The sequence below is a fragment of the Onychomys torridus genome, chromosome 9, assembly GCF_903995425.1.
Source record: "Onychomys torridus chromosome 9, mOncTor1.1, whole genome shotgun sequence".
Taxonomy (NCBI): domain Eukaryota; kingdom Metazoa; phylum Chordata; class Mammalia; order Rodentia; family Cricetidae; genus Onychomys; species Onychomys torridus.
The window spans coordinates 67866601-68154958 of NC_050451.1; the positions used below are offsets into that span (position 1 = coordinate 67866601).

The window sequence follows — 288358 nt, forward strand, 5'->3', positions numbered from 1 at the left end:
GACACTGAAACAGGCCTGATCTCCGAGAGAAGACTGAGCAGCCTCTTACAGCGTCTGATTCACCACCGCTGCTCGGCACATGGCGTAAGCCTTTTAAAAACCATAAGCATTTTTCTTCCAAGTAAGGAGATTATAGGTGTGAGTCACCATGCCTAGCTTACATAGAATTACAGTTTTTAAACATTATACGACAGGTTCAAGACAATTAGTATCTACTAGATATTTGAAACCGAAGGGATGCTTGCAGGCAGTTCACGGACAAGGTACTCTTCAGCCAGGGGAGAGCGGCCTTATTAAACTCTCACGGCAGTTCATGACTAAAAGGCAATGTAGAATCATGTTGAATTTGAAAACAGAATGAAAAAGTGGCATGACCAGTCTATGGACACTATCTAAAAATCAGAGTGAAAACAGTCAAGATGAGCCAGGCTGTAGAGACGGCAATGCCCGGTGGTGCCGATGACACTGGGTCGGTGGGAACGGGAGTGGAGTGGGTGTCAGATGGAGTTGGAGGAGGTGTGGTGACTCACGTGTACATGGCAGGAAAATGAGTTGCAGAAAGCTGAGTCCAATGTGGAGAAAGAAGGGAACCTAGGGAAGCCAATCAGGAACAAAATCATAGTGGAAGACAAAAGGGTCTGTCCCAGGAAAGACATCAGGAAAGAGAGGAGAAGTCAACCAGCATGGAAATGGTGGAGTACAAGTAAGAGACATTGGACCTTCTCAGGAGGGCCTTGGGTTGATCCCGCTGTTGAAAACATTCGTGAACAGAGATGGATACGGATTCTGTTGTAGGTGATTATATGTCAATTCCAAGAAAATTGGAAGAATTGAAACTGAGGAAACATGATAAGGAACATGCTAGTGATAAAGTTGGGGCAGGGATGAAAGGATGCTTAAGTGCTGTGTTGGCATTCTGCTACTTTGTTTTGCAAAAGCCTAGTATGCCGGTCATTGAGAATCACCTAGGGATGCAGAGGACCACATTTGCAGTGATCATGAGCTACAGCAATGCTGACCTATAAACTTCTAGTTGAAGAGAACCTTGTTTTATGACTGAACTATGCTCCTGATGATTTCCTAGAAAAGAGTTTCACAACTGTTGTAGAATATTCCTTTACATTGTGTAAAAATGTGTCACTGTGGTGGATTTAAAAAGCTAAACAGCCAATAGCTAGGCAGGAGGTCTATGCGTGACTTCTTGGGACAGAGAGCTCTGGGAAGAAGAAAGTCAGAGTCTCCAGCCAAAGGCAGAAGAAGCAGGATAGGCAGTATGGAGATGAGGTAACAAGCATGTGGAAGCACATAGATGAAAAATTATGGGTCAATTTAGGTTATAAGAATTATTTAGAGCTGGGCAGTGGTGGCGCATGCCTTTAATCCCAGCAGAGGCAGGCCTGGTCTACAGAGTGAATTCCAGGACAGCCAGGGCTACACAGAGAAACGCTGACTTGGAGGAAAAAAGAAAAGAAAAGAAAGAACTAGTTAGAAACAAGCCTAAGTTAAGGCCAAGCTTTTATAATTAATAAGAAGTCTCCATGTCATTATTTGGGAGCTGACTGGTGGGACAAAAAAAGACTTGTTACACACAACCTTGTTTAGTGCCAACAAAAACTCCTTATACTTGTTATAGTTTATTGTACATGGAAAGCTCAGATATGACTATAGCTCATTGAGTTTGCCAATTGCAGACACCTGTGCAAACACCTGCTCAAACAGAAGAAAACATTTGCCCCATCTCCCAAACTTCCATCATATTTCTTTTCAATCTAGCAGTCCACCAGCTCTCCACTCTTCATCCAAGACCGGCAGCTGTCATGATTCTTATTCATGGAAGTTTATTTTCACTGGGCTGGGAGTCTACCATCTGGATGGACAATTCTTTATCTTCCTTTTTTACTTAGTGTAAAAATTTGGCAGTGGTGGTGCACATCTTTAATCCTAGCATGTGGGAGGCAGAGGCAGGAGATCTCTGAGTTCCAGGCCAGCACAGTCTACAGAGTGAGCTCCAGGACAGCCAGGGCTACACAGTGAAACCATGTCTCAAAAAACCAAAAACTTAAAATAAAAAAAATTAAAAATTGAGGCTTGTCTACATTATTGTAAACATTAAAAAAACATTTCTTGCCGGGAGGTGGTGGCACACGCCTTTAATCCCAGCACTCGGGAGGCAGAGGCAGGCGGATCTCTGAGTTCGAGGCCATCCTGGTCGACAGAGCAAGATCCAGGACAGGCTCCAAAACTATACAGAGAAACTCTATCTCGGAGGAAAAACAAAAAACAAAAACATTTTTGATTTCTGAGTCGTGTTACACTGTATAAATATACTATTTATTCTGTTGATGATTGTTGGATTGTTTGTAGATTGCAGCTACTCTGGGTACAGTTATTATGAAAGATTCTAACACAACTTCTTTTGTAAATGTTCCCATTTCCCTGGGCCCTAGCAGTGAAATTACCTGAGGTTCAAAAGAAACTACCAAAGAGTTTTCTAGTATAATCACTGTTGTGTGATATTTTGTTTGTGTTCTGACAAATAAAGCTTGCCTGGCTAACAGGGCGCGGAGCTAGCCACTAGTTAACCTTGGAGGCCAGGCAGTGGTGGCACACACCTTTAATTTCAGCACTTGGGAGGAAGAAGCAGGAAGATCTGGAGTTTAAGGCCACCCTGGGTTACAGCACTAAGACTGAACCAATCTAAACGAGAAACAGAGCCAGTGGTGGTGGCTCACACCTTTGATCCCAGCACTTGGGGTCTCATGCCTTTGATTCTAGCACATGGGAGGATCAACGCCTTTAATCTCAGCTCTAGGGAGGTGAAGAGAGGAATATAAGGCAGGTGGAGACAGGCTCTCACGGCCCATTCAGTCTGAGGATTCGCAGAGACGGGATCTCACCCATTTGGTCTGAGGATTCGGACAGAACTGACTGGCTGCACCTTGGCCTCGCTGAATTGTCTGCTTTCACCTGCTATCTGACTCCAGGTTTTTATTGTGAAGACTAGTTAGGATCGTGCTTCAAGTCATAGCCGTTGCCATCTGTGCTATTAGTATGTAAGGTTCCAGTGGCATATATCCTCACCAATCTTTAGCAGTGTTTATCTTTCAGTTTTAGATATTCCAGTGAGTGTGTGGTGAACCCTTATTGTGAATTGATTTGCATTCACCAGATGACAGATGACATGGGCAATTTTGCAATTTTGCAAGCCTTTTTATTTTGTTTATTTAGGTTTTTGGTTGTTGTTGTTTCTCCCGACCCCCAGACAGAATTTCTCTGTGTAACAGCCCTAGCTATCCTGAAACTGACTATGTAGACCATGCTGGCCTCAAATTTACAGAGATCCGCCTGCCTCAGCCTCCCGAGTGAGGGCTTAAAAGCGTGGATCACTAGGCAAGGCTAAAACCTTTAGCAGCAAATTCAAGACACACTGCTTTCCACCTGTGGCAGGATTCAACAACAGAAAACACCCAAACTACAACTCCCAGCATGCAAAGCCGCTTCGGCCCGTCTGTTTTGGCCCGCCAGCCTCGAAAATCCCGTCGTGCATCGAGGCGCGCGAAAGGCAACCTGGGAAGAGTAGTTCGTCCGGGCACCTTACCGGTACCGCCAGCGCGGCAGTAGCTGTTCTCGCGGCTGGAGCCCGGGGTCGTGTAAGGGTGAGCGGCGAGGAGAAAGGGCGCGAAGGGAAACGGTGAGTCAGGCGCGGGCTTACGCGATAAAGGGAGGCGGCACCGCAGCCAAGGCCGGGTTGAGTCATTGCGGCCGCGAGCGGACTCTGTTCTGGGACGCCTGTGCGTCGGCGTCGGCGAGGGAGGCGTGTAGAGGAGCCGGGCGCCTGCAGCCGTTCTCGCCCTCGGCGCCCCGCCGCCATCTCCACCATGCAGTCCCGGGAAGACGCCCCGCGCTCTCGCCGCCTCGCCAGTCCCCGCGGCGGGAGGCGGCCCAAGAGGATCTCGAAGCCCTCGGTGTCGGCCTTCTTCACGGGCCCGGAGGAGTTAAAGGACGCGGCCCATTCTGCAGCCCTGCTGGCCCAGCTCAAGTCTTTCTACGACGCGCGGCTGCTGTGCGACGTGACCATCGAGGTGGTGACGCCCGGCAGCGGGCCTGGCACGGGGCGCCTCTTCTCGTGCAACCGCAACGTGCTGGCGGCGGCGTGCCCCTACTTCAAGAGCATGTTCACGGGCGGCATGTACGAGAGCCAGCAGGCCAGCGTGACCATTCACGATGTGGATGCCGAGTCCTTCGAGGTCCTGGTCGACTACTGCTACACCGGTCGCGTGGCCCTCAGCGAGGCCAACGTGCAGCGCCTGTACGCGGCCTCGGACATGCTGCAGCTGGAGTACGTGCGCGAAGCGTGCGCCTCCTTCCTGGCGCGGCGGCTCGACCTGACCAACTGCACCGCCATCCTCAAGTTTGCAGATGCCTTTGACCACCACAAGCTGCGCTCCCAGGCCCAGTCTTTTATAGCTCACAACTTCAAGCAGCTCAGCAGGATGGGTGCCATCCGGGAGGAGACGCTGGCAGATCTGACCCTGGCGCAGCTGCTGGCCGTCCTGCGCCTGGATAGTCTGGATGTGGAGAGTGAGAAGACAGTGTGTCATGTGGCCGTGCAGTGGCTCGAGGCCGCTCCCAAAGAGCGGGGCCCCAGTGCTGCAGAAGTCTTCAAGTGTGTCCGTTGGGCACACTTCCCTGCTGAAGATCAGGACTACCTGGGAGGGCTCCTGACCAAGCCCATCGTGAAGAAGTACTGCCTGGACGTTATCGAAGGGGCCCTCCTGCAGCTGCGTTTTGGTGATCGGTTGTACAAGTCAGTGGTCTCCAAGCCAAACAGCGGCCACAGCAGCAGCAGCAGCAGCAGCAGCAGCAGCAGCAGCAGCAGCAACAGCAATAGTAGCAGTAGCTCTGTTGTGTCTGTAGCAGCAGAAAATCCACCCCAAAGGTTGGGTATGTGTGCCAAAGAGATGGTAATCTTTTTCGGACACCCCAGAGATCCTTTTCTCTGCTACGACCCTTACTCAGGAGATATTTACACGATGCCATCTCCTCTGACCAGCTTGGCACACACTAAGACCATTACCTCCTCCGCTGTTTGTGTCTCTCCAGACCATGACATCTATCTCGCTGCCCAGCCCAGGAAAGACCTATGGGTGTATAAACCAGCCCAAAATAGTTGGCACCAACTGGCAGACCGCTTGCTGTGTCGGGAGGGCATGGATGTGGCGTACCTGAACGGCTACATTTACATTTTGGGTGGGCGAGACCCGATTACTGGAGTTAAACTGAAGGAAGTGGAATGCTACAGTGTTCAGAGGAACCAGTGGGCGTTGGTGGCGCCCGTGCCCCATTCCTTTTATTCCTTTGAACTGATAGTGGTTCAGAACTACCTTTACGCTGTCAACAGTAAGCGCATGCTCTGCTATGACCCTAGCCATAACATGTGGCTGAACTGTGCATCTCTTAAACGAAGTGACTTTCAGGAAGCCTGTGTCTTCAAAGATGAAATCTATTGCATTTGTGACATCCCAGTCATGAAGGTCTACAACCCAGCTAGAGGAGAATGGAGGCGGATTAGTAATATCCCGCTGGACTCAGAAACCCACAACTACCAGATCGTCCGTCATGACCAAAAGTTGCTGCTCATCACTTCTACCACCCCACAGTGGAAAAAGAACCGCGTGACAGTGTATGAATATGACACTAGGGAAGACCAATGGATCAATGTTGGTACCATGCTAGGCCTTTTGCAGTTTGACTCTGGCTTTATCTGCTTGTGTGCTCGAGTGTATCCTTCCTGTCTTGAACCCGGTCAGAGCTTCATCACTGAGGAAGATGATGTAAGGAGCGAGTCTAGCACCGAGTGGGACTTGGATGGGTTCAGTGAACTGGACTCTGAGTCAGGAAGTTCGAGTTCGTTTTCTGACGATGAAGTCTGGGTTCAGGTCGCACCTCAGCGCAATGCCCCAGATCAGCAGGGCTCTTTGTAAATATTTTGAGACAGTGAGATGTTTCTACTGTATGGAATGTATCTTAAAGTGATGTCCCTTTTCCTGAAAAAGACAAAGTTGATTAGGACTGGAGATTTGGTTTAGAAAGGGTAGCAATTTGAAATATTAATACAATATACAACATTTATACATTTTGACCTGAAATCGACTTATTTCGATAATTTACTGTGCTAAAAGTCCATGATGAAAATATGCATAGTGAGCCGTTTAGTGGATTTTGTTGCTGTTAATTAATATGTTTATATTTTGATTTTCCTAATTTAGTTAAATTTTGCCTGGTGGTACAAGATCTTAACTTGTAATTTATTACTAGGAAAACTAGACTGAGAATTTTTGGATTTTGAAGGTGTTTTAAGTAAATTTTTAGTATGCTCAGCTATAGCTGTTAAAATTTAGTGTGCTCTCTTTTCTGCAAAGAAAGAAATATTAAGGTTGCTAAATAGTGATTTCATGTTGATAATGTGTTCAGTGGGCTTACACAGTCACAGAAAATTTTAAAAATCAGGATTCCACTGTTTTCATAGAATTTCAGGTTTTACTTTAAAATATTTCTTACCTAGTAGTGTCACCAATTTAAGCACCCTTCTAAACCAAAAAATGAAAAAGGTAACTTGCTTTATAACGTCACAGTTTTGATCTGTACATGTTATGCTTTGTTGACTCAGAGGAACAATCCTTTTTCTTCACTGGACATGATTAAATAATGTAAATTTTTCTTCATTGGTCATGCACTGTCTTAAGTTTGTTTGCTTCCCTAAAATATTTTGGCTATATAGTTTTAGTATTCATCTTAGAGGTTTTATCAGCAGAAAGTGATTTATTCTTAATGTTTGTGAAGTAATGTTGGTTTTGAAAATATGTATAAGCTAAAAGGCAGTATTTTATTGAGATCAGTAGTTAAACACTATAACTTTATCAACTCAAGTTAAGTGCCAGCAAAGAACTTTAAAACTTCAAGCTGTGTATAGAACTGTTTTGTGTAGTATTGAAATATTGTCCATTTTTTAAGTTACTGTAAATGTTCTTGATTTTCAGCTTGAAGATATTTTTGTATTAAAAGTTGAGAGTTTAAGAACTTAAGTGGGTGGCATTTGGGGCCAGTAGTTAAAGTGTGTTTCTTCAAATTTTTTCCCTAAACAGTGGTATACATGGCCATTTTATTATGGTGTCTGTCTCTAGTTTGTATTTCTCTGTGAGCTGTACTGCAGTTTCTGTTTCAGTCACCATATGTAAGGGAAAGTCCAGAAATAGTACACCACATGAAACTGGCATTGTTACATTACAGGTGCTTACCTTTTGAAGGCTTATTAATACATATGGTTGTCATAATACATATACATGACAAATGGTGTACGTGTACAAATGTTTTATGCTATATACAGTTTTCTATACTCTTTTAGAATTATATTCCTGAATATTCAGTAACATACAAATTTCGCTTTGTTCTCTAGTGACAAAATGCTAATGGTTCTTACACTCTGGGTAGAGTACAAGAAGAATCTGGTCCAGGATGGGGAAGTGATTTTTTTTTTGAATGAAAATAAAATGACAGAAGCAAAACAAAACAAAAGTCCACAGATAATGTACTATTCATCATTTTGATTGTCTGTGCGAAGAGTCTGTAAAACAGACTCTTTAAAGTGTAGTTAGGCGTTAGTGGCCTAAGTCTACATTCTAATCCATGTGTATCAGGAATGTTCTAAGAACTACTCTTTACTTAGAAAGCTATTTTTCCCTGTGTGGGGCCAACTTTTCTTCCCCAGGAACTTCTGTTATAGCTTTTGATTTGTAAGGTGGAAACTTGGTAATACTTATCTCAACCAGATTATTCATCTGCACAATTAAGATCTGCAATTGATGTATAGAAGGCAGATTCTCAAATTTGTCATTCTCAACTCTTAAGTTAAAGCTTAGGCTAAAAATTAGTAATATCTTGGCTTACAGTCACATTTTCTTGGGAAGGATTTTGATTTTGTGAAACATTTGTGAATTAGGGAATAGATGCTATTATTTTATAGATAAATGATTTGTATGTTGCTAGTTACAAATAAAGCTGGTTTTAAACCCCAGGCTTCCTGGCTTTATGCTTTATTTAGTTGTTAAGTGTATAAAATCATTGCTTGTTCAATGACACAGCTAGCCTTTTAAGTGGAAGCTAGGGATGGTGGTAGAGTAGGTCTTACCCCAGCACTAGGAAGGATTGCAAGTTTCCCATCACAGTAAGACCCTGTTTCAACCAAAAATGGAACGAAATGAAAAGTTATTGGTGTTTTCAAAATAATAGAAGGCTGAATGTTGTGTGATATTTTGTGTTCTGACAAATAAAGCTCCTTTAATCCCAGTGCTTGGGAGGAGGAAGCAGGAAAATCAGGAGTTCAAGGCCATCCTGGGCTACACAAGATTGAACCAATCCAAACAAGAAACAGAGCTGGTGGCTCACACCTCTGATTCCAGCATTTGGGAGGCTCATGCCTTTAATCCCAGCACTAGGGAGGTAGAGACAGGAGTATAAGGCAGGTGGAGACAGAATCTTGGCACCTATTTGGTCTGAGGATTCATAAAGGATTCACAAATTCTGGTGTCTGGCTGCTCTGCTCTATTTAGTTACCTTCTATCTCATCTGGTTGGACAGCTTTCTTTTCCTACTTTGCACTTAAGTTGTATTTGAAACTATGTATGATAAAAGCTTTGGGGTCATTCATTAAGGAATTGCATATGTTTATCTTTTCACAATTTCAAGAGTATAATGACACCTACTTCTGGGTAAGAACAGTTGTAACAATGCTAAGCACACCTTTACAAAAAAGAGTTAGCATTTTCTACAGGACACAGCTCAAATATTTGAGTAAAATGCATCATGGTGTTATTCATAAAACACAAAGGAATAAAACCTTTAATTTCTGACAAATGAAAAAATGATACGTAACCTCAGAACAAAGACAAACTTGGCATCTGAAATTCTGATTTAGTTAGCAAATATAAATGACTTGAAGAACTCAAAATGAGCTAATATATATATATGAAGGCTTCGACGTGTAAGCACTTTATAAATGTAAGAGAGAAGATTATTGTCCAAGAAGGCCATGTATGCATTAGATCTTAAAGCAGAATACATGATTCAGGTGTTTCGTATTGCTGAGGTGACTGCATATTGTTAGTTTGTGTTATTTAAATAGTAAAAGTTTCTATAATAATCAGGAAAACAAGTCTTGGAAAAGGACAGTTAACCAAAATTTATCTGTTTAAAATAACAGTAAAAAACTATAATTTGCTATTTATTGCTCATTAAACCAGGAGCCAGTGGTTTGCCTACTGACATTCTTATTAGAGACTGGTTCTCTCCATGTAGCCCTGGCTGTCTGAAACTCACTATGGAACCAGCTGCTCTGGAACTCCCAGAGCTCTGCCCTCCTCTCCAGAGTACTGGGATAGATAAAGGCATGTACCACCACACCTAGCTCTAGTACCAGTTTGTGTTGAGATAAATGAAGAAAACACAAAACAATGATTTGTAAAACTAAAATTGTTTAAATTAGTTTTAAAATTTTCAATGTCTAGTTTTTCTCATCCCTAAAAAGGTTAAAGAAAATTGACTATTTTTCAAATTCTTAACTCTGATAACAAACAGACCTCTGATTTGAATTTGAATTCCTAGGATTTCTTGCAAAGTGATGGTATTTTATCTTTGTCTTCAAATCAGATTTCTTTTCCAGTGATAGCATGAACTTGCCTTGCATACTCAAGGCTCAGGGTTGGATCCTCAACACCACCAAGAAAAGAAAGAACAGAGAAAAAAACATTTAAAAATCTACTTCCTATATCTGTTCAAAAATTCAGTCTCTCTTTATCTTAGCACCTTAAAAAATTTTATTGCATTTATTTGTGTTGTGTATAGTGTGTGTGTGTGTGTGTGTGTGTGTGTGTGTGTGTGTGTTGTGGTAAGCACATGGGGGTCAGAATGCAGCTTTGGGGAGTTGGTTTTCTCCTACCATGGGGGTCTGGAGGGTCAAACAGCCATCAGGCTTGGTAGCAAATGCTTTGCCCTCTAGCCATGTGTCCAGCCCACTGCAACTGCTTTTAAAAGACTGTTAGGACACATTGCATATCTATTATGTCAGGTAGGAAAGGCACTATTGTACTCATTCCCTCCATGTCTGGGATATATTTTCTCTACTCTGAAGTAACCACTCTCCAAGGTAATTTTAGGTGGAAACACCATATCTTAATCAAGGATATTCTTTTGGACACAACTGTCTGTTAATTCTGGAGAAAACAACAAATAGGATGGCTCTCACAGCCTGATTTAGGGTTTCAGTTGCTTTGAAAAACAAGACAGAACCATGCTTTCTCTCCTGTTGGAAAAAATTAGGGTCTAGGTGTGTTTGTATGTGCAGGAATTCTGTAGATGATTAAATAAGAAATTTCTTACCAGGTATGGTGGCATTTAATCCCAGCACTCAGAAGGCAGACACAGTCAGATGTCTGTGAATTTGAAGCCAACCTGGTCTCTATAACAAGTTCCAGGGCAGCTGAGGCTACATAGAGATAACCTGTCTCTTAAAAAAAGAAAACAAAGAAACTTCTCATATAAAAGTCTATTGTTATTTGGATACTAATCTACAAAGCATCCAAAAGATTTTCAGTTTTCCTTCTCAATCCTTGGGTTGGTAAGCGGTTCTATGTGGCTCAAGAATGTCCATATCCTGGCCATCAGGAAGAAAGGGAATGGAGTAGGAATGTATAAATTGTTCCTATGAGATATGCACATATTACTTTTGGTCACATAACATTGGCCATATCTAAATTGCATGGTTGTCCATAGCTGTAAGAAAGCCTGGGAGAGGTAGTCTTTATTCTGAGACAATTTGAACTTAGTTCAAACTCAGAGGTAAAATTCTGAGGACAAGTATTGGAAAGAAAAGTGCTGGGGATGCCTTTCCGTATGCTGTGAAAAATAAAACACTGATTGGCCAGCAGGAAGTATAGTGTAGGCGGCATAAGCAGAGAGGAGAATTCTGGGAAGTGGAAGGCTGAGTCAGGAGATGCTGCCAGCTGCCCCCGCCATGAGAAGCAAGATGTGAAGGCAGAACTGGGAAAAGGTACCAAGCCATGTGGCTAAACATAAATAAGAATTAGGGGTTAATTTACATGTAAGATCTAGGTAGCAAGAAGCCTGAGCCATTAGGCCAAACAGTTCCAGTTAATATAAGCGTCTGTATGTTTATTTGGGTCTGAGAGGCTGCGAGCCAGGTAGGACCAGGAAAACTTTTGGCTACAGATAAGTAATAAGCCGGGAGGTAGTGGTGCATGCCTTTAATCCCAGCACTTGGAAGGCAGAGGCAGACAGATCTCTGTGAGTTCAAGACCAGTCTGGTCTACAAAGTGAGTTTCAGGATAGCCAGAGCTATTACACAGAGAAATCCTGTCTTGAAAAAAAGAAGAAGGAGGGAAGGAAGGAAGGGAAGAAGGAAGAAAGGAAGGAGGAAGGAAGAAAGAAATATAAGTAACAGTGTAACAGATCATCTGTCAGAACAGACTTACCAGAAGAGCATTTCCAACAATACTAAGACTCCTAAGACCCACATTCCACCATCTCTCAGACTTCAGAGGAGAGGCAGATTTTCTCTCTCTAGCAATAAGAAGCATCCTGGCTCCCTAGTACTTTTAATAGCTAATTCTGATCACTCAAAATGGATGAAGATAAGAAATGATAAGGGAAATAGATAGATAGATAGATAGATAGATAGATAGAGAGAGAGAGACAGAACAGTGAAGTTCCATCATTCCTGCCCTAGAAGGTTGTGCAGAAACAGTAAAGTTCAGAAGTTCTGTGTAGCAACTTCCTACTAATTGAAACATTCCATCAGTGTGGTTGATATATTGTGCACCACAATAAACTTATCTAGGGGTCAGAGAACAGAACAGTCACTATATTAAACATGGGTTTAGGTGGTGGTAGCACACACCTTTAATCCTAGCATTTAGGAGGCAAAGATCTGTCTGGATCTCTGTGAGTTCAAAGCCACATTGGAAACAGCCAGGCATGGTGACTCACGCCTTTAATCCCAGGAAGTGATGGTAGCATGCAGAAAGGTATATAAAGCATAAGGACCAAGAACTAGAGCCTTTTTTAAGCTTTTAGCAGCAGTTCAGCTGAGATCCATTTAGATGAGGACACAGAGGCTTCCAGTTTGAGGAAACAAGATCAGCTGAGGAATTGGCGAGGTGAGGTTGGCTGTGGCTTGTTCTGTTTCTCTGATCTTCCAGCATTCACCTCAATACCTGGCTCCAGGTTTGTTTTTATGAATAATACCTTTTAAGATTCATACTACGCATCAGAGAAGCTGAATTTGGCTGGGCAGTGGTGGCACATGCCTTTAATCCCTGCACTGGGGAGGCAGAGGCTGGCAGATTTCTTTGAGTTGGAGGCCAGCCTGGGGTACAGAGCAAGTTCCAGGAAAGGCTCCAAGGCTACACAGAGAAACTCTGTCTCAAAAAAAAAAAACCAAAAACAAAAATACAAAACAAAACAAAAAAGATTTGGGAATCTGGAGGCTTGAAAGATAGCTCAGTGGCTAACCACTTGCTTCTCTTGCAAAGGACATGGGTTCAGTTCCCAGCGTGCAACCATTTCTAACTCCAGTTCCAGGTTATGTGGTGCCCTTCCTCAGTCACCAGGTATGCAAGTGGTACACAGATATACATAAAACTCATACATATAACATGAAAAACTCCAAGTTCCCAGATGGAGAGATGGCTCAGTGGTTAAGAATGTTGGCTGCTCTTGCAGAGGACCTTGACTCGGTTCCCAGCACCCCCACGGCAGCTCACAACTGTCCCTAACACCAGTTCTAGGAGATCTGCTGGCTTTTGCTGGCCTCCGCCGGCCCCTGCTGGCTCCTGCTGACCTCTGAGGCCATGTACACTACACGGAGATATACATGCAGGCAAAAAGTGCACAAACATACTTGCAAGGCAAAACACCCATACGCATAAATAACTTTTAAGACTGGGAAGTTCTAAATCAGTGGTTCTCAACCTATGGGCCGTGACTCCTTGTGGAGTCGAACAACCCTTTCATAGAGGTTGCCTAAGACCATCAGAAAGCACAGATGTTTACATTACAATGCTTAGCAGAAAGACAGTTATGAAGCAGCAAGGACAATATTAAGGTTGGGGGTCACCACAACACGAGGGACTGTTACTAGGTGGTCCGCCTTGGGAAGGTTGAGAACCATGGCTCTAAAGGGAGGCTCCTTGAGACTTGGAACATAATATACAAGTCTCAAGACACAGAAACTTAACCAGATTCACAGGGCCCCTCACTTCCCAAGACTATATGAGCCGTAAAGACAGTTGAGGAGAGGAGACTGACCTGCCAAGCTGCCTGCAAACTGTGCTAAGAATGCCAGACTCCAGGACTCCAGTTTTGGTGAGTTGTCAACCGTACAGAGGTCACAACTGCCTTTGAGTCATCCATGATTCTGTAAGTCACCCCAGCAAACTCAAGTTCATTACGTGGGAGGTTGGTCGTTGCTTTGGTGTGTCACCAGTGTCCTTTCTGGGTTGAGTAGACGTTGGTACATGTCTCCCCAGGAAAAGTGTCATACAACAAGGAGCTAGCACACACACACACACACACACACACACACACACACGTGTGTGTGTGTGCGTGTGTGTATGTGTGTATTAACCTTTAAGTTTTTTATTAAGAAATTTTTTATTCACTTTATATACCAATCACAGATTCCCCCTCTTCCCTCCTCCTGCCCCTCAAGCCTTCCCCCCTGAGCACCCCCCATTCCCTCCTACAAGAAGGTAAGGCCTCCCATGGGGAGTCAGTAGATCCTGGTACATTCAGTAGAGGCAGGTCCAAGCCCCTCCCCTTGCCCCAAGGCTTTGAGAGGTATCCCACCATAGGTAGTGGGCACCAAAAAGCCAGCTCAGATAGCATATATTTTGATGTAGCTTGATCTTGGAAAGGAAGGGATGGATATCTTGAGATGTCTTGCTTGAGACCAAGCAAGAAAAGTCGATTGGCATCAGATCTTGAAAGCTTGTATACCACTAAGGAGTCTGAATTTTTTTTTTCATACAATGTGAATTCATTGAGGGTTTCTTGTTTGTTTTTTGTTTGTTTATTTGGATTTTTGAGACAGGGTCTTGTCCTGTGGCCCAGTCTAGCTTTGAACTCTGACCTCCCTGCCTTTGTCCCCAAATGCTAAGGTTACAGGTGTGTGTCACCATGGTTGATTCTCATTGAGACTTTGTGTATATGGGAGTGCACTGGCACCTGAACCCAGGGTCTGCACATGCCAAACCAGTGTTCTACCTCTGAGCTACATTCCCCCACTCATCAGAAAATTTTTAAAAAATTAATTTTGATAGAGGGTGATAGGTGCACTTATCTGTGGGGACAAAGATAAGATTTAGAATGAGGTTAGTAATTTGCTGGTCTAGCAACATGGTGATTATAGATTCTCTTCTAAGATGCATGACCTCACAAGCCCTGGGAAGTTGGCTAGGTTTCCCCCCTATTGAGTGGGCTTTCAGTCCAGTTAGGCAAGCTGTTGGTTACTACTACCGACATGTGACTGGCACTGACTCCACCTTTGTGGGTAGCTTGCCAGGCTTGTGTTTGTAGTTCACGGGTGTCACAGGTGGGTAGGACTGTGAATTACTCCCTTCCCTGGGCAGCTTGCACAGTGCCTCTGGCATCATGGAAGCTAGACCACAAGAATGAGGCCTTCAGGGTAGACCTAGCTCTAACAATCCTAGCCCTGTATCCAGTGTGTGGTATCTTTGGCAAGAGGAGCTTTCCTTCAGCCTCCAAGAGGCAGGCAAGGACAACAGCCATAGTGCCTGGCACTGGGCTTTTTATTAGTCTCTAGTTCTTGTGGGGAGCATTATCAACCTTCGTGGCATATGTATGCCTGTACACACACACTTAAATATATTGTGTATGATTTTAGGTAAATATAAAGTAAATGGAGACTGTCATAGAAAACCATAATTGAACACTGCAGAGATTAATGGATCATGGGGAGGCCAGCTCCAATGGATAGATACCTCTACATCACAGCTCCTGCATCTATGGCTCAGGGACTGTCACAGAAGAGGAAGCAGAAAAATTTTGTTTCGTTTCGTTTTGTTTTTCGAGACAACCCTGTGTAGCTTTGCGCCTTTCCTGGAACTCACTCTGTAGCCCAGGCTGGCCTCGAACTCACAGAGATCCGCCTGGCTCTGCCTCCCAAGTGCTGGGATTGGAAGCAGAAAGATTTAAGAGCCAGAACAATGAGAAGTTCAGCTGGGAAACAGTCTCTCCTAGAAGTGGCTGCACAAACAATGGCAGGATCAGTGGATGTGCAAACATAGAGAGGGGCGAAATCTCATGGGGTCACACTCTTGGATAAGGAACTACAGGCACCTGGCGACTGCTGAGAGAGTTGGCCTTTCCCAGGGATGAGCCCCCCAATTTGTTGTCCATAAGGAAGTGGTCAGCTCTGAAACCATATACACAGCAACAGAAAGATTTAGCAGGTTTTATTAATATATTTGTGTGTGTGTGTGTGTGTGTGTGTGTGTGTGTGTGTGTGTGTGACAATAAATAATAACTAGGGAAGAAGAAGCTTCTTCAGTTTGAGAGTGGGGGGACATGGAAGGAATTGGAGGAGGAAAGGGAAGCGAGAAAGGGATATAATTAAATTTTAATTAAAAATGTCTAAAACTTTTATTTTGTATATGAATATTGTGCCTGTATGTATACATGTGCACCGTGTTTGTGTTTGATGCCCTTGCGGGCCAGAAGAGGGTATTGGGTCTTCTGGAACTGAAGCTACAGGTGATTGTGAGCTGCCATGTGGGTGCTGGGAACCAAACCCAGGTCCTCTGCAAGATCAGCAAGTACTCTTAATCACTGAGCCATCTCTCCAGCCCCTCGTTGAAAATTTTAAGTATGGACTTGACACTGTCTGATTGTATTAGTGATTCCCGTCTTTCACTAGGGGTTGGGGGATGGGTTTTGAGAGTTCCTAACCTTATCCTGCCCACAGTTTTCTCTCTCTCTGCTTCATACTTGCCACTGAAGACATGAACTCTCAGCCTGATGCTTAGCCACCATGCCTGCCTGCTGCCATGCTTCCCAGCCATGACGGACTCTTAGCCCTCTGGAACCATCAGCCCAAATAAACTCTTCCTCCTCTAAGTTGCTTCTGGTCATGGTGTTCTATCGCAGCGCCAGAAGAGAAACTAAAATTCTCTTATTGACCAGACAGTGACGCGATCTCCCCGTCAGTAGATGCAGTAGTTGAGGGTTAAATGAGACAGGAGCAGATCTGTGAGCTGAAATCAACCTGGACCTCTAACTGTGTATTTTGAAATGAGGTATTAGGAGAAAGGAAGGACCAAGTTTCTTGCATGAATGTTGTTATTAAGACATAGGCCAGCATTCTGTACCACAGAAGCCTTAAAATAGGAAAGACACTCTTCTCTGCATTCAGGCCAGGACGAACCGCAAGGGATTAGCAGGGTGGTTGTCCCCGTGAGATTGTTCATCCCCACGAGATTGTTCGTGAGCCCAGGTTTTGCGTTTTCATTGGCAAAGCACCTTCTCTGGAACTGTATCTCTGTTTCAGTCTAAAGAAAAGAGAGAGAAGGAAGTGCAAATGTTTTACCCATTTAAAAGGACTGTTACGATGCTGAAGATATAACCCTTTTGCAGTTATGCAGGAAACCCTGGGTTTGATCCACTACCTTAAACAAAGCATGGTAGTGCATGCCTGTAATCCCCACTCAGGAGGTAGAGGTAAGAGGATCAGAAGTGTAAGGTCGTCCTTAGCTACATAGTGAGTTCAAGACCAGCTTGGGATGCATCTCAGGGGAAAACTTAATCATATCGCCATATTTGTTACAGGGCATGTAGTATGCTTCACGCCTCCACATCTGAGACACGCTTTCTCTGACTCCAAAGTAACGTCTCTACAGTGGAGTTTTAGCTCTTTGGAACTTCCATACCTTAATCAGGAATAGTCTTTTGGAGGCAGGCTAGTAACTGGGAAATTTTGTCATTAGATGAGTAACTGTGTGCCTGCCTGGGGGACTCTAGTTCTAAATAGAAGGTAAACACATTTTAATATAAATATTTTCTTGTATACCAATATAGGCAATTTACACTACAATGCAGTCCTTATTATTGTGGTGATTATTTCAAATTTCCCTGTGATCCCTCACAATCAACTCAGAGCCCTAAATTCAGCTCCATACTTTATAATATAATACTTTAACAAACTAACACACCCCTGTACCTTTGTCTACCTTTATCACAGATAGGCACATGTGTATGCTGATGAACACTCGTCATTATTAAGTCAAGTATTCTAGAAATAGCAGGAATCAAGCCCTATGAGTGCCAGAGTCCCCTCCCTAAATCCTTACACAGTTTCCAATCCCTCAATTTTGACCCTGGACAGCTACTAGCTTAGCCATATCCTCAAGGTCTGCTATTGCTAGAAGGAAGAAGGGGCCTATAGACCGGGCACTGAGCAGTATCTTTTGGCCCAGCTGACTAAGTGGATAGTGCTGCCCCTCAGTGAGTTTGGGAATGTGGGAGTCAGACCAGATTTGGGGAAATCACTAGATGCACATGGTGTCTTAACTCACATTCCTTTTGCCCGAAGCTGCTGTACCAGGCCTGACCCTACCATCCTCAGAAGCCACTTTCAAAAGCTTCTTTAGAGGAAGCTACATTCTCTTAAGCTTAAGCAATGGTCCTACCAAAAAGAAAAAAAAAAAGCAAAGGAAGTTACTGCTTCCGGAGTAGTGCTTAAGCAATGGAGGATAAGAATTACAGACAAACCTCAGACTTAAGAAGGTAACAATTGTCAGGCAGTGGTGGCACACGCCTTTGATCCCAGCACTCGGGAGGCAGAGGCAGGTGGATCTCTGTGAGTTCAAGGCCAGCCTGGTCTACAGAGCGAGATTCAAGACAGGCTCCAAAACTACACAAAGAAACCCTGGGGGTTGGGGGGGGGGAGAAGAAGGTGACAATTATAAAAATTTCTGAGATCCTCAAAGAACAAAGCTTCCCTTCCCTGTCTCACTTTCGGGGAGTGGCACCACAAGGAATTTAGCTCAGTAGGCAGAGCATCATTTTGGGGGTATTTTCTAAAGTTCTGATTTGGACAAGTGCTTGTAAGAGGGAATTAGAACAAGTGAGAGGACATTTGCCTTAGCCACATGCCAAACACAGGTTTACCCCAACTCCTAACACAGTCCTCACGGCCTCTCCTAGGTCTGAATAATGAAAAGGAACGTGTGTTCTTGTGTTATGTTTTCAAAATCTTTACTAGTATTATAAAAAAAAAATTATTTCTATAAGTAATTGCTATTAAGCTACTAGTACAAATCTTCAATTTTTAGGAAAATTAGCGGGCAGAAAAATGAATTTAAAAGTACCATGACAGGCAGCAAAATGGCTCAGTAGGTAAAAGCAGTGCATGTAAGTCCAACCTGAGTATTCCCTCCTTGAAATCGTGAGGGAAGGAAAGAGTTGACTCCTGAAAGTTGTCCTCTGACTGCACAGTTACTGTGCCCACAGTCTTGCACATAATAGGAATAGTAATAATAAACACCATAATGGAGCAATCAGCTAACTTCATAGTTGTTGACAGCCACAATTTCAAAAATACTTTGTTACCACATGCTGAGATGTGAGGATGTGGAATGGGTAGTAGTAGTTGAGGGCATTCCTAAGTTACATATATTTTTCTAAATGATGGAAAATGTATATTTCAGATTAGCAGCTGGGCTCCATTTAGAGGAGCCTAATTTTGTTTTGTTTTGTTTTGTTTTGAGACAGGGTTTCTCTGTGTAGTTTGGGTGCCTGTGCTGGATCTTAGTATTCTTGAATACTAAGTCTTAGCAATAAGCCATTAGAATAAAGACAGTCTGCTACGGTGTTGATGAGATCACCAACACTCACGGTAAAACCACTAGTATTTTAATTACTTGACAGTTACTAGTAAGGGGACTTGGAACCAGGGGAGACCTTTAAAGAGTTCCTTAAACTCTGCCTTTGTGAATAGATGAATCCATACCTAGAAGTTTGATCAGCTAGTGGGTCATTTGCAGAGTAGGTCTGTTACCAAAGCCAGTCTGGCTATCTTTCACCTCATGATACCACGACTGTGATAGACTCGGGAGACATTTTGTTGGACAAACGCATTTTGCATTATGATATTGTTACAAGCTTGTGGGGGCCAGGGAGTGGAATGTGGTGCCTTTGAAGTACCTTTGAAGGCAGGCTGTATGACACACGGCTGTGTGTACTGAAATACGCCGTCCATCTCTGCTACAACATGCTTCATCAGGGGAGGGGCTACCCTTTGTCTTTTTCACCAGCCCTTAGATCAGCAGTTCTCAACCTGTGGGTCGAGACCCCCCTTCACAGAGCTCGCCTAAGACCACCTGAAAACACATATTTACATTACGGTTCATAACAGTAGCAAAATCACAGTTATGAAGTAGCAAGGAAAATAGTTTTATGGTTGGGGGTCACCGCAACATGAGGAACTGTATTAAAGGATCACAGCATTGGGAGGGTTGGGAACCACTGGGCCCTACGTGGTGCCAAGCACAAAGAGTCAGGGCTCATGAAAGAGGAAAGGAATGTGTGGTGCTTGTTTGGATTTATAGGACAAATACCCGCATTTAAAGCTCATGTCATTCACTGCGTTCTCCAGAGCTGAAGGAAAAGAATTATACATTTTTTTTTCTCCTGGTTTGGGTTGTCATAGAAACCCACCAGCCTCTCGAGCTACAAGTTAATTCTGATGTATTCATTCTCCCAGAAGACCAAACAGTGCTTTCAATTCTGAAATAACGGGGCCATTATAAATCACATTTCTCGCACCCTGCGGGGGTGGGGTGGGGTGGGGGGACACCGAGAGGTTATCTTTTATGAAAATGGCAGAGAATTAGGCTAAAACTCAAGCCAGTCAGTGCTTAGGAGAAGAAACCACGACCGCCGCACTCCTGCATGCTCGCGTGCGTTCTCCCGAGCGCTCCGAGCTCTCCGGCCCTTCCACAGGCTAGTAAAGAAGTCCAAGTTGTTGGGGGTGTTTCAGAGGGTGCTAACCACTGCAGAGCAAGGAATGTGGGGGGCTTTGCTGTGGCCTTTGATTTCCTCCTCGGCTCCTATCCACGATTCACAAATCGTTACAGCCTCACAGAAATTGAGATTTTCCTCTGAAAAAGGATTTCCCCATTCCTTTCTGCCTCCCACAGCCTCACGTGGTGGGAGTGACTAGAACTGAGAATAGTGTCATTAAGTCATTGTGGAAAACTCATTAATGGAACAAAACAAGGTTCATCTGAATCACTCAAGCAGCCCTGAATCAAGTTTTTAAATATTTGTCTAATTTCCGTGTATTCGTGCATCTGGGGTGTGTGTGTGTGTGTGTGTGTGTGTGTGTGTGTGTGTGTATGTGTGTGTGTGTCTGTGTGTGATGGTGCACACTTGCCATAGCACACATGTGGAGGTGAGGCACTGGACTTTCCCTCCACATGGTTTGAGGTGAAGTGTCTCTGTCGTGACCTCGGTGTGCTGCTTGCTTCAGGCTAGCTAGTCTGGGAGCTCCTGGAGGTTTTTTGTCCTCTATACTTCCCCTCTCATTGTCACAGGAATGCTGGGATTAAAGACATGCACCGCTGTGTCTGACTTTCTACACTGATTCTGGGAATCTGAATTCAGGTTATCAGTCTTGGGTGACAAACACTTTTACCCATCCTGAGCCTTTTCCTTGAACCAAATGTGGTTTGTTTTGTTTTTTTAAATTTGTTTATTATTTATTTGCAGACAAGGCCTCTCTATGGCTGGCCTGGAAGTCAGATTTCCAGTGCTTTCTCCACTTTACAGTCCAGGATCCCAGCCCAGGGAATGGTGCCACCCACAGTGAGTGTGTGGGTCTTACCACTTCAACTAACCTAATCAAGATAATTCCCTGTAGGCATGTCCACATTCCTATCTCCAGGTGACTTTAGATCTCATCCAATAAAACATCAAACAATTGAGATTAACCATCACACCTGCAGCCCAAACACTTCCTTCATTTTTAAATCATGACTTTCCACCCATGTCCCCAAAGTCTCCTGTTCATATTGTTGGAAGAAAAGTGTAAAGCAGAATTGTTCTCTATGAAGAACTGTAGTAGCTGAGCAAATATTAACAAAATTTATCATCAGCTGTCTTAGTTTCCTGCCAGATGTGGTAGCACACACCTGTAATTCTACTTAGACTGCTGACAGGAGGAAGATGGGCAGACCAAAAATTGTCTCTATAAGATCAGGCAGTAAGGCATTTCCTCAGTCAGTAATTGATTGGGGAGGACCCAACCCATTGTGGATAGTGCCATCTCTGGACTGGTGGTCCTGGGTTCTATAAGAAAGCAGGCTGAGCAAGCCATGAGGAGCAAGCCAGTAAGCAGCACTGCTCTGTAGCCTCTCCATCAGTTCCTGCCTCCAGGTTCCTGCCCTGTTTGAGTTCTGTCTTGACTTCCTTCAATGATGAACTGTGCTGTGGAAGCTTAAACTGAATAAACCCTTTGCTCCCCAACTTGCTTTGTGGTATAGTGTTTTGTCGCAGCAATAGAAATCTCAACTAAGACAACACCCCAGTTGCCAGGTGCCTCACAGCCCACTGGCTATGCTCTCCAAAACCTCCTAGTACTGTTGTTGCTTGGAGGAATTAAGATTTCAATATCTAGAAGAGACAGAAATAGTCAAGCCATACTGAACAACTGGGGCTTATTCCAGGCCAGACATATATGGTTGCTTTAAACTACCTGCTTTCTGCTGAGGCAGAAATAGATCAATGCCCGAGAACCCTTTCGATCTAGGAAGGGCAAGGTTATTCGAGAAGATTCTCTGAGGAACCGGAGTCTTGAAAGGCTATGGGTTAGAGTGTGTGGAGTTCAATACACATGCCTTGGGGCCATGAGCTCATCCAGAAGAGACATGAGACTACGTTAGGTGATAAGCCACAGGATCTGTTAACTCGGAAACTGCATTGACAAGTGGATAGATTCATTGTTGAGCTTTTGGAGGAAAATCTTAAATCAGTGAAACAGAGCAAAGGGAATGGGTGGATAGCAGAAAGACTGAAACCTGGAAAGGCCTTGAGAATATTTATACAGTGAATTAAAAGTATGTAGGATTAGGGCCTTTGATCTCAGTGATGAAGAGGCAGAGGCAGGTGGATCTCTGTGAATTCTGGTCTACATAGCATGTTCCAGATAATTCAGAGGGTCTCAAGAATAACAACAAAATATTTACAGTTGGTATGGTAGCACACACATGTAACCTCAGCACTTGGAAGGTGAAGAAAGAGATATTACTAGGATCTTATTCTGTAACTCAGGCTGGCTCAGTGGTTGAGAGCACATACTGTTCTTCCAGAGAACCTGAGTTCAGTTCCCATCACCCACATTAGGTGGTTAGAAATTATCTGTAGCTTCAGCTCCAGAAAATCTGATGCCCTTTTCTGGCCTCCAAGGGCATCTGTACCCATGTGTCCATTCCCTCTCACATATAATACACATATATTTCATTAAAAATAAAATCTCAAAAATAAGAGTGACCATCACATATCCCTTGTTTAAGAACAAAGTTTTGGGACCAGTGAAATGGCTAGTAGGTAAAGACACTTGTCACCAAGCCCAACAACCCAAATTTGCCCCAGGAACCCACATGGTAGAAAGAGAAAATCCAATGCTCACAACTGTCCTCTAACCTCCATATTCAAACTGTGGCACATGTACTTACACATATCTCACACACACACACACACACACACACACACACACACACACACACACAGAGAGAGAGAGAGAGAGAGAGAGAGAGAGGGAACTTTTAATTAAATAAATAAGTAAATAAATGTAAAAGAAAAAAACAAAGTTTTGTTTTGTTTTGTTTTAAGATTTATTTATTTATTATATGTACAGCATATATGACTGCAGGCCAGAAGAAAGCACAAGATCTCATTACAGATGGTTGTGAGCCACCATGTGGTTGCTGGGAATTGAACTCAGGACCTCTGGAAGAACAGTCAGTGCTCTTAACCTCTGAGCCATCTCTCCAGCCCCTTGTTTTTGTTTTTAACAGGTTCCCATGTATCCTAGACTGGCCTTGAACTCACATATAGCTGAGGAGGGCTTTGAACTTCTTCGTCTTCTTTCCTTCTCCCCCCCCAAGACAGGGTTTCTCTGAGTAACACCCCTGGCTGTCCTGGAACTCACTCTGTAGACCAGGCTGGCCTTGAACCCACAGGGATCCACCTGCCTCTGCCTCCTGAATGCTGGGATTAAAGTCATCCACCACTAGGGAAGTTGCCAGGCATCCTCAAGGATGACCCCAGCCTGGACTACTAGCAATAGCAATAGAAGAGAGGGTGTCTGAACCAAACTGGCTTGGCCCAGTGATAAGATCGGTGACTATCCTAACTGTCATCACAGAACTTTTCTCCAATGACTGATGGAAGCAGATGCAGAGATCCACAGCCAATCACCAGGCTGAGCTCCAGGAGTCCAGTCAAAGAGAGAAGATGGATTCTATGAGCAAGAGCATCAGGATCACGATGGGGAAACATGCAGGGAAGACCAAATCAAACTAGAGGGAACTCATGAAAGTTGGATCAGTGGCTGTGGAGCCTGCGTGGGACTGGACTAGGCCCTCTGCATGGCAAGACAGTTGTGTAGCTTGATCTGCTTGGGAGGCCCCCTGGTGGTAGAATCAGAATCCATCTCTGGTGCATGAGCAGACTTTGTGGAGCCCACTACCTATGGTGGAACACCTCATGCAGCCTTGAGGCAGGGGGAAGGGCTTGGACTTGCCTCTACTGGATGTGCCTCCTCATGAGAGGCCTTGCCTTCTTGTGGGTGGGAGTAGGGAGTGGGTTGGGAGGGGGAGGCTATGGGGAGTGGGAGGAGGGAAAAGGGGGATCTTTGATTGGTGTGTAAAAGGAATGAAAATTTTTTCTTAATAAAGAAAAGGTCGTGCACCACTACTGCCCAGCAGCTTTGAACTTTGATCCTTCAGTCTCCATCTCCTAAGTGTTAGGATCACAGTCTCACAGTCTGCACTACCAGACCTAACTGATGCAGTGCTGGGGATCAAATCCAGGCCTCCTGTGTGAGAAGCAAGCACTTGACCAAGTAGCTACATCCCAGGCCAAGAACAAGGTTTTGTTGTTTTTTTACATTTATTTATTTGTGTGTGTGTGTGTGTGTGTGTGTGTGTGTGTGTGTGTGTGTGTGTTATTTAAAAATTAATTTGATGTTGAGTAAGGGCAAGGGTAATAGGATCAATAATTTATAGGTAGTCAACAACAATGAAAGGAACTTACAAGAAATTATTCCTATCCAGGAATAAAATGTTATTTCTCTGTCTCTTTTTTTAAAAGGATTTATTTATTTATTATGTACACAGAAGAGGGTGCCAGATCTCATTACAGATGGTTGTGAGCCACCATGTGGGTGCTGGGAATTGAACTCAGGACCTCTGGAAGAGCAGTTGGCGCTCTTAGCCTCTGAGCCATCTCTCCAGCCCTACAAAGTTATTTCTATCCAGGTATTCTTCTCTTTAGACCCTCTCTCACTCTCAGTGATACATAAAACAAATTGAATAAATCTAATGAAACTTTTAAGGCAATACCAACTCTTGTGTGAGGGGCACCCCTGTGGGTATCATGGCTGGCAGGGAAATGAAGATCAATGAAAACTTGGTTCAGGCTGACTTCATCAATCCGGATCAAACTTCGGGAAGTCTGATGTGAAGGAATTTATTGTCAGCATAAATATAATTTGGAAAAAAAGTTTCTTGGTACATAATCCTCGGTGCACAAGAAAGCAGAAGTACATTGAAACTTAGCTCAAAGTACATGTCATTTCTTCCAAGAAGATGAGTTCTAGAGAGAGGCTACCTGTACTAGCCTAAGGGCCTAAGGGAGGATCTCACCTGGTCTCAGTCATACAGCTAGCATAGAGGTCCTCTGGTCCTGGTTGTGGGAGCCTGGGGGAGCCCCTGGCTATATAGATAATAATGTAAGGGTCATTTAGATTACTAGGTGTCTCTGGTCCTGGTTGTGAGAGTTTGAAGAGAGCCTATCCCAAAAGATAACACAGATCACCAGGCTACTAATCACGTCCATTCTCAGATTTCTGGGTAGAAGAACAGGTTTTACATCATTTCCATTGAAAAGACACTCGTGAAAGGAGGAGTGCTCTGGCTCAGGATTGTAAAATTCAGTCAGGTGCTGCATAATGATGTCTCAGCCAATGACAGGCCATAAATGGCAGCAGCTAGCCTGAGCATGCAAAAGGCTATTCTAATAGGCTGTGAAGTAAACTCCTTGATGTTTGCACAATGGCAATGCTGTCAGAATATAAATTGCTTACCATGAAAGAATGAGGCTAGAGGTGGTGTGGATCACCTGAAGCTGGAGTTGTAGGCTGTTGTGAGCTGCCCTCCATGGTGCTAGGAACTAAAATACAGGTCACCTGCAAATCTCCTCAAAGTAGGCAGACATTTCTCTCCCACCTGCCTATTCCCAAATACCCAGAAGCTACTTCCCAAATAATTGACCCAAAGACTTAATATTATTTATAAATGCTCAGCTGGTAGCTCAGGCTTATTACTAACTAGCTCTTACACTTAAATTAACTCTTGTTTAGCCATGTGTCTTGGTACCTTTTCTCAGTGCAACATTCTCATCTTGCTTCCTCTGTGTCTGACTGGTGTTTCTCAGACTCCGTCCTTCTCCTGTATCTCTGCCTGGATTTCCAACTTGGCTCTATGCTGCCTTGCCATAGGCCAAAGCAGCTTTATTTATCAACCAATGAGAGCAACACATATTTGAAAGACCTCCACCAAAGGCCCAGACACAGTTCCCCCAGATACCCAAAAAAGCTGAGGGAAGAGATATCTTAAAAATAAACAGAACTGAGTCAGTTCCCCCTTCCTGGAGAGGGTGAAGGCAGGAGTTTTCAAAAGAACAAAGTCAGGATGTCTGGTGGTGACTGATTAACCACGAGATGCCCCTCTCTGGAGATAATATAACCAGACCCTGGAGATGAGTTGCAAAACTCCTGACAGGGCAAACAGATAAGCTGAAATAAGACGAAGTCCAGGCCCGGGAAAACCTGGACCAATCAAGGATGGACCCGTACTAACCCCCTCCCCTCTAAGGAATTTTGTGGGTTTTGCCTATAAAAACTAACTTCCTGCCGGGCAGTAGTTGGTACATGCCTGTAATCCCAGCACTCGGGAGGCAGAGGCAGGTGGATCTCTGTGAGTTGGAGGCCAGCCTGGTCTACAAAGCAAGTTCCAGGACAGCCTCCAAAGTTACAGAGAAACCCTGTCTCGAAAAACAAAAAAACAAAAAACAAACACACACACACATGCACACACACACACACACACACACACACACACACACAACCTAACTTCCTCAAGAAAGAGGAATTTTCCTCCCTGCCTCGAGGCATCGGGCATGGTGGACTAGGGTTCTCTGCTAGCTTAAACAATGCATGTACACCAAATAAACCTTGCTATTGCATTCTGGACATCTTCGGTCTCCGGTGGTCTCTTTGGGGGTCCTAATCTGGGCAGAACAATATTCACAGCATATAGGAAGACATCCCACAACACCTCAATCCCAATATTAAGTTGCTTAATTTGTGCTAGCATTCAAGGTTAGGTGTGTTACATTTCTGAGGCATCTTAAAGGGACAGAAAGGCAGAAAATGAAAGACAGAAAAAGAGGGGCGTCTGACCTTAAACAGTTGGGACCATGGCAAGGGGGCACATTCTCATCCACATGGACGGATGAGTGATGGCTACAGGAAAAAGATGGCTCTGACCCTTTATAGGGGTGAAATGATTACCATACATATATTGCAATCTCTCTTTTCCACAGTTGCTTTACCTGGCCACAAGAGAAGCTAGGAAGTGTAGTATTTCAGCAGGAAACCAGGTAGGAGAGCTATGTGTTTAGTCACATGACTTGATTTAAGTTCAGGTAGGTTGTTGAAATTCTGAAAGGTTACATTTTCCTGAAAATTCCCTGTTTGTGCCACTGATGGAAGAAGTGTCAATGAACAAGTTAGCATAAAGGCTTCTAGGGAAATTTTGGTTACAAACTATTTGATGGTGATAAAGTCATCAGTTGTCTTTAGAATAGAAGCTCGGGCAGGAGGATTGCACAGTTTCATAACCAGACTGAGATATGGAGTAGCACTCTGTCTCAAATCCCTAGAGCTAAGCATCCTCCTGAGCAGCTTAGACTGCCTTGGAACTTCCTGTGTAGCTAGACTGTTAGGCTGCTTTCTCATGTGAGATATTCTGTCCCCACCTTCGGAGAACTGAATTTGCTTGCCAGGGCCATTAATACAATTTAAAGCACCACAAGATAGAAACTGTTAGCCTACAGGAAAACAAAAGGTCTGAGTCTGCAGAGGTTCCTTTCAGTGTGGGAGTTTCTATTTTTTTTTTTTTTAATATTTTTTGTATGCACTGACCTAGTCAGAGGGCATCTTTTGGTAGTCTGTTCTCTCCGTCCACAATGTGGGTATAGAATTCAGATTTTTACTTGCTAATCTATTTCAAGGGCCCAGAGAATTTCTTTTTGAAAATTGATAGAAAGAAGGAAGGAAGGAAACACTTGAACCCCTGAATCTAAAAGTAAGACACCCAAAGGGTCTTTGGTTTCCATTGGTGTGTGTGTGTGTGTGTGTGTGTGTGTGTGTGTGTGTGTGTGTGTATCCCTAGAACAAGTCTTTCTAGTATGGACAAAGGGAAGGTCTACTGAACAACTAGAGTCTGTAGAAGTTCCAGAGGATTTCAGACTTTGAAATGTAGATAATGGAAACAGAATTTAGGGGTCTGCAGGTAGCTTACTCAGAAATTGATCCATTTTCATCAAGAGCAACTATGTCTTGGTTTCAACTCCTGATGAAATTAAGTCTGATTTTTCAAGAGAGATAAATCATGGTCTAGATAATTTTCAAAACATTAGCAGCAAAACAGTTCAGTGGTTGGTTAGGCTGATGGTGCAGTTCATCATGGAGCTCTTCCATAACATGCCTTAGATTCTGGCTTCGGTCTCCAGCAGAGGAAGGGAGGCAGTGGTCATCACCACTTGAGAGAAAGAGGAATAAAAAGGGTGGAACACAGGATTTCTGTCAGTGAAGCCACTTTGTATGATACTGTAATGGTGGACACACGTTATGAATTTGTCAAAACCTGCAGATTTGTCCAACACAAAGAGTGAACTCATATATAGACTTGAGTATGTGTCAGTGGTCATTCATCATTTCTAAAAAATCTTGCCCTAATGCAAGGGGCACGAAGAGGGTATTAATAGATGAAACTGTGAGAAATGGATGTTGGGAGTTTCCTGTACTTCCTGCTCAATTTTCCTACAAGGGGCATGAAGAGGGTATTAATAGATGAACCTGGGAGAAGTGGGTGCTAGGACTTTCCTGTACTTCCTGCTCGATTTTCCTACAAGCCTAAAACTGTTCTGAAAATAAAAAATCTATTCAAATGAACCAACCAAACCAGAAACGTTTCTGAAGAGACTTGAAGGTGTTTTTTATAGGTTAATATTAAAGCAGTGTTTCCTCGTTCTTAATAAAATACCGGAAGAAAAACTAAAGCTCTCAGGGGCAGGAGAGATGGCTCAGCAGTTCAGAGCACTAGCTGCTATTCCAGAGATCTGAGTTCAATTCCCGGCAACCACGTGGTGGCTCACAACCATCTATAGTGGGATCTGATTTCCTTTTCTGGAATAAAGATTTACATGCAGATAGGGCACTCATATTCTTAAAGTAAATAAACAAATCTTAAAAACTACTAAAACTCCATGGCATTTTATATTCCAAGATTTGCATATTCTATTTATCACTTGTAAAACCAACTATTAAGCGTTCTATATTCAATGCAATGTAGCTCATTTAATCGTCATACAATCTTATCAAATACTATAACTGATGTTTTACAAAAGAAAAACAAAAGACATATTAGAACCGAGGGATACAGGAGCATTCCAAACCATAAGTTCTGAACCCTAAAATAAATCCCTTCAAAACAGGCGCTTTCTAGTGCAGCCGGAAAACAATGAAAAGCCAGAAAGGCTCGCTTCCTTAGATGAACTACAACTCCCAAGATGCAAAGCGGCCGCAGTCTTTCAGTTTCCTCCCTTGAACCTGAAAACTCCCATCATGCCTCGAGGCGGGAAAAACAACCTGTCATTTACTCTGGCTCCTACTCTCATTGTCCGCGTGCAGGTGGATCTTTTTGCGCTGCACCCCGCGCTGGTGCGAGGATGCTGGCTGCTGGCTACGCCGCAGAAGGAGGCGGCACCGCAGTGTGGGGCTGAGATAAGTAAAAGGACCCATGCCGCAGCCTGTTCTGGGACGTCTCTGCGTTGGCGTCGGCGAGGGAGGCGTGAAGAGGAGCCGGGCGCCTGCAGCCGTTCTCGCCCTCGGCGCCCCGCCGCCATCTCCACCATGCAGTCCCGGGAAGACGCCCCGCGCTCTCGCCGCCTCACCGGTCCTCGCGGAGGGAGGCGGCCCAAGACTTTCCACATGCACATGCACGTGGCAGCCAGAGGGCAGTGTGGGTGTTGTTCCTCAAGGGCTGTCCACCTTGTTCTGCAGCTCACCTTTAGGCTAGGCTGCGGGCCAGCACACTCCAGGTCTAGAGGTCTCCACCTCCCAGTGTTGGGATCACAGCTCTTTACTGCAGTGCTCCTGCTCTCTTGGCAAGGGCTCTATCGATGGAGCTCTCCCCTCTGCCCTGTACTCAGCATTCCCTTGCCTGATCTTCAGTCTGTGACTTTCTAACTCTTCCGTGTTTATTATCCAGTGACAGAATGCTCACAGGCTTTATATACCCTGGCAGAAGTCGTAGGAATGTCCTCCAGGATGGGGAACTAAACCTTTGGATGAAGCTCATGCCATGAACATGGAAAGAGGGAGACGCTAGAGAAGGAAAAACGTTTTGACATCATTTTTAGTGAAATAAAATTCTTACCCCAGCAGTGTATTAGTATCTTTTCTCAAAAGGGCAAATGTGCATCAGTTGCCTATCAGTATCTACATTTCATTTCATTTGGTGTGTATAACACTGCTCTTAACAGAGAGCTCATTCCCAATGGTGCTGTTTTATGGCCACATCACCATGCATTTCTACATTTGTGAATCAGGGAGTTGTTGTGGAATATTAGTTTAACTAGGCAAAGATGTGTTACATTTGTTTATGCTGCATTTGTTTAATGATGTAAGGATGTGTGTTTAATTATGTAAAGGTTATGCATCTGAGCTGGGCAGTGGTGGCACACGCCTGTAATCCCAGCACTCGGGAGGCAGAGGCAGGTGGATCTCTGTAAGTTCGAGGCCAGCCTGGTCTACAGAGCTAGTCCAAGACAGGCTCCAAAGCTACAAAAAAAAAAAAAAAAAAAAAAAAAGCTGACAGTAGCTAGGCAGCTGAGGGATAGGCGTGGCTGCCAGGCAGAGAGAAGAAATAGGAGCAGAAATCTAGGCTCAAGGGGGAAAAGAAGAATGAGAGAAGAAGGAGAGAACCAGCAACATGCCTGGGTCCAGAAGCCAGGCAGCTGTCAGCCAGCCAGACACAGAGACAGCAAGAAAGTAAGAAAAGGTAAAAAGCCCCGAGGCAAAAAGTAGATAAAGAGAAACAGTTAAAAGTGCTAGCTGGATATGAGCCTAAGCTAAGCCAAGAATGCAAAACTAATAATAAGTCTCTGTGTCATGATTTGGGAGCTGATTGGTGGCCTCAAAGAAAAAGCCTGGTACAGGGAGAGTTGCTGTTTTATAGATGGTTACTTTATCTGGTTAGTTACCAATGAATGTACTAAATTGTTAATACTTATAACTGGTTCATTATCAATAACACATACTAAAACTCAGGTTTCCTGACTTTTTAATTTTGGTTCTGCTTTCTGTATAGAACCCTCGATTGTGCAGTGTGACACACTACCAGGGTTGAGATCCCTTGTGACAAGAAAGCTCCTGTCTTCACTCTTCAGTTCACGAGCACATCCTTCAGCAGGTGCTCCAGTTCAGGAGCACATCCTTCAGCAGGTGTTCACTTCAGGAGCACACCCTTCAGCAGGTGCTCCAGTTCAGGAGCACATCCTTCAGCAGGTGTTCACTTCAGGAGCACATCCTTCAGCAGGTGTTCACTTCAGGAGCACATCCTTCAGCAAGTGCTCCAGTTCAGGAGCACATCCTTCAGCAGGTGTTCACTTCAGGAGCACATCCTTCAGCAGGTGTTCACTTCAGGAGCACATCCTTCAGCAGGTGCTCCATGCAACATCATTTGCATGATTAAAAGCTTGTAAGATCTAGAATGACCCGAGGGCTGGAGAAATGAAGAGCTCTTGCAGAGGACCTGGGATCAGTTCCAGCACTCATAAATGGTATAATTGCCTGTAACTCCATTTCCTAGGGATCTGATGTCCTCTCTGGCATCCAAGGATACTGCACACATAGGATATGTGTGTGTGTGTGCGTGTGTGTGTGTGTGTGTGTGTGTGTGTGTGTGTGTGTGTGTAAAACTTACACATAAAAATATTAGAGCCGGGCGGTGGTGGCACACACCTTTAATCCCAGCACTCGGGAGGCAGAGCCAGGTGGATCTCTGTGAGTTCAAGGCCAGCCTGGGCTACCAAGTGAGTTCCAGGACAGCCACAAAGCTACACAGGGAAACCCTGTCTCGGAAAACCAAAAAGAAAAAAAAAATTAAAAGAGTAGAAAGACTTAATCATCTTGTATCTGTATACTTGTAATTAAAAGAGCTCAATTCAAATTGCAAATAAATAAATAAATAAATAAATAAATAAATAAATAAATAAACAAACAAAGATTCCCCTGAAGGCTGGAGGCCGGAGCTAATGCAGAGGCCACAGAGGGGTGTAGCTTACTGGCTTGTTCCAAATTACTTTCTCAGCCTGCTTCTTTATAGAATCAAGGACCACCAACCCAGGGATGGCACCACCCACAATGGGCTGGGCCCTTCCCCATCAATCACTAAGAAAATGCCCTACAGCTTGATATTATGGAGGTATTTTCTTAATGTGAGGTCTATAGAGCGAGATCCAGGATAGGTACCAAAACAACACAGAGAAACCCTGTCTAAAAAAAAAAAAAAAAAAAGTGCCCTCTCACAGGTTGGAAGTATTGTATATATTCATTTGTTATTCTTCATTATGGATCTTCTACACACACACACACACACACACACACACACACACACACACACACATCAAGGCAAAGATGATGCCTATCTTTTGAATGTTGAGCATTGGTGCTCAGTGATTGTTCAATGAATAAATAGATGAGTATCCCAGATGTTTGTTCATATTTAGGTGACAAACACCTGCATTTATAGCTGTTTTTATAGCTTTGTCAATTTTCTGGTTGCTATAGTAACCCTGTGCTCTCTAAAACTCCAGCATTATTAGTGATGTGCATATTCTTTTGAGCTGGTCTATAAAGATAACGAAAATGAAGAGGATGGAAGTGAAATGAACCCTCACCCCATAATCTAGTCAGTTTCTTACTAGGCAGGACTCGAGAATTCCAGGACAACATTTTTTTCGAAGGTTGTTGTCTTAGTCAGTGTTCTGTCGCTGTGAAGAGACGCCATGACCAAGGCCACTCTTCCAAAGAGAGCATTTAATTGCGGGCTGGCTTCCAGTTTTAGAGGCTTAATCCGTGATCAGCATGGCAGAAAGCATGGAGGCATGCATGGTGGGAAGGGTGCTGGAGAAGGAATTGAGAGCTTTACATTTTGATGTGCAGGCAGACACGGAGAAACACTGGGCTAGGGGTGGGCTGTTGAAACCTCCAAGCCCACCCCCAGTAAAAAAATCACATACTTCCCCCAACAAAGTCACATCTTCTAATCCTTCTCCAGCAGTGATACTCTCTAGTTGACTGAGCAATCAAACATATGAGTCTATGAGAGCCATTCTTATTCAAGACATTATAGCCTCGAGACAGATTTATTTATTTATTTACTTCATTTGTTTATTTTGCCAGGGTCTCACTGGGTAGCTCTGGTTGACTTAGAACTCTCTGTTTACACCAGGCTGTCCTTGAACTCACAAAGATCTGTCTGCCTCTGCCTCTGCCGAGTGCTGGTATTAAAAGTGTGTGCCACCAAACCTGGCGAAACATTGTTAGTTTTATAGTGACGTTCCTAATAAGTGTGCTAACATACAGCTGGGCTGCAGTGGCGTAAGCCTGTAATCCCAGCACTCGGGAGGCAGAGGCAGGAGGATCTCTGTGAGTTCAAGGCTAGCCTGATTTACAAGGTGAGTTCCCAGACGGCCAGAACTGTTACACAGAGAAGCCCTGTCTCAAAAAACAGCAGCAACAACAAAAAAAACTAACCTAGCAAGCCACCTTGTCTCGGATGTAAACATGTAGTTTACTAGGCTCTTATAAGAAGTCCCATTTGCAGTAAACTTCGTGTCTGAACTCCTGCACAACGGCTGGGACGTGTTATTTATTTATTTATTCTTTCTAATTATGATGATTTGCTTTTTTTTTTGAAACAGGGTTTCTCTGTGTATTCCTGGTTGTCCTGGAACTCACTCTGTAGACCAGGCTGGCCTTGAACTCATAGAGATCTGCCTGCCTCTGCCTCCCAAGTAAGTGCTGAGACTGAAGGCATGTAACACCATACCCAGCCTTCTGTTTTGTTTATTGTCATTAAACACTTCTATACAACATATTTTATCATGTTTTCCCTTCCCCCTCTCCTCTCTACTTCCCACCCAAATGTATGTTCTTTATTTCTCTCTCTTTCAAAAACAAAAACAAAAGGAAACACAAAAGACCTACAAAAATTAAAAATCAAAACATGTAAAAGACCAGTAGGACAAAAAAAATATCAAAACAAAGCAAAAAGAAACAAGTCCACAAAAATGCCATTGACTTTGTTTTGTGCTGTCCAACTTTAATCTTCTTATATTGTAAGCCTCTCCACGGCACCTCCAGAAGGATCCTGTAATCTCAGATATCAAAAAAGTAGGAGAGGAATAAAAGAGTTTCTAGCAGTCCTTTGAGATGCAACCAAAATCATAGAGGTGCCTGTAAGACACTAAAGCGTAGCGCACTCTCTGTTGAGCAGGCCACTCTGCATTTGCTGTGTCTCATTCTTTCCATAAATGCTCCTCTTTCCGTTGACCTCCATGCTTAAATCTGCATTAAAGTATCTGCCCCACGTGCAACCATCTACAATGGGATCTGGTGCCCTCTTCTGGTCTGCAAGCATACATTCAGGCAGAACACTGTATACATAATAAATAAATAAATCTTGGGATTGAGGATTTAGCTCAGAGATAGAGCACTTGTCTAGCAAGCACAAGGCCCTGGATTTGGTCCTCAGCTCTGGAAAAAAATCAATCAATCAATCAATCAATCTTTAAGAAAATCCACCTAAGAGGCTGCAGCTCTGCTTTCTACTGACACATCCTGAAGTTCTTTTCTCTAAGTCAAGAGCCCAGTGTCATGTAAGTGGAGGTCTCTGAAAGGAATGTGTGATGTTACTGCTGGGTTGTGTTCCCAGATGCTAACAGGTCACCAAACACATAGAGTCTCCAGAGACAGGAGGATGCTATTATACATCACAGTTTCACATTCTCTATTTCTCCACCTCTTATAAGGATGGAGACTTTGAAGGGAAATCAAGCCTGTTCAAATCAACAGAAATCTGGGGATGAAGAGCCACAGGATAGCTCCACTGCCCAACCTGCTCCCACAAACTGCTTCACAAGCAGCCACAAAGGTGGTTCCATTTTCAACCAAGTTGTTTGGGGGTTTTGTTTTGGTTTGATTTGTTTTTGTTTATTTGGTTTGTTGTTGTTATTGTTTTTTCGATACAGGGTTTTTCAGTGTAGTTTTGGTGCCTGTCCTGGATCTTGCTTTGTAGCCCAGGCTGGCCTCGAACTCACAGAGATCCGCCCGCCTCTGCCTCCTGAGTGCTGGGATTAAAGGTGTGCACCACCAGTGCCTGGCTAGGGATAAGTTTGGGGTTTGTTTGTTTGTTTTTAAACTAGGTTGGTTCAGCATAAAAGCATAATCGTCATTTTAACAAAGCAGAGCTTTTTTTTTTTTCCAGACTAAATTTCACCACATAGACAAGTTTGACTTGACCTCTTCCTGTAGCTCAGTCCAATCTCAAATGTGACCCTCCTACCTCAGTGCTCCCTCTTCCAATCAGGAGTGCACCACTGTTATGCCTGAGCCATGAGACCCCCTAGAGACCATCAGGAGTCTGAGTTCATATGCAAAAGCAAAGAGCTTTTATTGCAAGCTCAAGCTTGGGCTTCCCATCCAATCTGAAACAATGGTTGGGTCAGGGAGAAAATCAAGCTCAGTTGAGGCAGGGTTTTTAAGGAGCAAAGGATAGGGGGTGGGTAAGGGAATTCCAGATTCAGATAGGGGTTAAACTCCTGATTGGGCAGAAGCGAGGTAACAGAAGTCTTGTCAAACAGGTACTGGTGTTGCTGCAAGGAAATTGGCAACCTGAATACAAGTGATGTAAGCTATCCTTTATGTCTTGGAGCATCTAGTACTTGTTTGTCTCAATTCTGATTGGTCCCCCTCAGGGTGCAGTTTGTGGCTTTTCCTGGTTGTTGTAATGGTGAGCCCTTGTCGTAGTATTGCTAGTCTTCAGGCTGTCATGGCTGCACTAATGTTGTTAGACCTCCTCACCACCATCATTGGCTTGTTTTAAAAAGTGTATTTTGCAGTGGTGGACAATGTAAGGGCTGCTAGCTGGTACTGTGTATTAGAGTTTATGCCATTTCTGTAGGTCTTTCTCTTGTTTTTTTGAGATACTATGTGTCCAGCCTGGCTTTGAACTTCTTGTCCTCCTGCCTCAGTGTCCAGATCTTATGTAAGTTTTGATCGTACATGTCAGAAGCACTCAGATTCAGTATCCCTCAGCCAACACTCCTGTAACTTTATCCAAAAGATGTATATCCCAGTTTGCTTGTCTCACAGGTTTTTGAGCATCATAGAAGCAGTATTCACCTCAATACTTCCTGCAAGCTTTATTTATTAATGTATGTATTTATTTTTTTCTTTTTTGAGACATGTTTTTACTATGCATTCTTGTAGGCCTGGAACTCCTTTTGTAGACCAGGCTAGCCTTGAACTCATAGAGCTCCACCTGCCTCTGCCTCTGCTTCCTGAGTGCTGTGATTAAAGGAATGTACCACCACATCTGCCTTTTCTTTCTTTCTTTCTTTCTTTTTTTTTTTTTTTTTTTTTTTTTTTAGCTGAGGATCGAACCTAGGGCCTTGTGCTTGCTAGGCAAGCACTCTACCACTGAGCTAAATCCCCAACCCCCTATTTATTACTTTTTAAAGATGTATTTATTTTTATTTTATGTGTATGGGTGTTTGTCTGCATGCATTATGTGTACTGTGTACCTGCAGTGCTTGTGGAGGCCAGAAGAGGGTGTCGGATCCTCTGGCACTGGAGTGTCAGTTGTTAGTCCTGGGAATTTCAAACAGTAAGTGCTCTTAATTCCTGACACATCTTCCCAGCCCCCCCTCTCCACACATACCTTCTTCCTTTCCTTTTATTCTTCTCCCCTTCCTCCCTCTCTCCCTCCCTCCCACCTTCTCTCTCTTTATTATTGTGTATGATGTACAGATGCGTGCGTGTCACAGTTTACATGTGAACGTCAGAGGACAGGTTTATGGAATCAGTTCTTCTCTTTCACCATATGAGTCCAGGGACCAAACTTGCGTGTCAGGCTTGCACGGCACACATCTTTCCTGGTGGAGCCGTCTCAGAGCTGCTCTGCTTAATAGCATCTTTTGGGAGGATGGTGATTCAAGAGGACAGAATCAAAGATGAGGAGGTAATACACAGAAACGGGTGTAGAGACTGCAGACCGTGGTAGCAGAACCCTGGCTTCTTTAATTTTTGTGTGTGTTTTAAATGACTTCTTTTATTTTTCTGACCAAGGCTGGGTCCCCAAGGGGTGGGTCTGAATGCTAATATATGTCTTTTCATATGCCCCCTTGATAGCGGGTAATTAATTAGTGCGCTGTTTCCCCTGCTCTCAGCATTCCTTGGCTGCCTGTAGTTCTTTCAGTAGGATTGAGGCCTCCTCTCTCCTGACTCTAGCATGCATTTTTTCTTTCCTTCCTTCCTTCCTTCCTTCCTCCCTCCCTCCCTCCCTCCCTCCCTCCCTCCCTCCGTCTCTCCGTCTCTCCGTCTCTCTCTCTCTCTCTCTCTCTCTCTCTCTCTCTCTCTCTCTCTCCCCCTCTCCCTCTCTCTCTCTCTTTCGGTCTTTTGAGACAGAGTTTCTCTGTGTAGCTTTGGAGCCTGCTCTGGAACTCACTCTGTAGACCAGGCTGGCCTCGAACTCATGGAGATCCACCTGCCTCTGCCTCTCCAATACTGGGATTAAAGGCATGAGCCACCACTGCCGGGCTAGCATTTCTGTTTTTATTGCCCTTGCTCACTCATGTTTAAGCAGTCACATTAGTGAGATTTTATGGGTGTAGCATCTGACATCACTAGGAGACATATTCTCGCAGGAAACTCCCTGATCCTCTGGTTCTTATGATCCTTCCATACCTTCTTCTGAAATAATCCCTGGGCCTTTGGTACAGGAATTATAGATATATACAGCCGGCCCAGGCACCACAATTATGCATTTTGATAGGTTGTGGCTTTCTGCAATAGTCTCCATCTGTTTCAGAGATAAATTCCTTGATGAAGGATGAGGACTATGTAATAGGCTTTCTGTATTGCAGTAATAGGTTTTTCTGCTGATGTAGTAAGCCAGATCAAGCTGAACTGAAAAAGCAAAGGAACAGGTATATTTGAGAAAAGCAACTCCTGGATGGGTTCTCCCGTTCCAGGGCCAGAGAAGTCACATGCCTGAACTGAAGCAGCGAGTTTACATACCCTGTAGGTGAGGGGTGATGAGGTGTCCTCCACAAGCTGGGTTTGTGCCTAACTATGGTAAAAAAAAAAACTGGCCACTTTAGGCAGGGTCTTGGGCTACTGGTAACTTGAGGGGAGGAGGTGCTGCAGCTGCGGAGAATGCAGAACTGGGCTTTTTGGTGCCTTTTCTTTGTTGGAGATTTTCTGAGAGAGAGGGTTTAGAGAGAGAGGGTTTGGAGAGAGAGGAATGAGGCTTTCCGGGTCAAGCAGGAGTGAGCTGGAGGTTTCAGCCCAATACTGTTTACTGAGATAGGCACTAAAGAAGGAAGATGTGGGAGTGGCACACGTCTTTAATCCCAGCACTCAGAAGTCAGAAGCAGGTAGATCTCTGTGAGTTCGAGGCCAGCCTGGTCTATAGAGTGAGTTCCAAGACAGCCAAGGATACATAGAGAAATCCTGTCTCAAAAAACAAAAACCAAACCAACAAACAAATAAGTACATTACACTGCACATTGTGCGCCAAACATTTGGGATAGCTAAACCTCTTGCTAAAAATTGAATATGATCCAATGGCATGCAATGTGTTCCATGAGAGGATCACTTGTCAGGGAGTCACCTGATGGCAGGTCTAGTTCCTTAGACATCTGGGTCTTCAGTTATTGTTACTCCTTGACTTGGCTAATTTGTGATACTGAATGGCATGATGGCACCAAAATCTAATACAAGCTGGAGTATGGCTCCATGGCCACTTACGAGCATGCTTAGCCAGTACTGCAAAAGATAATAACATGTCTATATAAACTCTAATACCTATATATTGATTTATATTCAGAAAATATAAACTAGCTGTCTAGTAACAACAAATGAGAGACAGAGCCTCCATACTTCCTCATTTCAAAAACACTACCGAACCAAGCACGGTAATGTAGAACTGGAATCTTGGCAATGTGAGGCCTGAGGCAAGTTTGTGTGTTCTTAATCAGTCCGCTTTCTGGACTCTGCCTACCAGACAAGCAAGATCAAATGTTTATTGCAGAGCTACAGGGGTCAAACCAGTATGGTATTGGCAGGAGAAAATATAGACTGACAAAATAGTTACATGTGCAGAAGTAAACCCATATATCAATGGACAGCAGATACCTTTAAAATGTGTGTGTGTGTGTGTGTGTGTGTGTGTGTGTGTGTGTGTGTGTAATGCTGGTGTGGATGGGTGTGTGTAATGCTGGTGTGTGTGTGTGTGTGTGTGTAATGCTGGTGTGGATGGGTGTGTGTAATGCTGGTGTGTGATGGGTGTGTGTAATGCTGGTGTGTGTGTGTGTGGTAATGCTGGTGTGGATGGGTGTGTGTAATGCTGGTGTGGATGGGTGTGTGTAATGCTGGTGTGGATGGGTGTGTGTAATGCTGGTGTGGATGGTGTGTGTGTAATGCTGGTGTGGATGGGTGTGTGTAATGCTGGTGTGGATGTGTGTGTGTGTGTGTGTAATGCTGGTGTGGATGGGTGTGTGTGTAATGCTGGTGTGGATGGGTGTGTGTAATGCTGGTGTGGATGGGTGTGTGTAATGCTGGTGTGTGTGTGTGTGTGTAATGCTGGTGTGGATGGGTGTGTGTAATGTTGGTGTGGATGGGTGTGTGTAATGCTGGTGTGGATGTGTGTGTAATGCTGGTGGATGGGTGTGTGTAATGCTGGTGTGTGTGTGGTGTGTGTTAATGCTGGTGGTGGATGTGTGTGTGAATGTGGTGTGGATGGGTGTGTGTAATGCTGGTGTTGTGTGTGTGTGTGTAATGCTGGTGTGGATGTGTGTGTGTAATGTTGGTGTGGATGTGTGTGTGTAATGCTGGTGTGGATGTGTGTGTGTAATGTTGGTGTGGATGTGGGTGTGTGTAATGCTGGTGTGTGTGTGTGTAATGCTGGTGTGGATGGGTGTGTGTAAGTGGTGTGGATGTGTGTGTGTGTGTGTAATGCTGGTGTGGATGGGTGTGTGTATGCTGGTTGATGGGTGTGTGTAATGCTGGGTGTGTGGTGTGTGTATGTGTGGTGTGTGTAATGCTGTGTGGTGTGTGTGTGTAATGCTGGTGTGGATGGGTGTGTGTGATGCTGGATGTGTGTGTGTAATGCTGGTGTGGATGGGTGTGTGTAATGCTGGTGTGGATGGGTGTGTGTAATGCTGGTGTGGATGGGTGTGTGTAATGCTGGTGTGTGGGTGTGTGTAATGCTGGTGTGGATGTGTGTGTGTGTGTGTGTAATGCTGGTGTGGATGTGTGTGTGTGTGTAATGCTGGTGTGGATGGGTGTGTGTAATGCTGGTGTGTGTGTGTGTGTAATGCTGGTGTGGATGTGTGTGTGTAATGTTGGTGTGGATGGGTGTGTGTAATGTGGGTGTGTGTGTGTGTGTAATGCTGGTGTGGATGGGTGTGTGTAATGCTGGTGTGGATGTGTGTGTGTGTGTGTGTGTAATGCTGGTGTGGATGGGTGTGTGTAATGCTGGTGTGGATGGTGTGTTAATGCTGTGTGTGTGTGTGTGTGTGTAATGCGTGTGTGTGTGATCTGGTGGATGTGTGTGGTATGTGGTGTGGATGGTGTGTGTAATGCTGTTGTGGATGCTGTGTGGATGGTGTGTGTAATGCTGGTGTGGAGGGTGTGTGTATGCGTGATGGTGTGTGAATGCTTGTGGGTGTGTGTAATGCTGTGTGATGTGTGTGTGTGTGTGTGTGTAATGCTGGTGTGGATGTGTGTGTGTGTGTAATGCTGGTGTGGATGGGTGTGTGTAATGCTGGTGTGTGTGTGTGTGTGTGTGTGTGTGTGTGTGTGTGTGTAATGCTGGTGTGGTACTCATGCATAAGAAGATGACTTGCAGCTGTTTTCCCCTTCTACCGTGTGGGTTCTGGGATTTGGACTTGGGTCCCCAGGCTTGGTGCCCTGTGCCCTTTCCTGTTGGGCCATCTTAATGGCCCAATTTCTTTTCTTCTTCTTCTTTGTTTCTGGTTTTTCAAGACAGGGTCTAAGCAGGATGGTGGTGGTGCACGCCTTTAATCCCAGCACTCGGGAGGCAGAGCCAGGTGGATCTCTGTGAGTTCGAGGCCAGCCTGGTCTACAGAGTGAGATCCAGGACAGGCACCAAAAAAAAAAAAAAAAAAAAAAAAAAGGACAGGGTCTCTCTGTGTAGCCCTGGCTGTCCTGAAACTCACTTTATACACCAGGCTGTCCTGAAACTCACTTTATACACCAGGTGGTCCTTGAACTCACAGAGATCTGCCTGCACCTAAAAAAAAAATAGATAAAACACCCTAAATTTTTTTGTATATATGGCATAATTAGGCAGAGTTTTTCTATCCCAACCACCTGCTCCCAAATAACCAACACAAAGACTTAATATTACTTATAAATGCTTGGCTGATAGCTCAGGCTTGTTACTAGCTAATTCTTATGCTTAAATTAACCCATATTTCTTATCTGCATTTCACCATGTGGCTCATGGCTTGTTACATCATTTTCTGTATGTCCTGTTTCGTTGGTTGCTGGCTGGTGTCTCCTCTGACTCCACCCTTCTTCCTCCCAGAGTCCTCTGTGTCTGGCTGTCCTGCGTATACTTCCTGCCTGGCTACCAGTCTGTCAGCTTTTTATTAACCAAATGAGAGTAATACATATTCAGTGTACAGAAGGATAATTCTGTAAAGCGTGTATGTGTGTGTGTGTGTGTGTGTGTGTGTGAGAGAGAGAGAGAGAGAGAGAGACACAGAGAGAGAGAGACAGAGAGACAGAGACAGAGAGACAGAGACAGAGAGAGGGAGAGACAGAGATAAAGAATATGAGTGTGAGTGTCATAGTGTGCAGTGTGGAGATCAAAGGACATCTTTTGGGAGTCAGTTTTCTTTGTGGGTTCTAGGAATCAAACTAAACTCATCAGGTTTTGTGCAACAATAGTTTTTTAATAAGAGTGTCAGTCAATTCTATGGGAAAAGACCAGTAGATGGTATTGAGATATACAGAAAGTATCCAGTAGAATGAGGCTATGAACTATTCGGTAAAAATACACACACACACACACACACACACACACACACACTTCAGCCACTAGTGAAAACAGTTGGAATCCCTCTAAATGCCATCGCTAGCATCTGATTTTACAACTCCACTGCTGGACATATACCCAGATTTGGAAATGTGGCCCCAAACACTTGTTTGTTGCTATGGTTTGGCTATGCCTCTAGGGCCCATGTATTAATAGCTGAGTTGCAAGCTGTTGGGAGGTGCTAATGCCTTAAGAGGTGGGCCCTGGGGCTGGAAATATGGCTCAGTGTATAAAGCACTTGTCACACAGGGCTGAGAACTTGGGTTTGAATTCTCAGAGCCCACATGAAGCCAGATGTGAGGTACAAGTTCGAAATCCCAGCACTCCTCTGCAAGGAAAGGAGACAGAAGAGTCCCAGGAAGCTCAGGGGTCAGGTAGCCTGGTATATACGGAGGTAAACTTGAGTCCATGTAAACAGAGATGGAAAACAAGGTTCAATGCACATGCCTGTCCTCTGACCTTCACGTTGTTTGCTAGGGCAGGTGTGAGCCTATGCTCAAATATATGCATGGACACACAGAAACACACATACGGAACACGCACGTACGCACGCACGCTGAGGGGCAGGTGAAATGGCCCGGTGTTGAAAGTGCTTGCTGTCGCCAGACAGTGGTGGCGCACGCCTTTAATCCCAGCATTGGGGAGGCAGAGGCAGGCGGATCTTTGTGAGTTCCAGGCCAGCCTGGTCTCCAAAGCAAGTTCCAGGAAAGGGGCAAAGCTACACAGAGAAACTCTGTCTCGAAAAACAAACAAACAAACAAAGTGCTTGCTGCCAAACCTGATGACTTGAGTTCAGTCCTCAATCCAATTTGATCTCTGGAACCCACATGCCCCACATGGGGGAAGGAAAGAACTTCCACAGGAATGCGGTGGCAGACACATACTTCATCCTCCAATCAAAACAAAACTTTCCTTAAACGAACAAACAAAAACCCTTGAGGGGTTCAAGAAATGGCTCAGTGGTTAAAATAGCTTGCAGCTCTTCTAAAGGAGTTTGGTTTTCAGCACCCACGTTGGGCAGCTTACAACTAACTGCCTGTAACTCCAGCTTCAGGGAACCCAGCACCCTCTTGGACCTCTTTGGGTACCTATAAGGATGTGGCAAACACACATGCACACCCCCCCCCCCCCCCCCCCCCACAGGGTTTCTCTGTGTAGCTTTAGAGCCTGTCCTGGATCTCACTTGGTAGACCAGGCTGGACTCGAACTCACAGAGATTCGCCTGGCTCTGCCTCCTGAGTGCTGGGATTAAAGGCATGCACCACCACCGCCCGGCCAAAGTTTTAAAAATTAAATTAAAAAAGGTAAAATTTTAAAAAAAGCACACAAAAGATATAATGGTAAGAAAATATCTATAAAGAGTGAACCACCACAACTGGCTTTTGGTTTTTCAAGACAGGATTTCTCTGTGTAGCCCTGGCTGTTCTGAAATTTACTCTATGGACCTGTCTGGTCTTGAACTCCAGACTCAGATCTACCTGTCTCTGCCTCCTAAGTGCTGGGATTAAAGTCATGTACCATCACTGCCTGGCTACAGCTGGCATTTTTAAAGGGGGCTCTGTATTCAAACTAAGGTCTTCCTGAGTTTTTCCCTAGCTCATATATAGTTGATTATCACTAGATACACTGTGTGTGCGTGCACCTGCGCATGTATGTACTGGAGATTGACCTAAGGTGTTAGGAATGGTAGATAAGCACTCAGTAACTGAACTATGTGAGGCTAATAGCCAATTGCTTTATTTGGTGCTGTAAAGTGAAGAGTACTGATTCCTCAACATGACTGTATATGAAAGTTGGCAATCAGTGAGAGGCAGGACAAGGAAAAAGGGCTGAGTCATGGCACTGGTGGGTAGGAACTTGGTCCTTTTTAGTTTTAATTTTTCCTTTGTGTCCATCTGTATATATTCTAAGTATTAACTGTAAATGAGTTTGAGATACTGATAGGCATTGCCCCAAGTGCCTTATAAATACACCGACTCCACTACTCCTCAAAATCACCCTGGGTCTAGGCTGGGCGGTAAATGCCTTTAATCTTAGCACTTGGGAGGCAGAGTTAAGTAGGCTCACTGAGCGCCAGCCAGATCTACAGAGTTCCAGGTCTGCCAGGGAGACGCCATTAGACGCTGTCTTAGAAGAAACAAATAAAAAGAAATTTAACAAATATCTTCAATATTGCATTTTAACCGGGCGGTGGTGGCGCACGCCTTTAATCCCAGCACTCTGGAGGCAGGGGCAGGTGGATCTCTGTGAGTTCGAGGCCAGCCTGGTCTACAGAGTGAGATCCAGGAAAAGGCACAGAGCTATACAGGGAAACCCTGTCTCGAAAAACCAAAAAAAAAAAAAAAAAAAAAAAAGAAAAAAAAGAAAAAGAAAATTGCAATTTATAGGAGCTAAATGTGGATGAAACATAAAACACTCAACTTTTTGTCTTTTCTCATTGAGAGGAGTCAAGAACTAATAATATATACTCCTCAGCTACATGGCAAATGACCTATCAAAATTTCAAAGCATGGGTACAATATGGTTCAGCTGGTGCTTGCCCAACACAACCCAGCACCATAGAAACCAGGATTGGTAGCATACACCTACAATCCCAGCTCTGGGGAAGTGGAAAACAGGGTAAGTTCAAAAGGTCATCTTCAGCCAAGCTACCTAGGGAGAGAGGAGGGTCTCACAAAACAACCAAACAAAAACAAATCCCCAACAAACCAAGCCCCCCAAATCCAGTAAACCGGTGGGGTCTGTTGGCTCATGCCTGCAACCCCAGCACTAAGGTTTATGCAGGAGGGTAACTGCAAGTTTGAAGGCAGCCTGGGGTACACAGGGAGACCCTGACTGAAACCCCTGTGCACCCCAAAGAACAATAAAAACTCAACTATCAAACACTCAGGTGTGATGGTATACCTGCCAATTTCAGGACTCTAGAGTCCTCTTAGGCCTGAGGATCTGGATTTGAAGTCAGCCTAGGTAACACAGCAAGACTCTTTTCAGAAGATAAAATTAAAAATGCTCCAAAATTGAAAGTTTAGGCCTGAATAACTGCAAAGACTGATCTCCAAATATTATTTTGCCAATGATAAGGCAACTTTGATCCATATTAGAAAAAAAAGGACCCAACTATTTACTTTTTAAATAGTTTTTAATAAGCTATTCTTACATGTACACTAGCAATTGTAAAAAGACAAATATTTGCTACCAAAAGTTACATACTGTACAACTTATGAAAAATATAATTAAAAATATGCAAAAGTAATAAAGGGATGTACTTCAAATAGAATATGAGATTTCTACTTAAGAAATGTAACCAGAAAATGGGAAACATCTAAGTGGACCATGAAATCTATTTAGTTCAAGCCTTTTGTTTACATACCTCAGATAAACTTTCCAGTGGATCCGTGAAGTGTGCCTGACGGGGCAGGACAGTTCTAGAAAACAGTGAAGGGCAGAAGCTGCACTCCTCCCTCTAGTCCCTGATGCTCGGCCCCAAGTTCGACTGCTTCCACACTTGGCTGCTGTAAGCTGACCCGGGGCAAGGGCAGGTTTCTACCCCTGGTTCAGCTGCCACTCTGCACTTCAGTACCCAAGTGGCTCCTGCTTCCGGTCTTTGGTCTTAACTTGATATGCCAACTTTTCTACAACCAGGCTTCAAAGGACCATCAAAACCAAACTGATATGGGGCTGTGCACTTCTGAGTCTGATTCTTATTACTCAGATAACAGGTTAATTTCTGTGTGCAGAAAGAATGCATTTTCAATGCAGGACAAGTATGCTCATACGAGTAAGAACAGAGCAAGAGTCTCCCCCATGTTTTAAATAACAGATACATAGCATCTTAAATTATCATATAATTAGCAATTTTAGACATTGAACATAATACACTGTATTACAATGCAATGTGGTAGGCTTCCATTTAAGGAACAAAAATAAATTTCACATGAAAAGATTTATTTTGATTCACATAAAATACATTTAGCATAAATGTAAACTGCAGCACTACAGTACTCAAAACACTGAGAAGCTTGGAAAGGGCACGTCTCCTCTGTCCTCAGCGGTCCAAGGCTGTGCACTCACTCATCACCCCCTCGCTGCCTCAAATTCCGGGATTTCCCATTTTCAATTCTTCTCTTTTTGAAGACTGGAGCCACCCCGTCTGCTGCAGCTCCCAGAGAAGAGACTGTTTTCTCTTTAAATACCACTTTGATTTCTCCAACAGCGGCTTCTGAGGTTGACAGGCATTCGCTCTCAGTGCTTGGAAGTTCCAAATCGACCTCTTCCCTGGAACAGAAAGAAAATTAAACTCTAACCTGACAGATTAAGATCAATATTGGATATAGACCACGAGCCACTGAGCACCATGAGCACCTTCTCAATGGATCGGAAGCTGGTCACCGGGGACACTACGCTGTCCTGTTTTGGCTTTTTTGGGACAGGGTCTCATGTAGTCCTGGCTAACCTTGCAGCCCCTAATGTCACCTTGACTTCCTGAGCCTCTGGCCTCCAGACCGCCAGTCCTGGGTTAGGTGTGTACTGCCTAGCGCTAGGTGATTTAAATACTGACTTTAGTTTCAACACATTGAACTCTGACTGAGGTGGACATGTGCCAGGGCAGGTCTCATTTGTTCTATTTCTGCTGCACCAAGGACACAGCATCTTGGAAAACACTCTGCTCATACATGACATGAAGCATAACAGTAACAGGGAAGCTGTGGAGACCAATTTTGCCATGGACTGACAGAGATTCTGAGGTTTACATAACACAAGATGGAAAGAATGGAATCTTAATGTCCTACTGTGGAAGACTCATTGAACTATTTGCCTAGCATCTTTTTAGTCTGGGAACTAGCCTTCCAACTACCCACATGGTAAGTCATAAGCAATCTGGCTGGACCAGAAATCAGTTCCCTGCTTAACATGAGCCCAACAGTACCCTCTCCCCTAGACCAGTGTGGGTCTTAACCTTATTAATGCTGTGACCCTTTATTACACTTCCTCATTTTTGTGCCCCCCCCCCACAAAATTATTTTTGTTGCTACCTCACAACTGTGATTTTGCTACTGTTAGGAATCTTAAGTAAATATCTGTGTTTTCTGATGGTTTTAGGCGACCCCTGTGAAAGGGTCATGTGACCCACTGTCCTAGATAGTCAACAAGTCTATGAAAGAGCTAGCTCATCAAATCCACCCATGAGATTTCTGAACACAGAGCAGGAAGATCATCATATTCAGTAAATAGAGAATAAAGCAGGCAAACGGAGAAAGGCAGAGATGGGAGATGAAGAATCTCATTTGTTTTGAAAATGTGCTCCCCCCCGCCCTTGGATTTTATTTTTATTTTATGTGTGACAGATGTTTTGCCTGCATGTATGTCTGGACATCACATGTGTGAAGTGTTCACAGAGGTCAGAAGGAGATGTCAGATCCTCTGGAACTACAGTTACAGTTGGGAACCAAACCTAGGTCCTCTCCAAGAGTACCATAACAACTTCAGGAATCTTTAAATAAATAAAAGCTTTTATTTTTATTTTATGATAGCTATGCTGGTATCTTCTGTACAGCAGACACTGCATGAGGCAGCTGGAGTAGAAATACCTTCCTTGTACTCTGGCTCTTCTGGAACATCTCTTCTCTTCTCCTCAGTATCAGCATCAGCATTAGTTTTATTAGCCTTTCCTTTAGGAACGCTGAGTTCAGGTATGTTCATTCAGAATTACTAGTGATGAGCTTGGGATTAAGAGCCAGTCCAGGATAAAAGTTAACCAGGACTGTTTTAGGTATTATGAAATTTAAACTTAATTTAATTTAAACTAGGTTAGTGAGTTTGAGGCCAGTCTGATCTCAAACTCTGGGGATCAGAGTAGTGTCCTGGAGAGAGTTCCAGGACAGCCAAGGCTACAAAGAGAAACTCTTTGAAACTCTTGAAAATCTAAACAAATGAATAAAGAAAATAAAGAAAAAAAGAAACTACGTTAATCTACTTATGAAGCCCGAAACAATCCATCACTGCCTGGTGTTTTGAATTTTTTTTCTACACTGTAAAGGTGTCTCTGTCTAAGGGGCCTTCTGATTGGCTTAATAAAGAGCTAAATGCCCAATAGCTAGGCGGGAGTAAATAGGCGGGACTTCCAGGCAGAGAGAGACACTGAGAGGAGGGATATGTGCCATTTCGCCAGCAGACTCGGAGTAAGTCCAATGTGCTGTACTAAGAAGAGGTAACCAGGGCTGGGGATTCAGCTCAGTGGTAGAGCGCTCGCCTAGCAAGCACAAGGCCCTGGGTTCAGTCCTCAGCTTAAAAAAAAAAAAAGAGGTAACCAAGCCATGTGGCAGAATGTAGACTAAAAAATATGGGTTAATTGTTATAACAGCTAGTTGGGGAAAAAGCCTAAACTAAGGCCAAGCTTTCATAATTAGTAATAAGCCCCAGGTCATTATTTGCAGACTGGCGGTCCAAAGATAATCTGACAAGAAAGCTAGCTTTCAGCCTAGTTAGCCTGAAATATAATTAGCATTAGAAAGACATATCAATTTTGAAATAGGAGATGTTGACTTAGGACAATTTTCTTCCTTTCTAATTAAAGAAATGTTAACTCAACATACAAGGTATTTATTAGACATGATGACAGCACTTTGAACGAAGTGTGCTTTCATAGATCCTTCTTCCCTCAGCTCCCCCACTCTCCTGCTGCCTCTAAGCTCCTGTGAAAACCTCTCCCCCAGTCTCTTCTCCTTGCTCATGGATCAGATGTCCCTTTGTCCACCCCAAATCCTTTCTCATATTAGACATAAGTGGGTATAAAACCATCCTCCTGATTTGACAAGAACTGAAGAGAATGGACTGGTCTATTACTCCAGTAACTCCCATGGAGAGGCATCAATGTCCTTGTCATAGGTGGGGAGTAAAGCCTGGTATACAGAGTTGCCCAGTACTTGAATTATTCTACTACGAAAAAAGTACAGCCTTTTCATGAAAAAGCAGGGTGTAGTTTGGGTTTTGATGACTTTTTGAGATAAGAATCTCACTCTAGTCCATGCTTTTGAAGAAAATCTTGCCCGTTTCCCAAGTGGTGGTACTAGTGATGTGCACCCCACCCTCAGCCAAGAATTTTAATAAGAACTAATTTACTATAAAAGTACATAAAAAGCATCTATCCTGGCCGGGCGGTGGTGGCGCACGCCTGTAATCCCAGCACTCAAGAGGCAGAGGCAGGTGGATCTCTGTGAGTTCGAGACCAGCCTGGTCTACAGAGCTAGTCCAGGACAGGCTCCAAAGCTACAGAGAAACTCTGACTCAAAAAACCAAAAAAAAAGAAAAAGAAAAAGCATCTATCCTACACTATCCTTCCAAAGCAGTGTTTTAAAGAATATCTACTTTACCAAGGTTCCTTAAAAAGATACTAAAATGCATGCCAAGGAGCGATTTTTTCACTTACCTGGTAAAATAAATGCCTCTAAAAAGAAAACTCATTTAGGCAGTTAAACCAGTAAAACAAGTCAGGTAATATCTTCAGCACAATTGTGTTAAACTGTCGACATTGCTGGCAGCACAGGCTTTACCAGAGGTCATGGCAGTGTGCAACAGGTGACAGCTAGTGTTTGGAAGGTCAACCCCCCAGACTAGAGACTCCCTGATGAGGAGCCCCACCTGGCAGGGTGGTGGGGTCATTAACGTCAATGACTGGTTGTTTCCTGTCTGTAAGTTTCTCATGCGCCACCATTTTACCTCCCCGAAACAACAGCTGTGGGGTTCTTTCCACAGTCCTCTGGGAATGTGTTTTACATCTTTGGGCACATGCGTCTGTGGGTGGTCAGGAAGATGACTTCTCCTGGGCTGTGTAATTTTGATGTATGGACGATATGCTAGGGCAGGCTTCATGGCTGGATCTGCTGTCCACAAAGACTGTAGACACTTAGAAGCCTGCTTTGGTCCTTTAGCTCAGACTAACATAGGAAAACAACAATTTCTCCCCAGTATACAACAAGCTACATACATTTTGCTGATTTGAAACCTCAGAGCAGTTTCAAACTGAATGTTTCTGTAAATGGATCATAAGTTAAAAACTTTACAGACATGCACAAGGTCAGAGTTGCAGATGTCTAACCAAGGTTATTAACACAAAGCAATCTAAGATACAATACCAGTTCTTTGACTGCTAGTCTGGCTGATAAGACCCGGCCCTCTGTGCAGATCTCTCTGTAGCCCGTCGTCTCATCTGGCACTCTGCCCCTGGCTTCAGGTCACATCTTACACCAGGAACCTTGAATATGGGCATTGCCATGGTTACCCACTTGCTCAGATTTGGCATTTCTACCTCTTTTATTACAAAAAGTTTGTTGTGAATGTGTGTAGGGAGATAGGGGGAAGAGCTGAGAAGATTTAGAACTAGGGTAGAACAATAAAGAGATGGGAATGGAACAGCACGTATGTGAGTTTTTCCGTAAAGCCTCAGATCAGAAATATCCTAAGTTCCTTTCACTTTGCTGCAGCTTCTGCCCTACACCCTGGAGGTGGCTTTTAGAGCTGGACTCCAAGGCCACCAATAACCAACTCTTCTGCTGATGGGAATCTGAGCTTAAAAACTCTGCAGTGTACAGCCAGGTATAGTAGTATGCACCTGTTAGTGCTAACACCCATGAGGTGGGGCCAGATCAGGAGTTCAAGGCTAGCTTGAGGCTATATCAGACTCAAAAAAATCAAATCAGGGGTTGGGGATTTAGCTCAGTGGTAGAGTGTTTGCCTAGCAAGCGCAAGGTCCCGGGTTCGATCCTCAGCTCCCCCCGCCCCCCAAAAAATCAAATCAAACCAATCGATCAACAAACCAACCAGACAAAAATCTACACTCATATAAAAAACATTTTCAAGTATAGTAAGACACTTCAAGAGAATAAGAGAGCAAAAGCTTTTTCTTTGCCTTTAAACACATTCTATAGCTAAAGTACCTTACAAAGTATTTACTGAAAGTATTTGTTTTGTTTTGGTTTTTGATTAAAAATGATGAGAGTATGAATGTGATCATACTTTGGTAGGAAACAAAACAATCACTTAAAAAAAAAACAATCACGGGATTGGGGATTTAGCTCAGTGGTAGAGCCCTGGGTTCAGTCCTCAGCTCTAAAAAAAAGACAAAACAACAACAACAAAAACCAGTCACTAACTTGTTTTAAAGCAACCACTGTTTCATCTTTTAAAATTAAAAATATTCTAGAAATGTAAGAAAAGCTACACTTCTAAGAGGCACAGAATACTTGAGATTCTTGACTGCAATGTGCTGAGGTATTGGACACAGCAGTGGGGTGACCTCTCGGGTACTTACTGAGACTCAGCCTCTTGTTTAATTTCTTGCCATTCCCCATAAGGGTTCGTTGATTTCTTAAGAGTTTTGGATTTTTCTTCGTTTGTATTTGATGGATTCTGTTTTGGGGTACTTTTTTCTTTTTGTACTTCTGGGTCAGTTTTTTTCTCAGTACTTTTATTTTTTTCCTGAAAATGCAAAGGCCAATAAACAACATACTTCAAGTAAAACCATAGTAGTCAATCCCCAAATTTCTTTAGAAAGTCTTATGATAATAATAATAATGATAATAATAATCACTCACTTTATGGTTTAAGTTTTCACGTAACACAATAAATGTACAATGGAAGAAATTAATCAGGTTTTTCACTATGTCTAAAACTTTAATGCATTATGTTTAATGATGCTTTAAAAAAAATGTACCATGATGGTGGTGCATGCCTTTTACCAGCACTCTGAAGGCAGAGGCAGGAGAGTATCTGTGAGTGCAAGGCCAGCCTGGTCTACAGAGCAAGTTCTAGGACAGCCAGGGCTACACAGAGAAACTGTCTCGGGGGTGTGGGAGGGATGGGGTCAGAATAACTCCCCCTTGGGACAGAAGCAGTCCCCACAGAAGTCCTGGGGCTGGTTCTTTATGACATTATCTTCATTGGGCTAAGAAAGTCCTTTAACCCATTTTCCACACTTTAGTGTGTATACTAACATGTCTGGGTTTTCAGCCTCTTTACAAATTACACATCAATGGGTAGCTTGCCTGGAATTTCTTTTGTATTCTACAAACGGCTCTTAACGCATCCCCTATGTAGCCCAGGCTGGACCTGAACTTCTAATTTTTCCAACTTAGCTTCCCAAGTACTAAGACCAACAGAGTATGTCACCATGCTCAGCAACCTGATTTTCTCGTTCCCTTTTCCCTAGACTGGGTCTCACTGTGTTGCCCTGGCTAACCTGGAATTCCCTATGTAGATCAGCTGGCAGGTAGAGTTCTTGTCAATTTGAGGCCAAGCCTGGTCTACATAATGAGTCCCAGGCCAGTCAGGGATACATATTGAGGTTCCCATCTTAAAAAAAAAGTTAGAGAGTCTAAAATAGGCTCTGAAGGATAAATGGTACAATCATTTATTCAAATGCAAATACAGTTGACTATACCTTTATTTTGAGTGATTCATTTCAAGATCTCTAATGGACACATGCCTAAATACATTCCAATAGAAGATTTCATCATGACATTCAGGAGGACATACAATTTAAAAACTATGAATCGCTTTTTCTGGATTTCCTGTTTACTATTTTCAGATATGAGTTGGCCAGGAGTAAAAGAAACCGTGGAAGATAAGCCTGACAAATGTCTGTAAAAAGTGAAGCAAGAACCTACCTTAAATTTGATTATTAGTTTCTTCGTTTCCACAGAGGCCTCTCCTACTTTCTTCTGTTCACCATCAGAATCACTGTGAGAATCTGACGATGTGAAGTCTTCTAGGGTGTCAGGTGACTTTTCATTGTCCTTACTAGATGGCACATCACCAGTGTGTGGGATGAAATCATCAGGTTTTTCCCATTTGGATTCTGCTCAACACATTTTAATAACTGTGTTACTTATTTAGCAATACTTCTTAGCAATACAACACTTTTTTAAAATCATGTACAATTATTAAATAATGCCACATTACACACACACACACACACACACACACACACACACACACACACTTTTTATCAAGAAAAGAGCTCAAAACCTCTTATTATTTTATCGTTCAGAAAACTTAGAACAATCTGCATTTACTAACTTAAAAGCCCTAGATGAGAAGGAGCTTGGGAAGTGGGTGATAGCTTTAAAAATCTTCAAGAAACATACTGATAATCACTTTACAGAACATTTCCTGAAATTTACCACAAAGATTGTCTGGAGTTCTTTTTTTTTTTTTTTTTTTGGTTTTTTGACTTGTCTGGAGCTCTTGCAGTAGTGATGAACTGAATACATTACTTTCACAGTAAAGGAATCTCAACTGGCTGAACTCTACTGCCATCTACTGTTCACTGGGCTTCTAGAGACATTCCCGTCTTTCTAGTTGTCTCAACTTTTAGTTTAGTGAAAAGGAGAGAAACTATACAATTTGTTACCCAACTGAGACAATTTTAAGAGTGAAGGAGGCTAGGAGACAGAGGCAGGAGGATTTCTATGAGTTCAAGGCCTGACTGGTCTACCTGGTGAATTCCAGACCAGCCAGAACTACAAAATAAGACCCTATCTTAATGAATAAATAAACAAGAGTGAGAGTAGCTACTAATTGCATTGATCAGGGTTAAACTCCTCTTAACCCCAGAGAACACGTTCTATTTCTGAAGAATGACTACAGACTCAGTGACCTCACTGGTAAGAAGCTGTGCATCCAATTTAGGTTTGTATTATTATAAAGTTTGTACTATCATATTAACAGGTTGTATGATCTCTATAAAGACCTAGTACTTCACTTCTATGGTACAGAAACACTGCTCTCACTGGGCAGAATGTGTATCTGTTTGAAAGTGTAAAGGCCATTTCTTCCTAAAAGACAGACGTACTATAGGGCTCTGGATAATAAGAATTAGAAACACAGACAAGAGCCAGGCTGATGGCAGCAAGTTAAGTGTGAGGACCAAGGAAGTACGCCCAGTGGTACTGGCTAAGAAACCTGAGGGTACTTCATTGTAGGAACTTCTACTACCCAAATGGCAACTTTACTTCATTGCTCATAGTCATAAATATCAACACGAACATGGTCAAGTTTTGTTTTGTTTTTTTTCTTCTTCAAGACAGGGTTTCTCTGTGTAGCTTTGCGCCTTTGCTGGATCTCACTCTGAAGACCAGGCTGGCCTCACAAAGATCCACCTGGCTCTGCCTCCCAAGTGCAGAGCCATGGTCAAGTTTTAATATCGTTTGGGCCCCCAGTTCTTTCTATTCTTCAGTCCTGTTGTTTATATATCTGAACATATGATGTATGCTGGGGAAACAAGAAATTATTTATAAGAAACAAGAAATTATTCAATAAATAAAAAAAAATTATTTATTGAAGACCAGCTGGATATGATGGCAGAGTCCTGTAATTGCAGCCCTTGGGAGATAGAGGCAGGAAGACCAAGACTTCAAGGTCCTACTCAGCCACCTATGAGTTGGAGGCCAGGCTGGATAGTCTCAAAAAGCCAGAAAAGGAACACCAAAAACTTAACTGAAGGATGGTTATATGAGAAACTCTGTGATTTTTCTAAGACTTCCTGTACTTTTTTCTTCGTGTGACAGGGTCTCATGTATCCCAGACTCACCATCTGAGGCTGTCCTTTGAACCCATTCTTCCTGACTCCACCCATCACGGGACTACAGGCCTGTTTGATTACACTTCTTTTATATTTTTTGGAGTGTATGGTATATGCCTGTAGGTATCCATGTATGTGGGGGTGTGCTTGCCTCTGCTTTTGCATGTAGAGGCTAGAGGACTACTTCCAGTACATTTCCCCATCAATTCCCCACTTTATTTATCTTTCAGGGTATTGTCTCTCACTGAACCTAGAATGGCCACCCAACAAACCCTGGGATTTGCTCGTCTCTGCTCACCCAGTGTTAGGGTTACAGGTGTTTGCTTCCACATCTTGCTATGTGGGTGCTGGAGATTTGAACTCAGGCCTTCATACTTGGACATTTTACCCAACAAATCATCTTCCTAGTCCCATACCCAGATTTATGGAATGTTACAGACTGAACCCAGGACTCTGTGCATGCTAGGCAAACACTCTACCAATTAAACAACATCTCTAATACAAGGTTTTTGTTTGTTTTGTTTTTTAAGACAGGGTTTCTCTGTGTAGCCCTGGCTGTCCTGGAACTCACAAAGATCTGCCTGCCTCTGCCTCTCACGAAGTGGGATTAAAGGTGTGTGTTACCACTGTCCAGCTCAGTTTTGTTTTCTTTCGTTCTTTTTTTTTTTTTTTTTTGGATTTTTGAGACAGGGTTTCTCTGTAGCTTTGGAGCCTGTCCTGGACTAGCTCTGTAGACCAGGCTAGCCTCGAACTCACAGAGATCCACCTGCCTCTGCCTCCTGAGTGCTGAGATTACAGGCGTGTGCCACCACCGCCTGGCGTTTTCTTTCTTTTTCTTTCTCTTTTTTGGTAACTGGAGGGACAGTCGTGGGTGCGGGGAACTGAACTCTTATATTTTTGGTAGTGAGTCTAGCTTTTAACAGCTAAACTATCCCTCCAGCCCCAGTTTTGTTTTCTTTTTTTTTAATGAATTAACTCATTTATTTTAGGTGCATTGGTGTTTTGCCTGCATGTATGTCTGTGTGAGGGTGTTGGATCCCCTGGAACTGGAGTTATAGACAGCTGTGAGCTGCCATCTGGGTGCTGGGAATTGAACCTGGGTTCTCTGGAAGAGCAGCTGGTGCTCTCAACCTCTGAGCCATCTCTCTCCAGCCCTATTTTGTTTTCTTAAAAGAAGAAAATGGTGAAGGCCTAGGTGTAGTTCAATGAGAGAGCATGAGCTAGCATGCATTAGGTCTCAAATTTGATCTTCACCATGACCAAAGTTGAATTAGGTGACAACCACAGGTACTTAGAAGGGAAATTATTAAATCAATCCTAAGACCCAGTAATATTAGAGAGAGTTAAAGATTCTTTTTTAAAATTTGCAAATGTCTTATTAAGAACAACATTAATTGGACATAGAGAACTGGCTCAGCAGTTAATTCTTTTTTTTTTTTTTTTTTTTTTTGAGACAGGGTTTCTCTATGTAAAAACTCTGGCTGTCCTGAAACTTGCTTTGTAGAGCAGGCTGACCTCAAATTCAGAGATCCAACTGCCTCTGCCTTCCTGAGGCTGGAATTAAAGGCATAATCACCACCGCCCAGCTCAACAGTTCATTTTATTGCTCTCACAGAGGAACAGGGTGGTTCAAGTCTAGCACCCACATGGTGATTCAAAATCATCCATAACTACAGTTCCAGGAAACCTGATGCTTTCTTCTGGCTTCCTTGGGCACAAAGCTCACATATGGTGAGCATAAATCCATTGGAAAAAAAAAAAACAAAACAAAACAAGGAGTAACATTGATGCATAGTACATTTTAAAAATAGAATCTTTTAAGTATCTCTTATAAAAGATAGCATATACCTGGTACAGAAATGATTATTATATTACAGTTTCCAAGTCTGGATGATATATTCTCTGATATGCAGTTTTGAGTACAGTTTTAAGTTAAAATAATCAAAGATAACACTCACCTCCTGTTTCTGTATTATAATAATAGGTGTAACCGTCTTCACTTAAACCCTCTACCCAAATGGCCTTTGCTGCTGTCTAGTTGGAGGGAAAAAACAATACACTGAGATAATGACAATAACTAGCTACTGAATAACTAAGGCAAATGTGGCTCTTCTTTCTTTCCCCCTGGCACCCCGGAGTCGAGTGGTGATCAAGACCATCAATACAGCCTGCTTGTCTGGCCACTACTAGCTTTCAAACAGAGAATGTCTCGTCTCTCAAAGCCAGGAATTCTGTCCAGTTGGACAGACATGTAAACAGGAAATGACTACAAATTGACTAATAATATTTATCCTGACAGGGTTTTTTGTGTAGAGATATCCCTCTACCCAGCCTTCTAACAGAAGGATTATAGGAAGAAAGAAGCCAAGCTTGGGGTTGAAGAGAACTGCTTATTTGGAAATAAATTTGCTTAACAAAATTCCACAAAAGGCCACAGCCACCAGAATTGGTTACCTCAGGGGTAGAATGTTGGCTATTCACAAAGCCCTAGGAGCAGTCCTGGTACACAAACCCGACCAGCCACCCAACCCTCGACTTGCCCACCCTAGAAGCCAATCACCTGAAAGAATAAAGCAAAGACACCATTAATGTTATAGTTACCTTTTTTAAGTTCCCTTGAAATCCTTCTGGCTTCTCCCACTGAGATGCTTAAAACAAAATATATTGTAAAATAATTTTGCTTTAAAATAAAACAAGTCCCCCAAATTTAATTAGGTAAAAATCCACAAGATAGTCATTATTATGTATAAAACACTACAAAGTAGAAAAATAAAAGAAACAACATATACCCTTAGTGGTACTGCACAGAAAACATGTATTGAATGTTACGTAACCGAGAAGAAATGGCAGCATGGTCAACAAGAGTTACTGAAACTTCCACAGTAATCACCAGGGCTGTGGGACTTTCCTCGGAGGTTAGAGTCTCTACTTGGTAGGTTATTGCTTTGCCATCTTTATGCGCTCTTTAACTCTTCTGGGAGGTGCCTGCCTGTGTGGTTTGAATAAGAATGGCCCCCAGAGGCTATCTATTTGAACTGTTTGGGAAGGATTAGGAGGTGTGGCCTTCTTGGAGGAGGTGTGTTGCTGGGGTGGAGACCTCGAGGTTTCCAAAGCCCACACCATTCCCAGTTTGCTCACTTTCTATGCCTCCTGGTTGTGGATGAGATGTATCCCAAGTGTTTATTTCTGGTTGATTTACTGTTGAACTACAATATGCATTTCACTTAAGACTCAGAGCAAATAAATTGTTAGCAATTATTACTACTGGGGCTGAGGGGACGGTTCAGAGGTTAAGACACCAGAGGCTCTTCCCAGGGACCTGGTTTGGTCCTCAGCACTCACATGACAGCTCACAACCATCTGTAACTCCAGTCCCAGGGGATCCAATGCCCTCTTTGCTCCTCCATGGACATTGCACACACATTAAAACATACAGGTAAAACACCCATATAAAATAGAAGTTTAAAAAACCCCAAAACTTATGGAGTAATAAATTCTGCCAACACTGAGCCAAGGATACAGATGCTAAGATGGCACCTCAGCAGTGATGAGTAGTTAGGGCTAACTTTAAATTCCTGGTCCTCCCCTTTCTACCACCCAAGTGCTAGGGTCTTGATGTGTCTGCTGCTACACCTACAGCTAAATGTCAGCAGGAGCTACCCCATAATTTTCTTATTTTTTTGAGACATGGTTTCTCTGCGTAGGCTTGGCTGTCCTGAAACTCACTCTGAAGACTAGGCTGGTCTCGAACTCACAGAGATCTACCTGCCTCTGCCTCCCAAGTGCTAAGATTAAAGGCATGTGCCACCATGCCTGGCTAGGAACTTACAAGCTTTTAATCATGACACTGATTTGCAATAAGCAGGGTATTCTTAGTTTTTTTGTTTGTTTTAGTTTTTTTATCTTGTTTTGTTTGTTTTGTCTTACTCTGTACCCCAAGCTGGCATGGATCCCACTATGCTAGTCTCTAATTTGTGGTAATCCTTCTGAATGCTGGAATTATAGGGTATACATCATAACAAAAGGCACAATTTTCTAAGCTTTGTGGAAAAAAGGAAGTTAGTTTCTCACTGCTTACCACATGCCAATATTAAATAAAAATCTCAATACAAAAACTGCTGTGTTTTTCTATTTTCTAGTAGTTCTGTGCTTCCACAGCCTACCTCCTGTGATGAGATCGTAATAGTAACAGTGACCATCAGCCGTTACACCTTCTACCCATCTACCCTTCAAAGAGTCTTTCTTTTTCTTTTCCTTTTTCTTCTTCTTCTCTTTCTGCTGTGTTGATGTAGAAGTGGGCTGGACAGTGCTGGTCACTGGTGATATACTTGGCTCTGAAATGTCTAGAAAAAAAGATAAAGAGGGGTAACTTTACCTTTTTAAACGTTGTATTTGCCAGAAGCCTGGCAAAGCCAAGCACAGTGACACATCTCTGTAATTCCAGCTACTCAGGAGGCTGAGACAGAACAATTTATGTGTTTGAGACCAGCCTAGATAACAATTTTTAAAAACAAAACCAAAGTTTGACAAGATTGTTTTGGGGAATAAAGCACATTATAATAAAGTTATCTGAGATAGAATCGTGGAAGAATATATAAGGGGAGTAAAAAAACTGTAGTTGTACGGGTTATTTAGTCCTATCACACATTAAAGGTCATCCTAGGGGCTGAGGGGTGTGACCCAGTGGTGGGACCCCTACCTACCAAGAATGCCCTAGGCTGTGGGTTTACTCTCAGCACGCCGTGAAGAAAACAAAGAAAACAATGTACAACTTACTCTAAAGAACAGGTATCCCTGCCCACACCAACAAAGGCCAGTGCTGATGACAAGGGGAATCATGTCAAAACACTGAGACACGCCAACAAACAAGCTACAAAGGCAAAGGTATTAAGCGACTTCCTACTGGCTTCTCACTTCTTCACACCCTAATAAATCCCAGGTCAAGCCGGGCAGTGGTGGTGCACCCCTTTAGATGCAGCACTCTCAGCAGAGGCAGGCAGTTCTGTGAGTTCAAGGCCAGCCTGGACTACAGAGTGAGTTCCAGGATAGCCAGGGCTACATAGAGAAACCCTGTCTCAAAAAACCAACCAAACCAAAGCCCTCTAGGTCAAAAATACCTGAAAACATATCAAAAACACCCCCCCACACACACACACATTAAAAATACTGTTAAATTTGACTACATGATTAAATTTTTTGTATAACAGAATGAAAAGGAAAAAAAAAGCAAAAACACATAGGCTAGAAAAACGAAAAAATTAACAACAAATAAGTTAATGTCCCTAATAATGACTTGTTAAAAATCAAACGTCCTAACAGAAAACATACAATTCGAAGAATGAATATTTTCTTTCACTAATATTCAAAGAAATGCAAATAAATAGTTTCTTTTTATAGATTAATACTGAAAAGTTTGGTGAAACTCCACTGTTATCTCTGGGTATATACATGAATGTGAAAAAAATGTTTTCATGGCTTTCTGCTCAAAAGACTGCTAATACTTCCCACGACAGTTAACAACTTTTATTTCTACAAAAATGTAAGTCAGATCCACCGTTTGTAGAGCTAGCTTGTCATCAGCTGTAATATAGTACAGTCATCCTTTGATACTACATGTCTTACCCAGAAGATGAACCTACAGAGAAAAGTAAACACAAAAAGATACATTTGTGACAGGCTGCAAGTTTTTGTTTTTTTGGTTTTTTTTTTTTTTTTTGAGGGGAGGGTTTCTTTGAGACAGGGCTTCAGGGTTTCCTCTGTGCAGCCTTGGCTGTCCTGGAACTCACTCTGTAGACCAGGGTGGCCTCGAATCAGATATCCGCCTGTCTCTGCCTCCTGAGTGCTGAGATTAACAGGGTGTGTGTGTGTGTGTGTGCGTGTGTGTGATTTTTTTTTTTTCCCCCCCGAGACAAGGTTTCTCTGTATAGCTTTGTGCCTTTTTCTTGGAACTCACTTGGTAGCCCAGGCTGCCCTGGAACTCACAGAGATCTGCCTGCCTCTGCCTCCCAAGTGCTGGGATTAAAGGCGTGCACCACCACCGCCCCGGCTTGTGTGAAGATCTTTAACAGACATAATACATATAATCCAAAAGGATCCCACAGGAGAGCAGTGGCTCATCTCTGTAATCCCAGTCTGCCTGACTACCTGGAGTTTGAGGCCAGCCTAGGCTACATAGTGAGCTCCAGGCTAGCCAGAGCTATATAGTGAGACTCTATATCAAAACAGACAAACCAATACTCCCACCATGGACAGGAAGATATCTGTATGTATATTTAAAATTAATCTGTGCTGAGTGTGGTGGCATACACCTTTAATCCCAGTACTTGGGAGGCCAGCCTGGTCTACAGAAAGCTCTAGGAACAGCCAGGGCTACACAGAAAAACCCTGTTTCAAAAAACCAAAAAATTCACCTTAAAATGGCACTGAAATGGAATCCTTTAATCTCTCTCTATAAAATTAATAAGTTTTCAACTAACACTTCTCCAAGATACCTGCCTGATTTTTCCTCTCAAAATGCTTTATGTTCAGTTGGGTGTAATGATGCATGGCTTGCATCCCAGAACTTGGGAGCCTGTCTGACATCACCTAGTGAGTTTGAGGCCAGTTTGAACTAACCAGTGAGAGTCTCATTCACTAATAAGTAAACGGCTTTTTGGAACCACATGCCGCTTCTTTTCCTTAAATACTAACATTTAGACTACATTAAGCTGACAACTGTTTTTACTTAATGAAAGCAATATTTTGCTTAAACCTATAATTAAGAGTTCTTTTTATTAGAGACTAAAAAGCATCATTTCACGCTGAAAATTCTGGCTTGGACTGAGCAGGAGCAGGTAGCCAACAGTCCGACTGCTTGCGGAAGACAACCTCTCACAGTAGCTACGGTTAGGAAGGGAGAGAGTCTGGCTAAATCACTGAGGATAAGTGACTGCTGCTACAGCATGACAACTCAGCGCTCACAAAGGGATCTTCCGCATCTCACCTCTCCCAAGAAACCCTCAGAAAAGAGGGGCGGAAGACTGTAAGAGCCAGGAGACGGAGACGGTGTGGTGCTTGTCCCTCTGGGTACATGATCACACCACTATCCCGGAGTGGAGAGGACCCTGGTCCAGGCAGTCGCCGCAGTGAAAGACAGAAGCCACAGTGAGAGTCAAGTTCACGCTGACGGGACTGGACTACTGACACCCCCTGGGAGGGAGGGAGGGAGGACACTCAAGGACCTGGTCCTTCTCCACTGGAGTCTAGCTATTATTCCATCCTGTCCCAACAGGTGATCTTGGGAGATGCTGAAGTGAAAGGTTAACTGAAAAGAGGCTCCATGATGCAGAGTCTCCAAGGGAGCGACCTGTGTGGGGTGTGTCTTTGATGATGTAGCTGATCTGGGGTCATCTATGCACTTATAAATAACTCCTCAGCCATGCTGTTTAGTTAAGGCCAATAAAGTCAGTGGTTCACAAAAGCAAAAATCCAAATTATCTGATCACCTGAACCACTACATGAGATCAACAATCAAGATCTACTCTGTACCTGGTTTAGGAACTGGGATCCCAGGGTGCTGAAGGCTGTGTGGCTTTAGGAGGTGGGGCCTGGTTGGCAGACTACATGAGTTTCTATCTACCTTCAGGCTCTGGCCGGCTCTCTTTGCCTCTGGTCTGCATCATGGGCATGAGCTTCCATCCTGCACCCCACACCGTGCCGTCTCAGCCCGGTGCACCCAAACCTCTGAAACTGACCCACAGCTGACAGTCTGTCCTGTAAATTGTTGCTGTCAGGTCTTTTGTTACCAGGAAAGTAACTAAAACAATTTGTCATGGAAGAAAGCTCACAAAAACTTCCCTACTTTAGAGCCTGAATTCAACCAGATGGAAATATTCAAAATACCCCTTATTCAAACCCTCAAAATAACCTGTGGATTGAAGTAAAGTCGACTATTTGTCAGCAAAAGGCAACTCCTTCATTATGTAGCCAATCATATAAGTAGATACAACTCAGTTTTGGCCATGTGGAAAATATATAATTATAATGCTTTTTTTTTTTTTTTTAAATGAGTAGTGTCTGTAACAATAAGTATTTAAAAGAAAAGCCTCAAGGTTTTGGAAATGAATCATTCAGCTAGGCTGGAGCTAGAACCAGATAACTATAAAGGTGATATGGTTGATACGAGTAAAGGTGTCAGAAGATAAGAATTAAAAGCCAAACATGGGGCCAGCAAGATGGTTTAGTGCGTTACGGCACTTGCCACTGACCTGAGTTGATTCTGGGAACCCACATGGTGGAAGGAGAGAACTGACCCCTCCAGGCTGTCCCCTGACCCCCACACGTCATCAACATGAAGATAAGTAAATAACGTAAAAAGCGAAACAAGCCAGGCATGGCGGCTCGTGCTTTTTAATTTCCGAAGGCCTAGGTAGGATGCTCACAAGTTCAAGACCAGTCCAGGATGTCCTGGGAGACTGTATCTCAACAACAAAACAACCACCACAAAACAGAAGCACTTCAAAGTCGGCATTCTAAATGAGCACTAGAGTATGTCAAGTACACAGCTCCTGTATGGAAACAATGAGGGGGCCCCTCAGCACCACCCATGGTGTTACTTCTGAAGTGTCTTGCTGACATTTTACCTGACTCTAAGCCAAGCCGTTTCAGATCCTCCTGGTATGCCTTCAGGGCAGCTGCCTCCATCGCAGCAAACTCCTTGGACGCCTTTTCTTCTTCCTTCGCCTTATCCAGGCTTTTCTGTTTAATCTGTGTGAGATGCAGGCGAAGGTGGACGTGAGAGATGGGATCAACATTTGCACAGAAAGTGAACAAAGAGCCAACTGAAATTACCTCACTGATCCTCTTGGCCACATTTTCCTTGTGATTCTTTCCTCTTTCATGAAATTCAACACTCTTGAAAATGAAAAAGGGAAAGCATCATTAACCTCCCAGCAAACTAATACTGTGAATACAGGGCTGAAATATAAGATTAAAATGGCAGAAAATATAAAAATGACTAGTTTTAATGCAAACTGACCCCGGAATCAAATGACGCTAGTAGTCTAAGCAGATCACTGTGTTTGCCCACTAGCTGTTCTCTGGCTTAAAATGAGCCAGGATGACCACACTAACAGGACAAAATGTGGGGAACAACTTTCAAGAAGTATGTCTCAGCTGAGCAGGGGCATACACCTGTAACCCGAGCACTTTGAAGGATGAGGCAAGAGAAACCTGAGTTCAAGTTCCAGGCCAGCTCAAGGTATTTGCTCAAGTAACACCCATCTCAAAAACAAAAGAGAGTAGTAACAACAAAACTGTCCCAAACCAAAAAACCCCACCAAATAAACAAAAGTCACAACAGCAGCAGCAACAACAAAACACACTACCTTTCAACAGCAAATGTCAAAACTGGCTAAGCCTCTCAAATTTCATTTTCTGCTTCGCTATATTAGAGACATAAAGAATATCCTTAAGGACTTGGGTCTTTAAAACATTAAGAAAAATAAATATTTAAAGAATTCCTCCTTTGGGCAGGTAGGACGGCTTAGTGGGTAAAGGTGCTTGCCACCAAGCTTGACAACCCGCCTCTACCCCCAGCACCCGCATGAACACTGTCCTTTGACCTGCACACCGAGGAACATGCACACCCACACATATACACACACCCACACACATTTTTAAAAAGTTCCTCACATTGTGCGAACTGATGTAATAAACAAGGTTATTCACTGCAGTACTGTGTGTAGCAACAATCTTGTAGTCTATCTATTGGGGGCTGGCTGAGTGAATTGCGTACATGCCCACAGGCCTTTATCACAGGTGAGAAGCTCACGGCTCCCTATGTATTGACATGGAGACACCTTCGGGATACACTGTTCAGTTAAAAACAAAACTGTGCTATCTGTCATCACGATGGAATAAAATACATGCACATGGAAACAATGAAAGTATAGACACGGAGGAAAAGGAGTTAACTTTTGAAGAGCAACAGTAATTAAGTTTTGACATGGATGGCTGAGTGAGCACTGGGACCTACTTAAATAATCAGGAATTCTCAACAAATTATAGATGTCTGATGGCAAGTAATAGAAAATCCCAGACTGCCTTAAAATAAATGCTGTCAATCAAATTCTGTATGACATATTAACCAAGTTATTCTAATATACTCCTATGAATTCTTCATTAAAGTGGGAGTTTGTAAAGCAAACAATCATCTATTGTTCCTATACCGGGTTACCTACAGGTGATATACCATACAAAGAATACCATGTGAAAGGACCATTTAAAACTGAATTTGGTTTGTAGTTAACAGTTAAATTACTAGATATTTAGGGAGATGCAGACAAACTTCTGGAAAGATAATTTATTTTCAGTAACTCATAAAACTGGGCCTAGGTACCTCCAGGGATGGGTCATTTTTCAATTTGTGTGGTTTTAAAACCTCATGGCAGTTTTAGTAAGGGTTAGTCTAAGCCAAATAAAATATGCACACTTTTTAGCAACAATCAGTAAAGACCAAAACAGACAAGCAATACTCCCTAAAGCCAGGTGATTTCAAAGTGTTTACTGAGGGAGCACAGCTCAAAAGATGGCAGCATTCTTTTGTGCACAACAGTTCTGCCAAGTAAAAAGGTTATGTATATATAAAATACCATTGCTTTTGGTTTCATTTCGTTTTGTTTTTCAAGACAGGGTTTCTCTGCATAGTCCTGGCCGTCCAGGAACTCAGTCTGTAAACCAGGCTGGCCTGGAACTCAAGAGATCTGCCTGCCTTTGCTTCCCCAGTGCTGGGATTAAAGGCGCACACCACCATTTCCTGGCAAAATACTGTATTTTTTTAAACATTATATTATGGGTGTGTGCGCCTGTGTTAAGTTCAAAAGCACCACATGAGTACAGCCACCAGTGAAGGTCAGAAGAGGCTGTTGGATTACCTGGAACCGGGGTCACAGGTGGTTATGAACTGTCATGTGGTGCTGGGAACTGAACCCCAGCCCCTCTTCAAGAGCTGTAGGTGCTTTTTACTGTGGAGCCATCTCTCCAGTCCCCACATCCTAGTTTTTGATATAGTTATGTTTGTATAGGACAGATCTGAGAGGGAAGAAAGCCAGTTGACTTTTCGCTTTAAAAGTTGGAGCTAGGCTATAAGCATAATGTGTTTTATGGTTGCTATCTTTATATTTCTTGAGAGGGGACAATGATGGTCTTCCAAATTTCTCTGGAGAACAAGAACCATAAAAGAAAAAAAGTACGATATGCTTTCTGAGAGGCAGGAGTTCCATAAACATGGATGAGATTACCCACTCACCGTCCATTTCCTCAAAGGCCACAGAAATAATTAGGCCTTGAAATCAAAGTCAGATTGATGAAGAGGAGGAGAAGGGCTGTAGCTTTCATAAGGGGAAATCAAAGGAAAGAAATCTTCCTAGGTTTTGAAAAATCAAGAGCACTGTACATGAAAGTGGTTTGCAAACCGTACTTAGATCAAAAGGCAAACATGTCACATGAACATTCGACTAGAAATTTCATACAGGCCTGTTGTCTGCTATCCAGCACTTGCAGTAATCACAGAATTTCTTTGGTTGTGACTTCCAGTAGTCGGCCCTGAATGAAGGAAAAACAACTCTCAGTTTATCCAAACACTGAAAGAGAATCGTCATGCTTCGTAAAACCTGGGACGTAAAGTTGCTGAACGGCTTTCGTCTTGGCAAAGCAGTTTTATTTATTTACGCGAAGCTAAATTCCTTGTGGAGCCGCTTTCCATAGGGTAATCACCGGCTTCTCCTCCTCGCTCGCTACTCCCAGAGACGAGGGAAGCGAGAGGCAAGAGGAAGCCCTTTCCCTTCTTAGCTAATTCACTCGTTTCGGGGTCGTCTGCGGCGACAGCGCCACCCGGCAACCCGGGACCGCCGGGCAGGGGCGGTACCCGAGTCCCCGGCTCGGGCTGAAAAGGGCGGCCGCGTCTCCCGGAGAACCGGCCGGGCAGGTCGGGCGGCCCCGGGGTGAGCGGAGGGGCGGGAGAAGGAGGAGGAGGAGGAGGAGGAGGGCGCACGCGGCCGCCGCGCGGCTCGGGTCCGACCCGACTCACATGACCGCGCCGGCTCCGCGCGGAGCCCGCGATCCCGCTCACTGGTGCTGGCTCGGCGGGCGGCGAGAGCCGGGACCTCCCGGGCCTCCGCGTCTCCCCGGCCCCGGCGTTCCGCCGCCCGGCTACGGCAGCCGCGAGGGCCCAATCTGCGCGCGCGCGCGGTGCGGCACCGCCCCTTCCCCCTCCCCCACGGGGGCGGTGCTGGCGGCGCCCGAGAGGTCGGAGGGGTGGTGTGGGGGGGATCGGTATAAAGGGGTTGAGGTCACCCAGAAGGGGACGAAAGCGCGACGGGGACCGGAGCCGCGGGGCCGCCGGTGTCCCTAGCCAAGCTCCATCCCGCCGCGCGGTCCTCGCTGCCCCGGGGATCCGGAACCTCCACTCCCGCGGGGCTGGCTCGCGGCCGACCAGCTCGGCCTCCGCCTCTGCCTCCCCCCGCCCCACTCCGCCCCTCCCACGCCGCGCGCAGCTGTTCCCACCGACGGCGCCGCCCTCGGCGTTGCCCGCTAGCCCGGCCCGCGCTGTGACCGGATTGCAGCCCGGACCTTGAAGGGGGCTGAGAAAGAAAGGCGCAGCCGCCGGTCCGCCGGTCCGCCGGTCCTGGGGTCCGGAACCGCACCGGGCTTGCTGGGCTTCGGCCTCCAAACTTTCCAGGGGCGCGGCTGGCCCGCTCCTCCCCGCCACTCGTCCGTCCGTCCGTCCCCCCCTCCCGTCTCCCCGCCACGCCCGCGCGCTCCGCTCGTCCGTCCGTCCGTCCGTCGGGCTCGTCCCCGCGCGCGTGGGACAGCAGCGGCCGCGGGGGCGGGCGGCTTCGGCGGGAGCTGTGCACGGCGGCGGTGGCGGCGGCCGAGGCGGCAGCTTGGCTGACGCTAGTCAGGTGGGTAACGGCGGCGCTCTCGGTAGCACTTCCCATATGGTCTAGCGGTTAGGATTCCTGGTTTTCACCCAGGCGGCCCGGGTTCGACTCCCGGTATGGGAACAGTGTAAGTTTTCTTTCTTTTCCTTCTTACTATTTATTGCTTTGGTGGAGTTTGGAGACACTGATGCGCTTTTTCTAGGGGATCCGGCTCACTTGTGTGTCCGTGTGGGGTGAGTTTGGGAAGGAACCGTGGAGTCGGTGGATCGTGGGACGGGCAGCTGGCTTGCGCCGAGTCGCGCTCGGGTTCACCACCACCCCCAACGCCCGGGTCGGTGCGGGAGGAGTCTCGCTGTCCCCGAGGCTGTTCCCCGCCCTCAGCCCGTACTTTTCCAGGCGCTCGGGAGGTGATGATTAACTCGGGCCTCGCCTTATCAACCCCCCCCCCCCCCCCCCGGGTGCCCCCTGGGGCCCACACCCTGCTCGGCCGCCCCCTTCGGACTCCGGCGGCGGCCGGGGCGTGCCCGCCGTGCCCCACTTACTGTCAACAGCGACTCGAGACCCCCCTGGGCTCGCCGGCCCCCGCCGCTCCCTATCGCCGGCCCCCGCCGCTCCTTATCGCCTGCCCGGCCTTGGGATCCCCCTCCACCCCCCACTGCGTGCACCCGAGCCGGGTCCTCCGCTCCCCTTTCCCCCTAAGCACCCCAGCCTCACGAGGAGGCCGTTGCAGAAAGTCTCTTTCCCCTCTGGAACTCTCCTTTCCTCTGCAGACGCACCAGAAGCTGCGGGAGCAGAGAAATGCCACTGTGATGAGATGTCTTGAAAAGAACAGACTCCACTTTTCCGGGAGGCTCTTTGGAGCGTCACTGATTTAAAAAAAAAAAAAAAAAAAAAAAAAAATCATGGGGTGGAGGTGGAGCTTTGGGAGACAGAAAATTAGCCCGGAGACTGGGGAGGGGATGTTAAAACAAAGTTGCACTGTACTTTTAAATATAGAAGCCCTGTGTTTATTACAAAGAAGGGGCCCAGCTGTGTCAGCAGCCTGAGCGCTGTAAACGAAACAAAAGCGTTATCTTAAATGCAAGTTGAAATTAGAAAATTGGGGCAGCTGTAGTGTTTAGTCTGTTGGGCCTTTTGGGCACAAATAAGGAAAAACTGACTCCCGCGGATGCGTTTCTGGTCAGAGGCTTGCCCAAGCAGAAGTTTTGGTCGTTTGTGTGTTCCCAGAGTGTTTTATAGCCTTAACTGACACAGCTGAGTTTGAAAATGGCTGTTAATGTGATCTGTGTGATTAAGTAATCCTTAATTGGCCCTTCCTCGTAAAAATTAAGACCAGAACACCCCGTTAACAAATACTTAAAATCTTGTTAACTATTCAAGCATTTACCCATGTCAAGGTACCCCCCCTCCCCCCTCCCCCCCCCTCCCAGATGTTTTGAGCTTCCTGATGTTCAGGCATTTCAGGTTGGTGGGTAGTGCGGGATGGAGTCACATTTCGGCTCCTGCGGTTAGCTGTGGGACAGTGTGGAGGTCTTTGACCGGCAGTGTGTTATGGCTCTAGAGCCCTAAGTTCTGTGTTCTGTTATCTTCGTCGTCATTATTAAGCATGGTTTTGCCATGTGGCTCAAGATGGCCTAGAAGTCACTAGGAGCCCAGACTCCTGGGATTGGTGATTCTCTCTCCTTTTGCCTTTCAAGCAGTAGGGTTACAGGCATATGCCTCAAGGCCTAGCTTAGATTCTTTCTGGGGCTTGGGTAGGATAAGGAGGGCAGGTTGAAACATCTTCTCATGTTCCCCAGTGTAGCCTCAGAATCTGTGTGGTGATGAGAATAACCTTGAACTCTTGATTTTCCTGTCTCTTCAGTGCTCAGATTACAGGTATGTGGCACCAGGTCTGACTAGATTTCAAGGGAGGTAGGAGAGTGTGTCAGAGCCTCTGGAACTGGAGTTATGGATGCTTTTAAGCTACCATGTTTGTACAAGTGCTGGGGAATCAAACCCCATCTTTGCAGAGCAGTAAGTGCTCTAAATGTCTCTGCAGCCCCCTAGGTTCTCCATAACAGCACACGTTTCACAAAGTTTAGATAGATCTTGAATAGGTAATGGGGGGTAGAAGATTTTCATTTAAAACTTTCATGTGTTGTGTCATTAAGAACCAGGTACTAAAGACTTTATTCCAGGTTTAGAAGAAAAATCCCTGTTTTGTTTAATTTCTGCAAGAAAATGCAAGCTATCATAAACTGAATCGTAAATGATTGCAGGTAGGCATACTACTTATCTGGGGTGAGTTCAGGGAAGGGGCAGGGTGACAGAACTCCTGCCTGAGATACAGATGTCCTCTCTCTAGCTCTGGGCCAGGTGGGATGGTCAGGCAGCTTCTGAGTTGTGGAATTGCTCCTGGAGCACTGAGGTGAGGTGGAGGTTCGGCTCGGCTCAGGGAGGGGCAGGAACGGAGAGTATTTGCCTTGCACCCTGAAGAACTGGTTGGATTTCTCCTAGTGGGTAATGTAAATCATAAAGTCTGAGGTGTGGGGGAGCCTAGGACCAGGAGGCTAGCGGCAAGTCTGGTTGGCAGGTGCATGGTGCCTGGAGGGAGATGGTGGCCGACCAAGAGGAAAGGCAGGGATTTTAAACTTGGTCATTTTGACTAGGTTACAGGTTCTTTTTTTTTTTTTTTAATTTTTATATTTATTAAAATTTTTTCCATTTTACATACCAAACCCAGTTCCCCCTCCCTCCCTCCCACTCTACCCCCATCCACTCCTCAGAGTGGGTAAGGCCTCCCATGGTAGTCAACAAAGTCTGGCATACCAAGCCTAGCCTCTCCCCATTGTAGCAAGACTGAGCAAGGTATCCCACCATAGGGAATGGGCTCCAAAAAGCCAGTTCATGCACCTGGGATAAGTCCTGGTCCCGCTGCCAGGAACCCCACAAACAGATCAAGCCACACAACTGTCAACCACATTCAGCAGGCCTAGATCGGTCCCATGCAGGTTCCCGACCTGTCAGTCCAGAGTCAGTGAGCTCCAACTAGCACCGGTCAGCTGTCTCTGTGGGTTTCCCCATCATGATCCTGACCCCCTCTTCTTCTTCTTTTTTTTTTTTTTTAAGCAAGAAGTGACCTTTTAGATCAGGAAAGTTTTAAAAACATTTTTGTCTCTTTGGTTTGTGGTGTTATTTTAAGACTGATTCTCATTGTCATAGCCCAGGTTAACAGATGTGTTCCACCACACCCAGCTTTGTCTCTTTGAAAAGCTTGAAAGTAGCTATGTTAGGTGAAAAAAAAAAGATATCTTGCTTCAAAAGACTCAAGCAATATAGGAACATGTAGAATATTTTGCACCTGTAGGTTTTATGTTTAGGAGTTGAATATTTTCAAAATAATAAAATGGAAAAGCAATTAATTAGATTTGGAATGAAGAATAGGTTTAAATTATGAGAGTGATTTATTTACAATGTCCTTTGCTGGACCTTGATAATTCCTGAATAGTTGGGAAGATACAGTCATAAAATCCATGAAGATTCTTCCTTTAGGTTATATGTTGTTGTTTGTTCTTTAGCTCTTAGTTCTTTGGGTCTTTTTACTCTTTGGAGGCCCGCCACCCAGATCCCAAATAAATCACACATGGAGGCTTATTCTTAATTATAAATGCCCGGCCTTAGCTTGGCTTGTTTCTTGCCAGCTATCCTTAAATTATCCCATCTGTCTTTTGCCTCTGTGCTTTTACCTTTCTCTATTTCTGCATACCTTTCTTTCTTACTCTGTTGCTGGTTGTGCAGCTGGGTGGCTGGCCCCTCTGGCTACTTCCCCCCACCCCCATTTCTCCCTCTATATATTCTCTCTCCCTGCCAGACCCGCCTATCCTTTCTCCTGCCTTGCTATTGGCCATTCAGTTCTTCAACTAACACAGCTTCACAGAGTCAAACAAATGCAACATAAACAAAAGTAACACACCTTAAAATAGTATTCCCCAGCAGTTGTGTCTTTTAAACCAAAAGCCATGGCCAGTGGTACCTAAAACGTTCTTTCTAGACCTCTAAATAGCTAATTCCCCCAGGCAGTTTGTTTACCATCACTACTGCCAGGGGCAGTCAGATGCCTGAAAGCTCAGTGAAGGGTGAGAACACCTGTGTTGATGGACTGGCAAGACAATAGGAGACAAGGTGAGTTAGGAAAATTCAGTGGCCTTCATCTGCCCCTCTGCCATTTTACTACATTTCAGCTACCATTGGCTTTCTTGTTGATTCTTGAATGTGCTTCTGAATTTTTTTTTTTCTTTTTTCCCTGGTTTTTTTGAGACAGGGTTTCTCTGTGTGGCCTTGGCTGTCCTGGAACCCGCTCTGTAGAACAGGCTGGCCTCGAACTCAGAGCTCTCCAGAGTGCTGGGATTAAAGGCATGCACCACCACTATGCAATACTTGTTTTTCTGCTCCCAACCCTCAACATCTCAGGTCTGCCTTGCTTTCTCAGAGAGGTCTTTTTTTCTGGTCACATTAGGTAGGCTCTCTCTTTTCAGTTACCTTCTGGCTAATTAACCTTGTTTGTTCATTCATTTTTTTTTCCCCTTTGTTTGCTTTTTACTGTGGTTAACTTATCTTTTTTGTTTGTCTTGTTTTGTTTTGTTTTTTTCGAGACAGAGTTTCTCTGTAGCTTTGGTGGCTGTCCTGGAGCTCGCTTTGTAGACCAGGCTGGCCTCGAACGCATAGAGATCCATCTGCCTCTCCCTCTGAGTGCTGGGATTAAAGGCGTGTGCCACCGCCACGCGGCTATGTTTTTATGAAGAGATCAGTGCTTGCTCTGAAGTGGAGGAGAAATGGGAGGGAAGGTACCTCCTAATGCAGTTATATTTAAGGTACCTGAAAGACTCTAAAATTAGATTTTATTGATGATGACATAACTCTGTAAATATATAGAAGAGCATGGAGTTGTATACTTTATTTCCTCAAGTTGTTGTTACATGTTGGCAAAACTATTAAAAAAGATTGAAGCAAAAAAAAAAAGCCTATGGAATATTTTATCTCTAAATATGCTTATCATTTAGACATTACCTCTTTAAAAATAACAACGAAATAGTTGGTAAGTGAAAGTATTTTTCGGTTGTTCTAATAATGCAGCCCATGCTTTAAGTAATCCATGAACGTTGTCAGGTGACAGCGCAGTGTGAGGAAGGTTCAGACTGAACCCCGAAAAGGTCTCTAAGGGTCACATCAGGGTCTGTGGGAGGCGGTGGAGGAAGCAGCCCTTGAGAAGGGCATGGAAGATAGCTAGCTTAGGCTCTCAGGATTCAGATGGGGTGGGAGACCAGGCATGTGGAGGAAGCGGACAGGAACAGAGCCTGTTAACAGTCGCTAGCACATTTCGGCTCAAGTGTGGGTACAGCAGGATAGGAGTAGGAAACCAGGCTGCAGGAGTAGATAGGGTCGGTGGGGAGTGATGTCAGAGTTCTGGCGGTCCCGCTGCCTGCCCCCACCCTGCTCAGCCTCTAGGGTTTCTAGCCCACACTTGTTGGAGGAACCCCACCACCTACCTGTGGAGTTAGGCTTTGTCCTGTCCCTGAACTGTCAGCAGGGTGACTCTGCACTGGGGATTTGGACTTGCTTGTCCTTTCTCTCCAGACTTGGAGCAGTGCATGGCATCTGTGAGCCTCCAGGAAGTATTCGACTGTCTGAAAGCCAAGTTACATGAAAACAATTCCTGCTGGGAATCTTCTGGATTCTTGACAAGGAGATTTTGAGAGGTTCTGGAATTGGGGGCCAAAGGAATTTACTTTGCTAGGAAAATGAATTTCTGGTAATATGAGCTAATGAATCGAATCAGACAGCCCTGTGCAGGGTCAACTGGAGAGCTGTGTGTGGTGTCCATCCACACTTTCTTCTCTTTGCTGTTTCTACGCACGCTTTCCCTGGACCACAGTCTGGGCCTGGCTTGCTGTGCAGCGACTAGCTGGTTTCTCTGCTTGCTTCTGGTGTCTCCCTGACTAAGTAGGGTGGTCACAGCCTCACAGAGAGCCCAGGTTCAAAGGCTGGGCTGCAGGGACTGTTGAGACGTCAGAAAGTAAATACCCTAAAGAGAAACAGGGAAATGAAGTGCATGCTTTGTCTTTTCATGGAACAGGCAGTTTTTGCTCATAGTGTGGATCTCTGTATGTTTATGAGGTGAGTTGCTCTTTGAATACTACAAATTTGCTTCAGCAACCAAGTAAAGACTAGGACACTGCCACCCTGTGGACATTTAATTTAGAACTAAGACCCCCAGAAACTAAAGGCAAGCCTCACTCATTTGAAATTAGCTATTCTATAACTGGCAGTGGCTCTTCTATCTTGGTGTATGTGGTCCCATCTATTAAATAGTAAGCTTAAAGTTTATCTTCCTAGGCTTCTAAAGAAAGGGAACCCAAATACAATAGGTTTAAAAAGGCTATGATGACCAGGCATGGTGCCACATGTCTCTAATCTCAGCACTCAGAAGGCAGAGGCAGGTGGATTTCTTGAGTTGAGGCCAGTCTGGTCAACATAGAGGGCTCTAGGCCAGCCAAGGCTACATAGTGAGACCCTGTCTCAAAATAACACACAAAATAAAACAAAACAAAACTATAAAAAAGGCCGTGAAGAAATTCAAGCATGCTGTTTAGAGTCTTTGCACCAGAAACTTCGTAAGTTTGTGTTTTAATTTATTTTATTGGGTGTATGTTGTTCTTGTATTTTGAGACAGATGGACGGGGTCTATGTTAGCCCAGGCTAGCCTGGAGCTCATTTTGCAGCCCTGGCTGGCTGGGCTTCGAAGTAGAGCTACTGCCTTAACTTCCTGACTCTAGGACTGCAGGTGAGAGCCACCATCTTGCTCACATTTTGTTTTTAAAAATACGTTGTGCTGCCAGGCGGTGGTGGAGAAAACCTTTAATCCCAGCACTCGGAAGCCAGAGGCAGGCGGATCTCTGTGAGTTCAAGGCAAGCCTGGTCTACAGAGTGAGTTCCAGGACAGCCAGAGAGCTGTTACACACAGAAACCCTGTCTTAAAAAAACAAACAAACAAACAAACAAACAAAAACTACAACAAAACACAGTGCTGTGTGAGTACTATGTAAAATAGTTTTTTTTTTTTAAAAAAAAAACTTGTACTTTTTTTTCTTGTTTTAAAATAGGCTCTCATTCTATAGTTCAGATACTGATTTATTTTTAAGTAATATTTTATAGTATATATGGAATTGCAATCTAGACCTTTTTCCCCCTAAATTGAATGTGGCTTCTCTCTCTTTTTTTTTTTTTTCTTCGTGTGGGTAAAAATTCTCCCATGTTTTGGATGACCTTGGTAGTACTTAACATAAATGAGTTTGAATATTATATGTTATTTATTTAAAATAACAGTCTGCTTTCAAATAAAACCATGGTAAACTGAGTTAAAAATGCAATGGGATTGCAAAAGACTCTTGCCTCTGCGACCCAGGAAATGGCTCAGGCCTGGACTGTACAAAATAACTCTCTCAGCACATGAGCTGTTTACAGCGGTCATGTCGTAAATTGCTTACACACTTGAATTCCCTGAGGTGTCAGGATGGGTGGGGTAGAGGCACTTGGTGTTGAAATTGTGTCAGTACTGCTGAAGTTTGGATAAAGTTCAAGTGGGCTGGAATGACGTTCTAGGCCAGTGATTCTTGAGTGTTCTGAAATCCACACTGATGAGGTTACCTTGTCCTATAAGGTACCTGGGACCGACTCGGCCTTTTGTTGTTTCTGGAGTAACTGCAATCTAAGTGTTAATAATTTTTGATATTTAAATATTTCTGACTCAGTTTTTCTGAAGTGTGGCAAGGTGCTCATGGTAATAGGTTTAAATGCTCAGTTTTATTTAACTGTACCAAAGTAACTTTGGGATTGTAGGTGATGTTTCACAATTCTTTTTTTTTTTTTTTGGCTAGGTGCATAGCTTATACTTTACAGTCAATAAATAACTTTTGATTTCAAGTGAAGTAGCCTGTGTTTAAAATGTATAGATTTAAGTGAGTGAAGTCATCCAGCTTCCGAGGCAGGTTTGTATCACTTGAGCTGTGCTAGAGACCACCGTGGGCTGCAGACCCGAGAGAAAAGTGTGGCCTGTGACCCTTTACAGCCATCCAAAAGGCAAAAGCAGGAGCTTACAGAGGTCTAAAGGGCAGACTCTCTTACATATTTTAAATTTTTTTATTTTTAATTGTTCTGAGGGATGGGAAGGATATGCCATGCCTCGTGTGGAGGTCAGAAGACTACTTTCTGGAGTCGAATCCTACAGACCTTTTTATGTGAGTTCTGAGGAGTGATAACATTTTATACATACATATATATATATATATGTATATATATACACACAATATATATATATTATATATATTTGTTCTTTAGTGATTTTGCTATTATGCTGTTAAAAATGAGAATCTTGTAAAACTTCAGTGTTTAGTTACTGTTTAAGCTAACACACACACACACACACACACACACACACACACGGGCTTCTCTCTGCATCTGTCTTTAGTCACACAGCACTGGCTGCAGTAGTATGCCTTTTTCTTTTCTTTTCTTTTTTTCTTTTTGGTTTTTCAAGACTGAGTTTCTCTGTGTAGTTTTGGTGCCTTTCCTGGAACTCACTCTATAGCCCAGGCTGGCCTCGAACTCACAGAGATCCGCCTGCCTCTGCCTCCCGAGTGCTGGGATTAAAGGCGTGTGCCACCACCGCTCAGCGCCTTTTATTTTTTGAAGCTCTCTTTTCATCCATGTAGATAATTAAAGGTTTTTTTTTTTTTCCCTTTGAAAGTAATTCTAGCATAGATGATTTGGAATTTTTGTAAGGAGATAATTATTTAGTAAAATTTATATATGGATTTTAACATTTTTAAATATAAACTACCTATTATTAAGGAAATACCTTTTATTCTAATTCCCTTCTTTGTCTTTACATTTTTATTTTATTTTGTGAGTATACATGTTCCCATGAGTGGTGGGAACAATGTGTGTGTAGGTCAGATGACAACTTTTGGGTGTCAGTTTTCTCCTTCCAGACCCTGGGACTCCAGGCTTGGTGACGAGTAAGTCACTTCAAGTCTCTGGCATTTATCTCCCCGGCCCTTAGTAAATATCTTTGATTTTAAACGTTTCCCTGCTCTTGGATCCTTGAGGTGCTCCTAGCCGAGGGGCTTTCCAGTTTAAAAAGTCTTTAAGTTGTCTCAAACTTTTATTATTTTTGTTCTTTTGGTTAAAAATCTCTTCAAAATTTGGAATCGGAGGCCAGGACATTCCTAATAACAGGATGTGTTCATTTATTGTCCTGTGAAGTTATTTGGATTCTATTTCCAGATTTAATAAAACTTTTTTTTTGTTTTTACTTTTCAAGGCTACAATGTTGTTGCTCCTGCCAGCTTCTCCAGTGTTATCAGGATATCTTGGTGCCAAGGGCTGCAGCTCCCTGTTGAGTGGGAAGAAGGACAGGGCCTTGGTGCTGTGTCCAGTGTGTAGTTACCAGAGCTGAAGTGGATGGAAGGGCCTGACAGGAAAGTCATGAGCTCAAGTTGATGGGGAAGGCGCCCCTTAATGGAGGGTGCTGTGAGAGGGCGCCCTGATGGGCGGCGGCAGGATACTGGCTTTACTAAGAACTCCAGGCCGCACTGGTGGTGGCCTGTCTGGGATTTTTTTTTTTTTTTTTTTTTTTTTCCCCCAAGACAAGATTTCTCTGTGTAGCTTTGCGCCTTTCCTGGATCTCGCTCTGTAGACCAGGCTGGCCTCGAACTCACAGAGATCCACCTGGCTCTGCCTCCCGAGTGCTGGGATTAAAGGCGTGCGCCACCACTGCCGGGCCCTGTCTGGGAATTTTAGAGATGACTAAGAATGTTGTTTCCTTTGTGTTCCTAGTTTGTGCCATTCACATGCACCATAATTTTATTGTCCTTTAAAATTCTTCATCGGTAGACTTCATGTCCTTGCATTGTCAATACTTACTAGAGAGGTTCTTAGTTTATCAAGCATGGTTTTAGAGTGTGTTTAACCATGAAGTTATAGACAAAAGGCATATACTAAGTTTACTTAAAAGGCAATTTACTAGTGCACACCTTCCAAGACAGCCACTATAAAACAGAAAATAGCAGCTGTTGGCAGGGAGTGATTTCTAGCCTTGTGTTTTGTTGCTGAGAATGTATACTGATTTCCTCAAAAAGTGGGTTATCTCCTGGAGGTATTTATAGTCCAATGTTTATGACAACATTGGTGTAAATAACCCAACTGTCTATCTGTAGATGAATGACTAGCCTGGGTGGTCTCCAGACCTTGTGGAGACCCTGTTTGGGGAAGAAGAGATACAAAGAGAGATCAGGATGCCAAATACCAGGAATTGTAAGCCCTGTAGGTAGTGATGAGGGGTGACCGACAATGACGGATACCAAGAAAGACCTGGTCTCCAAAATTAACAACAAACTAGGGAGTGCAGAAGTAGGATGGGGTGGGAGCAGGGAGAAAATGTGTCTTTTTTTTAAAAAAAAAAATTTTTATAGCCTTTAAACACAAATTAATTACTTTGTAAAATTTGCTTATTTTTATTTTATGTGCATTGGTGTTTTGCCATGAACACAAATGGCTTTTACGTTTCTATGACATATCAGTTTGGAGCCCTAGAAATGGATAGATTTGCCCAGGGAGAGTCTGGAATGAGTGGGAATGCTTTGACTAAAATGTTGAGTGTCCAGGAGACCTGGCAAGAAAAACTGAGAAAGAACCTAGACCACTGTTGTAGAAATACAAGACAGTTCTCCAAGTGTTGGCTGCTTTTAACTCTGGGAAGCTATTGCTATAGTTAGAAGATGACCTTGAACTAATGATCCTACTACTTCTAACCCATAAATGCAGGGCTTACAGTGGGTGCCACCATGCTCAGCTTTCAAGGCCAGCCTGGAATTCAGAAAACCTTGTCTTACCTCCTTCACACACACCAAGAGGTGAAACTAGCTTGACCCCTCTCCCTGGTTATGAGTGGTGTGTGTTCCATTGGACACTTCCCTCCCCTCTCTGCATCCTGAGGAGCTTCCTCAGACCCCACTGCCTTTGGACTACTGTAATCTTTCTGCTAATACCCCTCCTTCTCAGCCTCTGTATCAGAATGCCCCATCATTACTCAGGTCAGTGGTCGTCTTTCCACAGAGGCTGTTGCTATCTCTGAGGTAGACTCTCTTGGTCACTTTCTGGGTCACTGTTAATTTTCTTCCTATATAGACAAGGGACCATGTCTGAATGATTCATCACAGTCTACAGGTAAACTGATGTGTTTTGAAACAGTGCTTGGTACAGAGTAGATGCTTAGTTACTGGATAACCAATACAGATCAAAATCTGACTAAACAAAGCATACTATCGCTGACTTTCGTCAACCATTGATTTCACCACTCAGAGATCATACTTGTATAAATGCTGACTGTGCAGTCACCTGTACCATTTTAATATATATGTCACCTGAATTTGCCACCTTTCCATATCTATACCATTTTATATAGACAGTCACTATTTTGGTGTTTACATGTATGTAGTCTCTGTGTGTATATAGACTGTCAATATTGTGTGTCATCTTTTTATTTTTTTAATCTTAGTATTTTTTTAAAGGATTCTTTAAAAAATTAGTATTATTATTTTTTCAGTGTGTGTGTGTGTGTGTGTGTGAGTGAGAGAGAGAGAGAGAGAGAGAGAGAGAGAGAGAGAGAGAGAGAGAGAGAGCTAGCTAGTGTGGTTGCCCTCTGAGGCCAGAGGTGTTGGCCCTGTGGAACTGGAATGTGGCTGGGAACCAGCAGACTCTGGCACTCTGGGAGGGCAGCACATGCTCTTAACCACTCTCCAGCCCACTCTACCTTATTTTTTGAGACAGGGTCTCCCACTGAGGCTGGAGCTTATTGATTCAGTTAGATTGGCTGACTAATGAACTCCAAGGCCAGTGAGCCTTTCTCCTCCCAACCCATCAGTACTGGGGTTACAGATGCGTAGATGCATCTCTTACATGGGAACTGGGTGTCTGATAAGGTCCTTATGCTTAGATAGCAGGCACTTCACCAAACATGCTATCTCCCCAACCCAAGACAATCATGTTTAAACAACTAAATAATAATGAGACATTCCATATAATGGGATAGAATTTTTTAATAGCTCCTGATTGATGCAACAGTTGTTTTTAAATTTTTTATTACTTTGAACAATGCCATGAATCTTTCTACAACTTTGTGTATATATTTTGTTAGAAAGAGTTTCTAGGATTGAAACTGTTGGTAAAACACATTAAACACTTTGGGGTATTTTGACTGTGAAATCGCCTTCTGGAATGATACTCTTTGCTCTTCTCGAGAGAATGAGAGCATTTGTTTCTCTCTTGCCCTCTGTAATCATTTGACTTTCTGCTAATTTAGTGGGTGAAACATGGTACTGTTCTTGTGTGCTTACTCTGAGACTGTCAGAAGAAGGATCTTTTCTTGTGCTTGGCCATATTTCTTGTGGGAAGTGTATTCATGTCCTATACTTTCTTTTTTTGTTAAGATAATTTGATTTGATAAATGGATTTTTAAAGTTCTATTTTATTATGAGAGAATTTTAACATATAGCAAAGTGGAAATTGTATGTGCACTTACATGCCTACCTTTTGGATTTTACCATTAATATTTTAGGATATGTGCTTATCATACTTACTTTTAATTACATTTATTTATTTGTTGACTGTGGGTTGGAGGGTGGTGCTCCAACTCACCTTATTTTCCCCTTACCATCTGGCCTTTTGAGACAATTTTCTTCACTGTAATCCAGGTGAGCCTCACAGTTGCTGTAATCCTCCTGCCCCAGCTTCTTCAGTGCTGGGATTACAGGTGTGTGTTGCTATGCCAGGTTTATGTAGTGCTAGGTACCAAACCCATAGCATTGTGAATGGTAAAGACTTTATCAATTAAGCCAACTACTCCTCAGCCTTAAGATTTGTTTTATTATTTTGGGGTGTTTTTTTAAAGATTTATTTTTATTCACTTATTTGTTTTGTTTTGTTTTTCAAGACAGGGTTTCTCTGTAGCCCTGGCTGTCCTAGAACTTACTCTGTAGACCAGACTGGCCTCGAACTCAGAGATCCACCTAACTCAGCCTCCTGAGTGCTGGGATTAAAGGTGTGCACCACCACCGCCCGGCTTCTTTTCTTTTCTTTTTTTAACTTAATGTGTGTGAGTTCTTTGCCGTACCACATGTGTGCCTGGTGCCTGCAGAGAGCAGAAGAGAGGGTTGGCTCCTCTGGAACTGGAGTTACAGCTGATTATGAGCTACCATGTGGGTGCTGGGAACTGAACCTGGGTCCTCCGCAAGAGCAGTCAGTGCCCTTAACCATGGAGCCACATCTCTAAATGCCTAGTTTTTAGTTTTTGAAGTACAGAGTCTGCCGATTTTAGACAGACGTTCACATGGATGAGCTCCTTGAAATGTATGTATTTGAGACTTTGTTGTTGTTTTGCTCTCTGGTGTAGCTTAGGTTAAGATATTTGTAAAGAGCCAGGCAATGATGGCACAGGCCTTTAGTACCAGCACTCCGGAGGCAGAGCTATGTTGATCTCTGTGAGTTTGGGGCCCGCCTGGTCTACAGAGCAAGATCCAGGACAGGCACCAAAGCTACACAGAGAAAATTACACAGAGAAACCCTGTCTCGAAAAACCAAACCCAAGCAAAACAAAGATATTTGTAAAATTATAGCCTGGCAGTGGTGACAAATGCCTCTAATCCCTGCATTCCAGAGGCAGAGACAGGTGTCTTGAGTTCAAGGCCAGCCTGGTCTACAGAGTGAGATCCAGGATAGCCAGGGCTACACAGAGAAACCCTGTCTCAGAAAAACAAACAAAGGTATTTGTAAAATTTTATAGGGTCAAGTCATTCCTTTACTTTTTTTCTACTTTTAGTATTATATTTAGAAAGACATTCCTTACCAATTATTGTATAAATGTTGATTTGTGTTTTCTTATGGTGCTTTTGTTTTTAACATTTAGGTCTAATTGTAATCTTTTTAATTTTAAAAAGATTAGCATGAGTGTGAAATTGTTGGCTAATGCCAGTCAGTGACAGACCTTTGCTTGTGATATTTTTTTAAGGAGAAATAGAATAGAAATATTTTTATTGAAGTCATTTTAACTATAATCTTGTATGTACATAGTATTGGATCTATTTTTTTAAAGATTTATTTATTTATTATGTATACAGAAGAGGGCGCCAGATCTCATTACAGATGCTTGTGAGCCATGTGGTTGCTGGGAACTCAGGACCTCTAGAAGAGCAATCCATGCTCTTAATCTCTGAGCCATTTCTCCAGCCTGGATCTCTTTACTGTTAGTGTTTTATTTTTGAGATAAGAGTTCCCAAGCTCAGACTGACGTGGAACTGCCATGTAGTCCAGGCTGTGCTTGAACTCACCATCCTCAGGCTTCAGCCTCTGAGTGCTGGGATTGTATGTATGGCCACTAAGCCTAGCTCAGATCTCTTTACAATTTTTGTTAGTTTATTTTTTGGCACAGGGTCTCGCTCTATAGCCCTTGTTAGTCCGGAGTTCCTTTTTCTCTCCCGAATTTTAAAGACTCCTGGACTTCCACTTCTCTTCTGCTGGAATTCAGCAGAAGCTCGAAGGATGAGGACTAAAGGCGATGCAGAAATGATAGCAGAGGCAGAAAGGGTCGTGAATTCTGGGAACTTCTTCATTATGTTAGAACTGTCACAGTTCTAAGTCTTTGTAGAAGATTATGCTTGCATATTTTCCTATGTCTTCATTTACTTGTTATTCAAAGACTTGTTTTTGACTGGACTGAGACTTAGAAGTAGAAGATCTCAGCAAGAGCAGCTGACATCTCTTGGCAATCTGTTCTTGGTGGTTTTCTTGGGCTTTCTTCATTTTCTTGGCCAAAAGTTTAGCACATTCTGCAGCCTCCTCATTTTTCTTAGTGTGTTGTTTTTCAGAACAATATGTCAAACATTTGTATTGTAGGACATGTTGTCTTAGGGTTTCTATTTTTGTGCAGAGACACCATGACCATGGCTACTCTTCTAAAGAAAAATGTTTAATTGGGGGTGGCTTATAGTTCAGAACTTTAATCCATTTTCATCATGGTGGGAAACATGGTGGCATACAGACAGACATGGTGCTGGAGAAGGAGCTGAGAGTTCTACATCTGGATCAGCAGGCAGCAGGAAAAGAATGAGACACACTGGGCCTGATTTGTGCTTCTGAGATCTCAGACCCTGCCCTCAGTGACACACTTCCTTCAGCAACACCACACCCACTCCAAAAAGGCCACACTTCCCAATTGTGCCAGTCCCTATGGGCCTTTGGGGACATTTTCATTCAAACTACCACATATGTGAAGTAACGAGACGCTGAATCTTAGGTGCTTTGGTTCTGGACTTGTTAACTTCTTTAAGGACTTTCTGATAGCACATTGGCAGATATCATCATCTTTAGAGAGATTGAAAAGCTTTTGGATTCTGCTAGCTCTTTTGGGCCCCAACTGCCAAGGCACAGTAATATTGTACCCTTGTATCTGTTGGTTCTAGCATATCCTTCTTCCCCCCACAACAATAACACTCAGATTGACATCCACAATGCAAACTCAAACAGACTTGTACTTCAGTTCTCTTTGGTCTATAACAGTGGATCTCAACCTTCCTAATGCTGTGACTTTTTAATATAGTTTTCATACTGTGGTGACCCCCAACTATAAAATTATTTCATTCCTAGTTCATAACTGTGATTTTTACTACTGTAAAATAGTATTATAAGTATCTGATATTAGATATGATATTAGACCCCCCCAAAAGGGTCGTGACCCACAGGTTGAAAACTGGTGGTCTATAGCAGTGGCCCCCACTCAACAGCAGGCACGGTCTGCCCTGATCAAGACACTGCTTCATAGGAAAACAGTGTTTGTGGCTCTACCATTGATTCAGACCACATAACCCTCTGCTCTTCACCAGGAGCACCAACACCTACTTCTGTGTCCATGCACTTCTCATAGAAAGTATGAAGCTTGCGCTCACTGTTCACTTCAGTGAGTTGTTGACAGCCAGTGGCTAAAGAAAGAGATACTTGGCTGGGGTGGTGGTGGTGCACGCCTTTAATCCCAGCACTTGGGAGGCAGAGACAGGCGGATCCCTGTGAGTTTGAGGCCAGCCTGGTCTACAGAGTGAGTTCCAGGAAAGGCGCAAAGCTACACAGAGAGACCCTGTCTAAAGAGAGAGAGAGAGAGAGAGAGAGAGAGAGAGAGAGAGAGAGAGAGATACTCAGCTTCATTGTGACACAGCCAACCACCTAGAAGGTGCCACAGAAGAGGACAGCTGTCCTTAAATACGGGAAAGGCCTCCTGAGGTTGTGGAAACTAAATTCTAAAGTTCAGACTAGTGCTGGTGAGAAGGCTCAGTGGATAGAAGCCCTTATGTGTATCTTAGTTAGTTCTCTCTTGCTGTGATAAACACCATTACCAAAAGCAATTTGGGGGAGGAAAAGGTTTATTTGAATGGTGCTTCCACATCATAGTTCATCTTGAAGGGAATTTGAGGCTGGAACTGAAGCAGAGGTCATGGGGGAACACTGCCTTTTGGCTTATTCCTCTTGGCTTGTTCAATTTGTTTTCTTCTACAACCCAGGTCCACCTGCCATGGGCTGGTACCACCCACAGTGGGCTGGGAACTTCTACATCAGTCATCTGTCAAGAAAATGTACCATAGGCTTGCCCACAGGCAGTCTGATGGAGGCATTTTCTTAACTGAAGTTCTTTCTTACCAAATAATGATTGTTTGTGTTAAGTTGGCAAAGAATTAACCACGGACAATGTACAGGTCTGAAAACTTGTGTTCATTCCCAGGGACCCAAGAATGGAAGGAGAGAACTGACTCAGAAAGTTGTTCTTGATTCCCCTGCCCCCACATGCATGTGTGCCATGGCATGTGACACATAACACACACACACACACACACACACACACACACTTTTCTTTTTTAATTGAAAATATTTTCGAGGGTTTAAAATTTTGAGATGTTACGGAAAGGTCAAAGATTCTGGCTTGATAATGGGCATTTTAAATCAGGGTTCATATTTTCTAACCATGCAACTACAGACAAATCATAATGTATTTAGTTATTTTTGTGGGTGTGTGTGCCAAGGCATAGGACAAGTCAGACTTTTTGAGCATCTAGATAACAATCACGTATCTGGGTTGCTTGACTGAGTAATCACATTTGGGCCAACCCAGTTGGTACTGGATACATATCCTGGGGTGGCTTTACACACATAGCTGATCCTTTCTCCACGAGGTATTCACATTTCATAGTGACAGAAGTGGTTGCAGCGGCGAGAGAAGACGTGCCAAAGCTGGAGTGGTGGCACACACCGTAACCCCAGCACTCAGGAGGCATGGGCAAGCAGGCCAGTCTGGGCTACATAGGAGTTCCAGGACGGCCAGCACTACATGGAGCTATGCCATCTCAAAACAATGGGAGTAGGGAGGGAAAGGAGGAGGAGAGGGAAGGAAAGGAGGAAGAGGTGAAGAGAGAGGAAGGAGGTGCTCCCATACACCTGACTTGGAGCCTCTCCTCGTTAACTTGGTTATTCCACGGCCAGTGCGGTCGCTAGGCTGATCCTGTGTTACTGCATGGTGAGGTTGAGTTCATTTTTCCGGCTTTTGTTATGGAGACAGAAGCTTGGACTGTCACTCAGGTTGGCCTTGAACTTGAGGCTCTGTTATTGCCTCCACCTCCTCAGTGTTGGAATTACAGGTCTGAGCTACCACACCCTGCTATGATTCTACTTCTTGATTAAAAGACAGGCAAAGTTATGTTGTGAATGCAGAAAAATGAACAAAGCTGATTTACAACAGGAAGCGAAAGATTTAACTGTGGACATCTAGCAGAAAAACTCCCTAGGCAGTGAGAACAGCTTGTTCAAAGATTTAAGTCAGAAGAATGCCTGGTGTGTTCATGGGACAGCAAGGAGGGGTCAGGGAACAGGCAGGGAGTACTCAGATAAGATCACAGAGGCATATTGGGGTAAGAGCTTTCAGTCTTGGTCAGAAACTAATAAGGACTTTAATTTTGTGTGAAAGGAAGAACCATGGAATGATTTTGAAGTCTGAGAGTGGTATGATCTGATTTATCTTTTATATGCACTACACTGACTGTCCTTTTGAGACTAGATTAAGGAAGCAGAGCTGGAGGCATTGGTAATTGGACCAAATGATAGATGGGCACAACCTCATACCCCAGTATGCAATCTGGGAAATATGAGCACCTGTTAATGCTGTCCTCAAGGACATCTTAAGCTATTCCAAAGGAGGTCATGACAAATCCTCTCCCAAATCATGAGTAACTCAGAGATCCTTTCAGGAATATTCTAGAGAAGAGGAGTTCAATGATCTATTCAAAGTTGTTGCTGAAACAGCCAAATCTTAGATGTTCTGAAGCTAATGAGCCTCTCATTCAACAACAGTTTCCATGCACAGTGTTCCGTTTGGGGTAAAGAAATATTCTAGTGTAGCATGGCTTCCTGCAGACAGGCATGCCTTAGTGTTATATTGCTGTGAAGAGACACCATGACCACGGCAACTCTTTTTTTTTTTTAATTAAAACTTTTTTTCATTCATTTTACATACCAACCATAGATCCCCCTCTCATTCCTCCTCCTGTTCCCTGTCCCACCTTCCCTTCACCCCCTCCTACAAAAGGGTGAGTCCTTCCATAGGGGGACAGCAAAGCCTGGCACATTCAGTTGAGTTAGGACCAAGCCCCTACCCTCTACATCAAGGGCGAACAAGGTATCCAGCCATAGGCAATGGGATCCAGAAGGCCCAGGATAGATCCTGATCACACTGCCAGGGGCCCCTCAAACAGACCCAGCTACACAGCTGTCTCTCTTATGCAGAGTCTGGTCCCATGCAGGTTCCACAGCTGTTGGTCTAAAGTTCATGAGTTCCCATGAGCTTGGTTCAGTTGTCTCTGTAGATTTCCCCATCATGATCTTGACTCCCTTTGCTCATGTAATCCCTCTTCCTTTTCCTCGACTGTCCTCCAGGAGCTGGGCCTGGTGCTTGCTTCCATCAGTTACTGGATGAAGGCTCTATGATGACAGTTAGGGTATCCATCAATCTGATTACCAAGGTAGGCCAGTTCAGGCACCCTCTCCACTATTGCTAGTAGTCTAACCTGGGGTCATCCTTGTGGATTCCTGGCAATTTCTCTAGCCCTAGGTTTCTCCCTTACCCCTTAATGTCTTTTATTGCTCTCCCACTCCGTCCCTCCTCCAGCTCAACCATCCCATTCCCTTATGTTCTCATCCCTCATCCCCTACCCTCTATTGTCCCCCACCCTCTTCCCCAGTTTACTCATGGAGATCTCATCTATTTCCCCTTCCCAATGCAATCCATGTGTCCCTCTTTGGTCCTCCTTGTTAGCTAGCTTTTCTGGAGCCATGGGTTGTAGTCTGGTTATCCTTTGCTCTACATCTAGTATCCTCCTATGAGTGAATACATACCAGGTTTGTCTTTCTGAGTCTGGGTTACCTCACTCAGGATGATGTTTTCTAGTTCCATCTATTTTCCTGTAAACCTCATGATGTCATTGTTTTTCTCTGCCGAGTGGTACTCCATTGTGTATATATACCACATTTTCTTTATCAATTCTTTGGTTGAGGGGTATCTAGGTTGTTTCCAGGTTCTGGCTATTATGAATAATGCTGCTGTGAACATAGTTGAGCAAGTGTCCTTGTGATGTGATTGAGCATTCCTTGGGTATATGCCCAAGAGTGGTATCCTTGGGTCTTGATGTAGATTGATTCCCAATTTTCTGAGAAGTCAGACCACGGCTACTCTTATAAAGGAAAGCATTTAGTTGGGGCTGGCTTATAGTTTCAGAGATTCAGTCTTTTATCTTCATGGTAGGGAACATGGTAGCACATAAGCAGATATGATGCTGGAGGAGCTGAGAGTTCTATATCTGGATCTACAGGCAGCAGGTGAGAGAGAGACACTGGGTCTGGTTTGAGCGTTTGAAACCCCAAAGCCCACTCCCAGTGACACACTTCCTCCCAAAAAGCCACATCTTCCAATAGTGTCACTCCCTGGTGATCAAGCATTCAAATCGATGAGCCCATGGGACTGTTCTTATTCAAACCACCACAGTATTTGAATTTGCTGTCAGCGTCCCAGATACCTCTGTACCTCTCATGGGGTGTCTCATGGGCAACAATAAGAAACCAGTTTTCTTTCCGCTCTGTCTCTGCCAAGCTCTCTAACTTTATAACTTTGCAGAGTTGTTGCTCTATTACCTGCAAAATGGGGGAATGCCTGCTTAGGTCCCACATAATGTAGAGTTCACAAAGAGGATAATATATACAGGCTCAGAGAGAAGAACGAATTTATAGACCGTAGTGTGGTAGATTAAAATAAGGGAAATGGAGGACTTGGCATGTTCCCAAGATCGATTTCCCCAAAGTAATTACGTCTAAAATGCCTTTAAAATGGATTAAGATGGGGCGTCTCCATGCCGTCCAGGCAGGCCTCCAGTTTGCAGTCTTTCTACCTCCCCAGTGCTGCAGCTACAGGTGCTCGCGCCTGCTTGCTTTTCTGTTTTACAGTTTCTTTGTGCCAATGACTTGAGCTCTGTGTGGAAAAAGAACAGTTCAGTTTAGCTACAGCTAATGCTCCTTTGTTATTGTAGTAAAACTTAAGTTCAAGGAAGGCTTCATTATTCATATAGAGAGCATTATGAAACACCAGTAAGTAAAGCCTAGGTAAAATATCTTATTTTGATATTCTTATATCATTTGTTTGTGTGTGTATGTGGTATATGGTATATGCATATTTGCAAGTGTGAGTGTGCCTGCCCATGTGTTCCCATGTGGAGGCCAGAGGTCCTTTAATTGCACACACACTCTCTTTTCTTAATACATAAATACAATCTGCTCAATCCATAGAATGCTACTTGTATGTATATGACTTCAGGGCTGACCACTTGGAAGTGAATAACCAGTGGAGGGGGCTCTTCCTTGGGGAAAATTATTTATCCCATTCTCAGTATTCCTTGGTTGTCTATAGTTCTTTGTCTAGGGCTGGGGCCTTGTGAAATTTTCCACTTGCATGCCTATCAGTGGTGGTCTTGTTCAGGTCTTATTTAGGCAAATAATGTTGATGAGACTTCATGGGTATAGATTTCTTGACATTTCTAGGAGACACAACCTCACAGAAAACTTCTGTTTTTCTGACTCTTAAAATCTTTCTGCCCCACTTGCACCATGTTCCTTGAGCCTTAGGTGCAGGAATTGGGCTGTAGGTGTGTCAGTTGGACCTGGACAGTATATGATCACTGTTCTCTGCATTTTGATGGGTTGTGGTTTTCTGTAATGGTCTTTGTCTGTTGCATAGAGAAGTTTCCTTTATGAGGGGTAAGGTAAGGACAGCACTTCTCTGTGTGTGTAAAAGATTACTATTTAGAATGAAGTTAGGAATTATGCTGGTTTAGCAAAATGGTGGTTGTAGGTTCTACAGGATCCATGACCGTACGAGTCATGGGTAGTTGGCTAGGTTTCTGGCACCAAGCATGATTTTCTTCTTGTTGAGCAGGCCTTAAGCCCAGTTAGAGAGTTGTTGGTTACTGCTACGATATGTGTATCACTATCATACCCTCAGGGTTGTGGTGCCATGCTGGCCATTGTAATTCTATTGTTATTTTTTGAGACAGAGTCTCTCATTGAACCTGGAGCTTGCCATTTTGGCTATTATCGTCTTAATTTTGTTTCCTGGCTGAAGAACGGTGTATTTGGTTCACAATCTCAGGGTCCAGTTTGTATTATGTACTTTTCTATTGTTGTGATGAAGCACCATGACCAAAGCAACTTAAGGAAGAAAGAGTTTATTTTGGCTTACGGTTCCAGAGGGTGAGTCCATGATAGCAGAGTGGAGGCGGCTAGCCCAGAAATGATGGTTGGAGCAGAATGCTGAAAGCTTGCATCCTTTACTGTAAGCATGAAGTAGAGAAAGCAAACTAGAGATAACCTGAGTCTTTAAACTCTCAAAGCTCTCCTCCAGTGACATACTCTCTCCCAACAAGGCCTAAGGCTCCCCAAACAGCACTACAAAGGAGGGTTGAGTGTTCAAATAAATCAATGGGCCTCTGGAAGGAATTCTCATTCAGCTGCTGCATAGGTCTTCACTGTGGAGGAGTCAAGGCAGCGGGGACTTTTGAAGCTGCTCATCGTACTGCATCCACAGTTATGGGCAGAGAACAGTAAAGTCATGCGTGTTGCTGACGAGCTTGCCGTCTCCATTCTTGTCCAGTCCAGAATACCTGCCTAGGACAGGGTGCCACCCACAGTCATTGTGTTTTCTCACCTCAGTTATCTAATCAAGAAACTCTTAGAGACATCCAGAGGCTTGCTTCCTTGTAGAATGTGTCAACTTGAAAATTAAAGCTGGTCATTGCCACTCTGACAGTGTCCAGTGAGCCTCTGGGAGCCCTGTCTCTGCCCCACACTCCAGGGCTAGGGCTACAGGGCTGTGCCATACGCCTGGCTTTTTCCTGGCTTTTTCCTTTGTTGCTGGGAATTTGAACTGAGTTCCTTTTGCCGAAGGCATTTTGCTCACTGAACCATCTCCACAGACCTAATATTCCTTTGCTTGAAACTTTTTTTTTTTTTTAGTGTGCATTGGTATTTTGCCTGCATGTATGTCTGTGTGAGGGTTTTGGGTCCCCTGGAACTGAAGTTACAGTTGTGAGCTGCCATGTGGGTATTGGGGATTGAACCCAGGTCCTTTGGAAGAGCATTCAGTGCTCTTAACCTCTGAGCCATCTCTCCAGCCCTTGCTTGAAACTTTTACCAGCCTGCTTCTTAGTAGGAACATGTATTTGTAGGGCTGTGTCGGTATAGGCTTGAAAGGGCCGTGAGGACCAACAAAAAAAAGGGGGGGAGGGGGGAATGGCCACTTTTGGGTAATCTGTCCTAGTCTGGGGTGTTTCTTCTTTTTCTTTTCTCCCCTCTCTTGTCTCTTTCTCTCAGTTTTTACAATGCTATTTGAGCCTTTTGATATGGAGGGATACTGAAATATAAATACTGAGTCTAATCCAGAAAGCTGTTCTTTAAAACTACAAAACAAACAAACAACTAATACAGAACTTTATGGCGTGGAATTTGTTCCCCATGTAGTGCTAGCAGACCCAGCCTAAGCAACCTGTGCATTCAGTGTAGACTAAGTCAGCAAAGTGAGAAAGAGGTCTGTTAATTTCAACTTAAATAGAAGTTACCTGAGAATAGTTCGTATTGGGTAAAAAGAAAAAACAAGTTTGCTGTTGAGCCAATGTTTAGTTCAACTTCTGAATCATTTAGCAAATATTTATTAAACAACTATTCTGATGTGGAAATACCACTGGACTAAAAGAAATAACCAGCAAGGCGTGAACACGGTTGATGTAGAGTACAGAGCTCTGCAGGCGTTTCAGCAAAGTAGGCAGCAAGAGCTCTGAAGGAAAACTCCTGCATTTGTGGTCAATTGTACCGCTTGAGAGGATGAGTTCAAGGATGTCACTAGATTATGAGCTCGAGACCGGCCTGGACAACCGGCTTTGTAGTGTCGCAGTGTCTAAGTGCATGAAAAGTGCATGAATGATGATCCGGGCATCTGTTAGGTCCTCTGCAGAAGGTTGTGGGAGCACAAGAAGGGGAGTAATGACATTGTAATCTCACAGGAAATTCACTGAGTAAGAATGAATGGTTAAAGAAAGGAGGGAGGCAAAGCCTGACAGGTCCTCAGCTGGTGAGGAAGGATGAGGTTGCAATAAGGTAGGCCAAAATCAAGATGGAAAAATATGGATTGAAATTTCTTCAGTAGGTACTGGTAAACAAGTGGGGCTTTTTTGAAATTATTTTTATTTTATTATTTTATGTGTATGGGTATTTTGCTTGTGTGTAAGTCCGGATCCCCTGGAACTGGAGATAAGAGACAGTTGAGAGCTGCCATGTGGGTACTGAGAATTGAACCTGGATCCTCTAGAAGAGCAGCCAGTGCTCTTAACCACTGACCCATCTCTTCAGCCCCAACAAGTGTCTTTTGTTGTTGTTTTGTTAGTTGGTTTTGAATTTGAAGATCGAACTCAGGGCCTCACATTCTGGGCAAGGATTCAACCACTAAGTTATGTCTATAGCCCGCTTAAGGTTGTTTCTTTTTTTCTTTTTCTTTTACGTGGTTTGTTTGCGTTTGAGACAGGATCTCACTGCACAGGTCTAGAACTACTTCCTGTGTACACCAGGCTGGCCTGGAACTCACAAAGATATGCTGCCACTGCTGGGATCAAAGTATACATCACTATACCTGGCACCTCTTCTGTTTGTAGTAGGAATCAATTTATAGAGCATAGAATTTATGGGAAATTCCTTAAATATGCATTCTTCTTGAATTGAGAAATCAGATATTGATAGAATTTTGAAAGTTGTGGGCATATGTGTTAGAAATGAGCATGGGTTAATGTATATAAATTCTAGTAGAATCTTCTTTACCCCTTTCAGGTAATGTCTGATCAGCATAGGTTAACCTGTCATACTCAATTGCACAATTACTCCTCATGCTGTGTGGTTGGTTACACTCTTCATTCCACACCACTAGCAGTGACTGATCTGTTCTTTTTGTTGTTGTTTCTAATCAATTTAATTTGTCTTCAAGAAATGTCATATAAATAGAATTATACTGTATATAGTCAGTCTTTTAATACTGGTTTCTTTTGGTACAGTGCTTTTGAGCATCATCTAAATTGTGTTTAATGATCATTCCTTTTTGTTGCTGAGACTGGATTATATAATTGTTTTATCCTTTTTTTGTTGTTGTTGTTAAGTATTTAGGAACATGTGTCTCTTGGCTCTGTCATAAGGGATCTAAGGGAATTGTTTTGTGAAATAGGGATGGTCTCCACTGCCTTTAGAGAAGTTAAAACAGAGGTTTAGAGTTTAAATAGGCCTAGATTGAATAACTAGTTAATAGTAGAGTTGGGACTCACACTGTGCTTATCTGCCCTGAAGTCAATGCCCTTAACCATTAGGCTACTGGGCAAACAGTTGTTTCTTAAATTCTTTGTGTTGTGTAAGAAGAGGTGTTGATCTTCTGTGTGTGTGCATGTGCCCTTGGGTGTGGAGGCCAGAGAAGTCAGGTGTTCTCTGTCCCTTTCCCCCTTATTCCCCTGAGGCAAGGTTTCTCATGTGTTTTAGGCTAGACTGGCTGGTTCTCCTATCTCTTCCTTGAGGGCTGGGGCCGTAGGTATGAGGCCCTGTCTCTTTTATGTTTGTGTTAGGGATCTGAACCATGTCCTCAGGCTTACACCGTAAGTACTCTTACCTACCAAGTCATCTTCCCTCGAGGTATAGCCTACGATGTGATCTTCCTTACTGCTACCCTGCCTTCTCTGTAAGGCACTCAGTAAACCTGTTTTCTTTCTTAAAAAGAAAAGAAAAGAAGACAGCCTAAGATTTCCCCTATTTTTCTTTTTATCAAAGAACAGAGATAACAGTTGAAGGCACTTATTTGTATGTTTTTGCTGGTTTTTGGTCTTGAGGACCCAAGGCTTCTGGGATTGAGGCCTAAATAAAAAAGTCAGGGAAATAAATCGTAATTGTGAATTAGCATAAAATGTGTCTATATGAGAATTAAGGTCATGATACCACTTTTCTCTCTAAACAGAATTTTAAAAGATACATATTTACTCATGCATTTTATATATCTTAGTGCTCTGTATTCCTGAACACCAGAAGAAGGAATCCGATTCCATTACAGTTGTGAGCCACCATGTGGTTTCTGGGAATTGAACTCAGGACCTGGAAGAGCAGTCAAATGCTCTTAACCACTGAGCCATCTTTCTAGCCACCCCCTAAATCTAGCCACCACACACAAATAATAAATACCAAACAAAAGTAGCAGTAGTTGAAATTAGACTGACTTAAAACAAGAGGTCTGACTTCTCTTAAATTTAATTATGCCTTAAATTTAATTATGACAAAGGTAGTTAGTTGTCTTGCTTTTTATTTTTAAAAACATAGAATTTTGCCAGGCATGGTACAAACTCCTAAAAACCTAGTACTCTGATACAGTTGGCTGTAAAAGTTCAAGGCTAGCCTGTGCCACATAGTGAGACCCTAATGAAAAAAAGAAACATAGAAAAACAATTTAAAAAGAAATAAAGCAAGGTTGAATGTGAAAATGTCTCTTTTTAAACTTGAGCTAAAAGCCGGTTTTTGCTTAAATATTCTGTCATAAGATAAAAGACTGTTTCTAGACTAATAGTATAGTTTTTACTTCAATGCTATTTTGTTTGCAGTGCTGAGGATTGGATGCAGGCCCTTACACATGCCCAACAAGTTCTATACCACTAAACTAAGAATACAAATTAAACAAAACCAAAACACCAAACATTTATAGAGGCTAGAGAGATTGCTCAGTGGTTCAGAGCATTTTCTGCTCTTACAGAGGACCTGAGTCTGGTTCCCAGTACTCATGTGACATAACTGACTATAACTCTGGTTCTAGGGGATACAACACCCTCTTCTGACCTCTGTGGACACCAGGGACGCATGTGGTACACATACAGACAAAACACTCATGCATATAAAAATAAAACAAATCTAAAAAATTAAAAAATATTTATTAGTAAAGAAAGTATAATTGGCATAATTGCATTTTTGAAGATTTTTATAAAATTCACATTACTGACCAGTAATAGCTTCCTGCCAGTTACCAGAAAAACTTAGTGAAGAAAGGACTGGGGAAATGGCTCAGTAGTTAAAAGCACTTACTGTGCAATCATGAGGACCTGAATTCAAATCTCCTATGCACACACATGCACACATAATAAATGTTAAAAACCAACTTCAAAAGAAGAGTGTATAGATGCATATTTATGCTGCTCACACGTGTGTCACAGGATCTGTGTCACGATCAGGGCAGCTTGTAGAGTTGTTTTTTCCTTATACCCTTTGGGACCCAGGAACTGAACGCAGCTCATCAGGCTTGGCAGGAGCCTTGCCATCTTGCAGGTCCTGAGACTTTTTTACGCATGTCCTTAATATGATTTTTGTTCTCGTTCTGCAAATACCACTCTGAGAATTTAGAAAATGTATAGAATCAAATGTCAGAACGGAATTGAACCTCAAAATTCACCAGATCTCCATGCTGTTCCAGTATTTAACAAAAAGAGAAAATGGGGCTGCTGTTTAGCTCATTAGTAGAGTATTTGTTTAGCATGTACAAGGCCCTAGGTTCGATCTATGGTATTGCAAAAAATCAAAAGAAAACAAAGGGCCTGGGGAAATGGCCCACTTGGTAAAGTGTAAGTAAGAGCTTGTGTTTGGATCCCAGAACCCACATGTAAAACTGGGCATGGTGTCACGTGTTTGTAATTCCAGTCTTCAAAGGAAGTTGGGAGAAAGGAGACATGTCTCTGAAGCTCACTGGCCAACAAGCCTAGCTGAATTGATTATCTTCAGGTTTAGTGGGAGACTCTTTCAAAAAAATAGAGACGGAGGGCCCAGAGAAATGAATCGGCAGGTAAAGGCTCATGCCTTCAAGCCGGAGGGTTCCAGTTTGAGCCACCCCCACACTGGGGGAAGAGAACTGACTTGATTTCTACAAGTTGTCCTTGACCCCACTTGTGCACTGTGGGGTCTGTCTGAGTATCCACACACAAATACATGCACATGAAGAGTAAAGTAGAGGTTATTAGCTCTTGTGAAGTTGAGGCAGGAGGAGAGCAAATTTGAGGCTTGCCTTGCTCTACAGAGAGTTCCAATACAACCTTGACTGTAAGACAGATACTGCCTCAAAAATAAATAACTCTTCAAATCCTCTAGTAGTATGAAGTAAATTGTCTACAAATATATATATAGTTGTATAAGATGCATAATAAAATACCTATCTTCACAAAGGACACCATTTATTAATGCCAAAACCTTGTATAAAATCACTGCAAGCACAGTGGGGTGTTTTGTTAAACAGTCTCCCCCTTTCCACTCCCTTTTCCACAACTCTTTAAGTAAAAAAATCGTTCCGTGACAATAATCATAACAAAATAACTATCTTTTAAAAAATTTTATTTTTTGTGTACAAATGTTTTGCTTGCCTATGTGTAAGTGTGCCTCGGGTATTCCTGGTGCCTACAGAGGTCAGAAGAGAGTGCTGGATCCCTTGGAACTAGAATTTGGATAGTTCTGAGCCACTGTGTGGGTGCAGGGAATCAAATCTAGGTCCTCTGCAAGAGCTGCAGATGTTCTTAACTGCTGAGCCATCTTTCCAACCCCCCAAATTTATCTTTAATCTCACCTCTCATTCTTCTGAAATTTCTCTAATCAGGCTATTTGATTTTAGAACTTTGTTGTGTGACTTTTCCTGGGTACTTTGTTTCTGCTTATCCTGGCTAGAAAGGACAAATACAGAACAAAGAGACAGTGTCACCCAAGTTTGGCTTGGTGAACCAGTGAGTTTATTGGGGTTACAGGATCATGGGTGAGTCTCCAGGAAGCTGAATCACTGAGAACACACCGCCCTACAAGGATGAGTCAGGACCCCTGGGCGGCCACACCATGAAAGGGTCTCCTCCTTCCCAGCGGTTTACACACACTGACTGCTGCCGGTAGTTAGCGGGACTCAGGGACTTCTAATTTTTATGAGCTTCTCATGCTTTGTGAGAGTCTTAGTTTTATGAGCTCCCTTCTTAGGGAGGAAACATTTCAATCAGGAGAAAACACTTATAAAATAGCACACATATTATTTTATGTGTATTTTTTGTCTGCAGGGGTGTGTGTGTGTGTATGTGTGTGTGTGTGTGTGTGTGTGTGTGTGTGTGTGTGTGTGTGTGTGTGTGTTATAGAAAGGCATTCTTAACAGAATAGGGAGTTTCTGTAACTGGTCATGTTCTAGTCTAGTAGCTGGCACTAATAACTAGTCTCTGTTGCTTGTTCTGTATTCTTTTGGTCTTCCACAAGTACCCCAACTTGTTGTGACTGGACAGTTGATGTATCTCAAGCAGGATAGTGAATGCGTGTTGCTGGCCTTGCCAACTAAAGTAAACTTTGTGGTTCATGTTATGGGTGGGTGTTTGATAAATCAGTAGTTCCTTTTCAGGTGCAAGGTATGTTAATTTGCTCAAGCAGCTACATCTGAATGACATCGTCAGTTGGAATCACTACTTGGTTAGGTTTACAACAATGATTATTGTTTCCCAAGAGCCCTTTCAGGTAGGCCCTAAAGAATCCCTTATCGACAGTGGTCTGTTTTGGATACTGTGTATAACAAGGGACTAGAAAAGCGTCTGACCCAAACTCAGTGCTCGGTGAACATTTTTAAATGGTGAATGATTGAGTGCCTACAATCAGTGATTAACTTTGAGTCTGTAACACCAAGAAAGCAAATTCTATGTACAGCCCCTCCTTTTTAAAATTGAGACAGGGTCTCTGAACCCTTACTGGCCTGGAACTCACTGTGTATCCAGTTGGCATTCCATTTGGCAATTCTGCCTTTGTCTTCTATGTGTTGGGATTGCAGATAGGCACCACCATGCCTGGCATCCTTTTCTTATTTTTAAAATGGATCAGTGAGGTTTTATTAAAACAGCAGCCTTAAATGTATTTTCCTGAAGGCTCTTGTAAGAATCTCAGTGCTAAACAGAGCTGAAAAGCTACTGGACTTGATAGAGGATCTCTAAGATGCTCAGGTTTATTATGGTAAGTGTTTTCAATAATTGGAAGTAGGTCTGCTGAGAGGATTCTTACTGCAGAGGAGATATTTGTTTAGTAGACGGACTGGGTGGTAGGATGGAGGTGGCCAGTCCCAGGAAGCGCAGAGGAGGTGAGCAAATAGGAATGGGAAGATGGATTCCACAACCCCAGGAGGTTTCAGTGAGTCTGGAGTGTGTGTGTGTGTGTGTGTGTGTGTGTGTGTGTGTGTGTGTGCGCGCGCGCGCGCGCGCGCGCACATGTGGACTTACATGCCTGTGTGCGTGTTTGGTATGTAGGGATGGGAGAAAAAGAGAAAGAAATAACGTGGGCAGAGAGAAGGAATGGGGAATTGTGGCTGGAGAAAGAAACATTGAACTCAGCTGTCAAAAACTTTGAATACCGTGATAAAAACAATGTAGCTTTTTTTTTTTTTTTAATAGATGGGGTAATTGGGTCACCATGTCTAAATACTTGCCATAAACAATTGAAGGAAGGGAGGGTTTATTTTGGCCTATGATTTGAGGAGATTCAGTTGATGGTTGCTTGGCTCCGTGTGCCTGGACAAAACAGGACAGCAGGAGTGGGCTGGAGGCTGGCCTTGACTTCTTGGCAACAGGAAGCCCAGAAAAGGGGAATATAGGAAGAAGCCAGCTGACGTATGGCCTCAAGGACAGGTAGTGACCTACTTCCTCCACCTAGGCCCCACTCCCCCTTACCTTTTACCAGTGCCATCAAATTGTGAATACATAAAGAGAGCTCCATTGATTCTATCAGAATCCTCGGGATCTGTTTCTGGGGATCTGTTTCTGGACAGACGAGGTATTTCACTAATCCCTGAGGTATTTCACACTAATCAAATTGACAGTCGACATTAGTCAGTACCTAAAGCTTTCTGTTAGCTAATCTATACTGGAAATTCTCCTGCCTCAGCCTCCAGGATTGGGGTTACAGCTGAGCATTGTGTAGCCTGGCCTTTTATTTTTCTTCTTGCAATCAGAGTTGTTCCTGCCCTCCCCCATTTTCTTCTCCTTCCCCTTCGTGAACCAAGGCCATTCATTATCATTGGTGGCGTTGTTTTTCAGCAAGACTGTAGTTGGTGGTAGAGAAAGGACAGCTAGGGTGTGTGTGTACATATTTTTACCTGCTGTGATGCTAGGGATCAGAACCAGGGTCTCACTGAGGCATGCCAGGAAAGCAACCTACTATTGAGGTATATCCATAATCCTTTTAAGTGAAAGGATTGAGATAGAGCTCACTGTTAGATAAGAATGATCTCAGCGATCAGAAACAGGAGGACCGAGGACCGCATGTTCTACATAGTGAGTTCCCAGACACGGTGAGTTCTTGTCTCAGAAAGAGATGAGGGGCTAGTGAGTAGGCTCGGTGGTTAAGAGCATTCATTGCTATTGCAGAGGACCCAGGCTTGAGTCCCAGCACCCAAATGGTACCTAACAACCATCTGTAACTACAGATCCAGGGGATCCACTGACCTCTTCTGACCATCTTGGGCACCAGGCACACACATGGTATGTAGACACACATGTAGGCAAACTGCTCAAACCCATAAAATAATACAATAAATCTTTTAAAAAAGAGCTGAGGCACGAGGAATGCCATGGGTTTGAAAGTGAGTTCCCTAACAAGTTTCAAGTTTGCTTGCCTAAAGTGTAATCCTAACTCAAAAACTGAGCTCTGTCTGTAAGAGTTAATTACTGTAGCATATGATACACGTATGTTTAACTTCTTATGGAACCGCCGGTGTCTTCTAAAGTAGATATATCATTTTCCCTCCCTACCGACAATGTATAAAAGTAGTAGTTACAGGTTTAGGAAATTCTTAGTTGGTAAAATGCTGCTGTGTGAACATGAAGACCTGAGTTTTATTGCAGTACAGGGTCTAAATTGCTTAAGCTGCTCTTAAACATGCTAGCTAGCTGAGTCGGGGATTTTAGGCACGCATTACTGTGCCCCGATTTTCACTATTTTGGAAACATACTAATCCTAACCTCAGGATAGTATATTATAATGTACCTATGGGACGTGTGCACAACTTAATTGACCTCCCAAGATGGCTATGGTGTCATACCTGAATGTGTGTGTGTGTGTGTGTGTGTGTGTGTGTGTGTGCGCGCGCGCGCATTGTGAACCCCATGTTTCACACATGCTTGGTATGTGGTTTGCTGTACTAGAGTTAGAGTTAGCCTTAAGGATTTTTTTTTCCCAGTGTTGTGGATTGGGCATTGTATATATTTGGCAGGTATTCTACCACTGAGCCATACCATACATCCTGTGTTGTTGTTGTTGTTTTTAAAGAAAGTGTTTTGTGGGCTGGGCGGTGGTGGCACACACCTTTAATCCCAGTACTCAGGAGGCAGAGCCAGGCGGATCTCTGTGAGTTCGAAGCAAGCTTAGTCTACAGAGCAAGTTCCAGGACTTACTCCAAAATATTTTAAGAAACCCTGTCTTGAAAAAAAAGGAGGGAGGGAGGGAGGGAGGGAGGGAGGGAGGAAGGAAGGAAGGAAGGAAGGAAGGAAGGAAGGAAGGAAGGAAGGAAGGGTTTTGCTATGTAACTAAGGCTGTTCTTGAACTTGTTGGGCTTGATTCGGCCTTGCATTGCCCCGCCTCAGCCAAAGTAGCTGGAATTACAGGCGTGTGCTACTGAACTCTCTTCCAAGCACTTTCTATGTTACTCTGTGTGCTCACCTGCATGTGTGGGGCAAAAGTCAACACAGGATGTTGTTCCTCAGGAGCCACCCACCTCGTTTCTGAGGCAGGGTAGATTAGGCTAGGCTAGCTGGCCAGCAAGCTCCAGAGGTCCTCCTGTCTCCCGTCTTTTGCTCTGCTAGGCATTGAACTCCAGGCCATTATTCATGCTAGGCAAGCATTTGACTATGGAGCTACATCCCCACCCAAGGCCCAGGTTTTCACTTGGGTGATGGGCACCAAACTCAAGTTCTCATGCTTGTGAGGCGAGCACCTTACTGCCAAAGTCCTCTTCCCAGCCCCCTCTTCCAGGGTGTATTTTTTTTTTTTTGTAAAATTTTTTTGTCATTAAAAAAAAAATTGCTATTTGTTTATTTTCATATCATCCTTTTACTCTTTATAATTTTTATTTCCAATTACCTTTTAAAAATCAAATTGGGTGCCAGGCGGTGGTGATGCACTCAGGAGGCAGAGCCAGGCGGATCTCTGTGAGTTCGAGGCCAGCCTGGTCTCCAAAGCAAGTTCCAGGAAAGGCGCAAAGCTACACAGAGAAACCCTGTCTTGAAAAACCATAAATAAATAAATAAATAAATAAATAAATAAATAAATAAATAAATAAAAAAAAAAATCAAATTGGGTTTACATGGATATTGCCCAAAATGTTTCAGCTGTGGAAATGAGTTGGGAGCTTTCCAGTGAACAGTGGACTTCCATTAACTGTCAGAGAACCTTGTTCCTTGGTGTATGGCTTCTGAATATTCATTCTGAATTAAGTGAGCTAATAGGACATTTTGGCAATCAAAAGTGATTTATTCTTTTTCATAATTAAAAAATAATTTATTAAGCCCTAGAGATTACTTTAGGAAAAAGGAACTCTTCAGTGAAATAAATAGGCCACTGTGGTTAACTAATTTGTTTGAATAAATTAAAATATGCTCACTGGGGGGCCAGGGTAAATGGTGTGGTGATGTTTTTGGCAGCTTGAGTACCAGATGGTGTTCTGGAGAACATTGCAGTAGGTGATGCTCTGGAGAACATTGCTGTAGCCGTTGGCTCGTTGGATTAGCCGGTGGGGAGTGCAGTGTTGGAGAAGGGTGCCTGGTACTTAGGATGCAGAAAGTTTTGTTTCACAGGTAAAGCTGTGGCTCTCTCTTGGAAATGAACTATGATTTCCTTGGTAACTGTGAAAAAGTATTTTGTCAACCTTTCAGTTCTACTTACAATTGTTGCGCTGTGTTGGACTTGCTAACATGGGTTTTTAAGTTATTTTAGCCACAAGAATTGACACTTACTTCTCCACTGAACTTTGGATTTTCTAGTGCATTTTATCTGTTTAGGGGACCTATAAGTCTGCATCTGGTACTACAGCCTGCTAGCTTTTCCAGATTACACAGCCATATATCCCGTCAGAGGAGAGTTAATGAGTAGCTAGGCTAGACGCACCTTTTCAATTGCCATGGAAAGAGACAAGAGTTCCTTCTCTCTTTTCATCCTCCCACTTTTTTCCTTTTATGGTAGTTGTATTTATTTGGTGGTTAATTTAACTTTCTTGTAGCTTGCCATTCTGTTTTATAGCATTAATTTTAAAATACGGCAGTTAGCACGAGGCAGTTTACACAGGTAGATAGATTTTGCTCCTTGGCTCTGGTCTCACTCGGGGCGCATGCCTCTCCCCCGTTTTTCACCTGTGAGTTTGCGTGTTTGACCTGGCAGAATAATTGGGTCCACAGCAACATGGGCGTGCCTCCCTTAGAAACACTTAGTTTCATGTGTGAGTCATAAGCTGAAGCAGACACCACTTCCCCAATCTCCAGGAGCCATTTTAGCAGCACAAAACTTGCCGGATTGCTTTTCACTCTCAAGCCCAGGGGACGAAACCCGAGACAAAGTTTAAAGGTAACTTGTGATTTTGTTGTTTGCTTCTGGCTATTTGGGGGCTAAGAAACGGAGGAGGAGGAGGCGGCGGTTCTTACCTGTGGCAGAACATGGCTGAATGTGTTCTTTAACTCTGATAAAATATGTGTAGTGAGTCACATGCCTGATTACACTTCACAACTACAGGCAACAAAGCCTTCAAAGGCTGAAAAGTCCTAGCTCTTCCCCCACAGCATTTTGTATATTTGTGTGCTTGGCATTTTCCCCTCCTCTAACTTCAAATAAAGAAACTCCCTCCTCCCCCCGTAATGTAAACTAGATCAAGTTTTAATTAAGATAAATCTAATTGTCTTTGTTGGACTAGCTGAGAAGTAACTCTTCAGTAAACTGTATTGCTCATGAGCTTCAGATGTCGAAAAAAATCCAGGAACAGTGGCTGTATTACGGTTTTTAATTAAGTATGAGATCTTGGGTCACTTTACTCTTAAGTGTTGCTCACAGACCATTCTGTGCTTTGTTTTCTTTTCTTTTTTTTTTTAAGTGAATGAATTACACTAAATATTTCATTTTGAAAACCAAAGAGAGTTGTTAAAGCTCAGCAGAGGCATTCTAAAGCGAACAGACTTTATTTCGGTGGTAGAAGCGTGTTTTCAGTGCTGTGGAAGACAGTCGGGGACTGATCCATTCAGCGTTGGAGAGGAACAGCCTTATGTTCACATGAACTTGCTTTGGGTAGCAACTTCAGAAGTGAAACCGTATCTGAAGGAATTGGGTACTGTTTCAGTTTTGTGTAGAGAACAGGAGAGTGAGGCCTTCTTCTTACTACTGGTTATAACCTTTTTTTTTTTTTTTAAATTAAGAAAATTAAAAACCTTTTGTTAACAGGAGGTGGCTTAGTCTTTTCCTGAATTATTTGTCATCACTAAAACTGTTATATTTGGCTGTAGAGCAATATTTTACTTCTAAAACATTCATGAAACTATCATTTGGGTAAAAGTAAAATTTGAGCATGCAATGATTAGGAAGAAGTTTTGGAAATCAAATTCACTGTCATTTATTAGTGACCCAGATAGATGATTGGCTCTAGCTTTCCGAGAAGATTTGAAAGGGAAGGCAAGAGGGCTATTACTTCTTAATCTCCTGGAAGGGTCTTGGTGTTAGTAGTTCTCAGTGTTGTGGTCTTGTAAGAAAGGCCGGCATTTCTCCAGTTCAGCCCTTCTCCATCATCTTTGTTTGCATATTGCAGGTTTGGTTGGCCTTTGACTAAGCAAAGGCTGTATTTGCTTCAAGTCTGTCCTGGAAAAAAACAAAACAAAACCAAACCAAACCAAATCTAATGACACCTTCTTACTTTTTCTTTTCCTTTTTAAGGCTAGTGATCCATTAGAGAAAAATCAAGGGGCAAATAAGCAAACTAAGAGCATATTTACTAAATAGAAGAATTTGATTTCTTACAATTGAGAAGTTGCTACATTTACAATAGACATTGGTCATGTATATCGGTTTCTTTTCATGTTTGTTTTGAGATAGGGTCTTGCTATGCTGCTGGTCTTGAACTCTATTTGGCCTCAGCTTTCAAGTGCTGGGATTACAGGCATGTGCTACCATGCTTGGCTGTCCCTTTCTTACTGTGATTAAAGGTAGGCCTTATGGAGAAGGCAGGTGGGAAGGTATGGGGAGGGGGCAGGGGGACTGACTTGATAGTTATCCTGCTGCCCTCTCTGTATAAGGTTGAAGGGAAGTGTAAATTGAATCTTAAGATTAGAATTGTTGACTGAAGATTGTTTAGCTGCCTCATTTATGGCTCAAATATGCACTGACACTGGTTCCAAGCTTTGAACTCACTGTGTAGTAGAGAAGGGAATATACTTGAACTCTGACCTTCCTGCTTCTCTACCTCCAAAATGCTAGAATGACATGGGCCACAGTGCTGTATGTTTTTTTTTTTTCTCAAGTTTTTTACTTTGTATTTTCTTTGGATATATCACCCTATCTTCTGTAAGCTACAAACTTTCAAGATACTAAGATAGCTTTACATGATATATCATCTATATGTTAGATGCTTAGTTATAAACTAATCATTGTATTTATACAAAACTGGATGGTATAGTTTGAAAAAACTAAAAGTTATTTTCTAGGTTGAGAAACAACATGGTCCAGTGTAGACAAAATGCAACTTTGTATAGTAAAACTATAAAAGGAGGGTTTTTTGTTGTTGATGTTTGGTCTTTCTGTTTTTTGTTTTTGGAGACAGGGTTTCACTGTGTAGCCTTGGCTGTCCTGGAACTCACTTTGTAGACCAGGCTGGCCTCTACTCTGAGATTGGCCTGGCTCTGCCTCTTGAGTGCTGGGATTAAAGGTGTGTGCCACCACTGCCTGGTATGACTTTTAAGATAATTCTTTTATAGTTTTACTCCTTTGAACTTTGTGTAAATAGAATCACATTTTTCTATAGTGATTTGCTTATTTCCTCTAACTCAATGAAGTTACCTTTTCTGTGGCTTACCTTTACATTCTCTTTCTATACCAGCGTATTTAGTCTTTCTTGTTGATGGCATTAAAGTACTTCTAGTTTGAAAATGTTCTTTACTGCCCTTCCAAGAGTTCAAGAGTTCCATAGGATTAACTTTTCCCTCCCCCCCCCACCCCCCCACCCCGAGACAGGGTTTCTCTGTGTAGTTTTGGTGCCTTTCCTGGATCTTGCTCTGTAGACCAGGCTGGTCTTGAACTCACAGAGATCCGCCTGCCTCTGCCTCCCGAGTGCTGGGTTTAAAGGCGTGCGCCACCAGCGCCCGGCAGGAATTCACTTTTTTAATTGAGATATGTGAAGACTTCACAAAGACTAAAGGAATAGATAATTTAAGAAAATAAATAGCTTTTATTTGTTCATCAAGAGGATTAAGTGAAATTGCCTTTTAAAAATATCAGTTGCTTGGATTGAATAGATGGCTCAGCATTTAAGAGCACTGGCTGCTCTTTCAGAGGACCTGGGTTTGATTCCCAGCACCCACATAGCAGCTCTTTGTAACTTCAGTACTAAGAGACCTGACTTCTTCTGGGTTCTGCTGGCACCAGGCAGACATGTGGCACACAGACATATATGCAGGTAAAAAGCACTCATGCACTTAAAATAATAAAGCTTTTCCAAAACTGTCAACTCTCACCAAGCTAGCTGGTAAAAACGCAAGTGGCCTGGTATGGCCTGGTGTGGCCTGGTGTGGCCGCGCAGCCGCGCAGCCTTGCCTCACACTGAGGCCTGGCAGCTTCCGCTGCCTCTACTCTTGCAGCAGCAGCACTGCATGTGCCACTGCAGTGAGAAAGAAGGTAGCTGTAACCAGCACTCAGGTTGTACAGTGAGGATCGTTTTGACCTAATGAAGTGCTGAGGAGGTTTCTGGGTTCCTCGTGGACCTGAGAACTACCTTTTGAGAATCACTCCAATAGTGCAACATTGGAAATGATCCAGTTGTTCAAAAGTTAGGGGTTGGATAAGTAGATGATGGCATATCCACAAAAATCACAGAGCAGGAATTTAATTTTATTAAAGTTGATGCCAAATGTGACTTTACCATGGAGTGTTTTTGTATTTGGGGGCACCCGATGAAGAAATCAGCATTCTGAAGGAAAGTGAAAGTGTCAGGCCTGAGTCTCTGTGTCTCTCTGCTTTGAGAGAAAAGGGAAGCTCGAAGGCAGAGGAAGCTGCTGCTGCTGCTGCTTCTGCTGCTGCTTTACCGGTCTGCGGGCTTTAATTGGAACAGAAAAGGAGCTAGCAGTGGTGTGGGTCATTCTAACGTGCTTTATAGCAATAGGTGACGTGAACCTTTAAATAAACGTATAGTAGGTCAAGTCTCAGTACATTTTAAGTTCTTCTTGCTTTTAAAATTCTTTTTCCTTTTTATAAAAAAGAAGTGTCTGATACCGTAGGACCTGGGGTTACTGGTGGTTGTAAGGAACCTAACGTGGGTGCTGGAAACTGAACTAGGTCTTCTGGAAGAGCAGCAGCAAGTGCTCAACCTTCTGAGTCATCTCTCCACCACCACCCCTGTATTGTTGTCTGGCTCTTTCTTTTTTTCCGTTTTTTGAGACAGGCTCTCCCTGTTTAGCTCAGGCTAGCCTTGAATTCTCCACCTCTGCTTCCCAGTCCTGAGATTACAGGCAAGCATCAGCACACCTAGTTTACATTTCTTTATTGTGTTCTTAATTGGAAGAACTTGGAGTTGCTGTATAGTTTCAGCCTGGAGAGGCCAGGGGTACGGCTCTGTGGTAGACTGCTTGCCTGGCATGCAGGTGGCCGGCTTCAATCCTGAGCACCATAAGAAAAACAAAGTTTCCGTTTGAATTAAAGAAGTATTTTAAGAAGGTTTGAAAGAGACTATTACATTTAGACAGTCTTTCTGTTAAAGCCTCCATCATAGGAAATGTATTCTATCTGCAAAGTAGGAGCACTATTTGTGAGAGGCATCTTTGAAGGTGAGCTACTTTGTACATCTGAAATATCTATTATAATGAAAGTCCACTAATTATAAATTGGCTTAGTGTGGTTTAATATGTTTTTAATCACCTAAATCTAGGGAATGTTTGATGCTTAGGGATTCCTTATCTTATACATTGTGTTTATTTAAAATTTTTCTTAAGCTTGTTAGAAAAAAAAATATATATATATACACACACACACGTATATGTTACACACACACACACACACACACACACACACACACATATACACACACACAGATTTTATTATTTATTTGTATTGCTTGCGAATCAAACCTAGGGCCTTGCGCATTCTAGGCCAGTCATTCTGCCACTGAGCTAGACCCTCAGCCTCTATTCTCATTTGCTCCCTGTCTCTCTCCCACACGTCTCAGCCCCACATAGGCTAAGTAAATGTATACCACTGAGTTGTTCCTCCAGCCCAGTGTTCAGGTTCAAATTGGGGGTATGCATTAGAATTAATTAATTTTAAGGCACTAATGGCCATTGAAAAGAATGAGCTTTAGCCTTCCATTTGAAAATATTAGGTAAAAATGAAACTATATTCATATCAGCCTATACGATTTTGTACTTTAGGAACATAGTGCTTTACTTAAACCTAAATAGTAAGTATATGTTAAATTCTCGTAGGAAAAAAAGCCACAGGGTGCTCTCAATGGGCTTATGATATGACCAACAGTAATGGGAGAGAGCTGAGCAGCAATTGCCTGCCTATGTTTATTTAGATCAGGAGGCATGAGTGATGAGTTCTGACCATTAAACGTAGCGATTGCTAGTTTGGAAGTCATGATGAACAACTGAGCACTTGTTTTTATTTCAGTTAATTGGTAGTTAGGTTAAAATGGCTCGAAGTAGCTGAATTTACTTACTGAGAACAATTTTGCTTGGTCTATGTATAGTTGATGGAAGATATTTAAATTAATTTCAGGAACCAAGTTTTTGACTTGTTCCTTGGGAAAGTGGAGGTAGATTGTTGGGGGTTTGGGTCACAGATAATAATCCAAGACTTACAAAAGATGTATAAAAATAACCAACAGTCTGGGTTTAGCTTGGTTGAGTATACCTGTATAATATGAATCATGTCTGGAGGTGGACTAGAAGATATGAAGTTCAAGGTCATCCTTCGGTTGAGTAGAGTCAGAAAACAGTCTGGATTATATGAGAACCTACCATAGAACAAATAATCAAACCCCAAAGATCAAAGTGGCATATTATTCAGTCCTGTGTAACTGAGTCATTTTAGAGGTAGTCATGTTATATCTTGCTCACCATGTTATATACCTCTGAGCTACAGGCTTATCTATTTATTTGTTTGTTTAAAACCAGAATCTCACTATGTAGCCCCTGGCTGACCTAGAACGCTTTATGAAGATCAGGCTGGCCTCAAATTTAGAGAGATCCAGCTGCGTGGGCCTCCCCTGTCTTTTTGTTGTGTAAAGCTAGGGTTAATGTCACTCATGAAGCAGGCAAACTCTTGAGACAGGAAAATAGTTGGAGGGCATGCTCTGCTGTTGTATTCATCATGTGGTTAAAAAAGTTTTTTCCTACCCCTTGGGCCCAGGGTCCAGGGCCTTTTGCATGCTGGACAGGTACCTTACCATTTAGTAGCTCCAGTGCTTTTTGTAATTTTTTCTTTGAGACAGGGTCTTATTAAATTGCCTGGGTTTCCTCTTGCTCTGGAGTAGCTGGGGTCACAGGCCTGAGCCACCGAGCCTGGCCACAGGGCTGTGATCTTTGGTAGTCATCCCTAGGAATACGTCAAAGGGCTTGAACATGTTCTTTTGTGTGACTCTTAGATCTTTGAATCGTAGATCTCAACACCAAAATACTTTTATTGTCTCTTTGTCCTTTTTATGTTTCTGATATACTTTATTTTCACATAGGAATTGAACTATTTATAGAGTAAGATGCAGCAGAGTAGGCAGGAAGTACTTGACGTTTGTATGCCGTATCTTGCTCTCTGCTTCCTGTCAGTTAAACCACGAAGAGAGGAACAGAGACACAGATGTACAATTGCTGCTTTAATTTCCCATCAGGGAGCCCAGTTAAGCATGAAGCTTGTTTCATTACATACTTGTTGATTATAGGGCTATGGTAGCTTCTTTGTGTTACATGAAGTTTGTGGATATATGGTGGCCATCGGACATTAGCTACAGGACTTGATAATAAAATACAAGATGTGTTTTACACATTTAAAAGATGTTTCCTTTTGTGGTTTTGTTTTGTTTTCTGAGCTTCTCTATATGTACCCAGGCTGGCATTGAACTCGTGATCCTCTTGACTTAGCCTCCTAAGTGCTGGGATTATAGGCATGTGCCACCACCCTAAGCTCAAGTATATCCTTATGTGAGTGTGCGTGTGTGCATGTGCAAGTGTGTGAGTGCGTGCCTGCGTGTGTGTGTGTGTGTGTGTGTGTGTGTGTGTGTGTGTGTATGCATGTGTGTGTGTGTGTATGCATGTGGAGGCCAGGGGCCAACCTTGGGTGGCATTCCTTAGGAGCCCAGAGGTGTTGTTCCTTAGGAACTGCTCACTTTGTGTATGTATGTATGCACACAAGTTCATATGTATGCACGTGTGTGTGAACTGTACATGTGCATGTAGGGTAGAAGTCAACTTTGGTGTTATTCTTAGGAGCCATGCTTTACTTTTAGAGCGGGGAACTAAACCCAGGGCTTACACATGCTAGGCCAATGGGCCGGAACCCCTGCACTACAGAGCCATCATTTTTTGAGACAGGCCCTCCTATTGAGACGTGGGGCTTATGAGTACATTTATTATTTACTTTTATTTTTTTGAGACAGTGTTTCTCTGTTACATAGCTCTGGCTGTCCTGGAACTCTCTTTGTAGACCAGGCTGGCCTCGAACTCACAGAGGTCCACTTGTCCCTGTTGAATAAAGGTGTGCACTACTATACTGAACCTTACCAAGTATATTTAATTTCAAACAATGGAGAAAAAAAAATGTACTTTTGTGATCTTACTGTAGCAGAGTAGATGGTTGCATTTTGTATGCCTTTTAACATTTTCTTCGTTTCCATTGTGTCTTAAATGTGGAAAATCTATCCATACTCACAAAAATTGCTGAAGATAACCTAGGAGTTGAGATGATCTCATTTCCCTGTGGAAAAGTCTGTCTTCTCCTAGGACTGCCCTGCCTCTTTTTTAGTTTAAATGTTAGCATCATCCTGGCTCCTTCTCTCTCAGTCTGTGAGCTTGGGAAGATAAGAGGGGAGTTGTCACTGATGCAGTAGCCCCCATGTCACTTTTTAAAGTTTCCTTCATCTCACTAGTATTTATCTCCCTCACACTGCCCAAGGACAAAGATCATGCCTTGGTTGCCTTTATTTTTGTATATTCAGTGCTCAGATTTTACCTAAGTGCAGCACAGGTGCATATATCCACTTGATGGCTCTATTCTGGAATCAAACCAACAAGCTGATTAAGGAACTAGACTCTGTCTTCTCTACAGCTTGCTTTACAGTTTATTTGTAAGAAATAATTAAAAGGAGCACTTCTCCCTTCTGCCTTTCTTTTCTTCTCTGCCTTTCTCTTTTCTGTGGGGCTGGGGATCAAAGCCAAGGTTCTGTCCATGCTAGATGAGTGCTCAGTGCCCTCCACTGAGCTGTGTCCTTAGAAGTGAAGCTTTCCTGGATGCAGGCGGATTAAGTAGTGAAGGAAATGGATTCTGTCATGGATATCGTCTTGCTTTATTGAATCTATTCAAAATACTTAATTCAACTTGACAACATATAGTCAGGCATAGATGCAGCTAGTCCCTATATTTCATTTTTACTGGTATCTAAGCGAATGCAGGTTATTTTGGTGTTTAGTTGAACAGCCTGTACAAAGAATGTAATAGTCATGTTTTTAAAAATCTTGGCTGGGTGTGGTGGTGCACACCTTTAATCCCAGCACTCAGGAGGCAGAGAGGCAGATGGCTCTCTGTGAATTTGAGGCCAACCTGGTCAACATAGTGAGTTCCAGACCAGCCAGAGTTAAACAAACAGTGAGACCCTGTCTCAAAAAAGGAAGGAAGGAAGGGAGGAAACCTTTTCATTTTCCATTTTCTTCTCATAACTTTAAAAAAATTAATTAGTGGGTTGGGGATTTAGCTCAGTGGTAGAGCGCTTGCCTAGCAAGGGCAGGGCCCTGGGTTCAATCTCCAGCTCAAAAAAAAAAAAAAAAAATTAATTAGTGTGTGAATTATTTGGTGATGATGGGGATTAAACCTGAGGCCTTGAACATACTGAGCAAGCACTATGCCAGAGAACCCAGCTCTCATTTAAACTTTTTGTATTTTAAACTTTTTTTGTTTTAATGTTTGTTTTTACAGATTTTGAGGCTGGGTCTCAGTGAGTTGCCAGGCTGGCCTGGACCTCACTTGTCGCTCAAGCTTAGCTTTTTGTCTTCTTGCCAGCCTTCTGAGTAGCTGGGGAACGGGCCAGCACCACCCGCTTAGCTTTTTGCTGCTGTTGAAGTTATTTGAGATACGGTCTAAGTATACACCTTAGGATGGCCTTCAACTTCCTGTGTGGCCTAGGCTGGGAGAGTAGGCATGCAGCGCCATAGAGACAGGAACTCATTACGTGCTCCAAGTTGGCCTGGTAATTGCCTCCTCATGCCTCTGCCTTCCTGGTGCTGGAATTTCAGGTGTGTTCTGCTATCCCTCTGCTTGCCTTTGTTCTCGTAGACAGTTCATCAGTTAAGCGAGTTTTTGTTTATTTAAATTTTTTTGCCATAACCCAAGGACTTTAAAACTTTTGTCGAGCGTTTCTATGCCATTGACAAAGGGCTAAAAGGAGAGTAGCTTAGCCCAGGGAACCGAAGCTGTCTGTTTTGACATCATCTGTGCGGTGCTGGTCACAGCTATTCTTGTCAGTTTTGAACAGTAGTCCCAGATTAGTGGGACTTGCATTGGGCTGTGAGAGCATAGGGACCACACTCTGTTGTTAGAACCGTATTTGAAAACCCTTGGATTGGCTGCAAGGAAACATCACTGACCTGCTTTATTAACAATTAAATATTGCCTTCTGGGGTTTAGCTGTCTTCATCTTTTTGTTTGTTTTGTTTTTGTTTTTGTTTTTTGTTTGTTTGGTTGGTTGGTTTTTTTTGAGACAGGGTTTCTCTGTGTAGTTTTGGTGCTTGTCCTGGATCTCGCTCTGTAGCCCAGGCTGGCCTTGAACTCACAGAGATCTGCCTGCCTCTGCCTCCCGAGTGCTGGGATTACAGGCATAGCTGTCTTCATCTTACTTACTGAACTACACTGTAGACCTCCTAGACAAAGGACCGTGCATTACTTTTCTGTGTTTTCCACAGTACTGCCCTTAGGTAAATTCAGTAAGTATGCATGAATCGCTTACTGCTGAGTCCGTCACAGTAGAAGTGCTTCTGGACGTCGATGTTTGTGATCTTTCAAATAGCTCTAGGCAGACATCAAAGGAGGGAGCTAACCATCTCCTGTTGGAGAAAACCTCAGCCATTGTCACCAAAGCACTTTAGGACTTCTTGGAAATTTTCTAATTACGGTCGCTTTTCTCATAAGAATTTTTACATTGACTTCTGGTTATATGCATATGTAGAATAGGTGTCCAAAGCAAACATTTACTGATAAAGAATCACAAGGAATTATTTTGTAAGGTCCAGTGAGTAGAGATGCTTGCTGGGAAGCTTACCAACTTGATTACATTCCATGGGGTCCATGTAATGAAAGGGGAGAACCAATTCCTGCAAAGCTGTTTACTGACACCCCAACCACACACAGGTTGTACACACTAAATGAATGTAAAAAATTAAATAGAACAATTCTTTTGTGTGTGTGTGTGTGTGTGTGTGTGTATGTAATTTATTAAAGACAGACAAATTTACATACCAATGAAGATTACCTGTTTCTTTTCACATGAAATAATTAAAACTTGGCTGAATATTTGATACTGTAGGACATAAAACATCTTTGACATTTTTCAGAGTTGACTGATACTTTGATTTTATAATTAAGAAATCAGAGAGTATTGCTTCATACATGGTATAAAAATGGCAGAAGCATACTTAGGACTGTTTCCAAATTGTTGGAAATTCTGTCTTAATCCTAAGCTAAAATTTATTGAACTCTTTTTTAACATTTAAAATTTTTACTGGTGTGTGTGTGCATACACGTGCATAAGTATGTGCCATGGCTTATGTGTAAAGGTTGAGGACAACTTGCAGGAATTGATTCTCTCCACCTTTAGGTTTCAGAGATTAAAGGTTGTCATTAGTCCTGATAGCAAGTTCTTTTACCTGCTCAGCAATCTCCCTGACCTCAGTGAACATTTTTTTTAATAAAACGCAAATCATCAACACGTGTAGCAATTTTAAAAATCAAACATTCAAAAACAATCAAACCCAATATATATTAATTTGATACTTAGACACTAAAAGTCTTTGTTTTCTATAGTTAAACCTGTTTCTATAAGAACACAAAACATGTGGAAAAAAAAAAACCACCTTTGCAGTTCATAACATACAGTAGTCTTGAGTCTGAGCTAAGGTTTCAGGCAGTGTTCATCACATTGCATAGTGTAGTGACATGCACGGTGCAGAGTAGGCATATTGTATGTTCCAGAGCTGCAGTGAAGTTCCATGATGCAGCGTGGATGGGTGCTTCCTGAAACATCTTAGATTCATTACACATTTGGTTTTGAATTAGATTTTGGTCACAGTATATCCAAGAACCTTTTATTTCCCATAGTGGTGGTGCATACCTTTAATTGCAGCACTCTGGAGGCAGAAGCTAAGGCAGAGGCAGGTAGATCTTTGAGTTTAAGACCAGCCCAGTCTGCATAGCAAGTTCAAGGCCAGCTGGGTCTACACACTAAGTGGAACCCTGTCTCAGAAACAAAATGTGCAGAGAAGGGATCTTTTACTGTTGCAAGGTGTTTAGGACCCTCACACTCTGTCACTGGATCCCCATTGTTTAAGGAGCTGGGCTTTAATTAATGTAGCTGAAATGGATTCAAATGATTTTTTTTTTTTTTTTTCCCCGAGACAGGGTTTCTCTGTGTAGCTTTGCGCCTTTCCTGGAACTCACTTGGTAGACCAGGCTGGCCTCGAACTCAAGTTCAAATGATTTAAAAATTAAGTCTTTATATTTTAAAAGATGAAAGCCCTAAAAATGTAGCCCATATATGTCACAAATCTTCAGATTATTTACAATGACGTTTGCTTCTAAGATGTATGAATAGGAAAATAGAGTTATACACATGCTTTTTAAATACTGTCAGTATTTTTAAATATAATTGTAATTTTTTTTTTGTTTTTTCAAGACGGGGTTTCTCCGTGTAACAGCTCTGACTCTCCTTGAACTCTCGTTGTAGACCAATCTGGCCTGCCTCTGCCTCTCAAGTGCTGGTGTTAAAGGTGTCCACCACCACCCCACTGTCAGTATTTCAGTTATGTATCCTGTACTCCTAAGCCCATGCCTTTTGCTTTCCCATCTCCAGTCTTTGTGGTCTTGGTGCTGCAGATGTTCTGTTTTCACTGACTTTAGAAGCTGAGGTGCCGGTTAGTCATGAGGGTGATTATAAGGATTCCCCAGCCAGAAGACAGGGTCTCTCATTGGCCTGGAGCTCAATTAGGTTAGACTAGCTGGCTGGCAGGCACCTAGGATCATCCTCCTCTGTCTCCTCAGCATCAGAATTGCAAGCAGGCACCACCACACATGGTGTGGGTTCTGGAGACAGAACTCACTCACTGAGTCTGCCCCCACCTCCACCCTCACCCCCCACCCCCACTTGATTTAAAGACAGGATCTCAATTTGTTCCTCAGGCTTGGTGTCTAACTTGCAAATGCTGGGATTATTGTGGCGAGGCACCTGGCTCTGGAGATTAAGCACATTCTCTGCCTTTCCTCACTCAGTCAGTGCCAAAGCCTAAGTGTTACTGATGGGAATCAGCTATTCTCTGAGATGAGAAAACCATGGCGCTAGAGCCTGCTTTTCCTAAAATGAAAATATTAACCAGAGGAATAGACAGCCTCAGAAATGGAATACAGATTTCTTGCAAGTTAATTCTTGTTTGTTGTAGAGAAAAATGTTTAATTGCCTGAACAGGTTTTGCTGATAAGGACGTTTAACATGTTTGCATTCTCTGGGTAGATGTTTTTTGTCAGAGTTCAGGTTCTAGGTCATGGACAGAAGAAAAATTTTTATATGGTTAATTTGCATAATAAAGCATGGTTTAATGTTTTGATGATAATTTTAGCCTTTTTGAGAAAGGAGTTTAATTTTTTCATGACTAAATTTATGATTATCATTCACGGTTTCTCTTTTAAATTCTCATGGTTTCAGAACATGTTCAGAAAGGGTTAATCCTGAGACCACAGGTATGAACAGGTCTAGGTATGAGATCTGTTGGCTTTTCAGGTACTATAAATGCTGCCTGATGGTAACCTGATCCCAGGCAGGCTGAGTGGCCAATAATGGAAAGTGGAGAAGTATGTGAGAACTGGAATTTCAGGTGTGGGGAGTAATGGCAGCCTCCCTCGGAGTCCTGGACTGTTCCTCTGGGTGTCAGCAGAAAGGCAAAAGTGTAGAAAGTCAGCCAGTTTGGTTTGATCATACTGATGTCTTTTAAAATGAACATAGTTGAAGCTAAGGTGAATTTGACTGGAAAAAGACCTGCCTCAGCTTTGCCTCGGTCACCAGAGCCTTGTCTGAGGCTTCATATGCAAAGCCACCATTTGTGCCGGTTTTGTATGAAAGTAAAATCAGTTTGGGTAAAGTTATGGATGCCTCACTCCCCTGTGCTGTCTCTCAATTTTAAAATGTCTAGTGTCCTCCTTTCCTGGTTAAATAGTGACTGACATTAAGACGGTTGACGTAAATGAACAAATGCCCAATAGTGAGTAGCCATACTGAATGGAGCTACTTAAAAGACTGGGAGACAAGTGTGATTGTGTCCACCTGAGGCCCCGGCACTTCAGAGACAGATGGGAAGGGTAGGAAGGACCCTGAGTTCGAGGGCAGCCACGGCCACGTGGGAAAACATTGTCTCCAAGAAACAAACAGAACCAAGCTGGTGGCCATATAGGTGGTATGGTACGAGTTACAGCAACTTGGTTTTAGTCCTCCACTCGCAGAGACAGTTTTATATTCCATTGAGTATTTGAAAAAAATTAAAAGGTTAATTTTTTAAAAGCTTAGGATATCAAAGGTTTGTTTGGGTTTTTTTGTTCTTTTGAGACAGGGTCTCATGTGGTCTAAGCTAGACTAGAACAGACTCTCCAGCCTCTAACTCCCAAATACTGGGATTACAGACCACTACCAACCATGTCTTGCTTTTAAGCATTTTATTTTAGTTTAAAGGGGTTTTTATTTCTATTTGTGAGTATGTATATGAGTATACTACCCAGCAGTGCTTGGAAATGGACGCTGGTCCTCCTACTATAGCAGTGAGCATTTGGAACTCATGAACTGGCTCTCCAGCCGTAGCGTTTTATTATTTGTGTTGCTTTTTTGAGACAGGGTCTTACTATGTAGCCTCGGCTGGCCTGGAGCTTGCTATGTAAACCTGGTAGGCCTTGAACTTTTTTTTTTCTTTTAATTTACTTATTTTTATTTTATGAGTATTAGTGTTTGGTCTGTATGGTTGTCGGTGTGAGGGTGTCGGGTCCCCTGGAACTGGAGTTACAGACAGTTGTGAGCTGCCATGTGGGTGCTGGGAATTGAACCCCTCAGGTCCTCTGGAAAGAGTAGTCATGCTCATAACTGCTGAACCATCTCTCCCGTCCCATGGCCTTGAACTCTTGGAGGTCTGATTGTGTCCACCTTCTCAGTGCTGGGATTAAAGTGTACCATGCCTGGTGTATTTTTCTAAGTAAAGGATGAAAGGCCTGGTGCAGTGAATATGGTCTTTAGAGTGAGGTTTGTTTTAAAATGTTTGTCCTGAGGCTGGAGAGATGGCTCAGAGTTTAGATCACTTGCTGTTCTTACAGAGGACCAAGTATTCCCAGCACCTACATTGTGGCTCACAACCGTCTATAACTTCAGTTTCAGGAGATCCGATGCCCTCTTCTGACTTCCACAGGCAGCAGGCATTCATGTGGTGCACATACATATAGGCAGGCAAAACACTCATAAGCACAGAAAAAAAATCTAAAGACTTTGAATAAATAAAATTATTCTCCTTTCCCCCTTCCTGTGGACTAACACTGTTTTTGTCTGGGGAAATGCACGTCTAGGTACACAATGGTAATTACATTGTGGAGTGTTTCTTTTCCCATGTTCACATTAACTTTTTAAAGATTTATATATTTTATGTTCATTTCTTGGGTGTATATGAGCCACTCGTGTGTTTGGTGCCCCCAGAGGCCAGAAGAGGGCAATGGATTCCCAGGAACTGGAGTTACAGGCAACTGTGAGCTGTCTGTAGTAGGTGCTGGCAGCCAAACCAGGTCCTCTGCAGGGAGCAAGCACTCAACTCCTGAGTCATCTTTGGTCCCCATGTTCACTTTTGTTAATGGAAATGATGGCAGTGATGCTACACTTGAAGAATAAGAACAACATTAGTAAACATTATCTGAAAGTGTTTTAATGAGTTAGTAAGTTGTCATAGTGGTATAAAAAGGCTTACAAATTTTTATCATTTATTTATATTTTTTTAACTCCTCACTTTTAAGGCTGAGTGAAGCTGTAAAGTAAGACTATGGTATGGTAGACTGGGGTATCAACAGTAATAGTAAAACTAAGGCTTAAAGCAATCAAGGAGAAATCTGCAAACCTTTCTTTCAGTCCCAACTAAATACATGCTTAGAAGTGATCCCAAGTATCAAGAGGATGCATAGAATATTTTACCAAGACGTTTCAGCTAACAGCTGTACTAGAGTGCGGTTAATTACTTGGGCAACGGATGCTTGTTCCTGATGATGCTAGGGATTGAACTCAGGTCCTTGTGCATGCATGCAAGGGCGCACATTGAGCTGTATGCCCAGCCCTGGATACGCTGCTGATAAAAATATTAGTGAAGTTCTGTTAGTATTCATAGAAGGGCAGGAGGAGACTGGGCCTGTCTTCTCTTTGCTACTAATTGCCTGTGTCTTTAGACAGGTTGGATTGCTGCTTCAGGTCCAAATTCTTTACCTTTTCGATGTATGTGTAGTCCTGAGTTAGCTATGAGGAGAGAGAGAGAGAGAGAGAGAGAGAGGGAGGGAGGGAGGGAGGGAGGGAGAGAGAGGGGGGGAGGGAGGGAGAGAGAGAAAGAGAGAGAGAGAGAGAGAGAGAGAGAGTGTGTGTGTGTGTGTGTGTGTTTCAACTCTCAAACCTGTGATTCTACAGAATTTCTAGATTGACAGTGTGCAGAGCTCAGGAAGGCTGTGCAGCTGTGCAGCTTAGTTGGAGAAGGCCGGACTTGATGTTCATTTCTGTTGCTTGGTATTCTAACCTACTGAAAAACAGATTAGAACAAAGCCCAGCTGTGGCCTGCCACACGAACATTCCAGTATTACAGGCTGCAGGTTTACTGCTTCTGATTGCTAATTTTTATGTGGAGCCTCTCTTTTTTCATCTTGTGTTCTTTAATTTCTGATTCATTTTTTTTCTAATAGTTTTTTCCAAATACCCTTCCTTTCCTTAAAATATTTCAAGACTTTTGCAAAAGTCTCCTTGTTAGCTATGACTTGATGTAAGAATCCGTTCTGTTCAGGTATTTGTTGTACAGTTATTACGGAATTCCATTTATTGAGGTACTGCTGCCTTGCTAGCTTGTGTCCACATACACAAATGTCATCTGAATAATTGGTTAGCCATTCAATTAGCCCACTCCTCTGCTGATGCCCTTTACCTTCTTGAGCTAGAATTATCTAGTCTAAAACCTTGTGTTTGCTTGAGTCTCCTTATTTATCATTTTCCACAGAATGTGTTTGTACTATAGTAACTTCCAAAAAGAAAATTAAGAAATCCCCCCCCCCCCCCCCCCCGGTTTTTCAAGACAGGGTTTCTATTGCTGTCCTAACAATTCACTCCGTAGACCAGGGTGACCTCGAACTGAGATACACACCTGTCTCTGCCTCCTGAGTGCAGGGATTAAAGGCATGTGCCATCACCACCTAGCTAAAAACAAAAACAAAAACAACTTAATGTATTCAGTATGTTTAAAAAAATCTTGTCAGGCGGTGGTGGTGCATGCCTTTAATCCCAGCACTCGGAGGCAGAGCCAGGTGGATCTCTGTGAGTTCGAGTCCAGCCTGGTCTATAGAGTGAGATCCAGGACAGGCACCAAAACTACACAGAGAAACCCTGTCTTGGAAAAACAAAAAAACAAACAATAACAGCAACAAAAATCTTAATGGATTTTCATATTTTTGTATCTGAAATGTTTCTCAAGACATCCTATATTTTGTGCTTTATATTCAATGAAGGGGTTGACTTTGGCAGGTTGCTGTGAGATGAATTGTTAACGGTCTTATTAATAAAAACCTGGAGCCAGATATTGGAGTTAAAATTGAGAGATCAGAGGAATAGGACAAGCCACAGCCAGCCTCACCTCACTGACCTTCAGTCTCCAAAGAGAGCTACTTCCTGTCTACCCACGCCTCTACTCCTTTCTGCCCCTGCAATCTCACTTCCTCTCTCCGCCCAGCTACACCACTTCTTCTTCCTGCCCAGCTGTCACTTTGTCTGTCTGTACCGACCTCCAGACCTCTATGGTTAACTAGTGTTGGAATTCAAGGTGTGTGCCACCATGCCTGGCTCTGTTCCCAATGTGGCCTTGAACTCACAGAGATCTGGATGGATTAAAGGCATGTGCTACCATTGCCTGACTTCTGTGTTTACTCTAGTGGCTGGATCAGTTTCCTCTGATCCTCAGATGAGCTTTATTAGGGTGCACAATACAGTGAGGGACACAATATATCACCACAGGTTTCTATTCATATTTTTCTTATATTTGAAATATTTTATAATAAATTATACAAAAACAATTTGAATTGAGTTGATGTAGCCTTTAATGTGGACCAGTGTTTTGTGTTTAAAATTGTTAGTCTCTGTGTTTGAGATAGGTTCCTAACTAGACTCTGTTAAGTTCTTTAAAAAGTATTTGTTTGTTTATTTTCTATGCATGAGTGTTTTGCCTGCATGTATATCTGTGCTCCAGGTGGGTGAGGTTGTCATACTTCGTGGACTGGAGTTTCAGATGGTTGAAGGTCACCATGTGGGTGCTGAGAATTAAACCCGGTTCCTTTCCAAGAGCAGCCAATGCTCTTAACTGTTGAACCGTCTCTCCAGCCCCATAAGTGAGGTTTTAAAATCCCACCCTTTATACACCAGATTTATCAAAAAGATACCAGAGTGCAAGGCCCTGGAGTCGACCTAGATTTTGCTGCTAATGGGCTATGGTGTTGGAGTTGAGCCAGTGATTGTGGGGAAAGACTCTCCGTGATTATAGAAATAGGACTTAAGAAATAATTAGGGATCTGAGGTGCACCTGTTGCATATTTTGCACACTATACTCAGAGCTATAATTAAGCTAATGTTTATGGAGTTCAGCTCATATACCAGACATCCTGCACATGTACTTGGTTATTTCTCTAAGCAGGGCCAGGGACTGAAGCCAGCCAGTGTCTATCTAGGCAGGTGCCCTGCCGCGGCCTGCAGTCCGTTAGCTGCACAAGTATCTCACAGATGACTTTCACAGCTCTAGGTTTTGGTACCATGTATTATGTTCATTTAACAGAAGGAGCAGTCATCGAATGTGTGGGGACTTTGCTCAGGGCCGCACCTCAGAGGCAGAACCCACACGGTCTGAGGCTAGAGTTCATGTAAATGTTTTGTTTTATGACTTCACCTCGAGTGTGAAGATGGGTGATGAGAGCTGAGGAATCTTAATTCTAAGCATTTCTGTGGTATAGCTCTCCAAGGGAGAAAGGCCGTAGAGCTAGTCTGGGTGTTTGTTTGGATGCCGGACTGTACTTCTCGACAGTGTGTAAATAATGTGACCCTGGTGAGTGAGGTTTTCTCCTTTTTCCTTGTTGCCTTGTCATGCTGTAAAGGATGTTGGAGAACTATCCTAGCAGCATGGTTCCTGAGTATGTGGCCCATTGGTATGAGTTGAAACAGGTTGGGTATTGCTGTTTGTCTGACTGTCTTAGGTAAGGGCTGGTTATGTCCCCAGGCGGGCCTCAAACTCCTGTCTGCAGTTACAGACTTGGGCCTCCACGCATGGAGTTGAAACAAGTTTAACATTTACTGAGGATCTTAAATTGTCTGAGGGTAGAACACACGCCTTGGTTTCAATCTTAATGCCCATGCCTTTTTCTGAACTGAAATAACTTTAGGGAAACAGCATGGTATCTGTTTTGGACATGTGAGACACACTGACTCAGAGACTCTGAGATGGACTTGATTGATATGCTTGTTTACTGGCTGGATTTGGAGAAAACTAGAAAGTGGAGTTCCCCCCTTAAGTTTGACATATACATTTACTTCAATCTGTGTTTTTTGTTTTTTTGTTTTGTTTTGATTTTTGGTTTTTTGAGACAGGGTTTCTTTGTAGCTTTGCGCCTTTCCTGGAACTTGCTTGGTAGACCAGGCTGGCCTTGAACTCACAGAGATCTGCCTGCCTCTGCCTCCGGAGTGCTGGGATTGCGCCACCACTGCCCGGCTTTAAATCTGTGTTTTAAACTGTAATGGCAAAAGGAATGGGTGGATTTCGAAGCAAGACTGTATGTATAGTAATTGGGTTTTGATTTGAGAAATGAGATCTTAGTGTTAGCTGTGTTGTGCTCACAGACCCCAAGACCTGGGCACCTCCCCTACTTAATGAAAACCTGATTTCTGGGTTAGGTATCAGATCTGCCACTTAATAAAATTAACACGGCTGAGCTATGTTGTTTCCGTACTCTTGACACACACAGAAGGTTTGCCTGGTTCAAGAATCAGACCGGTTTTTCCTCAAGAACCACTTTAAAGCCAAAGCATACCTACACAGGGAAGAGGAAGAGGAGGAGGAAGGCACAGAGCATCAGAGGCCCAGTTAAACTAAAGAAAATGCTTGCCTTCTGATTTGAGTTAATGAGCTTCCCTGTACATGTGAACAGAAACTATGGGGGAGCTAAGTTTTCTTTCCTGCCTCTGCGAATGAGTGGTGGTGGTTTGGGGCAGCCACTTGGGGTTGTTTTTACAGGTTGTCAGTCATGTGTTTTGAGGTCAGGCTATTTTCATTGCTTGTCCTTATTTTTGAAATTTCCAAATGTCAGTTAGCAAAGCACAGTAGCACTGTGAAGATGTGGCTGAGAAGAGAACACTTTGGAACTTTATACAGATTATTCACATGGGTCCTCTGTGCTTAATAAGAAAACCAGATTTTAGAATACCCTTGAACCTAACCATGTACAGAAAAACTTCCGTGTCCCAAACATCTCTCAATCCTGCTTGTATTTTCTTGCTCTTGGGTTTGAAGTTGATAATAATTTCCTCCTTATCAAAAGTACTTCATTGCTAAATCAAGACTATAGGTAGAAATAATTTGAATATTCAGTGGCAGGCATTTAAAACTGAGCCTTCTTATCATTAGTGTGGACACACAGGTTTGGTGGGTACAGAAGAAATTTAAAACTCTGGTTCTTTCCCCAGGAGAGGTCTTCCTCCTCCTCCTCCTCCTCCTCCTCCTCCTCCTCCTCCTTCTTCTCTCTCTCTCTCTCTCTCTCTCTCTCTCTCTCTCTCTCTCTTTTTCTCTCTCTCTCTGCCTGCATACTAGTTTTCAGACAGCAAGCACTGGAACATTTATTTGGTTGAATTAAGTGAACAACACTTTAAAATGTGAGGCACTGTGGTTAGTGTGAAGTTGGCACTATAGGCAGGAAGTCCTGTGATTTTGAAGGGAACAATCTTTATGGGTTGAGACATGAAGCTGGGAGACTTTATGAAGGAACTTGGGAGGTGTAGTAGGTAGGTAGGAGGATGAGGAGTTCAGAGTCACCCTTGGCTACATAGCCAGTTTGAGGCCAACCTGGCCTACATGACACCTTCTCTCAGAAAAACAAAATGTGATTTAAACATTGAAGAATGGGGAGATAAGATTCAGGGGTGGGAGGGAACATTCCAGGAATGGAATAATGGGTTCCAGGAATGGAATAATGGAAGTTAAAGAAGGAGGCAAACACAAAGCTATCTTGTACAGGGGACATATAAGGCAGAGGAATTGGGGTCTGTAATAATTGAAGGGCAACAATAAGTAATGTTTGTACAAGGCCAAGTATGTATCTATGTTGATACACCTGTACTCGATTTCAACATGAAAACATTTTTTTTTTCCCTCTAGGCTCAAAAAAAAAAAAAAAAAAAAAAAACCGACCAGGCTATGTTAAAAAGTACTTTCTTAATGTTATCGTTAAATCTCTGTTGAAATGGTTGGGGTAGGTCAGAATTGGATACCATTGGCTTGGAACTGAGTTTAGTGGGTAAAAATCTGATTTGAATTCCTAATCCTTATTTTATTTTGATTTCCAATCATGACAATCACATTGATCTATATTGATCTCTAAAACATGGAATATACAGGAAGTTGGTTTGACAGAAATTAGGAAATAGTGTACCTGACCTGGCTAGTTCCTGCTAATTAGTTTTCCAGGAAACTGACTCACCATGTCTCTTTATTCCCAAACTTGTTTCTTTACGATTAAATTGCTAGGATTAGTCACCATCCTTTACTTCAGGCTGTCATCATTTTGAAATATTTATATTAATATTATAAAAGCTGTTTCACATCACTAGATTTAAAGAATATGACTATTTAAAGCCTCAACTTTTCATGTCACATGTATGGCCATGAGCATGTAATATTTAATACGATTGTGATTAACACCTATTTTAATTTTATTAGTGGTAGCTTTGCTTTTTAAAAACACTGATATGCAAATGTGTTTAGCAGGTGTTTTCAGAACTCTGTGAGGTTGTTTTTGCTCCGAAGTTGCATTTCTGTGTTTCTGCTGTTGTAAAGTGCAGCCCTTTGCATGTTCTAACTCGACGTGACGTGGTCAAGGGCAGTTTCCTTCCTGTTGCTTGTGTTAGAGATAAGGCTACTTTTCAGTGCATTCAAAAAGAAGCCCCTGAAGACAGGGTCAGTACGGTAACGCCCAGCCTTTTCACTCCAGGGACAGAAAAGTAGGCTTTAATTTCTGCTCACTTGAAAAAGCTCGTAAAACAGCGTTTACAACCTTTAACTGTCTTCATATATATATATATGGTCGGGCGCATGGTGCTTGCACGTTGCTGTTAAGGACAAATGAAATTATTCAGACAGTGGTGGTTAATGTGCATGTAGGTGATTTGCTGGGTTAGTGGAAAGAATTTAACTGTTTATATATCCTCTGCTGGGATTTAAAATTTCCTCATTATTACTGGGAACCCCCCCCCCCCCCCACACACACACACTCAGTACTCTAACTCAAGTATAGCTTGGGGAAGAAAGAAAAAGTAAGGAGGGGAGATTTTATCTCGGGAATGAAGTCTTCAAAGCCAGCGCGTCTTTAAAAACAAAGCCCTGTGTTTACTAGCCATGCTGATTTCACTTTGGAGCAACAATGACACTTGGAGACACCGTGCTGTGGCACTTGTTACATTTTAGCCAGGAGGTTTTCACCACTAACATAAGCTTTTGTTTTTCAGGCCCAAGAAGACCAAGAGAATTATTTCAGAAAAAGTGCCGGTTTGCTAGAATGTCAAGGAACCACGAAAACCTGGAGCACTCCTTACTCTGAAGAGGCCTGGGTCTGCAGGAACTGTGCAGACTTGCCCGGGGAGCTTTGCCAAACCGTCCTGTGCCCCACTGCTCCAGACTTGGACCTGTTTGGGACTCTCATGTGGATCTAGGGGGAATGCTTTACTATGGCTGCCGTTGTCCAACAGAACGACGTAGTATTTGAATTTGCAAGTAACGTCATGGAGGATGAACAGCAGGTGAGCCAGAAAAAAAATGGGGTTTAGTACATTTCTTAGGAGTTTTTATTAGTATCAGAATATTATTTACTTTGATAGTAGGAAAACTTACTGAAAAAAATTGAGAAGTTAAATATTTGGCAGTAATGTCATTTCATATTTTAAGTCCCAGTTAATTCACTGTATGTAAATGCTACCCTTAGTTTTGATGTGGTAACAAGGAAATAATATTTGTGGTTCATCTTGTTTTTCTAAAGTGAGACCAAATAGTAACTACCCCAAGTAATATTTCAAATTACTAAAAAAGTTGTAGAGAACATACCAATGTCAGTAATTAATCTTTTAATTAGGGGTTATTTTTTTCAAGTAGATTAAACAATGTGGCCATCTCACGATCACATTTCTCAGTCCAAAGAATATGACCCTGAGGAAGTTTCCTAATTCTTCCAGACCTGGATTTGTCATCTGGTGGGGAATTGAACCAAGACTTTGAAGTTACCGTTCATGAAAGTGTGTGTGTGTGTGTGTGTGTGTGTGTGTGTGTGTGTGTAACGCATACATACATAAATGTGGAATATATGCTGTGTCAACTATTGCCTTTACATGAATTAAGATCTCAAGAGATACTGAGGTAAAGGATTTAAATTTAACTTTGGTCCTCTGATCCGCCCACAGTGTGTAAAGGCCTGAACAGAATCTCTTAGAATTTGGTAATTCACTTAATTTAAAATAGTCAAGGATGAGCCGGGTGGCGGTGGTGGCGCACACCTTTAATCCTAGCACTCTGGAGGCAGAGGCAGGCAGATCTCTGTGAGTTCAAGAGCAGCCTGATCTATAGAGACCATGACAGGCACCAAAGCTACATGGAGACACCCAAAGGGCAAGGATGTAAGAGGTGGTGTGGGAATTAATGTGCTGAGCAGAGTTAGCTTGCTAAGAATCTTTTAAGAGGCAGTGGGTTTTTAGTGTGCCCCATAAGGTTGATTTATAGGCTGGAGTAAGCCTGGTCCTAGAACTTTAAGTAGACCAGTTTTAATGTCTGTTTTTATTCTAGAAACATAGTTACTACAAATAATAAAATTGATTCTCAGTTTTGACAGGACATTGCAGTTTCTTAGCTGTTTGTATTGTATACTAAAGTGACACAATACCAAATTTATAAATATACCTACAAAAGGTGAGAATTTGGACTTAGTAGCCTTAAAATCAAGATGAGAGTCAACTGAGGGAAAAAAAGGTCACAACTAAAAGCATATTAATATTGATAGGAACTTACTCTAGAGACAGTAGAAGACAGTATTTCAGAGGAGAAAGTGTTTTTGAATTGTTTTAAGACAGGATGTTTGTGTAAGTACTAAAGTTTGAAAAATAGTGTGTGACTATGGCTTCTTCAGATAACAGGTCCTGTGATAGGTCCCAGGCGTGGTGTGGTGAGGTTTGATGTGGCACAGAGGCTAGAGCCCTAAGCCAGTCACCATCACGCGCTACTGCACCGGCTCTTACACTCTTGACCACAAGTACATCTGACATTATAACACCGTGTTCTTGTTGGGGATAAGGAGACTTAGAGGTATACTGCACAATAATGCTTGTACACTTACTATGCTGGATGTACCTAATTTATCTTAGGGTTTTTTTTTTTTTTTTTATGTCTTTGGGAAGGATATTGGTGGCTTAACCCCCACCCAGTTCTGTTATTTATTACTTTGTTTGTGCTTTGTTTTTTCTGAGACAGGGTCTCACTATGTAGTTCTTAGATTGTTTTCATTACCACTTTATAGGTTTGATATGTGATAAGATAATCTCCACTTCAAAGGGTAGTGTACTATTTCTATCCTACTTAAGCCTTGGAAACCATTACTTTGCTCTCTAACCTTGTATATTTGGAAATTATGGGCATTTTATACAAATGGAATCATAACATACGTTTTCTTGTGGTTGGATCCCTCACCCTTTCTCTCCCTCTTCTATATTGGGAATTAAAACTAAGGATATAACCCTAGCCTTGAAACATGCTCATCTATGTTAACCATGTATCATACATAAACAGCAACAGCAATTAACAACAACAACAAAAACCTTAAGGTGACCTTTATTGAGCCTTACTTTTGGGGGTGCATGGCCAAATTACAATTTATTCTGACTGAAAAAAGAAAAACTTTCCTCTCTTTCAAATTCATGGCCTCTGTTTTTCATTACTTGGTTGTTGCATACACATATGGGTGCTGTCTTAGTCAGTGGTCTATTGCTGTGAAGAGATATATATTCTCAAATACATCCTGCCTAGTCTGTATACCATTACTTATACATATGTTTTCAGAGAGCAAGAGTATATGGAAGGGTTTGGAAGGAGGAAGAGGAAAATGATGTAATTATAAAGGAAATAATAAAAAAGGAAAATATAATAAAATGAAATAAATAAATGGCAAATACAAGAGCTGGCAGGTGTAAAATGAACTTGGTTTGCTGTGCTTCTAAATACGTGGTTCATCCATCTGTCTGTCCCCCCATCCATCCAACCATCCATCCATCCAGTGTGTATGCACTGTGATGCCAATATGGAGGTCAGACAACGTTGTATAGGAGTTGGCTCTCTCTTTTCACTATATGGGTCCTGAGGGTCAAACACAGGTTGTCAGACTTGGTGGCAGGGCCTGTAACCCACTGAGCCATCTCCCTGGCCCTAAGCCTGTTCTGGGGATTGTTTATTTCACCAGTGTATGCCTATAACCCCAGAATTGGGGAGGTACAAGTATGAGGGTCAGTGGTAGAATGCTTGCCTAGCATATAAGAAGTTGAGTCCCTAATTCCCAAAAAGCAACAAGAGGAAAACAAAAACCAAAGGTGAGATCTGTTTAGGTAAAATAAAATAAAATAAAACATCCGTGTGTTTTTCTTGATTACTTATTATATGTCTTGCAGTATAAAAACTTATTTAGTTCCATGTTATTTAAATGCTATAATAATTTTTAATGATAATCTTACTTTTTTTCTTTTTAAATAGACCCAGAAAAAAAATTTAGAGAACCTGGATAATTTGAACATACTCTGAAAAATTGTTTTTTGTCTGAATGTGTTCAGATACCCAGAGTTGTGGAGTTTTTACTTCTGTACCAACTTGTCACATACATATATGTAGTACAATTGGTGCATGGCAAAATACTGTCAGAGCTCATTGTGATAGCAGGAAATGCCGAGTGTTTGGTTTTTTTGTTTTTTTTTCTTTTTTTCCCAGAGCTGAGGACCGAACCCAGGGCCTTGCACTTGCTAGGCAAGCGCTCTACCACTGAGCTAAATCCCCAACCCCTGGTTTTTTCATAATTGGAGGTGAAGGAAGTCATTTCATGATTAAATCAGAGGTCTTCAGAGTGTTGTCTTCAAGGTTGAAATTTTGGGGTAGGCCCCTAGTCTGATTGGAAACCAGGGCACAGGAATTTGTCTTAAAGATTTATTTTCTTTCTTTCTTTTTTGAGCTGAAGATCCAACCCAGGCCTTGTGCTTGCTAGGCAAGTGCTCTACCACTGAGCTAAATCCCCAAACCAAGATTTATTAAGTGTACTATGTTTAGTGTGTATGTTTGCTGGAGAAGTCTTAGAGTCAAGGAGGTTTTCAAGATGATGGGAAGAATGAGGCACCAGCTTGGTTGGGGTGTGTGTAGTGTATGTCTGTCTGTCTTGGTATAAACATATACTAACTACTTGAAAGTATGCTTATCTTGGACTTGTTGTTTAAAAGAGTATCTGCATTGAGGAAATTTCAAAAGGATTTTTACCCTGCTTTTTAGTCTGAGGAAAACGTTTTGCTCTTCGGCTGTGAGCTGTTTTCTAGAGGGCTGTGGCAGGCTGTTTCACAATCACTGTGGAACAGACTGAGAGCTGCTGCTAGGGAAACTTGGCAAAAGTTGTCTGAGTGCTCCTGTATTTTTTTAACATCGGAGAGCCTGTTGAAAACTTGACAGCACTGAAGGTAGTAGCCAGAGATTTTAAGTCGCCCTCTGGGCCTGCAGGGCCTGCTGTGCTGAGGGAAATCAAGAAACCTGTTAGCAGAAGCATGTGTGGTGCTGTTCCCGCTGGTCCTTCCCCTCTCCCTTCACTTGATGGAATCATGACACAGGTAATGATCCACAACCAAGGGGAACTACAGGGACAGAGGTGAAACTGGAGGAACTGTCCTTGGTTTGATTTTTATTATTGCTGCTAAAATGTTGCCTGAAATTTTGCTTTCAGCATATGCTCTAGGATTTACCTGTGCATGATAAGCTCTTACCCCCCCCCCCCCCCCGCCCCCCAGCTTTTAAGACTTTCAGTAAAGTTAGAAAATCTATGAAACTCAGTTTTCCTCACTATAGTGAAACTGGTGTCTGGAAACAGATGCTCCAAAAACTGATTTGATAGTTTTGATTCCAGGAAATCTTTCTTCTCCAATCCCCAGGGTTTGTGGTTTGCTTTAGTTCTGTTCCACAAACAAAGTGAAAATCATTTACAAATGCCAAGTGGCAAAAGACCTTGTAACGTATCTGTTTATATTCCCTAGTATCAGAGATTTGCGTGAATGAGAAGAGTTGACCCAATTTAGGCAATGCAGTTTTGAGTATTTCTTCCTATCAGGGTTTCTAGACCCTGAGTGCAAATTGGACCCACTTGGGGAAGTTTATTTATAGGCCCTGGCCATATCCCCAGATACTCTGAATTATCTGGTACTCATTTGCTGTTTTAAAATGTTTCCCAATGTAGAGACAAGGTTAAGTAATGCTAGAATTTAGTGAAGTTCTCTTTCTCAAATCACACCTAGAACTGGAATATGGATCCATGCTATAGTATCCACTAAGCTTGTGTAATGCTCTGAGTTTTATCCTCAGATTTCCAAGGATATGACTGGTTTCAAGAGGGTAGAAAAGATGATTAATTGTTTAAATGAGGAAATCTTTTAGACATGTTTGGAGAGTATTAAAAATTTTTTTTTCTTTGAGAAAGGAGCTCATGTAGCACAGGCTAGTCTAAGACTTGTCATAGAGATAAGGATGTCCTTGATTTATCAGAGAGTGGCTTGAAAAGGATTAGAAGGATTAGAAGTTGTGGCCTTGTTAGAGTAGGTGTGGCCTTGATGGAGGAAGTGTGGCCCTGGGGTGGCCTTTGAGGTTTCAGAAACCCACCCCCTACTTCCTCTCTCTTGGCCTGTGGATCAGGCTGCAGCTCTCAGCTACTGCTCCAGGGCCGTGAGTTCTGCCATGTTCCCACCATGATGAAAATGGGCTAAACCTCCACAATTGTGAGCAAGCCCTCAATTAAATGCTGTCTTTTATAAGAGTTGACTTGGTCACAGTGTCTCTTTACAGTGCTAGAACAGGGCCCAAGAGACACTGTCACTTTATTTCTTTAAGGAAACAGGACTAGAGGTGTGGCTGAGGTTTAACACTTGCCTACATGATCAAAGTCCCGGGTTTGATCCTGACACAACAAAAAAGTAGAAATTTTATAAAAGAAACCACAGATTTTCTTTGGCTGTTAGTAGTCTCATGATTTTATAAATACCTTTTAAATTTTAATTTATTTTTTGAGTTGGTGTTGCATAGGTTGGCTTCAATCAAACTGCTGTGGTCAAGTAATCCTCCTCCTCAGTCTCCCTGGTATCTGGGACTGCAGGAGCATGCCGCTGTGCTCACTGCTCCGACTTTTTGAAGCTCTTCTCTAAAATCAGTCTTGGAAAGGAGTTAGATTTAAACAATGTAGAACAACAACAACAAAAAAGACAGGAGTTCAAATATAAAGAATAAAATCTGTTATTTAAAACTAGCAGTAAATTTACATATGCCATTATTTCATTTTCATAAGCTTTTGGTAGCCTGATAGAGGGAACCACTGTTCAAACAGTAGACTTAAAGCTAATTTGAATTGAGTCCTATTAGGGGTGGAATTTGTCTAACTTATCCCTTCTTCATCTATTGAAGTTCTAACCCATATTACTGCAGAATGTGACCTTATTTGGAAATAGAGTTATTGCAGATGTGATTAGTTAGGATGAATGGAGTGAGGCCCTGCTATAGGGTGTGAGCCCTTACAGAAGGGGAAGCTCAGATTCAGACACATGGGAAGAACATCAGGTGAGCATGAGGACAGCCAATAGAAGTCAAGGGGAACTGAGTAGGTCTACAGAAGGAACCAGCCATATACCAACACCTTCACTTCTGACATAGTCCTCAGCACTGGGAGAATACATTTCTGTTGGTGAAGGCACTTAGTTTTGGGTACTTATTGTGGCAGTCCAAACAGATGGATTCAAGTCAGAGAAGTTTTTTACTTACTCTAAAAATCTAAATCTTAGATAATTCAACGTGTGAAATTTAGTTTGTTCATACTATCTTCCCTTCATGGCCCTGGCCAGCCTGAAACTTACTATGTGGATCCTGCCCTTCAACTTTCGGCATTCCCTGTCTCTGCTTCTGTAGGGTACAGGGCTCACCGCGCTGTGAGGAATTTTACAATGTGTGGTTTTGAAGGTTTGGATTCTTGATGACTCATACTTTAGTCAGTTGCTAGTCAATCCGGATAAAAGGCAGTTTGAGTCCAGATTTGCAGCTGGAGTTACTAGAGTGTGTGTTTTCCTTCCGTTTATGGTAACAGAGGCCACCACCTTGAAGTCACCGGAGATGTGTTCTGTAGTTTCAGGCTTCTCGCGTCTACGTTTCAGTTTATTTATATTTTATTTTCCCTGTGTGTGTTGCCTGTGTGTCTGTCAGTATCGTACATGTGTGCCTACCATGGAGGCCAAAGAAGGCATTGGATCCCTGGGATTGGAGTTACAGGTGGTTGTAAACTGCCATGTGGGTGCTGGGAATCAAACTCAGGTCCTCTGGAAGAATAGCCAGTTCTCTTAAGCACTGAGAGGTCTCTCTAGCCCCTTGTATTCTTGTGAACACATGAGCTGTTTATTTTATGTGAATTGATAGCACCCTGAAGAAGTAGGAAGTGTTTACTTTGACGTAGGCTCATGATTTCAGATTTTATATTTGAGATTATAAATGTAATTTCAGTGTTTCTCCCTTTCTTTTCCTGCCTCCAAATCCTCCCATATACCCATCCTGGCTCTCCTTCAAATTCATGGCCTTAAGTTTATATATATATATATTTCTAAATATAACCTGCTAAGTCTATATCATGTTCCTTGGGTGTGTTTTCAGGACTGACCCTTTGGCACTAGACACCATTTGGGGAAGACACCTCTCCCACTCCTAGATTGCTTCAGTGGTCTGTAGTTGTTTTTGTAGGGTTGAGGCCTCATGGGCTCTTCCCCATCCACTTTGGTGTGTCTTTTGGTGTTGTCCTTGTTCAGCTTACGTTCGGGCAGTCATGTGGCGAGGCTTCATGCACCGGTGTAGCTATAACATTATGAGGAGATGAAACACCTCAGCAAACTGCCTTCCTACCCCTTCTTCCACTGTGTTCCCTGAGCAGGAGTGTTTGTAGATGCATCCACTGGGACTGAGCGCCACAGCTCCACGGTTTGATTGGTTGTGGTTTTCTGCAGTGAGCTCTGTCTCTCGATGAGGGGTGAAGATTACACTTATCTGTGGGTATAAAGACAATGTTTATAGGTTGTTGTTAGGTATTATTATGTTCATGATTTTAATGAGACACTCAAGTTACCTTAGCAAGAGGAGACGGTGTATAAGTCAGGGATTGGTCCCGAGAGAAAGTAACAATGTGTAGCAGACCGACAGAACCCTAGGGAAGAGAATGTTAAAGACGCACCACCACTCTTAAATACCTGTTAAACCATGGTGTTTCTTTTTTCTTTCTTTTTTTGGTTTTTCGAGACAGGGTCTCTCTGGGTAGTTTTGGAGCCTGTCCTGGAACTCACTCTGGAGACCAGGTTGGCCTCAAACTCACAGAGATCTGCTGGCCCTGCCTCCCGAGTGCTGGGATTAAAGGCATGCGCTGCTGCCTGCCGCCCGGCTTCCATCGTGTTTCTAAACAGAGCCAAGGAGATAGGCATTCAGTTTAATAAAGCCACATTTTGTAACTGACTGAGTGGGATGCAGATAAACAACACAGACCCTGGAGTCAGTTCAAGCTAGGGTTTGGTTACTTGCCAACTGTGTCACATGGTGAAGTATAGTTGCCTCTCATATCTGATGGGGGGGACAAACCAGGACTTCTGGGTAGCATAACCTTAAGTACCCCATTTGAAATAGTGTATTTACTTAAAACCTATACACACCCTCCCATATCCTTAAACACATTCCTAGATTTACCTACTCAACTGTAAAATTTATGGAAACAGTTGTTAGACTATTTTGAGAATAATGACAAGTTTAAAAATGTTCATTATAATTTATTTTTCATGTGTGTGTGGTATACGTGTGTGTTCACATGTATATGTCTGGGTGTGTGCGTGTGTACTAAAGGTTGACATTGAGTATCTTCCGCATCACTCTTCACTTTCTTCTGCTTAAGCAGGGTCTGACATTTGAACCCAGACCTTGCCTGTTCCAGCTAGCCAGCCTGCCCACGGGGCCTGTTGTCTTTACCTTCCCAGCACTGGGATGGGAGGTGGCCCCCACACCCGAGCTTCCGCCTTCATGCTTGCAAAACAAGTGTGTCACCCCCCAAGCCATCTCCCCATGGACATTCAAAAATTGAACCTTCGGTTGGTTAGACTGGTGGTACGTACGTACCCCTCTCCCACCTCTGCATTCCTTTGTGAGCACTCACGTCGGTGCTGGAGCCTGCGCGAGGTCTCGTGAGTCCTACTTTCTTGCTAAGTTTCTCCTACTTGGTGCTGTCCTCCAAATCACAGAACCAGCGCCTCTTTCCTTTGCCTCTCCACTTCTTTGGTTTCTTTGGGATACAGTCCCGACGAGCTTGGAGTTCACTATGAAAACCAGGCTGGCCTTGAACTCTCAGATCTCAGAGGCTCACCTGCCTGTTTCCCAAGTGCTGAGATTTAAGGTATTCTTCATATTTAACTAAACTTTTGGGTCAAAGGAAATACTTCCTTTCCTTTCTTTATGTCTGCATTGTTTTCCACCCTGACATTGCTGAGCATTGAAGCTGGGGCCTGTCCACTCTACCACTGAGCTTTATGGCTGACTTCAGTGTTTCCTTTTTTGGTTCTCTGTCCCTCCTCTCCTCCATTTCCCCTCCCATCTCTTCCTCTTCTGCTTTATTTTGTTCTCTCTCTCCTCTCCTCCTTGAGACCATGCTCTTTTTGTAGCCCAAGTTGACCTGGAACTGTGTAACCCAAGCACACCTCAAATTTGGGATCCTCCTGCCGTAGCCTCCTGATGGTGGGGAGGTCCCTGCAGATGCCATGGCCACGGAGTGACGACCCTCTTGAGGCAAGAAGGGAGTCTAGTTAGCTGGTGCTGGTTCAAGCTTCTAGAGTCGGACCCTGCGCAGTTTGTTTTACATGTTTAAACACATACAACTTTGGGAAAAAGTTTTCTTGTAACAATTACTACTACAAAACTTAGGCCATGACTACTTCAAACTCCTTTGCAAAGTACCTATCTTTTGTAAAATACCTGTGACCTCTTCCCTAAGCATGAGTTCTATTAGCTGAATGGTAGTGGCACATACTTTAATCCCAGCACTCAGGAGGCAGAGGCAGACAGATCTCTGGGTTCTAGGTCTGGTCTACAGAGGGAATTCCAGGACAGCCAGGACTACACAGAGAATCCTGTCTCAAAAACAAAATAAAACAAAACAAAACAACAACACAAGATTATTATATAATTATATCATTCTCCCTTCCCTTTCTTCCCTCCAAACCCTCCCATATTTAGCCCTCCTTGCTAGTTTTAAAATTCATGGCCTCTTTTTTAATTAATTGTTGTCATATGCGTGTATGTTACACATATATGTATACACACACACATTCCTAATTACAACCTGCTCAGTCTGCATGATGTTACTTGTATGCATGTTTTCAGGGCTGACCATTGGGTATTGGATAATCAATTAGGGGGGAGGGGGTCCTTCCCTTGGGGAGACTATTTCTTCACTGTCAGTATTCCTTAGTTGCCTGTAGATCTTTGTGGAGGGTTGAGGCCTCTTGTTCTCTTGGCTCCCTGTCCCCGTTCTCTCTCCATTCCCTCTGCATATGTATAGTAAAAAAGAGATCCTTGATGGGTTAGAGGGGCACAGTAGAGAGGGGAATAGCAGGATACACGTGATCTGATTGGGGAAGGGGCTCTAACTAGGAAGCAGGGAGGGAGATAAATCTAGAAGGAGACAGGAGGGTAAAGTAACAGTAAGGATGTGTGGAAAAGTTACAAGGAATCATACCATTATCTGTCTACTTAAAAATGATCATACATGCATGTCTTTATATAAATAATACATATATAGTTGAAATGCATTGTTTTCATCTAGGCTGACTGTTCTCCCTCCAAGAGCCAAAGACTGTTTAACAAAAACCCAAACACCAGGTGTGAGCAGCACTCTTTGAGTTAAGGGCTGCTCAAGAGATCCCCCAAACATTGCTTACTGCTGCTATTAACGTTGGTTGCCCTCCGGAGAAGGAAGGTATTGCTGAAGACATGCACTTTAGATTATAGGCTCCTGAGCAAGAACTCACCTGAATTCCTGCTCCCTGAGGACTAGCTTTCATGGTACCAGAAAGTACCAAAAGAGGGAAGCAACCAGCACCTATAGGCACAACCACCACCGGCATGGCGTGATGACCCTAAGGGTGAAGTAGTGGTACATGTGCCTTGGTGATAACCAACGGCTCTTTTATTGAACTTAAGACTCTCTCAACAAGAGGGAAATCATGCCTGGTATTGAAGTGTTCTTAATACATTGTTAAATTATAAAAAAATAAATGAGTAAAGCAAACTATGTGATGTATACATGGATGATTTCTGCCAGGGAACAAAGAACACTGGTAACAGTGATTTCTCTAGGGAGGGCACTGTGGTAGAAAATAGTGATATTTGACAAGGACTTCTTGATCTGTGAATGAAGTGGAAAGAATAGTTGTCTTCTCTAGGCAAGCCATAGTTCTGTAGGTTATAGGTTAGAACAAGAAAGAGAGTAATAACAATATCTAGGTATTTAAAATACAGGAGGGTTGGAGAGATGGCTCATTTAGCAAAAACATGAGGACGAGTTCAGGTCCCCAGCAGTCATGTGACGAGCCATGTGTAATGATGCATGCACATAGTCCCAGCACTGGGGGACAGATAGGAGGAGCCCCTGAGCTCTCTGTTAGCTACTCTTGCTGGATCTGTGAGCTCCTGGTTAAGTGAGAGGCCCTGTATTAAAAAAAATAGGTACAAGCTGGGCCATGGTGGCGCAGGATTTTAATCGCAGCACTTGGGAAGCAGATGCAGGTGGATCTTAGTGAGTTTGAGGCCAGCCTGGTCTACAAAGCAAGCTTAAGGACAGCCAGGGGGGCTATTATACAGAGAAACCCTGTCTCCCCCCCCCCCACACACACAAAGAAGTACAAGAAAAGAGGAAGACACCCAACCTAGACCTCTAGCCTGTGCATACAACACTCGCAGACACCCAAATGTAGGAGCTGTAAAGTTCAGGTAGAGTTGTTCAGGTGTTTCTTGTAATATTTTTATTCTTGCCAGTTTCTGTCCAAATTGCCAGATCCAGGTTTGCATAGGGAGGAATATTCTGGCTTTATTTGTGTGAGTCCTACACCTGTGAGCTGCATTTGACGTGCCTCTGTCTTGGATTTAGTGGCTGACCTTGAATATGCTCTTAATTTATCTGTCAGTGGCTGGGGTGATGATCTCTGTTCTTCCCATGTACATTGAGTCATACAAAATACAGTGAAATTATGTGAAAATTTATTGAACATTGGGTTCAGCCTCTTTAGAAGTAGATTTAAGTGGAGCTCCTGAGACAGAAGAGAAGGTAAAGTGTTTTAGCAGGTGAATGTTCATACTAGGTTGTGTTACATGCAAACTGATTACCTCTCAAGAGAAAGAAAGTGAGGGTCCTTGAAGTAGCTCAGACAATGAAGTCACTTGCTACCATGCCTGCTGAGCTGGGTTTGAACCCTGGGGCTTACTTGGAAGGAGCGAACCAACTCCTGCATTATCCTCTGACTTAGACACGTGGCCTTAAAGCCAAATGTTTATATTTTGCTTTGGAAATTGAATGTTTTTACTGCTTATGTATATTGTTTATGTGTTTCACAATGTAAATTTTTTTTTAAAGATTTATTTATTTATTTGTGTACACAATATTCTGCCTGCATGTGCCCCTACAGGCCAGAAGAGGGCACCAGATCTCATTACAGATGGTTGTGAGCCACCATGTGGTTGCTGGGAATTGAACTCAGGACCTCTGGAAGAGCGGTCTTGTGCTTTTAACCACTGAACCATCTCTCCAGCCCCACAATGTAAATTCTTGATCCCCTAGTTTCAGTTTCAAATCTACTTTTACAGTTACTTCTGTAAAACTTTTCTGAAACAGGAAGAAACATTCTGAAATAAAACCAAATGTGCTTTAAGATCAGCACTTAGGAATTTCCTTGTTTAACATTCTTGAAGGTAAAGATACTCTCTGTTTAACACCCAGGATATATTAGCGTTCAGTACTTAAATTTTTTTGATATAAGTAATATCTGACCTTACTCTGCAATGGTATAAACACACTTGTTTTAAAAGATCAACACTGTTTAGTATACAACAAAGCCGTAAGTAATTCCAGTGGAGTAGACTCAACTGAGGAAAATGTCAGAGTCCCTGATGTCATTGTCTGTAAACAGGAATCTGTTCCCACTTAAAGCAGAATGTTCTCACAAGGTAATTATCATATTAAGGAGGAAAATTAACTTTACAGTGGAGAAACTTGATACATATCATTTAACTAAGCAGCCAAAGTTCGTATCTCCAGCACTGGACACATGAGTACTTAGGGGCCCCTTGACATGATATATTTTAAGGTATACAACACTACCTCTTTGAATTCTTGTCAAAAATGCAAACTGGATCTAGTCACAGGAAATGAGCAAACACAAATTTTGGGCTATTCTTTATAACGGATGACCCATTCTCTTTCAAAAGTCCTACATTTAGATAGGTGTGGTTATATGTACTGAAACTCAGGAGGCTAAGGCAGGAGGATGACCTTGAGTTTGAGGCAAATCTGGGCTACGTAGTAAGATTCCATTTCAACAAAACAGAACAATGAAATAATAATTACTACATGAAGCTTGTGATTCTACAATGAACTCTGAACTCTTCTATTTTACCCTTCCCCACTATGAATGACCATTAGTGAGATGATTAGGGAAATTTCAGTTAGATTTGTAGATTAGTTAATAGTACAATATTGATGTTCTTTTCCTGCTTTTGATATTTTGTCTGTTTTTATAGAAGGTATTGCATTTAGGAAATAAGACTTCAGTATTTTGCATTGAAAAGGCAGTCTGAGGACTGGAGAGATGGCTCAGCAGTTAGGAGCACTAGCTGTTCTTCCAGAGGACCTGGGTTCAATTCCCAGCACCCACAAAAGATAACAATAATAGAAACACTCATGTGTTAGAATTGAAGGAATATGGGTTAAGGTTGTACGAAAGTCCTTTGAAGTAAGTAGTTTTGCAATTTTTCTAAGTTAGAAATTATTTCGAAGTAAGAAATTTAAAGGCCGCTTATAAGACATGGTGGCTTATACTCGTTACCCCTGTACTTGGGAACCTGAGGCAGAAGAGTGCCGTGAGTTCAAGGTGACACTGAGCTACACAGTGAGTTCCAGACTACCGTGGGCTTTGTAACCTGACGAAACAAAGCAAAGCAGAAAGGAGTAGCTTGATTGATTTTTGGCACAGCATTAAAAACCTCTCATGCAGTGTTCTCAGTGGTAAAATAAAGTCGCTAGATGAAGTTAAAATTTTCACTTCTGAAGTGCCGTAATCTTCTTTGGTTTTGGTGTTATTTTTGAGACAGGGTCTTACTCTGTAGCTTTGGCTGGTCTAGAACTCAGTATGTAGATCAGGTTGGCCTCAAGCACATGGAAATCCAACAACCTCTGCTCTCGAGTATGTGCATAAAGGTATGTGCCACCACACCTGCCCTAAAATTCTGTAGTTTTATAAACAGACATTAGTAGGAAAAATTCGTAACTTTAATACAGTCATCCTTAAAGAGGACAGTGATAGAAAATGTGAGTTAATTGTTTTCATGTGAGTCAAAGGTTGTGCAAATCAAGGCTTCCTGCCAAGTAACAGTGTAATAGTTGCTGAACTGAGATGTTCTTCTGTGGAAGAAACTTTAGTAAGAGTTTATTTAATTACACATTTCATTGCATTCCACTTCCTGGTTCATGCTTAGGCATAATTTTAAAGCCTATTTTATTGTTTTTTAATCTAATGCCATATTAAAATGTACTTTTATAATTACTGATGAAAACCTGGCCATTAAGATGAAGCAGCAGCCGGGCGGTGGTGGCGCACGCCTTTAATCTCAGCACTCCAGAAGCGGAGGCAGAGGCAGATGGATCTCTGTGAGTTGGAGGCCAGCCTAGGCTACAGACTGAGTTCCAGGATAGACTCCAAAGCTACACAGAGAAACCCTGTCTCGAAAAACCAAAAACAAACAAACAAACAAAAAAAGATGATGAAGCAGGCATAGTGCGTCATCATACTTACAGTTTTAGCATTTAGCAGGAACAGCAAGAGGTTAAGATTGTCTTCTGCTAACTAGCCAGCTTAGCAGGTCAGCCTGGGGTACTCAAGACCCTTCTCTTAAGAAACTGAGACAAGATTAATTGTTAAAGGTTCATAGTCCTTATAAACTAAAAAGATTGTTAAAGTATAAGTATTAGAGCCAGGTATGTATGGTGGCATATACTTGTAATCTTAGAGTTTAGAAGAGTAAGTTTAAGATCAGCTGCCAAGGGAGATTCTGTCTCCAAAAGCTAAGACAAACACACATACACACATGTGCATACACTCGAGCTACCATTCCCCCATGCAAACCAATAAGATGATATAGGGACTAAATTGCTGTGAACCATAAAATAGGGTTGTATGTGGATCCGTGTTTGAGTTCTTGCCTCGCCTGCATTAGGCCCTGGGTATAGTATCCACCTAAGAAAATGAGAACAAATAAATTACAAATGCGTGTCCAGTGTTTTTGAAAAAGTGAGTAGAATGTTTTTGAATTGTGTCCAACAAAAGCAGAACTGTTCTCTTTACCTCTGCTCCCATCACTTGCAGCTTGGCGATCCTGCTATATTTCCTGCTGTCATTGTGGAACATGTTCCTGGCGCTGATATTCTCAATAGTTATGCTGGTCTAGCCTGTGTGGAAGAGCCTGAGGACATGATTACTGAAAGTTCATTGGATGTTGCTGAAGAAGAAATCATAGACGACGATGATGATGACATCACCCTTACCGGTGTGTGTGTTACTGTTACAGGTGGCCAGAGTCTGGACCAGGTGTTTTCAGGTTCTTAGTCTTTTATCCAAAGATTTGAAAATAAGGGCTCACACAGATTTGCAAAAGAAGTAGGAAAGTTTGTCTATAGCAGAGCAAAAATAGAAATTATAGAGAGATATCCTATCAAGAGTGATAGTGAATTATCCAAGGGCCCCAGGATAAAATTTAGAGTCTTTTTTTTTTTTTTAATGGGTTTTAAAGGAATGAGGGGCTGGCTATTAAGTGTTGTTTGGGTGTTTTTTATTTTTAATTGATAGATTAGGTTGTTTTTCTGTTATGCATTCTTCATCCCATGATGCATCTGGTTTTAATTATATGCATGTCAACTATGCATAGTCAGAAGATAATAGAGTGAGTTCTCCTAAGGTTACTGGAAGGCACAATTTTGCCTTACTCCACATGCACCCAAAACCAGTTCAGGATGAATAGGCCTTCTGTTTGTTATATCTATACATTGGAAACACACTTGACTGGAAATAGTCTGTACTTGATAGTTACAGAGTAGAGGAACTTCTGTTACTGTTAAAAGATGTGTAGCCTGATGTAGAGTCGGGGCCAAGGGATTCTGGGGTTGCTAGGTGTATTGTTTGAAGAAGGGTGTGTGTGCATAGTATGTGCAGGTAAGGAAATGAGGCTGTTGAGTACATTGTTACCATGGAGAGATGTGCTTGACCCCAAACCAAATGGAGGTCCCAGGATCACTTTATTACTTGCAGAAACTAAAGCCTGGATGAAGAAAGTGGCACATTCAGCCACCTCACCTGGTTGATAGGGCTTCCTTGACCTCCCTTTTCCCCTAAATACATTGAAGTAGAGATGAGAAAGACTTACTTAGAATCGGGTCTTCACTGACTGCTTGTATATGCCTACTGCTGCGTTCGTGAGAACCTAGTGGAAGCTATTTGTAGGGAAGGAGATAGGAGCGTTCTTTTCTTGCTAGTCTCACAGGGAACCAGGTAGTAAGCCAGGAGCTAATGTGTGATGAAGCCCTGGCATTTACAGAGGATTTCTGCTCAGGGTCAGGACTAGCGTAACGCTGAAAACTGGAAGAACAGATTATGGAAGAGCGAGGTGTACTAATGCTTTTATCAGTTTTAGAAAATGTATGTGCTTTTAGCTTCATCCCAGTTTTGTTGTTTGTGTTTATTTGTTTTTTTAAGCAGGGTTTCTCTGTATAGCCCTAGTTGTCCTGAAACGTGCTGTGTAGACCAGGCTGATCTTGACCTCAGAAATCTGCCTGCCTCTGCCTCCTAAGTGCTGGGGTTAAGGGTGTGTATCATCACTTCCCTGCATTTTACCAATATTTTTTGGGAGGTGGGCTTCGTATGATTTTTAGATTTATTTTTATTTTATTTGTATGACTGTTTTGCCTCTATGTATATATGTACACTATAAGCATGCCTGGTGCTTATGGAAACCAGAAGAGGGTGTTCAGATCCCTTGGAACTGGAATTAACCGATTATGAGCCATGATCTGTAAGCTGCCATGTGGGTGCTGGGAGTTGAACTTTGGTTCTCAGCAAGAGCAGCTCTTAAGCAATGAGCCATCTCTTCAGCCCTAACTTTGTAAGTTTTATTTTCATATATTTTGGTCAGAAGTATTAAGGATATTTGAGGAAATTAGTTGGAAGCAAGGATTTGCATCTTGATTCTTAAAAGAAATTGTTTTGGAAATAGATATAATAGGTAGAGTTGAAGGTTTTTTGTTTGTTTTTTTGTTTTTCAAGACAGGGTTTCTCTGTAGCTTTGGAGTCTGTCCTGGACTAGCTCTGTAGACCAGGCTGGCCTCGAACTCACAGAGATCCACCTGCCTCTGCCTCCCCGAGTGCTGGGATTACAGGCATGCGCCACCACCGCCTGGCGAGTTGAAGTTTTTTAGTGGCATTGTGACTGCCTTGTTCTCAGCTCTGTTTTGGCTTTGGCCACAATACCTGACACATAATATATGTTCAATAAAAACTTCTTACATAGTAACTTATGCTAGCAAATACTAAAACTTTGAAGTTAGGATATTGAAAGCAAAGTGGTATCAGTGAAAGAATAATTGAATTATTAGAACTGAGTATGTGTAGATGCATGTGCTTGTCTATTTAAGAAATCAACACATGGATATTTGGTGGGGGAGAAAAAAAGAAAGATTCTTAGCTAAAAAACACACAAAAGGGGGTCTGGACGAACGGCTTAGCGGTTAGGACCATTGGACGCTCTTCCAGAGGACCTGGCTTCAATTCCCAGCTCCAACATGGCGGCTTACAACATCTGTAATTCTAGATTCAGGAGATCCGGTACCCTCTTTTGACCCCCTAAGGGTACCATGCAGATGGTATACATAAATGCATGCATACAGGCAAAGCACTCATACACATAAAAAATTTTAAAGTAGCAAAGTAGACCCTCAGTGAATAAAATGTTTAATATAGGAAAAACGAAAAACTTTAAGTTATGCTTGATTTTTTTTTTTTTTTTAGTAGCAAAAGTTTTTCTATGTGTAGAAAGGAGAAGAAAGAACATTGACCTTTTCAGCAGATATTGGAAACAGTTTTGATTCCCCCCAAATTATAACCAAATAAAAAAGACAAGTGACTAATGTGTAGAGAGGGTTTAAGAGCAAATTAGCAACTGTAAATGTACAGAGTTTGCTTAGTTATGTTAATAAGTAAAAGATATAAATGTCTGATAGGTGTGACCAAGTTACTTGTTTAGTAAACAAATATATACAGTGTGTCTGATACATGATGGCACTTGGGAAGGTAGAGGTAGGAGAATCAAGGGCTCACTACCAGCCTGAGCTTCATGATACCCTGTCTCAGAAAGAAGAAAAGAACCAAATTTAGTGTGGAATGAGAATATCATTTTACCCAACATGCTGAAAAGATGATGAAAGATAATTAAAAAGATGGTAACTTTGTGACATAGAACCCTTAGGGTTTTAAACTTGGCTTAAATTTTTGTCGAGACTCCACCCCCCCCCCCCCCCCGCCCTCCCCTGCCCCAAAGATGTGGGTTCTATGTAGCATCTTCTATTTGGCCAAAGATTCATGCAAGGAAATACTAGCAAGGAGCTTGGGTGTCTGTTATTTGTATACTTGGAAAGACAAGACCAAGAATAGTCTTGAGGACTCCCGCGATAGAGGCTAGCTGTCCCTGGGGTAAGAGCAGTAGCTGGATTTGGGAGTGAATAGTTAACAGTTCCCTGTCAGAGTAAACGGAAAAGTGACAGATTGTCAGCCGCTGAGTGCTTACTGTGTGATAAGCTTGGATAATTAGAACTTTTCAATTTTAAGTGGCTTTTTAGTGAGGCATGAATCTATTTTAGACTTACTTGCTGCCAAGCTAGGGTCTGAATTCAGTGTCTGGGACGATGAGGCAGAAGGACAGAATGACTTCTGCAAGTTATCCTGTGACTGTCACACATGCTGTGGTGCCTGTGTTCTCCCTCCCTCCACCCCACATAGAGGAAATTAATGTAATAAGATGTAAAACTACAACACAAACAGTTCCCTTATGTGCCTTATCTCGATTCTTCTTCCATCATCTTAGCTAAGCAGTATACACTTGTCAAGAAGATGAAATGATCATTGGTTACAACATTACCAACGAAGCCCAAGTCCTACTTAGATCTTACCAGTTGCACACATTGCTTTCTTTCTAGAATACCTGCTTCCATTCTTATGTGCCGTTTTGTCATGAGACTTAACAGTCTGGACCCATTGCTCTGTCTTTCCTTGTCTCATAACCTCGATACTTTAGAGGTACACTAATTAAGTATTCTGTAGATTTTCCCTCAATTTCAGCCATATGGCATTTCTACATGGAAATGCACATTTTGTGAGAATACCACAAAAATAGCATTATCAACCTAACCCATTGTTTTGAGTTTGTAAAAAATGTGTATCATTTAATTCTATTATTAATACAAAAAAGCAGAATTTAGAGAGGTTAAATACTGTGCCTAAGATTGCATTTGTGTTGAAGCAACATCTAATTCTTATGGTCTTTGTTTTCTCAGTGTTCTCTGTGGTTAGGGTTACCTTGAGTATGTTAGGCACGTGCTTTATCACTGAACTGTATCTCCAGCTTCTAGATTCACTATTATCTTCTTTGTTAGAACAAATCAATGAATGCATTTTGGTGACTCTAAGCTTACTTCTCCTTTATCACTAAGGGAGTTGGATTGGTCAGAATCTAGTTTCTTTTTACTGCTGGCTGTGATTGATAAACGATTTCTGCAGTGACTATCTCTGTCACGTGTCTGTTGTGTGACTTGGCTTGACCTGACGGGTTTTGCAGTGTATTTTTTATCTAACTTCAAGCTTTAGAGTTGAGTTCTGCTCAGTGTTAATTGGGAACCAATGTGTTCTGAAAGAATGCTTATTCCTGGGTTTAGTCATTGATAAAGAACATTGATCTCCAAAGAGAAAATTGAAACTAGGAAAGCAAGCCAAGGATCTTTAGACAAGGAATTGTTTTAGTTGAGTGTATCATTCCTTTGCATTTAGGCTTGAAGACAGCAAACGACAAGATATAGACGGATTCCTTCCTAGGAGGTAGGAAAGTCTTGGGCTGGCACTGGAAAGCAAGCCACATCTTAAAGGCTAGATTCTCTGGAGCTTGTTCCTTCCTCCTCCCTTTCTTTTACCACTCAAGTCCTTAGATTCTTGGTGCTCATCTAAGCAGTGTGATGCGAAAGGGAAGAAGGTCTAGTTCCCTTTGTTCCAGAGTGGGGAAGGCAGTACTAAGCCTTTGAGAAGCTGGGGGTGGGGCAGAGAATGGCAAGGGATGGAACAACACCGCCTTGTTTGCCAGGGCTAGTGTCACACAGCGCCACTCCACTAGCTGACAGAAACATTTCCTTGTAGGTCAAGGTGCTGGCTGGCTTGGTTTCTTTCTCCCCTGCTTACTGATGACTGTCTTGTCCCCTACCTTCATATAGTCTCCCTGATTACTGTACACATGCAGATTTCCTATTCCACTGTGATGACCTCATTTTAACTGGTCTCCTTAAAGACAGTCTACATATCTTCTTGGTGTCTTCTGTTGCTTGTTTTGGTTGTGGTTATGGTTGTTCCTGGTGCAGGAATCCAGGGTCTTGAGTATGGAGCAGCAAGTGCTCTACTGCTGTGTTCCAGCACCAACTGAAAGGAATTTTGAGAGATGCAAATATTATTATGTAATTAGTTAATGTTAATTTTTAATTTAGAAATCTGGTTGCAGACCCAGATTTGGAGTCTAAGACTTAGAAAGCAGAGATGGAAAGATCAGCTATTCTAGGCCAGCCTCAGCTACATAGCGTGTTTGAGGCCAGGATGGGCTATAATAAGGTCCTGCATTAAAAAACAAAAACAAAAACAAACAAACAAACAAACAAACAAAACACTTGTGAAAGAGGCTCATTGAGTAAAGGCACTTGCTGCCAATGCCCAATGATCATGGCATTCAGAAAGAACCAGCTCCTTCAGCTTGTCCTCTGACCTTCATACGCATGCTGTAGTATGAGTGTACCTACACACAAACATATAACTGTAAAAAATTAGAAAAATAACAAAGCAACACCTAAACAAATGAACAAAAATGGAGTCTTGAATTCCTTGGCAATGATCCTTTGTAGGAAGTAAGGGGTGGGCATGGGTGAAAGATTATCTACTGTTTGATTGTGTTTGATGGTGTGAATGAACACAGAAGGCTTTATTATATTATGTCTCATAACTGGTTTTGTTTAAAATTTCTAGTATGATGAAGATTAATCACTTTATGGTGGTGAATGCCTGTGATCTCACAGCTCAACAGGGAGACACAGGAGGGTCACTGAAAGTCTGAGGTTAGCCTGGTCTTACATCATGCATTTTGGGCCAGCCAGAACTATATAATGTAGACACAGCCACTAAAAGACAAAGAAGGGCTGGTGAGATGGCTCTTATTGTGAAAGTGTAATGACCTGTGTTCAATCCCCAGAACCCAGGGAAAAATGGAAGGAAAGAAAGAACTCCATAAACTTGTCCTCTGACCTCCACACACACTTTGTGGCATAGGCCATACACATATCACACATATACATGCACATATAAGATGATAATTTTTTTTTTCTGGAGCTGAGGACCGAACCCAGGGCCTTGTGCTTGCTAGGCAAGCACTCTACCACTGAGATAAATCCCCCCTCCCCCCCTTTTTTCCCCAGAGTTTCTCTGTGTAGCTTTGTACCTTTCCTGGATCTTTCTCTGTAGACCAGGCTGGCCTTGAACCCATAAAGATCGGCCTGCCTCTGCCTCCTAAGTGCTGGGATTAAAGGTGGTGGCGTGTGCCACCACCGCCCAATGATAATAATTTTTAAAGTCCCCTCAAAAAACAAAATAAGAAGGCAATTGGCTGGTGTGGCACCTGTATTCCCAGCACTTGGGAGGGTGAGGCAGGAGTATTTTTGCAAGTGTGAGGCCAGCATGAGCTACAGTGCATGTCTTCATTTGCTTCTTTATTGCTGTGATAAACACCATGCTCCCAAACAGCTTGGGGAGGAAAGGATTTATTTGGCTTACACTTACACATCACAGTCCATCATTCAGGAAGTCAGGGCAGGAACTCAAGGCAGAACCTGGAGGCAGGAATTGAACAAGAGGCCATGAAGGAAAGCTGCTTACTGGCTTGCTCTCTGTGGCTTTCTCAGCCTACCATTTTTTTCCCTTAAAGCTTTATTCTTTATTTTATGTACATGCATATTTTGTCTCCATATAATGTAAGAGTGCGCACCATATGCTTTCAGGTGCCTGAAGAGGCCAGAAGAGGGTGTTGGATTCCCCTGGAGTTTGAGTTAAAGGTGGCTATAACCCACCATGCAGATTGTTGAGAACTAAATCCCAGTCCTTCTCAAGAGCAACAAATGCCTTTAACCACTAAAGCCATCTCTTCAGACCCCTCACCTCTGCCTGCTTCCTTATACTGCCTAGGACAACCCACCTACTCAAGGGAGGTACAACTCACCGTGGGCTGGGCACCCCTGCATCAATCCTTAATCAAGAAAAAATACCCTACAGACTTGTCTGCAGGCCAATCTGTTCTTTTTTTGAGCTGAGGACCGAACCCAGGGCCTTGCGCTTGCTAGGCAAGCGCTCTACCACTGAGCTACATCCCCAACCCCTGCAGGCCAATCTGATGGGATCATTTTTTTCAATTGAGTGTCCTCTTCCCAGATGACTTGAGCTTTTGTCAAGTTGACAAAACAAAATAAAACAAAAGAAAAACCTAGCCAGCATAGGGTGAGACATACAAACCCATCCACAGATTCAGTATTATGGCATATGTTCTGTATCTTATAGTTTATATGCATACAAACTCATTATCAAGTGGTATATCCCGATTGAGGAGATGAACACTGTGACTGTGAATTTCAGAGTAGCACATATGTTGGAGCTAATACTATTTTTGCTTTATTGTAGTTGAGGCTTCTTGTCATAATGGAGATGAAACCATTGAGACCATTGAGGCTGCGGAGGCACTCCTCAACATGGATTCTCCTGGCCCTGTACTGGATGAAAAACGAATGAGTGAGTGCTAACAGTTGCTTGTATCTGTGTCATTGCAAAGCTATTCTTGCCATCTCCATTAGATAGTAAATGTCAAGAGAACAGAAGAGGCTTTTTTTCTTTTGTAGGTCCCAAGCACATTGCTATGTGGTACCTTTGTTAAAACATTCTGTTTAACTGATTTAAAATTTGATGAATAATTTTTAGAATAAAAAGTAATTTGACCTTTATGAAGTAGATTATGCAAAATCTTGTCTTTTTTCTCCCAACATATTTGTATTAATTATTTGGGAATTTCATACAATGCACCCTGATCACACTTGCAATTTTCTTAATAAAAAACAAAGTTTTTCATTCATTTTACACACTAATCAAAGATCCCCCTCTTCCTGTCCCCCCAAACCTTCCCCCCTCAACCCACCCTCCACTCCCCTCCCCAAGAAGGCAAGCCCTCCCATGCGGAGGCACATCCAGTGGAGGCAAGAATCAGAATCCATCCCTGGTGCATGATGGGGCTTTTTGAAGCCCACTACCTATGCTGGGACACCTCGTGCAGCCTTGAGGCAGGGGGAAGGGCTTGGACTTGTTGTTGTTTTTGTTTTGTTTTTTTTAACTTTATGTGCATCAGTGTTTTGCCTGCAAGTATGTATGTGCACTGCATGTGTGTAGTGCCAACAGAGACCAGAAGAGGATGTTGAATCTCTTGGAATTGGAGCTATGGAGGGTTGTGAGTCATGATGTAGGTGCTCATAACTGAACCTTGGTCTTCTAAAAGAGCACCAAGTGCTTTTAACTGCTGAGCCATCTTTTCAGCCTCTCATTGGTTTTGAACCCAGACTAGTACAATATAGTCATTTCTGTATTATATATTTCTGTATTATATAGGCAAAAAACCTATTGAAATTTTTCCTACCCATTTATTGCATAAAATTCATTGCCAGGTTATTAACCTTTTAAAAATGTATTTCTCCTTTGACCCTTTCTGACAAGGGGGAACCAAAACTTAAAAGTATAGTTACTAAGTTACTTTAAGGTATTTATTGAATATTTGTGATGTGCACAGCAGTATGTTAGGCAATGGTATGATATAAAAAGAATGGCTGTTATTCCTTTCTTCAATCTCAACAGTTTAATTTTGAATTCCTTCATGTGTGTAAGTAACTATAAAAGCCAAAAACAAGGAAGTGATAGCTTAGTGCTCTGGAGGCAGTGGGTACTCTAGCTTTACGGAGAGACTGTTTTAACTAAATGACAGTTACACTTCATTCAGAGATGGGCATTCAAGTTAGAAGGGATAGATTCAGCCACCAGCACCAACTTGTACAGTATTTTTATTTTCAAGAGAAAGATGCTTTTGTGTTGAGCTTCATGGTGAGTGGGGAATGAGGTTGGAAAAGGTAGGTTTGGTTTAGATTGTGGAAACTTTGAGAGACATGCTGTGGAGTTTGTGTTTGTTTTGTTTTTCCTCAGTAAATTATAGGGAGATACCTTTTGCTATGATTTTTCCTTCTTGTTTTTAGAGAATAAAACATTTGTATAGAGGTCTAATGTGGTGAGATAGAAATTGAGTTTCAGAAGGTAGACATGGGAAGGGGAGGTAAGAAGATATAGACTGGTATAGGAATCCCAGCTTAGGCTACTTGATTTAGGGCAAAGGAAATAAAAGGCAGAGAGTTTATAGAAACAAGAAATGATTTGGTTTATAATACACACCTGATTAAAGTCGATTTCATTTCCAGTAGATAATAATATCTTTAGTTCCTCTGAAGATGACATTGTTGCTCCAATCACCCATGTGTCCGTCACATTAGATGGGATTCCTGAAGTGATGGAAAATCAGCAAGTACAGGAGATAAATGCAGACTCCCCAGGAGCCTCATCCCCAGAACAACCTAAAAGAAAGAAAGGTGAGTGTCTGCCTTGCTTAGGTCACCAGTCAGTATTGATAGAGAATCCAAATACACTTTTTTCTTTTTGGTTTTTTGAGACAGGGTTTGTGTGTGTAGTTTTGGTGCCTGTCCTGGATCTCGCTCTGTAGCCCAGGCTGGCCTCGAACTCACAGAGATCCACCTGGCTCTGCCTCCGGAGTGCTGGGATTAAAGGCATGTGCCACCACTGCCTGACCCAAAATATACTTTTTATTAGAGGGTGTTTCTATACCAGTTAAGATAGGTAAGAAAAAATGAGAATACAAAACAAATTGAGGTATTTTTTCATATTAGTCATTAAAAATCTTAGGTACTTAATAGTTGATCTTTCTCACCCAAAGGAGATTTCCAACTCTTTCTTTTGTTGCATTTATTTATGTTCAAATATGTGTGTGGGTGTGAGTGTGCGTGTGTATGTGCGTGTGTGAGTGTGTGCGCACGCGTGTGTGTTTGTGCGTGTGCGTGTATGTGTGTGTCATGCGCACAAACGTGAACGCTGATGCCCACAGGACCCAGAGCTGGTTGTGAGCTATCATGTGGGTGCGGGGAAGAGAACTCCAGTCCTCTATAAGCAGCCAGTGCTCTGAACAGCTGCCATTTCTCCAGCCCTCTGTTTTGAGGAATGCTCTCAAGTATCCTGGACTGGCCTTGAACTCCCATGTAGCCAAGAATGACCCAGATCCTCCTTCCAAGTGCAAGGATCACAGGCGTGTATCACCACTGCTCGTGCCCTAGGGCAGTGGTTCTCAACCTTCCTAATGTTGTGACCCTTTAATGCACTTTCTCATGGTGATCTCAAACCATAAAATTATTTTCATTGCTACTTCAGAACTATAATTTTGCTACTGTTATGAATCATAATATAAATATCTGATATGCAGGATATATGATATGCAACCCCTGTGAAAGGGTCTGGACCCACAGGTTGAGAACTGCTGCCCTAGGGCATAGTTTGAAAACCTCCAGTCTACCAAAGATTCCATTAGAGGGTGCCAGTGGGAAAACACAGCAGAAAGTTGGAACTCTGCAGGCAACTGAAGACAAAAATGGTAGACTATGTTAAAGGAGAATCTTTAACTTTTCACAGATTGAGTGGTTTAGTTAGTTTTAACTGTCTGCTTGACATAGCCTGAAGTCATCTGAGGGGAAAGCCTGGATTCAAGAATTTCCTAGATCAGATTTGTCTTTGGGCATATCTGTAGGTCTTGATTGCTAATTGTTGTTGGAGGCAAGACAACCAACTATGGGCAATACTATCCCTATGAAAGGTGGTCCTGGCTGTTTAAGAAAGCTAAGTAAGCATGAACCGAAGCCAGTAAACAGTATTTCTCTACCATTCCTGCTTAAGTTCCTGCCCTGAGTTTTTTCAAAAGCAAAGTCCTGTCTTACAGAAAGAACTCCCTGCTCCAACCACTCCCCCACAAAAGAGGCATGCCCAATCACTGGCCTAGAATTCACAGAGAGCCACCTGCCTTGGACTCTACCTTCCGAGTGCTGGAATTAAAGTGTGTGCTACCACACACAGCTGTATGGCTAATTTTTTGAGCTCCAATATTGTTGGTGTTAAGAATATTCTTTAAAAATGTAAGAGAAAGCATTAGTGTGGTAATCTCAGAGAAAAACAAAGCATTTGAAATTGGATCTCATTTTCTTTTTACAGGTGAGCCAGAGTGATTTCTGGTTTCTTTCCCTTCCCCACCCCTTATCCCTGGTGTGCTGGGGATCAAATTTGGGGGCTTGTACACGTTAGATGAGGACTCTGTTGTTGAACTGTGTCTCTGGTCCTGAAGTATACTTTCATATATAAGTCATTATTTGTGATTTAACCTACTTAATTCAATTTTTTAAGTTCAATTTTTACTGAAGTTATTTTTCTTTTAGATAGCATTTTGAGGTGCCAGTTTGTTTGACCCATGTATAAAAGTTTGGAACTTGAAATTTTTGGTAAACCAGATAGTTTAACTGCCCATTTTCATTCAGTCTTGATGGCAAATATTTATACAGAGTTATTCTGATTTCAGGAAGAAAAACAAAACCACCACGACCAGATTCCCCGGCCACTACACCAAACATATCAGTGAGAAAGAAAAGTAAAGATGGGAAGGGTGAGTACTAAGATTTCTCTATCTACAGGTCCAGGGCCCTCTCCTCTCTCCCTCTTCCCTGTGCTCCTTTCCTGCTCCTTGTTACTTTTCTTGGTTTTAGGTGTGTGTGTGTGTGTGTGTGTGTGTGTGTGTGTGTGTGTGTCACATGTATCAAATGATTACCTTGGGTGTATAAAACCTTGTGGTCCAGGCTGCTGTTGAACTCCCTAGTAGCTGAGGGTGATCTTGAACTGCTGATCTTTTCCCACCTCCTAAGTACTGGGATTACAGATGTCATACCACCATAACCCCAAACCCAGTTAGTTCATCATGTTTTTGTTAGAGCCAAGTGGAACATACTGTTGCCCAGTGCTTATAAGTTACAGTCATCAATTTCTGTAAAGAGACTGGTAACAAAATTGCCTATGAAATTCATTTCAGTTTTTTTTTTTCATTTGTCTATCGAGTAATCCATTAATGCATTCAGCAAAGTTTTGCAGCAACTCAGCTAGTCTGGAGTTTCAATTCGTAGATCCTTATCGTGGTGTGTTGGACATCTAGTGTTTTTGCAACTCTTGCTCAATTTGAAGAATGCTATCAATGGTTGATCTGCTGGTTTTGATATAAAGAGGACTATTGAACGCTTTTTTAAGATTTTAAAATACTTTTGATGTTTTCACTATGTGATTGTTTTTAAAGAGCAGACAGAAATGATCTCAGTGTTTCCCCTAGGTCATCATGAATCTAACTGACACGATTGCCATTCATACATCACATATGTTTGAACTTAGTAAGATCTCTACTAGGTCCTATGGCTGTATTCACCAATACTAAGGGATTGCATCAGCTCATTGAATGATAAGATATTTCTTTAAGGGTAAAGACAGACCTTGTAAGACTTCTAGTCCTTTGGTTGGTTGGTTTGTGCTTTTAAAGGAAAATGTGTTCCTTTAAAGTAAACTGATTTTGTTTCAGGAAACACAATTTACCTTTGGGAGTTTTTACTGGCTCTGCTTCAGGACAAAGCTACCTGTCCTAAATACATCAAATGGACACAACGAGAAAAAGGCATTTTTAAGCTGGTCGATTCTAAAGCAGTGTCTAGATTGTGGGGCAAGCACAAAAACAAACCTGATATGAACTATGAGACCATGGGACGAGCACTCAGGTATGTGAGGGTTGTGTTATGCTGAACGTGTATTCCTAGGTACTGAAAAACAGGGCACTTTGTAAAAATTAAGGACTGTGATTGTGTTTCTGTTGTTTGTTTTGTAGTGCTGGGAATGAACCCAGTGCTCTGTATATTCTAGACAAGCGCTCCACTACTGAGCTCCGGTCCCCAGCCCATGAATTATATTTATGGAAGGAACCACGGTACTTACAGAAACCAGCAGACATTTAAAGTTAAATCTTACTTCAACTGGGGAAAATGCTGCTCTTACAAATAATCATGCGGAACAGCAGAGTCTAGTCTGAAAGTCAGGAATCCAGATTCTGAAACTTGTGAGCAATAGTAAGAGGATTAAGCAATTTGGATTTGAGGGCATTTCCAAGTTTGGATGTTCAACTGGTAAGATCCATGCAAATATTTAAAAATAATTCAAAACCAACTCTAAAACTTCGAAACACTGTTGGTCCCAAGCATTTCAGAAAATAAGATACCCAACCTGTGTTTTACTTATAAAGAGATCTGAAAATTTATAAAATGTTAATCTCAGATATCTGTTACTATAGTAGAATGAACACTTCAATATTGATATTAGATAAAAGAAATTTAAGTACATTTTTGTTTTGTTTTTCTATGACTGTTATCATTAATAATTCCACATGTTGTTTGAGAAAGACTTGAATTAGAGATGATTAGAGGACATGGTTTGTCATCTTTACTTAGAACTTCCTTCTTCTATTCTTTTTCTTTTTCTGAGACAGGGTTTCACTATGTAAACCATGCTGGCCTTGAACTCACAGAGACGCACCTGTCTCTGCCTTGAGAATGCTGATCAAAGGTGTGCACCACCACCCCTTGCTCACAGCTACTTTATCTTTTATTAGATTAAAGTTTCGCTGCTGCTGCTTCTCTTCCTCCTCCTCCTGCTCCTCTTCCTCTTCTCTTCCCGTTTCCCCTTCCCGTTCTCATTCTTCTAAGCAGAGTCAGAAGGCGGCACTGGATCCCTTGAAATAGACATTATGTGGGTGCTGGGTCTTCTTCAAGAACAATGAGTGCTCTTAACGGCCGAGCCATCTCTCTGGCCCCAAGGAAAGGTTTTAATGACCAACATTCGAGGGCAGAGAGGGAGAGAGGCGCTTACGGAAAGCACATTATACACAAAGACATAGGTGTGTGTTTACAAGAATCACTTAGGTTCTGGATTGTATGAAAACCACTGACATTTGAATCACCAAATTTGAACAATGGAGTTAAATTTAAATTGTATGGATGCTTCTAGTAAGGTTGGGAAGGGGAGGCAAGGTCTTGAAGTGTGTAGTAAAGTTGATTACCCCAGAAAACTAGCGGCATGGAACAGGAAGGAGGAGAAGCAAAGCTCCAGTCATTCAGTTCCCTATTCAGAATTCATCTTAGAGCTGGCTGTTAAGGACTTGCATGTGTGTATATGTGCTTGTATGTTTGTGTAAATGGGTGCTTGTGGTGGAGGTCAGAGGTTGGGTGTCTTCTTTGATTACTCTCCATGTTATATTATGGTACCAGGTCTCTTGTTGAACCTCGAGCTCATCAATTGAGCTAGGCTGGCCAGGCTAGCTAGGCTGTCTCTCTGCCTCCTCAGCACTGGGACTACGCGCCACTGGGCACAGCCTTTGCATGGGTGCTGAGGATGGAGTTCAGAATTTTATGCAAGCAGGCACTTTACTAAGTAATCTTTTCAGTCCCTCATAAGGATTTAATCTTTGTATGAGTTTGTACATACTTTGTATAAATGTCCTTCCTTTACAGATTTCCTCACTTTCTGCCTGGTGTGGTGAGGCACACCTTTCATCTCAGCACTCGAGAGGTAGAGGCAGACAGATCTCTGTGAGTTCAGCCTGGTCTACATAGTGAGTTACAGGATAGTCAGGGCTATGTAAAGAGACCCTGTCTCAAAAACAAAACAAAACAACAAAATAATAAACCACAGTAACAACAGATTTCTTTATTTTTAAACTTTAGACCTAAAATTATATGATTAGGAAAAATGATTTTGTTGACTATGATTTTAATTTATATTTGACTCAATAAGATTGATGAAATTGTCTGCTTTGACTAGGTACTATTACCAAAGAGGTATTCTTGCAAAAGTGGAAGGTCAGCGCTTGGTGTATCAGTTTAAAGAAATGCCAAAAGATCTCATATACATAGATGATGAGGATCCAAGTTCCAGCATAGAGTCTTCGGATTTCTCCTTAACTCCAACAACCACATCAAGTCGAAATCAAGCAAACCGATCAAGAGTATCTTCAAGTCCGGGAATAAAAGGAGGGGCCACTACAGTTCTGAAACCAGGGAATTCTAAAGCTTCAAAACCCAAAGATCCTATGGAAGCTGGACAGCCATCAGAAGTTGTGAGGACAGTGCAGTCCTCACAGGCTCCCTATCCTACCCAGCTCTTCCGGACTATTCATGTGGTACAGCCAGTACAAGCGATTCCAGAAGGAGAAGCAACCATAACCAGCACCATGCAGGAAGAAACAGCAAATTCTTCCGTTCAGAGTATTAGGTGAGGAACTGCACCTCATTGTGTGATGTTATGAGCAGAGAGGCATTGTTTGCTAAGTGGGCCAGGATTCAGAAGGTAGAATTCTTTGTCAATAGATTGTTTCAGGAGCAAAATTATATCAGGTCTCTGATTCTATCAGCAGTTCTGTTTTTGTTTACTTTTAATTATGTGTGTCCCTGTGTGGGTTTTTGTGTACCTGACTGCAGATGCCTGTGAAGACTTGAGATACTAGGTCCCTTGGAGCTGGAGTTATAGACAGTTGTGAGTTGCCTGATGTGGGTGTTGGGAATTTTATTCCAACAAGAGCAGTAAATGCTCCTAACCACTGAATCATCCTTATAGACCTTGTTTGTTTTTGAGATGAATCTCATGTAGCCCAGGACCTCAAACTTGCTATTTGACCTTCCTGATTCCCTCTCTCCCAAGTCTGTGTTTGCTGTTACGCTACTGATTTGTTTAGCATAATAGATGACAGTCTACAAAAACCTGGCATAAATTGTCATAACTGAGACATTTAGGATGCACTCACTACCAAGAATAAGTGGTATCGCTTGGGAAAACCTGTTTTAGAATATGTCTGAAGCCCAAGAGTGAAGGTTAGGAGTCAGTTTCTCTTCTTCAGGTGTTAATGTGCCAGATGTTGCAAAGTCTCTTAGTCTAGTTTAATCAAATCAGAGTTGAAAAAGGTGCTGAACATCCAATTGACCAAGAAAAAACCCTATCTCTAGATTGGTCTTCTGGAAAAATTTAGTACTGCTCTCATCTGATTTTAGAATAAGGCAAGAGATACTGGTCCAAAATTAAATGGAAATTTATAGTTCTTGTAGTTTGTCTTAGGGTTATTACTGCTGTGATGAAACACCATGACCGAAAGCAAGTCGGGGAGGAAAGGGTTTCTGTAAATCACAGGAATTGTCATCAACATCTCAGGTGTTCCTCTAAATCAGTTTATAATGTATGCACTCATGAAGTCCAAATCAAAACTAAAATGTATGATAGTTCAATTACCAACAAAGTAAACTCCTGGTAAAGTGTTTCAGAATTGTCCCTGGTAAACTTTGAAGTCCATTTTCTTTAGTATTTATCCAGGCACTAAGTTTGTCTTAAGGTCTTTAAAATTATCCTTTAAAAATGCCTAAAGCTGTAGGTTTACTTTAAAAGCGAGGTAACATGGTAGGAAGAATGACTGCCAAACCTTTCAGCCCACTAGCCTCGCCAGTTATTCAATGTGCAAATCAATCAACTGTTGGGAAATTTCCTCATCTATAAAATGGGAACAGTACTCTAAGAATGAGGACACGTGGTTGTGACAGTAATGACACTTCTTGACACCCGAGTCAATTTTCAACACAAGCCAAATGTCACAAAATAATAAGCCTCAGAAGTTCTGATGAATCATAAATCAGCAATATGATACCAGCTTCGGGGTTTTAAAAAAATAGTTAACTTGAAGATAAAACTGACATAATATAATTGGATACAACTGATGATTTAATTATAAAGAAAAAAAGTTGGGAAATTCCTGTGGCTGCAGGAACTTCATGGTAGCTGCTTCTTTAATAGCTACATTTCTTTTGACATGGTATCTTGTGTCCCAGGATGGTCTCAAATTTGATATATGTAGAAGGATGGCCTTGAACTTCTGTTCTCCCTGCTTCCTCCTCCTGAGCACTGAGATTGTAGGAGTCTGCTGCCTTGCCCAGTTTTGTTCGGGTTTGAGACAAAGATGTGATGCGTAGCTAAGGCAGGGTATACTATCCTCTGGCCTCAGTTTCCCACATGTTGTGATTTCAAGCCTGCACTATGATAGTCTCCAAATGCTTTTTGTTTGGTTGGTTTTTGTTTCTTCAAGACAGGGTCTCCCCATGTATCCTTTGTTGTTCTGTAACTCGCTCTGTAGACCAGGCTGGCCTCGAACTCACAGAGATCTGCCTGCCTCTGCCTCCCAAGTGCTGGGATTAAAGGTGTGTGCCACCAATGCCTGGCTCCAAATGTTTTTTTTAAGTGAAAATTGCTCTAGAATTTGTTCAAATGAGTCAATATATTTATTTTGTAGTAGGTATTATGTAAGTTTCCCAAGATAGAAATTTATAAAAAAGCCCATTTTTAAGACCATTGTACAAAAGCATTGAAGACCTAGAGATAGCTTTAATTAGTAATATGCACAGTTTCCCAGTACACTGTGCCATACTGTAGAATAAGGTAAAGGCATGGGTGCAGGACACACTGAAGTACTAATCATATAATCGTATTCATGGGTCAGGGAAATGGGTGGAAAGTACACATATTCATGTCAAAGAGTTAAAAATGAAAATTAAAATAGTAAGTATTCATCTTTAGCTGAGGTTATTCAGGACTTAAGAAGTAGTGTGTATTGCCAGGCGGTGATTTCTGTGAGTTTGAGGCCAGTTTGGTCTACAAAGCGAGTTCAAGGAAAGGTGCAAAGTTACACAGAGAAACCCTGTCTCGAAAAACAATCAAACAAGAAGAGGTAGTGTGTATTGTAATGGTTATGCATATAGGTTCTGAAGTCAGACCTGTTTACCTTAAGGAATCTGTCTACCTTTGCAACCAAGTACCTACATGTAAAATGAGGATCATAGCATTTATAGGGTGCCAAGATTATATATACACTTTTGTGGTAACTAGATGACAAATGCTATTTTATCTATAATTTTATGTAAACACTTGGTATGGGAAGGTCTTGTGACTTTATTTTGAAAAGTGGTATCTGCCTGGGTATAGTGGTGTTGCTGGTAGTCATGTCTGGACCAGGTGTGTCCAGATTCTTGGTGTCTTATCCAAAGACTTGAAAACACACAGAGATGGCAAAGCAAGAAGTTTTGCTTAAGGAGATAGTACATGAAATTCTGCAAGGGAGCGGTGGATCACTTGAGCTGGAGTGATCCCAGAACAGTAGCTCATGTTTAGGGCTTTCTTTTGGGTTCTAGGAAGAGGAGCTGGTTTCTAAGGGTTCTGTTTTGATTGATTGTCTAAGCCTTTGATTATTGTGCATGTCATGATTCATTTTATTCTAATCATATGAGTGTCCCTTATGTATAGACATAAGAAGGTAAGTAGGGAAAAGTTGATTGGGAGGATACAGTTTACCTTACTGCTACAGTCTCATCACTCAGGAGCTTGAGGCAGGAGGATCATAGTTTTGAGCCAGCTTGTGCTATATTATAGTAAGACCCTATCTGCAAACAACAAAAAGGAATCTAGGGGCCAGTGGAATGGCTCAGCAGGTAAAGGCATTTGCATCAGTGATCTCTGGGTGGAAGGAGAGAGCTGGTGGGTCCAAGTTGTCTTCTGATATCTACAAGTGTGCCCTGTGGCATATATGCAATCATAGACAAATATTCCTACACACACAACCTGTAAGTATATATTTTTTAAAAATTGGCCAGGTCAGGTATCTACTCATACTGATTTCCCCAAAGATGCTTTGGTTCAGATGAAAAGAATGGGATAGGCACAGTATATTTTGGAAAACCCCGTGTCCTAAGGTTTTTTTTTCAACTCATTTTGTTTGCCTAATACTACCACACCTTTATTATGAGTCACACCCCTCCCACCCATTAAATCTATATGACTTAACTCTTGTCTCTTCTAGTTCTACCCTTCTAGAGAGCTGTTAAAGCTGGGCATGGTGGTACATGCCTGTACTCAATATTCTATAGAATCACTCTTAAGTTTGAAGCCAGCCCGATCAGCATAGCAGGTTCTAGGCCAGCCAGAGCTACATAGCAAGACCTTGTTTCCAAATGAAAAAAGGAAAAAAATGAAAAAGCTGTTACTATCCTCCCATAGACTGATGTTCACAATGTGACTTGGGTACCGTCTGGACAGGAATCTACTGGTCTACAAGGATGCTGGAGTCACCCTGTGCCTTCCCACTTCTTCTGAACTTCTAAGTTGCACTTGGTCTTTGTCTTATCTTTGCATATAACTGCTTATCTTTTCATATGTGACCAGTCACATATAACTAGCATAATAAAATCTATATTTAATAACTTTCTAGTTGATATTTAGCACTGAGCCATTTCAAGTGTAACTTTCACAGAATAACTTGACCAAATTCAGAGAGAACAGTTGAACTCAAGATACAATTTTCAACTGACTTAACTATAGTAACCATAACTATAAACTTTAAGTTGTGTGTGGTAGTATATGCCTGTAATCCCAGCACTTGGGTTGTAGAGGCAGGACCTTGAGAGAATGACTAACCTAGGCTATAAGAGACTTTAGTCTCAAACAAACAAAACCCTGTAATATTTATGAGTGCAAACTTTTAAAATTATATTGAGTTATCACATCGTTTATGAACCTTTTTATTTAATAATAAGGTTATCTCATTATTACAGCTAGTTCTATACATTGGACTTTACATTAATATTTTTTCTGTTAAATTGTAGTTTTGTGTTGGGTGGTGGCATATGTCTACAATCCTGTGTACTGGTGGATGGGTCAGGGCTAGTCTGAGCAGCATAGACAGAACCTATATTGAAAAAAATCACTGTGAAAATTCCTTGGCCTCTAAAAGTGCTAAAATACATGTCTATTTTATTTTGCCAAAGTTTGGCTTTAACTTTGCTCTGTTGGCCCAGAACTCTTGGAAGTTACAGTCATGATTTGTGTGATGTCCATCTGATACCAATTATGAAAATCCTAGCAACTCTGTTAAAAAATAGACGTTCTGTTAAGATAGGATTTTGTTTTAAAGTTAATCAATCATTTTTTTCTCTTATGTAAAAAAAAAAACACAATTATGTGAAGTTTGGCGTTTGTTAGGAGTGAGCATGGTGAATCGACAGACCTTTTAAATTCATACTTTTCTTTAGAGTGGCCTATGCATAAATGCTTCGCTTAGTGTGTTAATGCCTTACTCACTTGTGTTAATGTGGCAGTATTCACAGATTTTTTGCATTTGAGACAGGGTCTTTCTATACAGCCCTGGGTGACCTCAAACTGCCTCTGCCTCCCGAGTGTGGTGATTACAGGGGTGTGCTGCTGCCAGACCCAGCCTGTATAATGTTTAAAACAAGGTTTGGCATGATGTTAATCAATTATACTGTGATTAGAATAGGGCAAGTAGCAATGTGAATACTGTTTTTTTCTTCTTCTTCGAGACAGGGTTTCTCTGTGTAGCTTTGCGCCTTTCTTGGGACTCACTCGGTAGCCCAGGCTGGCCTGGAACTCACGGAGATCTGCCTGGCTCTGCCTCCTGAGTGCTGGGATTAAAGGCTTGTGCCACCACCGCCTGGCTGCGAATACTTTAAGACTAACTTGTGAAAGATGTACCATGTGCTAATTGTCCCACTTCTATCTGGTGATCCCAATAGGACGATACAGGCTTCAAGCCCAGGTTCCAGTAGTCGTGTCTCCTGGCAACCAGCAGCTGCATACAGTAACACTCCAGACAGTGCCACTCACAACGGTCATAGCCAGCACAGACCCATCGTCGGGTGCCGGGTCCCAGAAATTCATTTTACAAGCCATTCCGTCATCACAGCCCATGACTGTACTGAAAGAAAACGTCATGCTCCAGTCACAGAAGCCGGGCTCTCCTCCTTCCATTGTCTTTAGCCCCACCCATGTACAACAGGTCCTCACAAGCAACGTTCAGTCCATTTGTAATGGAGCTGTCAGTATGGACTCATCTCCATCCTTCAGTGCCACCACACCTGTGGTGACCTTTTCTCCAAGTTCCCAGCTGGTTGCACACCCACCCGGCACTGTGATCACATCTGTCATCAAAGCTCAGGAAACAAAAACTCTCAAACAAGAGGCAGAGGAAAAGTTTGAAGAGCATTTAAATGAAGACACTGAACAGCAGCCACAGCCCTATGTGATGGTGGTATCCAGTTCAAACGGGTTTCCCTCTCAGGTAGCCATCAAACAGAACGAACTGCTAGAGCCCAACTCTTTTTAATTAGCACACCAAAGGAATTATGGGTGGTTATTTTTTTAATTGAACTGTTTTTTCATTGAGAATAACCTGATTTTTTCCTACGAAAAATCCACAGAAGTCCATAATTTTATAATTGTGTTCCTTTTGCCTTTTCTAGAGAAGGAGGAAAACCCAAGTGTTTCTCTTCTCTATATGTTTCAGTACTTGGTTGTGAAGGAGCAGGAATTTTATATTATGAAGAAATTCTTGAGATTTTTTTCAGTTTCATAAGTGTTTTTAAAGTTTCTTTTCTAACTTTACACTGTATTCACTTCCTGAATTGTTTGTAAATACTACTTAAATGTAAGTCAACAGGAAATTTATATAGGAAGTATTTTCATTCCACTTGTATAATTTAAGTCTTGACTCAGATTCAAGAAACTTATTTTATACTGTTAAAATTATTAGGATGTCACTTAGCTTGACTTTAGTTGGCTGCACTGTTTAAATAACATTATAAATCGAAATGTAAGCCCAGTGTGTTGGCACATGTAATCCCAGCACTTGGGAGGTGGACAAAGGGCAATCAGGAGTTCAAGGCCAGCCTTAGATATGTAGTGAGTTTGAAGCCAGCCTGGGCTACATGAAACTTTAAAAAAAAAACAAAATTAAGTGTGCCCATGATAATGTCTGAACCTGAGTGTCAGAGATGTGATATTATAAAGGCAGCAGCCTGTGAGTGGCACCCCCACTAGCTAGGTGTGTGACCCCAGGCAGGCTGCTTCATCTGCTAGAGTCTTTGCCCTTCTGGTAAAAAGGGATGCACTGGACTAGACAAAAAGGCTCTCCAAGTTCCTGTCTTATCATAAATTTTTACGATTTTTAATATGTACTTTAAAATTATTCAGAATATTACCAGATTACTTTCTAATGTAAATATAGGTAGAAAGAATACTGTATAAAAATGTTTTCCTCACAAAATTATTCTTATCAGCAAGATCTACCCTAAATTCTAAGTTCTTTGTTCATTAATCCTTAGACCAGTGGGCACTGTGGCTTATTAGAAACTTATGTGCTGAGTGCTAAATGGCAGGCTGCTGTTCTGAGGGTCAGGGATTCAAAGGGCCAAGGAAGCAACCTGAGTCCTGAGCTAATGTAGTGTAGTCAGTTGTTATAAAAGCATAATTTTATAGTAACTATAAAAAGCATAATTATAAAAAGCAGTGCTTTTTATTTTGATAACTTTTTTACTGTGGGTGAAGGGGGAAGGAAACTGCATACAAAATAACATATATCCAAGTTTCTGAAGGAGAGTCTTAGATTACTTTTTCAACTGTAAATAATGTAATTTAATGTCACAGGAAATTGTTTTCTGCAAATTTTCTAGTATAGAAATTTTTGTAGAAGAGAAAATCATTATGTTTAGAGGGCTAATATTGTATGTTTTCATATTATAAAATGAATTTGTATTTAAACAAAAATTTAAATTTTGGAATCCTCTAAGCATTTTTGTATCTTTAATTGTTTATTATTAAATCATGTAAAAGTTCTCAATATTTCTGTTTTCAATCCAGTGTTTCTTGTCTTTATTTCCTTTGCTTTTTGACACAAGGCCTCCATGGACCACACTGTGCCGCCCTGGAACTAGTGATCATCTGAGTGCAGGCACATGCCAACATACCTGTCGTGTACTTCTCCTACCTTGTGCACATCCACGTGCATGCCTGAGTATGAGCACAGAGGAGAGGGCAACTTTTGGGGAGTTGGTTCTTTTCTTCCACCACGGGTTCCTGGGTCGAATTCAGGCTTGCACAGTGTTTCTACCCACTGAGCCATCACACTGGCCCTGGTAAATGTTTCTTAAAAGGAACACGCACGCACGCACGCACGCGTACTTACAGTGGTACCAGATGACCTTTCTCTGAGACTCCCGGTCAAAGTTGCAGGAGGCTATCTTTTCCTTTAGCTATGCAATAGGGCAGTTTCTAGGCATCACACAGTAGAATACCAGTGATGAAGTCCGTTAATATTAAGGTGGTAGAGGAGCAGTTGAGCAAGAGAATGCACTGATAACAAATCTACTTCCAATTTGTAGTTAGAGTTCTCCTGCCTGACCCACAGTCAGGACAAATCTCTCTCACCCGCCAGGCCCACAGTCGCTCAGACCCAACCAAGTAAGCACACAGAGACTTATATTACTTATAAACTGTATGGCCGTGGCAGGCTTCTTGTTATCTACTTCTCTTATCTTAAATTAACCCATTTCTATTAATCTATACCTTGCCACATGGCCTGTGGCTTACCGATGTCTTTACATGTTGCTTGTCATGGCGGCGACTGGCAGTGTCTCTCCGCCTTCCACTTCCCAGAATTCTCTTCTCTGCTTGTCCCGCCTATACTTCCTGCCTGGCTACTGGCCAATCAGCATTTTATTTACACAGAGCGATATCCACAGCACCAACTAATGGTAATCATCCATTAGGTTATGACCTCTGTTCTCATGACCTAAGCACCTCTTTTGCTGTTTAGGTGTTGTCAATTTGACACAAACTGGAGTCACCTGGGAAGGACCCTCGCCTGAGAAAATGCCTCCACAGCTTGATTGGTGTGGGAGGGCTCAGCCCTCTGTGGGTAGTGCCACCCCTAGGCAGGCGGTCTTGGGATGTATAAAGCACAAGTTTGTGAGGCAAGACTTGTTAGGTCTTTTATAAGTGTTTTCACATAGTAGGTGCGATGGTGCAAAAACCTGTAATCCCAGTACTGTGGGGACACAGAGGCAGGAGGATCAGCAATTCAGGGTCATCCTCAGCTATAGAGTAAGTCTGAGGCCACTTTGTGTTAAATGAGACCCCATCTTCAGAAAGGCAAAGAAAAAATAAATTTCTGTGTATGAGGCTGGGGTTTTAAGTATACTTTAGAAAATGGTTGGCTGCACGTGCAGGAGGACCCACAGATACTGTGCTACTGCTTCCAGCTTTGACATGGGTCCTGAGGATTTGAATTCAGGTCACCAGGCTTACATGGCAAGCGGTTATTTTCAGTGAACCATCTCCTCAGCCCTAAAACAGGCATTCTAATTAGGAACTTGGCCAATTGATTGCTAAACTTGGAAAAAGAAAAATTCAAGAAAATGATCTCTAATATGGTATACCCCTACTCTGTCAGGGGTAACTTACTAATTTTCACACATCAGCACCCCGTTTGTATGTGTGCTGGTCTTGGGGAGTAAACTCAGTTTTCCAGGCTTGTGTAACACATGCTTTTATGTGCTGAGCCACCTCACCAGACCCTAACCTAAATCTTTTAAATTGGGTTAGTAGAGTTTTTCACTGCATAGAGAGACAGCAGTTGATCTGTGCTACTATAACACATATACTTAAGACTGGGTCATTTACTAAGTACAGTTTTAGAGTCTAGAAAATTCTAAATGAGTGTGCTGGCAGGTCTGGCACTTCTGCTTCCAAGAAGATGCCTTGAGTTTTGAATAGAACAATAAAATTGCTGTTGAATTGAAGGGGAAATGACCTTTTCAGTTGAGTGTCATTGGATTAGTTCGTATCTGTATGGAGGAGACAATGGACTTTTATCCCTATGTCATACTTTCATAAAAGCTGTCAAAGTATATGGACTGACTGAAATGTGGAGAATGAACGATCTAAAAGAAAATATTCCTGTAGCCTTTGAATAGGCAGTCTTACCTGTGACACAAAAGAACTAATTATAAATTGTTAACATTAAACTTGTTCCAGATATTAAGAGAATAAGATGACACCTGTCACAAGGTGTCTGCAACAAATGTATCCGAGAAATAATTTACATCCAACCATACAGACAACTGTAAACTGAAGAAAACCAACATTTGCTTTAAAGATGTTTATGTGAAAGACAATTCTCATCTTTAGACATTTGCTCTTTTATAGTTTAGTGTCTGCTGGGCACTCATAAACTTAGAACAGCTTTCAACCAAAACATCCAAACTGAAACCCCTCTACCTTGCCCTTACAATCTGCTCAGCCTCAGTTTTTTAGCTCAGCTGTATCTTCTCACCAATTAACTCCATCCAGAAACCTGCACCTTTCAGTCTAGCGGCCAGCTGGCGCTGTTCCTCCTGTCTCCCTCTCTCCTTCCCCATTCTGACATCAGTGGATTCAGGTTCCTTTCTCTGACCTATTAACACTTCTCTTTCCCCTCACAACACCCATTCACAATACAAATGGGATATGCCTACAGTTTGCCAATATGTAACACTTTAACTAACTTATTAGTCCATACTTCTATCTCTTGATGACCTGGCACATACTAACCCATGTACCCTCCTGTTTCTCCAATTTGAATATGGACTCACGGTTTCCTCGTATTTTCACAGGTCCCCACCCCCAGCGCCTTATTGTTCGCAGCTGCATGGGGTGAGTGGTGGGTGGGGTTTTTTTGTTCTGCTTTTTTTTTTTTTTTTTTTTTTTTAAATACAGAAAGTGGAATTGCCCAGGATAGACTGCTCAGCAGGCAAGCGTGCTGAGATTTTGGCCTGTATGGGGAAAGTGGGGAAGATGAAAGTTTGGCTTTTTTTTCTTCAGTTAGAACTCAGAAAAGTGGGCGTTTAGCAGTGAAGATAATGTAAGCAAAAGCTTGAACAGTAATCTCTTTTTGTGCATTGACTCTCACTCATATTTCCAAACTGAGGTCTTACATCAGGTTTAAGGAAGCCGTCGACCACCTCTTCATTTTGTAAATGACTTCCGGAGCATATTAACGGCTCTTGAATCAAGTTTGATCTGTAGTGTGGGTGCGGCGGGTACTTTCATCCCGTTACTTGCTCTGCTGAGCCTCTTCCCTCCCACTCCTTCCCGTCGCCCATTCCCACTTGGCCTCCGAGAACTCGCAGGAAGCTTCCCGGCTCTCAGGACGGCGAGGGTGGGAGGGGAGGCCAGGCCGGTCTGGGTTTGCGAGGCCGAGCAGGAAGGAAGCTTGGGGTGTGGAGAGCTAGGATCTGGCAGCGCCTCCGGAAAACCCCACTCTCCGCGCCGGTAGAGCGACTTCCGGCGAGCCAGCCAGTCCGACTTCCCCGCTCGCCGCCGTGCGAACTGACGCGCCCGCCTACCGGGGCTCTGCAGCCGGAAGAGACCTGGCAGCCCCCGATGACGTCATGCGCAGCTTGGCCGCGCGCGGTAGCCATGATGAAAACCCGAGACAACGGAGCTTAACGTGGCACACCGTCACAGGCCCGCGGACTCTCCCGACGGCCCCCAGGGCCTCACAGCGGGGCTTTGAGACACTTATTACAGGTCCTGCAGGCCGTGGGGGAACCGCACGGGCGGCCGGCGGGGCGCAGGCCTTGTGGCCACGCCCCCGGGGCGGGGACCTGGTTGCGTCACCGGTAGGGGCGGGGCCGGAGAGGGTCCCCTCCTCTTTCCCAGCGGTCCCCGCGCCCACCTGCCCGCCCTTCGCTTCCTTTTCCGCGGCCGCATGCTGCGCGGCTGCTGATTGGCTACCGAGGGCGGAAGCTCTGTTGGTGTTCCTTCAGAAGTTTCCCCCCCCTCCTGGGCGGCGGCAGAGCTGGTAACCAAGGTAGAAAACGCTCGGGCCGAAGCTTTAGTGGCTCTTAGGGATGGCGGCAGCTGCAGCAGGACCTGCAACGTCCCAGCGGTGCGTGTTTTTCTCCACCTTTGCTGTTTGTCTTACTGTTTTTTCCTTGGTTAGTGAGCCCTGCTGAAGTCGTTGTTTTCCTGGCAGGTTGTTCCAGAGCTTCTCAGATGCTCTGATCGACGAGGACCCCCAGGCGGCGTTAGAGGTGAGTGAGCTCATTTCTTCTCCATTCACACTGGGACTGTTGGGTTCCTACAGACCCCGCGTCTTCCCAAAATTACCTTCGTGGGACCAAAGCTACGATTTTCAGTGTGTCTTAGTCCAGATATTAAGATCCCGTGATCCATTTCTTTGTCCCCTGGTGACCCTTTTGCCATAGGTCTTGCCCCAGACTTAGGCACCCCACAGCTCCTGGTAGGGACACCTCCCTCCGATTTATTCCTTGGACTCATAGTTGCCATCTGTGGTTGGCCTGAAACGACTTATTTTAATGGCGTTTATGATCAAGGAAAAGTCGAAAATACGGCTTAATGTACAATTTTGTAGCTTGACAGTTGTGGTTGCCCTTATATGCCAGGTGCTGTTAATTGCCCTAAGTTGACTAAGTTCACTAAAGAACATTTTCCCTCCTGTGCCTGAAACTTTACAGATGACTGTGCTTGTCCTTCACACAGTTGTTTATAAAAACGCGTTTATATACCTAGGCTGGCCTCAAATTTTGGGTCCCGTGATTGCTTTGGATGCACCACTAAGCCCTGCCTAAGTTTTTAATATTGTATGAATTGCCTTTGGGCTAGTTCAGGTGAAGTCCAGAACAAACTATCTTTGTATGGATGGTGCTTTCGAGCACTGGCTGGACTGGAGAGTCGTTAGCACATATCAAGTATGGTGGCCCAGGCCCTGTAAACGCAGGAGGTGAATGCCTGAGGGTCAGGAATTCAAGGTCATCCTCAGCGACCTAGTGAGTTGAGGCTAACCTTGGATTTGTGAAACCCTGCCTGACACTTCAGAGAAACCACTTTTCAAGAGGCTAGCAGACTAGTAGAGCTACACTGTTGCTTGAATGTTTCAAGCTTGGTTTTGAATTGTTAGGTCCTCGCAGAGATCACCAGGTCAAACAATTAGTTACATTCCGTAACAGGGGAGTGGCAAACTGGGTGATGGTGGTGCATGCCTTTAATCCCAGCGTTTGGGAGGGAGAGGCAGGAAAGAGAGATGTCTGTGAGTTCAAGGCCAGCCTAGGGTGTGAGTTCCAGTACAATCTGGGCTATGCAGAGAAAACCTGTCTGGAAAAACAAAACCAAACAAAGAAAACAAAGCATTAGTGACTTTGAAATTACAACTGGAAGCAAATGTTTTCTGCCAAAGGAAATAATGGCAAAATGGTGGCTATGGGGAGGACTGAGAAAGGAGGAAATGAATAATTATTGAATGCTTATTGAGTGCTGGGTACAGCTCTAGGCTGCCCTCAAAGCCCTAGGACCAGATGGCTGCTCCTTCCAGCGTATTTCCTATAATACTCTATAACCCCAGTGGCTACCACACATTCTGGACTTACTATATTCATTTTTTTCTGTTTGAATGAAAATGAGAGCAGCAAACAAACTAAAATAGCTACTCTGTAGGTGAAAAGGAGAAAAGTTTATTCAAACTACCAAGGCAAAGCAGAAGTAAGGCGTGAGTGTGTGTGTGTGTGTGTGTGTGTGTGTGTGTGTGAGTGAGAGAGAGATCGAGAGATCGAGATCTCCTGGTTATATGGGAATGGGCACCTGGGAGGGAAGGAGCCTGTGAACTGGGTTGGGGCTTGTGAGTAGGGAGTGAGGGAGCCTAGATATGCTAATAGGCACTACAGTTGTATGTTAATGGAAGAGCCATTTGTCCCTTTTACCAGAGATGAGAATGACTCCTTTTAGCAAGTGGGAACTATCTTCAAGCCACTGAGGGAATGCTAGCTTTTGTTTAAATGCCAGACTGTGGGGAAAGGAATTTCTTGGGGGACCTGACACTGTTTCTGGTCAATTTTTGTTTTAATGTATTAGTGATAGGGTAGCCAAATGACAGTTTTAAAATATAAGTTGGATCATGTCACTTTTCTACTGAAACTTTCCATGCATGACCTTTCCTCACACTGAAGGTCCAAACTCCTTATAGTGGCCTGCAGGGTCCCTGGTCAGGTGGCCATCTTGGAGCTTCCTTTGCTCTCTATAGAGCTACATTGTTGCAAGTGCGTCTAGCTAAGTTTACTTTTTCCCCAAATATACTTGACCTATATTTCATTTTACTTGGGAACGCTTATTTCTTTAGGTTTCACCTGAAGTGAACGTTGTTCAGGGGAACTAGCTTTTCTGTGTAAATCTAAATCAGGCATGAAAGTAGTTGTGAGACAGCAGGAGTTTGTGTATCTTGATTATTTCTGTGTTCTCAGTGTAACACTTGGTACTTACGATGGGCAAGCTCTGTTGCATGATTCTTGCAACACTTGCTGCTGACTTTAGCTACATTTTACTCAGTAGGGAGCTGAAGTAAAGAGTAAAAAGGTTAACTTGCTCCAAGCCAAAAAGCTTGGAAGCAGCAGTTATCTGGTTTCCGAGGGATCAAGGTCATCTGCTGGAAGGGAGGGCACTGGAGATATGTGATATACCAACTAGTAGCTGACTTGGAAGTAGCTTTGTTGAGAACACAGCTGAGATTGGTAAACATGTAATGGTAATCAGTTCTGATGTTTTTCTCTCCAGCAGTGCTAAATGGTTTTAAATGGATTGATGTTCTTGTTTCTGTGCTTAGAAGTTAGCTAGGTAACTGGGAGAAAGAGGAGGAATCAGATTGAGACATACAGAGGTTCTTTGAATCTTAAGTAGCATTTTAAAAGAGCTTAACATTTTAAATACTTGAAAATTTACTAAGAGCTAGTCTTAATTAAAAATATTTTTTTGGGGGGGTAGTCTTGCTGGGGTTTGAACCCACGTCCTCATGCATGCTAAGTGTGTGTTCTACCACTAAGCCTCCTTCTACAGCCCCAGTTTCAAAGTCTTATTTGTTTATTGAGGCAGAGTTTTGTATATCCCAGGCTAGCTTCAACTTGTAGGTAGCTGAGGATGATCTTGAACTTCTGACTCCCATGCATCCTGGAATTACAGGTCTGTATCATCTTACCCAGTTTTATGTTGTGTTAGGGATCAAAACCAGGGCTTCATGTATGCTAGGCAAGCAGTCTACCAACTGAGCGACATCCTCAACACCTCCAAAATCTTAATTTTAATGCCTTATATACACCCCCCATTATTGTGCTGGTTAGTGGGATACTTCTCACTGTGGTTTTTGCTTGCTTGTTTCTTTTTGTTTGTGGTTATGGGATTGATGCTATTCAAGTGGTCTACCACTGAACCCACATAACTCAACTTTCAGCAAGTGTATTTTTGGACATGCTTACAATATTTTTGCTTAGGTCTGCACTAATTAATAGCCTTTTGCTGCTGTGATTCATTGTTGGCACTGAAGATGTGGCCTCTTCAGGTGCTTCCCTTCACTACCATGCTTCTCTAAACTTTTCAAAGACAGTGGTGCACTAAAAGCATGCCATAAGATAGAGTTAAGACCACAGATCATTATCTTAACTTGTTTCAGGCTTTATTATAATTTGTTTTCAAAAAATAGGTTTTATCCATTTGTAAATTTGTCATTCTTTTAAACTTGGCTCCCATTGTTTTTTGTTTGTTTCTTTGCAAGTTGTTCTGGAAACTTCATTTTAGTATCAACCTTACCAAGTCAGTTGCATGTTTTATGAAACTGAACTGTTACCACTAAACTTGTTTTTCTGGGGTTGGGGATTTAGCTCAGTGGTAGAGCGCTTGCAAGGGCAAGGCCCTGGGTTTGGTCCTTGGCTCTGGCAAAAAAAACCCAACAAAACAAAACAAAAAAAAAAACCCTTGTTTTTCTTAACTAACAACTGATTAGTGGGTTTAAAAGTCATTTACAAGGGTGGTTTAAATACTGAAGCTTTTACTTGACTTTTTAAGAAGATGACTATTTAAACTTTGTGTGTGGCTCATGCTTGTAATCTTAGCATGAAAGAGGGCTGAAGGGAGAGGTAACTTCTCTTAAGGGTGTGTGTGTTTTGTTTTGTTTTGTTTGTTTGTTTCCCAAAACATTTTCTTGAGTAACAACCTTGGCTGTCTTAGAAGTCTTTGAAGACCAGGCTGGCCTTAAATTCAGAGATCTGCCTGCCTCTGGAGTGTGTGTGTGTGTGTGTGTGTGTGTGTGTGTGTGTGTTTTAGTTTTAGAGAAGTGTGTTTTAATACAGAGAAGCCCAGGTTGACCCTGAACTCATTATGTAGCTAAGGATGATTTTGAACTAAAGATCCTCCTGCCTCTGCTTTTCTAGTGTTGGGATTATAGTCTTACAGTCATATACCACCATGCCTGTTTTTATGTAATGTTGGAGATTAAAAGAGGCTTCTGTCATAGAGATTCACAAGTGGACAGTCTGCAGAGAGTGAGAGAATTCAGTCCTAAGTGAGATATCTTTATCACTCCTTTCTGAAAGGCTCAGGATGTGCATCTAAAGGAAAAGATAGACCAGAGGTGATGGCTCCAGGGAAACTGTGCCTTCCGGACACAGCACGTAAGAACTCAGACTGAAACAGCATGCACAAGACATGCAGGGTCAAGTCCGATGAGGTCCTAACACTGAGGGAGGGGGGTTTGACGTGGGGTCCCACCCCTAACCAAGAAACTGTTTGCCATTGATACTTTTTGTTTTTTAGAGAACATAAAGTTGGATGGGTAGGGAGATAGAAGGGTCTAGCATATACACATTGGTACATATACACAATGGAGTACTACTCAGCAGAGAAAAACAATGATAGCATGAAATTTGCAGGCCAATGGATGGAACTAGAAAAAAAATCACCCTGAGTGAGGTAACCCAGACTCAGAAGGACAAAACCACTCATTCATAAGTGGATACTAGATGTCAAGCAAAGAACAATCAGACTGCAACCCACAGAACCAGGGAGGCTATATAGCAGGGGAGACCCTAGGATGACTGTGGCTTATAATAAGTTTTGGTTTTACTGGGTAAACCTCAGTGAAACATTTCACTATTAGGATAAGAATTTGTATGTATCAAGCTGATAATAGAAAACAAACAAACAAACAAATAAATAAAAATTTTTTTAAAAAGAAAAGAAAAAAAAATCTATTAGCCATCCCAACAGCTGAATGAACCTACATCATGTGGCAATCAGAACATCATCAGTCATGCCTGACTTTCTTGTTGAAACAGTTATTTAAAGAAATAAAAAAAACAAAAACAAAAACAAAAAAACAGTCATGAGAAAATTAAAGTCTTGGGCTGATGAAAAAAAATACAAAGTGAACTTTATGCTTTTTGTTTTTTAGAGAACATGAAGTTAGATGGGTAGGGAGATAGAAGGGTCTAGCAAGAGTTGTCGGAGGGTAAAAACTTGATCAAAGGTAAAAACTTGATCAAAGTATATGAAAAAAATTTTCTTAAGAGGGGACAAAAAAGAGAAAAGGGGTTTTGTATTCAGTAGGGAAGCACTCTGCCTACTGAGCCACATTTATAGAAAAAAAAGTCACTATTAAAAATATTTTTCCTTTAACCTGCTGTCTGGTTTTTGTCCTACATGTTTTTTTTTTTTTTGTTGTTGTTGTTGTTAAATTTTATTTCAAATTTTATTTTTTTTAATATGGATATTTATGTTTTAATTTAATTTTACATATTAGCCATGGGTTCCCCTGTCCTCCCCCCTCCCAACTCTCCCTCCCCCCCAGCTTCTCCCCCCACTGCCATCTCCTCCAGGGCAAAGACTCCCCTGGGGATTCAGCTCAACCTGGTAGATTCAGTACAGACAAGTCCAGACCCCTCCTTCCAGGCTGAGTAAAGTGTCCCCACATAAGCCTTGGGTTCCAAACAGCCAGCTCATGCACTAAGGACAGGTCCCGTTCCCACTGCCTGGGTGTCTCCCAAACAGTTCAAGCTATTCAATTGTCTCACTTATCCAGAGGGCCTGGTCCAGTTGGGGGCTCTACAGCTTTTGGTTCATAATTCATGTGTTTCCATTAGTTTGGCTATTTGTCCCTGTGCTTTTCCAATCTTGGTCTCAACAATTCTCGCTCATACAATCCCTTCTCTTTCTCGCCAATTGGACTCCTAGAGCTCCATCTGGGGCCTGGCTGAGGATCTCTGCATCCACTTCTATTAGTTATTGAATGAGAGTTTCAGCACGACAGTTAGGGTGTTTGGCCATCCGATCACCAGAGTAGGTAGGTCAGTTTGGGCTTTTTCTCAACCATTGCCAGTAGTCTATAGTGGAGGTATCATGGTGGATTTCTGGGGGCCTCTCTAGCATTTTGCTTCCTCCTTTTCTCATGTGGTCTTCATTTATCATGGTCTGTTATTCCTTGTTCTCCCTTTCTGTTCTTGATGCAGCTGGGATCTCCTTCTCCCCTGAGCTCTCTTTCCCTCAAACCTTGCCCTTCATTACTCCCGCTGTCGTCCAGGTTGTTCATGTAGATCTCATCCATTTCTCTGTCATTGGGCGATCCCTGGGTCTTTCCTAGGGTCCTGTTTTCTAGGTAGCCTCCCTGGAGTTGTGTAGCAGTCTAGTCATCTTTGTTTTACATCTAGTATCCTCCTATGAGTGAGTACATACCATGTTTGTCCTTTTGAGTCTGGGTTACCTCACTCAGGATGATTTTTTTCTAGATCCATGTCTTACATGTTTTAAAAATACTTTTTGAGTTTGATTTTGACATCAATATGATCTGTAATAACTTTTTGTTATAATATTCTCTCTGTGTGTTAACTTTTTTTTGAGACAAGATCTCTAAGCCCTGGCTGTCTTGGAATTCTCTATATAGAGCAGGCTGTTGTGGAGCTCAGAGATACCTACCTCTGCCTCTGTACTGGGATTAAAGGTGTGTGCCACTATACCCAGATCATTTGTCATTTTCAAAATTGTTTTAAAAATTAGGTACAAGATTTTCTTTCTTTCTTTCTTTCTTTTTTTTTTTTTCTTTGGTTTTTCATGACAGGGTTAATAGTCCTGGCTGTCCTGGACTCACTTTGTAGACTTACTGAGCTCCACCTGCCTCTGCCTCCCAAATGCTGAGATTAAAGATGTGCACCATCACTGCCCAGCACAAGATTTCCTTAATTTAGGGATTTCAGAAAACACAAGTGAGATGGTGAGCTGAGCTGGGAGTACAGCGAGCTGGGAGGGCTTCTGGTTTGTGTCAGTTCTCTGGGACTTGACAGGCCTGGTTTGAATCTAGTCTCTGGGACAGTTTTGTCACTACAGAAGTAAGAGAAGGAATTTTCTGAGAGCACTCTAGTTCAGTGGTTCTCAGCCTTCCCAATGATGGAACCCTTTAACACAGTTCCTCATGTGCTGACCCCCAAGCATACAATCTTTTTGGTTGCTATTTTATAACTATAGTTTTGCTGTTGTTATGAATTGTATTGTAAATACCCATTTTCCGATGGTCTTAGGTGACCCTGTGAAAGAGTCGTTTGACCCCCCAAGGGATTGTGACCCACAGGTTGAATACTGCTGTTCTAGTCAGATGAAGCAATAGATTTGAGGGGCTCCTTGTCAGTTATTGTGGTTGGACATGAGCTGAGGGAAGAGTAATACAGTGCTAGAGATGTGGGGATGTAGGGAGTCCTGCCAAGAAGAACTTTTTAAAAAGACTTAGACTTTTGCTTGGCATCAGTTGGAAGGCCTTGTGCAGAGACACAGTAAAGGGTTTGATGTTACTGGTTGGATTAGATACTTTCAGTGCTTTTGAAGTCGTTGATTATAGGTATATTTTGGTGGTTTTCTTTTGTTTAATTTTTTTTTCAGACGAGGTCCCATATAAACCAAGCTGGTCTGGAACTTACTGTGTAGCTGAGGAGGACTTTGAACTCCCAGTTGTGCCTCTGCCTCATCAGTGCTGGGATAACAGGCATATGCCACCACCCCCAGTTTTGTAGGTGCCAAGGATTGAATCCCAAGACTTTGTGCTTGCTAAACAAGCAACTCTACCAATCAAGCTATCACCTATCCTGGGTTTAGGTCTATTTTGATTTTCTGGTATACATTGGTTTTGGGAATCAGTAGATTTGAAAAAAAGTCACTGGTGAGTGGCTATTTAAGTACATCTTTTATAAAAACTAGTGTGTGGGGTGCATTGAACAGAGAATCAAAGTCTTTTTGTCTGCACTTGGCATTGGCTTTATTGACGTGATGTTTCCTTGCATTGTTAATGGTCCAACTACTGTGTGACTACTGTGACTACCCAGGGCAGTGAACATTTTCATCTCTCTAATGCTAACTCTTAATCAGTTATTGTGGGATTTTATCTGGGCTTTGAGCAGAATGTTGTAATCTATTTTGGTTTTCTGGAATTGATAGGGAAGGCCAGTTGTATGTATATTTAACTTATTCTGTTAACCTCCATGAACTCTAAATTTAACTTCTAAGGGCTGTTTGTTTGTTTTGTTTTTAATTTTCTCTGTTTCCGTGTGTGTGTGTGTGTGTGTGTGTGTGTGTGTGTGTTTTCCTGAGACAGGATTTCTCTGTGTAACATCCCTCGCTGTCCTGGAACTCACTCTGTAGCCCAGACTGGCCTCAAACTCCCAGAGATCCACCTGCCTCTGCCTCTCCAGTGCTGAAATTAAAGGTGTGCGCTACCACCACCTTGCTTTTTTTTTTTTTTTTTAAAGTTGGATAGCTTTACATTTTCTAGGCACCTCAAATTGTACATGGCATTTGGGCTTTTTCCAAATGAGGAGGAATTCTGAGCTGGTCTATTTATATCAGCTGAACTTTTGGAATAAATGAGATGATAATAATTGTGTTTATTGAGATCTTAATGTGGGAAGTAGTGATCCTTTTACAGTGACGAGCTCCAAGCTTGTTTCCTTGTTATTTTTCTCTAAATAGCTTGTGTTCACAGGTTATTTGATTTTAAGTTAAGCTTTAATTGGAATCTGAGACTTAACACATTACTTACTGACCCTCCACGTGTTTGTATTTGTAGGAGCTGACTAAGGCTTTGGAACAGAATCCAGATGATGCACAGTATTACTGTCAGAGAGCTTATTGTCACATTCTCCTTGGGAAATATCGTGGTAATGTTTCTTACAAACTATTTTGTCATTTTGTAGTTTACTTACAAATTAGTCCAAGTGAGACTGTTGGAATGGAGTCTCTGTGGATGTGTCACTGTGCCTGTGCTTACACTTGTATGTGTGTGGAAGCCAGAGGATAACCTAGGGTGCACTCAGGAATGCTGTCCATCTCTTTGAAGACAGGATGTTTCATTAGCCTGGAGCTCACCAGTTAGGCTAGATGGCTAGCCAGTGAGCCTCCAAGGATTATAAGTGACCACGCCTGGAGTTCTTATGTGGGGTGCTGCTGGGGATTGAATTTAGGTCTTTGTGTTTGCAAATATAGGTTTTCCTTGCTGAGCCATCTCCCTAGCACCATCTTTGAGGATTTTTAACATGGTTTTTCATGGGAGAAACCCGCTGAGTAACATTGATTTAACAGTTATGCATATCTTTTCTACAGTGGGCAGAGAATTTATAGAGATGTCATTCATTGTGGCTGTATTCACTGGTGAATACTACTTCATTTATTAATACACTATTTATTCCTTGTGTTATCAATTTTTAATAAAAATGTATTTCTGAATTGTGTGACTTTAATGTATTGTGTGTGTGTATGAGTGGGGTAAGAATTCAGTGCCTTGAGTTACATAAATATTGTTAATGAGAAAAAGAAATGAGCGTTGGGACACAGCTTCATTTACTGATGACAGATGAGTTTTAAGGAAAAAAGCTAAAGGGGGCTGGAAAGAAGTCTCAGCAGTTAAAAGCTCTTTACAACTGTTGGTAACTCCAGCTCTAGTGGCTCTGATACCCTTTTCTGGACTCCCTGGGCCCTGCACTCTTGTGGAGGCATACACACAATTCATAATACACTTTTTTTTTTTTAAAGAAGGAAGCTAAATATTAGACCACAAGGAAGATATGAAAGTAATACATAGCTGAAAGTTTTCCTGTGTCCTACCCAGTCCACAGCCACTCAGACCCAAGTAAACACACAGAGGTTTATATTATTTCTAAACTTTGGTCATGGCAGGCCTTCTTGCTAGCTAGCAAGATCCTAAAGTAACCCATTTCTATAAATCTATACTTTGCCACATGGCCTGTGGCTTACTGGTACTTTACATCTTGCTTCTCCTGGTGGTGGCTAGCAGTGTCTCCTCTGCTCTGTCTCTCTCCTTCCTCTCTCTAGTTAGAATGTCCCACCTAACATATTTTGCTTCACCATTGGCCAAACAGCTTTGTTTATCGACCAGTCAGAGCAACACATATTCACAGCATACAGAATGACATCACTCATCAGTAATACTTACGTTTTGTCTTAGATTAGTTTTCTCCTTATTTAAAACCATTTGTCTTTCACCGGTTTAAGAGATTAAAAATAAAACACTAATATATTGGTTTTACATTATTTTATGTGTGTCTGTGTATGTGTGTATGCTAGCTTGTATGTGCCACAGCACACATTGAGGGCAGTGGACACCTTGGAGTCCATTCTCATTCTGCCATGTGAGTTCTGGGCATTGAATTTAGATTGTCAAGTTTGATGACAAGTGTTCTTTCTGTTGAACCATTGTGCTGGCCCTGATTCACGTTTGTGTGCAGTATGTGCTGGATCTGTAAATCTCTGACTAAACAACCTTACCTTTTTATATATAGATGGTATTGCTGATGTAAAGAAGTCTCTTGAACTCAATCCAAATAATCCTACTGCTTTCCTGAGGAAAGGGTATGTAATTAACTCATGGGTTTGGACTATAGCTAGCAGGTGTTGATTTGTTGAGTACATTCGTTATAAGCTATTGATGTATGTTGTAACCATATAATACTAACTTATGTAACTATGTTAACTGAAGAATGAGATAATGTATGGTTTTAAAGTAATGATGACTGCAGTAACTGCAAAGTATAGCTGGAACTGATGGATCTTCTCTGTCAACAAAGCTGGATAGCCACATGGAGTAATAAACAAAAACTTGTCTGTTTTGTTTGTATTTAAGCAGTGCTCATTTTCATAAGCATGACTTAGTTAACTGAGAAACTAATTCTTTTGTATAATTGTTTTGAAATTGATATATCTGTACATTTAAAATCAGATTCTTCAGCTGAGTATTAATTCTGAGTTTTATGACCATTACACTAGATATTATAGTATCTAAAATAATCCTTCTGGCTTATTAGCATGTACTTGAAATTCTCTTTCAGCATATGAAAGTAAAAAGTGTCTTTGTTTAGAAATAAGGCTATTTTGCATGATTCATGTGTGTATTCATTTGTCTTTAATGTTCTCATACAGGATGTGTGAATACCATGAAAAAGACTATGCTTCTGCTTTAGACACTTTTGCAGAAGGACAGAAATTAGATAGTAAGTATCAGAAGTGAATATCCTTTTTAGATCTTAAATACCATATTTAAATTTTGTTAAAATCTTATTGTCCTAGAAACCCAATACCCTTTTTCTTCTTTTAACATTATTTCATGTTTATTTTAGAATTTGAATTCACTTAAAGTTTTTTGATTAAATTGACCTTTCTTTAGCATTTCAATCACAGATGAACTTTGCCATTAGCAACTAAAATTAGGGTCTGGCCAGTGGTTGGCCATTAAAGCACATGGTGTGCAAGCAAGAGGACTAGAGTTTAGGTCCTTAGAACCCTTGTGAGTGCCCGATGGGGTGGTGGCTTGCTTGAATTTCAGCCTGAGGAGGCTGGGGCAGAGGGTTCCTAGAGCAAGTTGGCTATCCAGACTATCCAAGTAGCGACCTCTGATTGAGAGGACTTGCCTCAAAGAACAGGAGGAAGAGGAATAAAGAAAGGTTGACATCAATTCAGACCTCCAAACATGCACATGCCTGTTCTGGCATACTAGACACACATGCATAAAAAGAAAGGGGAAGAAAAGGAAAGCCAAAAACTATAATAAACTCTCAATGTGCTGTAGTTGGTTGATTTTTTTTTTTTTTTTTTTAACTCCTTTTATTCTTTACTCTTTGCACTTTGGGGGCCTGCCACCCTGTTCCCAAATAAATAACCGTGGAGACTTATTACTTATGAATGCCCAGCCTTAGCTTGGCTTATTTCTAGGCAGCTTTTCTTAACTTAAATTATCCTGTCTACCTTTTGCCTCTGGCCTTTAATTTTATCCTATATACCTTTCTTTACTCTTACTTCCTGGCTTGATGTGTGGCTGGGTCAATGCTCCTGATGTCCCCTTTTTCTTCCTTCTCCTTCCCTCTTTTTTGTCCCTCTATTTATCAGCCCCACCTGTCCTTCCTCATGCCTTGCTGTTTATTAGACCAATCAGATCTTTTAGATAGATGAAGTAATGATGCATAAATCTAATTAATCTTATCAATAAAAAACCAGGACTCAGATATCAGGGTAAAAACCTGAAAGATCAGAGGAACAGGGGAGCAGCCACAGTTGCTTCCTACCTTTCCAGTTCCTCTGACCAAAAAGACCTAGATCCTCTCTCCACCCCACATTATCACTTCCTGTCTCCTCTCTGTCCACACCTCCAGACCTCTATGGTTAACTAGTGGCTAGCTCCGCCCTCTGACTCCAAGCTAGCTTTATTTGTCAGAACACAAGCCAAATATCATATTTCCCTCTTTTCTGTCTAAATAAAAAGCAAAGGTTTTAACTAACATAGAAAAACTATGCAATAAGTATAATAACTATATACAAATATATATAGGCAATAATTACATTAACAATTTCTAGTCTATAGCATTTGACAAATTCAGAGAAAATAGTACATTACCTATCCTATTTTGGTAAATCCAACGTGTTGTACCTCATTCATTTCCTATCCCAGCTTGCATTACCAACCCAAAACTCTTTTTATGTCTCTCAACCTTATACACGTTACACCTCTTTTGTGAGTTTCTTTTCTGAATTTGGTAACAAGGAAAAGTATAACTGTCTAGTCTTCAACCTTATTAGAAACATGAAAGGATATAATACCTGAGTAAACAGGAAGTGCAGAGCAAACAACTTTCAAAACAAAGAAATGACAGAAACTGCTGGATGCCTGGACAGTCACCCAAGGTTCCTCTGTAATGTTGGGGCATCCATCTTCAGCCTGCAGGTCTAGAAATATCTGACAGACATTTGTGAAACAGGATTTTTGAAGGACTTTCTTACCTTGTCATGGCAAGGTTTGGCAGTCACTTTCTTATATGCCCTGCTTGTCCAGTTTGGACAGCATGCTGTCAGCAGTTGAAGCAAGGACACTTTCTTGCCCGGTGGCTAACTTTTGCCACACAGAAAGTAAACTCCATATGGAGTTTCTTTGATGCTCAGCATCTTCTATGAAGTAGACTGGTGCTGTCAGGAGCAGACATGTCTCATTGTCATAAATAAAAAGAACCTTATGTTATTAAAACATCTTAAATGCCTTATTCTGTAGGTCTCTGAAGTGTTTGAAGACTGCCTGTCTATCTAAACTATATCTCTGTTTGACCTTGAAAACATACCTAAACATGACTACAAGTTTGATTGTAATAGGTGACTATCCACTAACCTGCATTTCTTTGTTATCCTAAATAGTTTATAATGATAACTTTCAAGGACTAGAAATTTACATTATATGTTAAATGAGCTGTATAGGTATAATACCTTGAACAAGAGTAGGAATGTACGTACAGTATGTTCTAACCAAAATAACCTTTTTGTCTAAATAAAAATGAAAGGTTTTAACTTTAACATAGTAAAACTACATACAATGAAAACAGTTATCAAGGAAGAATTATTTACAATATTCAGTCCATTTGTGTTTCACATATTCTGGGAAAATACATTATCTATTCTTAATGAATCCAAAGTTTTATAACTAACTTACTTTCTATCATAACTAAGGAAAACTGCAATTATAACTATCTAGTCTTCAACTCCATCAAAGGCCCCAGAAGGATATAGTATCATCTGAGTAAACAGGAAGTTTATTGTAAGCAACTTCCAAAAATAAGAAATGACAGAGAGATCTGGCTGCCTGGACAGTCACCCAAAGTTCCTCTGCATAGTTGGAGCATTCATCTTCGGCCTACAGGCCTAGAATATCTGGCAGACTTTTCAACGAAGCAATAAATTTGAAGAACTATTCAGCCTTTTATTGGCACAGTTCTTCAGTTGCTTTCCTCTTTGTCCTGCAGAATGTCTAGAAGACTCTTCTGTGAAGCAGGAACCCTGAAGGACCATCCTGGCTTGTTTTGGCAAAGTTTAGTCACTTTCCTGTGGTCCTGCATGTCCAGTTTATAAAACATACGTCAAGCAGTCAAGGCAAAAGCAGTGTCTTACCCAAATGCCTAATCTTGCCATAATGAAAGCAAACTCCTATGGAGTTTCTTTGATGTCCATCATTCTTTTATGAAGTAAATTGGTGCTGCCAGGAGCAGATATGTCTCGTCATGAAAAACCTTAGGTTATTAAATGTTTTAAATGCTGTGTTCTGTAGGTCTCTTTGAAGTGTTTGAAAATCATCTGTCTAAAATATACCTGTTTACCTTGAAAACATACCTAATGTTGACTATAAGTTTGATTATTATAGATTAACCTCTAACCTCATTTCTTAATTATACATTACATTTTTTAAAGATTTATTTATTTATTATGTATACAGCATGTATGACCAGAAGAGGGCACCAGACCTTATTACAAATGGTTGTGAGCCACCATGGGTTGCTGGGAATTGAACTCAGGACCTCTGGAAGAGCAGTCAGTGCTCTTAACCTCTAAGCCATTTCTCCAGCCCATACATTGCATTTTTAAATGAGCTGTATAAGTACAATACCCCAAACAAGAGTAGCAACATATATACAGTATAACAAAAATAACTTTAAACTTGTATCAATATAACAGAATCCATGCCAGTGCAACATAACTGAGATTAATAGTTGTCTTTTTATCCTATATTCCTATTGTTCCTTAAATGATAACAAACATCTATGACCCACCAAATAACCAAAACCCCCCACAACCCAACTCTTGGGAATGTGGACGTTGTTTTCTCTGGACTGCTTCTTGTTGTTTGTGGGTGAAACATCTTTAGAGGTCCCTGAGAAGATTTGAGATAATGGCCAAGTGCTGGAAAGACCGGCTATAGCCTTTGTTGATAGATATCACCTGCCAAGTTTCAAGAAGTCTCCCTTGATCAAACCTGATCCATATTAACCTGGAACGAATCCACAGCCTCTTGTTTCCTGTGGAAACAAAAGCAAAACTGATCCTCCAAAGTAATGCATGTTTTAAGTTCCATTTTACAAATACATATTTTTACTTCTATTTTCAAGTGAAGGATTCTTGCACTGTCTAGGCCTGCTTACTTCATCAGTCCCTCTTTAGGTCTCCTGTCTCTTGCAGCTGTTGTCGCGTACCAGCATTCAAAAGAAAATTCAGCATCAGCACAATACTATATAGGATCCAGACTCCCTGTGTGTTTCCCATCTTATGTGACTTTTTTATATTACTTTAACTGTCTCTTTAAAGACTTTATATTTTTAAACTTTTTCTTTCTATGACTGTATATATCTATATTCTTTCTTTCTTACAGCTATACACATTGTAAAACACGCTGGACCCTGTTCAGAGGTTTTTTTTTTTTTTCTCCTGTCTGGATCTCTTTTACTGTAAACCTCTAGTCTTTTTTGACCATCTGAGTAAACTTTAAAACTGCTAAGCAACAGCTGGATCCTCCAGATGCTCTGTCAGCTGGCTCCACTGCTTTTGGGGTCATGAGAGCCAAGCCTAAAGCTTGAGGCTTGGTCAGAGGTGTGTGGCAAAGAACTGCATTCAGTCCCCAGCTATGGAATGCCAGTGCTCTGCACTATGGCAGGTGTTTTTTTACTTAGGTTTTTTTCTTTCTATTTACCATGAAAAAGGCTGTTTAAGTGCTCCGCTGTAGGGTACTTCTTTTTAAAGGAGCTGTCTTTTATTTTTTCAAGTTTTCTCAGGCCCTGTTGAAATTTGAGAGCCTCACGTTGGTATGCCGGAATGTAGTTTTTGTATGTTTGTTTGTTTTGTTGTTCACTCTTTCGCTTTTTACTCTTTTTGGGGGCCACCACCCAGCTCCCAAATAAATCACACAGAGGCTTATTCTTTCTTATGAATGTCTGGCCTTAGCTTGGCTTGTTTCTAGCAGCTTTTCTTAACTTAAATTATCCCATCTACCTTTTGCCTCTGGGCTTTTATCTTTCTCTATTTCTGTAAATCTTTGCTTTCCTTCTTACTCCATAGCTTGTTCTGTGGCTGGCCCCTGTTGTCCTCTCTCGTTTTCTCCCCAGTCCTTTTCTCCCAGATTTCTCCTATTTATTCTCTCTGCTTGCCAGCCCTGCCTGTCCTTTCTCCTGCCTTGCTATTGGCCATTCAGCTCTTTATTAGACAAATCAGGTGTTTTAGACAGACACAGTAACACGGCTTCACAGAGTTAAACTAATGCAACATAAAAGAATGCAACATATCTTTGCATCATTAAACAAATGTTTCACAGTATAAACAAATGTAACACATCTTAAAATAATATTCCTCAACAATGTGCTTTCTCTGCTATTTAATCTAGCTATACCCCCTGCCTTCCTGGTATGTACATGAATATTTGTTGAGTGCTTGTGGTGACCAGTGATTGATCTCAGGTAGCATTCTTTAGGAACTGTCTTTGTTTTTTGAGATGGGACTGGAGCCTTGCTCTGTTAGGCTAGCCTGCCTGGCCAATGAGTTCCACTGCTGGTATTCTGAGCTCACACCATCACACCTGGCTTTTTACATGAGTGCTGGAGGTCACACTGAGGTCCTTCTGCTTGTTCAGTGAGTAATCTCTCCCAGAGCCTGGCTGTGTTTTTTTCTACTGGAAAAGCGAAAATTTAATTTGATTTCTTGTTCAGAAGTGAGTTAATGGGGCTGGAGATGGCTCAGAGGTTAAGAGCACTGGCTGCTCTTCCAGGTGATCCAGCATACACAGTTGCCTGTATCCTCAGGTAGGTCCAGGGAATCCCACGCCCTCTTCTGGCCTGTGAGGCCACCAGACACAACTAGGGTGTCCAGACATACATCCGTACATGTACACAGAGCACTCACACATAAAATAATACAATTTAAAAAACTGAATGTCCATTCTAAGTTAGATCGCTAAAAGAGGAAGTTCAACAGCAGAGTCTTTGTATGGACAAGTAAAGGTTTAAATCTGCAAACCTTGTGAGATACAGAAGAAACAGGAACTTCCTGTTTATGGCAGTTTCATGTAACCTAGACTGATGTTGAGCTCATTATGGAGCTGAGGATGACCTTGACCATGTGACCTTCCTGCCATTACCTCTGGAGTGCTAGCATTACTGACAGGCACCACAGTACCTAGTTTATGTAGTACTGGGGATCAAATCCAGGGCTTTCTGCAGACCCACAGCTATATTTACTCTCAGGCACAAATAGTTTTGAGAGTATTATCTGTCTTCAAACCCTGATTTTGAGAAGTATTGTAAATGGACATTTCCTGTCTTGACCTCCTGGTCCCATATAACTGACTCAGAGGCTAAATATGAATTATAAATGCTTGATGGATAGCTTAGGCTTGTTACTAGCTAATACTTACATTTAAGTTAACCCATATTTCTATTTATGCATTGTCATGTGGCTCATGGCTAGTTACTTAACATCCTTCATGCACTTCATGTTTTCTACACATTCTGCTTGCTCTGTGGCTGGCTGGTGTCCCTCCTGATTCCGCCCTCCTTCTTCCCATCATTCTCTGTTAGTTTTTTTTTTTTTTGCCTCACTTCCTCCCCAACTACCAGCCTGTTAGCTTTTTATTAACCAATGAGAGTGCTATGTATTCATAGTGTAAAAAAGGATTGTTCACAATAAGTGTGTTTGAACCAGGATCTAGTTACATAGAGAAAGTGAGTGCTAGAAAGCTACCAAAAGGTAGATTTTATAAGTAATCTTATAGAAAATTATAGGAAACTTCAGAATCCAAATTGTATTATTTAGTTTCTTCCCTATGGTCGAATGTTACTGCAGTTCTTTAAAACAGAGGTTCTTAACTGGAAACAGTTTTACTTCAGGGGGACTTTTGTCAGTGTCTGAAGAGATTGTTGATAGTCATAACTAGTGGAAGAGGGCTACTGAAGATCTTTGAGTAGCATCTTCTAGTGCACATGATTGTTCCCATGAGAAGTATCTGCTCCAAAATGTCAGTAATGATGAAATTGACAAGCCCTGCTCCTAAAGCGCTACATGTTTTAAAATTTTACTTTGTAGTGCTTTATCATTGCTCTTGTACATAATTTCTCAGAAGAAAGGACTTTAGGCTCCAGTATGCAAATGGAAGCAATGACTTAGAAGGTCTGGGAAATAGTAATGCTTCAATTTGTTTGCCGTAGTTTGGGCACACGAATTCTATAGCTGTTGATTTGCTCTTTGCAAATCTAAAGAATCTAGTTTTCTAATTTTGTGATGTTAGGCATTCTATATTTTGTATCCTTTGCTGTGTACCTCCTTCCCCCTTGTATGGTAAGAGGCTTTTACTGGTTGTGTGAATAATAGGTTATTTTAGACTAGTGTTTGAATATAATAGTTCCCCAGAAGAAAGAAGTTAGTGCATGTGTGCCTAACAAACATTTTGATAAGACATGACTAGTTTAATTCCTCTTATAAATCAGGCAATTTTGAAATGTTGTATGACTGGGCAGTGGCAGCACATGCCTTTAATCTCAGTACTTGGGAGGCTGAGGCAGGAGGATTTTTGTGAGTTTGAGGCCAGCCTGGTCTACAGCGCTAGTTCCAGGACAGCCAGGGCTACACAGAGAAACCCTGTTTTGATCACTTAATATTTATAGCACCGTTTATTAGGCATAGTAACTATAATTAGATATTCTAGATCTTCAGAGGTCTAGAACATTTCTGCTCTCTAAATATGTAGTTTACTATGTATGTTCAGTTTCTTGGATATCATGTAACTTGGAGATGTGACTGTTTCATAAAGTATTGAAGATAGACAAAATCACAGAGGAAATGGTAGATAGTTGGTAGCTGCATTGTAGAGCAAGATGAAAGGATGAGAACTCATTGGGGAATCTCATTCAAGTTTCCTTTGCCTTATGAGAGAGTTCCTTTAAGGTTGGGGTAGATGAACAGCTCAGTGGTAAACCCATGGTTACATTAGAGCTTTAACACTGTGCTTGTTGTACTCTGGGCATGCAGTATCTATCTTATTGACTGCTCAATTCCCAGTGCCTACACTATTTCAGGCATAGTAGGCTGCTAGTAATATTTGTTGAATGAATATGTTACATTGTTCACATGCGGAATTTTACAGTCAAGTTTTTGGTTTTTTTTTTGTTCCAGGTGCAGATGCAAACTTTGCAATCTGGATTAAAAGGTGCCAAGAGACTCAGAATAGTAAGTATGTTGGGTAGGTTTCCACAGTCTTTTGTTTTTTAACCTTTCTTGGTTCTGGGGATCAAACCCATGGCCTTGTATATGTTGGACAAGTCGTGCTCTACCATTAAGTTACACCCCAGCCCCATTAATAGACTGCTTCTGATTGACCATCATTTTTAGTCTTTCTTACGTCAGAAGGAAATTTAATGGTTTTGCTTTGCCAAAAGTATATTATGTTATTACCAGTAAAAGGTAATCAAGGAATCTAAAGTTAAACTCCTAGATGCAAAATAGGACAATTTGCTTCATTTGAACTATATAAAGAATCAGCTTTCTTGATGTGTTGGTTGTAGAAATCATGTCTGTAGCCTTGCCTACAAATATACTGTTATCTGAAAATGCTTCCTTTTTTGTTTTATAGGATCAGAATCTGAAGTGGTAAGTCCACTCGTCCCTTGGTTTATTTGGTCATGTTAAAGTTAATGAGTCAAATATATTTAAGCCAGGGCTTGGGATGAGCTCTTATAAATATATACAGTTCCATTTAAATATTAGTTATCTGAAATAATTCATTTTGTTGAAATAAAAACTACAAGTTATAATCATGGACTGGGTTGTCTTAATGAAGTTAGTGTATAATCTAAGCTGATGGGATTTTAGTGTGATCAGGGTGATTATTTCCTATCTGTTCCTTGCCAGTGTCTACAACTTAGTAGGTTAAATAGTTGTCATCATATAGGGCTTTTTTATTTTATTTTATTTATTTATTTATTTATTTATTTTTTTGGTTTGTCGAGACAGGGTTTCTCTGTGTAGCTTTGTGCCTTTCCTGGATCTGCTTTGAAGTCCAGGCTGGCCTTGAACTCACAGAGATCCGCCTGCCTCTGCTTCCCAAGTGCTGGGATTAAAGGCGTGTGCTACCACCGCCCGGCTCATATAGGGCTTTAAAAAAAATTTTTTTTTTTTTAATTATGTATACAGAAGAGGGCGCCAGATCTCATTACAGATGGTTGTGAGCCACCATGTAATTGCTGGGAATTGAACTCAGGACCTCTGGAAGAGCAGTCGGTGCTCTTAACCTCTGAGCTATCTCTCCAGCCCTTGTTTGTTTTTGTTTTTTTTGTTTTGTTTTTGTTTTTTGTTTTTTACACCATAGGCTTAAAGTACACTGGAAATGCTTTTATTTGTCTGGTTCATTCTTAATACTTGTTAATGTTTTGGATATGAGAATCTTAAATTACAGTGCCAAGGCTGCAGAGCTGACTCAGTAGTTAAAAGCACTCACTGCTCTTCCTAGCACTCAGGTGCGGTTCCTAGTATCTACATCCAGTGGCTCACAACCACTTGTAACTCTAGTTTCAGAGTATTTGGTGCCCTCTGGCTTTCTAGTACACTTGTTCACATGTGATGAAAAGACACTTAGGCAGGCACACATACACAGAAATACAAAAATGAAGAGATCTTTAAAAAATTACTGTGTAATTGTAAGGAAAAGTAACACTATGTGGTGAACTTAATTTTTTAAAATTTCTTTTATGTGTATGAGTGTTTTGCCTGTGTGCATATCTGTGTACTATGTATGTGTGTGGTATGTGTGGCAATCAGAAGAGGAGATCAGATTCCTGGAATTGGAGTTGTCAGGTGGTTGTGAGCTTCCCTTGGGTGCTAGGAATCGAACCTGGGTCCTCTGGAAGGGCAGTCAGTGCTTTTAACTGCTGAGCCATCTTTCCAAGCCCCACGGTCCACTTCACTTTTCATCAGTTTAGACTTTCACATAATGCAGTTAATTATGACATACTGTCTTAGGAGTAGTTGTCACATACATAGTCAAGAAAGAAAATCACAAGGAGTTGGAAATGTTTGCATGACTCATTTTATGGATAATTACCTTTTTGATATGCTCGTTCGTCTTTTAAGGAAGATTTCCATCTCAAGTTTCCAAAATTACATTGTGACATTGAGAAAACAACTTATTCTGCAAGATTTATTCATGTATGAAGTGTGTCTAACAGACCTAATCTGCTTCAGACAGATTTCCTGGAGCATTAGGCAATGCATGCGTATAGGTAAAGTTTAGAACAGCTTCCAAAATTGAAGCCCTGTACAACCATCTCCGTACCCCTGTGCTTACCCCTTAGTCCTAGGTGCCCAGGTAGTAAATGAGGAACTGATTGGAGAGGTCTTGACAGGTTGGCTTCCTAGTTCACCTGTTGATAGTTCTTTGTTCAGGCCTCAGGCTAGGTTTGTATGTGGGGTTTGTGTATGGTCAGGCTCTTACAAGTGAACTGAGAAAAGCAACTTAAGGGAAGAAGAAAGGTTTATTTTTGACTCAGTGTTACTCATCTGGTTAGGGAGATCAGTCAAAACATAGCTGGTTACATCAGGGGGACCAGGAAGTAGAGAAAAAGGGAGCAGACTGGGTACCCAATGTAACCTTCCAAAGCATTCATCTGCAGTGACCTTCCTCCAGCCAGTCTTGCTTCTTGCAATGGTACCATCCACTACATGTAACCTTTGGGATCTGAGGGTATTTTGTATCTAAACTGTTTAGTCTGTGAACAACAGAACTGCATTTGCATAACAATTTCCTTTGTCCAGTAATAAAGGATACATAGCTTTAGTGTGTTCTGTCGTGCTGTGGTTTGGTCTGTCTATCCATCTATCATCCATCTATCCATCTGTCCATCATCTGTCTATCTATTTTTTTAAATGTGCCTGAGTGTTTTTCCTAAATGTATGTGTATATGCACCACATGTACCCTTGGATGAACAGAAGTGGGCATTGGAGCTCCTGGAACTGGAGTTACAGGTGGTTGTGGGCTGTCATGTTGGTGCTGCAAACTGAACATGGGTCCTCTAGAAAGCAGCCAGTACTTTTTTAACTGCTGAACCATCTCTTCTGCCCTGATTTAGTGTACTTTTGTCCTGGTTCCAACCTAAATTGTAATTGTTTCCTGTGTGCAAACTGGAATTCTGAGTTGTCTTCACACCTCTAGAATGGTTTTGCTTACTTTGGTTATTTCCTTTTTCATTTAGGGACAGTGCAGAGGCCACCCATAACTCTGGGCATCATCTTTACCTTTCCATCACCTTAATAGTGGACATATAGTTCATCAGTGCTATATGGATTAGGGAATTCTCATTGCCATGGCTGGGAATGGTGGCTCCTCCCTATAATTATAGTACTTAAGAGACAGAGGCAGGAGGATCAGGAGTTCAGCCAGCCTAGGCTATGAATGAAATTGCATGAAGTAAGAGTCAGTTTATTTCCTCGTGGTCGGGTGTGTTGTAGAGATACCTTAAATAGAGTAAAATGTTCTTCTGAAGCTAACCATTGAGATGGTCCTTTCCTGTTTTTAGAGCAGCATTTGATAACATAATTAAGCCTGAGGTTATACTGTCTCTTAAAAATGATTTTTCTTTCTTGAGACGGAATCTCATGTATCCCGTGCTGGTCTTGAACTTGCTTTGTCACTGAGGATGAGCCTGACCTCCTGCTCCTCTTGTCTCTAGCTCCCAAGTGCTGGAATTAGAGGTGTACTACTGCCACACCAGGCTGAAAGTGGTCTTCCAAATGCCAACCCCCGATCAGTTCTGAGTTCCGTTTCTTATGACTAGATAGACTACACAAGTCAGTTCTCCCAGTCATACTTGTAGAAAGTTTTGTTGTTTGTTGTGGCAGGGTCTCAATGTGTAAGGCTGGCCTGGAACTCTTGCTCCTCCTTCCAAGCAGCCTGCCAAGCATTAAGATTGCACACTGTACTTTTTTCCATATTAAAGAACCATAGGGCTAAGTGAATTAATAATATTTGAATTTTTTAATATAGCTGCTAAACTAACGTGTAAAAATCTTTCTCTTTCACCTTGCCCAAATTAGTCTGCATCTCAGAGAACTCAGTCAAAAATCAAGTAAGTGTTTTTTTGTTTGTTTGTTTGTTTGTTTTTATAAAGCAGTGCCTGGTAATATGCTTAAAGAGAAGAAAACTCTGGTTTCACAGAAGGCAAAGACATACTGTGTAATTTTAAATATTTTCTATTTTTAAAAATTGTGTTATGTCTATGAAAAATTACATTTTAAGGCTGTCTACTAATTAGTATTAACAAATAATTCAAATAGCTCTCATCTCTAAACTTGCTTTACTTGGTTCCATAATATGTTGCCTTTCTGTGTATTAAGGAGAGCTGCTTCCAATTAAGTTGATACTGTTAAACATGTAAAGAAGCAATAGGCTACACAGAATTGAAATTTGCCGTGGTGGTGGTGGTGGTGGTGGTGGTGTGTGTGTATGTATGTATGTATACGTGTGTGTGTATATGTGTGTGTACATGTGTGTGCGCATACACATGCATGATAGTGGTGCTGAAGATTGAACCAGCAAAAGCCTCATGCATGCTAGGCAAGTGCCATGTAGGTGAGTTGTTGTTCACAGTATAAGAGGCAGGACAAATATAAGGTCCTTGTCCTGCCTCTTATATTTGGATCAGGTTTTCATAGGAATGTTGTACATGAGTTCAAAGTTAGTACTGCAGTCACAATAATGAATAGCAAGGCTTTGACTTTGGCTTAGTCAGTAAAGTGCTTACCCTGCAAGCTTGAGCACCGGAGTTTGGATCCCCATCACCCACATAAAAACAAAACAACAAACAACAAAAAGACTGGTCATGGCAGCACACATCTGTAATCCAAGTGCTGGGTGGATGGAGACAAGTGGATCCCTGGAGCGCACTGGCCAGCCAGCTTGCCTAGCATTTAGTGAACTCCAGGTTCAGTGATAAACCCATTTCAGAAAATAAGGTAGGAAACAGTTGAGGAAAACACCCAACCACTGGCCAACACACACATACAAACATACAGTCAGCCAAATGCATACATGCACACAACATACACAACAAATTATCCACTAGCCATGTAAACAACTTGTATTCTTTCATTTTCTTATTGAGAAAGTATTTTTTTATTATCATGACTTTTTTTTTTACATCCCAGCTGCATTTCACCTCCCTCCTCTCCTCCCAGCCCCTCCCACTCTCTACCACCTATCCACTCCTTTTATATTCAGGAAAGGGCAGGCCTCCCATGGATATTAACCAGATGTGGCATATTAAGTTGCAGTAAGACTAGACACCTCCACTCATGTTAAGGCTGGATGAAGCAATCTAGCATGAGGAAAGGGGTCCCAAAAGCAGGCAAAAGAGTCATTGACAGTCCCTGTTCCCATGTTAGGAGTTCCACAAGAAGACCAAGTCACATAACTGTCACATATATGCAGAGGGCCTAGGTCAGTCCCATGCAGGCTCCCTAGGTGTTGGTTCAGTCTCTGAGCCCTGGTTAAAGAACTTGTGTTCTTAAGACGATAACAGAAACACCTGATGGGTTGCTGTAGAACTGCACTATCACTGAGTTGTAAAGGTGTTTGCTGAGACTATTGAAGGGCGTTTCTTTAATCAACATGCTTTTATTGTAATCAGAACAGTTTATAAGTATTCTGTGAAGCAGGCGCTCCCCTCGTTTCAGACATACAATAGTGCAGGATAAACAGCTTTGCCCTCTGGGAGATTATAGTCTATTCTAGTTTGGAGGAAGTGAGAACACCTGTGTTTCTGGAGCTTTTGTTGTGGGAGGACATGTAAAATATGACTCTTTAGACACCGTGGTCTTCCCTCAAAACTTGAGTTGAAGAGAAAGGTATATAATTTGCTGGCACTGTGGGGGATCTATGTAATTTATACTCGGTTGTGTCTCCTCTTTGTATCTGCTCCCCTCTTGGGTGAACAGAGCTTAGAGTATTGACCCAGGTTGACCTGTGTCCCTTGTCTCAATGCTGCCCATTGATTCAGAAGCTGATCACTTCATTTTTCTGAGCTAGCTTTCTCAATCTGTTTCTCCAATGTTAGCGTTAGGCGGAAATGAGAGAACTGGTAACTGTTTAGGTTTCCTCTTCTGTATCAGCTTAAGCACAGCAGTATTAGGAAATGAGAGGGTCTGTACCTGCTGGAAAGGTTTGGATCCTCTGCCTCCCATTCTCTTCTGCCGATGTAGGTGACAGGAATTTAGTTTTCCTTAGTGTTTACAGCTGCGTTGTTACTGTCTTCCTCAAGGTGGAGCTCTTGTTACTTAACAGCCTATTAATTTGACAAACAACTTTAAGAAAATCAGAAATTATATGACTGTATCCTTTAAATAGGTATGACTGGTATCAAACAGAATCGCAAGTAATCATTACACTTATGATCAAGAATATTCAGAAGAATGATGTAAATGTGGAATTTTCAGAAAAAGAGGTAATGAATCTTTGAACCATCTATTACTATTATTATTATTTTTTATAGCTAGAAATCTTTTTTTATTAAGTAACTCTGAAAGTGCAACTAAATCTTGTGAGGTGGGTAAGGCTGTCCTCTGTACCTGACAGTAGAGAAAGGAGAGGTGACATCCCAAAACTCCCAGGATTGAGTCAGTGGTTTTGGTGTCCAGAAGGAAAGAAACGGATCGCTTCCCTGCTGCGTTCCCTGCCATGTCTGTAGCCCAGCCTAGATCTGCTGGAGGTCTTAGCTTGATTGAACCATCTATTATATAGAGGTTAAATACTGCTTATGAGTTTAGTATATTGCAGAATAGTTTATGCCAGTTTATTAGATATATTCCATTTTTTCTGGAGATAATATGGAAAATAATAAATAAAATTGGAAGCATTCATTTGAATTATTTTTCTTTGAGACAGGGTTTCTCTAGTTGTCTTGGTACTCACTTTGTAAACAGGCTGGCCTGGAACTCATGGAGATCCACCTGCCTCTGCCTCCCAAGTGCTGGGATTATAGGTATGGGCCACCACTGCCCAACTCATTTGAAGTTTTTTAAAATTTGAAGTATGTCACCATGACTGGTCTTGAACCTGCTGTAATTCTCCTGTCTCTGACTCTGGAGTGCATGTCACTGTGCACTTACTATACATGGTGAACTTTGGCCACTGTCACTGGCTTATGTGCATCCTTGGCCAGATTTGCTGGGTAAAGCAGAAGTGGGTTGACATAATTAAGATCCATGCTTTGGTTAAACTTACTGGCATATGTTACTTTTAAAAAGGTTTAGTTTACCACTGCCACCACCCACCCACCACCACACACACAAAAAAGCTTAGTTGTATGAGATTTATACATGTCTTAAAATATATTAACTATTCAATATATTAACTATTTAACTCAATCAAATGAATATGATTTAGTATCTTTTTCTTCCTCATGATAGATACTTGAGCAGTAGTGTGGTAGAATTAACATATGAGTAGGCATTTTTAAAACTATATGCTCTATTACTTTGTTCTTGTGTATTGTTTTCTTCATTTGAATATTAAGTATATATGATTAGATCTGTAATTAATACTTTTTGAAGTACCTAAATCTGACATTCCAGAAATGGTGAAATGGTTTAGTGGGTAAAGGCCCCCTTTGCCAAGCCTGACAATCTGAGTTCAGTCATGGAGTTCCACATGGTGGATGGAGAAAGCAGACTCCTGAAGCCTGTCATGTGACCTCCACACGATGTGGCAGGTGTAGGAGGATGCGCGCACACGAGCACACACACACTAAAACAAAACACCCAAATCTGACTTTCTACATAGAACACTTAATCTGCAGCATTGCTGAGATTTGTGTTTATATTAACTATTTAGCCTTTTATGTATATTTACAAATCTGATGCTAATTTTGTTTTCCTTAGTTGTCTGCTTTGGTGAAACTCCCTTCTGGAGAAGATTACAATTTGAAGCTGAGGTTGCTTCACCCTGTAGTGCCGGAGCAGAGCACGTTTAAAGTGCTTTCAACAAAGGTAAGCAAGTTGAAAAAATGTAATATGAAAAGGTAGTATCTGCAAAACAAGTACTGATGGATGCTGTCATCTAGATATAACAGGCTTGTAGCCCCTGCTCCCAGTGTGCTAGGGAGCAAACCAAGGGCTTTGTGTGTGCTAGGCAAGTACTCACTCATAAGTCTCTATCCTAGGCCCTGTAGCTCCTTTTAGACACATACCATTAAGTTAAAAGGGATAAGTAAATAAGAACAAAGGGTTTTTTCCCTAAATTTTAAAATTACATTTAAAATTTAATTTTGTGCATGTATGTGGATGTGTGAATGCCATGGTGGGTTGGGTGGACAACTTGTGGGAATTCTTTCTCTTTTACCATGTGGGTCCAGGGGATCAAACTTAGGATGCCAGGTTTGGTGGCAGGTGTCTTTACTGGCTGAGTCATCTCACTGGCCCAAGAACAATTACTTTTGAGTATTAGGTGTAGTTCGTTGTTGTTTTACTTAATAGAACAGTCCACTTAGCTTATGTGGTTGTTGACATGCCTGTTAATGTAGATTAATATTCTTAAAGAAAGGGTTCTGTTTAACATAGACATATTCCTCCGCCAATTTAGTTATTGTGTGTGATGCTCTCCTGAGCATGTGTGTGTAGAGATTGAGGTGATGTATCTTCTTTTTCAATTGATCTTTACCTTCTTTGTTGTAGTAGGGTCTTTGACTGTACCACAGCTCCCTGTTTTATTTAGATTGGCAGGCCAGTGAGCCTCCGGAATCTGCCTGTTTCTGCCCTGCCAGCTCTGGGATTGAGGCCAAGTGACACAGCTGCATTGTCTGTGGGTGATGGGAATCTAAGCTCGGGTCTTCATGCATGCAGGGCAAACACCTTAAAATTTATTATTATTATTTTTTAAAATTGTGCGCGCGTGTGTGCGCGTGGTGTGTGTGTGTGTGTGTGTGTGTGTGTGTGTGGTGTGTGTATGTATGTATCGGGGTATGTGCACATGAGTGCAGGTGCCTAAAGAGGCCAGAGGCATTGGATCCTCTTGGAACTGGAGTTACAGGTAATTGTGAGCCACCTAGTGTGGGTGCTGGAAGTATCTGCAAGAATGGTTTTTATTTACTTTTTGCCACTGAGCCATCTCTCCAGTTCTAACCAGACTCTTATCAGATACTTATTTGAATTTCTCACTGTGGTCTGTTTTGATATACAAATACTCAGTCTCATACAGTTTATAACAAAGTACTCTAAGAAGGATGAATCTGCATTTTTAAATTTTATTAGTTAAGCTGAATTTAGGTTATTTTTATTAAGATGAAATGATGAACATATTTGAATTATAATTTGTTTATATAGTTTAGATTCCTGTATATTTTAAAAACAAGACACAATGGAATTAGTTTTTAGAGTATTTTAAATATTCCAAAGAGGAAAGTAATAGTATAATTTAGTAGAGAATATAAAATTAAAAATAAAAATTACAGGGTATAGTGGCTCATACGTATAATCCCAGCATCCAGGAAGCTAGGGTGAGAGGATTGATGTGAGTTTGAGGCAAGGCTGGGCTACAGAGTGATTTTTCAGGTCAGCATGAGTTAGAGTGAGACCCTACCTTAAAAAAAAAAAAAAAAAAAAAAAGCAAAGAAAAAAGAAAAATACAGTTAAACATGCGACTTGGATGACCCAAAATTAAGGGAAAGATTTGTCCTTTAAAACCTGTCTGGAGTATCAGGAACAAAGCTGGTTAATTATGAGGCAGCTGCAAGTCAGTGCTTTGTGGGGAGATACAGGGTGAGAAGAGGGGTCAGCCAGTATTTCAGTTGTTGGTCCTATCCACATAGAGTGAATTTTGTCTAATAATAGAATTTTGAGCAGTCAGTCACAAAACTGGGGAGATGTGAGAGAGGCAGGTGAGGAAGTGGTGTGTTTGGCATTGTGTATTTTTTGTTAATCGATTTTTAGTGGTTTTGGTTTTTAAGTCCAAGGCTGAAATTCAAATATTGTCCTTTGTTGTTGTGCGGGCCCCCTTCCCCCTTTGCTAGGTGTTGAACCGAGGGCCTTGTGCAGCCTCACGGATACTCTGTCCACTTAGGTATATTTCCAGCCTGTGAGATCCTCACTGCATGTCCATTTGAAGTAATTTAAGTAAGAATGAATGACTCAGGAACTTGTATTTCACATGTGTGACACATCAATGCAGTTTGTATCTCTGGTAAACTGAATAATAATCAGCACGAATATGCTCACACTGTTGCTAACTTGGGTAGTCCTCCCCCGTATACTTAGTGGTACTTGTGTAATGAAAGAATCTGAATCGGAGTCTGGTTAACCCTGTGGAATTGATAGAGTAAATGGTTTATTCTTAGTTTTACATAGAGAAAGAAAACAAGCTCACGGGCTTAAATGCTTTCCTCAAATTTACACTACAGTAAATAATTGTTCACTGAGTAGCGGTATTGCACACCTATCCCAGCACTCAGAAGGGTGAGGCAGGTGGATCTCTGTGATTTTGAGGATAGCCTGGTTTACATAGTGAGTTCCAGGACAGCCAGGGCTATGTAGAGAGACCTTGTTTCAAACAAACAAGAATTGTTTGTATTGGCCCAGGATGCGTATTTTATTTCTGACTGCCAGCTAAGGCTAGTGCTTCTTTACTTAGAGTTTTCTTTGTTCTGATTGGAAGAACTTATGGTTCTAATGCTGTATTCTAAAGCAGGCCTTTTAAAACCATTTAGCTTGAGAAAATATTGGATGACCCTGGGTATATATAGGTATAGAAATCAAGCAATAAGTTTTAAAGAAATGTATTTAAAAATAATTCCTTGGTTATACATAGAATCTTGCCATTTATTAAAGATAAAAACAAATTTAAGGTAGGTGTTTTTGTTTGGTTTTGCATGAAGAGTTAAGCTTGGTTGTTACTTGATGCATAGAGCATCTTAGAAATTTTCTAGAATTGTTTGGTTTGGTAACCATCAGTTCTGAGAATGCTGCTTCACATTAATACATACTACAAAATGACTAGTATTTAGGGTAGTTTCAGAAAGGGTTGGAAATTCTGTCCTGATCCCAAGCCAAAATTAATTGAATGATTTATTTATTTGGTTTGTTTGTTTTTATGAAACTCAAGTTGGCAACTCAAACGGCAATTTAACAATAAAATCCAAAGATATAGTCTTTTGATACTTACCTGCTGAGGTATGACAGTAGGAATATATTAAAGTCTTTGTTTCCTGTACTTAAGCCATTATGTTTTTGTTTTTTAAGATCACAAAATGTGTGTGCAATAAAAAAATTCCTGAAGTTTATAACATGCTATACTCTTGAATCTCAGCTGAGGTGTTTCAGGCAGTATTTAGTTGATGTAGCATGTCATGACAACGTGCAGAGGGCAGAGTATGCATGTTATGTGTTCAAAGCCAAGGCTGCAGTGATACTGTACAATGCAGTGTTGGCCAGGACTGCCCAAATGCCTTGGGCTTATTACACATTTGGTTTGGAATTAACTTTTGGTTGTTGTGCATTGCTGTTGCCAAAGCTTTTGTGGATCCTGGATTCAGTTACACAGCTGGATATGGGGTTGAGAGACCTACAGTTAGAAGAAGTTGTGTTTTGATCCTGGAGTCAACATGTTATATGTCAACAGCATGTATAACCATTAGATTACTGTGTCTTACAGAAAATAAATCAAATTATGTATCTTCAGGGAAACAAATGGTGACATCTTTGATCATTTCCCTTTTCAAACAGCAGAGGGAGGCAGTGTTATAGACAGTAATGCTAGGAAGATGGTTCAATGGGTAAAGAGCTTGCCACACAAATGTGAGGGCCCACATGTAGATTTCTAGAATCTGCATAGAATCAGGTGGGTGTGGTGGCTGCTTATGATTCTCAGTGTACCGGAGATGGAGGTAGGAAATCCTCAGAGCAAGCTGGCTTGTCAGATTAGCTAAAATGCTGTGTTGTGGGTTCAGTGAGAGACTCCACCTCCAGATAGAAGGTGGAGAGTGATGGAGAAGACACCTGATATCATCTTTTGTGTGTGCACACACGCACACACACACACACTGCATGCAAATATATATAAAATCTAGATAGTAATCTTAGGTGGTTCTGTTAAGTAAGGTGGCATATGTAAAACACTAAGCACGTAGTGAATGCTAAATAAGTGCTGCTAGTTATTCTCATAATTCACATTTTTAGTCTAGCTGTGAAACAATACGTGCAGACCATAGGAAACATGGAGAAGTATACAAAGGCACTGAGAAGGTCATTGATGACATTTTAGCATGCTTCCAAGATCTTTCCTACAGAACATGTACAGTAGTCACTGACATTTTAGCGTGCATACTTCTGAAAAACCAGCTACTTTTCAGTGTGCATGATGTACACTGGAAGAGTAATATGAAATAAAGATTTTGGTAGTAAGTCATAACATAACGGGAGGGAAGAACCAAAGATTTGTCTTGTGTATGACATGTTGCCCTGAATCAGTCTTATCACTCGGAAAGTATTAAAATTAAGCAGTTAGAAGAGGTGGGGAGGGCTGGAGAGATGGCTCAGAGGTTAAGAGCACCGATTGCTCTTCCAGAGGTCCTGAGTTCAATTCCCAGCAACCACATGGTGGCTCACAACCATCTGTAATGAGATCTGGCACTCTCTTCTGTATACATAACAAATAAATAAATCTTTAAAAAAAAAAAAAAAAAAAAAAAAGGTGGGGAGAATCAGCTTCTGTAAATTGTCCTCTGACCTGTGCATGCTTATACACATGCCACCACACACAAAAGAAGCAAAGCTAAAAATGTAAGGAAGAAGTGATTATTAATTGATTCAGTGTAAGAATAAAGGTAGATTTTTGAGTCTGCTCACAGGGGGCCTGAGCTACTGCTCCAACACAAAGGGATTTGATACACCAGTTGACTGTAGAGAACTAGTAAGAGAATACTGGGAAGGCTTGTCTGTAAGACAAAGAACTAGTTCCTAAGTGAAACTATGAAGCAATGGTTTGCAAAAGGTTGCCAGGAAACTGCCACAGCTCTTTAGGCCCTGAGAAAGATCTATCTACCACCAGCCTGCAGTAGTTGGTGAGAGGGACCTTACTGCTTCTTAAGAAGGCAGTGTCTGAACTCCATGATTGCTTAGGAGTAGTGCTGGAGGAATTGTCTTTCATTGGGAAGAATTAATAAGTTCTCTTATACAGAGTCCTCAGAGGTGGATGGTGGTATTTAATGCTAAGAACTGATGACCCAGCACAGTAGGGGTTCTTACAGATGACTTATTATACTGTGTTCAAATATAATGATATCTTTGAAAGCCTATTCTTGAGAATAATATTTAAGTTAATTACCAAAGTTTTAGGATAATTGTGTGTGGTGGGGTGCATGCACATGTATGTGTGTGCGTTGTGTGAAGGCCAAGTCAGCATCTGGTATCTTCCTCAACTTACCTTTTTCAGATGGGGAGGGTCTCTCACTGAACCTGGAGCTCATTGATTGGCTAGATTAGTTGGCCAGCATACCTCCGGGATCTACTTCTCATCTCTATCTCCTTAGCTCTGGGGTTACAAGCATATGCTTCCATGCCCAGCTGTGTACGTGGTGCTGGGGATCTTAAACTTGGAGGACAAACATCTTACCACCTAAGCCATCTTCTCGAAACTTTCTTTCTCTTCCTCCTCCTCCTCCTCCTCCTCCTCCTCCTCCTCCTCCTCCTCCTCCTCCTCTTGTTTGAGACAGAATTTCTCTGTAACAGCTGTGGCTTTCCTGGAACTCACTTTGTAGACCAGGCTGACCTCAAACTCACAGAGATCTGTCTGCCTCTGCTTCCTGAATGCTGGGATTAAAGGCATGTGCCACCACTGCCCAGCATTTTCTCAAACTTTAAGGAAATTTTACTTAAATAAAAATAAGTTAGCTTATTAATGGTTACAATGAAAACATTTCTGAAAGCAGGCAAGTAATTCTAGGAAGTGTCTACTGGAATCCTCAAGACTTGTACATTTTCATTTTAAAAAGTATGAATGTAGTTATAATTCTAAACAGCCTTATTAAATGAGAAACACAGAGCCAAATAAAGAGTTAAAATCCCAAGAGGTCAGAGCACTAGCGAATAGCCTTTAGCTTACCAGCTGCTGCCGTCCTTCCCCTGAGAAAGAGACCTATTTTCTGTGTGTCTGTCTTTTTATTGACTTTCTGTTCTGCCTTCTCATTGGTTCTAAACCAAACCATATGACTTCTTTGTCACTGCCTGTCTATACAGTCTCTATGGTTGGTACTTGGATTAAAGGCATGTGTCTCCAAGCTGGCTATGTCCTTGAACACACAGACTCTGCCTGCCATGTGATTGGTTTAAGGGCGTGTGCTACCACTGCCAGACTTCTGCTATGGCTTGCTATTAGCTCTGACCCCTAGGCAACTTTATTTATTAACATACAAATAAAATCACATTTCAGCACAAATGAAGTATCACCGTAAGTATGTACAAATTGAAGTAAGTGTAAAAAGGAATTCATAGAAAATTAGTTGTTCCCCAACTTGCCTTAAATAGTTTATTGCATGCATCCTGCTGTCTTAGTGATGGATGAAATATAACCTCAAGTTCAGGTCAGCTTGTTTTAGGATGTTGCTAAGAGATTTGGCTTTATAAAGGCCTCTTTGTTCATACCCCACAAATGCTCAAGTTATAGTAGCTTTGAGTAAATGTGAGTGCTAGTATGTGCTGTTTTTCAGGTGAAACATGGTACATGTATTTAATGGGAGTTGTTAGTTCACCAAGCTAGACTTGTATGCAATCTTTGGTCCCACAATTGCCTTGTTGAAGTCAGTAGGCATTTGTTTATGTCTCCTCAGGAAGAGTTGTACAAGGCAGCATTTAGTTTGTCAGGAGTAAGGGATGAGTTCAGTAGCCCAACCTCAATTAGAGAAAAGAGCAACCAGTGCTCATAGCCTCCGTGCCTGTGTTTGGTACCCAGCACCCCTACCTGGCTGCTGCTCACAGCTGCCTGTAACTTGAGCTCCAGAGGACTAGGCTTTCTTCTCTTCTGTCCTGCAAGCACTGCACACATGCATGCATTATGCATGCACACACAAAACTAAGAAATAGAAGTAAACATTTTTTAAATGTGTGCACCTTAAAGCTGTTATTATATATTGTATAAAATGATTTGGAAGCTGTCTATAATTATTATCTAAACATAAGTGAAGCTGTTTTAGCTTTTGCCCTAATCCCAAGACATTATTTAAAAGCAAAACCCCTTAAAAAATAGGCCTAAAATCTGAACCTTTTCTTGTCCCAAGCATTTCAATAAACAGACTCTCAACTTGAAATGATCTGTTTAATAAGTGGTTATACAGTTGTCAGCATTAGTTGTACTGGTTTTATACAATGGAGTAAGTTCCTCTGAAGCAAGTGAAACACATGCGTGAATGTAAGGTTGATAACAGGGTTTCTCAGAGGTGGCATTGCAGACATTTGCTCTGTCTGAATCTATTGCAGGGCTTGTTAGAATTCCCAAGTCTGTATCCCTTTCATTTGCCAACCTTGGATCAAATATCAGTTTCTGTTGTTATTATCAAATGTGCCTTGAATGGCAGAATTTGACAATAGTTAAAAGTCAGGTATCTTTACTAGTAGAATAATTAAGAACCCTTTTGTAGAAGAACAATAAAGCATTTAGATTTCAAGACACCCCCCCTCCAAAAAAATGATTTGGAGAGAAGCAAGCACATGCACACACATGCTCACACGTGCACACACATGTTCTCACATACATATGAAGGTCAGAGGACAACCTCAGAAGTCAGTTCTCTCCTCCATGTGGGTTCCATGGACTGTCAGGCTTAGCAGCACACACCATTACCCACTGGGCCCTCTCATTGGCCTGAATTTCAAGACTCAATTGTAGCTTATATGATATGTGTGTTGTTTTTTTAAAGGGTAAAATTTTAAGAGTAGAAACAAAATAAATGCTTCATAATTCTTCAGATTTAACTTTGTATAATTTAGGCAAACTGTCAAAGACACTATTAATTCTCATAAAACTTTGATGACTTAAGAAAATTGCATTTTTACTGTTTTATGTATCTTACATTGAGTAATGGATTTTATTTGGTGTTTCTTTCAGATTGAAATTAAAATGAAAAAGCCAGAGGCTGTGAGATGGGAAAAACTAGAGGGACAAGGAGATGAGACCACACCAAAACAGTTCATAGCAGGTTTGTATTTTGGCCTTGCTGAGGTTTTAAGTTCATTTTGTAGGTGAAATTAAATAATAATGAGCATTCTCCCTATTTCATTATTTATGAAGAAAAGATACTTTGAATATAGTAAAGTTATTGTAATTTCTGAAGCTTGAACACAGACAAATGTTGGCAAGAGGAGTTGGAGTTGTTTACTGTGTCAGGCTGTAACTTGACAGTTATTTGTGATCTGCCTAGTGTACGGTAAGGTAGTTTGCATGGCTGAGCATCTCCTCCCTCCCCTATTCTGCCTTTATTCCTTTGTTTTTCCAACTGATTTCTCATCTATGATTTCCTAGAATTTCAGAACTTCACAGAGTAGGGCATTTGGACTATTTCTGTTACTAATATAGAGATGGCACACACCAGTAAAGGAATACCCAGAAGAGGAGACAACTAGGGTTGGTTTTATATAGCCCTTTATATGTTGAAGTCCATTTTAAGCATATATAACCAGCAGTCAGGCATCTTTTACTAGTATAATCTGGGGGATCCTAAGATTGTATCTTCAGGTAATCGCCTCATTACTGAATAGGGAGAAATTTCTTTTTGTTATTTAATACTCTGATCTGATGGCTGAAACAATCCAACAATGTATTTCAGCTATTTTCAGGTTTTTACCCCTTTTATAGTAGGAAACACATTTGCTTGTAACATTTAGGAAGTCAGTTATGAGCAGATCTTGTATGTGTGTGTGTGTGTGTGTGTGTGTGTGTGTGTGTGTGTGTGTGTGTGTGTTGATTTTATGTCTGTATAGAAGTTACAAGACTAAAAGTGTGTCTTACCCCAGTCATAGAACTTTAACTAATCTATAACAAAGACAGCAAAACCAGGGGAGGCAGCACAGGTGATCTCTTGTTGCTGCTTCAAAGACTGTCGTTTGGGGATAGGGTTTACCTGGTGAACAGCTGTATAATACAGTGCTCATAATAGGCAGCCCAGTATTATTTCTTCCTTTTTTTTTTTTTTTTTTAACCGTAGCTGAGGACCGAACCAGGGCCTTGCGCTTGCTAGGCAAGCGCTCTACCACTGAGCTAAATCACCAACCCCTATTTCTTCCTTTTTATAGGCTAGGATCACCTGGTGGATTTGTGGAGGACTAAAATGCAGGGCTGCAGAGTGTGGGTGTGTTTCTGGTAACTTGCTGCTTCCTGTGGGACACATTCACCAACAGTAGAGATGATCTCTGCTCTCACACTTGTCTGTCTATATATATATATATATATAAATAAAGTAGTGAGCAAGAAACTTAGATTACTCTCAGTAGTTCACCTACCATGTCCAATTATTCAAGTTGTTCTGAGATTGAATGTCGTGTGTGTGTGTGTGTGTGTGTGTGTGTGTGTGTGTGTGTGTGTGTGTTGTGTGTAAGGTTTTTCTAAACTGAATCCCTTGGAAATTTAAGATGCTTTCCCTCCTGTCCTGTTGTGTTTTGTGAGGAATTAATATGCTTGTCAGATCCTGTGTACTGCAAGCTGGAAACTGTAGATAAGGGCAAGTCACTTAACCTATCTGGGCCAGCGTTCTTATCTGTAGAGAGAGATTAAAACTTCATTCCCATTCTTCCTGGGAGTTACCATTAGAATTAATTAAATTCAAGTTCCCAGCCCCTTAACCATGTCATACGTGAAAATGTACAAAGACAGCATTTCCAGTAGAGGGAAGTGACATTTAGGATGTTTAAAGCAACACACACACACACACACACACACACACACACACACACACACACACACTCGTGTCTTCCTGGGTTCTGTTTTGATGAAGGATGGGTAAATGAAAAGTAGGTTTTTTTTTTTTTATTTACTGGTGAAGTGAAGGCACAAGAAACAGAATCAATGTCGAGTAGTTTCTCACCCATTTTTAGAAACTGGATGTAGAAAGACATTACTAGGGAAGGAACATTTAGATTGTGGATTAGTGTTACTGGGTTCCAGTAGGACAGGACACTTGGAATCAGCCTTTTGTTTTGTTTTGTTAGCAATGTCAGCTGTACTGTCCCTGCAGAGCTGCTGCCTGTTGACCACTTGAAGTAGGATTAGTCTGCCTTGAGATGTAAACTGCATCCCCAGTTTTTAAGATTTCTATATAAAAAGGATCACAAAGTGTTTTAGTATTCTCCAGTTGACTTCATATTGAAATAATATTCTTTCTTGCTATGATATATATGGTGTGTGTGTACCTAGACACTTTTCATTTTCCTTCAGGAAACTAAACAATTCACTTCTGATAATACAAAGTCTGTCCCTTACCACCCTCTTCATTAAGATAAAAAATCTTCTGTGTGTGAATGGGAGAGAGTTCTTTGTAAATTCTGTGTTGATTTAATAAGTTTATTTATTTTACATCCCAGACACAGTTTCCCCTCCCTCCCCTCCTCCTAGCCCCTTCCCCCCACCTCTTCCTGCCCCCCCTCATCCACTCCCCCTCCTTCATTTCTGTTTAGGAAAGGTCTGACACTCCAAAAGTATTAACAAAACATAGCATATCAAGTTGCAGTAAGACTAAGCATCTCCCCATGTATTAAGGCTGGGCAAGGTGACCCAGTATGAGGAGTAGGGTCCCAAAAGCCAGTACAAGAGTCAGAGACAGCCCCTGCTCCTACTGTTAGGAGTGCCACAAGAGGACCAAGATACTCAACTGTCACATATATGCAGTGCCTAGGTCAGTCACATACAGGCTCCCTGGTTGTCCCTATGCACCCGGGGGCTAGCGAGATGGCTCAGCAGGTGAAGGTGCTTGTTGCTGAACCTAACGACACAAGTTTAATTATAAGGACCACCTCCCTCAAGTAAATAAATAAATGTGATTTTAAAAAGATTTATTTTATATTTTATGTGTATGGGGTTTTGTTACATGTTTGTATGTGTAGCACATGTGTACCTGGTAGATGTGGAGGTCAGAAGAGTGTATTGTGTTCCCTGGAACTGGAGTTAGGATAGTTATAAGCTGCCATGTGTGTGCTGGAAACTAAACCCAGGTCTTTTGCAGTAGCAGCAAGTGCTGTTAACTGCTGAACCATCTCTCCAATCCCCAATAGATGTAATTTTAAAAATGAAATTAGAGTGTGTCTCAGTTCCTTTTAATAACTAGTACTAAAACTGTTAAATCATGTATGTGGATTCCGTTTCTGGCTGTTATTATAGTTTAATTAGATAGTAAACAGAGCTATTCTTAGACCTACTGGGTCATTTTGTTTGTCTGTTTTCCAGTTATTTGTGTGTCAAGATCTTCATTTCCTTGGTCTTAGGGCATTCCTTGAGCTGCTGGGCTAGTAGTTTTTCTATGCAGGTAGCCTCTATCCAAATAGATACACAAATTCTGTTGTTTTCTATGTTATGTAGATAAGTTTATGTGTTGTTATTTTCAGATAGTGTATTAAGATGTGGATAAGTGGATTATTTTTCAGCATTCATGAGTTACTTAATATTTTCTTTTTTCCCCCTCATTTTATGTGCATTGTTGTTGTGCCTGAATCATGTCTGTGTAAGGGTGTGGATCCCCTGGAACTGGAGTTACAAACAGTTGTGAGTTCCCATGTGGGTGCTGGGAATTGAACCTGAGTCCTCTGGAAGAGCAGCCAGTGCTCTTAACTGATGAGCCATCCTTCCAGTCCCATGGAGTTACTTACTATTTTCTATTGAATCTAGTGTGCGTGCGTGCGTGCGTGCGTGCGTGCGTGCGCGTGTGTGTGTGTGTGTGTGTGTGTGTGTGTGTAGGAGATGGAGGATTAACTAATTCACTGTGGCAGTTGATTTTATTTTCAGAGCATTTCTACTTTGAAAGATACCTGAGTATCGTCACATAGAAAAATTATACTTCCTGTGTTAAAATCTTGAGAGATGGGCTGGAGGGAGGGTTCAGTGGTTTAGCATACTGGCTGTTCTCATAGAAGATTCACATCAGGCAGCTCACAACTCTCTGTAACTCCAGTTCCAGGGGACCTGACACTTTCTGCCTCAGGCACTTGCATTCACAGGGTGCACATATGTAACACTCAGGTACACACATAAAATAAAAAAATTGAAAAATGGTTTAGAGATTGAAAAATGAGGTGTGCTTTTTGGTAGTGTTTGGAATTGGTGTAAAAACCTTGCACATGAGAGGCAAGCATTTTGCCATTGCCTCTAATGGAGCATCCTAGAAAGTGTGTGTGTATACACTGGTATTTTTTTATAATCATCTGTACTGTCTTTTAAAAAGATTTTTTTTTTTTATCTGATGTGTGTGAGTGTTTTGCTCACAGGTATGCCCATGTACCGTATGTGTGCCTAGTGCCTCAGAGGTCAGAAGTGGGCTTTGAAACTAGAGTTATGAATGGTTTTGAGCTGCTCTGTATGTGCTGGGAGAAGAACCCAGATCTTGTGTAAGAACAAGTACTCTTTTAAAAAATTTATTTCTTTATTTTATGTATATGAGTGCCCAGAAGAGGGCATCAGATCCCAGTGTAGAAGATTGTGAGTCACCACACCATGTGTGTGCTGGGAATTGAACTCAGGACCTCTGGAAGAGCATCCAGTAGTCTAACTGCTGAGCCATCTCCCCTGCCCAGAACAAGTACTCTTAGCCATTGAGCCATGTTTTCTGGCCTAATACTGTCTTTTTCAAACCTCTGCTGCTTTTCTAAAAAAAACAATTATTGGAGAGGGCTGTGAATGCTATGGCATGCATTTGGAGGTCCGAGGACAACACTGTAGCGTCCATTCTCTGCTGTCTTTTCATAGGTTCTGCCAGTTGAACTGGGTTATTAGGCTTGCACAGCTGCTCAGCTGTCTCTCAACCATCTCTAGTTTTCTTCTCTCTTCCATCTAATTTTTCCTTCTTTACAGTTATTTTTCCTTTTTCTTGAGACAGTTCTCACAGTCTGACCTTACCCATAACAATGTAGTCCAGGGTGGTATCTGTATTACGATCTTACTTCAGCTTCTTTTTTCTTATTTATTTTCATTTTATGTGTATTGGTGTTTTACTGTGGGTGACAGGTCCCCTGGAACTGGAATTATAGACAGTTGTGAGCTGCCACATGGGTGCTGGGAATCGAACCAGGTCCTCTGGAAGAGCAGTCAGTGCTCTTAACCACTGAGCCATCCATCTCTCCAGCCCCTTCCTTCAGTGTCTTGAGTACCTTTACTTTCCATATAAGACATTCTGTATTCTTAACCCACTTCTGTGATTAGCATGCAGAATGTTTTTAGTCTGATTTTATATATTATATCAAAAGCATACTCTTGTTGAATTATTTTGCTCAGAGGAAGTCCTAAATTTTGCAGTATGCTAACTGATTCGGTTATTGAAATGTAGATCTAATTATTGATGTACATAGCAAAGAGATACTAACTGCAAACTTGAAATTCAGTGACCTAAACTACTTGCTGAGATGTTCCGTGCACTGTGGTCACAGCATTTACATATTTCTTGACTAATCAAGCATGCTGCTAAACTACTTCTGTCTTTTTCCCTTTGCAGATGTGAAGACCCTGTATCCATCATCATCTCATTATACCAGGAACTGGGATAAGCTGGTTGGTGAGATCAAGGAGGAGGAGAAGAACGAGAAGCTGGAGGGCGACGCAGCTTTAAACAAGCTATTTCAACAGATCTACTCAGATGGTTCCGATGAAGTGAAACGGGCCATGAACAAATCATTTGTAAGAAAGAATATGAACAGTTTTCAAATATTCTTAAATTATGACAGTGAAGTTTAGACTCTTAAAGCCAGATTGAGTAGTGAATTTGAGGTCAAATTGTATGACCTGGATAGCTGGAGAGAAACAGTGGTTTATTGTAACTCACTTGTGAGTTAGGCGTTGGAAGGCTAAGAAATTCTACGACTGCAGAATTTATTTTTAGTTGAATTTGTCACAGTAGCTCAGTGAGCTTCCGCTGTTTTATCTTGTAGAATCATACATATATTATTTTCTTCTTTAAAATGAAGGGAAATTCACAGAACCATATGGGCTAGCAGAAAGTATCTATTATTCAGTGACTTAGTTTCTCAATTGATTAAGACAATTCAGGCTCTTGCTAGAGTAGACTAACTATCACCTGAATCAGGTCTCCAATTCTGAGGTTTAATTGACAGTTCACTGCTATAAAACTGTATTAATTGTTTATTTATTTATATTTAAAGGAAATTTATGTGTGTGCTTGTTTTGCATATATGCATGTATGTGGCCCTCATGCCTGTGGAGGTCAGAGAAGGGGGTTGGATCTGCTGGAATTAGAATTACAGGCAGTTGTCAGCTGTCATATGGGTGTTGGGAACTGAACTCTTCTGCAGTCCAAGCTGGTCTTAGATTTGCTGCATGGCCATAGATGGCCTTGAACTCTTGATCCTCTTGCCTCTTATCTCCCAAGTACCCATGTACCACTCTACCAAGCAATTATTTTTCTTAAAGATACAATCATGAATTTTGCCAAGAAAAATGTTGTCTACTCAAATCTTCTCCAGGCAAGACACTCACCCTTACTGTTGACTTCAAAAGTGTGCTAGAGAGACTAGCTGTATGCCAAGTCAAAGACACATTACAGAATCTGCATCCATATCATACAGAAAATTGATAGTTAAATGAGTAATATACATCCATAAAGTAAGCCATCTGTGTGGCAACATTGACCTTAAATGTGGAGCTTGCTTCTGTCTCTGTAGGAAGACAGAACGTACTGTCCTTTATGGTTGTTCAGTATAATTGTATGAGACCAACTAAATAATGAGGAGGAGATTCTAAATCGCACAGTATTCTACCTTCTATACGGAGAGAAGGGAAGATTGTGGTCAGTGAATATGACCAGATTATAAACTAAAGTCACTTCTGTGAGTTTTCTAACTGAGAGTCCTCTTAGAAGTAACTGATTTTACAGGCTTGTCACATTTAATTTACTCATTTTATATGAAGCCTGCCATGTGCCAGGCCACCATGATTAGGACTACAGTGTAAGTACATTCATCTGTCTTTGCATGGGTCCCACATTTGTGGGTTCAACTAGCTTGTGATTGGAAAGTATTAGGGGAAGAGTTGTTTGTATTGAGTACCTATTATATAGACGTTTTCTTGTTATTTCCCAAATGATACTACATGACAAGCTCCCTGATAATACCTAGTATTGGATATTATGGGTACTCTAGAGATGATGATTTGTAGTGTAGTGGAAAGGCATGCCTAAGTTATATGCGAATTCTGCGCCATTTTATATTAGAGACTTGTAGCACCTGCAGATTCTGTTGTATGTGATGTAAGGGTATGCCTGAACCCTCTTTAGAGACCAAGGGATATTTATGTTGGTAAAATATAGTCCATGTCTTTGAAGGACTCTCTTCTTTAGTTCTAGTCATCAATGAGAAGTAGACTTAAGGAGAAACTCTTAAGTGGGTGTGATGGCAATCCTAGTACTTGGGATGCTGAGACAGGAGGGTTGAGAGTTCAAGGTCAATCTGAGCTGCATAGTAAGACTGTCTCAAAAACAAACAAGAAAAGGAAAGGAGGCAGTCCTTAAATTGCAAAGGTGCAGTGTGTATTAATGGTAGTTACATAGAAGACTGATTGTATGAGAGTATATAGCCTGGCAATTAAGAGTCTTAACAAAGTTGACTGGTTGAGTCAGGTGTGGTGGCGCACACCTTTAATTCCAGCATTTGGGAAGCAGAGGCAGGTGGATCTCTGTGAGCTTGAGGCCAGCTTGGTCTACAAAGTGAGTTCAGGACAGCTAAGGCTATTTCACAGAGAAACTCTGTCTCAAAAACTAAAAATAAATAAATAAATTAATTAATTAATAAAAGAAAATTAGTTGGCTGGCAAGGTTGCTGAATGGATAGGGTACTTGCTGCCAAGTCTGATCACCCAGGTTCAATTCTTGGATCCTCTATGGTAGAGGGAGAGATCTGGCTTCCACTAGTTGTCCTCTGGCCTCTAATGTGTCCCATGGCACTCCCATGCCTATAAATACATGTCCATGCACATACACTAACTAAATGTCACTTAAAAATAGGAGTCAGAGACCACCAAGAGGTGCTGACATTCATGTTTGGAAGATAAATAAAGGTCTAAAAACAGGAAGACAATAGCACCCCATGCAAAGGAACTCAAAGGAGTTTTGCAAAAGGCATTGGTTATCTTGAGTTTCCAGTTCAGTTCAAAGGGTATATAACTTCCTGTGTTTGTTAGTAATACAGCCAATTAAAAGATTGTAAATTTCAGGAATTCACATTATACTCTTCTATGATCCATGTTAGTGAATTTTTATCATAATAAATGTATGGAAGTTGTATTTCTTTCTTTTTCTTTTTCTGGTTTTTCGAGACAGGGTTTCTCTGTGTAGCTTTGCGCCTTTCCTGGGACTCACTTGGTAGCCCAGGCTGGCCTCGAACTCACAGAGATCCACCTGGCTCTGCCTCCCGAGTGCTGGGATTAAAGGTGAGCACCGCCACCAGCGCCCGGCGGAAGTTGTATTTCTTTAGAAGTATGAACCTTAGCCTTTAACAGATGCACTATCTCTCCAGTTCAAGTTTTTAATAATACTATGTATTGTTTGACACTTGGCCATATTCTGAGAAATATGTTGGATAATTTTCATTATTAGGTAACACCACTGAGTGTGTTGATACAAATCAGGCATATGTTGTCCTATTGACCTGTACCCACAATTTGATAGAACTTCTCGATATTATCAAGAGTTTTGGTAAATAGAAGATGTTTGAGGCTGCTGCAAATGTAACATAGAATATTCTTACAGTAGAATGTGTGTGTGTGTGTGTGTGTGTGTGTGTGTGTTCTAAAATTACAATAAAAAATCTAGCTTAGTAAATAGTCAAACTATTGCTGTTAAGTATTATGTACTTTATATGATTGTATGAGTGTTCTTTCCTAGGGCTGGGAGCTCAGTGAGTTTGCACTAGAGTTGTGTGCTGTATTGTGGCTGTTATTAATGGCTACAATATCACTAGGCAGCCAGAATTCTTCAATGAATTTGCACTAGAGTTGCGTGCTGCATTGTGGCTGTTATTAATGGCGACAATATCTCGAGGCATCCAGAATTCTTCAGCTGTATTGTAGTCTTATGACATCTCTATTGTAAGAGCAGTTCATTGCTGATCAAAACATTTTTATGAAGTGCATAACTCTGTGCACATGTTAGGATTGCTATTCACTGCCTTGTAAATAGATAATCCAGGCACAGGATGTTGGCCTATGTACCTCTGTTGTATGTGCCTTAATTAAAAAAAGAAAAATTCAGAGTATACTAGAGTGTGTTTGGCAATGAGGGAGCATTAAATGAGGACCCTTAAAATTCTGTTTAACTGGTGTAGAAAGTTTATTTTGCCTGACTTTTACTGTCATCAAAAAAAGATTATGTCATTTTGAGAGGAAGGAATTTTATTTTTATTTAAGGTAAATTTTCCACACAATGCCTCTACTAATTAGCAAGTCCATGGTCCTTAGTGTGGCAGTGTATATGCACTTGATGTGCCTACCTAATTAATTACTCTAGAGTTGTCTTTTGTCAGGTGTCTGAAATTGTTAACCTCTCTGGCAAGCCTATGATTAAATAAAAATGTTGAGTTTGTATTGAGTTAATTTAGTCCCTATGTTTGGGAGAGTATATTTGGTTCATTTTAAGGAAAATGTTGCATTTTGATATATAAGGCAGGAATGAATCTTTTCTTTCTTTTCTTCTATTGCAGATGGAGTCTGGTGGTACAGTCTTGAGTACCAACTGGTCTGATGTAGGTAAAAGAAAAGTTGAAATCAACCCTCCTGATGATATGGAATGGAAACAGTACTAAATAAATCAATTTGCTATCACAGTGTTGCGTTTGTTCACGAGTGCCCATTGTGTGCTTTACCACATTCTTGAATTTCGAACAATATCTTTTTAAAAGATTAAACCCTTTACCTCTTTGTGCTTTAGAATGACCTTCCTACAAGTATTCTAAAGACTGATGATCACATCTTATCACTTCTGTCCATGCGGATTTCACACGTCCCGAAACCAAATGAAATGTCATCTGTTCCTAGATAGATCAGCTCTGTCTAGTTGTGGGAGTAGAGAATCTTTAATAACATCTTGGGTAATTGCCTTATTTTTGATGCAGTGTTCTGTTAATAATTTATTAGACCTGGCAACTTTTTGTGGGCATACATTTTTCAGCTTCAGCGTTGTATTTCCTTTTCAGAGCTACCTTTGAATGAGTTATAAAGACAATTTTTCTATGGAGGTTGGTTTATTTTCTTAAGTTTCTCTTAAGTTTTTACTGAGAACACTGAGAAAATACTACCGATAATTTCCTCATTTGGTTTTTTGAGAAGTATTTGTAATTGCACCAAGATTTTGCTTCTGCCTTCCAAATTCCAGAATAAAGCATAGGTTCTGGAGTTTAACAGCCCACAGATTTTAGCCATCTTAAAGGTAATCTGTAGCAGAAGCCAAGAAAGGCGCAGGCGGCTCAGGAGGCTCAGGTCCTGCTTCTGTTTGTGCCAGGATTGCTCTGGCTTCAGTACTTTGGAGTTTTGCTACTTTGAGAGTAAATTAATATGCATGTGTTTAGTATTTTGTGCCTGAAATCTGTAGATTCTCTGAGGATAATAAAAATGAATAGACATCATTAATTTTAGAGTTTATAATATAGCTGAGAGAAGGCTATTTAGGAAAAAGTTACAAAATGGTTGAATGTTGGGCTAAAGAGTTTTCAAACCAAAAAAATGTACGTATATACCACAGTCAACTTTCACAGTCTTTACAGCCTAGTGGCGGGTCTACGTTCTGTTAGGTGTCACTGACATTTTTGTGGCAAGGCACTCTTGTCTCCTCAGAGTTGATGGTGAATTGAGTGAGAAGCGTGTTGGCAAGCATTTCATTCAGCTGTAAAGATGTAGGTAGGGATTGGGCTCCTTCCTTTTAGCCGAGAGTTGATACAGTTGCAGCGAGTAGTTACCAGGTCCTTTGTTAATGGCTTGTGGAAGCACACTGGAGCATCGGAGAGCCGCCTCTGCATTCCTGAGGCTCCTCCTGCTGGCTGCTAGCATCACAGGACCACACCACCATGTTTGCCTTGTTTGTCGGTGGTGTCACATGCTGGAGTTCTAATCTGTCCTTGTGCCCACATAAAGCCACAGGCTGCTACCTTGTTCTTGAGGGCCAAAGGGAAGGTGAAACCGACTTCTTGTTAGAGTGGAGTTCTGATAGTCTCTCCTTTGGGTTGTGTTCTGATGTTAAATTTTCTCAGTGTTGATCCTAAGTGGAAGGAGGGAGACTTGCTACAGAGGCTATTTAATAAGCCAGGGTACTGTACGAGAGTCTCACTTCCTAATTTTCAAGAGTTTAGCCTTTTTTCCCCCAACAAATTTATTTTTTTTGTATGTATGTATGTTTGCATGAATGTATGTACAGTATGTTCGTGTGTGAGTGTGCACATCCAGTGCCACAGAGGCCAGAAAGGGTGTAAGATCCTCTGGAAATGGAGTTATAGGCACTTGTGAGCCTCCATGTGGGTGCTGTAACCAAACCTGGGGTCTCTGCAAGATTGACAAGTGCCTGAGCCACCCATTTTAAGCCTGTTATGTCTTAATTCCTTTATCAGATAATATCTAGAGTCTTAGAAATTATAACTAATATTTTGTGAATATAAATAAATCATTTTTACCATTCAGCTTTTTAAAGAGCTTTTTATATTTTGGTATTATTTTTGCATTTATTTTAAAAGCTATATTATATAGAGATGCTTTTTCATTAACTACATTTGCTTCACATTGTTAAGATTCAGGTTTTGTTAGAGTAAATAGACTTCCTAATGTATGACTAAAAGCATTATAAAATGTACCTAAGTAATTCGATTTATCTGTCAGAGGAATTTTGAGAAATAGGCCAGACTTATCCCAAAGTGCCCATTCCAGAGTGCTGCTCCTGTTTCCCTGGTCCAGGGTCCTGGAAGCTTGTAAGTTTCCACAGAATTCTAAGAGCCTCTCACTGATGTCTTTATTTTCACTCTCAGGGGACCTAGCTAGTCATTGCTTTGTCTTTTTAGTCTTCCCTGTTTATCCCTCACTTTTTGCTGCTTTTAGTGTCCTAAATTAGCGTCAAATGTACTGTCACCTTGGACTCCAGTCCTCCTCTACCTTCCAAGAGCTGTCTGCTATTACCACGTCTGATGCACACTCTCCCCTCCCCCTTTTCCCTCTCAGAGCTTAGCGAATAAAGTACTATGGTGTTCTGGATTTTCTGATAAGCCTTGGGTTATTTAGAGAATATCTTTTGCTCTAAATCCTTCTAAAACATTAGTCTAAAATGATAAACTAGAAAATATATTTGTAGTGAAGCAGTGTGGAACTGAGTAAGGGAGAGCAATGCACAAATGATTTAGAATGTGAAAAGATGGTCAGATTTACACAGAATTAAAGACAGGCAAGATAAATCGACAGAAGACCTAATTTATACACCCAAGACAATGGCAAAGATGAACAGGTTTGATGCTGGAGGTGGAGCTGAGTGGGTAGAGTGTATGCTGTTAGTGTAGACTTGGTCTCCCCTCTTCTCTTCCTCTCCAGGTAGGGTCTTATGTAGTACAGGCTAGCCAGGTGTTAACATAGTCAGTCCAAAACTATCCTTGAACTTGCTGTAACTCCCTTGCCTCCGTCTTCTGAGTACAGGGATTGCAGAGAATCTAGGACTTCAAAGCCAGCCTGGGTTACATGACATCTGGCATTGCAGCACAGGTCCTAGAGCTGGAGGTGGCCTGATGGTTTGCCCCACACTAGGGCAGCTATGCTGCTGGAACGGTGAGCAGATTTGGAGAATGAAGCCCATAGATTCCATCACACACACACACACACACACACACACACACACACACACACTCCCTCCCAAGTATCAGTACAAAAAGTGTTTGGAATGACATTAAATGTTAACACGTGACAGATGGGATAAAAATTAGAATTTGTACTGTAATGTAATTTTACTGTGAATACCCTGATGATATAGATGTGAATTAATTTGCATTATGGTATATTTTCAGTAAACTCTCAATCTAGTATTCATCTTATTTCTGCCCTTTCTTCCTTACACACCAAATTACAAGTTATATCACATTATTTTAATCTTTGCTCACCAAAGCAGTTGTATTGGAATGTAAGTACAGTTATAGCAGAATAAATATGGAGATGAGATTGGATTACACGGATTTACTGGTTGTGCACAGGGCCTTAAGGATAAATGTGGTATAAGATTGTATATTTAATGATTTTGTTAGAACCAGATCAGCAGAACACATTTTTATGGGCCATCTGCTAAGACTAAAGGTTGTTTTGGAGTCTCATTCCCTTAACCATATATTTGCATTCCTGCCTGTCAAGATGAGGAGACGAAAGGGAAACAGATGGAGAACTCCAGAGCTGGAGTGGATCTTAGATACTGTCTGGACCAAACCTTTTGTTTACAGATGTACCCCACCCCCAAGTGCGCTCACAGCCTTTTTCTTCACAGTGATTCTTGAATCTTAGCTCGTCTGATCGTCTAGAGACATCACAGTCTCTCAAAGTATCCGGCAGCCGGAGTTATGGCCCTGGGAAGGTGCGTCACGTAATACTTAGGGTAGAGTTCACCCGGAAAGCTTGGGGGTTGCGTTTCACTTTTTTAATGTAGACTTTGGCTTCTATCCTGAAGGTTTGGATCGTTAGGTCTGGGGTTATGTACTAATCTGTAATTTTAAAGATGTTGGTTTTAAAGCAGATGACTTGAGAGGAATTTAGAGCAATTAGTAAAGGAGAAGGTAAACAGCTGAGGTTACACTGGTCGCCTCCAGTTCCTCCCAGCCATTTGAGAAAAGTGAAAAGGTATTGAAGAACTTGGTTCCTATTCATTAATAGAAATCAAATGGCAGGACTGGGGGCTAGAAAGACGGCTTGTGGAGCTAAGAGCACTTACTGCTCTTGAAGAGGACCTAGGTTCAGTTCCCAGTTTCAGGGAATCACATGCCCTCTTCTGGTCTCCCCGGCACCCAGGCATACACACAGTACACATACATACATGCAAGGAAACACTCATTTACATGGAAAAAAAAAAGGACAGGGCTGGAGATACGGGTTATTGATAGAACATTTTCCTAGTGTTTTTGAGGCCTTGGATTCAGTTCCCAGTGATAGTGAAGATTTTCTGTTTGTGTTTTTATAAGGTAGAGGCGAGTTGCTCATTGGTCATTTTGAACCTTGGAGACCTAGGATGAAGTCATTGAATCGGTGTCTGGCCATTGCTGTCATAGTGAAACACTGAGCATAGGGATTTGGGTGTATCACCACTTTGTGTTTAAACTGAACAGAACAACAAAGGACCATGCCACTGATTCATGGTGAGGCACTGTTGCTGTTATTGCCTGTGTGGTATGCAGAGGACAGAGTAACTATCTTAAAGTGTGAGTGCTGGTTGAACAGACTGAGCACGGTGCGGGTAACGCATACCTGTGGAGATCCTTTTTGTTGTTGCTTTTTACTTCTAGAGTTTACCTAGTAACAGGAGTGCAGGGTTTTTGTTTGTTTGAGACAGGCTGGCCCAGACTTGTAGCAATCCTCCTGCCTTGGTCTCTCAGTGCTGTGATTATAGACGTTGCACCATGCCTGGGTTTTGGAATCTGATTTTAGCTGAAAACAAACTGGTTACGTTTAGCAACATTATGCCCTGCTAAGAGACATTTCATGTTTGACTAGTTGTTCCATGTTTTTTGACTGTCAGTGTAAGTCAAACTCATTATTAAAAGATAGGTAACAGTATAGGCTAATTAATTAATTAACTCTTGGCTAGTAAATAATCCACAGCATGGAATGCAGAGGATAGGAAGCCACAGTAGTCACATTTCAAAAAAGTAAAGTAATTGCCAGTAGATTTGCACACATCAAGTCAGTTTAAAAGGTACATGTAGGTATTTCTTCTAGGCTGCCTTGTTGCTTTTAGAAGTTCTGTAGCTACAGAAGAGAACTTTTTGTTTTTGTTTTTGAGACAGGGTTTCTCTGTGAAGCTTTGGAGCTGTCCTGGATCTCGCTCTGTAGTCCAGGCTGGCCTCGAACTCACAGAGATCCGCCTGTCTCTGCCTCCCAAGTGCTGGGATTAAAGGCGTATGCCGCCACCACCACCACCTGGCTCAGAAGACAATTTTTAAAAAGGGATATGTGGCAGTTTTCTGGGGTTTCAAACCAGTTGCTAGGAATCATGGGTGAAAAGAATGTTTATAAAGGAACAACTTCAGCATAGTGTGGGTATATTATTTCCAATCCCAGCACCAATTTTTGTCTTCCTGGTGGTAACATATAGTATAATACTAGGGACTGACTCCTATATTTTTATATAAAAACAACTAAGATGTGAAAAGGGTTCAATGACATAAATGTCTTGGAAAATAGTGTTAACTATTTGCTAAGCTTAGATTATACATGCACAAATCTGTATTTATATATATGTGTATGTATATATCCTCACATTAAATATCTAAAAACTGAATTAAATACATTTGAATATAAACAGTTTAAATAAAACCTGTGGTGTTTCCTCCAGTTAGTTAAAACTAACTTGCTTTGTAAATTTGATTCTTATATTGGATCTGTTTTTCAAAATGAAATACACTTGTATATTCATGTAGAATATGAGCATGCATATATATATATATATATATAAACACACCCTTTAAAGGGGGTTCAGCTTTCCTTCATAACCAAAACACTCTATGCATATAAAGTGGGGGTTTCTTTGTTGGTTTGTTTTGTTTTGTTTTGTTTTGTTTTTTGGCGAAAGTTCGTGTCATTGCTCATATTTGCACCTTCACGTTTGTGATACTACTACGAGAACTAGCAATGCATGTAAGTTTTGTCAGTTCCTTCCATCCCCAATAAACCAGTCAGCTTTCAAAGTGGTCATTTCTATAAAGTACACACCATTGAACTAATCGATACAGCCAGCTTACACAGAAACAAGCCACTCAAAGCGTTTGTGTTTTGTAAAATGGAGATTGTATTTTGCTGTAATAAAGTCTGATGTAAAATAAATGGTTGAGTGGATTGACTAATTTTAGTGTATCTTTTCAATATTAGAATCATTTGAGGTGGTAGAAGAGATGTAGGGATGAAGTCTGAGTTTTTAGACTGGTTGCAATGCAGTCTGGCATACTTGAGTGATACAAGTTAACATGACTACACTGATACATAAGTGAAACCTTTTCTCTATGTTCTGTGTGCCTGTTGACACTTATCACATCTAAGACTGAATCAGCCCACTGTTCTGTTCTGGGTCACATCAGGACCTTGGAAACCAGCCTACGATGTTCTAGGAGTAATAGTGTACACTACTACTGAGAAATAAGTGCCTAAAATATTGTGGCATCATTAATACAAGTGTGAACACAGTGATGTTTCAGTCAAAATTCAATATAGCAAAAGTCAACTGTATTTGTAGTTTGGGATTGGCCTGCTTAGAGGCAATAGAGCATTTGTATTCCGTGATGTTTTATAGCAGTGGTCCCTAATCTCTAAAAGTAAAGCATCTACTTCTATTTTTATCTAAAGGTTATACTTTAACCAGGTAGAGCCTTTTCTGTTTTCATCTGGTAGAACTTTAGAGAGGAAGCAAGTGTCCTGCAGAAGACACCTTTGCGTTATGACATGTGCTCCACCCAGGTGATTGACCTACCATGAAAGCCTAACCAGCTATCTCCTTGCCTAGAATTGGATTGGTTGCCACTTCTGTATCTATCAAGTTGGCATCCTGTAAGGTGTAGCTTCTGCCTGTTTTTCCACCTTCACATTTCCTACTGAAGTGCTCCATTTCCAGTTTGTCCCGTGGAGTGTCATGCCTCTGCCTTTCCCCAACACGCTCTGGAACACTCCTTCTCACTTCACAGACTAGATCTGGCTTACATGAAGCCCTCCAAGTAGGTGTTCTCCAAGACGCTCATTGCTTCCATCCTTCTAGGGGTGCTATACTGACTGACTAATCTCTTTTGATCTTGTTTCTAGAGCTCAGTGCAAATTACTGGGCTCTCTGTGTGTGTGAGCCTGGGTAGAACTATACGGCCCATGTTTTGCTTGGGTAATAGGAAAGCAACCACCTTAAAGATTAAGCTTAAAAAATTGAGCTGCAGAAAGTATCTTCTGCCTGAGAACAGCAATGACCAGGACATCATGTTCTTTTCTTTTTTCTTAGGTGCCAGTGCAGTTTACCCCACTAAGTGGAAGTGTTTGATAGCCAGGCTCTACGGGTTCTGTGTCTTACAGATTTTAATTGATAAATGCCAGATATGTGATCATAAGGTTTGTTCAGAAAGAGAATGTGTCAGCATTAAGACCCTTCTGTCATATCAGAATTTTGTTTGGGTAAAAATTTCTCTCAGGGAAGTTATTTTTTCTGTCTTTCTCAAACTATGGGGTTCAAAACTAAAATGTCACAATTATAAAACACTTCCATATCCTCCTGATCTAATATTGCCATTTCTGAAGATAATGCTTGCTTCCATAAGGAAGCAGGCTGTTCCTTCCCAGCTGCACCTGCCAGGCGGCTCTCCCAGGCCTGTTGTAGGAGAGTAACTAGCTGGTAATTGGACTACCTTGGCAACCTGATCTGTACTACAAAGGTAAAACCATTGTGCTTCTCCCTCTGGTTCCTTATTGGAAACACATGGACAGGAGTGTGAAGATGGATGTCACAGTTCTTCCCTGTGAGTCGGATTTACCTTCTTATGTGGTGTTCTTTAGTCTAATACTCTCTTCCTGGAAGGTGACTCAATGTAGTGTTGCCCCTTGTTAATGACTTGTCATGGGAATTATAGGTAATACTTCCACATGAGGAAACATTGAAAGTTGGAATGTTTGCTTTTAGGTGAATTCTATGTTCCCCCTGGTTGTTTTCCTTTGGGGTGAGGTGGGTGGGGGCTCGGCACATTTGCAAGACTGGGAGTAACAGTGAAGGTTAACGTTTCTCTATAAACAATAGAACCATTGGGATGATTTCAATCATGATTAAAGTATTCAAGTATATGACAGATTTGGGGCAAACTTTAAATAACTTTCCATGTTTATTTCAAAAGTAGCTTTTAAAGACTTGCAATAGGCTTTATTGGCAAAGCAAATAGTGAAGGGATAACAATTGTAGACTTAAACTACCCCTTCAGTACATTTGCACATACAGTTGAGAGATTCTATTGCATTGTTTAGGATAAACATTGCTCAGGTTGAATATAAAATACTTTGTGGTCCCTTGGCAAGAACATGCTTTATGCTTCTTTGGTTGTCAACTCTCAGGTTAATTCTTGCTTGACAGTCCCTGATAGACGAAGTGGTTTTTTACACCATGCCCAAGATGCGGGCGACCCACCAGCTGCACGGCATGACAACTCTGCAGGCCGAACGACATCCTTGGTAATTATAAGGCCATGGATAGTAGCCTCCCAGAGGTTCACAGATCTTCTGGCAGTGGGTGTAGCTCCGCCTGCATTCTATACAGCAGATTCCTTCATGGTCCAGTCTAGGGTCAAATGTCATGCTCTCTCCTTCCTGCTGCTGGGATTGAAAGACAATTACTTTAGTCCATCTAATGAGAAGGTCACCGCATGCATGGTATTTTCAAGCAAGACCCTGAGAGCTCACTGCTTCAAGAAATCAGAACCATCAGTTGTAAGTTTTCAAACTTGTGCCACCACTCAGAGTTCTTTCTGACGTCAAGGAACCTTTGCCTACTTAGCCCCTCATCAGCAGAAAGTTGTGTGGTATTTCAATGAAGCTCCTCCGTGCCTGTAAGGAACAAAGGCTACCACTCAGCAGTGACTTACCTTGCTTTAAGCATAAAAGGGAGCATTATGACCCGAAAGAGCACCCTAACTACTGATTTTAAGTCCATGGACAGCTGTCTTCCTGTATGATGGTTCCCAGAGCTCTTGGGTGTACATTGTAAACTCTACTGATCTGGGACAGGCTGGATTTCATTTCCAGTTCCAGTGCTCCCGGAGCCCTGCTGAGTCATTTAATTTCTCCTACCTATGTATTAGCAACAGAGCAGAGATGTTGTCTTTGTGGAGAAGAAGAGGCCCTCAGTGTTCCCTAACAAAAGCATATTGATGAAGTAAACCTCCACTGCTGGACAGATCGTGATACTGTAAGGGACTTGCCCTCTGCTCAATTTGCTATCTGGTTTATCTTTTCAAGGGTCTACAGGGCAGGTTTCTGTATGTTTTTAAATATGCATTGGATATACTGGCAAGATGCCTTTGTTTTTATTTACTTGGAGGCATTGGTGGGGTTATACAGAGTCTCAAACTAGCCCAGGCTGGCCTTGATCTTGGAGCAGTCTTTGCTTCAACCTCTTGAACGTGGGGACTATAAGCACAGCGGTTATCAAAGTTGTTAGTTTTAAAGTCTCTAATCTCAGCATCTTCCTGGAGGTAGCTGGCTCTGTCCTGTGAGTTGGCTTGTTGTTCTTTTTAAGTCTAGTCAATGTGAGGAAAGCTAACATTTTCTTGACAGTGGGAAAACCTTAAAGGAGCATCAGTACACTTGTTTATTCTGACAGCTGGTAACCTCTTGTCAGGTTTACTTGACTTTCTCCTCTCTAGTACTGGAAAGAGGAGTCTGATATGAATTTAAGGAAGATTGAAGGCATCGTGACATTTCAGTTGTAAATAGAAGTACTTCTAAAAGGAATGAATGGTTTTTACACAGCTTCACTGCCATTGTCACACCTAACAGAATGAGCAATCCCCAAACACTATCTGAGACATCTGTTCAGATACTGTGTCTTCAGAATGCCTCCCTTACTCCCTCAGACCATTCTTCCATTCTCCAGACTGCTTTCCCCCTTATCTCTTGAAATAGGCTCATTTAGAACAATAAGCAGACATCAGCCTCCTGATTAATCGCAGCGACTTCTCTGGGGTAAAGGGTACATAAGCATTAATGGAGGTGTTTCCCCCTAGGGAGGTTCAACAGGGGCTTCTTCGGATTCACAAAGTTGGGAGGGATCTCAGCTGTTGCTCTAGGCTTTCTCCTTAGAGGAGCATGTGAAGGACAGACCTTGAGGAAAATGCTTGAAGTATTTTTGCTTAATGCTCAGCATATGATAAAGGAGAAAGTTGACATAATTGGAGTTTTTCAAGGGATGTGGATTACTAGAATCTGTTGCCAGGGTAGACATGCCACATCCCTTCTGAAAAGTGCCTGATAGCTTCAGACCTTGAACAAATTCATCTAGCCCAGCTACCTGGGGAATAAGCTATATTAAATTTTGTTTGCCTATTCAGATTATATTTCTTGTTATTCTTTGAGCTTAGGGAATAAAGTACTATGGTGTTCTGAATTTTCTGATAAGCCTTGGGTTATTTAGAGAATACCTTTTGCTTTAAATCCTTCTAAAATATATTAGTCTAAAATGATAAACTAGAAAATACGTTTGTAAAATGTAAAGCAGTGTAGGACTGAATAAGCTGTGGGGGAGGGGTACAGATAAATAAATGATTTAGAGCAGGGGTTCTCAACCTTCCTAATGCTGTGACCCTTTAATACAGCTCCTCATGTTGTGGTGACCCCCAACCATGAAATTATTTTTGTTGCTACTTTAATTTTGCTACTGTTGTGAATTGTAATGTAAATATCTGAGTTTTCCAATGGTCTTGGGGGATCCCCAAAGAGCTGAGACCTACCTTTGAGAGCTGCTGATTTAGTGTGTGAAAAGATATTCCATCTTACACATAATTAAAGATGAGAAAAATAAGCAGAAGACATAATTTATACACCTAGGAGAGTGGCAGAGGTCAAAAGGTTTGATGGGACTGGAGGGTAGAGTCACTGGGTTTATACTTGGCAAGCATTAGGCTTGGATTCAGTAGCCCCTGCTGTGCCATCCCATATGACCAGGGAAGTTTGGTAGGGCATGGGGCCTTTCATTACCTTTCGCAGACATGTAGATGGTGTGTTCCTTGGAAAACAGTTTGATAACCTCCAGTAAAATGTACAACTCCTGTCTGCTTAGATGTATCAGAATTATGCTTTGGTATTTATGCTAAAGACATACTTCCATCATAAAGTTTATGCACCAAGATCTGTCTCACCTAAGGCCACCTCACTTACGTGCTGCACTACAGTAGCATTGGCAGTAGCAGATGAGAGGGAGATACTGTATGCCCATCAAAGCCAAATTAACATTAAGTTTCAGCACATGCCTATCTCTATGTTAAAATGCTGCTAACTGGATAGAAGCCATTAACAGAACATGGTACAACATCAGAGAGACAGAACACTTTCCAAAATACTATATTCTAATTGGAAAGCAGAATGAAATCTTTGTTCTGAAAAGGTGTGTGTTTTTCTCTGTGTGTGCTCCTGAAAGTAAACTGGACACATGGTTGTTAGTAAGCTGATATGGGGTGAAAGGTTTTAGAAACTCAATTTCACTGTGCTTTTTTATTCTATCTTTTTTTAATGTATGCTTATACTTTATTTTAAACAAAAATCCAGCTACAAATGCTCCATTTTTCTCTTCAAGTATGGTAATGGTAAATGATATTTCTTAGAACATTTGAGGTTTTAATACGTCAGTGCCGTTCTCATGATCCTCAATTTGCAGCAGTTGAGCTCAGCATATTGTCGTCACTTGTGTGAGAGTCTATCCCCTGTCTAGGATGCGAGCCCCGAGGGCAGAAGTAGCAGTTGACTGTCTGGGAACAGGGCCTGCCTGAGAAAGATCAGGAAACCCACAAATGTGTGCTGAATGCATGAACAGAGTGGATATAAGCAGGGGAAGAGAATACTTTCACTCTGTGTGCTACCTCGAGGGCACACTCTTGGGAGCATTTTTAATGATCAGATTCCTGGTAGGATTTATTTTCATAGATTTTTTCCTCTGACCAAAATAAAATAATAATAATAAAATAAAAAGCATGGGAAATGGAATTTGCACCACATAGATGGAGATATAGGAAATCTCACTTAGAAATACACTCTCAGCATCACAGGTAATGCATTTGCCTGGGCACGTCCTGAAAACACTGGTACGCACGTGGTAAGGATTGTCGGGATTGAAAGGTTCTGCGTCGTCCTGAACACTACTAGGCCTGGTTTCATTGCTCAGTCTTCTAGGGCCTGGGTTGCCTCGCTGTTCACTGTGCGGTCTTCTCGTGGTAGAGGGAGCCGTGTTTCTTACTACTTCTCTTCTCTCTCTTTGGATCTCTGCAAAAATTTTCTGTAAGTTAATTCCTTAACACGAATGAGGCAATTAGATCTGCATTTCAGAGCGGCAGCCACAGATGTGAGCCATAGTCTAGCTTCCCGTTAGACTTTATAATGCGGGCTGGTGCAGACACTGGAAGTCGGTTGACAAACCTCTGTTCTCAGGTCCCTTTTTTCTCTTCCTCACTTCCGTGTAGGAACTGGGCAGACAGAATGCTACTGATTTTCTATCTTCTTTGCAGTGGGGAGTGGCCAGGCAAGCTCTTTCTAACTCTTAAGACTTAAAGCAGACTAGGTTAGTGCCGTGTGTAGGAAAGCTTTTACTTTCTTAATGAAAGAGAACAGAAAGTTGGAACCACTGCTGATCAAGTATACTATAACTGCAGCCCTATGTACTCCTAATCGACTGACTATAGATATACAACTTTACATTTTCATATGAGACATTGTCTTGGTTAATTCTTAGAAAAAAATCCCATATTATAGAAGAAAATCAGATGTTTTTATGTATGAAGGCATCAAGGTACAGACCAAGTGCCTGGCCAAGGTCACAGACTGAGTGACATCAAGGACAGGATAGGAACCCTGGCTTCCAACCCAGCACTCTGGTTAGCCATCTCACCATGTATCCTGCAGTGCAGCTGACAGGTGAGTACCAGAGATGGGAAGTACCACAGAGCATTTGCAGTAGAGTCTCCCTGAGCTTGCATCTCTTTGTCTGCAATGGAGGTAGTAGTATCTTTTTCATAGGACAGTGATAGGCTAAGGGAAACTGTATCCAAGGGCCTTGGCATATAATAAACATACAGATATTAGGTAGCATTCTTCGTTGTTGTTTTTTAGGATTTATTTTGTATTCAGTGTTTTGCCTGCATGTATGCCTGCAGGCCAGAAGAGGGCACCAGATCTCATTACAGATGGTTGTGAGCCATCATGTGGTTGCTGGGAATTGAACTGAGGACCTCTGGAAAAGCAGCCAGCTCTCTCAACCGCTGAGCCATCTCTCCAGCCCTGTTAGGCAGCATTCTTATAAATTGTTGTTTATCTCTAAGATGTGCTTTGAAGCCATAGGTAGATTCCATGAATAGTGTGGTTGGAGGAACACCAAGGAAACCCAAATCAGCAAGTCACACTTGCTCAGCTAGTTGAAGGACCTTAGGCAAATTAGTCTCTCTTTATCTTAGTGGGTCTTTATCTCTGGGTCTTGGGAATATGAGTAGTTATATCAACAGTTGTTGGTAAAGATTAGATGGGACATTGCTTCTTCCTGCGGCCTCAGGGTCCTTCTCAACCCTCTGCCAGGTATGACATGGCATTACTTGGTGTGGGTTGAGAGTAGGCATCTCCTCCAGACTTAGGAGCAAGATGAGACTTGTGAACAATATGAATCAGTTAGTCATGGAGAATCGGAAGTCTCTGCTCTCTATGGTAGGGTATTGTTTTGACTGTGGTAGAGCAATCATAGCAATGGACAGGGTCTCATATAACACGGGCTGGCCTCGATCACTGTGTAGCTGAGGATAGCCTTCAACTGATCCTCCTTCCTAGCACCAGGATTAACAAACAGTGCCACCAGGCCCAGCTCACTTTAGGGAGTCCCAGTCTTACAGTTCAGAGCATTAAGCACATTCACCGGTGTTGCTGCACAATCATCACCAACATCCATCTGTAGAACTGCCTTTGTTTTAGTGCCCTGCCTAGCCTAATGGGCTTAATGCCTGCATTTTCTCCATTTCCTCATTGCTGTCTTCTAGTATTCCATAAAGCCTTTCCGAAAACAGCCTATCTCATGTGTGCAAGGAGCAAGGCCTCCCTCTCCACTTGAGCCACCGCTACACAGTAGTCCTTGGGGAGGTCAGTGTGTTGACCACAGTAGAGATGAAGTGTGAGGCCTGCTGGGCTTACTTGCCCTTTGTCACCCAGAAGTGGCTCAGAGGTGTGCTCCAGCCTACCCCCTAGGGGACCTTGCACTTGTTTTCTCTGGCTTTGGAAGCTGATGCAGGAGCTTTGCACTTGAGGAATCTCAGCCTATACCCACAGCAGCTTTTGGCTGTCCCATAATTCTAGGTTTGAATATAATAAAGCATCGGCAGCGTGACAGCTTCTTAGCCCCCTGATGCTATGCTTTAAGAATAAAGAAATATAAAATTGGAAGGCGCAAACAACAGAGATTACAGGGCAGAGTAGCAAAGAGCAGGGGGGTCATAAATAAAAGCCGCAGGTATGCAGAGGTGCTCTGTCTTCTGCCCTGTCTCCCCACTGGGCCTTCCCTTCCACTGGCAGGTCCACCCTCACTCCCCCACCCCACCTCCTCTTTTTTCTCTTGTGCTAGTTACCGAGACTCTGCCAACAACTGTCCCAAGTTACCTTTTTGTCCCAAGCTCAGGCCAGTGGAGGGGGCTTCTGAGGGCCACAGTGACAGGGAGACTTCCAAGCCCTGTGACAGAAACTTAAAACTTTACCTTTTGGATACATAGGCTTAAGCCAGAAAATAGGGAGGTTGCCACAGAGTTCAAGGACTTTAGAACTCAAGAAGCTGTTGTCCTTCACAGGCTGGTCCACGGCCACCCAGATAAGAGAGTTTTCTTCATATTTAACTGGCATGATCTTGCCTTCCTGTAAAAATGAAATGCCTGTGAGCAGAGGATGGTAGAACATGTTGAGTCTGGCTTCTAAAGGATTACTTTGCTTTGTGCAAACTCGGGGACAATTCTGTGTGTGCACAGACCATGCATGCACATTTTAAGGCTCTAGTTTCTGGCTCTCATACCCAGCACACCTCCCAATACCCTGCTCCTAGACAGCCCTGATGTGTGAATAGAAGTATTTTGAGTCGAAGTGAAAATTACTTGATACCAACTTTGAGATTTAGGTTAATCTGATGTTTTCGATCAAAGATGTTTTTGAGGAAAAGCAATTGAACAGACCCTAAAATCCTATAAAGGATAGAGGAACCCTTCATTTGAAGTGAAAATCTTTTGGGGTTTTGTTCTGCAGCTTCTGAACAACAATGGAAAAAGCCAGTGATTGGTTCTTTAATGTCTCCAGTTCAAAGTATTATTTAACATAAACCATTTCTCCGTTCCCCAGCTATAACAAAACATATTTCAGATGTTCCCCACATCAAGCACACCACTGAGATTTCAAAGCTAAGCCCTGGATTTCCTTCTACAGCGAAATGCTGAGGGTGGTTTGATAACCCAGGAGACAAATTTATTTTTGCCAGGTTGTTCCTTTCATGTATTTATTACTTTGCAGTAGGTTGGAGAAATTAAAATGTTTTTCCCTCACTTTAGGTAAAAGCAGCACTTCATTTGTGTTTTCTCCCTCGGGTGCATGGTTGCATTAAGCAACTTAAAGTTATTGGAGGAAGGTAACACTCAGGTAATCCAGTTATTTACCTTAAATTAAACGGCTCCATCCAGGAAATGAATGCTCTTTGAGCACAGCAGCTTTGTATAACTTAAAGTTATACAAAACTGTTGAAGAATTTATGGGAGCAAGTGGCACATAAATCTGCCCCATCATAGCCTGACGAGTGTGGAGAGGAGGGGCCTGACTGGGATGGTGCGTGTAGATACATCCTGTGAGCAAGAACGTTGTCAGTCTTGGAGCATGTGGGCTACCCCCCCACCTTCTTTTTGTTGGAGGCAGTGGTGTGTCATTGTAAGGAGGAACTCTTGCTTCTTCATCCTTCCCAGTGGCCAAAGCCAGGCAGTGACGTCTAGACTGAAATGTGTTGCGTGGCTGTGAGTGAGAGGCCTACTTCTCCCTAATAAAGGTAAATCAGGGTTGGCTGGCATGGATCAACTCTTAAAATTTATTTATTTATTTAGAGAGGGAGAGTGAGTATAGGCCAGAGGACAACCCTGAGTGTTGTTTCTCAGGCACTGTTTTTTCAAGACAGGCTCTTTCACTGTGTTGGAGCTCCTCATAGGCTAGACTAGCTGGTGAAGAGTTCCCAGGGATCCTCCTGTTTCTGACCCCCAGCACCGGGACTCTGTGCATGTGCTACACACTGTGAGTTCTGGGGGACTGAACACAGGTCCTCCTGTTTGTCCTCAGTAACTGTAATTACTGAGCAGTCTCCCCTGTTCCTAAGTTCTGGGGAAGAACTGGGGAAGACAGCATGCAGCATCAGCACATGTAGTGGTGAAAGGAGACTGTAATAATGAAAGTCACAGAGATGCTGCCACTGAGCCAGTGCCTACAGATGCTGGCCTCAAATCCCCCCTGCTGCAGGTCCTCTAAATGGAATCACCTGCTACTGACAGCTCTGGACATGGCTGATTTACCCAACTGTACTTTCTGAATTGGGTTTTATCCATCAGAGGATCTACCATGCATGCTGTGAACAACAAAAACACAAGACAAGCTACTCTGGGCTAACAGGCAAGTGCAAAGTTTACAATACAAAACTATTTGCCATAGCTAAGTAATTATTTTCAAATACTATTACCTGAAATTGAGGGTACCTGAAATGTTTGACTAGAAGACTTTCAAAAGTATAGTCATAGCTGGGCATGGTGGCTCACACATTTAATCCCAGCACTCGGGAGGCAGAGGCAGGCAGATGTCGGAGTTCAAGGCCAACCTGATCTATATAGCGAGTTCCAGGACAACCAGGGCTATGTAATGAGACCCTGTCTAAAAATAAAGGAAAAAAGAAAGAAAAAGGTATAATCATATGCTGGTCTATCATTTATTCATTATAACCTACAATTTAGAACTAAAGTCAAAACAAGAATCTTGTAACAATTAATTGCATTTCTGAGAAGATTATTACACACAGGATACAAAGTTCACCAAACTGTTAACATTATTTACTTTTAGATTATGCAGTTGTGATATTCATCTCTTTACTTTCATGCATTTATCATGAGAAAAAAAATCATTAAAGCCAATGAGATGGCTCAGTGGGTAAAGGCACTTGCTACCAAGCCTGACGACCTGAGTTTATGCAACCCACATAGTGGAAGGAGAGAACCAACTTTCACAGGTTATCCTGTGACCTCTTCCACACAAGACTGCACACACACACACAGACAAATAAAAATGTAAAGTTACATGCTACAAAGTTATGATCAGAGCTGAGTGATTTACAGCTGCAGGAGTTGGTTCTGGGGAAGGCCAGAGAGACTGAGTTCATACCCACATGTGAGAAAAACAGCAATGGAGTGGCAGAACTCCACAGTGATGCAATGAAGAGAAAGAAGTGCAAGGCCCACAGCAGAGGAGACCCCACCCCCTTCAGGCTGCCATTTGTGAGTTCATGCTGACTCATGGCCTTTGACTCAGCTCACAGGGAGAATGAATGGAGCAAGGGGGTCTGGCCACCATCTTACAGAAAGAACCCATCCCGGCTCGCTTTCAGAGCCCACAGATTGGTTTGTGGTTGTGTTTTGTTCTGTTTTGAGATGTCGCCTGCTGCTGCTCCCATGGGAACAAACAATTAGGTGGTTTCCAGGCACCTTTGCTTTTATCCACCATTTCCCTCTGTGGCCCTGAGGGATCTGACGCTCATTCACTTCCCTCTCTGGAATACTGAAGGCTCAGAGAAGATCATAATAAAATTAGCAGTTATGAGTGGCAGGCTTCCCATTCATCTTCTAGAAGATTCTAAGGCACAGTGTGTATGTAACAGTTTGAAGCTGACAGAGCTGCTGCATTTACAGCAGGTGGATCTACGTTTTCATGGCCCCCAAGCCTGTCTTCCTTCCACAGCCCCTGCCACAGCTCAGATGGAAGACAGTCATGGGTGTGACTACTTTGTAAGCCCTAAAAGTATAAGATGGGAAATATTATTATTAAATATGTTTCTAGGACACTATGCAACTCTTCAAGTGCATCAAAAAAAAAAAAAATCAGGTTTAGGGCTGGGGTATAGCTTGTGTAGTGATTACCTAGCATGTGTGAGGCCTTAAGTTCAATTTCCAAAAATAGGAAACCAACAAAATACCAGACTTAAAGGCAAGTCACTGGTAAGAAAGGAAAGAATTATGTTTTTAAATGTGTAGGGGGTAAGGTCAGCCTGGGCTGTGTAGAGAGCACCACTCTAGCCTAAGCTTTCAAGGCCAACCTGGGTAACTTAGTGACACCCTGTGTTTAAAAAATAACTATGGGTCTGTAGCTTACTTACCCTGCTAGCAAGGTCTTTGATTCAATTCCCTCGCTCTAACAACTAAAAACAACCCATGAGGTTTGTGTAGCTTCATTAAGCTGAATTGAACCAAACTGTAGGGGAACATCACAGCACAGTGCTGGAGGAAATCCATGGGAGAGTGTTTCGCCTCAGCTTTCTGGAAGACGCTGGGAGACCAGCTATCCAGAATATTTGGGGAAGAATTCCCACATCTCATGGGACTGAGGCTAGAGGGTTTCTTGAAGTCCCTTTAAATAAGATTTAACCATGGACTTTTTTTTTTTTAATCTTTATTTTAAACTTTCTTGTTTGGTTGGTTTTTGAGCCAGTATTTCTCTGTGTAGCTCTGGCTGACCTGGAACTCGCTCTGTAGACCAGGCTGGACTCAAACTCACAAAGATCTGTCTGCCTCTGTCTCCCGAGTGCTGAGATTAAAAGCATGTGCCACCACCACTGCCCTGCTATTTTGAACTTTTAATCACTGGTCTGATAGCCATTTAACATTGGATGGATAAGGGCCATCTGAATACCAAGCCCCTGATGCACTTAAACATCTTTATGTTTATTTATTTGTGTGTGTGTGTGTGTGTGTGTGTGAGTGTGTGTGTGTGTGAGTGAGTGTGTGTGTGCACACATGCGCGCAGCCAAAACACACAGGTAGAAAGTGGAAAACAACTTGAAGGAGCTGGTTTGTTCTTTCTGCCACGTGGGTTCTAGGAATCCAACTCAGGTTATCAGGCTTGGCAACAAACGCCTATACTCACTGAGCTGGCCCACCTAATGCACTTTAAAACACAGCTTCCCTAAACCTTTAAATATGGGACATCATGTCAGAAAGATCATTTGGAGCCAGCAGGACAGATAAATTCTTCTGGTAGAGAAAACAAAAGAAAATAAAACAACGTAAGTTCTCGTCATGAACCTGTGCAGGAAAAAGGTGGTATCTTCAGTGTCTACCTGTTGTGTGTGTTGGTACCTACCAGCTCAGAAGAGATGCTTTGCTTGGTCACAATGCCCACCTCAGGGACATGAGCCTTCACCTGTGCCTTGATGTAGCACTTCTCTCCTCCAGCAAAGCGGATTCCAGTGATCCCCTATGAGATAAGAGTTTATTTGTCCATCTACTCATATATTCAATCCATTGCATGTCTTGTATGTCAGGCATCCCGGGTGTTGGGTATAGGGATAAACATAAGATAAAATCCTGGCTCTTATGGAATTTACCAACATTGTTTTCCAAAAAGAAGAAACGATGAATTCAGGTAGAAATAAGGGTTGTAGAAAAAAAAATAAAGCTGATGTAGAGGCTAGGAAAGGCAGGGAGGATACTTTAGAGAGCACACTCCGGAGGCGTGAGGATGAGGGTGATATCTGGGCCTCATCGCTCATGTTAGTTTCCCCATCTGTGTATCTGGATGCCCAATGGACTGCCGCTCTGGCCATGCAGCCTTTGCTGAGCTTGTGGATGAGGTGAGTTCTATCTCTGACTTTTTCTAAGCTGCATCTGAGATTTGTCACTTGGCCCACAATTCTCAGTTATAACCTTCTAGAGATCAGTAAACAGTGTGTGTGTGTGTATGTATGTATGTATGTGTATCTGTCTGTGATCCTACAAAGCTCGTAAAATGTTGGTCAAATTAATGAATTCCCTTAATTCTGAGTTTTCCCCAGTTACCAAGTCCGAAGTAAACAGAAAAGCTTTATAAGGCACCAGGAGCTAAACCTTACCCCAGCACTTAGGTGTTTTGTTTTGTCCCCTCTGAGACATAAACAGTGTCTCCTCCCGGCTGGGGACCAGCCTTAAGGGACACAGTGGCACAAAGCTCTCTCAGAGTTGACAGCTTTCACCTGAAGAGGATGTGAGAAGGAACTGCACATTCTGTCCCTGGAGTGTTTACTTTGATTCTGCTGACGTTGTTTCATAATGAATAAATGATCTAAATATTTTTTCTTAAAGGTCAGAAATTTTATGCTTAATAATGTAGACTCCACCACATGTCTGAACCCTGATAACTTCCTGGTGTGTTGAGATCAGTGTAGGACAGGGCTGAACTGGCCGAGTCAATGTTAAGGCGTGGGGGAAGAAAAGCATAAACCCAGAGCTGTGGGCTCAGGCTTCTTAAATGGAGAATGAAGTAAACCATAAGCCCTGCTGGAGGAGAATCACAGGAATCTACCTTACTCACATCCAGGACCTGAAACCCACAGAGCCGGCAGGTCACAGAAGAGATTTGGGAAGAAGGGGGTCTTCCTGCATGGCCCATTCTTTGCTCGTTCACGCCATGTAACCCCTGTCACCTTGCCTCCCCTGACCCAGCCCCTTGACACCACAGAGACATGGTCTGACTACATACAGCCTCTGCTTTGGGCACCAACATCCCTTGGAGAGATTTTCAGAACATAGTTGACAAAACCAGGCTTGGTGATACAGCACTGAGGAGGTGGAGGCAGGAGGGTCAAAAGTTCAAGGTCATCCTTAGGTATATAGTGAGCATGTAGGCCAGACTGAGGTATATTAGATCTAGTCGACGTCAACAAGCAGAACAAACCTAAAAACAGAACCCAGCTGCTGCGCCCTCCCAAAATATTCTTCTTACATTGATAATGTGGCGCTCAGTCTCTTGAGTATTCTTAAACCACCCAGATGTCCCTGACGGACAGACCACTAGAATTGAGGCCCAGCAGTTTAGGGCAAAGGGAACTTGTTCAGAGTAAAATTTTTAAGTGACTGAAACAGTCTTTCAGGCCAAGTTTCTCCTGTACCTGGGGCTCATAAACATTTGTTTGTCTCAGAGTCACTGGGACGAAACCCAGAGGGCTGGGTCCCAAGCCCAGGGTAAGGATTTCTGATGCAGTACACCCCAAGTTTGTATTTTCAGCCAGCTCTTGGAGGCTGCCCTGCTGGTACCAGAAGGAATACAGCTTGAGAACCACTGGTGTCTGCTGTGCTACTTCCCAAAGCTCCACTACCTTTACTCTGAATGTAAATCTAGGACTTTCAGCTTAAAAAACGAGGGAGGGAGAGAGATCACTGCTTCCCTATGTGGCAGATTTTCTAGTTCCAGACACGCATGCTCTGTGAACACAAGACATGTTGGGAGGACATCATACATCATTCCAGTACTCCTGGAGAGAGCAGAGTCCACTGCAGACCCACCACACTGAAAGAGGACCTAATGCTGAGTTAATTGTGCCAGTGTGCACGCTGCAGGTTGCTGACAGTCCACGGGGTGGGGCTAGTGGAGATGAATTCACACTTAACCATTGTGTCTAGCTGCAAATCCGCATCAAGTGGCCAGATATATTAAGCGATTAAGCAGATGGAGAAGTAGAAGAAGGGCAGACAAACCCCCTGTGTTAGCAAACAAACAGGGCCTTAGAAGTCAGTGATGATGAGGAAATTTGCTAACAAAGGCAACTAGTGAAGATAAAAAAAAAAAAAAAAAAATCAACACCTGTTCATCAAAAGAGCCACATGCTCTTGCCCCGGCTGCTGCCCCATCTGGGACCCCTAGAGGTCCTCAAGGAGGGAAGGCTCCTGCCCCCAACAGGCATTTTAGAAATCATTGGAAGAATCTGATGCAAAGATTGGGGTAGTCTGGCTTTTTGGGGTCCTCTGGAGCCCTAGAATCCTGAAGAACCAACTGTTCTGGGTCCTAGGAAACAAAGCTGTTTGGAGGTATTCGCCTAGCACAGAATGCCATTTTCATTTTGCATATAAACATACAGTGACTGAGCATAGCTCACGGCACAGTGAATTTCCTACAAACAGTTACTGAGAAATGGAAATAAATTAGGTTTTGATTTTTTTTTTTTTTTTTTTTAAGACAGAATCTCATTTCAGCTTCTCAAGTGCTGGGGTGTCAGGCATGCACAGCCATGCCCATCAAGAGATTGGTACTGATGCCTACAGTCAGAAAGTTTCATAGCTTCTGATTGCCAACGCACACTTGTGACCGCCTGCATTGCGGGCGTGGCAGTCTTTGTATGACCAGTGCACACACTCGACTTTGTTAATACCAGCTAGTGCAGCAGGCTGAGCGTGTACATATGAAATCCATATTTCACTATAAATGACCTTCATTTTATTTTTCCTTTACATTACAGTTGAGGGTTATATTGATTTTTGAAATCAATAACCTACCTACCTTCTAGGTAGGTTATACTGTCTTTTTCCCCCTCTAGCTTTTTAAATCACAAAATTCAAATATCCACATATTAAAAGAATTGTCTTCTGAAAACCCAGAATACCCATATGCGCTCACCACTACTGTCTATTTTTAGTTTTTACTCATGGCTCTTGTTACTGGTCTCAGGTCTGAGGAACTTGGCTTTAGCCAACAGCATGGATGCTTGTCAGGCTATAGTCTTTCAGAATACAAATCACGAACTATAAATCAACTCTTTGGTTTTGTTTCTGTCTCAGGGAACAAAATTTAGAGCACTTGGTTGTCAGCCTTTCGCTCTCTTAAGGTGTCTCTTCCTTTTTTTTTTTTTTTTTTTAGCTGAGGATCGAACCCAGGGCCTCATGCTTGCTAGGCAAGCGCTCTACCACTGAGCTACATCCCCAACCCAAGGTGTCTCTTCTATGCTAGACTGTGTTAAAACACTGGGGTGGGTCCCCGGTGTCAGTTTACAGGTCAGAACCTTGCATGATAGAACCCCACGTGCCTTTTCCATCAGTCTTCATTCTCATCCTTGAGCTGACCACACTGGCATCAGACTGTGAATCCTTTTGTGGTATCCTTTCCAGCCCTCCCTGTGAAAGTTCAAGCCCACTGTTTTTCCAAACGGTTGGGGCTATAGCTCAGTGGTAGAGTGCTAGTCCGGCACAAGAAAGAAAGGCCCTTGGTCCACTTCCCAGCACAAATCATTCCATTCCTTGGGACATTATTCAATTATTATGTCATCGCCTGTGCTAAGCCTGTGCAAAGCAACTAATCGGCAGCGATGCCTTGGTGTGTGGAGCACACTCTACCCATAGCTCATTATGGCACATTTCTGGGCATGTGTCTTTCTCTTAGACTGGACCAGAAGGTCCTTGAAGGATAAATGTCAGTCATCTTCCATCCCTGGTGCCTAGCATCATCCCCACATATGGTGAGCCTTAATCAACACTTCCCGCATTTGACTGATGGTCTAAAATAGGGTAAAAGTAATAGCAGATGACCACGGAGGCTGATTCATGTCTTTTCAAAAGTCCAGGCTTGTTGAAACCCATAACAGGTACTATCCATCAAACAAATGTTCCAGTCACCAGTTCTGACTCAGAGAAATGTAGGAGCTATCAAAGAGAATTGATCAGTTTATAAAATATTTGTGGCCCTGTTGGTCTATGAGAACAAAACACAATCAATACCATTATTAGAAAGAACCAAAGGATTATAAAACAGATATATAGGTTTGGGATTAAAATATTTTCAGAGGATATTCTTGATACATGAACCTCTCAAGAGTGAGGGGCCTTTTGTAATTCATCCTCAACTCCTTTTTGCATATTTTGACAGTGTGGCACATCATAGGTATTCAATTTTGTTCTGGATTGAATGATGTGTGTGGAGGAGCCACATTTCATTAGTTTATATTGAGTAGTAGAGAGAAAAAAATGTTTTGCCCTGTCCTGGATTTTGCAGTAAAAGCATTTAATAGGTCCAGAGAAATTATACTTGTGCACAGACCAGAACTATTTGCAATGTGATGACCGAACAGAGTGCAGCTGGGCACACTCAGAGCCTGTCCCCAGGGCAGGCCCCCCTCTGAACACAGCCCGTCCTCATCGGCATCAGTGCTCAGCCTCTCTGAGCACTAATGCCAACATCTGCTGGGAATTCAAAAGGACTTGTGAAGCGTGTTTTGGTTCCCACAAGAGGAGTACTTTTGCGTAAATGAGAAGCTTCTCTTCATTTTTTTTCATCAATCAGAGGAAGATGGGTTGATGAGATGTTTGTAGACCCATAAACTATCAGAAGAGACGTTATTTTTTCAAGAGCCCTCCTTCATTATGAAGTTTCACCTACTTCGTCTGCAGATTTAGCAGAAGAACCTAAATACTGATGCTTCTTCCTCATCATAGAACATAAGAGAAGAAGATTTTTGTCAGCCAACTGGAAATTTAGCCAGAGTGATGCTTCTGTTAGATGCACACTGAAGCGTCAACGAGTAAGCTAATGTCTCCGGTTGCCTGTGAATTAAATTTTGGTTAAAAACAAAAAGAGGGCTGAAATGTTTTTTGTTGTAATAGGCCATGCCAGAAAACCTGGGCTGTAATAGGGAATCCACCCATGCCTGTTTTCTGGATTAAATGGGAAATTAGAAAAATATGGAAGTAAAACCTACTGTTGTTGGAAAACTACCCAGTCATTAAAATGTCTTTATTCTCTAGAAGTCCAAAGTTTTGTCCTTGCTGTCCTTGAATATTACTTGAGCATTTTATATGTCAAGTTATAGAAAATCACTTGGAATGACATAGTTCTCATGAGTCTTTCTTGAAGACTTTGTGCAAGTCCAAGAGGAGCCTGTTCTTGTCAATGACATATTTTTCCATTAAAAAAAGCCTTATTTTGATTTCTAAGTCCATGTATCTTTTATTTTCTAGAAATACATTCATTTTCTCAAGCAGTTCTTTAAGGACATGAACTGAATTAGGGTGTTTTGTCTTGTCTTGTTTGTTTCATTTTTAAAAATCTTTTTTCTTGCTTGGAGATGAGAATCTCATGCCTCCAGGCTGCTTCAAACTCCTGGGCTCAAGTGACCCTCCAGTGTCATCCTCCCTAACAGCTGGGTCTGCTGGACCCGAAGAGGTTTGGCTGTTTTGTATACTCACCCATGTTTCTTCATTTTGAGAACATGGAAGCCAAAGCAAGCCCCTTTCTCAGGGGGCACAATTTACAAAGTGCGGATGGACGGCATCCGAGCTGCTGTATCGAACAGTAACCACTGGTACACATGAGAGATGCTGCTTCTCCTCAGACTGGAAAAGCTGGGGTTTGCCAGAGAAACTCTCTAAATGCGTGAAATATACTTACGTTCTGGAAATCATTAACTTCAATCGCTTCCTCGGCTCCGCTTCCCATTTTAAAGGTCTCCAAGTTGTTCCCAGCATCTATTTCCATTGACCCATCTTGTAATTTCCCATTGATACTCATGGTGTAATGAACATTGTAAATCTAGAAGTGAACATAAGAGTCAGTGATGCTTGCTTTCTTCCGGCAATTTGGGGCTTCTCTGCAGACCTGCAATATGTGAGGTGGGGTTCATCTTTTTCCCAGATGCATGGATACACCATGAACAGTAATACATTTGTATTTGAGGACTTCATCCATACACCAGTCACTTAATACAATGATTTCTTGTGTGTATGCGTGTGTGTGTGTGTGTGTGTGTGTGTGTGTGTGTGTGTGTGTGTGTTTGTAAGCCAGATGTTAATGTCAGGTGTCTTCCTTAACCACTAACCACCTTTTTTAAAGACACAGTGTCTCACTGAACCTGGAACTGACCAATTCAACTAAACTGGCTGGCTAGCAAGCCTGTTTTGGCCCCCTTAGTGATAGAATTACTATGTGGGTTCTGGGGGATCAAACTCAGTTCCTTGAGTTTGCATGGCAAGAACTTTACAAAATGAGCTATCTCCCCAGCCTGATTTATTTTAAAATGCTTTTTAAGTAAAATCTTTGGTAATATTTGATAGCTATTTAAACTGCTCCTGGAGGCAGGAGAGATGGCTCAGAGGTTAAGAGCACTGACTGCTCTTCCAGAGGTCCTGAGTTCAATTCCCAGCAACCACATGGTGGCTCACAACCATCTGTAATGAGAACTGGTGCCCTCTTCTGGCCTGCAGTCATACATACTGTATACATAATAAACAAACAAACAAACAAACAAATAAATAAATCTTTAAACTGCTCCAAGACTTGAATCTTAGCTACTGAATAGATAGATGCTCCAGGAACCGTGTCTGGAACAATTACATCAAAGCCTATGCAGTTGTGGGGTTGAGCAACAGCATTTGGTTTTCTAAAGTCTAATTCTGCTTGCACCTGGACCGAGAACCACCTCTGGAGAGATTTTTTTTTTCCAGCTGAAACAGTGGCATCTTTGAAGATTTATTTATTTATTTATTTATTTTTTAAAGTTTATTGGTCAAGATTAGATGTGGGGAATGGCATATGGTAAAGATTTCAGATAGGACTGGGATATAATTTACACACAACAGCACTCAGGAGGCAGAAACAGGCAGATCTCTGTGAGTTCAAAGCCAGCCTGCTATACATGTTAAACTCCAAGATATCTAGGGCTACAAAGACTACCTCTGAAAACAAACAACAAAAAATTTTTTATCACTAAATTAGATGATCCAAAGGGCTTTCTTGGTTTAGACAACTTTATCATTGCAATAGCTTAAAAATAACCAACAGCCCAACCCAGCATGCTGCTCTGCCGCTAGACCTTTCTTTCTATGTGTGGTGGGCTGGAGGCTGGGTTTCTCTTCTTTCTTTAGGACTGTCTTCATTAACTGTCCATCATCTGTCTAACATACAAAGTGTTTGTGTGCTCATGCACATATGTGTAAGTCTTCAAAGCGGAAAGGCGAAGATCTGAAGAAAGACCGTTCCTACCTCATGCCGGGTCAGCCAGTCTAAACTGTAAATAGCTGCAATTCTAGTCAAGTCTGATTTTTCTCCTGCGTTATGAAGAAAGACTACTATGTGGATAAACACTAGAAAATGTAGCTGTTGTTACTGGATAATCACTTGGAGAAATCTCATTATCACTAGCCCCACAGAGCACTATTTTATCATCAGAGAGGCAGAGATGGATTGGCCACTCCCACTCATTCTCCTGGGCAGCCATCTTCATTTGGTAAGAGAAAAAAATACCAGCACCGCCTTGGCGTGACCATCTCTCATCCCTGCCCTACTTGCCTCCTTTCAGGAACTCAGATGCCTGCAGTTTCCTACACTGCTCTGACCATGGGGACTACGTGTAGGATTCAGAATTAGAGATGGAACAGGCCCAGCAGCCTGTTTTACCTTTTCCCCCAGAAGCAGCCCATTTAGGGAAGCCTGGGTTTTGTTTTTGTTTTGTTTTTTGTTTTTGGCTGAACCAGGCCTTTTCTGCAGGCCAGCTGGGAAAGCAGGCATTGCTCTGTCCTGGGTGCTCAGAGCAGCCATTGCACACAGGGTTAGCCGTGGCCGACACAGAAACCTGGCCTGTGAGTTCTTACTGGCACAGGTGTCCTCCATTCAGCTGGTAACAAACCAAAGCAGTACAACATCTAAGAACTTGGGGTTGGGGATTTAGCTCAGTGGTAGAGTGCTTGCCTAGCAAGCGCAAGGCCCTGGGTTCAATCCTCAGCTCCACATACCAAAAAAAAAAAAAAAAAAAACCTTAATCATTTAGAAATCCTTGTTAGTTGGTTCCTCATTGTCCCTCCCTTCCTCCCTTCCTCCTTCTCCTTCCCTTCTCTCTCCCCACTCCTCCAAGTCTCAATATGTAGCCCAAGTTGGCCTTGAGCATGTCCTGTTATGTAGCCAGTCTGGCTTTGATCCTTGCAGTTCTGATTTCACTTCCCACCACGTCCACTGACTCCCTCAGCAAAGGCCCCCTGGCCTCAGCTTGCTTCCTCTGCATTCAGAACTGGTCTATCTTGCATGCTCGTCCTGGTGGCCTGTGCCCTCTTGAAGTGATGGGGGCAGAAGTGGGGGGGGGGATGGGAGGCAGTCTGCAGTTTCCAAAGTTCTGGGCCTGGAGCTGGGCAGGAAGCTGAGCTGCTGGAGCGGCAATTACATTATCTGCTCTAAGCCCAGGGAGCTGTTGGCACCTAAGGCTATTTCTCGCCAAGTACAATGCAGTTTATTATTTGCCAAAATTCTGCTCAATATGGTGCCTTTTACAGCCAAGGATATTTGCTAATGAGTTTTTAATAAGGCCTCGGTTCTATAAGATTAATTACATAATGTTTGGGAAAATGTCTAGAAAAATTAATCTAAGGAAAAGGCCCTAAGCCATGGTCTCCTCCCCTCCCTAAATGGGTAGAGTTGTCAGTTCTGGGGAGCTGATGGGAATTTCCCATATTTCAATGCCTTATTCCATTTACAACAACGCAGATGAAAAATGGCCTCAATATTTGAGCTCAGTCAGTGATCCCCTCATTATTAGTACCCCGTGCTTGGTAGCCCTCCAGCTAAATTTGAGTAGACCTGTCCTTGGGGATTGAGTCACGTGAGATGGGGGGGAGTAAGCGTCACAGCTTGTTCTCCTTTGGAAACTGAGAGCAGAGGCAGCAGTCTCCTAGTCTCATCTCGCCAGAGAAGGGGGAGTCCATTAGCTTGATGGCTGTGTCTGCTTGATGGAGACTTACCTTTTTGACTGTTCTGTGCTTGGGCGATTTAGAATTACACTCAGGGAAAGTGGACCCACGCACGCGCGCGTGTGTGCAGAGCACAGGCAATGCCAAAGTACTCTACTCAGAATTTTGTGATTTGTTCTCCAGACTTAAATAATATGGAACAGTGTCAGATATTTTTTTCTCCAGGAAAAGAAAAAAAAAAAAAAAAAAAAAGAACTCTCATGGTTTTTCTTCATTCTCTTGTCTGTGTTGGCAATAAAATGTGATTCACTATTCCTCTATATTCTTAGAATTTAATACTGATCTTTGAACCAGACAACCAAACATCTTGCCATAAACTGAAAGGTGTGGGGAAAGGGAGTTCGCTTCTTCAGTGTGATGGCTCATTCTCTCTAAGAAGCTTGTCAGCTAGCCATGTTTGCCTTAAATACTTAAATGCCAAATGACAATGCTTTTATGAATTTCATGACCAAAATATTTACCAAAAACCTTAAAAAGCCAAGCTATTTTTGTCTCCAAATGACTTCCATTATCGAGGTTTTGTTATCTAAAAGGTAGTATTTACATTCCAATACCATCAAATTTCCCAAAGGGCGACAATCTCAACCCTGCTACCAATGGGGATGCAGACGTTGAAATCATTTTCATGTTCAGATTCTCTGCTTTCATATGTGAGCATCTGGCCCAGTGTCTATATTTAAAATACAAATACATTAAGGCACTTTTCAAATCCACACAAACTACAGCGCAATTCTGATCTTACAAATTGATGCTTGTAAATTTGATACAGTCTCTAAAAACAGACTCCGTGGTAAATGGCATGCGTATCTACATTAGGCTTTCGAGTTAAAACTACAAATTATGCAGTGACTGCCGAAGAGGTGATGTGTAAAATGGGTGAACTGCTCTCAGCACCATTTTCTCTAAGTACTGGGATTCGCTCAGGCTTTGAATTTCATGGTGGGAGAGGGGAAAAAGCAGTAGTCACCGATCCTGGGAGGACAGTGATGAAGGAAGCCCTTTGTGTGCACCCTGGAGATGGAATTCCTCCCCATTAGCTGAAATAGGCTTAGCCCCGGTGCGGCAACGGTCACCAAGATAAAATGCCCCCTTTTACATAGGTGGACACAGTCAGGTATTTAGCGAGCACACTGGAGCTCTGCCCAGTGCAGACAGAGCAGTTTTTATACTCAGTGAGAGGGTCCATCCAGCTTTAAAACAAACAAGTAGATCAAAGTAGGGTGGTAGGAGGGAGACGTTTGCCACTAAATCACAGGGGACCAGACTGAGTCTTAAAAGAGATTTGTCACCTCAAGGAAGTCAGACGTTCTGTTTTAATAAAGAGAAGGGGGTAGGGATGAACAGGTCACCAACACAGAAACCTTAAGGATAAAGATTTACCCCTAGCTGTGGGTCGCAATAGTCTCTCTTCCCTTTTGTCCTTTTTAAATTTATAGCTTTTCTCAGCTGGGACAGGCCTTAAGGATCATTTTCTTTCTTTCTTCCTTCCTTCCTTCCTTCCTTCCTTCCTTCCTTCCTTCCTTCCTTCCTTCCTTCCTTCCTTCCTTCCTCGGGATGAGAAGTTCAGAGAGGCCACGTTCCCTGCCCACTGTCACAACTGCCTGGTGGCTGCATTAGGCCTAGGTGGCAGAGAATGGCTTTCCCTGAAGTGTCCAGGACATCCTCGAACATTCTCCATTCCCACTTTCGTCCTAGAAACCCTGAGCTTGCCTACACAGTGTCCAGTACCCACGTGGGGTTGGATCCACGAAGTGGGGCGGGATATCCCAAGAAGACCAAAGGGAAAGAGCAAGTGGTGTCCACGGGCGAACCAGCGCTCCTGCTCTACCTAGGGGGACCGGCCACCCCACGCACCTGGCGGCCCTTGCACCCCAACTCTGGTGGATAGCCCTTCGAGCCACCTTTTGGACTTACCTGATTGTCATTCCCCTTCCAGAAGTAGAAGGCCCCGATGGCGCCGAAGAGCAGCAGTACCGCGCCGGAAATGAGGACCACGGCTCCGACCTTGAGCACACGCGTGGGGCTGGAGGGTTTCAGGGTCACGGTGGCATATGCCTGCAGAGCGGGAAAGGGACCGGTCGCCGCTGCGCCACATACACTCCCGGTCCGTGCACCGTGTCCCCGGGGCCCCTCGAGGACTGGAGTGGGAGGCCTTGGCCCCTGCACACAGAGGCTGCTGTCTCCGGAGGGTCCCTTGTCCTTAGGTGTGGAAATAACAGCAGACTTCCCCAGGAAGGGCCGCTAGCCCTGCAGACCTTCACCCTTTGCTGTCACAAGATGTTCCCTCCACACCTGTGGTGGATCCTGTGCACCCTGCCACTCCGCGCATACACTGGGCACCCTCATTTGATGCCCTCACCACCCTCTGAACTTCAATGGCACAAATCCCTCACACCAGAAGTGGATCTGGCACTCACAGGCAGCCTGGGTCCCTGCCTGTGGCCTCACTCCACACCAGGACCAGGGACCCAGGGGGTACTCACCGGAGGACTGCAAAACTCAATGTCATCAGGTCCTACCATGGTGATAGGAACTTTGTCCGAGTTCTCTGCCATGGTTGAAGATGGAGAAGAAGGACGCCTAGAGGCTCTGCCCCTCTGTCCCAACGACGAATGTCCCCTGCACACCAAGCAGCAGGAGCGCAGCAGCAGCAGCAGCAGCAGCAGCAGCAGCAGCGTCCGTCCTGCTCTAGCCAGCCCTTCTGTCCCCACCCCTTCTAGCTCTGCACCTCTCCCCTCCCTTCTCCCTCCACCCTGGAGCAGCCTACTCAGCTTGTCTCGCCTTCTCAGAAGTGCCCTCTCCTCTCTCTCCAGGCCAAAGCCCCCAAGTACTGTCCAGATGGGTCTGAGTGTGTAAGGGTGGGTGCATTCTTTAGAGCAGGGATGTCGAGTCTTGGAAACTCCCCTCCCCCAAATACTAGCTGGTCGGGGCAATTAGCCGTCCACCCAAGGATTTCTTAGAGCATCAAAGGGCTTTGCCGTGACACCGGCTGGAGGTTATTTCTTGAGGGTGCTGATGGAAGGTGGTTGACAGGAGAGCAGAATGGTACCAGGCGATAGGGACTTGGCTGAAGTGCCCACGTTAGGACACCTTTCCACTGGGGCGGGGGCAGGGCCATTGCTGGACTCTCCTGAAACCAGAGTGTGGAGCAGAGTCTCGGAGATGGCCTTTTGCCACTGGATTCTCCAGGGGAGGGTCTTAGGTTGCAGCAACAGCCAAACCCAAGCAGAAGGGGCCTGCAGCAGAGGCAATGGGGAGCCCGGAATGAAAATGTCTACAGTTAAGTCAAAACAGCAATTAAAAGAAACAGCAAACTTCTCCCAAACGCTAATGGGATGTGTCTAAAGGAACAACTATAATGTGAGTACAGAGCATACACATATGCATAGCATCGTTAAGTGAATGAACAGAGGAGATATTTCAATGGTTTTTTTTTGTTGTTTGTTTGTTTGTTTGTTGTTGTGGACAGTCACTTGTAGTTCAGGATGACTTAGAACTCCATAGGTAGTTGAAGGTGACCTTAAATTTTGAATTCTCTCACCACCATCTCTGGAGTGCTGGGATCACCGGCACCGGCCAGTGCTCCTCGTTTTGTGATGAGCATGCTTTCCACAGAGGCACATCCCCAGTCCCACCTTTTTCCTCCTCCATTTTGAAGAATGTATCTTCTGTTGTGGTACCTCATTTGCAGCTAGGGTTCCTCAATTCACACTTTTTTTTTTTTTTTTTTTTTAGCCATTTCAGAACTCTCTGCTGAGGAGTGAGCGAGGGCTGGTGCCTGGGAGAAGCCGGAGAGTGTTTAAGGATCAAGAAAGGCATGCTTCTGTGGAGATGCTGATGCGGGGCTGCAAGGCAAGAGAGGAAGGGACTGCCACAGCAGAGCTGGCGACACTTGCTGAGCCTTGGGCTGGGGAGACAGTTTCAGACCCCAAAGGACTACAAGAGCAGCAGAAGCCCAGTGTGGGAGGGCAGTTTGTAGATTGTTAAGTTTGATGTGCGGCAAGAAGAGTCTAGCAATCAGCCTAGGCCACTTTGTCTGCACGCCTCCTGGATGTGTATAAAATCCTTGTCTGCACACACCCTAGATGTGTATAACACCCTGGTCTGTACATCCCCCTAGATGTGTGTAACACCCTTCTCTGCACATTCCCCAGATGTGTGTAACACCCTTCTCTGCACATCCCCCTAGATGTGTGTAACACCCTTCTCTGCACATCCCCCAGATGTGTGTAACACCCTTCTCTGCACATTCTCCTAGATGTGTATAACATCCTTGTCTGCACATCCCCCTGGATGTGTGTAACACCCTTCTCTGCACATTCTCCTAGATGTGTATAACATCCTTGTCTGCACATCCCCCTGGATGTGTGTAACACCCTTCTCTGCACATTCCACTAATGGTGCCAGGGAAGTGCCCAGTGTGATCCAGCTGGTCTCCTGGCCTCTGGCTTTTCCCAAGGACATTGTCCCAGGGATTTTAGGGAAGCAAAAGAGATGCAACAGACAAGTGGGAGGTGAGTCTTGGTACAGAAGTGCACATAGCTGAAAGAGATTAGTCACAAGATGGCTTGGCAGAGTCGAATGCTGAGGAGCATGAGGACTGAGGAAGGCTTGGATTTTTGCCATCAGGAGGCAGAGGAAAACAGCAGTGGTGCACTTGTTTTATTGGGCATGCAACATGCATTACAAAAGGTCAAGCAGTGACTAAAAGTATGTGCAACTAATATCGCAGACAAGGAATGAATTTTTCTAATATAGGCTGGCCCTAGGATCCTTAAAAGACCATCTCCAACTGACAAAAGATGGGGGACGGATGATTTACGGAGGGAGAAACACAAAAGGCTGAGAGATAAGAGTGCTTGAGCACATCCATAAAAACAAATACAGATTGAGAGTGTGCTTTTAGTGACATCCATATGGGATCTGAGAGCAGGGCTGACCTTCTGGGTGTGGGCAACCTATGGGGGGGGGCTTGTCCATAAAGGAAACTGAGTCTCTCTCTCCAAGCAGACACCAACTGCCTGTAGCTTTTAAATTGGAGGTAAGGCCTGTGAGCCCTTCTCCACTGTGGTGGGAGGTTGACTTGTGTCGTGTTGGGCAGGCAGCCTTGGGGAGAGTTCAGGGGAATCATCCCTGTCGTGTTCAGAAGGTACCATTTCACAGCAGGCCTCCCCAGCCTTTGGATCTTACAGACTTTCCAATTCTTCTTCCACAAGGTTCTCTCAGCACTGGATGCAGGACGTATTATAGATGTCCTTTTGGGGGATGTGCTCCCACAATCACTTATTCTCCATACTGTGGCTCATTGTGGGTCTCTGAAATAGCCCCTGGCTGCTACAAAATGGCACTTCTTTGATGAGGGCTGAGAGCTGCAGTAGACCATAGATAAGGGTAAGCATTTAGCAGACAGTTGGATTTAACATCAGTTTAGAAAAATGGAATCAAGGATCGATGACCTCTCTAGCCACAGGTTCTGGGATACATACATGCATACATACATATAAAATTACAGAGGAAGAGGACGTGAGGTTTGGAGAAGGATGTGGGGGTACAGGAGGAGTTTTCAGGGGAAGGAGAGGGTGAATCCAATAAAACTATGTGTGAAATTAAAAAGAATTTAAAATTATACTTTTCACCTAACACCAACAGTCATTTAAAAAAAATCTCTTTCATAGTATGAGAGGAAACAAGGCCCTCCTGTGTCTTGCTGTGGGTAGATGAGATGGTGCGGCTTCTGTGGAGAGCAATTTGATTTCAAAATGTAAAGTGCAATTGTATTCTATGGTTCTTTTTCTGCAGAAGCACTCACAAGGGTGGGAGAGCAGGCATGTGTGAGGATGCTCACGGCAGCGTGTGTGTTAGAACAGAGGACAGAAAGACCCTCAGTGTCCAGAAAGGGGAACTGGTGACGTCTTCACAGTGGGGTCTTGGCAGCTATTTGGAAGAACGAGGCGGCTTTGGCTACACTGACACAGGACAGCCTCTAAATACTTTCAGTGGGAAAAAAGCCCAATGGTAGAAAATGTGTACAGACGCCTCCATTTGCCTAAAAACTCCAGTAAGTACATATGCATGCGATCCACGGAGATTAAGGAAGGAGCTGGACACGGGGCTGCCTCTGGGGAGTTGTGGGACCCGGGAGCCGGATGGAAGGATCATGCTTCACTGTACATCTTCTGCAGTGTTTTAAATTCCGAACTGGAGGCAGGTGTTAGCTGTTTGAGAAATGGGCGAATGAAATCATAACAGGGAGTGGGTGGGGGGAGATGAAGGCCGAACACGGAGCCATTCTTTGAAGAACTCCTCACTGCAGAGGGTGAGAAGAAAAGGTCAGCACAGACGAGGGGTTTGGAGGGCAAAGGAGGATCAGTTCAGTCATCTTCGGCTACCCACTGAATCCAAGGCTAGCCTGGGCTACAATTAGACTCTGTTTAAAAAAAAAAAAGATGGGAGGAATAGACCCACAGCGAGCGAGAAGGGGGACTTAGAGGAGAGAGGCACTGGCGGGAGCGAGTGGTGAACAGATGCATTGGAGACGCACTGACCTTGAGGAGGGAGTGAGGAGTGGGGCGCAGGAACTTGCTGCATTCAGAGAACCTGAGCTCGCGCTCACAGAGAACAGCTGGCCGGCGTCGAGGAGAAGGGTGGGGGCTGCAGGTTGCCTTCTCTGAGTACATTCTGCTAACATGGCATTTATTTGGCCACTTTAACGCCAAGCATGCATTTGTAGACTATGATTCAGGAATGCCAGTAGAGAAAACAACCCAGAAGCAAGAGTGGGGGGCTCATGGAGAATTGGGTCAGATAAAGTTAGTCATAAAAGAAGGAGGCCATTGCATGTGTGCTAAACAGTGTGTCACAATGTACCGTGGACTCCAAGATCGTGTACTATCGAGTCTGCACTGGATGAGGGAAAACAAGCAGCCCCTGAGGAAGAAGAATCGATGCTGAACACTGGTTGGGATGGGAGCGTCGAGAGTCTGCATGGTCTAAGACTATGAGGTTGCTGAAGACTTTGATAGTTGAAAGGAAAGCTGGCTTGCAGAGAGTAGAAAGAAGGATAGCCAGCAATGGAGTTGAAGAGAGAGGAGTGACCTCAGCTGACAGAATCTTCTAGAGCATGCTAAGGCTTTAGCTAGTGAAATGGCTGAGTGGTTAAAATATACTTACTGTACAAGCATTGAGGACTGGAGTTTGGATCCCAGAATCCGCATAAAAGTCAAGTATGCTCACACACATACCCATAACCCCAGCACCAAGGGAGGCAGAGACGTGAGTGGGACTTACTGGCAGCCCTGCAGTAAAGCATAGCCCCAGGGTCAGGGAGAGCGCCTCCCTCAGGGGAACAAGATGGTGAATGATAGAGGAGGACGCTCTTCCTCTGGCCTGCACACACACATGGGCACCCATACCCATACATGCACACGATACACCACACACATATGCATATGCAGAAATATAATGAATAAGTAAAGATTTTAAAAAGGCATTTTCCCTTGGATTCCCTCCTATTTGTGGTAGGTTCCCCCACCCCCTACCCTGCACTATTATCCCTAAATAAATCTATGAGGCAGTGAGATGCTGAGTTGGTAAAGCACCTGCTGTGCAAACCCAAGACCTGAACTCAACCCCCAGAGCCCATGGAGGAGTGGAAGGAGAGAACTGGCTCCCCAAAGTTGTCCTCTAACCTCCACTTGCAAGCCACGGCACGCATGCGCCACGGCTCACAAATACATTATTCACCACCCACATACAATCATAAATAAAACTTTTAAAATATTTAAAATAATTTCTCTTCACATTGGGAAACTGTTTAGGGGTCTGAGACAGCGGATTAGCACACTCAAGGTTGTATTAAAGAGAAAAACAATTTGATCACTGTGGGGTAGATTCATCAAACTAGAGGGGAACAGGAGAGAAAGGGGGAAGTTTTTCTAAGGATTTGATTATGTGTAGATGTGTATGTCTGTGTACAGGTATGTGCACATGCATGCAAGTGCCCAAAGAGGCCAGAAGCTTTGGACCCCCTGGAGCTGGAGGAACAGGCAGTTATAAACCACTTGACGTGGGTACTAGAAACAAACTCAGGCCCTCCAGGAGAGCAGAAAACACTCTTAACTCCTGAAGCATCGCTCCAGTCCCAAAGGGGAAGGTCTTCGGGAGGTTATCCCAAGTGGTCCACGTGCAGGATGCTGGTGGTTAAATCCGGCTGTAAATGATGATGGGAAGTGGAGTGGATAGATTCGAAAACAGCACTGGAGGTCCAAACAAGCAGCTGTGGAGACTGAGGCAAGGGTGAAAGAGATCATGACGGACCACTCCCTCACATCAAGCACAAACTGCTGGGTAGAGGGGGAGAGCACTGGCTCCATTTGGGACCTACTGAGTCAAAGAGCCAAGAAAATTTAAACAGTGGCATAACATCTGGTGGTGTCAAAATGTATGTATGAATGTATGTATGTATGTATCTCCTTCCCTCCTTCCTTTCCTCTCACCTCCCCCCCCCTTTTTTTTTGTTTTTTCGAGACAGGGTTTCTCTGTGTAGCTTTGTGCCTTTCCTGGATCTCACTCTGTAGCTCAGGCTGGCCTTGAACTCACAGAGATCCACCTGGCTCTGCCTCCCGAGTGCTGGGATTAAAGGCGTTCGCCACCACCACCCGGCCCCTCTCACCCTTTTTTGAGACAGGGTCTCCTATGTTCCAGGATGGCCTTGAACTTGCTGTGTAGCTGAAGATGACCCCTCCCACCATGTGTGGGGATTACACCACGCCCAGTCTATGCAGTGCTGGGGATTGAACAGACTAGGGGGTTGAGCATGCTAGGTAGTCACTCCTAACTGAGTTTCATCCCCATTCCACCTACAGAATTTTCTGATGGTGACACCGGCTACAATCTATAGGGACTTGGAGGGCACTGATGTAAGGCCGTCACAGGAGATTGACTTCCCACGCTTCCTCCCTGTTCTGGCGAGCTGCCCCATGGGTTCTATTTGCTTTCTCTTTCCCACTTCCTGCTGCCCAGGCTATTTGGAGTTAGTACAGAGAGAACATTATCATATTGGCAACATAAAAAATACTGTGTTGTTGGTACATAGACCCCAGAAAACAAAACGTCATGCTCCAAAGAGAAATATTATCTTTCTTTTGGGATCATCAAAGCAGGGGTTCTTCCCTTTTCACTCAGCCAACTTGGAGTCTTTTTGAATTTACGTGGGATCACTTGGAGAGGTTAATTTTCAAGTTAACTTTGGCCTCTGTCCCTCCGAGCTGCCTCCTTTTCCTCATCTAAATGTCAGAGTGTACTAATGTGTGCAGCCTGCAGTGATGCGGAGCCCGGGAAAATGGCTGGGACAAATCTCTCCTGCATCCCTTGAGGTGACTTTTGGCTTATGGGCTTCATCTCACACAGTTTCTTGCAAGACACAGCTGGCACCAACCTGCAACCTCAGCTACTGGGAAGGCTGAGGCAAGGGCATTGGCTGCAAGTTCAAAGCTCCCCTGGGCAGCTTAGCAAGACCCTATCTCAGAATAAAGTAAGAAAGGGGCCAGGGAGGATATAGCTTTGTCGTAAGGCACTTGCCTAACGGAGCCCTGGGATAAACCCCAGCACTGCTGACATACAAGACAGCAAAGGCCCCTGCAAACCCCTGTCCACGGGGCTTTATGTGGCAATGTCCTCTGAGGCGACACAGGCTGCTTTGTCTGTCTTTCTCTGTACTGTGGCAACATCAGCTTTTCTAAAGAGCATCTCACAGCCCCTCACATTCTGCTTAAGGTCCTTGTGGTTCCCAGGGCTGCTAGTGCAAAGGTTAAATCTCGGGTGTATCCAGGGCTAGGGCCATCTGTCTCCCTGGTTGCCTCTTCACCAGCTTCTATGTCCATATCCCTGAAGAAGCTGTCACGTAAGCTTCTGGGAACTCAGTATGGTGCCTTATGCACTGTCGTTCACTGGGCATATGCTTAGGAGATGAACCAATATGGACAAGAGCAGAACCCAGGCTATTAAAAACATGTGCCGAGCCACAGGATGGCATACCTCATTGCAAGACCTCATGTTTCCTGTTTGCCACCATTGTAGAGTTTTGAGTGGCCTGTCACCTTACCATATGTAATGCTCAAGTGGCCAGTGGCTATTGTTTTTAGTACAAATATCGGAACTCAGTGTTCGGCAGAACGTTTTGTCTCACTCCCATACAGAAGAGGAACATTTGGGGTATCTCAATGATTTATGGGGAGACTGACATAGAAAAGAAAGCATTAAAACAAACCCAGGAAATTCAGGACCTGGGCCAGCAGAGCTCATGACTGCCCGCTGATGACCTGGTGTTCTCTTGTGGGCTCCTAATCCGTTTTAAGACGCCAGGCTCCCAGATTGCTAGGGCGGCTCTCAGACCTCTTTGCATCCTTCCCTTGTTTAATATGGTGCTGAGCACACTAGGCCACTCATGTTTATTGAGTGGCTGAACAGGGACTAAGTCAGTTACCTCTGTGTCCCCAGGGATTGCTCCAGGGGGTAGAGATTGAATATTCAGGAGCTCCTGGAGTCTTCACAACAGAACAATCAGCACCTGAGCCTGTTCGCTGGGATTTGCCCTGGGTTCCCCCAGAGAACAGCGCATCCAATTAATAGTTTATTCAAAACTATCCTAACTTGCATAGCTCTTGCCTCGGAATCACGGAGAACAGTGATCCAAGCTGACAATTTGCAAATCCCGTCTGCCTGGACCTTGGGGTTTTCTCCAATCGTGTTCACCTGGCTATCTTCTTCTGTCAGTTGTGGGAAACGCCTTCTAAGAATAGGGACAGTGCAACCAGATAGGGGAAGCCAACTGAATTCTCCTTGCTCAAAGTAATATAAATGGAAATGGTGAGGAAGGAATAGAGGGAGCATTCTGAAGGGTCGTTAGGTCGGCCTCCTCTTTATCATTGCTGAATAGCTATTGAGTGTCAACCCGCAGCGGGCACCGTAAGTGGGTAGGATCCCTGTGCAGTGAGTTAATCCATATGCAAACACAATGACCCCAATTGCTTTGCAATAGAGAGCCACATGGCCTGCGCCCTTAAAATATATCATTTGGGCAGCTGCCAGGGGGCTGATTTATCCCAGCTGGCCAGAAACAGCCCTGAGATCATCAGCGCTTTTGTTAATTGGGAGAGAGGGGCAGAGGAATCAAGATATTCCTGGGCACTAAGCATTCATTAGCCACCTGGCATCCCTAAATTACGATCCTGCCATGATTTTCCCAGCGCTTCGACTGAAATTTTAATATTTGGAATGTATTAATAACTCGGAACATGTCATTTGCTAAATAAGCAATGCCCCTCTGGACTCATTGGAGAAGGGAGCCCAGAGAATAGTTAAGCAACATGCACAGATATTGGCTACTCAGTGAGGGGAGCCGTGTGGGGGTGACCCTGGAAGTTCTATCCACAGAGTAAATACAAACAGATGGGATGTGTGCACAGACCTCTGGGTTAATGCCTCTGATTTCTATTCATTTGTTCTCTTCATATAGCATCTTAACAAGCCCCAGGAAATGTGGTGAAACGGATGGTAACAGACGATAATCCTAGAGCACGTACTATGCATGGCTTCCTGAGTGTCCCTGGGTCACCTTAGCGTCCAATGAGGAGCACGCTAACAAGGGCTTGCTCTGTTGTGTTCGCCTCTTGTCCACCAGCATCTAGAACACGCGTTGGCACATAGCAGCTACTCAATAAAATATTTGGTGAGTGACGAAGCAAGTCTCCATTCTAGATGAGGTGGCCAAGGTGAAGTTGTTAGCTCCCTCGAGTAGCCTGGTTTTCAGAGTGATGGAGCCAGGGTTCGCCAGCTCATTTTCTGCCTCCAGGCCTCTTCTTGTCTTGGAGCTCAGAGCTCCATCAGCCTCTGATTCAAGTCTTTCCTGTTAGTGCTATGTCCTCCCCAATTGTCCCTGGTTTATACAGAATGTGAAAGCCCTACCTCCAGTGAAGGGGACGCCTTTGGAAGGTAATTCAGATGTAGCTAAGGTCCTGTGGATGGAGCCTTCATGACAGGAAGAGGGAGACACCCTGAAGTTTCCTTGGTCCCCTGTGCAAAGAAGATTGAGCAGGTGGCTGCTTGTCAGCCAGATAGAGAGCCCTCACCAAGCACCCTGGCACCTTGCTATGACTCCACCAGCCAGTCTGTGGTGTTTTGCTATGGCAGTCCAAGCAGAGCAGCACAACCCTCTGGGTTCACTCTTCAGCATTTACTTACCTCACAGGATGTCCCTTTGGGGCTCTGGCTTTTGTTGTTCAACATCAACTTGGGATAGACAGCTTTCTGCTCCCCCTTGGAGCCCCCTCACCCTACCAACACCTGTGTAGACATCAGAGTTTACAAGAAAAAAAAAAGCTTATACATGCTTTCACATGATGCTCGGAGCTGACTTGTAAGATAACCAATCAGAAGACATTTTAATCTCCATCTGATCAATAGCGAGTGACTTGCCATGACCACGCAGTAAAGACAAGGTTCAGGGCCCCAAGCTCAGTGGTACTTTATGGGTGACAGAATGCATTTGCTCTCAAGAGCAGGTTGCATTGTTTCCAGGAGCTGGTGGGGAGATGTCAACTCAAATGACTTTCTTGTGATAGTGTTTTGGCAGATAAGCACAGAGATTTTGGAGTGTGTCCTATACCCAACGCCAGGCCAGGATCATTTTTCTGAAAATCCACCAAGAGCTACCAAACAAGTATGCTTGTCACATCTGCACACTAGATGAGTTCGTCTTCACTCTGTGGCCATTCTTAGATCATTACTTACTTGTCACCCTCTGACCATCTCCAGAATCCTAGTCAGTTTATCTGGGCTGTTGATGTGGTCTCCTAACTGGACCTTTTCCTGATAACAGATCCAGTGACAAAAGGGTCATGCTTTAAAAGCCCAAGTCTGAAGAGCTATAAGAAGTGAATATGGCTGGGTATAGGGCTCAGTTGTTAGATGTTTGTCTAGCATACATGATGCCCTGTATTTGATCCCTAGCACTGCATAAAGGGGCTGGAGACATGGTTCAGTGGTTAGAAGTATACACTGCTCTTGCAGAGGACCTGAGTTTGGTTACCAATGCCCACGTTGGGTGATTTACAACAGCTGATAACTTCAGTTCCATGGGAGCTAACACCTCTGGCGTCCACAAGCACTTGCCCTCATGTGTGTAAGCATAAATTAAACAAATCTTATGAAAAGGTAAGTGAGTATGGCAGAATTTAAAGAGGGAAAGGTGAGGAGCTAGGGATATAGAAGTTCTGTGGTAGAGCATTTGCCTCATATGTGCAAGGCATTGGGTTTGAACTCTCAACACTGTAAAACCACAAACAGAAAATTCAACAAAACAACCTGAACAATACCTCCTAAACCAATTAGCTGCCCAGCCAACACACACTCATGTGCATACATGGAAAGATGACAACTTTAGTGAAGACTTAAAACTAGTTTTATTTCCTCTCTTTCTCCAAAACCTAAGCTTTGTAACTCTTAGGTAGGCCAACACTCTACCACTCAGTTGTATTCCAAGACCTAAACACTTCTCTTTCTCTTTCTTCTAGAATGTCAGCTAAGTGAGAGCTGGCTTTTCATGGACTTAACATACACTTGTTAGACACCAAATATTAAATAACACATGAAAGACTAGCTGCACACAACATCAGTTCTGCTAAGGTCTGAGATCTTCTGTGTGCTACATCATTGAAGATAAATTCCATTTAAGTGTATCTTTAAAGGGCATACTGATCTTTGATGCCACAGTCCAAAAGAAGAGAGAGAGAGAGAGGGAAAAAAAAGAGAAAAATCAATAAAAATGAAGATGACTATTGTGGAGTAGTTTATAATGAAGAAAACACCAGAAACAGCTTAAGAGTGAGTGGTTAGGCAAATTATGTCATATCATTTTGATGGACTATCATACAGTCACTAAAAATTATAATTATGCAGTCTGTGTAGAGCGTCGGATGCTTATGATATAATGTTATTGCAAAGTGGAAGCGCAAATTGAATGTACATTTGATTACAACTCTAAAAATCATGTTTACATGTGGGCAAGGCCTGGCAGGAAGCAAGAAGAATGCAAACAAATGATTAGTTTGGCGGGTGAGCTTATGAGGGACTGCTCTTTGAGTTTGTGTTATACTTACCATGTTGTTTGTGCAGTTTTCAAAGGGCTAGCCAGTCCTTTGGGGGGCCACTTTCAAGATTGTGAGCCCCAGGCAGGCATGTAAATGGTGACCAGGATGGCAGCTCCTGATTACAGCCCGCCGCGGGTCTCTCCTGGGCACCAGGCTCTGCGGGTGGGAATTCTCTGATTCAACCTGAGCATGGCTGTTTGCACGCTTGTTCCCAAACAGAACGTTGCCGCAGAAACTCAACCTCGGGTGAATACTTATGCTCCTATTCATAGCCATTTACCACATTTCCTCCCTCATTTTAGAATAACTGGAGCACAGACTGGGAAAGCATTTTGGATGAGATGTTGTAGAGAGAAATGCTTATTGGGGCAGAAGCTTGAACTAGATGATCCCTGCTGGGTCTAACTCATGACCCACATACCCTTTGCACACCACACTGAGGCTTTCTGTGGTTGCAACCCCTTTTGCCTTTGGCAGATGTGACCAGGACTGGGATGGATGAGCCAGGCTCTGGAGTTGAGAAGTCCTGGGTTGAACTCCAGTTCTACCACCAACAAGCTTTGCGACTGTGGATGAGTAGCTTTTTATCTCTCGGAACCCTGGTTTAAGCATCTGTCAAGCTGGGTCATCAAAATCCCACCCCTGTAGGCTATAGAGGGCATTGAAAGGGACAAATACATCAAGACGCCTGCACAGAATGGCAGGCTTGGAGGAGGGACTGATTAAGCAGAAACCTAGGCCCTGGTCACAACGCAGGCTGGTGGACGTCCACACATGGCTGCCCAGGAAAAGTGACTCTAAAGCCGGGGCTGGAGGAGCAGAGCAAGCACCCCAGAGACAGAAATGCTGTCTCCAACATATGCTGCGGCATAATGCAAAGGCTGGGACTGGCTGCCAGTTTGCAGATGGCAAAAATACTGCCCCTTCCCTGAGTGGCTGTAACCAAAACAAATGCGAACAAGCAAGAGGCTTTTTATTTAATTGGCAAAAAAAGAAAAGGAAAGAAAATCCGTAATCCCGAGAACCACCACATCCACCTGCTCTACCTTCTCTGCCTCTGTCACAGGCTGCGGTGACCAGGTCACCAGAGCAGCTTCCCCCCCTGGAGTTCGGAGAAGCCTCCCCCACCCCAAAGGTGACTTCTCAGACACAGACTAGCTCCATAGGCCAGTGGAGTTCTTTTCTCCTTAAAATCCCTCACAGTTCTCATGGGACTGAGATTTCCACTGACTCAGAATTAATTAAAAAACTAGTTACATAAGGAGTAGATAAACTAAAACAGAAAACCAGTTTCACAGTTACGTAAGAACTAGATAAACGAAAACAGGAAAACGTTCGACTTCGCTAACTTAACGTAAAGGCTGTTTTCTCTCAGTCCCCGCCTTCACTTTGCTGAGGAAAGTGAAAAGGTTGACAGGAAAAAGCAGTGTTTATTATTTTTCACAAAATTTAAAAAAGCAATGAGCAATTTGAGTTTTCCGAAGCATATCCTGGGGACACCAGAACCTTGTAATATTTCAGGAATGTAAAAAAGGGAAGGAGTGAACACCCTGCATGAAAAGATTCAATTCCAGAGTCAACAGAGAACCCCAGGGGCATTTATGGCATCTGAAGGTTGGTTTTAAGAAACCTACTGGGCCAAGTGTCGTGCTGAAGCCAATCTATGTAAAGGATTGGACAGAGGCACTATTCATAGCGAGTGGGGATTTGTGCAGAAACCACTTACAGATTTTCTGACAACCTTGTCTTTCAATTCAGATGAATGAAGCACTATTGTTTGGCCATGAAGAACCTTAATAAAAAAAAGTTGTCACTAAAGCTGTTTCTCATTGGGTGCAAGTATGTGGAAATGACAGTCTTTAAATTTTGCTTGAAAAATGAAATTATACTAGACATCAAGATCAATGTCAAAATGAAGTTAGCTTTGAATTTTAAAAAAGTGACAGTCAAGTTAATAGATGCATTCATGTCTCTCTTGCACATTGGGTCCTGACTTTGAAGACACTGAGGAAAGTGCTTTGGGTGTTGGGGTCAGGGGGCAATTTTGCAGATGTCTGCTCAACAGTTGCATTGTTAGATCCTACCTTTCTAGAGTTTTAAATTTAATACGTATGTGGACCTGGTGGATGGCTAAGCGATGACACATTGAGATACATATAGGTCTTTAAAAACTGTGGTCTTTCTTGGTTGAATCTCAACTCTCAAATATTGTGCTCTACACAGGGGCAAGTTAAGAGTTCCATACTTCCATATGTCTTCTATTTGTAGAACAGTTTCAATTGACTTGTGTAGACTAGTGCTCCAATACCTACTGAGCTGGAAGAATCAACATAGAGCCTTGGAAAGCTAGGGCTCTCAAACTATCTGGCTCAACAGATCCCACTTAAGAAGAAAGATTTTTTTTTCTCCATCTTTTTCAAGGCATGGTGGTTTAGCAGAAAGTAAAATGATTTCAGCCCAGTAAACCTGGGTTTGAATTCTTATGGGAAAAGGATGACTTTGGAAACTGGAATATGGGTGTTATATGAGCCAATTGTAGCAACTATAAGAGCTTGAAAAGGAAAATTCTCTCCTTCAGAGCTTCAGTTAACTGGTCCCACAGGTAGCATTCTTTTCTTGGAACAATTGGGAAGGTTCCATGGAATATGATGTATTCACAAGTACTCTGTATCTTGTGTGGTACTATTTCATTAACTTTTTGTCATTGTGACAAAATAGATGATCGACTTATGAGGAAGCAAGGTTTATTTTGGCTCATGGTTCAAAGGTTTGGGTCCATGGTTGCTTGGCCCCATTGCTTTGGGCCTGTCAGTACATCCTAACAGATGTACTAGCAGATACATGGCAGAGAAGGTCTAGTCACTTGGCAGTGGCTGAGAAACAAAGGGACAAGAAAGGGCTTGGGTCCCAGTTCCTCTTGAAGGACACACACCCAAAGACTTAAATCCTTCCACTAGGTCACTACCCAAGAAGACCTCACTTCCTTCTACCACCTCAAGTAGTACTGCAGACTGGTGACCAAGTCATCGACACAGAGGCCCTTGGGGCATGCTATAGCTCTAAACTACAGCCAGCACTTTGATAATTCAGCCATGATGTGACTGTCAGCAAATCTCTTAGCTTTCTAGATTGTTGTGGGATGTCTTTCTGTCTGCTATGAATATGTGTTGCTCTGATTGATTGGTAAACAAAATGCTGATTGGCCAATAGCCAGGCAGGGCAAGCAGATGAGAATTCTTGGAAGAGGAAGTGCAAAGTCAGAAGTCACCAGCCAGACACAGAGGAAGCAAGATGACAAGGCAGAACTGAGAAAAGGTACCAAGCCACATGGCTAAACATAGATAAGAACTATGGGTTAATTTAAGTGTAAGAGCTAGTCAATAATAATCCTGAGCTAATGGCTGAGAAGTTATAAATAATATTAAGCCTCTTAATGGTTATTTTATAAGCAGGCCATGGGAATTCAGAGGCTTGGCAGGACCAGAGAAATCTTCCAGCTACACCAGATCTCTGAGTTCCCATCTCTATAAAGCAAAGAGAATAATTCTTTCTACTTCATAAAGGTGACTTTTTATTATGCTGTTTTTATTGTAATTTATTTATTTACTTATTTGTGCGTGTGTGTGTGTGTGTGTGTGTGTGTGTGTGTGTGTGTGTTGCTGTGCATGTGCCATGCTGTACATATTGAGGTCAGAGAACAACTATCAGGAGTTAATTCTCTTCTTTTAGTATGTGAGAGAAAGGGATTGAGCTCAGGTGGTCAGGCTTGGTGGCAAGTGCCTTTCCCCAGTGAGCCATCTCTCCAGGCCATAAAGATGTCCTACATCCCCAAAGAAATTATGCGGGAAAACTGGTTTAACTGAATGTTATTATTTTATCAACTTTTCATATTAACTCAAAAGTATTCAAGTGGATTAGCTTGTGCGTTATCCACTCTAGAGTGATTTAGTGTTGTCTATAGCTTGTTGAATGTTACTACCATTCATTTAATTTGATCTACAGATGATTTCCAAGATTTTGATAATCCTATAAATAGTCAAAGGCATAATTAAAATGTAGAGGCTTAAAAAAAAAAATCAATGCTCGTATGTTACCCAGAAAGCTCTTTTCAATGACCGCTCAGGACAGCCCTTCCTGGAAGTGGCTCCAGTATATCCACTTTTTCTCCCTTTGGTGGCTTTTGCCTTGCTTGCTTTTTAATCTCTCTCATGGCTGCATCAGTGACAAAGGTCTGTCACACATTGTCTAGAGCATGCCTACTTCCCTCACTGGCCCTTTCACCCCCTGCACATCCAGAAGCGGTGGTGATTTAGTTTCTTTTCTCATCGCTGTGATGAAAATAACCTGAGAAACTTAGTTTAAGGGAGAAAGGTTGATTCGGGCTCATATTCCCGGGTACCGTCTATCATGGCGAGGCAGTCAGGGCGGCAGGAGCCTGAAAGCCAGGCTCTAATCTCATCCACGCTCAGGAAGAAGAAAGCGGTGAATGCTTGTGTGCTCGGCCTTGTCTTTTTCATACAGCCTAGAATCCAGCCCCAGGGAATGGTGTGATGACTTTTCCAGTAGATCTTCCCCTTTCAGCTAACCTTGTCAAACGTAACCCCTCATAGGCAGGTCCAGAGGCTAAACAATCCCTCCCAGCTGTGCCTGCAAGCTTGTTGCCAGGTGAGTCCAGACCCTGTCAAGGTGACAATCAACTCTAACCATCCCAGATGGCCTTTGCTAGGAAATACGCATTAGTTATGCAAGATCTTTGAAGCTGAAAGGAGCCTCAGAGATGCTATGGAAACAGACAGAGCTAGACAGATGGACCTCCCCCAACTGCACCAGTGGCAGCCTGGAAGATGAGCCTTTCTTGATGTGAGGTGACCCTGCAGCTTTTGACTCATTTTATGAGGTTTTGATGGCATTGTAGCACAGTGCTCTCAGAAGCCATCTTGCCGTGTCAATTTCTATCATGCTTTTATTTAGAGAGGGCTGGCTGAGCCCTGCTGAATACATAGGGAATGACCCAAAGACAGACACTGTTGAATTTACCTTCATGATTTCAAATAGAACTATCCCTGCTCCCGTCTCAGGATCCACCCACACTGCCAGCTGGCCTTCACAGTTCACAGGAGAGGAGAGCTCTCTTGCTCTCCCAAAGCCCTTCCCAGCAGCTCCCTAGCCCCATCAGATGGGGAAAACGAAAGACTTCTTCTTTCCCAGGGTGTTTTCACTTTCAAAGGATGCTTGGCAGGTTGCTGGGCCATTGGAGCTTGAATGTCAGTCACATGAAGAGGCTGATCTATCGTTCATACTTCCGTGTGAAGTTCCTAAGTGAAAAGCAGAGAGTGATCAGTTTAAAATTGGGACCATGACATGACACAAAAGATTAAGTCTTTCTGAAAAGCAAATAAAAAAGTAGAGTAATACAAAACACCAAATGGTACTCACTAACAGCTACCTAAGAAGTAAGAACCAGAAACAGCACAGCTTAAGATCTGTGTGCAGGTGTGTGTGTGTGTGTGTGTGTGTGTGTGTGTGTGTGTGTGTGTATGCAGTTTGTGTTATCGAACAAGGATAGAGCAGCATAATGGGCAGGGTGTAGTGGCACTTACATATAATTCCAGCATCTAAGAAGCTGAGACAAGAGAAACCTGAGTTCAAAGCTAGCCTAGACCACATAGCAAGAACGGTCTCAAACAACAACAATAAAAACCAGACTAAACTAGCCAACCAGCCAACCAACCAACCAACCAACCAACCAACTAAACAAACAAACAAAAACCAAACAAACGCAAAACACCATGCTCAGGAGGCAGGCAGTCTTGTGTTGAATCTAAGTCCTCAAATTACTTCTTTGTGTCTTAATATTTTCATCCCCAAAGAGAAATGACGACGGCACCAAACTTGGAGGACAGTCATGAAGATTGAGTTACACGAGACACTTGCATCCTTATCCTGCCTTTCTCAAGCATTTTGTGTGAACACACAGTAAGATGAACAGCTCAGTGGTTTTGGGGGTGGGGGCGAGCTTGAGTTTCCTACCTTGTGCCTTCATCAAATCCATGCTCTAGTAATTTTCTAGAACTTATTGGTGGGGGGATCAATTTCTTCCCCTATGCTTTTGCTTTGGGAATATGTTTTGAATGGTGATCTTCTCTCTACCTAGAGAGTGCTCTGTTTAAAATATTCTCATTTCTGTAAGCATTTAGCTTTTCTTTTCCTTGTTCTGAAATGGTTCTTAAAGACAGTACTTTCAATTGTAGCTTCTATGGAGGTTTTCTTCTCTGTGCTATCTTCACTTCTTCTGGGTTTCTTATTGTCTCTAGGCTTTCCTTCTTGGGGTAGCTTGACTCTCAGGGTAGGGAACAGGCACTTGGGTGCTATGTTGGCTAAAAAAGCACTGGCTCCTCACTTGAGCACAGAAGCAGGAGCGAAGTCCAGCATCTCATCTTCATTTTCTTTTTGTCTCCTTAACCTTGGCTGAAGGTACAAAAATAAGCTACTGTCCCAAACATGAAGTCAGTTTGGATTTTAGGAGAGGCAAAATCTTTGAGGACAGCATGCCATGACCCCTTGTGAGGATAGTCATCTCTGAGGAAGAGGAAGAATCTCTCAGTAGGAGCAACCATTGCCTAAGAACCCTTGGCATCCCTTCAAGCAGTAAGGACTTTTTCAAACCACCTTGTGGGAGCTGAGGCAATGATGGGCAGAACTAGACCTTGACCAGCTCTGACTATGCATGTCTTGTCTCTTGCCCTTCCTCTGTTTAAACCCAACCTCATGTCTGAAGATGAATTCAGGCTTGTACATAGCTGGAGTTCTTGAGAAAAAAGATGGCAACTCTATAAGCTGGTGTGAGAAACAGAAAAAGGGCAGGAAACTTTCTTTGCTCATCCAAAACATAGCTCTTATGGCAAAGGGAATGAGATAGGTTTTGTTTTGTTTTTTTTTTTGTTTTTGGTTTTTTGAGATAGGGTTTCTCTGCGTAGCTTTGGAGCCTATCCTGGACCTCACTCTGTAGAGCAGGTTGGCCTCGAACTCACAGAGATCTGCCTGCCTCTGCCTCCCACGTGCTGGGATTAAAGGTGTGTGCCACCACTGCCCGGCCAAGATAGTTTACTCTTAAACCAACTATGAGTGACCCTGGCCTGGAAACATAGACTCAGGTTGCCCTGAATACCATGTTCCAATGTGGCAACCATTTCATGACATTCTTATAGTTAGCTATATAAAATTATAGATGATGAGTGATGAATCAAAGCACTCTTCAAATATGTGACTGGAAACTTCGGGACGGTGGGTTACAGCAAGGCCAGGATATCTCTGTGGTAAGCCTCAGATGCTATTCGATAACACTTCAGCTTTTGGGCTGGTGGAACCTAGTAGAATAAGTTAATACATTACAAAATTCCCCCCGACATATGTCACAAGGATGTTAGGTCAGACACAGAAGTGGCTAGTGAATGGCTTTTAAGGGATGTAAATATATACCAAGATAATTTTGGCTCTGGGTTGCCAACATCTGGATTCGCCACACTCTAATGCAGGTGTAGCTCCCTGCAGCCCACAGAAACATCGTTCTATAGCACTGTCCTTATTTCTCCTGTTTTGAGAGGTACCACACCTGCCTTCACCTTTATCTAAGTCTTGGGTTCATGCTTCTGGCTGCTGATCCCCTGCAGAGGGTGAACCTCTCTACTTGGCTATTCATGGGAAGAGCCGTTGTCTGGGCACAGGACAAGACCTTGGTTCTGGCACAAACTGCTTCCTAAGAAGGCTTTGACTAACCTGTTTTCAGCCTCTCTCAGACCTCTGCCTTCAGAAATCTTGCTAGCTGGACCAGGGAGATGGCTCAGTGGGTAAATGTGTTTGATGCCAAGCCTGAAGACCTGAGTTCAATTGCCATGGTAGGAGGCAAGAATTGACTCCCATGGTTGTCCTCTGTCCTGTACACTATGGCACATGCATGCTTCCATACATGCATGACACAAAATTAGAAAAAAAATTAAGGAAGTTTTACTAATGGAAAAGAGGGGAATGAGTGGTTCTCCTTAGAGATAACCCCATGCAAGAAGAGACAAAGGCTTATTTTCAGATGACAAGGAAAAGAAACGCATTGCAGTCCACGTCCTTGGCCCTCAGCTGGTCAGTGCCTGAGTGGGAACATGCTTTCCGCATAGCCACTGGGATTCAGTGTTCCTTGTCTCGTCTTGGATGGAGTTTCTATGTTGCACGTTGTCTCCTATTCTCTTTGCTTTGTGGTACTTTTCACTTAATTCTTTTGCTGTCATTTTGGTGGGTTTTCGAAGGATGTAGAGATAACAACGGTGTTTGTTTAATCAGAAACCCTCCCACAGACTCTTAACTATATACAGACCTCCTGATCCCATCACCGGAGGATTCTCACTAAGGGGCTGGGGTGGGAATCTGTCAATTTCTGCATCTTAAAGGCTCCCCAGGAAGCTGGTAGGTAAGCACACTGCTGACCCCAGAGGAGTGTGGCTTTGAATGCTCTCACAAACAGGTGACATCTCTCCTGCTTGCCAGCACAGCAGGACATGAAAAGCATTTATTGGGTGTGCTCCATGCTCCACATACAGTGGTAAAGGATGCTTTCTACTGCAGATAATCAAACAGCACTGGCTGTGTAAGTAAGCAGGGAGAAATGCCACGTGGGCCTCCTGGGGCCCACTAATTCTTCCCGGCGAGCATAGGCTTCCTTTTCTTTTCACGGAGGCTGGGGCCTTTCCACGGTCAGAGTCAGCTTTACATCATGACAGATTTACATCTGGAGGGGAAGGGTCTCTCCCTTCTACATTGCTGAGTCCCCACTCAGGATGAGCAGGGGTACGGCAGACCCTGAGCTTCTCCCACTATGCAGGGTTTTAATCCCTTGGCCACTGGTGATAGATGAGGCAGGATTTTATAAGACAGTGACAACCTTACATCCTAGAGAGAAGGAGGTGGGGGTGCAGGGGGGGGCAAGGATGGATCTTTTAAAGAAGAATCTCAGGAGAGGAGGGAGCAAAGCTTGTTTACAGATGAAGGGGAGGTGCTGGGTAACAAGAAAAATGCATCTATTACAGCCCAAGTCCTTGTTAGTTCAATTCCCTACCACTACAACCGTAGCCTTCCAAGACGCTTCAAAACAGGTCCCATTTAGTTGACTTTAAATATAGCACCTAAAATGATAGCCACACTTCTCTTAGCATTAATTCTTTTTTACATTTGTATGTGTGTGTGTGTGTGTGTGTGTGTGTGTGCGCGCGCGCGCGCGCGCGCTACAGCTCTCACAAGAGGTCAGAAGACAACTTTCTAGAATCAATTCTGTCTTCCACTGAGTGGGCTACAGGGAAGGAACTCGGCTGATCAGAGGCTTGGTGGCAAGCATCCTCATGCCCCAGCCACTTCGCCAGTCCCTTATCTCAGCATTTTGAAGTGTTCTGAAATTATGTTTGTTATTTGAGGTCTCACTTCTTAGTCCTTTTGATATCCATGGAGAGAATTCAGGTGAGACACAGAAGGCTGTGTAGAAGAGAGGTGGAGTTTATTACAAGGTCAAACATGACACTCTCAGGAATGAGAGTGACCAACGGTCACAAAGGACTGCTGTGCCAACCCACATTTTTATGCAGGCTTTATACTATTTCTAAATTCTTTAGAATAGATAGACAGCTCTTCCTGAGAGGGTTCTGTCCAAGCAATTGATGGGCCCGTTCTGATTGACTTGTACATGAGAGGGCAATGGTATATCTTTGTTCTTTACCAGAAAGTCTCAGCTAGCCAGTAACTCTATGACATTCCAGGTAGTACAGGATGTTCATCACTACCAAGGTCTGAGCTAGGGCTCAGCTCTCATTTTAACATGGAGCACAGAAGATTAAAAAGAATTAAAGAAAGAAAATACCAACAAATTTATGAAGCTAGCAATACATTAGTAGAAAAAAAAAAACCCAGCCTTTCCTTGATAAGCCTCAACAAAGAATTGCTACCTCCACTTCCCCCCTTCATCCTATCTGTAACTATCCTTGCACACGGTCTTTAAAACTTTAAGGAGAGGCAATCACAACACTTTTCTTCCTTCACCCACCACTGTGGTTTCTTTACTTGCAAATTAATGTGTTAAGGAGCCCAGAGTGGGTGAGGCCTGAAGGTGACTTTGAAGAAAAGCCACCACCCTACAGCTCTGTCTGCCAAGGACTGTCAGAGTACTCTGCCGAGTGTGGGGATCTTCCATCCATCATCCCCACAAAGCCCATGAGACCATTCCCCCTTTGGAAAAATGGGTTATACCTGTCTTTGAGTTGGACAGGCTTTACTCCATCTTCTCAACACCAAACTGGAATAAAATGAATCTCTTCCTTCAATCCCTGTCTCCGGGTTTGTTTTGGTAGAGATGGAGGGCAGGTTGTAGGATGTCCAGTACTGGTAACAATGGAGTCTAGAAGCTTCAGTTCTTGGCTATATAAGCTGCTGTTTATGTCAGAGGGATCCATCCTCAATGGACCCTCAAGTTTCTACTATCTGTTAGGCTACCTAATATAGTTCAACTATGCACCTTTGTGTATCTTGGGCAATGTCCATTTCTTTTCATTGGTTCCAGAAATAGCTTCTCACAATTTGCAACTTGTAGGTACTATGATACATTAAATCATTCTCAACTTGCTTAAGTCCCTAAAGCTTTACTCTCAGTGCACTGAGTCTCTAGACACAGTAGCAATAATTCAGCAAACAGCTATACTGGTTCTTAGCAAAGATGATGTCAGAACGATGAGCCCTGACTTCCCCTTGCTAGTTATCTGTTACCACTTGGCAAGGCACTCCACACAGTGGCTGAACAATACAATCAGTTATTTGTTTATGATTCTTGCAGGGTTGACTGGGCTCAGAGAGGCAGTTCTCAGTCAAGATTTCAGATAAAAGCTAGGGTTGGCTGGGGTCCTCTGAAAGGTTTTTTCATCTCACAAGGTCCCTAGGCAGAAAAGATCCCACCAGGCCAAACTCTCTGGGAAAGTCTCTCCACATGATTCTCTACATCAGGCAGACACATATCTGACTATCTTTCTTTAGGACTAAAGACCACAGAGTAAATGTCCTATAATAAATGTCCATGGTGTTTTCTTTCCTAACTTTAGGAATCATACAGTGTCATTTATACTATATTCCTTTATCCAGGCAGGTGCCAAGAACAGAGGGTCTGCCTCTTAATGGCTGGAATGAACATCAAAAGATTACAGACATGTTAAAACTGCTCTGTCAACCATAGATCTGTTTGAACAACAGACGATTTCTCAGTAGAATCTTTAACATCCAGAAGGGGCTGGAATGTTATTTTTCAAGTTCTGAAAGACAACAACTGACTTAATACAATCAGTTCTATATTTTAGGCCCTATCATGTTAAGCACCCCACTTCTGGCTTATACAGAATTCCTTTCCTAACATGCCATAATACCACAATTCAAATTAGTAGGTAACCAAGTCACAGAAAGGCAGGATTACCAAAGCCAGGGATTTCAACATCAACACCTCTGTTCCTTTCAGAGTTCAGGTACTCAATGATGGTGCTTATGAGAAATGTACCATTCTTAGAATAATTGGGATGGGTGATCACTACATGGTCAGCCACTATCATCAAAGTGTTGTGGAATATTAGTTGAAGATGTGTTGTATTAGTTTATGCTGTGGAACATTTGTTTAATGATGCAAAGATGTGTTGCATTCTTTTATGTTGCATTTGTTTAACTCTGTGAAGCTGTGTTATTTTGACTGCCTAAAACACCTGATTGGTCCAATAAAGAGCTGAATGGCCAATAGCTAGGCAAGACAATGGATAGGTGGGGCTGGCAGGCAAAGAGAATAAACAGGAGGAGAAATCTGGGAATAGAGGTGGGGGAGCAAAAGGAGAAGGAGAGGAGGACTCCAGGGGCCAGCCACTCAGCTACACAGTAAGCCACAGAGTAAGAAGTAAAGAAAGCTATATAGAAAGGTAAAAGTCCCGAGGCAAAAGATAGATGGGATAATTTAAGAAAAGCTGGCAAGAAATAAGCCAAGCTAAGGCCAGGCATTTGTAAGAAATAATAAGTCTCTATGTGTTTATTTGGCAGCTGGGTGGCAGGCCTCCCCAAAGAGGAATGGAGTAAAAAAACAACAACAACAACATCAAAGTCATATGAGAAAGTAGCATTTCCCACAGGACAATGTGGTTAAAGTCGGAGTAAAAGTGCAGTTCCCCAAAAGGAGGAGGCAAGGTTTCCTAGAATTAGGGGTGATGAGTTGGCCGAACTCCAGAGACTCATCAAAGGTTTACATATACCATCTCATGTGACCCTAGCAACAATCTACCATAATGTAGGTCCTACTGTAAACAAATGAAAACAGTAGATGCTTAGAGACACTCAATGTCATGCTGTGGGATGGTCTTTTTGTAAGCTGTGAATATGTGTTGCTCCCAATGGTTAATCAATAAAGCTGCTTTGGCCCATGGTAAGGCAGGTTAAGAGCCAGGTGGGAAATCCAAGCAGAGATACAGAGAGAGGAAGGGCGGAGTCATGGCAGACACCATCCAGCTACCCAAGGAGCAAGATGCCAGCAGACCATTGGTAATGCCATGGCCATGTGGCAATATATAGATTAATAGAAATGGGTTAATTTAAGATGTAATAACTAGCTAGCAATAAGCCTGAGCCAAACAGTAAATAGACCAAACAGTAATTAATATTAAGCCTCTGAGTAATTATTTTATAAGCTGCTGTGGGCCAGGCAGGACACAGGAAAACTTCCAGCTACAATGTTGAGTGCAAGATCATGTGGAATCGAGTCCAATTCAATCTGGAGGCAAAGTGTGATCTTAACCTTCTGTCCTTAGTCTTCAGTCAATGTGGGCTGGAGACCCTTGGAGCTGCAGATGGTGAGAGGGAGCACCAGGATGAAGGGAGATCCAGGATGGTCTCTAACCTCTGATTCTCAGTTTGTCCTTCCTGCCTCCTCCACCCTGCACCCATCTGTTCTGCCCTGTTCCATCTTTGCTGCTGCTCTGATCTCTGCTCCTCCAACTACCTGTGCAGGAGCAGGGCACAGTCTGATCTCTGTTGGTTACACCAGACCAGATACCTGCATTATTCCTGGCCCTGTATCAGCTGAAAAAAAAAAAATCCTATTAGAAAAGGCACTGAGGAACCAAATTTAAACAGCACCACATGGAAATACAAGGGGAAGAAATGGATGTGATCCTAGAGTGCCGATTGCCTGCACTCCTTTCCTTGAAGTTCGGCCACCAGCTAGTTTGGCCACTGTTACTCCCAGGCTGTTGGACCTCTTGTTTCTTTCCCTAGCATGTCCTGGCATGGTTTTTCCCAGTCATGCTCTCATGATCTTTCCAGATGTTGGTCCTAACTTTGGGTCAGGTGTGATGGCTAATCTTCATTGTTAACTTGACTGGATTTAGAACCACTGTGGAAACACACCTCTGATTGTGACTGTGGTGGTGTTTCCAGAAAAAGTTTAATTGAGGAGGGAGGGCCTGCCTGGATTTGGGCAACACCACATGGACTGAGGTCCTGGGAAAGTGAGTTGAGCATCGGCACTCATCTCTCTCTGGTACCTTGTCTACGCTCAAACTAGTGGTGGGAGGGACCTGGGAGACTGGAGCCTAAAAATGCGATGGACTAAAGTCTCCTGCAAGAGCCAACTTTATTCAGAGCATCAGACATTTTACATTCTGAGGCTTAAGAAGAGTACCAATAGGTGTTAACAGCTTAGATGCAAGATTGTAAAACACCAGGAGCAGGGGTTGGGGATTTAGCTCAATGGTAGAGTGCTTGCCTAGCAAGCACAAGGCCTGGGATTCAGGGGTTCGATCCTCAGCTAAAACAAACAAACAAACAAAAAAAATCAGAAGCTAACTTCTGCCATCCAGGGTTCTCCCATTGTGCTGTAAGCCTGTATTTAAGACCTCCCTCCTTCAATAAATGGCATTTAAAAAAAAAAAGAAGAAGAAGAAGAAGAGGGGATCAAGATCATGATGCGGGAGACAAACAGCTGAACAGTGCTAGTTGGAGCTCACTGATTCTGGACTGACAGCTCGGGAACCTGCATGGGACTGAACTAGGCCTGCTGAATATGTGTGACAATTGTGTGGCTTGATCTGTTAGTGGGGTCCCTGGCAGCAGGGCCAGGATTTATCCCAGGTGCATGAACTGACTTTTTGGAGCCCATTCCCTGTGGTGGGATACCTTGCTCAGCCTTGATACAATGGGGAGGGGCTAGGCTCTCCTTCAACTTGGTATGCCAGACTTTGTTGACTACCATGGGAGGCTTTACCCACTCTGAGGAGTGGATGGGGGTAGAGCGGGAGGGAGGTGAGGAGGCAGGCGAAGGGGAGGAAGGGGGACTGGGGTTGATATGTAAAATGAAAAAAATTTTAATAAATAAGTATAATAAATAAATAAATAAATAAGAGTCCCAATAGTAAAGTAAAGGACATGCCACACATGACAAAAGCATGTTTTTCCACAGAGGCATATAAACAAATAACAAAAGCACATTCCAAGAACAAATCTGTGTTTTTGAAGAAACTGAGGGGACAAGAACCTTGTTTTGTTTTCTTGAAATTTTCTTTTTTCTTTTCTTTCTTTTCTTTTTTTTCTTTTTTGATTTTTCAAGACAGGGTTTCTCTGTGTAGCTTTGCGCCTTTCCTGGATCTCGCTCTGTAGACCAGGCTGGCCTGGAACTCACAGAGATCCGCCTGCCTCTGCCTCCCGAGTGCTGGGATTACAGGCACTACCGGCGAAATTTTCTTACAAGCCCTCAGAATTCCCCTTGCACAACTCTATTCCTGGACTGTGCGCTGACACTTCCTGACTGTGGATACATGCAATGTGGCTAGCTGTTTCACGTTCCCGCTGACATGATTTCCTTACCATGATAGACTGTACCTTCAAACTATGATGCCTTCTGTAAACTGCTTTTGTCAAGTGTTTTTGTCCTAGCAATGAGAAAAATAACTAGTACATCAGGGGTGTGTGTGTGTGTGACCATGCAAGGTGGTTTATTAGATTAGCTTATGGAACTGTAGGCTGGACAATGCTGTGATAACCCTCTACATGGTGAAAGCTAGATAATGTACTAGCGGCTCAATCCAAGGAGCATGCAGCTTGGGGGCTCTCTGGAAGTAGCTGCTGTGAGTCCCTGGGGGAAAGGCTAGGGTGAAGACGACGCTGGGGTTGGATGCCCGCAGAGGGGCATGAGAGTGAAGCTCGCCTGGTTTCTTACCCTTCCACTTTTTGCTCCACCCTGGCCTCCAGCTTATTGGATGCTACAGTTCACCTTCTGGGGTGAGTCTCTCCACCTCAGTTGCTGTCCCCAAATACCAACTGTCTCAGGTACCTCTCTCTCTACCCCAGACGTGGCCAGAAATATAGTTAATTAATCTCCTAGGTGGTTCTTGGTTCCATTAAGCCAATCATAGTAGGTACATGGTTTCCATGGAGGGCACCATCGCTCTTTGATAAATCCACATTCGAAGGAGACAAGGAGGTTGCATATTCCTTTCATCACATACAAGTGTTACGATCACCTTGAAAGCCCCTGACTCTCTCCCATGCTGCTCATCTGCAAGTCCAAGATCCATGGACATGGCCATCCCTGGAAGGGGAGGAAGGCTTTCCGCTTGAACGCATCCGTAGCGCGTCATAACCGTACTCTCCCTCTCCCTCTTTAACTCTGCCAAGGGCTTCAAGGACTCCTGCTGGAGCGCAGTGTAGCCGAATCCAGATCACTGTCATTTTCCAATCTCAAAGCTTCACACATACATGGTGACAGCCCACAGATAGTCAGAGGAGGGGGAACTAGGGAGTGCTCCCTGTGGACCTTTGTGGACCTCAATATTTGGGGGAAAACCATCTGTCTACACAAGGGAGAAGCAGGAGGACCCGAGGCGGGTGCTGCTTCTAAGCCTGGGCCCAAAGGTTGGGGAGCGAAGTCTGTTTTTAAACAACTGAAAGTGCCGCAGAGTAAAATTACAACACTTTGACAGCATCATTGTAATAAGTTTTGCTTTATTTCTGGCACTGAGATTCATCAAATCATGGCTTGAAGCAAGAGCGGCGTGAGAAGGCGGGGGAACAAGTGTTTTCAGCAGAAGCTGCGGCTGCGGAAGGAGCGGGGAATGTTATTCGGTTGTGGGAGTTGTTCGTGCTGCAAATATTCTCAAGTGCTTTATTGACTTAAATTAAAAAAAAATATTATTTAGTGCATTTGGTTTTTCTGTCTGTCCTTGAGAGAACGCTGCTATCCCTTTCCCTGCTGACGGAGGAAGGGCAGGGCAGGGGGAGCGTCTCCTCTCTCTGCTTTCCTTCTCTGGCCTGTGCAAATAGGGACACACTCAGCTCTCTCTCAGGTTGCAGCTCAGCTTGGGTGCTTCAGATGTGCAGGGCAAGGAAGCTGGTGAAGGAGCAGCCGCTGTTGTGGCCCCCAGAGAGGGCTCGGACATTCTACGATATCTGAAACTCATTCAAGTGACCATTTGTTTCCTGTGCCTCTGCTACACGCTAGGCTTTGTTCTCGGTGACAAGGATGCAGATGAGAAAGGGTACTTCTATTTCCTGTCCTTCCTAGATTCTGTGTCTTTACACTGAGCCTTGGGGCCACTCCCTTAGGAAAGGCTGAAACAGGGTTGCCTCTAGCTTCAGCATAGGCTGAGTGGACCCTGAGGCAACTCAGGGACACGGTGACACCTTCCCAGGTTTTCCTCTTGGGATTAGCAGTCTAGGAGTGTGACCTTGTTCTGGGTGCACACTAAATAGGTGACTGGTCCTGGACACGGATATTCCCTTACTCTGGGGGTTGGAGAGGTGGCTCAGCAGTTAAGAGCACTTGCTGTTTTAGATGACATGAGTTCAGTTCCCAGTACCCACTCCAGGGAGCTGACAACCATCCGTAAGAACAGTTTCTCAAGGGCTCACTCACTCACACATACCCACATTCAGGAACATGTGCCTATATGTAATTAAGAATAAGAATAAAAAATAGCCAGGGGGTGGTGGCTCACGCCTTAAATACCAGTACTCAGGAGGCAGAGGCAGGTGGATCTCTGAGTTTGAGGTCAGGCTGGTCTACAGAGTGAGTTCTAGGACAGCCAGGACTACACAGGGTCAAGAAATCCTGTCTTGAAAAAACGAAACGAAATGAAACAAAACAATAACAAAAGAATGATTAAAAAAAAAATCTTTAAAAGATATTCCCTTACTTCTATGGGTGTGGGGTCTCTGGGTCCCTGGCAGTATGCTTTAAATGCGGGATAAAAAAATCTGACTTACTCATTAGCATTAATGACAGACGGTCTGCTGATCCCTACTGCCCCAAGTAACACTAGATAGGAATGATACACATGTTTGTGAAAGATTTCTTACTTAGGGCTGTCAAATCATGTCAGTTTTCTGCACTGGCTGTTTCTCTTCTATCCATCAGTTGCCTCCTTCCCGTCTTGGCTGGCCTAGTTCAATCCCTCATTATCTTCTGCCCAGGATTACTTTGTCTGGTTTCTTATTCTTCTTGCCCCATCCCCTCTGCCTCTGAAGCTATCCCACATAATGCTGCTGGATTAATTTCTTTAAAGTATAGCTCAGATGGAGCCATTCTTCGGCTCAGACAGATTTCTGTGACTTTTCCCCCATGGCCTATTAAATTAAGAGAACATTCATTCAGCTGGGCACAAAGCAGGCCCCCCAACTGTGTCTTCCCCATAGTTTACACATTCATGCACATGGCAGTTCAGCAGGACTGAGTGTCGCTGTTCTTGGATTTGCTTCTCCCAGCTCTCTGGCTGGAGTGTTCCTTCTGATCTTCATCTATGGCAACTCTCCTTATCCTTTGGGTTCCCCATAAAACACCTCCTCAGAGCCTGGGAAGGTGGCTTGCTGGGAGGCACAAAGCCCTGAGTGTGACCCCCAGTACTTACACAAAGAAAAGGAAATTAACCCCAAAGCCAAACCAAACAAAACAGCAACAACAACCACAAACTGAGCACAGTGGTGCTCACCTGTAATCCCAGCCCTTGGGAGTGGAGATGGGGGATTAGGGGCTTGATGGCCAGCCAGTTTAGGAGAACCAGTGGGTTTCAGGTTAAGTGAGAGACCCCTTTCTCAAAATATGAGGTGGAAAGTGATCAAGGATGATGCCTGACATCAGCCCCTGACCTCCATACACACATGCACACCCTTGCACACATACACACATCCACAAGAACACAGGTAGATATGCACCTGTGCACATACATGCAACTTCTCAGCCATAAAGCCTTCCTCACTCCCACAACAGGGTATTAATAGTCCTACCTTGAGATGCTGTGGCAAGGAATTGTCCCTTTCTTATAACAGTCATCATGGCATCATAATTAATGATGAGTGCCCTCTCGGGATAGCAAGCTCATGAGGGCAGTGGTTTATATTAGATGCAAAAACTCTTCCATTGACTCTGGTGACAGGGCAGCTCCCAAATCTGTGCGTGGCTGGCAGGCAGTACCCGTAAGTGGGGCTGCATTATTTTGAGGAAAAGACTGGGACCCTTCAAATCTTGTCCCAGTGTGAGGATAAAGCAATAGAAGTTCACATCTTGTGAGGCTGGAGAGATGGCTCAGTGGTTAAGAGCACCAACTGCTCTTCCAGAGGTCCTGAGTTCAATTCCCAGCAACCACGTGGTGGCTCTTAACCATCTGTAATGAGATCTGGTGCCCTCTTCTGGCCTGCAGTCAAATATGCTGTATACATAATAAATAAACATCTTTTTAAAAAAAGTTTACATCTTGCACATATATTCATTTATTATTATGGTGTATATATAATGTGTGAACAGAACTCCACATGATTTTGCAAAACTGACCCATAAGAAGAAGTAACCAGGGCACTTTCAGGGACCTAGAGGACCAAATCCAACAGCTCTGTGTGTTGGATGGACCCTATGATGTCACTTAGATTTCTCCCTGGAGCTTAGCTTTAAGGTAAAGGTGGAGGGCTGAGCAGTGATGAGGGTGTAGGAGGAGGGAGTGGACTCTGGGTTGTGTATAATCAAATAAAGTGATTAAGTAAATGGCCAATCTCAGTTCTATTGCTTTGGGCCCAAACTGCAAGATTTGTTTAAGAGAAACCTCCAGAGTACCTAACTGCCTTCACTGAGCTTGCAGAGGAAGCAGACTCTAGGGCAGGCTGTCCCTTCCCTACACAGATGGATGTGAGAGAAGTGTCGTGTTTGAATGTCTTTGTCTTCCTGAACTCATATGTTCAAATCTTCATCCCAAATTGATGATATTAAGAGGTGAAAACTTTTGGAGGTCAGAAGGTCATGAAATTATAGTTCTCAAGAACTGGATTAGTGGTCCTATAAAAGAGCCCAGAGAGGCTAGAGAGATGACTCAGAGGTTAAGAGGAGATCTGAAATCCTCTTTTGGCCTTTGAGAGCCCTGTATGTGTGGGATGCACAGACATATATTCAAGCAAACTTATACACATGAAGGAAATAAAATCCCAGAGATTATTTTAAAAAGAGACCTGCAAGAGCTATCTAACCCCGCCCACCATGGGAGGGAACTGAAAAGGTGGCATCCATGGACCAGGCCACAGGCTTTCATTAGACACTGAATCTGTGGGCACTTGGCCCCCAGAAGGGTGACAAATCAGTTTCTGTCTTTATAAGATACACTGGGACAGTTTGTTAGAGGGTCCTGAAGGATCAGAAAGGATATGCTCATAGCTGGAGCTAGAGAGGATTGGCTATGATGGAGGAAGCGAGGGGGGTGGGGATAAAAGCCAGGGGAAAAGTCATGGTTCCAGACTTACTTCAGCTTAAGGTACAGGGCAGGGAGGGTGAGAGATTTAGTTACCAGGAACTGATAAAAATGTCCTGGTCCCTGGAGCAATTAAGTCACTTGAAAGGACTTGTAAGAATAACTGAAGAAGCAGGTAATGAGATAGTCGGATCTGTGAGCCTGTGACTGATGATAAGAGACACCTGCCTACAGAGGTAACCTGAATATTTAACATTGTGAATCTATAAATATTTAAGTGCATTCAAATATTTAGCTACCAAAATTGCCTCTCTCTCTCTCTCTCTCTCTCTCTCTCTCTCTCTCTCTCTCTCTCTCTCCTTCCTCTGTCTCTCTCTTAATTTTTTTTTTTTTTTCTGAATACAGGACCATTTTTTCTCAGGTCACAATCTAGTCTAAGCAATTCATTAAAAAAAGTCTTTCTTTGACAACTTCTCACTGATTGCAGAATACAGCTCAGTGCGTGGTGGTAGAATCCTTTCTGGGCACCAATCAGACAGAGTGTAATAAAGATCCCAATCTGGCTATCTCTCATCATACCGCAGGATGTCGGAAAGCCTCTCCTGGCTTCTTGACATTTACAGATCATAGCCTTTCCTTATGTTCCCTACAGGAGTCTTGCAAGCCTCTCCGCTGGGCAAAGCTGTGCCGCAGTGTGGGAAACACACAGTCTGATGAAATGACCAACACCATGGCATGATTAGCTAACGACGGGGTTTGGTGCTTCAGAAGTGGGGGGAGGGAAGCACAGCTCTGGGATGGTTCATCCTCGGGCAGATTAAGGATATGAAAATGGAGGTCATGAATTTCAATTCTCTCCAAAACATACATTTCCCATGTCCTCTGGGAGACATTTGTTCCCCACACAGGGCTTGAGTTCTCATATACTTTGTTCACATTCTCTTCTGCTTCTGAGGGTGTTCCTTTCTTTCTAACATATTTTCCTCACTCAAATGTAGGAGGAGACCTTTAACATGGCCCCCAAGCCAAAAGGGGCCTCCGTTGGACCCTGTTAATTCTACCAGCATTGCCTACATCTCGAATATTTCCACTGTGTTCCCATCACAGCCCACCTTACTTGCTTCTCTGATATGGACTCTGGTTTTTTCAGCTACTCTGGAGAGGCCTAGGGAATTCATGCCCACTAGAGTCATGGAAGAGATGTGTGTGTAAACGCATCAGTGTGTATCAGCAAGGGACATTATGATGGTATCAGCAGTATTCATGTTAGCAGCATGTAGCTGTTGAGTCCTAGCTGGGTGCCAGGGCTGTCACATAGACCTTGTGAATCCTCACAACTGTCCTGTAAGGCAGACAGAGTCACCTCTGTTTATGTCTGAGCCAGGGTGCTGAGGTCCTTGTGTGTCTCTTTATTAAGAAGTATTGGGCCACTGTCGTCATAAGGCAGAGGGCTACAGATGGCCTGCAGCAGAATAGTTAACACCACAGCACCTGGCAATCTGGAGCTCTTTGGAAGACCTCGTTCCATCCTCAGGGCACCCCCACATAGTACGTTTTTGTCCTTGTGTCTACTTATGGTTAGAGGCCCAGAGGTAAGAAAATCACTTACTTGCCTTGGAGTCTCGTAAGCGATGAGTTTGGAGCTGGAGTCAAGTTCTGATTGGCTGTTTCCAAGTAGGTGGCCATGAGTCAGTCCTCAGGTGGTGGCTCTGGATTAGACAGAGAGAATGGAGGGCCTGGTGATATAGTTCAGTAGTAGATTACTCATCTAGAACATGTGAAACTCTGAGTTCAATCACCAGTCCCTCCAAAAAACAAACCAAATCAAAAGACCTCAAAGTAGATAGAGGGAATGGAGATGTCCTCTGCCCTCAGAAACTGCTTCATATAGAGACACTATGACTGGGCTACAAGCACTGTCCTTGGCATGGTTTTAGCCCAGTTGTGCAGGCTGTGATGGGCGTGTCTGATGGAGGAGCATAGGGCTGGGGACTGGGGTGCAATGGAGCATTTCGGCAGTGTGTTCCTTACAAACACTGTCCTCAAGCTACAGTTTTGGACTTCTCTGCTACCATTTAAAGGACAGGAAGCAGCTTCCTGCTTACTCTTACAACCCCGCTTCTGCCTGCTTGAACCCTAATCTTCAGGGCATGGAGTAAGATCTTTAGACAGTGTTTACTAGTCAAATGTTTGTATCTTTTTACTGAATAATTTTAAACTAGAAAAAGATGTAGGAATGGGGAAGATTCAAGTTTAAGGATATCTATTGTAATTTTGTTTGAAACACTAAGAAGTAGAAACAACTTAAATGCCCATTGATAAGGGAGAACAAACAAATTTTGAGAACTTCTCATAACAGAAGTGTGAAAATGAGATTGGAAAAATGAAATTGATACAATGAAGAGGACGTTGTATCAAGATGCAGTCATGTAATGGATAACTACATTCAAGCCAATAAGAGACTACATATACGGCCATGGTCCCATAAAATTATACACTTGGTGACATGGCCATCTCAGTTGGAGTGACTACATTCTATGTATGATGCCTTAACAATGACAATGACACATTTCTGAGAACACATCCCCACTGTTAAGGGACCTATGACTGTAAGTGAAATCTAACAAAATACATTATAAAACAGTATTGACTTTATCACTCAGTTTTCTTTTAAAAAGAATGGGTGGATGGATGGATGGATGGATGGATGGATGGATGGATGGATGGATGAAAGGGCTGGGGTTGTAGCTCAGGGGCAGAATGCTTGCCTAGCCTTGGGTTCAGTCTCCAGTACTTCAACAAACAAATAAACAAAGAAGAAGCAAAAATGGAGATTTGGCAAAAGTCTGGAACACAGTAAACTATTAGTCTACGTTATGTTTAGAGCGTAGCAGCTCTCAGGGGGAATTTTTAAAAAATTGCACAATCTTAGTTTTTATTGTTGTTGTTTGAGGCAAGCAAAGCCTTACATAGAGCCTTGACCGGCTTGGAACTCACTATGCAACCTCGGCTGGCCTTGAACTTTTGGCAATGCCTCCCAAGGGCTTAGATCACAGGTATTCACAACTGTGATGTGTGTGTGTATCATAAATGTGTGTGTATATATATATATATATATATATATATATATATATATATATATATGTTAGGTTTTTAAACAGAATATAAAAACTAAAGATTTCACTTCCGTGTGACATCTGACTTGCCACCCTGTGCGCCTTAGCACACTATGCCTTTTGGGGTCCTTGACTCAACCTTGGTTGACTCACACATTACTCTTCCCCCTGAACCTAGGGTGCGAGTAATTCATTTTCTTTTTGGTTTTTTGAGACAAGGTTTCTCTGTGTAACAGCTTTGGCTGTCCTGGAACTCTCTCTGTAGACCAGGCTGGCCTCGAACTCACATAGATCTGCCTGCCTCTGGCTCCGGAGCGCTGGGATTAAATATGTGCACCACCACTGCCCACTGTGTGATTCATTTTCATGTGGGGTGAGGCATGCCCAGTTGCCAGCAGCTGACCCTTCTCTACCTACAAGGGCAACATCTGCAGAAGCCGGCCTGCTTTTCCTCAACTCCCACGTGTGGCCAGGCTCGTGGCTTTTGGCTTGAATTGATTTCACACTGGCCTCAGGTATTTAGAAACAGGCTGATTTGTGGTCTCACTTGAACATCTTTAAATTTATTCACAGTGTTAATACGATTTGCAGGATAATTTATACTCACGTTTTGTAAATACCATTCAGGTGTGTGTGTAATGGGACAATTATTGATATGTTTGTGCAGGAAGAAAGAGATTGAAAATGGGACCTCAAGATAAATTCTAGAAGCTGGAAGGCTCCTGATGGAGGAAAAATAGGCAAACCTTTAATTCTTTCTGGTTCTTGATTTCTTTTTAAGGCTTGTCAGCTAAAGAGAGTGAGGATGCCTGAATCAAGGCCAGTGTAATTTTTTTTCCACCCAAAGGAAGCCTTCAAACTGCCTGGGTCTGAGAGGAGATGACTGCCAGTGGATGGGGTTGACTGTTTGTCAGCCCGTGACATCTTTCAAGATAGCTCATTTGTCTGGAGGATTTTTCATGTCTCTTGGTTAAGCACTTGTCCTTCTTTCTTTCCTCCACGACAAACAAGTGTGATAGTAGATCTACGTGGTTGTTCTTCTGGCCCAGATTTTCCTCAGGCCTGGGGAAGGGTTCCTATTTTAAACACAAGAAAATAGTTCAGGATATCAGTTTGCTGTGGAAAAGAAAAACAAAACAAAACTATGCAGATTTGGGGACCTGGGAAAGGCCTTTCCTTCCTTGTGAGCACGTGTGGTTAAAGAGGAGATTGCTAGTTGCTCATGGATGGTGAGTTCATGTTGGGGGAAGCCGTGCCACAGATGCATGGATCCGAGGCACCGGAGGGACAGGGCAAATCAGTGCCTGGACGTTCTGTCTGTACCAGCCCTGACTGGAGACCAGTCTTGTCTAGCACATGGTGAGAAGTGTCAAGGCTGAGAAACAGATTGACAATTCAAGCAGAAGAGGCTTAATCAAAGTGTGTGTGTTTGTGTTTGTTTGTGTGTGTGTGTGTGTGTGTGTGTGTGTGTGTGTGTGTGTAAGTGCACAACAGAGGCCAACCTTGGGTATCATTCCTCAGGAGCCATCTACCTTGTTTTTTGAGACAAGGTCTCTGTCTTGGATCTGTGATTTACAAATTAGGCGAGGCTAGCTGGTCGGCTGTGCCAGGGATCCACTTGTCTCTGCCTCCCTGGTGCTTGGATCACAAGCATGTGCCAGCACACCTATTTTTTTTTGTTTTTGTTTTTTTTTGTTTTTGTTTTTTTTGAGACAGGGTTTCTCTCTGTAGCTTTGCACCTTTCCTGGAACTCACTCTGTAGTCCAGGCTGGCCTCGAACTCACGGAGTTCTGCCTACCTCTGCCTCCCATGTGTGATTGCTGACTGTGTGATATCCAGTCCCCTGGCCCCATGTGTGATTGCTGACTGTGTGATATCCAGGCTGTCTTCTGGCTTTTCCAGTGGGACTGAGCTTCAGTCGCTCTAATAATAGGTAGCTCCATACTTTCCTTTAAGATCATATCCTCTTTCTCCTCAATTTCTTCACTTCACTTCCCAAGCATACAACTGCTGCTCTCAGCCTTATCTTGTCATATGCTTTGGGGACCCAAAGAAAGATAGGTTAAAAAAAAAAAAAGACCACCACCAACAAAAACAAAGAAAGCCCAGTTTTTTGTTTTTTTTTTTTTTTTTTTTTACCATAGAGCATTCAGAATGTTCTTAACAAGATGGTGTGCTTTGTGAATATTTGACCACAAAGCATGTTTTATCCCCAGCATATATCTCTTTTTTTAACATGTCTTACTTTATTTATTTTTATTTTTTATTAAGAGATTTTCTATTCATTCTACATACCAACCACAGATTCCCCTGTCCTCTCTCCTCCCACCCTCAGCCCCCCCCCCCAACCCATCCTCATTCCCACTTCCTCCAAGGCAAGGTCTCCCATGTACACTCAGTTGAGGCAGGTCCAGGCCCCCTTTCCCTGCACCAAGGCTGCACAAATTGTCCCACCATAGGCCCTATACTCCAAAAAGCTGGCTCATGCACTAGGGATGGGTCCCATTCCCCCTGCCTGGGGGACCCCTATATAGTTCAAGCTAAACAACTGTCTCACTTATCCATAGGGCATATATTTCTTAATACCAGTATTCCAAACAAACTATTTTGTGAGACATTCCCTTCATTTTACTGACGGGAACATCATCTATCTCTCCGTTTTACTGAAAAGACGGTAACATCAGAAGAGTGAAGTTTTCATTGTCCACAGGCAGGAGGAGCCCATGGTAGTTAGATCTTGGGATCCTTCTTCCCCTGTTCCCTTTTGCATTTTCGAGTTATTAAAGAGCTGCCCAGTGCCAGAAGTCTTGGGATGGAGAAGATGGAACTCCAGTTAGGTCTGGGGGAGGCTTCTGTTCAATTCCCATCATCAACCAGCTCTGCCCTGCCTAGCCAGCCAGGCTCATTCTTTTCCTTTCCTTTGTGTGTGAAGCTAGTGGGTTTCCCTTCTTTCCTTCCCCCTTTCCCTTCCTTCCTTCCTTCCTTCCTTCCTTTCCTCCTTTCTTTCCTCCTTTCTTTCCTCATTTCTTTCTTTCTTTCTTTCCTTCCTTCCTTCCTTTCCTCCTTTCTTTCTTTCTTTCTTTCTTTCCTTCCTTCCTTCCTTCCTTCCTTCTTTCTTTCTTTCTTTCTTTCTTTCTTTCTTTCTTTCTTTCTTTCTTTCTTTCTTTCTTTCTTTCTTTCTTTCTTTTTTTTGAGAAATTGCCATACTGTACTTCACAGTGGCTATGAAACTTTAAATTCCTACCAGCAATGAAACATGGGTTCTTCATCCTCTCCAACACTTGTCCTTAGGTATTTTGCATTTGTTTGTTTGTTTACTTTAACAGAATCTCACCAAGTCACCCAACTTGGCCTTGAACTCATGGGCTCTGGTGATGTTCCTGCCTCAGCCTTCTGAGTACCACAGTTGGCTTATTTTTATTTATTGATGATAGCCATTTCTAGTAGGTCTTAGATGCTACCTCATGCCTTTGATTTGTATTTTCCTGATCATCAATGAAGATAGATATATCTCGTTTTGATCATATTCCCCTTTGGCTGGCTTTTGGTGATTCCTGCCTTAAAATTTCTGTGCATCTTAACCACGTGACCTGCTAACTCAATAAATTTTGTTCTTCATCATGGGTAAGGTAGAATCTGGCTCCCTGACTGGCAACATCAGTATCACCTGGGAGCTTGTTAGAAATGCAAGCTCTTGGGCCTTGCTCGGACCTCTTGAGTCAGAGCCTACGTCTGCATGAGCTCCCTAGGTAATTTGTGTGACGTGGAAGCGGAAGAAGTGCTGCTCAGGGGCAGTGTGGCTCCACTAAATCAGAATGGGAATTTTTTTTCCCCTTTAATTTTGGTCCTAGGATGATCCTGATCTGGTATTTCCACCATTTCTTGTATTAAAACTCGAGAACTCGAGACCAAACTGTACATTTCTGATGGTGCAGGTCATAACTATCTGGCCCTTCTTAACCCTGAGATGAATGGTTTTTCACTAGCATTTAATCAGATCAATCCATGTCTACACAGTTTCTATCTATTTCTCTTTTAAACATAAATGTAGCCAGTAGCTGCAACTTCTGTTTCTTTCCAGAAGGTGTGTATGGGGGTGGGGAGGGAGAGGCACATATTCCCAGGTTTGCTTTTAGTGACCTATCTGACACTGTGTTTTATTTCTTAGCTGCTCTGTGTAAATTGCCTGTAGGCAATTCCCTTCTTAACCTCCAGCTGGGGCTTTGTGCAGCTGAGGTGGTTATTAGCTCAGCAAGTTAGTGACATCAATCCATTCCTTGTCTTGTGGGACTGTATGCCTTTAATGAGACCACTCCCTGAGTGTCCACTTCTGAGCTCCTGGGACAGGCACAGAGGTCGAAGGTGAGGCACTTGTTGCACAGTGTACAAAGACCCTTGGAATCGATGCCACCGTATGCCACACATGGCATGCGATCATTAGCTTTTGAAAACAGTTTTGAATCGGGTCGGTTTCTGCAAATGACAATAGCGAATGTGATACCCATCCTAGTAGGTGCAGTCACCTTGAACCTGGGGCTGGCTACTTCTTACTGTGTTCTCTCATGACAGATGTGCTCTCAGTGGCTTCCTGAACTCTCCTTCCACTGAAAGCTGCCTTAGTGACGCAAGCTTTATTTTTGTTTGAACTTAGTTTTAATCACATGGAGTACCCGTGTAGCAAGAACTTGAAGCTAGGACACAGTTCACTTCTTTCCATTCGTAAGGAGAAGGACCCCTGTGTGGAAGGACTGGGAGGGAGTCATCTCCATGTAAATTGCTTCTCAGTACCAATAAGTTTGCTCTGCTATAGGTGAATGTCTACTCAGGTAAGTGCTGGAGAGGGCCTCTTAGGGCGTGGGCAGTGGAGCTTTGGCTGGGCTGGATCTGCACTGTCCGGTCTAATATCTCCAAGCCCACACTGCCATCACTCCGTTCCTCTGCAAGCTAGTGGCTGCTCCTGGCATGGCATGGGATGAAGGGAGATGCTGTGTTTCCAGGGGACAGAATGGGGATTCTGGAGAGGTTTTCTTGTTCCATGAAAGATGGTTCCTCCCCTCTATATTGTACCTGGAGGTGAAGTTTGACGTCTACCTGTGGCATTCCCATGAGTCCAAGCCTGAAGCCAGCACTGTCAACAGCAGAGGAACTGAGAGATGGACTGGGGCCCTCTGTGGCATCACTGAGCAACACAAACTGTTGATCCTGACCTGTGGTCTCTGTTGGTGAGATAGTAAATGGCCGCATTGTTTCAACCAATTTCGCTTGAGATTTTTGTTTCCAGCAGCCAAAGGCATCCTAAGAGGCGCATGTAGAAAACAGGATAGCTCCCCAATATTTTAGTCCTTTAGGCTACTTTAGTGTTCAGCCCTAGAAGCTTCTGGGAGGAAACAGATCCATATTCCAAAGGAGACTACATATTCCAAACACAAAATAGAAAATTTTACGTTTACTTACATGTTAGGTTACTGACTCTGCACTTCCCTTCACTAACATAGACAATTAAGATTTGGTTATTTTATGTCCACTGAATTCCATGCCTTTTGGATGTGGAAGGTAAATGTATATCTAGTGTTTTGGGATATTATTTTAACTATGTAAAGATGTGTTACATTTGTTTATGCTGTGGGATATTACTTGAACTGTGTAAAGGTATGATACATTTGTTTATGCTGCATCTGTTTAAGGATGTAAGGATGTGTTTCATTTGTTTGTGCTGCATTTGTTTAAGGATGTAAGGATGTGTTACATTTATTTGTGCTGCATTTGTTTAACTATGTAAAGATGTGTTGCATTTGTTTCACTTTGCCTGCCTAAGGCACCCAATTGGTCTAATAAAAAGCTGAATGGCCAACAGGTAGGCAGGAGAGGTGGGGCCAGCAGGCAGAGAGAATAAGTAGGAGGAGAAAGCTAGGCTTGAGAAAGAGAGAGAGAAGAAGATAATGAGTGAGAAAAAGAGAGACATGTAGAAAGTGCAAGGCCCTGGGTTCGATCCTCAGCTTAAAAAAAAAAAAAAAAAAAAAAAAAAAGAGACACATGCTTGGGTCCAGAAGCCACCAGCCAGACACAAAAAGTAGTGAAAGCAAGATATACAGAAAGGGAGAAAAGAGAGAGAGAGAGAGGGAGGAAGGTAAAAAGCCCCAAGACAAAATGTAGATGAAGAGAAACAGGTTAAGTTATAAGAGCTAGCAAGAAACAAGCCTATGCTAAGGCTGAGCATTCATACCTAATAATAAGTCTCTGTGTCATGATTTGGGAGCTGGTTGGTGGCCCAAAAAAGAAGACCTGGTCCAGTCCAGTATCTTTTATCTCCCTGGAGTCCATGGGGAAGCTGTGGGTTCATCTACCATACAGCTCACAGGCCCTCTTAATCACAATATATGTTTTAACTGCAATGCTTTGGTGGTAGGGGAAATTTTATTTGTAAATTAATTTGAGGTGAAATGTTAGTATTCTTCTGAATAGTTGATTCATTTACATGATGCACCATTCAAAGTACAGAGTTCAGAAGCTCATCCGTAGTGCTGAATAAGTCATTTCCTTACTCACGGCCCTAGCCACCCATTTTTAGTTCACTGTCCTTATGGCAACTGTAGGTTCTGTTTCCTTAAAGGAAAACCGACCTCCTGATGTATCTGCTGAGGCCTCAGGTCAACATACCACACTAGCCTGCCAGGTGGCTCCAGTCTTCTGGAGAAGATACATAGAACTCTAGATGGAGACTGACCATATTTGCTCTGGTCCTGCTGGGAGGGAGCAGAGGACTCACTCACTGGAGCTGCCTGTTGCAGACCCTGCTGGTTCTGTTGGCTTCACCTGGGGAGTGGGTGGTTCTGTTGGCTTCACCTGGGGAGTGGGGAGGCTGAGCTGACACTGCTCTTGTCAATCTGCTAGTAAGACAGCTGAGGTAATACTGAGAGTTCTCTGAGAAGATGGAAGTCCAGCACCAACTGATTGCAGAAAACTGAAAACAGATCACCTCACTGGGGACCCCAGAAGGGATAAACATTTTCTTTGAATATTTAGAAGTCTATACTGCTTGAATAACTTGTGTGTGAGCTAAATAAACATAAATGTGAAAATAAAGGGGTATGGAACCACTGTCACGAGTTCAAATTAGTTGGCTCTGCTAATCAATACCCTTCTAGAGGTTCAGGAAGTCTTAGGATTTGGGTAGACCCCCCCCCCCAATCCCCCAACTCTAGGCACTGAGTCTTTCTGTTGGCATCTTGTTGTCAAGACAGGAGTAAAAACATGGAAAATCGGAATCTAATTCGTATAGCAGATGATTGCTATCATCATCTGGAATACTATGTGGGTGAGGAGCATCAGCCCAAGAGGAATGTAAGCCTGTCGCCTTCTCTAGACTTCGGGAAGACTTGTTAGGTATCTAGAGAATTCGTGCATGTGTGCTGGCCAGGAAGTGCCGCTGGGAAACGGAGCCGTGGCAGGACTCCTCCCACTGGGCCACAACTGTTCCAGAATGAGGGGAATGACAAGGCAGCCTCTGTGAAGGCTGCGGGCAGCGGAGTAGAAAAGTACCACGAGCCAGGGGCTTAGCTTGGGTCAATAAATGACAGTTGACTGGCTTGGAAAAAGCCAGCATTGTGAGGGTCCAACCGCGGTCCGCCGTGGGAGACCCACAGCTGGAACGGGACCCTGTCATATTTGTTCTGGCAGCTTCTTGGGTAAAGCCACGCTAAGCTCCATCTGGGATACTGTCAGGTATGAAAACCCACTTCATCTTCTGCAGACGCCTTTCACAGGCCTCCAGGCACTGGCGGTTCATCTGTTTAGATTGTGAGGCCGCCAGAGACACTGCCCCTCTGTGGAAGGCTGCCACAGCTCAGAGGGACTCTGATTTGCTTTATTTCATTTTTCCCCCCTCTGGAAAAGCAGGCCTCTCTGCATTAAGACTCAATCCACTGGGCCAAGAATTTGTGGTCGCCATGGCAACTGTACCTTTTCTACCCACGAAGGTTCTTTTCTTTCTCACAAGGCGGTTTTCTGAGACCCCCCACCCCACCGTGGGCTCAGAGGACCTCTAAGAAGAGTGTTGTATGCACCATGTGCCGATGTCCTGTTGAGGGTGTGGTATCTCTTGCTTTCTACAGTCCCCTGCCTAGGCCCAACTCACAACAATTATTTGTAAACTGGGTAAAATTGGGCTTTAGCAGTTGGCCCTCAGCTTTCACATCTCTTCTTCTTTAGCTGAAGTAAAGCTGCCAAACTTCTCCTGGAGTGGCACAGACAGGAATTACGTGGAAGGCTCCAGAATTCAAGGGCCTGCGCTTGAACCAAAGCCTGGCCATTTACTAAGCTGCTTTTCTCCGGTAAGGTTTTTATTCTATAAAATGGGGCTAACAGGACTTTCCTCATTGGGCTCAGAGAGGATGAAATCAGGATTTGGTATGGGAAGTTCTTGGCGTGGTGCCTGGCATGTAGAGAGAACTCCCAGAGAAGCTGGTCTTATTATGATAATATGTTGAGTGTGTGCGTGGCTGTGTCAGCCTGAAGTGATACAGGGAACCATAAAAAGAGGATACCTGTTGCCACGGGTCTTATCCCACCCCAGCTATGGGCAGGCATCCCCAGCAGCTCCCACACTCACTTGGTTCCCAGCCTGACCCCCCGGGGCCATCAGTTTCTCGCACACTTGCCTTTGTTACCACAGTCTAATGTTCATATCTTGGCTTGACCCGGTCCTGATGACCGCTGTTCTTCCTCAATGCTCCTGATATCACAACTGGATTGTTTCCCGATTCTCATTCCTCCTTGGTGTGATACAGTCCCCAGAGCTGACTTTCTCTTCCCCATGCAGTTAGAGGTGCCCATAGAGAAGACTCTTATTCTAGATGTATGTGTCCAGCTCAGCATCTCTGCAAGCTATCTTGCAGGCTGCCTTTGTCAGCCCAACCCTTCCCAGTGGACACAGTGGGGGACTCAGGGCACTTGCCATCATGAAAGCTACCTGTATCCTTAGGAAACGCCCACTTTCTACCACGTACCTTGGTTTGCCTCAGTCCAAGGCTGACCTCTCGGATCCTCCTGGCTCCTCTTTTTTTCTTTGTCTTTTCATTTTTCTTTATTAAGAAAATTTCTACTCACTGCACATACCACCCACAGATCCCACCTCCTCCCTCCTCCCTCCCCCCAGCCCTCTCTCCCAAGCCACCCCGCATCCCCACATCCCCCAAATCAAGGTCTCCCATGGGGAGTCAGCAAGAGCCTGGCACACTGAGCCTAGGCAGGTCCAAGCCCCTTCCCACTGTACCAAGGCTGCGCAAGGCGTCACACCATAGGCACTGGATTCCTAAAAGCCTGCCCATGCACCAGGGACAGATCCCGATCCCCCTGCCTGGGTGGCCCCCAAACAGTTTGAGCCAAACAACCATCTTCCATTTCCAGAGGGCCTAGTCCAGTCCCATGAGGGCTCCACAGCCACCAGTCCACAGTTCATGGGCTTCCACTAGTGTGGCCGGTCATCTCTGCACATCCTCCCATCATGATCTGGACATCCTTCGCCTGCAGGATCTCCTCTCTCTCATCAATTGCATTCCCAGAGCTCAGCCTGGTGCCTGGCTGTGGATCTCTGCATCTACCTCCCTCTGTCATTGGACAAAGGCTCTATGATGACAGCTAGGTTATTCGGTAGACCGCTCACCAGAGTAGACCAGTCCAAGCACCCTCTGGATCACTGATCCCGGTTCCTCTTCACATAATGAGATTTCCGGTGTGCTTTGGGAGTGCTTACAGACTTACATTCTTCTTCATTTAGAAGGCTGCTCACAAGTTAGTGCTTTTAATTCAATGTGCTGAGTTTTATTTGGCAGATACCACTAGGCAGTTGAAGAGACGAACCGACTGCAGTCAGTGGCAAAAGCAAGTTCTCCACCAAGCTCCAAGTTCACTTAGTAACAGCACCGTACTCTGCCATTGTACTGTGTGATAGCTCATCATATACATTTACACTATTTATTAGTGTGTTTATTAATTTATGAGCACCAGCATTCATTTGTACTAATAAGGAGTTTTGGTATGTGGGTTGTCTTAGTCAGGGCTACTATTGCTGTGATGAAACATCATGACCAAAAAGCAACTTTGGGAGGAAAAGGTTCACTTGACTTACACTTCCCTATCACTGCTCATCTTAGAAGGAAGTCAGGGCAGGATCTCAAACAGGACAGGAACCTGGAGGCAGGAGCTAATGCAGAGGCCATGGAGGGGTGCTGTTTATTGCTTGCTCCTCATGGCTTGTTCAGCCTGCTTTCTTGTAGAACCCAGGACCTCCAGCCCAGGATGGCACCACTCAGGATGGGCTGGGTCCTCCCCCACCAATCACCAATTAAGAAAATGCTCCACAGGCTTACTTATAGCCTCATCTTAAGGAGATATTTTCTCAATCGAGGTCCCCTCCTCTGTGATGACTCTAGCTTGTGTCCAGTTGACATAAAACTAGCCAGGGTAGTCTGAATTGAGATTCGCTGTCTATGAAACTTCCACTTGGGGTGGGTGAGATGTCTCAGTGCTTGTTGTCAAGCCTTGTGACCTCAGTTTGATCCCTGTTACCTGTATGGTGGGGAGGATGGACTTCTGCAAGTCATCTTCTGATCTCCACACGAACCCTTCCACATATATAATCAATGAATAAAAGATGTAAAATATAAATTAACAGAAAGAAGAAATGTATACTCGGGGTCAGGGGGATGGCTT

The 288358-nt window shown here is 42.7% G+C and overlaps 5 protein-coding genes and 1 non-coding gene across 9 annotated transcripts; 4 read left to right on the top strand and 2 right to left on the bottom strand.

The window, feature by feature from the left end:
- The first annotated feature begins 3553 nt into the window (after window positions 1-3553).
- Kbtbd7 (kelch repeat and BTB domain containing 7) lies at window positions 3554-8074 on the top strand. The gene has a single exon (XM_036199757.1). The coding sequence runs from the start codon at window positions 3879-3881 to the stop codon at window positions 5982-5984; it is 2106 nt and encodes a 701-aa protein (XP_036055650.1). The 5' UTR covers window positions 3554-3878; the 3' UTR covers window positions 5985-8074.
- A 37925-nt stretch (window positions 8075-45999) lies between these two features.
- Wbp4 (WW domain binding protein 4) lies at window positions 46000-67139 on the bottom strand. Of its 2 annotated transcripts, XM_036198633.1 has the most exons (10): window positions 66716-67139; window positions 66159-66231; window positions 63478-63540; window positions 63270-63393; window positions 58812-58991; window positions 57250-57296; window positions 56607-56682; window positions 52733-52923; window positions 51379-51545; window positions 46000-46346 (listed from the first exon to the last, which is right to left on the bottom strand). In XM_036198633.1, coding segments are annotated over exons 1-10 (1131 nt in total). In that variant the 5' UTR covers window positions 66718-67139; the 3' UTR covers window positions 46000-46138. The 2 variants fall into 2 exon arrangements, with proteins under 2 accessions (XP_036054526.1, XP_036054525.1); XM_036198632.1 differs by lacking the exon at window positions 66716-67139 and having other exon boundaries at window positions 66159-66708.
- A 304-nt stretch (window positions 67140-67443) lies between these two features.
- Elf1 (E74 like ETS transcription factor 1) lies at window positions 67444-161406 on the top strand. The gene is made up of 10 exons (XM_036198530.1): window positions 67444-67589; window positions 124006-124296; window positions 139459-139639; window positions 147109-147216; window positions 149007-149102; window positions 151145-151228; window positions 152183-152375; window positions 154468-154917; window positions 155488-155513; window positions 160263-161406. The coding sequence occupies exons 2-10, from the start codon at window positions 124225-124227 to the stop codon at window positions 160850-160852; spliced, it is 1800 nt and encodes a 599-aa protein (XP_036054423.1). The 5' UTR covers window positions 67444-67589; window positions 124006-124224; the 3' UTR covers window positions 160853-161406.
- On the top strand, window positions 67620-67691 carry Trnae-uuc. Its single transcript has one exon. It is a non-coding gene; the product is annotated as a tRNA-Glu (tRNA).
- A 4566-nt stretch (window positions 161407-165972) lies between the features above and the next one.
- Window positions 165973-211729, top strand: Sugt1 (SGT1 homolog, MIS12 kinetochore complex assembly cochaperone). The gene is made up of 13 exons (XM_036199590.1): window positions 165973-166453; window positions 166541-166598; window positions 175445-175535; window positions 177174-177243; window positions 177811-177881; window positions 185851-185904; window positions 186308-186324; window positions 189764-189795; window positions 192072-192168; window positions 193604-193711; window positions 201813-201903; window positions 207394-207575; window positions 211607-211729. Exons 1-13 carry the CDS (start codon window positions 166416-166418, stop codon window positions 211706-211708), a joined length of 1011 nt encoding a protein of 336 aa, XP_036055483.1. The 5' UTR covers window positions 165973-166415; the 3' UTR covers window positions 211709-211729.
- Window positions 211730-219954: 8225 nt separating this feature from the next.
- Cnmd (chondromodulin) lies at window positions 219955-243330 on the bottom strand. Of its 3 annotated transcripts, none has more exons than XM_036200022.1 (7): window positions 243103-243330; window positions 242534-242674; window positions 237276-237416; window positions 231231-231344; window positions 226571-226724; window positions 223939-224108; window positions 219955-220451 (listed from the first exon to the last, which is right to left on the bottom strand). In XM_036200022.1, exons 1-7 carry the CDS (start codon window positions 243172-243174, stop codon window positions 220236-220238), a joined length of 1008 nt encoding a protein of 335 aa, XP_036055915.1. In that variant the 5' UTR covers window positions 243175-243330; the 3' UTR covers window positions 219955-220235. The 3 variants fall into 3 exon arrangements, with proteins under 3 accessions (XP_036055915.1, XP_036055917.1, XP_036055916.1); XM_036200024.1 differs by having other exon boundaries at window positions 220236-220448; window positions 243103-243174; XM_036200023.1 differs by having other exon boundaries at window positions 220236-220451; window positions 223939-224121; window positions 226566-226724; window positions 243103-243174.
- Between the last annotated feature and the right edge of the window lie 45028 nt (window positions 243331-288358).

What these genes read in the sequence shown, in the direction of transcription:
- Wbp4 (XM_036198632.1), bottom strand. Translation starts at nt 66,287, where the DNA reads ATGACGATTCTCTTTCAGTGTTTGGATAAACTGAGAGTTGTTTTTCCT. An exon ending in TGGCCAAGAGGATCAGTGAG is followed by an intron (nt 63,394 to 63,477) that starts GTAATTTCAGTT and finishes CATCTCACACAG; the next exon opens with ATTAAACAGAAAAGCCTGGA. An exon ending in ACGGCTTGGCTTAGAGTCAG is followed by an intron (nt 58,992 to 63,269) that starts GTAAAATGTCAG and finishes CTTTTTTTCTAG; the next exon opens with ACATTTCAGAGCCAAGTATA.
- Kbtbd7 (XM_036199757.1), top strand. Translation starts at nt 3,879, where the DNA reads ATGCAGTCCCGGGAAGACGCCCCGCGCTCTCGCCGCCTCGCCAGTCCC.
- Elf1 (XM_036198530.1), top strand. Translation starts at nt 124,225, where the DNA reads ATGGCTGCCGTTGTCCAACAGAACGACGTAGTATTTGAATTTGCAAGT. An exon ending in GAAAAGTAAAGATGGGAAGG is followed by an intron (nt 151,229 to 152,182) that starts GTGAGTACTAAG and finishes ATTTTGTTTCAG; the next exon opens with GAAACACAATTTACCTTTGG. An exon ending in ACCATGGGACGAGCACTCAG is followed by an intron (nt 152,376 to 154,467) that starts GTATGTGAGGGT and finishes TGCTTTGACTAG; the next exon opens with GTACTATTACCAAAGAGGTA.
- Cnmd (XM_036200023.1), bottom strand. Translation starts at nt 243,174, where the DNA reads ATGGCAGAGAACTCGGACAAAGTTCCTATCACCATGGTAGGACCTGAT. An exon ending in AAGTTAATGATTTCCAGAAC is followed by an intron (nt 231,345 to 237,275) that starts GTAAGTATATTT and finishes CTTATCTCATAG; the next exon opens with GGGATCACTGGAATCCGCTT. An exon ending in ATCCCGACAATCCTTACCAC is followed by an intron (nt 220,452 to 223,938) that starts GTGCGTACCAGT and finishes TTTCAATCCCAG; the next exon opens with CAGCAGGAAGGAGAGAGCAT.
- Sugt1 (XM_036199590.1), top strand. Translation starts at nt 166,416, where the DNA reads ATGGCGGCAGCTGCAGCAGGACCTGCAACGTCCCAGCG. An exon ending in ACTGCTTTCCTGAGGAAAGG is followed by an intron (nt 177,244 to 177,810) that starts GTATGTAATTAA and finishes GTTCTCATACAG; the next exon opens with GATGTGTGAATACCATGAAA. An exon ending in TTAAAGTGCTTTCAACAAAG is followed by an intron (nt 193,712 to 201,812) that starts GTAAGCAAGTTG and finishes TGTTTCTTTCAG; the next exon opens with ATTGAAATTAAAATGAAAAA.